The sequence below is a fragment of the Musca domestica genome, unplaced genomic scaffold, assembly GCF_030504385.1.
Source record: "Musca domestica strain aabys unplaced genomic scaffold, Musca_domestica.polishedcontigs.V.1.1 69, whole genome shotgun sequence".
NCBI classification, from domain to species: Eukaryota; Metazoa; Arthropoda; class Insecta; order Diptera; family Muscidae; genus Musca; species Musca domestica.
This window is the reverse complement of record NW_026712380.1, coordinates 3,363,534-3,651,891: the sequence shown is the minus strand read 5'-3', so window position 1 is coordinate 3,651,891 and position 288,358 is coordinate 3,363,534. Positions and strand designations below refer to the sequence as shown.

The 288,358-nt window shown below is 36.1% G+C and overlaps 3 protein-coding genes, 1 long non-coding RNA gene and 6 other non-coding genes across 13 annotated transcripts in view; 6 read left to right on the top strand and 4 right to left on the bottom strand.

The window, feature by feature from the left end:
- The window catches only part of LOC101891584 (keratin, type II cytoskeletal 1), a 282,406-nt gene extending 250,135 nt beyond the window's left edge, over positions 1-32,271 (top strand). For both annotated transcript variants that reach the window (XM_059129847.1, XM_059129848.1), the window contains 3 exons: positions 4,577-4,887; positions 9,953-10,132; positions 30,931-32,271. In XM_059129847.1, the coding sequence (XP_058985830.1) occupies positions 4,803-4,887; positions 9,953-10,132; positions 30,931-31,784 (1,119 nt within the window). In that variant the 5' untranslated portion in view covers positions 4,577-4,802 and the 3' untranslated portion in view covers positions 31,785-32,271. The remainder of the gene's footprint in view (positions 1-4,576; positions 4,888-9,952; positions 10,133-30,930) is intronic.
- An 8,575-nt stretch (positions 32,272-40,846) lies between these two features.
- Positions 40,847-47,527, bottom strand: LOC131805994 (uncharacterized). Its single transcript, XR_009343922.1, has 3 exons — positions 46,884-47,527; positions 44,245-44,491; positions 40,847-41,768 (listed from the first exon to the last, which is right to left on the bottom strand). It is a non-coding gene; the product is annotated as an uncharacterized LOC131805994 (long non-coding RNA).
- Positions 47,528-53,632: 6,105 nt separating this feature from the next.
- Positions 53,633-61,490, top strand: LOC101892105 (protein argonaute-2). 3 transcript variants are annotated; one of them, XM_059129815.1, is made up of 11 exons: positions 53,633-53,797; positions 53,904-53,978; positions 54,047-54,223; positions 54,287-54,391; positions 56,374-56,648; positions 56,708-56,796; positions 58,304-58,892; positions 58,955-59,320; positions 59,391-60,050; positions 60,114-60,481; positions 60,542-61,490. In XM_059129815.1, exons 1-11 carry the CDS (start codon positions 53,782-53,784, stop codon positions 60,633-60,635), a joined length of 2,814 nt encoding a protein of 937 aa, XP_058985798.1. In that variant the 5' UTR covers positions 53,633-53,781; the 3' UTR covers positions 60,636-61,490. The 3 variants fall into 3 exon arrangements, with proteins under 3 accessions (XP_058985798.1, XP_058985797.1, XP_058985800.1); XM_059129814.1 differs by having other exon boundaries at positions 54,284-54,391; XM_059129817.1 differs by lacking the exon at positions 54,287-54,391.
- A 17,307-nt stretch (positions 61,491-78,797) lies between these two features.
- On the top strand, positions 78,798-212,801 carry LOC101899367 (uncharacterized). The gene is made up of 11 exons (XM_059129829.1): positions 78,798-79,676; positions 79,719-79,904; positions 80,064-80,227; positions 107,003-107,178; positions 116,639-116,647; positions 144,232-144,318; positions 182,208-182,348; positions 188,744-188,961; positions 197,203-197,576; positions 200,286-201,595; positions 210,815-212,801. Exons 1-11 carry the CDS (start codon positions 78,906-78,908, stop codon positions 212,035-212,037), a joined length of 4,659 nt encoding a protein of 1,552 aa, XP_058985812.1. The 5' UTR covers positions 78,798-78,905; the 3' UTR covers positions 212,038-212,801.
- TRNAY-GUA (transfer RNA tyrosine (anticodon GUA)) lies at positions 190,867-190,961 on the bottom strand. Its single transcript has 2 exons — positions 190,925-190,961; positions 190,867-190,902 (listed from the first exon to the last, which is right to left on the bottom strand). It is a non-coding gene; the product is annotated as a tRNA-Tyr (tRNA).
- TRNAY-GUA (transfer RNA tyrosine (anticodon GUA)) lies at positions 192,076-192,170 on the bottom strand. The gene is made up of 2 exons: positions 192,134-192,170; positions 192,076-192,111 (listed from the first exon to the last, which is right to left on the bottom strand). It is a non-coding gene; the product is annotated as a tRNA-Tyr (tRNA).
- TRNAY-GUA (transfer RNA tyrosine (anticodon GUA)) lies at positions 192,415-192,509 on the top strand. The gene is made up of 2 exons: positions 192,415-192,451; positions 192,474-192,509. It is a non-coding gene; the product is annotated as a tRNA-Tyr (tRNA).
- An 11,466-nt stretch (positions 212,802-224,267) lies between the features above and the next one.
- TRNAY-GUA (transfer RNA tyrosine (anticodon GUA)) lies at positions 224,268-224,362 on the top strand. The gene is made up of 2 exons: positions 224,268-224,304; positions 224,327-224,362. It is a non-coding gene; the product is annotated as a tRNA-Tyr (tRNA).
- Positions 224,363-224,593: 231 nt separating this feature from the next.
- TRNAY-GUA (transfer RNA tyrosine (anticodon GUA)) lies at positions 224,594-224,689 on the top strand. The gene is made up of 2 exons: positions 224,594-224,630; positions 224,654-224,689. It is a non-coding gene; the product is annotated as a tRNA-Tyr (tRNA).
- A 1,888-nt stretch (positions 224,690-226,577) lies between these two features.
- On the bottom strand, positions 226,578-226,675 carry TRNAY-GUA (transfer RNA tyrosine (anticodon GUA)). The gene is made up of 2 exons: positions 226,639-226,675; positions 226,578-226,613 (listed from the first exon to the last, which is right to left on the bottom strand). It is a non-coding gene; the product is annotated as a tRNA-Tyr (tRNA).
- Between the last annotated feature and the right edge of the window lie 61,683 nt (positions 226,676-288,358).

Below are 288,358 nucleotides of genomic sequence, written 5' to 3'. Positions count from 1 at the left end.
GCCCAACGTCAAGGAAGTGGACGGAAGAAAATAGCAACATCAACAGAAATGTTTCGAAAAGTAAAGAAGCGACTTGATCGAAACCCCCGTCGCAGTGGCCGTAAAAATGGCTCGTGACCTGAACACATCGCGATATTCCATTCGACAAATATTGAAAATGAGCTAAGGGTAATGTCATTGAAATTCCAAAAAGTGCAAGAACTTACACCGCAACAGAAAGAAAATATACTCAAAAGAGCTAAAGAGCACTACCGAATTTGGTTTTCTCCGATGAGAAAACATTCGTAGTCCAGCAGTTTGTAAACAAACAAAATGATCATGTTTACTTGCCAAAGAGGTCAGCTGAAAACGTGCACCTTCGGTTGGCCATCAGAACTCAAGTCCGTCCATGGTGATGGTGTGGGCCGCCATAACAGCCTATGGTCGCTCTCCACTCGTATTAATCGACCGTGGCATCAAAATAAATGCCAAATATTATCGCGAAAATATTCTGGAGGGTGGATTAAAGCCTTGGGCACCCAAACATTTTGGACAGGACTCAGCACGCGCCACCCAAGAATGTTTACAAAATGAGTTTCCTCGCTTCATTTCCAGCACACAATGGCCACCAAAATCTACAGATACCAATCCGTTGGACTATTGTGCATCTTCGGACTGAAAGTGTGCATCTTCGGTTGGCCACCAGAAATCAAGCGCCGGCCATGGTGATGGTGTTGGCTGCCATAACAGCCGATGGCCGCTCTCCGCTCGTATTAATCGACCGTGGATCAGAATAAATGCAGAATATTATCACGAAAATATTCTGGAGGGTGTATAAAAGCTTTGGACACGCAAACATTTTGGCCGCAGACCTTGGATATTCCAACAGGACTCAGCACCATCGCACTCAGTACGCGCCAGCCAAGAATGGTTAAAAAATGAGGTTCCTCGCTTCATTTCCAGCGCACAATGGCCACCAAAATCTCCGGATACCAATCCGTTGGACTATTGTGTCTGGAGTATTTTGGAAAGCAAGGTTGGCACTAAAAAATACTAAAGTATCGATCACCTCAAGCAAGCGCTTTGCCGGGAATGGGCCAAAATACCGCAGAGCAACATTCGGGCAGCGTGTGACGGTTTTATTGGCTGTTTGGAGGCCATAATTCGTTCCAAAGATGACCGATTCGAACAAATCTAAACTTATTCTAAAATTTGATACTATCTCCGACATTTTTTGCTTTCATTTAATAAAATTTTAAAAAAAAGGTAAAAATTATGGCGTTTTACTTTGTTTGAGTTTTTTTTCTATCTCACCCTGTAAATGTCACCGTTATGTGTTTGGGATTAAGATATGGAGGTGGTTTTGGAAATGTACAAAAAGTACTGAATGGTACTAAATTTGGTGTTGGGTGAAGAGATAAAGCTGGAATCCTCAAAATTGACATTGAAAAATTTTATTCTGAAATTTGATACTTAGATTACATATGCTATCTGAGGTTGAAATTTGACTGTGGCTTGAAATTGCAACCTATATTTGTACGGAAAGTACTAAATGGTACTAAATTTGGTATTGGGTAAAAGAATGTGGCTGGAATCCTCAAATTTGATATTGCGGTCTCTGTTGGTACCTGGAATTGAGATATGTAGATGGTTTTGGAAATATGTACTACAAGTGCATGAAAAGTACGAAATAACACTATATTTGGTACAATTTGGTATTGGACGAACAAATAGTGCTTGGAATCTGAAAATTTGGTATTAGGACATGTGTAGCCTGGACATATGTACTGCAGATGCACGAAAAGTACTAAATGGTACACACTTGGTTCAATTTGGTATTGGGTTAAAGTAGATAGTGCCTGAAATTTTGAATGTTGGTATTAGGGTCGCTGTTCATGTACAGGCTGAACATATGAATGTGTACTATAATTGTACGAAAAATGCTGAATGTTAAAAAATTTGGTTTTGGGTGAAGGAATAGAGCTTGAATAATGACAATTTATACCAAGGTCACTGTTGATGTCTAGTATATAGATATGGAAAGGTTCTGCAAATGAGCACTTAATTTATACGAAAAGTACTAAATGTAAAAAAATTTGGTATTAAGTGAATATATAGAGCCAGAATCCCGAAATTTGAAAGTGAGATCTCCATTGGTTTTTGGAAATTAGATATTGAGGGGGTTTTGCAAATATTTACGGTCATTGCACATAAGGTACTAAATAGAGCTATGCTTGGTATTGGGAGCAAAAATAGAGCTGAAATTTTATGTGGATGCCACTCTTGGGGTCTGCGGTTAAGAGAAGGGACTGGTTTTGAATATGCGTACTAAAATTGTACTAAACGGTACTAAATTTAATAATGGGGGCAATTTCAGAGCTGAAATCCCAAAATTTGATATTAAGGTCACTGTTGGCGCCTTTGGCTGAGAAGGAACCGGTTTTGGATATTCGTACTATAGATTTTCGAAAATTATTAAATTGAACAGACTTGGTTATTGGGTGAAAGGATAGAGAAAAACGGCAAAAATTTATATCGCGATAACCGTGTGTTTAAATTATTGATATATGGAACGGTTTTGCAAATGAGTACGACATTTATACGAAAAGTACTAAATGGTACTAAATTTGGTATTGAGTGAATGTAAAGAGCTGAAATCCCAAAATTTTATGTTGAGGTCTCTGTTTGTCGGACTGGACAGAGTGTGCCTTTGAGTAGTAAAAAGTCAAAATACAAACTATTTTGGAAGGATTCTAAAATGACGACATAGCAGGCACTTGCTATTTACAGATAATTTTCTGTAATTCCGGCCGAATTGATGTAGAAGAATCCTTCTTAATCAAAAATTAATAACCGATTATAAGACTAGTTTTAAGATTTGTAAGTTTGTTTGTAAGTTGTAAGTTTTGTAAGTGTGAAGATTAAACCAGTAAAGAAAGTCTTAAAGTCGGGCGGGGCCGACTTTATGATACCCTACACCACTTTGCTAATTTAGTAGAGCTCCACATAACAATTAAAAGTTTTTATGGGAGAAATCAATCTTACACGCTATGATTATAATTATAACTTAAAGTTCAAAGGACTAAATATGCCGAAGCATTTGTATCTTTTAAATTCGGAATTGTATTGCCCAGTTGGTGCACAATTAATTTGAAATCGGATAAAGATATATATGGGAGCTATATCCAAATCTGAACCGATCTCGATAAAATTTGGCAAAGATATTTCTGAGCTGTATTTGATATATTTCCCTGAATATCGTTGTTACGGAGTGCATATTACGGTTGTGGGTAACAAATATAACAAATCGGATGAATAATATATATGGAAGCTATAGCTATATCTAAACCGATCTTCACCAAATTTGACAGACTAGCTTCTAGACTCAATTCGGTCGTAAGTGCCAAATTCCATTTTATTTGGACAAATATTAGACGTTTGGTGCACAATAAAAGGCCAATCGGACGAAGTTATATATGGGAGCTATATCCAAATCTGAACCGATCTCGATAAAATTTAGCAAATGTATTTCTGAGCTGCATTTGATATATTTCCCCAAATATTTTTGTTACAGAGTGCATATTACGGCGGCGGTGGACAAAAATAACAAATCGGATGAACAATATATATGGGAGCTATAGCTATATCTGAACCGATTTCGATCAAATTTGCCATACATATTTTCAGACCTAATTTGGGTGAATATGCAAAATTCCATACAATTCGGCCTGATATTACACGTTTGGTGCACAATACAAGGCAAATCGGACGAAGATATATATGGGAGCTATATCTAAATTTTGACCGATTATTTCCAATTTCAATAGGGTTCGTCCTTGGGCCAAACAAATGATCTGTGCAAAATTTCATCTGGATCGGGCAATAAATGCGACCTGTACTTTGTTTACAAAAATACATGGACAGACGGACGGACGGACATGCATAAATCGACTCAGAATGTGATTCTATGCAGATCATCAAAAGGAACTATGGGTCTATCTCGTTTCCTTCTGCCTGTTACAAACAAATGCACAAAGACATAATACCCTGACCACCTTGTGGTGTAGGGTATAAAAGGTTAGTCTCTGCTGCTTTTACTTCGATACTTTAGCTTTTATTAACGTCATGTTAAAATACATCGATAACGCTTCCAGTAGTACAGCCACTAATTAGTGCTAATTATAGTGGGTTCTTTTTAAAATCGTATAATTATATAAATAATTATCTAAATTTTACATTCCGATTTAAAAAAAAAACAGTTACCAAGCCAGTTCTCCATTAATTTGTATAAAGCAATTTAAATCAAGTGCTACCAGAACGTACTTCCTTGCAAAGTTATATAGTAATTTTATATATGAAAAAAGTCATATTTCCCATTAAAACTCGGCAAAGTAGTTATCCTTTTTATATAATATACTATCCTTTCCCCCAACGAACAACTACAACACACTCCACTAATGGACAATTTCTGGTTATTCTTATTTGTAGCATCAACATAACTTAAGGATGGCAAGGAATAAACTTATGCTAAAGCAACACTTTTTTTGTTGAGTTTCCTTAATAATATTTGTACGTTTTTTTTTCTCCCTATTTTCAGAAAAGGATACAACAGCAGCATACAAAAATAACAACAAGAACAACAACATCTTGCCAAACTTTGACTGAGGCAGACCGCAGTAATAACTCAAGAAAGTAGCTGTTTGCCAGAAGGCGAATAACCACCGAAATTTCATAACACCCAAGAAAAAGATAACCACAAAAACCAACAGCAACAACGAAGCGACGACGAAGACAGCCAGGAAACAACGGCATCCTCGAGTAACATGTTGAAGAAAATGGGCGGTTTAGGATTCTTATCCTGCGGCATTTTGCTGTTATGTATTGTCAGCAAAGTCGAATCCTATTCAAGTATGTACTCCCGGAAAATTTATGTTTAGAGATATGTTTTTCGTTTTGGCTGGGCTAAACATTCATCCTTTCGTCCTTTTAGAAGCCCGCTAAACAGCAACACAAATCATCATTTGAATATGTTGTTTTTTTTTTCATATTTATTTGTTACTATTCTACTTCTTATACCTATTTCCCTTTCCACACAAATGGAAAAAAAAAAACAAAAGTGTTTTGATGTTATTCTGCAAATCTAAATGAAAATTCTAATCCCATTTTTTTCTTCTTCATTTCTTAGTAAAATGTTCCATAGAAGTTATTATATTTATTTTTCCATAAAAAAGAACAAAATAATTTCATTGGCATGCTAAAACCAAAATTGTTTCATAATATCAGAATTTGTTTACTTGGATAGAGGTAGAGGCTAGTTACCCATAACAAAATAGAATTTTAAAAGTTGGATTTGTTTGTATTCTGGCTCCTGAAAATATTGGCCACAAGGGGGCACAGTTTGTTTCTTAAAACTAGCATTAAAAAAAAGAAAAATTTTAGGCTTATACTTCGAAAATATTGAAAACTATTCCATGGAAAAATGTGAAAATTCCTAAAGATACTATTAAATGGCCTCAACCAATATCTAGAGGTATGGTTACGTGGAGGCCTATGAAAAAACGAACCTATGTAGACAATTGTCTATAGATACCAGTGGTTGGTATCTACAGTGAAAATGAAATACAAAATATTAAACGCTTTCGTTTAAAAAGTTTGGCTATAGTCATCAAAATATTACATACCTCCTCCAGGTACCGTTACATAGGACTATCGAAAACGTAAACATTTTTGTCACAGAAGATCGAATCCATTACAATCACCATATAGTGGTTTTAGCAATTGTGATTTAAATCTTTTCAAATACCGCATATAACTTATAAGTGTGAGCTATGCCCATCTAGCTATAACCTAGTGGCATATATATCTTTCGATATGGCCAAAAGTGCCTAGTCGAATTAACGGTTTTAGGATCAAATCCATTTCAGAACATTTGGAGTCGAAAAAGGGGTGTCCGCCATTCCATCTGTCTGGCTGCGGCACACGAAGGAGGTATCCGATTAGTCCAAACTTTGTACATCGTAATGTTACTATCAGACTAAGATCGAGTTCGGAGATGGGCAATAACGGGCCACTCTTTTGATCCCCACAAAAATTCCAAATTTTCAAAGATAATATTTTACATTGTAGAAAAATAAAAAATGATCAGTGCTAGGTCTGGGGCGAAAATGTCGGCAAATCTGCAACAAAGTCAAACGCCATAATTTTGACATTTTTTTTTTTAAATTTTATGGAATAAAAGCAAAAAATGTCGAAAATAGCAACAAATTTTAGAATAAGTTTAGATTTGTTCGAAATGGTCACCTTTGGCACGAATTATGGCCTTCACACGGCCAATGAAACCGTCACACGCTGCCCGAATGTTGCTCCGCTGTATTTTGGTCTATTCCCGGCGAAGCGCTTGCTTGAGGTGATCGCCACTTTGGTAATTTTTAAGGGCCAACCATGCTTTCCAAAATACTCCAGACACAATAGTCCAACGGATTGGTATCCGGGGAACTTCATTTTGTAACCTTGGGCGGCACGTGTTGAGTGCGATGGTGCTGAGTCCTTTTGGAATGTGCAAGGTCTGCGGCCAAAATGTTTGCGTGCCCAAGGCTATGTTCGCGATAATATTCGGCATTAATTCCGATTCCACGGTCGATTAATACAAGCGGAGAGCGACCATCGGCTGTTATGGCGGCCCACACCACTACCATGGCCGGCGCTTGAGTTCTGGTGGCCGACCAAAGGTACACATTTTCAGCTGACCTCTTTGGCAAGTAAACACGATCATTTTTTTTTTTTTTTTTTTGTTTCAAACTGCTGAACAACGAATGTTTTCTCATCGGAGAAAACCAAATTCGACATTTCACCACTTTCTGCCAAGCGAAGCAACTCTTTAGCTCTTTTGAGTCTATTTTCTCTATTTCCATTTGCCGAATGGAATATTACGATATGTTCAGCTCACGAGCCGATTTTCGGCCACTGCGACGCGAGTTTCGATCAAGTCGATTTTCTAATTTTCCAACCATTTCTGCTGATGTTGCTGTTTTCCTCCGTCTACTTCCTTGACGTCGGTAACGAGCGATGGTACGAGACAAGATTTATAGAAACGATTTATTCACATTTAAATGATGGAGTGCTCTAACGATAGCCTCTTGTAGTTTTCCAGCCAAATTGAAAGAAATCACACTATCACGCTTGAATTCCATCACGAATAACTTTTTTTCTGGAAAATTCTCACTAAAAAGCATTTGTACGTTTGTAAACAATATAATGAGCTGTCACTGGAATAATTTTAACAGCTTTCGGACGAGTGGCTTTGAAATGACATCAGTCTGAAGTTGGTTGCAGTTGCTGTTTTTTCATCTCACCCTGTATATTCTTTGTGTGACCATGGTATTGTATATGAAATCAGTATCTGTTTTTTCTTCAAATCCCAATTAGACAGCATTTCATCTCTCATGAAGATGTGATCCTTTGGATCACTCCTTCTGGTATTCAAAATTATTCCCAAGTTCTCTTTGAGCTTCAGATTTTGTTATATTTGTACGACCAGGGCTCAAATCGTAACCGAACATATATTCGACAAAACTTACGCCCTGTTTCATATGACTATTCGTCTCAAATGGCCATCCGATTAGTCCAATTTTGGCACACTCTTTCCAACATTTCGACCAATATCACAAGGCTAGTCTATATAGACATGAACTTTAACATATCCCCACGAAAAGTAGTCGAAAGTGGTAAATCGCACGATCTAGGCCGTCAATTGACCTCTCCTCCCTAGTCACTGCTGTTTGAAAAATTAGAGTGGGTGCAGGGTCGCTCAAAAAAGAGCACGAGTTCGCTCTAAGAGTGTAAATGAGTGAAAAAATATTTTTTTCGATTTTAAACGAATTAATTTAATAATTAAACGAATTGATCCCACTCAAAAACGAGGAAATATGCTCACTTATATTCGAATGACTTCGAAAAATTAAGTTTGCTCAATTTTTTTCTGAAGAGCGCACTCGCTCTAATTCGAGTGAGTTTCACTCTTTGTACAAATTCGAGAGAGTTTTACGGAGGTCTGGACGCTACTTACATTTTAAGGACCAAAAAATAGGATAAACCCTTCAACATTTTGCGAAGATGAACTGCGAAAAAAACAAGTTAAAAAGCAATAAGTTCGGCCGGGCCAAACTTTGAATACTCTCCACCATTTGGAATGAATTTGAAAATTTTCAAAAAAATAAAAGCCTTAAAAAATTCTGTTAAAATTTTAAAAATACCGAATATAGCCGTTTTATTGGGGTCTATATGACCTACATAGGAATTGTTTGTCATAAGCCACTGACATATTCAAATTCGAAACTTGAAATAAACGCTAAATAATGTAGCTAAAATCATCAAAATATCATATATAGGAAGGTACCGTTATATCGGAGCTGTGCGAACACCTGGACCAGCATAGACAATTTTCTGTCACAGACTGTAGCGTCCATTACTAACTTCAAATACGACATCTCAAACAATTTCGGTGGGTTATACCGAATATAGGGAGGTACTGATATATGAGGCCTATACGAAGACCTGGACCTGCATAGACAATTTTCTGTCACAGGCTGTAGTTCCCATTACGAACTTCAAATACCAAATTTGAAACAATTCCGGTGAAAAATGTCGCTAAAATTATCAAAATACCGAATATAGGGAGGTACTGTTGTATGGGGGCTATATGAAAACGTGGACCTATATGGCCCATTTACAAACTTAACCTGCCTACTAGAAAAATAAACATGCCTTCTATGTCATTTTTTTCGAAAAATAGCGTGATTACAACAGACAGACAAATGGACAGACAGACGGACAGAATTTTACGCTGATCAAGAATATATATACTTTGTTGGGTCTGACATGAGTATTTCGAGGATTTACAAACGGAATAACAAAGTTAATATACCCTCCATAGCATGGTGGAGGGTATAAAAATTATAACTTAAAAATTATATTATCTAAAAATATTTTCAGCAGAAAGTGTCCCTTTTTAGGGCTATATTTAAAGCATCGACCATATGACATATATAGGATTTATTTTTTTCCGCAGCGGAATACTAGGTATTCTACATTCACGAATTAGTTATAAATTAGAAGCAAATCCTAAAAACTGAATGAGTAGAATAGAAAAATAGGACAACTCCCCAATTATCCAGATTCCGTACAGGGATTTAGAGAGAATTTCGAAAAACATGTGGTGAAATGTCCATATAATGGTTTAGGATATTTAAAGAAACTTCTGATATTATGAAACAATAAACAATTTTAAAGAATCCCTAAAACACAAATCCTTTAAAATTTCCCAATAAACAACGCACTGTTTTCCCTCTTAAAAATAAACCCCTAATTAAAAATCCCATTTTAACAATAAATTTAAAATCTAATCCTAGTTGTTTTACCAAATCATCATCAAATATCAGACCATAATTATTTTTATTTACTTTATAAAACGTTTAAACAGTTTTTTTATTTAAATTCCTTCATTTTTTTATTATTTCTTTTTTCTTTTCATCCTTCCCCTGCGGACTTTGTGGATTTAATTTCTCCATTTTATTTGGCCGCAATTTGCAAATTCCCCCAACACTGACATAAACACTCACACACACTACTACTACCACTACTACGTTAATCACACACACAAAAAAAATCCAACTAATTGTGTTGCCATTAATAATATACAAATACAACAACCACAACAAAATACAAAACCCCTTTTTAATGGTGAATAAAAATGACTACTCATTCAACATTCATCTCTGTCTCTATACAAATCCTTTTAATGAAAACTTTATTGTTGTGCAAAAAAACAACAAAAACAAAAACTATACCTCATCATCACTACCACTACCAATACAAAAACTCCTTTCTACAACAACGACAACTACTTGTGCTACCTAATACCACTACTACTACCATGACTGCAACAATTGTCGCCATTGGATTCCAATAACAATAGAATATGGACGCGGTTGCGCTGACATCGGTTGTTTGCCCAACGAGGAGTGTGTAATTACATCGGATTCTTGTAGCTATAATCAGCGCGATGGCAAGGATTGTGGCAATTATCCAACTTGCAGGAAGAAGACAGGTGGCGGGGTTAGCACCTCTTCCTCTTCGTCATCGGTTTATCCTTCAGGTGATTATTATTTCTATTTTTTCAATTGTCTTTTTAGTTTTCAATTATTATTTAGAAAAGTATTCAGTTATGTCTATTGTTACAGTTTTTTTTTTTTTTTTTTTTTTGGTTTATGAAGGATATTTTATTTCTAGTTTATTTAATGCATTTTAAGTTAAATTTAAGATATTTTAAGTTATATTTAAATTCGAAGAGGACATTAACCTGATGACTTACATTATGACAGAACAAATTGCATAGACAAACTTAAGAATGCAAGCGGTAAAAATGCTTACAAATGAGACCATTTTGAATGTGATGCTAGTGGACAGCGTTGACATTTTGATACCTTAAAAAATGTATATTTTATGAGGTTAGTACAAGTTTAACTGGCCCATATCGACTAGCTATGTATGAAGGTGCGTCTTTCCATGTTAAATTGTAATCACTCCGGTGGCAGTTATGGTCCTACATTCATGCAATTTTACATATGGCCAGGGTTCAGAATACATAATTTCCAGAGATGGGTAAAAAATAATTGGGTCCAAAAATGGAATTTTTATCACCTCTGATTTATATGTAAAAATTATAGACGAATCGACGATGAATTTCCTTGAGACAGAAACCTATAATTTTGGATGACCATCGGGTAATATACAAAAAAATTACAAGAAAAACTTAGTGGAGGTAATAAAGCAATGTTGGCTTATTTGTTCGGGATACCATAGTATTTTGTTGTTGCAAAATGGTCAGGCTTAATTCCATTATTGTTGTTTTTATAAAAACGACATTTATTTATTAGTGGAGAGCGTTGGTAATGTTTACTAATTTTTCCAATCACATCACTACAAAAATTGTTAAAACCACAAAATAAAATTATTTTCGAAATTTCAGAATTTCAGTCCTAGCGTTAAACTATTTAGTGCCTTTTAGTAGAAAATCCCTAAAACTCAATCTGATCTCATGATTTTCACCAATATTTTAAAATGTCAAGATTAAATAGTTTTGGCTCCAGAACCAAATTTTATTACATATAAGTATTAAGGAAGCTTTATATTTATAAAGGCTTTGTGTACATAGTCCCACCTGACATATTATTAACAGACCCTTCTGTAGAAAGGTCCTACTAGCTTTCTTTAGGAAGGCCCTACTAGCCTTCTATAGGAAGACCCTACTGGCCTTCTAAATAAAGCCCCTACTAAGCAGCTGTAGAAAGTACCAACTGACCTTCTATAGGAAGCCCCTTTTGGAAGTCATAGAAAAACTGGCATCTATGGAAATTCCCTCTGGCATTCAATAAGAAATCCTTATTGGCCTTATGTTGGAAGTCAATACTGCCCTTTTGTAGTAGGTCCCTAATTTCTTTCTCTAGGAAGTCCCGACTGGCCTTCTATAAGAAATCCCGACTCGCCTTCTATAAGAAATCCCGACTGACCTTCTATAAGAAGTCCCGACTGACCTTCTATAAGAAGTCCCGACTGACCTTCTATTAGAAGTTCCGCTTGGCCTTTTGTAGGAAGTCAATACTGGCCTTCTATAAGAAGTCAATACTGGCCTTCTATAAGAAATCCCGACTGACCTTCTATAAGAAGTCCCGTATAGCCCTCTATAAGAAGTCCCAACTGGCCTTCTATAAGAAGTCCCGACTTGCCTTCAATAAGAAGTCCCGACTGGCCTTCTATACAAAGTCCCTCCTGGCCCTTTGTAAGAAGTACCTCTAGACCCTCAATAGAAAGTCTCTTCTAACCTTCTATAGGAAATTCCTATTAACCATACATAGAAAGTCCCTATCGGCTTTCTATGGAAAGTCCCAACTGGCCTTCTATAGGAAGTCGATTCTAAACTTCTATAGGAAGTACCTACTGACCCTTTATAGAAAGTCCCGGCTAGCCCTCTTTCCGAAGTCATCTTTATAAAGTACCTTACAGGGTAAGATAAAAAAACTGCAACAAAGTCAAACGCCATAATTTTTCTTTTTTTTAATTTTATTGAATGAAAGCAAAAAATGCCGGAAATAGCATCAAATTTTAGAATGAGTTTGGCACGAATTATGACCTTAAAACGGCCAATGAAACCGTAACACGTTGCCAGAATGTTACTCTGCGATATTTTGGTCCATTACCGGCAAAGCGCTTGCTTGAGGTGATCGACACTTTGGTATTTTTTAATGCCAAACTTGAATTCCAAAATACTACAGACACAATCGTCCAACGGATTGGTATTCGGAGATTCGGAGAAGCGAGGAGCCTCATTTTGTAACCATTCTTGAGTGGCGCGTGCTGAGTGCAATGGTGCTGAGTCCTGTTGCAATGTCCAAGGTCTGCGGCCATTATGTTTGCGTGCTCAAGGCTTTAATACACCCTCCAGAATATTTTCGCGATAATATTCGGCATTTATTCTGATTCCATGGTCGATTAACACGAGCGGAGAGCGACCATCGATCACCATCACTATGATCGGCCCTAGAGTTCTGGTGGCCAACCGAAGGTGCACATTTTCAGCTGACCTCTTTGGCAAGCAAACACGATCATTTTGTTTGTTTACAAACTGCTGGACAACGAATGTTTTCTCATCGGAGAAAACCAAATTCGGCAGTTCACCACTTTCGGCCAAGCGAAGCAACTCTTTAGCTCCTTTAAGTCTATTTTCTTTCTGTTGCGATGTAAGTTCTTGCACTTTTTGGAATTTCAATGGCTTTACCCCGAGCTCATTTTTCAATATTTGCCGAACGGAATATTGCGATATTTTCAGCTCACGAGTTATTTTTCGGCCACTGCTACGTGGGTTTCGATCAGGTCTCTTCTTTACTTTTCGAAACATTTCAGCTGATGTTGCTGTTTTCTTCCGTCCACTTCCTTGACGTCGGGCTACGCTACCAGTATCATGGTAACGAGCCCGACATCATGGTACGAGACATAAAAGATTTATTCACATTTCAATGCTAGAGTGCTCTAACGATAGCCACTTGTGGTTTTCCCGCCAAATATAAAGAAATCTTTTTCCTTATAAACAATATATGAGCTGTCACTGGAATAATTTTAACAGCTGTTGGACTATTGACTTAGAAATGACAGCAGTCTGAAGTTGGTTGCAGTTTTTTCATCTCTCCCTGTATATTTAGTAATTTGTACACTAAAGGCACGAAATGTACTAAAAGGTATAAAATAGTGGGATATGGCTATTTAAAATGTGTTGGATTGATATTTTACAAGAGGGTCAGTCGTCTTTCGTATTGTGAATGAGTTGATGCAGTATCTTTGGAAATGCTAAAAAGTACAAGATGATCAACATGGGTATTGTGTAGATGAAAATATCTAGATCTTCCAAATTTTGTATTTGGGTGTCATAGACCAATAAATATACAGACTAAGGAATATTGGATACAAACGAGATTCTCGGCACACTTTTGCATAGTCAGGATATTGATTGAGTCAGTCGACCCACGCGAATTCGAAAAACCAAAAAAAAAAACACTTGACTGTTTTCGTTTTTTTCATGTAGTGTATATCTATATTTCATTATGGAACGGTTTTAACTGACAAATACCCTACTCTTTTCAATATTTTTAAAATATTAGATTTGAGTGACTCAGTATCTTCATTTATACCCCTGAAATGACATTGACGGCATCTGCTGACTTCAATTTGTTATTGTCTCTATATTTATTAGTCTATAGGGGTGTCAAATTTGACGAAAAGGGGTGAAAGAAGACGAAATTATCGAAGTTCGTAGGCAACTGATACGAAAAGAAACAATGTGGTATAGTACGGCTATAGCCGATTTTTGGTGCTTCGAAGGGCTGATTTCGTCTTTTTACAATTTTGTACATAGATTACTTGCTAATAGTTGAATAATCGATTGAAGACTTGGAACAAGAATATTTTTTTTATTTACGACCTTTCTTTGAAGTTAAGGACCACTAATTTCAAATTTCTGTCAAACACAACTTTAAACAGAGACATACCGAATTTCCAATCTATTTATGTTACTTACAAATTATTTTTAAGTTTATTTTCTAATGCCTTATTTTTATATAATTTTCACTTATCTATTTCTTTATTTATATAACTACTCAAGGTATTTTTACAAACTATATCTATATCGTACTATCTAAAAAAATATTTACTTAATTAGACTGAGCTTATCAACATACAACACACATAATACTCTACATATTTTATTTCTCAGACGAAATATTATTTTCTTTTCGATTTTTGTGTGTTGTTTTTGTATTTTAATGTCAAAGGCTTATTTTTTAACAATATTTTTATTTCATTAATTTAATATTTAAGCAAAGCTCCCAGTTTATAATTTAGCTGGTAGTGACATAAAAGGTTATTGGAAACTTAAACGCAAATCACAACGCATCAATTAAAAAATCACACACAAGTATTGGAATCAGCAACTCTCTCTCTCTCTCTCTTCACATTGCATACACCGCCAACAAAAGAAAACATGTAAACACACATACACACATCGACATCGATTACTAATGGAATCGTTCATTTCTTTTTCGATTCGCACAACAAAAACTCTTTTGATCTCTCACTCTGTCACTCTATCTCTTGCTCAACAATCTATCAATCTTTCAATCACAAACATAACATTTTCACAACTGGTGAAGGAAAATAAACAAATAACGGCTTTAATTAACAAAATATTAACGGATCTCACACACACGGAAATGGCTAAATAAAATAAAATAAATATTTTGTTATAATAAAAAAAATAAATTAATAAAAAAAAAACAAACTAATTATTACAAAACTAAAGACAACACATTTTGATAATATGTTTTCATTTCATTCTTCTTTTTTGGGTTTCTCTTCTTGGTTCCTATCTCGTTGTATCTCTTGTCCATTTTTGTTCGTCTTAGATTTTTTTGTTTAACAAATGTTACACAACTTTTTATTGTTTTGTTCCTTTTATTTACTTTTTTGTGGTAATTAATTATGTAATTAATTTCTATTTTTTAGTTTTTCTTTTGGGTTGCAAAACTCATTAGCAATCATCATAATCATCTGTAGTTTTTAGTCCTGCTGTAGTTGTAGTTATTATTATATTCTAACTTTTATTATGAAAATGAACAGTGGCTTGGAAATAAAAAATTGGAAATTAAAAAAAAAAAAAAAAAAAAAAAAACTGACATGCAGAACCCTTAATGATAAAAAAATAAAACTAAATTAATGAACGAAGTTATCCGATGATCTTGAAATCACCATAATTTAGGAATATTCTTACATGGTAAAAACTACAAGACCACAGGCTTATCTGCTGGTTATGAACCTAAAATATGAAAACTTCTACAATTCTGAAAATTAAAAGGCATTACTATTTTGTGCCGGTACATAAATCCTTATAAGACCCAATTTCGACACTTGTCAGGAAAATTGCTATGTTTTTTCCAGATCTATACAGGGTGAGATGAAAAAACATCAGACTGGTGCCATTTCTAAGCCAGTCGTCCGACAGCTGTTAAAATTATTCCTGTGACAACTCATTATATTGGTTACAAGCGTTCAAAAGCATTTTGATGAGAATTTTCCAAAACAAAGTTATTTGAGATGGAATTCAAGCGTGATAGTGTGATTTCTTTATATTTCGCTGGAAATATCTATCACAATGGGTTTGAAAAGTAAAGAAGCAGCTTGATCGAAGCCCACGTCGCAGTGATCCAAAAATGGCTCATGAGCGGAACATATCGCAATATTCCATTCGGCAAATATTGAAAATTAGCTTGGGGTAAAGCCATTGAAATTCCAAACAGAAAGAAAATTGTTTCGCTTGACCGAAAGTGGTGAGCTGCCGAATTTGGTTTTCTCCGATGAGAAAGCATTCTTTGTCCAACAGTTTGTAAACAATCAAAATGATCGTGTTTACTTGCCAAAGAGGTCATCTGAAAATGTGCACCTTCGGTTGGCCACCAGAACTCAAGCGCTGGCCATGGTGATGGTGTGGGCAGCCATATCAGCCGATGGTCGCTCTCCGCTCGTATTAATCGACCGTGGCATCAGAATAAATGCCGAAAGCTTTGAGCACGCAAACATTTTGGCCGCAGACCTTGGATACCAATCCGTAGGACTATAGTGTCTGCAGTATTTTGGAAATCAAGTTTGGCACTAAATAATACGAAAGTGTAGATCACCTTAAGCAAGCGCTTCGCCGGGAATGGGCCAAAATAGCGCAGAGCAAAATTCGTACAGCGTGTGACGGTTCCATTGGCCGTTTGAAGGCCATAATTCGTTATGGGAAGACCATAATAAGTTATTCAAAAATATGATGCTATTTCCGACACTTTTTGCTTTCATTCAATTAAATTAAAAAAGAAAGTAAAAATTATGGCGTTTGACTTTGTTGCAGTTTTTTTGTCTCACCCTGTATAATACATTAAAGACTTATAAAAGACGGTATAGTTTTATCATAGAAGACATTAAGGTCTTCTCTCGTAGAAGACATTAAGGCCTTCTCTTAGAAGACATTAAGGTCTTCTCTCGTAGAAGACATTAAGGTCTTCTCCTAGAAGACATTTAGGTCTTCTCGTGGAAGACATTAAGGTCTTTTCGTGGAAGACATTAAGGTCTTCTCGTGGAAGACATTAAGGTCTTCTCATAGAAGACATTAAGGTCTCTTCTCTCATAGAAGACATTAAGGTCTCTTCTCTCATAGAAGACATTAAGGTCTTCTCTCATAGATGATATTAATATCTTCCCTCATGTAAGACATTAAGGTCGTCTCCCATAAAAGACATTAAGGTCTTCGTCTCGAAGACATAGAGATTCGTCTAGAAGACGTTTAATTGAACCCTAAAAGTCTTTTTTTGAGGACGTTTAAGTCTTCTCATTTCTTAATAACAACGTTGTGCAATTATGTACCTTTTCGTACGGGTTCCCAAAAGTTCTATTCATCACCTTATGGTACGAATTGCCAAAACTACCACCGCCTAATGATCTTCGTAATCAAAATTGTTAATCAACCCGTTTGGTGCGATAAACACTATATTTTATGTTTAACCTTTTTAAATACTAATTCCCTGAGTCTGAATTTAACAAAAAATATGGCAAAAGCACAGCTGTCAAACTGTCACTCTTTCGGAAAGAGGCAATAACATATGTAGTGCTCCGTGAATATCGATCATATCTTCGAGTCTTCACTGCCCTTTAGAGTTGTGCCAACCTATTTCACAGGTCAGTACACCAGTTGCAGAACGTGATGTCATAAACTTCATATCACTCAAACTCAGAGTTTCCATACGACCTACCGGAGTCCACGGAATTAGTGCGCTCGATCGAACTATATTGGCACAACTCTACTGTTCTTATATCAAACACATTGGTTGCTTTCCAATTTGAAGAAAGCTACTACACAGGCATCGGAATTGGGTACAACCAAATTTATGCTGTTGTTGGGTGACTCTACTGGGATTGGGATTGGATTTTTCTCTCTTTTTCATATTTTTTTTTTAATATTTCTTAATAAATCGATCAAAAAAATAAAGTTAAAATTGTTAAATTTATTTTCCAAAGACATCAAGCCTAACCATTACTTGGACTTGTAATACATTTTTAAGTTCATGCATATTCTTTGATTTCAGAAATGTCCAAACCATTGTTCACTTTTGAAGAATATATATATTCTGTTTTAGTTTTTGCAACCCCTGTTCAAAACCAATATTTATCGTAGCACTTTCTATATAATATCTTTAAATTTTAAATGTTCTTTGCATGCTTTGTAATTCCGGTAAAAGTTTGAAATAGTAAGAACCCTACATACATACGTAAATAAATGATGTGAGAGAAAAAGGAGTTATAACTAAAATTACGAAATTTACTAACACCATAACATGTGTTCTTTTTCTCTTTTTCTATTTCTCTTCTACATTACATTCATTTGTGGCTACTACGTCTTCATTTCTCCAAAATGAATATGGGTGTGGATATATAACACACGTACGCACACACACACACACACTTCACTATGTTACATTGTTGCACAATACATTCTCACATGATCACCAAATATAGGATCCAGTTTAAAACCTGGTCCCGAAATTAGCATATTCTCATCGGGTTCCTCATCGAATCCCACGCTCAATACACACGCTTATATCAATCACAATGGTAATGGGGCCAAACCGGGTACCTCATCGTCGAACGGTTACCAAACCAACGGCTATCAGACTAAGAATAACAACAATAATAATTATAATAGCGATTATGGTAGTTCTAATGGCGGTGGCCTTGGCAATGGGGCACCGACGGGCAACGGTCATCAGAATGGCAACAACGGCGGCAGCGGTCCGGCTCTCATCGATCCGCACTATGTTTTCGGGGCGCCCCAGTCGGTGCCCATACTGCCAAATCTGCCGATATTTCCCTATAATTCACCCACTGTTGCACCGGCATTTCAACAATTTCCTCAACCCAATCATCCAGGTAGCGTACTTAACCCCGGCCGTGGCCAAAATGGCATGCAGCCGCTGAATCCCTACAACTCGCCGTTCGTGTTCGGACAACAGCCGTTCTATAATGCACCCGGTGGCACTGGTGGACCACCCGGCGGCAGCAGTGGCATTTTGGGCGGAAGCGGTGGTGGCTTGGCCCCATACCCCGGTGGTTATCCCAGTCCCAATAGTTATAACAAACCTCCGCCACAATATCAAAATCAGAATCCCTACAATCGTCAGACCCAGTCGCATGCCCACAGCGGTGTCTCGGCTGGTAGCTCATCCGGAATTTGGAAACTAACACTGGTCTACAGCATTGTGGCAATGATTGTGGGAAAAATGTTGCACGCCAGCACGTAATATTATTATTAAAAAAACGAGTTCTATTGATTTTTGTTTTATTTGCATTTGCATTTGTTTTTGGATTTTGATTTAACGATTATGGAAAAATGAACAGCAACAACAACAACAACAACTACTAACACAAGCAATTACAAATTATCACAATTTTCCGTTTCTTTTTAAAGAAGAGAAAAAAAAGACAAAAGATTTATGTTTTTTGTTAAAACTACAGGTATAACAAATATATATATTTTTTTTTGTTTAAATTAAGTAAGTATAAATAATAAACAATAAAAAAAGAAGTAATAGAAAATGACACAAAGAATGTAAAGGAGAAATTGTTAAATATCGGGGACATTTTGGGAGTGAGTCATGAAAAATATGGTTTTTATCCAACATTACATTTTTTTAAATAACTGAAAATATAATTTTTCCGAAAATTTGAACATTGTTAATAATTAGAAAATAATACTATGTTTAACGGTTTCAATCATATATCGTCCATTCACGGTACTAGTTACAAAAAAAAACTCCACAACGGAACTCTATATCTCAAGTAGAGTTCTATCAATCTAGTTCAGCACTCGCCTTCACACCGCCTATGAGAAATTCACCACACCTCGCACACAATGATAGTTTTGTGCTTAAAACTCACCATCAATCGGTAATCTCACCACCAGAACTGCAAGTTTGATGTATAAACAGACAGTAGCTGTTTAGGAGGTCTGGTCGTTTGATTTCATGATTTTCCATTTCGCAAAGAATTAGCAGCAAGATTTCACGTCTGTAAAACATCTCAATCAAAGCTTTCGTCTTGATATTGGTTGGCTATCCCTGATCTAGTTCATAGTACAGTACACCAGTTCCTAAACGTATGAGTGATTTCATATATTTCATATCACTCATACGCAGAGTTTTCACACACACAACCGGAGTCCATCAAACAAAATAATGAACTAGTTCGTTTCCTAGATTAGCACAACTATAATCCCAACATCGATTTTAGTACCAAATTCCGAAAATTTGTTCTTCCCCTTCACCTAAGTTGAGTGGTACCAAATTTATTGCCTCTTACTATTTTAGTACACTTTAGTACAATTACCACTTTTTTTGATTCGTTCCTTGAATCTACAGTATTTAGCACTTTTTCACACTACGCACCCTTAACGGACTACGGAAAATTTCACCGCATTTCATTCGTCCACACAAAGGATGACTTCATTGCAAAGGCTATCTCTTAACGAATTTCCAAAGATTCCATCTAATATCCAGTTCCAGCATTCATCGATTGCTAAATAACAATATTTTTCACATTTTCGTATTTGTTGTACATTTACGGTACGACTTTCCGAAATCTTCATTTTCCAACTAAATTCTAGATCTTATCGGTGAGCCGATAGGAGTGATGTTACATTTTGTATTTTTTCAAAAAATTTGTACAAATTTCCACCAATCTCACCTATTAAAGTAATCTCTCACTATTAAAGTAAACATGCAAAATCTCAAGATTCCCGCTCTTAATATTCAATTGAGAATAATTTGGACCATTTTGTAGGTTGTTAAAGTTCAAAGTTTCCAAAGGCGTGGAGTATTTTTTCTCATGAACGTTTTAAAATTCTAATTCACTATAGTACCCTTTTAAATTTTTGGTACCCTTAAAGTACAAAGTTCAAAAGCCCCAGTATGTGCCACCCAAAAATATCCTTCATAAAAATATTCAAGTTTTAGCTGGTATCGATCGTCCAACAACAATAATGTACCATATTATGCGTTTTTGTAGATTTTGTACCCTTAAAGTACTCAAATCCAAAAATATCGCATTTTTCTAACCTTCTGCGCGAAGAGTGGCTCCCATGAATAATCTCAAAATACCCGCTCTTAATAATTAATTTAAAACAAGTTGTACCATTTTGTACATTTTAGCACATTTTAAGTTTCAACATCCAAAAATATCATCTAATTTCTAACAAAAGCGATTTTCATGAGTCGAACTCACTATGTCGCTTTTCGTACTTTTGATTCATTAAATTACTTTTTTCCAAAGACCCGCTTTGTGTCAACCAAAAGTGTCCTACATGCAAATATTCAAGGTTTAAGCTCTTTTCGATTGCCCAATAACTGTTATGTACCATGTTATACCTTTTTGTACCCTTAAATTTTTATTCTTAAAACTCCCCCTCTTAATAATCGATTAAGAAAAAATTTACCATTTTGTACAGTTTAGTACTTTTGGGCCAGGAGTGGCCCTCATAAAAAATGTATACCTAGGCATAAGCCTTTTCGTATTTTTGGGTACCCTTAAAATACTAACTTCCAAAGTCCCACTTTATTTCATCCAAAAATGTCCTATATGTCCTATATTCAAGGTTTCAACCAGCATTGATTGCCCAATAGCAATGTTGCACCCTGTTGTACCTTTTCGTACATTTCGTACTCTTGAAGTACACATTTCTCAAAAATTTGCATTTTCTTACTCTTCTGCTCGCAGATTAGCTCCCATGCCAAATCCTAAAATTTCCGTTAAAAACAAGTTGTACCATTTTCTACCTTTTAGTCCTTTTTAAGCACCAACTTTTAAAAATGCCATCGATTTTTGTCCAAGAGTGATCCTTATAAAAGTTTTACGTCGTAGCTCAATGTTGTACCTTTCCGTAAGTACGAATTTCCAAAATCCCACTTTTTTCACCCAAGGGTGTCCTTTATTCCCAATTTAAATGTGTCACCTCGAAACGATCGCACAATAACTATTATTTACCATGTTGTACCTTGGTATAATATGTGGTACGTTTTGTAATCTTGAAGTATGAAGCTCCAAAAAATCGCAATTTGTTACACTGATGCGCGAAGATGCATGGGAGCCACGCAAGAACTCAATGTTCGTGCTTTTTATAAGCAATCAAGAACAATTGTACTATTTTGTACAATTTAGTTCTTTTTGTGTTTTTAAATTGCAAAGTTTGAAAAATACTCTCTAGTAAGTAAACGTTATGAACAATTTAAAGCTGTACATATTCGTGTACAATCGTTCAAAAAAAATATCGGATGTACCATGTTATACCTTTTGATATTTTTTGTAATCTTTAAGTACACAGCTCCAAAAAATGTTCTTGCACTTATGGGCGAAGATTCATGGGGCCCCGCAAAATCTAAAAATTCCTGCTCTTAATTTGGTACTTTAAAATACAAATTTTCAAAGTTTAACTTTGTGTCATCCCAGAGGCTCATATGCAAATTTTCAATGTATTTTCGAAATTCTGCCATTTTTAAAACTCTCAAGTTTTAGCTCTTAATGGTGGATAATAAAAAAATGTACGAACTTGAACCTCTCAATACTTTTCATACCCTTAAGGCGCTGTCTTCAAAAATAGCATCTAATTCCGCCAAGGAGTAATTTAATACGAACTCAATGTTGTACCGGTCGTATTTTTCCTTAATAACAATAATGAACGATTTTGCATAATTGGGACATTTTTTTCAAAAAAAAACAAGGAGAGACTGTTACGTTATCTAGCCGTTTATTTATACTATCGATAGTGCGTTTCATCGTATCTTAAATTTGGTCTCTAACAAACCCGTTTCAAAACGCATCTATACTTCGAGGTTCACAATATATTCAAAATCTTGAGAAAAGGGTTTTGAATAAGCTCAAAATGGTGACTTTTCCATTTCAACATATTGCAATATATTTTTCAAAATCTTGAGGAAAAAGTTCTGAATGAAAAATTACAAATTTAATCTTTACTTAAAGAGTAAAATATTGCCATTTAAATATCATTGTATCCACTGACATCCTTTGTTTAAATTCCTCTTTTCCACTCACAGACTGTCCTTTCTTTTTTTTCACTCGCCTTGTGGTCAATCAAATACGAATTTCCAAACCCTTTTATTAATTTCACTTTTGGGACATCCATTTTGCATGGGACGCAATCCCACCACCACATTGTGGTTGGTGGCTTCTTTTTTTCGTTACTTGGAACAAAAAAATCTTCATCATCATTAGTTGACAGTTTGAAGAAGATCAAGAGGATACTTGAAGTTATTTTGCGAATGAATGGTCTCAAATCAAATATGTGGTTGCGATTTTCTCTTTTCATTCATTCATTCTTTCGAATTGACCACTTACTCATGGTAACGGGAAGGGAAAGGAAAATAAATGCTGCAAAGAGTTTAAAGAAAAAAATATTGATTTTTTTTACTCGTTAAATGGACAAGAAAATGTATGCAGGAGGTGTTACTCCTTGGTTACGAGAAATATTTCAGGGAATTCCAGACGGTCGGTGATGCGACCAAAAGTGTCAATTAAATTGCCATTGAGTGAAGTAGAGAGATATTGGAAATAAAAAAACCTGAAAAGAAAGGCCAAAATTGAGGCGGGGCCGATTATATGATACCCTACACCACTATGCGTATTTAGTAGAGCTCACGTATCAAAAAAGTTTCAGGACCGAGTTTCAGCAAAAGGTAAAATTCGATTGAATATGAAAAAATCTATTCAATTTAGGCTGATATTTCATAAACGGTGAGCATGACGGATGAAGAGGTTTATCGAAGCTACATAAAAATCTGAGCCGATCTCGATAACATTTGACAGAGGTATTTTCGACCATGTCAGATTCCCAGTATCAAATTTCATTGGTGTGTAGTGCATATTACGCATGTCAGGGACTTTAACTACAAATCGGATGAAACATATACATACTTGGGACCTATAGCTATATCCGATTTTCACCAAAATTAAAAGCACTTGCATTTAGGCTGAATTCCGTCGGAAGTGCCAAACTGCACTTCATTTGGGCTGATATTAGCCATATGGTGCACAAAACATCTGAAATCGGATAAAGATATATATATATATATATATATATATATATATCCTATATCCAAATCTGAACCGATTTTGATAAAATTTTAAACACATATTTCTGAGCTGTAGCTGATATCTGGTACCAAAGATTATTGTTGTGGAATGCTTATTACGCATCTGAGGAGCTTAAAATACAAAATCGGATGAAACATATATATGGGAGCTATAGCCATATCTGAACCGATTTTCTCCAAATTTAATATTCTTGCTTCTAGACTGAATTCGGTCGCATGTGCCAAAATTCAGGTCATTTCGACTGATATTAGCCATTTGGTACGAAATTAATCCAAAATCGGTTGAAGAAATATATGGGAGCTATATATAAATTTGAACAGATTTTCACCAATTTCACTAGGCCAAGCAGCAATTTTCATCTCAATCTGATAATAAATGCGACCTACATACGTCATGACTTGGCGTTATAAAGGAATATCAGTTCGGCTCTAAATCTGGGCGTCGTTTTCCTTTATAGTTTGATATTAATAAGCCAAGCTACAATACCAAGCTGCATATGTATCATCGCCTTAACGATGATACATTCAAACATTTTTTTGGATGATTTCAAAATTGGCAATTTAAAAATTTACAATTTTGAAAAAGTATAATTTTATATTTGGTCAAAATACATAATTTTTTCAAATATTTCAATTAAATGTTTTAAAACCTGAAATTGGTAGTCAAATTTTCATATTTTTTTAAATAAAATGTTAAAAATATTTTCCCAAATCTTTTATATCAGAATCTCTCTCTCTCTCTCTCTCTGTCAGTCCTCAAACAATTTCCCCTTAAAATTCTTTGTGTGTCTTTTCAACTTAAAAACTTGAAGTGTTACAAAACTAATATTTGATTAAGTGTCTAAAATAAAACAAACCAAACAACAAAAAAAGGAAAAAAACAAACTGAAAAAAACCACAATCAAACAAATACAAAAATTATATATGATATATTAAATATAATGCCAAAAAACAGCATCCAACAAAATAGCATAATGTAAAATCACCGAATAACTAAAAAAAAAAAACAGAAATACTTTAAAACAAAAACAAATAACTTGCAAACGAATTAAGCAACCCAAAGGTTTTCTTTTGTCAGATGAAAAAAAATGAAAATAACCGAAACAAAATAGGCAACGAATTAAAAATGAATTTATGTTGGTTTTTGTGTTTTTTGTACAAAAAAATGGAATAGAATATTGTAAATTTCAAACAAATAGACTAACCAGATAACTAACAAATAAGCACAACAAGAAATAGTTTTGTTTTTTTCAACTTGGAGACAGTAAATAAAAAAATTCAATATTGGTTGCATTTATAAAAAAATATATCAATTTTCAGTTCTTTTTTTAATATATATAGAGATTTAATTTTGTACAACTTTTATAAATGTAGATGTAAGCAAAGCAAAATAAAAACAAAGCGGTTACGGTAATATATATTTAGAGGTTTTTTAAAAACAAAATTTGTATTCAAAATACGAAATAAAAAAATAAGAAGAAAAAGGAAAACAAAACAAATAAGCAGCCTTATAAAATCATGGATTTCTTTATGGGTCATTCATTGCAAATGCCCAAAAAGGAGGGAAAGGGATGTCCATTGTTTTCAGAAAACACATAATGTCGTATTTATTAAATATTGATTACAATATTATAGTCGAAGAATACCGCTCAAATGAAAACCTTTACATGGGGGCTATTCGTAGACGTGGTGCTTTTTTGTGAATTTTTAAATTAACTAGTGTATGTCCACTATCAGTCCAAATCAGCTGAATTTTGGCACACCCAACCGAGTTCGGCCTAGAAGCAAGTATATCAAATTTGGAGAAAATCGGTTCAGATATAGCTATAGCTCCCATATATATCTTTCATCCGATTTAATGTTTAAGCCCCTCACATTCTTACTATGCACTCCACAACCGTGATATTTGGTACCAGGTATTAGATGGAGCACAGAAATGGCTGTTTTAAATTTTATCGAAATCGGTTCAGATTTGGATATAGCTCCCATATATATCTTCATCCGATTTCGGGTTAAATGTGCACCAAATGTCCACTATCAGTCCAAATCACCTGAATTTTGGCACACCCAACCGAGTTGGGCCTAGAAGCAAGTATATCAAATTTGGAGAAAATCGGTTCAGATATAGCTATAGCTCCCATATATATCTTTCATCCGATTTGATCTTTAAGCCCCTCACATTCTTACTATGCACTCCACAACCGTGATATTTGGTACCAGGTATTAGATGGAGCACAGAAATAGCTGTTTTAAATTTTATCGAAATCGGTTCAGATTTGGATATAGCTCCCATATATATCTTCATCCGATTTCGGGTTAAATGTGCACCAAATGTCCACTATCAGTCCAAATCACCTGAATTTTGGCACACCCAACCGAGTTCGGCCAAGAAGCAAGTATATCAAATTTGGAGAAAATCGGTTCAGATATAGCTATAGCTCCCATATATATCTTTCATCCGATTTGATCTTTAAGTCCCTCACATTCCTACTATGCACTCCACAACCGTGATATTTGGTACCAGGTATTAGATGGAGCACAGAAATAGCTGTTTTAAATTTTATCGAAATCGGTTCAGATTTGGATATAGCTCCCATATATATCTTCATCCGATTTCGGGTTAATTGACCACCAAATGGCCAATATCAGCCCAAATGGCCCGAATTTTGGCACATGTGACCGAGATTAGCCTTAAAGAAAATACAACAAATTTGGAGAAAATCGGTTCAGAAACAGCTATAGCTCCCATATATATGTTTTATCCGATTTGGTGTTTAAGCCTCTCACATTCGTAATATGCACTCCACAAGAATGATATTTGGTACCAGATATAAGATACAGCCCAGAAATAGCTGTTTGTAATTTTATCGAAATCGGTTCAGATTTGGATATAGCTCCCATATATATCTTCATCTGATTTCGGGTTAAGTGTGCACCAAATGGCCGATATAAGTCCAAATGGACTGAATTTTAGTACATCGGACCAAATTCAGCCTTGAAGCAAGTATATCAAATTTAGTGAACATCGGTTCAGATATAGATATAGCAACCATATATATGTTTCATCCGATTTAGTGCTTTAGTCCCATACATTCGTGATATTCACTCCACTACCATGATATTTGGTACCAGGTATTAGATGGAGCACAGGAATAGCTGTTTTAAATTTTATCGAAATCGGTTTAGATTTGGATATAGCTCCCATATATATCTTCATCCGATTTCGGGTTAAATGTGCACTAAATGGTCGATATCAGCCCAAATCACCTGAATTTTCGTACATAAGACCGAATTCAGTCTAGAAGCTAATACGTAAAATTTGGAGAAACCCGGTTCAGAGATAGCTATAGTTCGTAAAATGCACGATAAAATTAGATAGATTTTGATTTTGTACCAAATATCATAGAGCTCTGAAATGCCCTGTATAAACCTTTTTACGAGAGCTCTACTAAATATGCATAGTGGTGTAGGGTATCATATAGTCGGCCCCGCCCGACTTTTGAGCTTTCCTTACTGGTTCAATCTCGATTGGCCTCAATTGTCAAAGTTCTTCTCGAATTTGGGTCAATTTCTTATTCTCATGTTAAAGGTGTTTATGTAAGAAATGCTACTGCAGCGTCACTGTAGCTTCCACTGAACATACCCCATATATACACTGTTGTTTGTTACTCTCTTTCTCTGGTTATGCTACTTGTAGAGAAACCGATATTGATATTAGCAATACCGTAGTAAGTAGCACAAATATGAATAGAACAAGTACAGCAACAATCACACAACAGAGAGAAAAAGAGAAGCATCAGGGAAAGGAAAAAGTAAATTTGGCCATGTAATTCGTTTTTTTTTTTTTTCAAATTTTATGAAGACATTTTTGTCTTTGGCATCATATTTTATTATTTTGTTTTTGTAAGAGAATTTTGCAAAAACTCACATAAAGTTGGGGTTTATCCATAAATATTTATCAATTACTGGCGTTTAGTAAAGTTAAGGATATTTGATGTATTTTGAGACCTACAGTTAAATTTATTGACAAATAATTTTGTAGAATATTTGGACAGGGATCACGATATCGTGAAAGGGAGTTTTCAACCCATAAAGGTCTTTTGAGGATTAAATTTTTCGATAAAAATATTTCTGGATTTATTATTAGTAGTATTAGCAAACACTATACTCCTAGTAAAAAATTATGTCAAAAAATATTAATCCGTAAACTTTCCCGCTCTACTTGCGATGAAAATATTTCGTGAAAGACTTGATTGAAAGAATTTTTGTTAACAAAAGAAGTGGATATTGTCAAAATTTGATTTCAAGAGGACGGCGCTATGTAGCACATACGCGAATATACACATAATAAAAAAAAATATTTGTCTGACCCTATATTTTTAGAAATCAAAGTGGGCAAGAATTCTTGAATTAAACAAAAAAAAATTAATTCTTAAAATATTTTCCTTTTCGTGGAATATCAAATTTCAATCCAATATTTAACATGTTATGTATAAAGCTAATACTTTGGGGAATTTCGACTCCCCATTTCGGTTAAAGAACCTACCAACCCAAAGTACCATCAAAATAACCATGATTTATAAGGCTGCTAAAAATTAAAGAAAATACTATATGAATAATTAAATATTTTCTTTTTTAAAAATTGGCAAACACCAGCAACAGAATATTGAAGCAAATGTGGTTTAGATAGAAAATTAATAAAACCAACAATCTCGGGGTCAAAACCAACAAACTCGGGGTCAACAACAATGTCTGTACCGCATTTACTTCAATATTCGATATTTCGTATTTTTAAAATTGAAAAAAAAAATAAACAAAAAATTTTCAAATTTTGTAAAATAAAATAAGACAAATAAAGCATAATGATTTTAAATCAAAAAAAAATATTTCTCTATTATTTTTTTTATTTTTCACATTATTCCACTGCTTGTTTTCGGAACAAACAATTGTCATTGAAACATTGATTTATTTGTACATATCCGTCCGTTACATATTTCCGTTTCAAAATTTTGTATTAAACCACAACAAAGGCGGTGGCATGCAAAACAATCAACGATAGATTTGCAAATTCATTGGAATGGCTATTATGTTATTAACAGCATGTAAACATCGGCACCCTCTAACTAACAGTGTATGGTGGGTGTTAACAGTTCCGTTTAATGTTCAAGGACATGTTAACACAACAATTCAATTAAGAGCTACACAACACTGCTATTCAATACTTCTACTACAAACAAACTAACCAACAAAACAACAATATATGTGTTCATTTTTAAATTATTAATTATTAACTTATTTAGCAATAATTGTAAATAATTAAAAAAAATATTTATGCAATAAAGAAAGACATAAAAAACAACAGCAAACTTAATAAGACTAAATAGTTTTTAAAAAGCGACAAATTTTTAAAATTTGACTAAACATAAACAGAAAACAGAACTAAAATACCACAATTACGAAATTATTTATGCGACAATGATGATAACCTTATAAAGCAAAGACAAGGACAAAATTAACTCAAACAGTATTTGAAAATACCACGAGTAGTATTAAAATAATTAATTAATTAATTAAAAAACGACAATTAATTAAAACAAATCAAATTAAGCAAAACTGACATAGAAACTATTAGTGTTTTTAAGGAAGAAGAACAACAACCAACGTAAATATAACTAGTTTATTGAATTACATATGTATGTGGTATGTGAACCTATATATATATTTGTGTATGTATGTAGTATGAAACCAAACAAACATAACAGTTCAAAACGAAATGTGCTTAATATTTAACGAAATATAAAATACAAAACTACACAAAAAAAAAAAATAATTAATAATTTCAAAACAAGAAAAAACAAAATAAAAAGTATGGTGAGTTTTGAAAAATTCCAATCCAATTCTATCTAGATCATTGATTTATGAAATTCAAAACACAACAAATGAAATATTGAATTTTTTAATAGTGTATGATCAAGTTACACTGCCTTTAACTTGAAAGTTTTAATTTTGTATGAAGGAAGGCGCAAGCACTCAATTTCTCATTTTCAGGGATTTTTTGCCAATTTCCAATCTCGATCGGCCGCAATTTTCAAAGTTCTTCTCAAATTTGGGTCAAATTGTTGCTATCATTTGATGTTTATATGAGAAACGTGTTTATGTGAGAAAAGCTACAGCAGCATCAATGTAGAGTTTACTGAACATACCCCACATTAACACTGTTCTTTGTTACTCTCTTTCTCTTGTTATGCTAATTGTGGAGAAACCGATATTGGTCAGTAGCACAAATATGAATAGAACAAGTACAGCAACAATCACACAACAGAGAGAAAGAGAGAGAGTTGTGAACTTTAAGGTAAATAGAATTCGAGAGTACAAAACAGTATTTTAAATGAGTTGAAGCGTCAGTTCAAGGAAAAAGTAGATAAAGTCAATTTGGCCATTCCATTTTTGGAACCATCGAGAAATATTCATTGGAACAGTAAAAAAATAAGAATTATCACTAATAAATAAGTATTTATTGGAAAAATATACAGGAGCAAGTGGAGGATAAGTAAAATAAGTATATTTTAATAGTGAAATGACATTGCGAATAATGGATTTTACTTTTTTATTCAAAATTCAGAAATTTTTGAAAAAATTTTGGTTCAATTTTAATTTCTTACAAATCGAAGAATTTTGTCCAGGAGATAACTGTACTTCGTGCCTAAACATAATATATTTTCCACACAAAATGTCGACCACTAAGCCGTTTTTTCAAAATTTCGATTTCAAAACTCACCATATTTTTGTTACACATATTGTATATAGTTAGGATTTTATAACATAATAATATAAAATACAACTAAAACAAAAACCTATATTATATCATTTAATTATGTACATTGTCTGTTATTGTTGTAGAAATTTGTTTTTGGCTAAAAGAAAAAAATATTTAACTAATTTTAATTTTTTATTTTATTTTTTTTTTTGCTTTTTTCTGTTGACAATTTTTGCATTCATTTGGTTTGATGGTTTTATTTGCAAATATTGCGTGCTGCTGGGTGGCACATCTTTGGCTGACCTTGAAACGACTTTGCAAAATATGGCATGGCTTGCCTTTTATGTCGCTAACACTGAACACGCTGCGCAATTCACAAAACACCACTTGCACTTGCAGTAATTAATTCGCAAACTACAAACAATGATAATCCCAGTGCTCCACCTGCGCCCAGTGCTCCGGCCTTTAATACTGGCGGTTCGGGCGGTCATAGCTTGTATCCCAGTTTGCCGAGCGATAATCGTGGCTCTATGGGTGGTGGCGGCGGTTATCAACCAGGCGGTTACAATCCAGGTGGTTATGTGCCACCAGGCTATCAAGGTGGTTATGGTGGTTATACTCCCCCAGCTCCAGGTTATGGCGCACAAGGTGGTTATGGTGGTGGTCATGGTGGTTATACTCCTCCAGCTCCGGCTCCCGGTCGCAATCCCACCAAAGAAAAAGAAGGTGGTGGTGGTTTCTTCTCCAATTTCCTATCCAGCCCTGAGGTACGCAACGCTGTGACCGGTATTATTGCCGGACAAATTGCAAATACTTTGAGAGGTGGTGGTAATCAACAACCCAATCAACCCAGTGGCGGCTATCAACCTAGTGGTGGTTATACACCAAGCGGCGGTTATGGTTCTGGTGGTGCTGGCGGTTCATCAGGTGGCTCTTCTTCGGGCAGTACTGCCTCCAATATTTTGGGTGGTTTGTTGGGTAATGTTTTGTCTGGCGGCGGTGGTGGCGGCAGCAGTGGTGGTAGCAGTGCCAGCAGCTTTTTGGGTAGCCTTTTGGGCGGTGGCGGCTCCAGTGGTGGCCACAGCAGCTCTGGTGGTCTGGGAGATATTCTATCTTCCAAGAATTTCGGTGGTCTCTTCAGTGAGAATCCCTCCAAATCGGGTTCCTCTTCTTCCTCGTCCAGCTCGAGCGGTGCCAAGAACTACCCCACTCAACCACCAGCATATGGCAACTACATGGGATACAATGGCTAAAGAAAAACAAAAACCAAAGTTTGAATTTTCCCTTCGCGCAAAATGAAATATATTTTGCCCAAAAATTTATAATCGTATTTTATAACAATTTAATTTTTTTTTTTGGAGTTCTACTAACATTTGTTTTTTCCTATTTCTTAGTTAAATATATATTTCTTCCCAAAAAAAATAAATAAATAAAACTAATAACTAAATATAAATATATACCAACAACTACATACTCCTACAATTTAAACAGAGAATATACAATTAAGAAAGATAAATAAAAACAATTATTTTTATTGAAAAAAAAAAACAGAAAATCCAGAAACCGAGACCCTAACCAAAATCCGTAATCAATGTAACTATGAAATTCTCAGACCATATAGAAACTGTGTACATAACATAACTCAATCTTCCGATACTCTTGAAAAACATTCCATAGACATTTTTAGAATAAAATGAATAAATAAAAATAAACAATAAAAAAACAATCACAAATAGAAAACGTGTTCTTTTTTGGTAATTTTTGGGTGGAGGAGGTGGGGTAAGTAAGAACAGGAAAAATACCACTTTTGAGTTGGCTTTATTTGAAATATTTTCTTACATTTCAGTGCAAATTGCAGCAAGTATTAATTGAATAAATAAAACAAAAACTAACGAAAATTGTGTTTTATTAACAATTATTTGAGTAAGTAAAAAACAAATAAAAAACAAGTAAGCAAAGACTACAGTCGAGCGGGGCCGACCGTACAACACTATAATAAGCGATACAGATTATATAGGCGAGATACTCGAAAGAATTCCACAAGATATTGTGACAAATAATAAAAGAAAACCATCAGGTTTCGTTCTCTAATTTTCTCGAATAATGGCAACTTTAACTAATTTGCTCATTTCCAATTTATTGCAAGATGTTGCACGTAAATGGTCTTCCTAGATCTGGAATCAATATTTCCCAAAGTGGCAAAAGATTAACATTTGTTACTGGTTTTTGACTGAAACGCATCTATATGAGATACAGCCATTTGACTATATTCTTCAACGAAATCAGCGTTAACGAAATAGTCAGAAGTGCGTCTTTCCTGTATTTTTGAATTCTCCAAAGATTGTCATTCAAAACTGCTTGGCTTTTGCAATGTCTGGTAACCCCCATTCAAATGTGCGTGAGGGTCGGGCGATAATTACGACCTGCTGACAATTTTGCAGTTTTTTTGTCCATTTCAACCCCTAAATATATGGCGACCATCTCCAAAAAGAGAAGGCTTCTATTCTGATCCTCTTCTTATCCCCATGCAAAATTTCGTAAGGATCGGGCCATAAATGCGATCTGTATATGATATACTGATATCCTAACTACTTAGTTTTGTTAGCTGTAGAAATTTTACTAAATGTTTAATTCAAAATGAAAATATGCCAAAAATATGACAAAATTGAAAAAATATGAGAAAATTTTACAAAATCAATATTTTCATCTTTAGAGAGATATTTTTATGCGATTTTAGCCGTTTTTTCTTTCCTGCCAAAAGGTCATTCTGAATTAATGAGAACTGTCGTAATCAGTTCAGCCGTTCTCGACATATAAGAGATCTTCCAAGCATATCTTCTTTGATAGACATATATATCGCACATATTTTGCTATATATCCGATTTGTTGGATGTTAACATAAATGTAAAGATCAGAAGTAACCTTGTCATGGCTTTGTGATTTCGCCGGGATTTAAAATATTCGCGGTTTAATAAAAAATGTTGAATTTTTTCAACACAAAATATATGGTCTATTTTACCCGCTAAATATTATCCGATGACCACCCTAATTGGTAGGCTTCTTCCCCGCCCCAAACTCTAGCTACATACGAAATTCCGCGTCGATTGGTCTATAATAGCGACCAGTATAGCTACTGCAAAATCCGATATTTTTTCAGTATTTGGTCCACTTCAACACTTCAACCACTAAACATTTGGAGATCATCTCCAAAAGAAATAGGCTTCTATTCTGACCCTAACCCCACCTCAATTTTAAATTTCGTGAAGGTCGGACCATAATTGCGACCTGTAGAGTGATTACAAATTAACATGGACAGACGGACAGATGCACGGACGGACATACATAGCTAGATCGACTCAGCTCGGCGAGCTAGGAAGATCTATATATACTTTCCTATATGGGAAACCAATATTTCGAGGTGTTACATAAATTCTGGCCCAATCAAACTTATAATACCCCCAACACATAGTGTTGTAGGGTATAAACATTAAGTTCGGCCGGACCAATTTTTTAATACCCTCTACCTTTGGGTAAAGAAAATACTTTATATAATACCAACTTTTAGACAAATATATGGAAAAATGTGTAAAAATCATTAAAATACTGAATATCGGGAGGTACCATTATATGGGGGCTATACAAAAACGTGGACCTATACATACAATGTTTCGCCAACGGAGCTAAAACCCACTTCGAACTACAAATACCAATTTTTGGAGAAATCCGTGGAAAAATGTTGCAAAACTCGTCAAACTACCAAATATCGGGAGGTACCGAAATAGAGGAGGCTATATAAAAAATGAACATACATACAATGTTTCGCCAGCAGAACTAGAATCCACTATAAACTACGAATACCAATTTTTAGACAAATCCGTAAACAAATGTGTCGAAAATCATCGAAATACCGAATATCGGGCGGTACTGTTATATCAGGGCTATACGAAAACGTTGACCGATATATCTCACTTTCAATACCAACCATCCTAGACACAATACACATTGTTCTGCTAAATTTTGACGCTTACCGTCAAATAATGTGGGCTGTATCGTGATTTTAACAGACAGACGGGCATAGTTAAATCGACTTAGAATTTTATATATGGGAGCTATATCCAAATCTGATCCCATATCGGTAAAAAATTTGACAGAAGTACCAACACCAAATCGGATGGAACATATATGTGGTAGCTGTACTATATCTGGACCGATTCATCAAATTTTAGAATAAATTTAGATTTGTTCGAATTGGTCACCTTTGGCACGAATTATGGCCTTCAAACGGCCAATGAAACCGTCACACGCTGCCCAAATGTTGCTCTGCGGTATTTTGGCCCATTCCCGGCGAAGCGCTTTCTTGAGGTGATCGACACTTTGGTATTTTTTAGTGCCAGCCTTGCTTTCCAAAATACTCTAGACACAATAGTCCAACGGATTGGTAGATTGGTATCCGGGGATTTTAATGGCAATTCTGCGCTGGAAATGAAGCCTCATTTTGTAACCATTCAGAGTGCGATGGTGCTGAGTCCTGTTGGTATGTCCTGGATCTGCGGCCAAAATGTTTGCGTGCCCAAGGCTTTAATACACCCTCCAGAATATTTTCGCGATAATATTCGACTTTTATTCTGATGCTACAGTCGATTAAAACGAGTGGAGGGCAACCATCGGCTGTTATGGCGGCCCACACCATCACCATGGCCGGCGCTTGAGTTCTGGTGGCCAACCGAAGGTGCACATTTTTAGCTGACCTCTTTGGCAAGTTAACACGATCATCTTGTTTGTTTACAAATTGCTGGACAACGAATGTTTTCTAATCGGAGAAAGCCAAATTCAGCAGCTCACCTATTTCGGCCAAGCGAAGCAACTCTTTAGCTCTTTTGAGTCTATTTTCTTTCTGTTGCTGTGTAAGTTCTTGCATTTTTTTGGAATTTCAATGGCTTTATCCCGAGCTCATTTTTCAATTTTTTCCCAATGGAATATTGCGATATGTTCAGCTCACGAGCCATTTTTCGGTCACCGTGACGTGGGTTTCGATCAAGTCGCCTCTTTACTTTTTCGAACCATTTCTGCTGATGTTGCTGTTTTCTTCTGTCCACTTCCTTGACGTCGGGCTACGATACCAGTATCACGGTAACGGGCGATGGTACAAGACACAAATGATTTATTCACATTTAAATGCTGTAGTGCTCTAACGATAGCCACTTGTGGTTTTCCAGCCAAATATAAAGAAATCGCACTATCACCCTTGAATTCAATCACGAATAATTTTTTTTCTGGAAAATTCTCACCGAAATGCTCTTGTACGCTTTTAAACAACATAATGAGCTGTTACTGGAATAATTTTAACAGCTGTCGGAGGAGTGGCTTAGAAATGACAGCAGTCAGAAGTTGGATGCAGTTTTTTCACCTCACTCTATGAAAACCTGGACCAATATGGCCCATTTACGAAATAATCAGCCTACTAACAAAATACAGATGTGTGCAAAATTAGTAACCAAAGAGACATGGTGGATGTTAGGTAAACAATTAAAAAAGCAGCTAAGTTCGGGCCGAATTTTTATACCCTCCATCATTTGGAAGGAAGTTGAAAAATTTCCTTAAAATTATCAAAATACCCAATATTGGGAGGTATCGTTATACGGGGGTAAAAAATGTGGCTAACATCATCAAACTACCGAATATCGGGAGGTACCGTTATATGGGTGCTATGCGATATCGTGGACTGATATATTCGGAAGGAGCTTCTTGTGTGGACTTTCAGACAATTGAAGTAAAAAATGTAGCTAAAATAATGAAAATACCGAATATCGGACCCCTATTTGGATGCTATACGACATCGTGGACCGATATAGTCCATTTTCGAACTTGGCCTGCCTGCAGACAAAAGACTGATCAGTCCATAATTTTAGCTTCCCATCCTAAGTCGTTTTGACTCTAGCTTGATTACAGCAGACGGACGGATAGGGCTAAATCGTCCGAGAATTTTACGCTGATCTCGAATATATATACCTTGTTAGGACTAAAATTATTATTTCGATGAGTTACATACGGAATAACGAACTCAATATACCCTTCATACTATGCATGGTAGAAGATAATAGGTAGATGCATCGACACAGCTGCTGGGACAATGAACTATCAAACCAATTTTGGAATTGAAAATGTTGAATGAAAAATTATTTAAATTTTTAAAAATTGTTGAAAAACGCGAATTATAATAGCCTTCGAATGACGTAGTATAAGAAAACATATAAAAATCTACTTATATTTGAAAAAACTTTTGAATTTTATTGGCATATCAATGCTCCCAAGCGTTGATGCATCTACCTGTATTCTTCTGCCATGGTGTGGTGGAGGACATAAGAAGTATATGATGCCGGTTAAATATGAACCGAAGAGCCTGTGTTCATGAAAACACCCAGCCGCTTTAAACACTTGCCAAATACAATGTGTGTCTGTCTATTGTGGCGCTTCAAGGGACGTAATTAGATTTGGTTTCCATCCACAAGTTTTATTAAATAATTTCCATTTTGAATAAATTCAATTAGATTTTTTTATTAAATTTTCAACTAAATCAGGCGTTTTGGAAATTGACCTTTGCAGTAGCAGCAGCAGCTAAAAAACACAAACAACAAACAAAGGTTACAACAACACACAGCAAAACAGTGCCAATGCCTATCAAATAATTTGCATATTGTGCGGTTTTTTAGGTTTCTTTTATTTCAAACTTTTTTTCACAAACACCGACTGTCCGAAAAGAAGGAGTCATTCACACCCGGACATGGTGGCAACAATCAGGCACATCCGTGCACACACACACACACACAGCCAACCAGTCATCCAACAAACAAACACCAACAGATTTAACCCACTAAACTAATTTCTAACCATATTTTTGGTTGTGTTGTTGTTGTTATTGTAATGCTATAACAACAAATTCAAACCAGTGTCATACTGCAGTACAAAAGCACAGTGTGAAAAGAGCAGCAAAAGCGACAACAAAAACAAATCATTGGCGCGGAACTACGGAACGCACGTGTCGTTCCAAAAGATGAATCCGGGCCAAAGCTCTAGCTATACAGATAACAAAAAATTTCCAGAGCTAGTGTTGCCACATCATTCAAAGTTGTTATCGTAGACAAATTATGGTATCGGTCCTAGAAGTTTTTCTTCTCGTTTTTAACAGATGTCGCCCAAAAGGTTTCTGCATAGACTAATGAATACGAATAAAAACAAAGACATATACTACTGAAGCTTTCTGAACTAAAGCTTTCAATATCGTTTGCTAACAGATGTCGCAGCATCAGTCTAGCACGGGGCAAAGACATAAAACTATAAAGATTGGACAAAATGCATATGTAAAGACATAAAACTATAAAGATTGGACAAAATGCATATGGGCTTTAATTCTTCAATCAGGTAACAGATGGCAGGCGACATAACAGAAATGCATTGGACATTTTATAAAAATATGTTACTCCAAAATCGCCGAAAAATGATAGAAAAATTAAAGCTCATATGCATTTTGTCCAGTCTTTATAGTTTTATGTCTTTGGTCACATCTTATATTATATGTCTTTGTTCCCATCTTATAACCTACACCACAAGGTGGTCAGGGTATTATGTTTTTGTGCACTTGTTTGTAACAAGGTACAGTTCGCATTTATTGCCCTATCCAGATGAAAATTTGCACAAAGACGAACCCTATTGAAATTGGAGATAATCGGTCAAAATTCAGATATAGCTCCCATATATATCTTTGTCCGATTTGCTTTTTATTGTGCACGAAATATCAGCTCGAATAGTATGGGATTTTGCACATACAACCAAATTAGGCCTGAAAATAAGTATGCCAAATTTTATCGAGATCGGTTCAGATTTGGATATGTTGCGGGCCTTGTAAACGAAAAATCCCAAGTCGACAGCAAAAAAAAAATTTACGTGGAAGGGCCTTAGAAAGTGGCCTTTTCGCCTACATGGTGGCCACCAACCATGAAAAACCACTAGCTTCCAGTATGCGCTAGAGTTGGGGAAGCCAGCGGTAGCTATAATGAACACTCCCGGATGGGCAGGCCACTGTAATGCCTCTCGTGACCGCCGTGTTCACTAAGTTTTTTTTTGTTTTCTTTTATGGGGGAGTTAATAATGGAGACACCTGGGCACTGAAAAGGGGGTAAACATAGTGCCAAGTATGTTTAGCCATGCCCAGGTGCCGTTTTGCTTGTTTTTTTGATTCGTTGGGGTGTAATGGTTTGTCGTTGCACCCTTTATAAAATATGGGTGGACAACTGGATTGTCATGCCATCAATCCATTGCCCACACCGATCGAAAGCCCAACATGTGAAATACAGGAAACAATATTCTCCATCATAGGAAAACCAAATAAACGCTGGGGAATACTTGCTTCTATTGAAAGAATTTAATGTTTCCTGCATCTCATCATGGGGGCCATACCTGCAAGAAAAAAGCTGAAAAGAAAGAAAAAAATATTAATAAAAATTTTAATAATTAAAACTGGAACGATACCGCTTGGTGTTGGCTGTTGGTGTTTTGCGTGATTTTGACTTCTTAGTAATTTTGACATTTGGGTCATATGGTGAATCTAAGTCTCCAAATTTTAGGAAGTGTTCGGACAAACGAAAGATCCGTGTCGGCAAAACAGAGCGTAGAAAAATTGAATGATACTGTATTATCGGCAAAAGGGGATGTTTTTAAGAGTGAAAGTTACTCTTAAAAGGTTCGGAGAAAATGGGATTTCAGAATGTTGCAAAGGGTTTGTTGCAGATAAACCTAGAGGGGGACGACTGGTTTTAGGAAAAAAGGGACAAATCTTGAGGGCTAGGAAAATGGCTAGTAATGGAAAGGAACCATTTTTGTTCCCGAACCTATAAAAGGTAGTACTGATGGGAAAAACAGATTAGTTATTTAGTGGTGTTGAGCTAAAAAGCCTTTTTTTTTTGGAACATATAATCGAAATATATTGACATTTTTATTTGTGAAAAAAATCTTTTGTTTTGTGAAAAGAAAAAAAAAATAAACGTGTAATTGGTAATTAGGTAAAAATATTTAAATTAAAAGAAAGGAAATGTGCAAACACATTAATAATTATGATATATTAGGTGACTGGAGGGAGGAGAGAATAAGCCTTAAGTGTCAAAGGTTAATTAAACCGTTTCTTAAATATACTCCGACAAACAAATAAGGTAAGAAAATGAAGTGCTAGGAATGGACAGAAAAATATCCAACGTAACCATTCTTGTTTTATTCGGCAGGTCGGAGTCGGGTACAGACAGCGATATCTTGTGGGCAATATTCACATTAACACCACTGACCGACATTTGTACTTAAAGTGGTAAGTCAACTGTACCCAACGATATAGTGTCACCCGAGTACCATCTATGGGTGGACTGACACATTGAATTAACTCTCCACTCGTCAGTTAAAGCTCAGCACCCAGAAAATACCCAATATATTTCCAACTTTGATTCTATGCTGTGAAGTCTCCAACCTGTTTTTTTTTTAACGTCACAGTGTTCCGGGATTACATATAAACCTCTAACTATTTAAGTAATTCCAACGCAACGAATTCTTATTCTGACTAATGTTAAAAGGTTGCGGATGTGACGAAGTATTATTAGACTTCATCAGGATTTGAATGGTCGTAGAGGTGACCCTGGAGTATAAGACATATTGACAATTACAAACACATACAACACATTAACACATCACGAATTTTATTAATTTTTTTTTCGACAACCAATTTTCATATTTTAAAGTTTTTTTTTATTTATTCCTCTATGTGTATTTATTGTTTATTTGAAATTTATTTATGTGATCTACTGTTAGAGTTAGGTATATCAACTTAAATGTTTTATTGAGTTTTTATTTGGACATTATTAGTTTATGTTCCTAGTAGGCAAGTTTTGAAACTATTCGTCGGATCCCCTTTGAGTCCAGGTAGAAAAGAGCTCTTTTTTTTTTGGTGACGTTAGGGTGGGTCGTATATTCGATAGTATAAAGCTTGTTTATTAGAGTAATTCTGTGTTTTGATCCTTATTGGATATTGTTTAGAGTTCGTCCAAAGGACTAAAGAAAACATTATAGTTATTTTCTAATCTGGTCAAAAGACCGTTCGTATAAAAAAGGTTAAAAAAAGAGAAATAATTATTACTTTGCTCTATACTCTTTTAACGAGTTATTTTTATTATTAAAGTTTAATTTATATTTTTTTTTATAATTTTATCAATACAATTTTTTTGTTAGTTTTTTTTTTATATATTAGTTTTAATGTTAATTATAATAAAATGACTTAATGTATGTTTAAAGAAAGAAAAAGAATGAGGATGTGTTAAAGAGTTATTAAGGAGGGAATAAAAGGGAGGTAAGTGGTGTGGGATTGTGCGGAAAAAGGGGTCATCAGGACAATAAAAGGAAGAGATGATCAAAGGTAGGGAGGGCGGCTAAATGGCTCGTGTGTCAACAGACGTTATGGATTTGGATGGTATCATGTTCATCATTATAGTGTTGTTCTTTTGTTGGTGAATTCCCATAGTTTATTGTTGTTGTTCCTGAGCCGGATGTTGGGATGGGACTCACCCCAATGGGAGTCGGCAGAGCTGGTCGGCGATATCAAGACATCTCAGGCTGCCTAAGAGGGACACATAACAATATGGCGCCCAAACCAAAGAAACCATAGGGTTTGTAGAAGTTAGGAAGTGTATTCCATCGAGACACTTGGAAATAGACCACTAGAAGTAAAAGAAAATAGACCAACATTACTACTTTGCGTTTGGAACGACGAATTCAAAGGGTTTTTGTAGCCATTCTGGACAGGTGCCAGAACTTGATGTACAAAAACGTTTGGAGCCCGTGTTTTACATGGAAAGTATGTGATGAAAAATACAGACCAAGATAGTTTGTGACCCGCCGATCAGAAGGTTAAGCGGTTTCGCACAAATTATCTTGGATAGATGGTAGAGAATAGTATCCGTTTGAAATTTAAAAGTGACACAGATTCATTAACAGGGTATCCGCTCTGGATTTAACCAGAGGACAGATGTATCCGTTTAGATGATCTGGGAAAGCTGTAACGTCTTCGGTGGGAGGCGTTATAGTGCACGTATTAAATTGTTGTTTTTTTATTTTAATTTTGTGTTAAGGTTTGATTGATCCATCAGTTCCATAAAGGCCATAATAGCCTGCAACCGCACACACCACTCCTCTCCGAAAAAAACCTCCTGTAAAGACAGATAAAAATATTTATAATTAGAATTGTGTTTAAATTGTATTTTTTGCGTTGATAAAAAGTTGTAATGAGTACAGGGACTAGGTCCAAAGTAAAAGCTAAAAAGAGAGATAGACCACTGTTATTTGATTTAAATAGAACTATAGATAATTCAGAAGGAAAGAAAACAAAGGTAGCCAGTGACTTAACAGAAATGTCTGAAGAAACACCTACAGGTGGCAGTAACGTCCATGATTTTTCAGAGACGATAAATAGCCGAACCCCCATCATGAATTCCCTAGGACCTGTGTTCTTGCAAAGTGCCTTAGAGCAAAATAGAAATGTGCAGAATGCAGACCAAATAAAGGCTTTAGAGAATTCAGTTCAGTCTGTCCAATCTGAAATGAACGAAATTAAAAAGGCATTAAGCGAATTATCGATTAATATGCAGAAGATCGTTCAAAATACGGTCCAGCCTACACAACCTCTTGCGAATGTGCCAATAGCTCTAAATTCAAACACCAATATAGCTCAAAATGTTTCAGCCCGAAACAACGATATTCCTAATCGTTCTCATAGCAATACCGTTCCAAACAGCGACGCCCCAACAACTTCCAATAATAGTTTACCCCCAATAAGTACTTATCCGGGTAGACCACTGCCCATTGAACCAACCAAGGGAATGAATATCGTTCGTATAAATAAACTGGGACTAAATTTTGATGGTAGCTCAAATGGTCTGGGTGTAGAAGATTTTGTTTACAGACTTGAGTATTACCAAAAGCAGTATAAAATACCCTGGACTGAGATAATTAGGGATTTCCCACTATTGGTTTCCGGTAGAGCAGAGTCGTGGTATTGGCTCTTTCAAAAGACCCATCAATTTCATGACTGGGAGGAACTAAAGTACAGTCTATTGAGTCAGTATCAATCGTCTCGCTCTAATTTTGAGATTCTCACTGACCTAGCCCAAAGAAAGCAACACGCTAATGAGTCGGTAGATAGCTTCTTCCACACAATGGGTCAAATCAGAACAAAATTGGTTCAACCAATTTCAGAATTTGATATGATCAAGATAATGAAAAAGAATATAAAAGAAAATATCGGGAGAATTGTCTATCCAATACAGGTCACCTCTGTTGAGCAACTCCGAATCGAGTGCAACGAGGCTGAAAAAAACTTCTTGAGGCGAGAAAATAAACCAGCCTTTACAACATCTCGTCCAATTAGGCAAGTTAGTGAACTTCACGAGGAAATGGACTTAGTGACAGAACAATCATACGCAGATGAAGAAATTGAAGTGTCCGCTGTCCAAAATGATAGGCGATTAAAACCGCAGCTGACTTGCTGGAATTGTAGAAAAACTGGACATGGTTTTCGTGAATGTGAAGAGACCACGAGAACCCTTTTTTGCTACAAATGTGGCAATCCTGGAACTACAACACCAAAGTGTGGTATTTGTCAGCAGGGAAACTACAAGAAGGGCGTAGAGATGGAAGGGGGCTCGCGTCCGAATTACAACCCCGGAAAGTAATCTCTCCAAACATTAAACTCCAGCACAATAATGAATGTCATAACGCAAAATCCTACGCCCAAAGAAGACATCAAATTCCGCTTGATGAGCGTCGGAAAAATTATGATGAAGTTAGGGATAGAATCTTCGGAGAATTTGATTATCCAAAATACTGTAAAAAAATTCCTAAAGTTCGTCAAAAATTTAGAGATAAAAGAAGAAATTTTAAAATAATTGTCGAAGTCATAAACCGAAGCAGTAATAGAAATGATCCGAGACCTTTTGCAGATGTTGAAATCGAAGGAATCCGATTAAAAGGGTTGCTAGACTCAGGGGCCTCAGTAAGTTTAATGGGAAAAGGCTGTAGGGAAATTATACAAGAATTAGGCAAAGAAGTAGCACCCATATTTTCAAATGTAAAGACTGCGGCTGGAAATCGGCACCGAATAATCGGTAAAGTAAAACTAAAAATCAAATATAACGAGCTTGAAAAGGATATTGAATTATATCTATGCCCTGACTTGGAACAAGAGATATATTTAGGGGTTGATTTTTGGAAATTATTCCACGTTGCCCCTGAGGTAATTAGAGTGGATGAACTGAAGGTAGAACAAATTCAAAATGACATGGTTAACGGGGAGAATTATAAATTAAACCCCCATGAGTTAACACCACAGCAACAGGAAAGACTAGATAAAGTCCTGAAGAATTTTGATACATTCGAGGAAAAAGGATTGGGCAAAACTTCCTTGGACAAACATTCCATTAAGTTGATAGACGGCGCCGAACCTGTAAAGGATCGCCATTACCCAATATCTCCTGCAGTTCAATCCATCGTATATGAGGAGATAGACAAAATGCTTACTTTAAAGGTTATAGAAGAAAGTGAGAGTCCTTGGTCCAATCGGACAACTATAGTACGGAAACCAGGAAAGAATCGCTTCTGCTTAGATGCGAGAAAACTTAATAAACTCACCGTGAAGGATGCGTATCCGCTCCAAAATATTGAGGGCATCTTAAGCAGAATCGACGAGACATACTACATCAGCAGTGTTGATTTAAAGTTTGCATTTTGGCAGATAGAATTAGATGATGAAAGCAAAGCATACACAGCGTTTACAGTCCCTGGTCGCCCGTTATATCAATTTAGGGTGATGCCGTTCGGTCTTTGTAACGCGGCCCAACGCTTATGTAGGTTGATGGACAAAGTTATACCGTCACACCTGAAAGAAAACGTTTTCATTTATTTAGACGACTTGCTGGTCATCTCTAGTGATTTTGACGAACATTTGCGTCTATTATGGGAAGTAGCAGAGTGCTTAAAGAAAGCAAATCTAACGATAGGGCTTAAGAAATCCCAGTTCTGTTTCCGCGAACTGAGGTATTTGGGATTTATCATTGGCGATGGAAAACTAAAGACGGACCCAGACAAGGTAAAAGCCATTAAAAAGATCGCAGAACCACGTAGCGCAAGAGAAGTTAGAAGCTTCTTAGGGACAGCGGGGTGGTATAGGCGTTTCATTAAAGATTTTGCCACCATCTCCGCTCCACTTACCGATACCCTAAAAAAGAGTAAGAACTTTAAAATCACGGAGGAAGCTAGAAAAGCTTTTGAAGCATTAAAAAAGGCTTTAACATCTGCCCCAGTCCTTCGCCATGCGGATTTTTCAAAACATTTCTACATTCAATGCGATGCTTCGGAATGTGGAATTGGGGCTGTGCTATATCAACTAAATAATAAGGGGGAAGAACACCCCATAGCGTTTTATTCGCAAAAATTAAATTCCTGTCAACGCAATTATAGCGTGACAGAAAAAGAATGTCTAGCGGCAGTGATGGCTATCAAAAAGTTTCGACCATATGTGGAATTGATGCCATTCACTGTAATAACGGACCACGCTTCTTTAAAATGGCTTATGTCCTTAAAGGATTTAACGGGAAGACTAGCTAGGTGGTCATTACAATTGCAGGCATTTAATTTTAATATAGAACACCGGAAAGGAAGCGAGAATGTTGTAGCGGACATGTTGTCGAGGGCTCCAGTTGCCAATGTTAGCGAAATCACGAAAAATGACTACTTAGATTTTGAAACCCTAGAATTCGAGAGTCAAGAATATCTTGATCTCATTAAAACTGTTACCGACAACCAAGAAAAGTTACCAGATTTAAAAGTAGAAGATGGGTATGTTTTTAAAAAGGTACTACCTAGCTTGGAAGAAAATGAGGAACTCACATGGAGGTTATGGATTCCCTCAAGTATAACCTCAGAAATAATAAAAAAAGCCCATAATTCTATGACGTCTGCACATGGCGGGATAATAAAGACCCTTGAACGTATAAGACGATTCTTCTATTGGCCTCGAATGACCGTTCAAGTGCGTGAATACGTAAGGAACTGTCAGGTTTGTAAGGAAACCAAAGCTAGCAATCAGCATATGATGCCCAGTATAGGAAAGGAGGTAGTAACTGATAGGCCGTTCCAAAAGCTGTATATAGATTTTTTAGGAAAATACCCAAGATCGAAAAAAGGTAATGCATACATTTTCATCGTTGTGGATCACTTCACTAAATTCACCTTTCTCAAAGCAATGAGGGAGGCAACCGTCGGCAACGTGATAAAATTCCTTGTCGATGAAATTTTTTATAAATTTGGTGTCCCCGAAGTGATCCACAGCGATAATGGGGCGCAGTTTACCTCCAAAATGTTCAAAGAGCTGATGGAAACTTATCAAATAAATCATATGAAAACAGCCATATATTCGCCACAGTCCAACGCATCGGAACGTGTGAACCAGTCGGTAATTTGTGCCATTCGGGCATATCTCGATAAAGATCATAGAGACTGGGATATGTATTTATCCGAAATAGAATGTGCATTGAGAAATTCTATACACACTTCGACTGGGGTTACGCCGTTCTTTGCGTTGTTTGGCTTTCATATGTACTCAAATGGACAGGATTATAGCTTGGCAAGGAAATTGAAATCCTTAACCGACCATGAGCTCAGTAATATGGATAGACCAAGTAAGCTAGAACTCATAAGAGCCAATATAAAAGAAAATTTACATCGAGTTTACATAAAAAGTTCTGAAATATATAATAAACGTGCAAGGGTGTGTAAATTTCGACCTGGACAAGAAGTCTACCGGCGAAATACCGTCTTATCCGACTTTTCGAAAAATATTAATTCAAAATTCTGCAAAAAATTTGTTAAAGCCCGAATTGTCAAGCCCGTTGGACAAAACATGTATGAACTCGAGGATATGCAAGGAAAATCCATTGGTATTTACCATGTCAAAGACATAAAGTATTAGTGCAATATAGATTTAAATTCCGTGATAGACAAGTGCATTATTAGAATTAGGTTGACTTAATTACATGTTGTACTTGTCCCATTCATATATTTACCTCTATAGTGCAATATACATTACGTCTGTGATATACCCAAATGTACCTGATTTTCATATAGAAGTGATTATTTAATGATTTATACCCTACCTCGTAATTATGCATCTACGCCCGAACTATACCTCCAATAAGATTTTACAACCTATAATCATAGCACCTCACTATTAATACCCTATTTGGTAATTAGATATCAATATTTTGACTTACGTAATCTTCCGACTTATTCGCGCATGAGTGACCAGATTTCTGTTCCAATTTTTTTTTACCCAGTCGACTGACCTGTAAATACACACCAAGTAAGGACTTATGTGATAGAAAAAAAAAAATACTTCCCTAAATTAAAAGTAAACTCAGAGCCCGGCTTAATCTCAGGGTGTGAGAGTTCCCCACGTTGGGCTTGATCCCGGACGTCACATAGTTCGATACAGCCCGCACACCAGTCCTGCCTTCGGGCCTTGTCAGCCCTGGAGTTTTGTTGCGGGCCTTGTAAACGAAAAATCCCAAGTCGACAGCAAAAAAAAAATTTACGTGGAAGGGCCTTAGAAAGTGGCCTTTTCGCCTACATGGTGGCCACCAACCATGAAAAACCACTAGCTTCCAGTATGCGCTAGAGTTGGGGAAGCCAGCGGTAGCTATAATGAACACTCCCGGATGGGCAGGCCACTGTAATGCCTCTCGTGACCGCCGTGTTCACTAAGTTTTTTTTTGTTTTCTTTTATGGGGGAGTTAATAATGGAGACACCTGGGCACTGAAAAGGGGGTAAACATAGTGCCAAGTATGTTTAGCCATGCCCAGGTGCCGTTTTGCTTGTTTTTTTTTTGATTCGTTGGGGTGTAATGGTTTGTCGTTGCACCCTTTATAAAATATGGGTGGACAACTGGATTGTCATGCCATCAATCCATTGCCCACACCGATCGAAAGCCCAACATGTGAAATACAGGAAACAATATTCTCCATCATAGGAAAACCAAATAAACGCTGGGGAATACTTGCTTCTATTGAAAGAATTTAATGTTTCCTGCATCTCATCATGGGGGCCATACCTGCAAGAAAAAAGCTGAAAAGAAAGAAAAAAATATTAATAAAAATTTTAATAATTAAAACTGGAACGATACCGCTTGGTGTTGGCTGTTGGTGTTTTGCGTGATTTTGACTTCTTAGTAATTTTGACATTTGGGTCATATGGTGAATCTAAGTCTCCAAATTTTAGGAAGTGTTCGGACAAACGAAAGATCCGTGTCGGCAAAACAGAGCGTAGAAAAATTGAATGATACTGTATTATCGGCAAAAGGGGATGTTTTTAAGAGTGAAAGTTACTCTTAAAAGGTTCGGAGAAAATGGGATTTCAGAATGTTGCAAAGGGTTTGTTGCAGATAAACCTAGAGGGGGACGACTGGTTTTAGGAAAAAAGGGACAAATCTTGAGGGCTAGGAAAATGGCTAGTAATGGAAAGGAACCATTTTTGTTCCCGAACCTATAAAAGGTAGTACTGATGGGAAAAACAGATTAGTTATTTAGTGGTGTTGAGCTAAAAAGCCTTTTTTTTTAACATATAATCGAAATATATTGACATTTTTATTTGTGAAAAAAATCTTTTGTTTTGTGAAAAGAAAAAAAAATAAACGTGTAATTGGTAATTAGGTAAAAATATTTAAATTAAAAGAAAGGAAATGTGCAAACACATTAATAATTATGATATATTAGGTGACTGGAGGGAGGAGAGAATAAGCCTTAAGTGTCAAAGGTTAATTAAACCGTTTCTTAAATATACTCCGACAAACAAATAAGGTAAGAAAATGAAGTGCTAGGAATGGACAGAAAAATATCCAACGTAACCATTCTTGTTTTATTCGGCAGGTCGGAGTCGGGTACAGACAGCGATATCTTGTGGGCAATATTCACATTAACACCACTGACCGACATTTGTACTTAAAGTGGTAAGTCAACTGTACCCAACGATATAGTGTCACCCGAGTACCATCTATGGGTGGACTGACACATTGAATTAACTCTCCACTCGTCAGTTAAAGCTCAGCACCCAGAAAATACCCAATATATTTCCAACTTTGATTCTATGCTGTGAAGTCTCCAACCTGTTTTTTTTTAACGTCACAGTGTTCCGGGATTACATATAAACCTCTAACTATTTAAGTAATTCCAACGCAACGAATTCTTATTCTGACTAATGTTAAAAGGTTGCGGATGTGACGAAGTATTATTAGACTTCATCAGGATTTGAATGGTCGTAGAGGTGACCCTGGAGTATAAGACATATTGACAATTACAAACACATACAACACATTAACACATCACGAATTTTATTAATTTTTTTTTCGACAACCAATTTTCATATTTTTAAGTTTTTTTTTATTTATTCCTCTATGTGTATTTATTGTTTATTTGAAATTTATTTATGTGATCTACTGTTAGAGTTAGGTATATCAACTTAAATGTTTTATTGAGTTTTTATTTGGACATTATTAGTTTATGTTCCTAGTAGGCAAGTTTTGAAACTATTCGTCGGATCCCCTTTGAGTCCAGGTAGAAAAGAGCTCTTTTTTTTGGTGACGTTAGGGTGGGTCGTATATTCGATAGTATAAAGCTTGTTTATTAGAGTAATTCTGTGTTTTGATCCTTATTGGATATTGTTTAGAGTTCGTCCAAAGGACTAAAGAAAACATTATAGTTATTTTCTAATCTGGTCAAAAGACCGTTCGTATAAAAAAGGTTAAAAAAAGAGAAATAATTATTACTTTGCTCTATACTCTTTTAACGAGTTATTTTTATTATTAAAGTTTAATTTATATTTTTTTTATAATTTTATCAATACAATTTTTTTGTTAGTTTTTTTTATATATTAGTTTTAATGTTAATTATAATAAAATGACTTAATGTATGTTTAAAGAAAGAAAAAGAATGAGGATGTGTTAAAGAGTTATTAAGGAGGGAATAAAAGGGAGGTAAGTGGTGTGGGATTGTGCGGAAAAAGGGGTCATCAGGACAATAAAAGGAAGAGATGATCAAAGGTAGGGAGGGCGGCTAAATGGCTCGTGTGTCAACAGACGTTATGGATTTGGATGGTATCATGTTCATCATTATAGTGTTGTTCTTTTGTTGGTGAATTCCCATAGTTTATTGTTGTTGTTCCTGAGCCGGATGTTGGGATGGGACTCACCCCAATGGGAGTCGGCAGAGCTGGTCGGCGATATCAAGACATCTCAGGCTGCCTAAGAGGGACACATAACAGATATAGCTCCCATATAAAACTTCGAGCGATTTACATTTTATTGTGCACAAAACGTCTGATATTTGTCCAAATGGGATGGAATTTGGCACATACGACCGAATTGAGTCTAGAAGCTAGTATGTCAAATTTGGTGAAGATCGGTTCAGATATAGCTATAGGTCCCATATATAATGTTCATCCGATTTGTTATATTTGTTACCCACAGCCGTTATATGCACTCCGTAACAACGATTTTCAGGGAAATATATCAAATGCAGCTCAGAAATATCTTTGCCAAGTTTTATTGAAATCGGTTCCGATTTGGATATAGCTCCCATATATATCTTTATCCGATTTCAAATTAATTGTGCACCAAATGGGCAATACAAGTCCGGATTTAAAAGATACAAATGCATCGGCATATTTAGTCCTTCGCACTTTAATATAATTATAATTATTTTCATAATTAAATTATTATAATTATAATAATATATAATTATAATAATGAATAATATAATAATATATAATTATTATTATGATTATAATTATAGCGTATATGTTGAATTCTCCCATTAAAACATTTAATTGTTATGCGGAGCTCTAACTTAGCAGAAAGTGGTGTATGGTATCATAAAGTCGACCCCGCCCGACTTTAAGACTTTCTTTACTGGTTATATTATATGTCTTTGAAATGGGCAAAGACATATAATATAATAAGATGGGACATTACATTGTTACTTTTCTTCAATAGATGGCGTTGGTAGTGGAAAAGTATGTTATGTCACGATATCGTGACATAGCATTATGTTATAGTTTAACAGAGCTGACGCTTTTTAAGGGTTGTTGTTGATTTTATCGATTCAATGTACAAGGAAATGCTCTGGAATAGATTTTTCAGAGCATGTCTATCATACCTGATATTTTTTTTCCGCGTATTTCCGCCATTTTTCGGCGATATCGGAATAACATATTTTTCTAAAATTTCCAATGCATTTCTGTTATGTCGCCTGCCATCTGTTAGCTGATTGAAGAATTAAAGCCCATATGCATTTTGTCCAATCTTTATAGTTTTATGTCTTTGAAATGGGACATTTAACTCTAGTTATATTGTATAGATGGCGCTGGTAGTTTGAAAAAACATTATGTCACCTTATCATGACATAGCATTTTGTATGACAGTATGACTGTCAATTTTATATGATTTTCATTATTTTATTCATTTATTTACAATTATATTTATAAATAAGCGCTTCAAAAATAATATAATTAGCTATAGCTAATAAGTCCTTAGGCTATTGATTTAGTGTACATGGAAATGATCTATTTCTGTTTGTGGTATAACATTCCTGACCCATCCGACTATAATCTTTTATAAATTGTTTTTTTTTATTGCTGATTCTCGGAACTCATTTTTTCATTTCATATAATATATATGAATGAGTCACATGAACAAAACATTAAACAAATCAATACTGATTAGATAAGAGGTTGTTATTTATACACTGTTCTAGAACTCGGGGAATCACATAGTATTTGAAACAAATTCCCCCAATTGAATGCGGAAAGGGTTGCCAACTTCATTCAGAAATAAAAAAATACATACATCAAATACCAACGTCAATACATATGTTCTTGCTAACAATTATTAAAAAAATTGCACACCAATTCTCCGTTGGAACAATTACAAAAAAACGTAAGAAGGTAAAGTCATATAATTATATGTTTACAATTTTTTCAAATTTATACATTTGACAACATCTCATTGTCAAAATCCATATTCATAAATCCATTGTATCCACACAAACTCAGAGATGGGAATTGTTTTTTATGCATTGAAATTTGACAAGGTGAATTATAGAAAATGCAGAGCTGGGAATGCTGAAATGAGGCTACCTTTATTTCATAGTAACAGGGATATACAGACAAAATCAGAGAAGGGAAATGTTTTTTATTCATTGAAATTCGACGAGGTAAATTACAGAAAAGGTAGAGCTGGGAATGCTAATTTGAAATGAGGTAACTTTTATTTCATTGTACCATGAATAATAAATTGGAAAATACATTATTTTCCTTGCAGATGGTCAGCAACATGGCAGAATTAAGAAGGTAAAGTCATACAATTATATGTTCTTTCAAAATTATTATAAAATTATGTCAATATGTTTATTTATAAATCCATTTGTTAATTTAAACAAATCAGAGATGGGAACCTGCTTTCTGTGCAGTGACATTTGACAAGGTAAATTACTTCGGCTGCCTTCTTCGGAAAAGAGCAAGAAGAAGTCATGGTAGAAGAATACAGATAGTCGCATCGACACAGCTGCTGGGACAACAAACTGTCAACCCGATTTTGGAATTGAAAATTTTGAACAGAAAAATATTGAAATAAGTAAAAACTGTTGAAAAATACATAGCATATCATCCTCCGATTTGCGTTGTATAAGTAAACATATAAAAATCTACATATTTTAGGCAAAACATATTAAAAAAATGTATTCTTCTACCATGGAAAAAACCACCGATGACTTAAGTCATTCAAAAAAGCTTTTATTATATTCTCACCTTAAGGCAAAAAAAGATCAAAGCTTTAAATGTGACATCGGCGAGAAAATACAACGCTGTTTGCATTTTTGGCTGCGTGACACGTAAAAAACAACACTGTTGTAGCGCTAACCCTTAAACTATTATTAATTTGGATTGACCCACATTATCAAGATTTATTCAACCAGATTTATAGCCAGTCAGTGGGTTAATCTTAGAAGAATATAAAGGCCGTTCAGCTGGTAAGAGAATGCTAAAAGTAGCCTTAAATGTTGTATCAAAAAAGCCTTAAGGTGTAAGTACACTTTGAACCATTTCTGCTGATGTTGCTGTTTTCTTCCGTTCATTTCCTTGACGTCGGGCATCGCTACCAGTATCACGATAACGAGCGATGATACGAGACACAAAAAGATTTATTCACATTTAAATACTGGAGTGCTCTAACGATAACCACATTTGGTTTATATAGAGAAATATAAAGAAATCACACTATCACGCTTGAATTCCATCACAAAAAAAATTTTTTTCTGGAAAATGCTTTCGTACGCTTATAAACAAAATAATAAGCTGTCACTGGAATAATTTTAACAGCTGTCGGACGAGTGGCTTGGAAATGACAGCAGCCTGAAGTTGGTTGCAGTTTTTTCTTCTCAGCCGTATGCATGTTTGACATTTGACAGAACAAAGGTACACGTATATAAGAAGCTTGAAGTCATGGCTAGGCATATTTTGTGACATTTCATAAAGGGATAAAGGGATTATAATTAGATATTAATATGCCTAGTCATGACTTCAAGCTTTTTATGTACTTGCACCCTAAGGACACCAAATAAAAAAAAAAACATTTTTGGGGGGTAGCTAGCTGTGCTACTATTTTGATTTCAATTTTGTCGCAGCTGCTCACTGCTATTTTGTGTTGGTTGGCGATTTCAAATAGCAATATCTGTCTTTGTTATTTATTTATTTTTTTTTTTTTTGTAATCCGTTTCTATTTGTTGACGCAACTCATAGATAGACAACATATTTTGAGAAATTTTTAGCCCGCAAGAATGAAAATTCTCCGTGCAATAGCTAAATTGGCATTAGCATTTTAAACCCTGGTATTCTCAACTACATTTGTCTCAATAATGTCCCTAATTTACGGACAAATAAAACGAAGGCATGGCAACCCTGAACAACAGAATATAAATACACGAACTTAACGCACCAACAAACACACAACAAATCATATTATTTGGTTAACGTTCTAATTTGAAAACAAAAAAAAAATTTCAAAACAATTTTTGTTTTTGCAAAAAATATAAAGATTTTTAGGAATAAAAAGTCGATCAGCAGCCATGGGAAAAAAGAATAGTGAGTATTTGCAAGGGGGAGTTGAGAAACAGTCTTGTTGGTATTTAGTTTGTCTGTTGGTAATTAAATTAAATGGTGAAATTCTTTATTTGTCTTTCTCTTGTAGAGTACAAGCCAGAAGGAAAAAAGCCGGAACAAAATCAACCTACACCAGCTACAGTCTGCGAGGATTCCAAAACAGGTAAGTGTTTTGTAACTTTATTTTTTGAGTGCGCTGGAAACTTCAGTACTATTGGTGTTGAAATAAAGGTCGAGATGGTCAACGGGAAAGTGGATCGGATCTATGTCAACGTGCACCTTTCCAAGAACAAAGTAGAAAAGACAACCAGAAGAGTACAGAAAATAAACAACAAGGAGGGCAGCTAATGCAACAACGAAATTCAGCACAACTACAAAGGGGACAGGCACAACAACAACGAGAAAAAGGTAGGTCAACAAAATGGTAGAATTCTAGATTACAGAATGCTGTAGTTTTTATCAATTTAGCAGATCAAAATGTCCAAAATATCAGTGTGCAGCGCTCACAGCAAGGAAGGCAGATGAAGCAGCAAAAAAGACAAGTGGGGGTTTCAGCAGTCATGGGAAAAAAGAACAGTGAGTATTCGTAAGGAATTGTTATCGTTTTTTTTACCCTCAGCCATATGCATACACATGGATACGTTTTGATACGGCCAAAACGTGCCTCATCTTTAGACCATATCCGTTTCAGGACATGTAGAGCCGATTTATTGTTGTCCGTCCGTCTGACTGGTGCGCACCATAACTTTTGAAGGGGGTATCTGTTTGATACATCTTAATACTATAATCAAACTTAGGTCGAGTTTGAAGATGAGAGCTATATCGGTCCATTCCATCTAGTATAAAAATTTACTTTATGAAAAAAAAGAAAGGATGATCTGATTTTGTTCAAACTTTGCAAATTTTAATAGGTGAGGTGCGGGCAATATCAAAAACGGTCAAAATTTTGAATATAAATCTAAAAAATGCACAATCACAATATTTTTACCAAAATAAGATCTGGTGTGAAGTAAGTTAATATCATCTCACTCCTTCTGGTACCCATCCCACAAAGTGGATAAATTCAGAATTACAATGAAGCTCATATAACGGGAAATGAGCATTATATCACTTTCAAACTCAACAATTTCCAATGTTGCTACTAACACACGATTAGCTGCGAAAATAGACAACAATTTTAACAGCTGTCGGACGAGTGGCTTACAGATGACAGCAGTCTTAAGTTGGTAGGAGTATTTTCATCTCACCCTGTATTTTGACTTCTGTTATGATTCATACTGTTGACCCTAGGTTCCGAAGGAATGGTCCAATATTATCCATTTCGTATCGAACCTAAATAAATATGATGATATAAATATTGAGACATGTCAGGTTTGGACTATATCGACTACTTCCTACACTATATCAGATATGTGATAATTTTTAGAAAATGTTAAAATGCGGGTATATTCGACAAATGTGTTCCATTTTCAAGCCTCATCTAACACTGATACAAATATTGGCTTGGGCAAAATTACAAGGAAATCGAACATTTTTATCCAATTTTATACGAAATCATAAATTTCATATTCATCTCAGGTTTTGGCTAGAGAGAAATATTTATATATAGCAAGTTGTGAAGAATCGCCGATTTTTTTTGGGCGATTTTTGGCAGATGAAAGTATTGAAAACTGGTGAGGTACCAGAAGGAGTGGACCGATATATTCCATCTTCGCACCAGACCTAGGGTTAATAAAAAAAAATTGTGATATCTGTAATTTGAAGACAATCAGACTCTTACATCACATTTTATAAAAGTTATAATTATTCAAAATTTTGACCTTTTGTGGGGGAGGTACCAGAAGGAATAGGTCCGATCCCAACAATCATCATAAAAGATCTTGTGTTGATAGAAGTATTGAGATGTGCCAAGTCTGAATGGAATCGGATGTTAATTTCGCTTTTTAGAAGCTCCATAGATATTCCAAATTTTTACCTTTTGTGGGGGAGGTACTAGAAGGAGTGGACCACTTTATCCCATCTTCACAGCAAATCTTGTGTTAGTAGAAATAATGGGATGTGTGAAATATGAAGAGAGTCGGATAATTATTTCGTATTTAATAATCGTTATTCGAAACGTTGTCCCTTTGTGGGGGAGGCACCAGAAGGAGTGGACAGATATATTCCATCTTCACACCAGACTTTGGGTTAATAAAAATATTGTGATGTGTTGATGATGTGACAATCGGGCTCTTGCATCGCATTTTATAAGAGTTATCATTATTCAAAATTTTGACCCTTTGTGGGTACTTATAGCAATACGAAGATTTTTTTTTTTCGAAAAATTTAAACCTCTATCGAGGATCCCAAAGAGATCCTATTGGTTATGTTTTCAAAATATGACAAAAAATCTCTTTAAGCGAGAATTTACTATTTGTCATGAAATTCAACTATGGATCTCTGAGACATCAAAATTCTAAATAACCCAAACTCCAGTAATTCATAAACACTTCGAAATTGTTATAGGATTAAAGCCGCATTTAATATAAGATCTAATTTTTCTGAATTATTCGTTGCAGGTGGACAGACATCCTGTACTGGCATTGTTCGTGGCACACGTGGTACACCAGGTACTGTAGAAGTTAACTATTTGAAATTGTTACTTGATAGTATGCCCAACAAGGTCTATCACTACGACATTACAATAACGCCTGTTCGTTCAAAACAATTTGTAAGACTTGCTTTTCAAGAGTGTAAACAAAAATATTTCCATGGTATTGAGGCTGCTTTTGACGGAAAAAAGAGTTGCTATACACCAAAACGACTTTCTAGTCCAATCAACTGCACAGTTAAGGTATGCAATTTCATGGTTTTCATAATGAGGTTACAAAAAATACCAATTTCTTTTTAAAGGTTTCAGACTCAAACAGCCGCACCATAGAATTCCAAGTGGAGATAAAGGAAACCCTGGATTGCGAGGTGGATCTAAATTCACTTCGGACGTAAGTTGACAGAAACTCTTCTTAGATTTCGCTCAACTGGTTACACAAAAGTATTTATAATATTTTAAAAATATGTTTCTCTCTATTTGACTTAATAACCCATTGAAAGCAAGATCGATATGAGATGCAGGGTGAGATAAAAAAAACTGCAACAGAGTCAAACGCCATAATTTTTACTTTTTTTTTTAAATTTTATTGAATGAAAGCATGTTGGAAATAGCATCAAAGTTTAGATTTGTTCGAATTGAACACCTTTGGCACGAATTATGACCTTCAAACGGCCAATGAAACCGTCACACACTGCCCGAATGTTGCTGTGCGGTATTTTGCCCCATTCCCGGCGAAGCGCATGTTTGAGGTGATCGACACTTTCCAAAATAGTCCAGACACAATAGTCCAACGAATTGGTATCCGGAGATTTTGGTGTCCAAAGTGCACATTTCCAGCTGACCTCTTTGGCAAGTAAACTATTTTTTTCTAATCGGAGAAAACCAAATTCGGCAGTTCACCACTTTCGACCAAGCGAATCAACTCCTTAGCTCTTTTGAGTCTATTTTCTTTCTGTTGCGGTGTAATTTCTTGAACTTTTTGGAATTTCAATGCCTTTACCCCGAGCTCATTTTTCAATATTTGCCGAATGGAATATTACGATATGTTCAGCTCACAAGCAATTCTTCGGCCACTGAGATCAAGTCGCTACCAGTATCACGGTAACGACCGATGGTACGAGACACAAAATATTTATTCATATTTCAATGCTGGAATGCTCTAACCATAGCCAATTGTGGTTTTCCTGCCAAATGTAAATCCACTACCACGCAAAAAATAAAACCACACTGCCACGCTTGAATTCCATTACGAATAACATGCTCACAAGCTACGAACGAGTGGCTTAGAAATGATAACAGTCTCAAGTTGGTTGCAGTTTTTTCATCTGACCCTCTATGTATGCTATGTGAAGTTTAATATACTTCGTCTAAATTTCATGTTGATATCCTTATAACCCTTTTTATTCGCTACACCACAAGGTGGTCAGGGTATTATGTCTTTGTGCATTTGCTTGTTACAGGTAAAAGGAAACGATAGAAACATATCCGTCCATCTGTCTGTCCATGTATTTTTGTAAAGAAAGTACAGGTCGCATTTATTGTCCGATCCAGATAATATTTTGCGCAAGTCTATTATTATTATTATTATTATTATTATTATTATTATTATTATTATTATTGTTATTATTGTTATTATTGTTATTATTGTTATTATTATTATTATTATTATTATTATTATTATTATTATTATTTTTATTATAATTATTATTATTATTATTATTATTATTATTGTTGTTATTATTGTTATTATTATTATTATTATTATTATTATTATTATTATTATTATTACTATTATTAAAGTCAATACAATATTGCATTACACAGAAAAATGTCTTCTCTGCAAACTATTCAGGTAAATACGCGATACAATCATGTTTCCTTCTCTTCTTGTTTTGCAGATACCACAATGATTCAGTGTCCGACAAACCAATGAGGGCCTTGCAGGCATTGTATGTTATTTTGTCTGAAAGTAATCACGAAAAGGGCCTACGCGTCGGTCGAGCATTTTTTTGCAGACCCATAAAACCACACGATTTGGGGGATGGTTACGAAGCTTGGACTGGTTTGTTTGAGGCTGTAATTTTAGGCGATCAGCCCTTTCTTAATGTCGACATCACCCACAAATCATTTCCTTGTGAGTCTAGCCTGATCGATTACTTGAAAAATCAGAAAATCGGATTAGGCCAAGATTTAAGGAAGAACAAACAAGTACAGAGTTATCTTAGAGGCATTAATATTGTGTATCAACCACCAGAATCATTTAAAATTTTTGCCAGGAAATACAAAGTATTGAACATAGGGAATTCTGCTTCCCAGCTACATTTCATAAATGGTGATGGTCTACAAATGACTGTTGCTGAATACTTTAAATCTCGGGGATACTCACTTAAGTATCCGAATTTAAGTTGTGTTGAAGTCGGTTCGACGGCTCATTCGATATATTTGCCAATGGAACTATGTAAGATTGCAGGGGGCCAGGTCTTGAACGTAAGTATACCAAAGTTAATTGAGAGTAGCGCCTGGTGGTTCTGAAACGTAATGTTGTTTAGCGTAAAGACGAATCAACACAAGTACGGAACATGATACGTTCTGCTGCAACTTCTACTAATGTTCGCAAGAGAAAAATCATGGATATGCTGCAGTGTTTCAATCTTAATGCCAGCAAAATAGTCCAATCATTTGGTATTAAAATTGATTTGAATTTTATTAAAGTGCCAATTCGAGTTTTACCAAGCCCGATTATCGAATATTTGAACGGTCAAACTGTTAATGTAAATCGCGGTGCTTGGATGATGGACAAGCAACAATTCTTGATTTGTACTAAACCGCAAGCAGGCAAGCAGGTTGGCCACAAATGGGCAATAATATATCAATCAGGAATTGAATACATACATCTGGATAATTTCAAGAAATCTGTAAGTAATACAAGCACAGCAGGTAAAGTAAGCTACTATGAGAGGTGTTTTTCTTTTGTTTTTCTTTCAGGTTCTAAAAAAGGCAAAGGATTTAAACATGCATCTTGAAAATACAGCTGAAATTATGGAATATACGGATATTTATAACACTCTTCTGAATCTGGCTAAGAGTGACTATGCTTTAGTCTTTGTTGTCTTAGGCAGAACCGCTTATTACCATATTAAGCAGGTTGCTGATTTAAAAGTAGGAGTTTTAACGCAGTGCATACAAGACAAAACTGTTAAAAAAATTCCGCAATCTCCACCAATTATCTCAAACCTTCTTTTGGGGGTAAACGGAAAGCTTAACGGAACCAACCACAAGATATTACTGGACAATGATGATGACATGAAAGATTTAATGGCTCCCATTAAAAATGTGATGTTCATGGGTGCTGATGTGACGCATCCCTCTCCCGATCAGCCCCACATTCCTAGCGTGGTGGGAGTTACGGCTTCACACGATCCAATTGGAGCATGCTATAACATGCAATACAGATTGCAACAGTCTACTAAGGAAGACATTGAAGACATGGAGTCGATCACGAATCGGCATTTGGAGTTCTATTTCCAGTTTATGAAAACGTATCCTACTCATATTATCTACTATAGAGATGGCGTCTCGGATGGTCAATTTCCCATTATACAGAGGGTTGAATTGAGTGCAATACAGAGGGCTTGTCGAAAAATGGTAATTAACTTTTGTCCAATCTTTAGAAGTGATTGATAAAAATATTTCCATTTATTCCTGCAGGGATGTGATGCAAAATTGACCTGCATCATCGCAGTTAAGCGGCATCACACTCGATTCTTCCCAATGAAGCAACAGCGCGGTGAACGCGACTTAAATAATGTTGAACCTGGTACTGTTGTCGACCAGATGATAACACACCCTAGAGAAGTTCAATTTTTTATGGTTAGTCACCAATCGATTCAAAGCACCGCCAAACCAACTCGCTATAATGTTATTTTAAATGAATCGAACTTCGATATTGATCTCTTGCAACAATTAACCTATAATTTGTGTCATTTATTCCCACGTTGCAACCGATCTGTTTCCTATCCGGCTCCAGTTTATCTGGCGCATGTGGCCGCATTTCGTGCTCGGGTTTATTTAGAAGGGTGAGTAATTAAGACATAGATGACAAAGGCAAAGATATATATAATTGTTAATGCTTTTAGCACTAAAACCTTTTCCGAAGTCTTGGGTGAAGAATATGAAAAGCGCCTAATTCAGCCACGATTAATGGAGAGAAATCCAATGTTTTTCATATAACATATTTTAAAATGGCCATAACTCCTTAAATATTGAACTCTAAAACTCCACCCATTTTGGATTGGTGCACAAATCGGATAAATATGTATATGAAATCTAAACCGATCTCGATGAAATTAGGCAGAATTATTCTGGAGTATTAATATGGTATCTGGTTGGAGGACTTTAACACCGAATCGGATGAAACATATATATGGAAGCTATAGCCATATCTGAACCGAATTTAACCAAATTTGAAGTACTACCTTTTTTGCTGAACTTGCTCGGACGTGCCCAAATTCATTCATGTTCATTTGGACGCCTATTAAACGTGTGGTGCACAAAAAAATTGAAATCAGAAGAAAATACATATGGGAGCTATATCTAAATCTGAACCGATATTCACCAATATTGCCAGGCATGCTTTTGGACTGAACCTGGCTGTGTGTGCTAAAATGGATTTGCTTCGAACTAATATTATGCATTTGGTGGACAATATTTAGAAATTCGGGCAACGCTATATCCAAAACTGATCCGATTGTCGCCAATTTCAATAAAGTTCATCCTTGGGCCAAACAAATGATTTGTGGAAAATTTCAGCTCAATCAGACAATGAATGCGACCCGTACTTTGTTTACAAAAATACCTGGACAGGCGGACGGACATGCTTTAACCGACTCAGAATGTGATACTATGACGATCGTCAAAAGGAATTATGGGTCTATTTCGTCTCCCTCTGCACGTTAGAAACGAATATAAAAAAGATACAATACCCTGCCCTGCCCCACTGTGTGGCGTAGGGTATAAAAAGTGTAGAGGACACAAGGAAAAAACTTAGAAATGCGGTTAAAAAAAATAAACTTCTGAAGATTTTAATTACCTTTTGGCAACTGTAAATGAAACATAGTGTTTATGTGTCGGTGTGTGTGAAATCTGTGTCTACGAATAGGGTATACATGAGACGAATAAGAAGTCACGACCTGCCTCAATATTTACTAAGAACGAAATAAACGTGTGACCAAACATCTGACAATAATACTCAATACTCATACCCACAGACATACACAGATGAAATCACATTCCCCAACCATATCCTCTTTGCTTCCACCCAACAGCAGGGATAAGGAAAATGACAATCAAAACAAAACAATACAAATATTTTCACTTCATTTCCATTTAAGTTGTTCGGAAAAGTTCGTGTGTTCTCTAAGGAGGGGAGGGTAAAGAGAATATGCGAAATAATATTTTGGGCGCAAAATTGAAATTCATTGATACATTTATGTTGCCGCCGCCCATTCTATTTTAATACTTACAACAAATAGCACGTGCTTGCAACATGTTGTGTTTTGTCGTATGCAGTATGAAGGATAGTAGGAATAAAAACAACAGCAAACGTTATGTATGAGTTCGATCAGAAAAATCATGTGTTTTACGTTTCGATGTCATCGTTGCCACTTTGAGATTTCTTTCGAAAAGTGGTCGGTAATTTTATTGTAGCCGGAAGTTGTAGTAGCATGGAAAGCAAACACAGTAATAGGTCTTCTGAAAACATAAGACTTTCAAGAGGTCTTCTGTAGACATAAGACTTTCAAGAGGTCTTCTGTAGACATAAGACTTTCAATAGGTCTTCTGTAGGCATAACACCTCCAAGAGGTCTTCTGTAGACATAAAACCTCCTAGAGGTCTTCTATAGGCAGAAGGTCTTCTGTATACATAAAAGCTCCTACAGGTCTTCTTTAGAAAAAGATCTCCTAGAAGTCTTCTATAGACAGGATATCTTCTAGAGGTCTTCCATAGACAATATACCTCCAAGTGGTCTTCTGTAGACATGGGACCTCCTAGAGATCTTCTATAAACAGAAGACCTTCAGGTCTTCTTTAGACATAAGACCTTCTAGAGGCCTTCTATAGACACGAGACCTCTTCGAGGTCTTCTATAGACACGAGACCTCTTCGAGGTCTTCTATAGACAAGATATCTTTTAGAGCTCCAAAAGGTATTCTGTAGACGGAAGGTCTCCAATAAGTCTTCTTATGACAGAAGACCTCTTGGAGGTCTTATATGGGCATAGGACCTACTAGAGGCCTTCTATAGACAGAACAGTTCCTATATGTCTTCTATAGACAGAATACCTCCTAGAGGTCTTCTTTAGACAGAGGACCTATGATATAGACGGAACATTCTGTAGACATAGGACCTCCTAGAGGTCTTCTATGGACGGAAGGCATCCTATAAGTCTTCTATGGACGGAAGGTCTTCTAGAGGTCTTCTGTAGACGGAAAACCTCCTAGAGGACTTCTCTTGACAGGAGACATTTATTAGGTCTAGAATAGAATACCTTCTAGAAAGTTTTCCACAGACTATATATACAATATATCTGCTCGAGAACTTCCATAGACAAAAGATCTCCTAAAGATCTCTTTAAACAGATCTTCTTTAAACAGAAGACCTCCTAGAGGTCTTTCATAGACAGAATACCTCTTAGTGGTCTTTCATAGGCAGAATACCTCTTAGAGGTCTTCCATAGACAGAATACTTTTAACTAGAGGCAGAATACCTGCTACAGGTCCTATATAGGCAAATAAAAACCTACTAAAGGTCTTCTATAGACAGAATACCTCCCGGGGTCTTTTGTAGACAGAATACTTTTTAAAGGTCTTCTATACACAGAAGACCTCCTAAAAGTCTTCTATAGACGGAAGACCTGCTTTAGGTCTTTTAAAGCCAGAATACCTCTTAGAGGTCTTCCATAGATAGAATCCCTTGTCATTAATAGTAATGCTGAAATTGACACTTACGACTACAAAATGTTTGCTGGGTAGCCACTTTTTCCGGGTGTAAAAGCTTTGTTGTCTTGGGGTCATTTTTAGCTTAAAAATTGGTAGAAAAAAACCCAACCCTACCGGCAACACTGCAGCACACAATGGTATGGAAACGCGCTCCCATTGTTGTTGTAGTTGCTGCTGCTGTCGCTTCTTTCACAGTTGGTGTTCACACAGCGAACGACAAGTCCTTATTTGACAAAGTGTGTGTAGTATAGAATCCTTTGCTGCTGAAGTATGTTAAGCAAGGTGGTGGTACTTCAATTCCAAATTATATTTTTAAAATCAGTTAAATGTAAACTTTCGAACGGAACGGTAACGCGAACGGATAAAACACCGAATAAATGGTCGATTTGAAGAAGCTATTCCATTGAAAGGATAAATAAAACCATCAGCAGCAAAGTTTGTTTGTTTGTGTGTTTTCTGTTTAGTTCAGAGTCAATGTTGTGCCAAAGAACAGGATATCATAAAAAAAGGATTATCAATAGTTGGTAAATAGAATTTAAACAACAAGAAAAATAAGAAGAAATAGCCAAATAAAAATAAAAGAAAACGAAACGGTATATTGAGGCAAGCGGCAAAAAAGGAAACCTTATTAAAAGTGCATTTGTTGTGAAAGTCGAAATAAATTGAGGTTGTGTAAAAACCAAAAAAAAAAAAAAAGGAAAAGAAACGGGGAAGCTGAGGTAGCAGCCGTTACGTTTGAAGTAGTCCTGATGATTGTCAGACAGACAGACAGACAGTCAGACGTAAATGGGATATTCGCTTGTTCTTTTTCTTGTTTGCAGCCGTATGTGTGATGCAAATAATTGGAGTGCCATTAAGGATAAAATGTTGAGCAATAATTGAATGCAAATACTTACAAATTTTCGTTGAAAACATCAGGTCGTGTGTGTGCTTGTGGAGAGCAGGCAAATGGAGTTAAACCACTTTATCTTGAAAACGTGTGCCAATTTAATATTCGCGCAAATCGTTTATGTTGTAAGTCATAATCGGGATGTGTGTGTTCGAGTCAAAGAGGTGTATACGTGTGTGCGTGGTGACGGCAATCAAGGTGAACACACATAAGTGACCCGGTACAAAGTACACGTTAATGATGCGAAATGTAACCACAAATAAACTTTTTTGTTTTTGTGTCTGTGTGTGTGTTTCGAAATAAATGGCAAATTTGAGCAATATTTGTCGGTTGCAATCAAAAGTGAAAAATGAATCTCAAAACGATAGATGGATATGTTAAACTTCGAATTAAGAACTTAGAAAGTTTTTCTAGTATTGTCATACCATAAACCTCCCTCCCTCTACTTTTAACTTCTGATTTTCTTTGTTCTGAAGGTTCCTGCATTAATATTGGCATCGGTGTTTTTAAAGGTCCTGGTCCCACTTGTACATATTTTTGGAAATCCTTATGAGTAGAAATCATCCGTACAAAAATGATTCAATGTTCCACTATTTTTTTTTTTTTTGGGTATGTAGAAGGTCCTAACGATAAAGTTCAACTGAATGGATTTCAAATCGCTATTTCTACAGTGTCGACATATTTGGAGGATTTTAAGCACCATAATTTAAGTTGCAACATTTGGGAATGTTCTTTTAAGAGTTTTAGTATAGCCTAAAAACAATGAAATACATAATAAGTAAAAAAACAGTTAAGTTCGGCTCGGCCGAACTTTTCATATCCTTCACCATTTGGAAGGAACGTGTAAAATGTAAAAAATTTTTAAAAACATGTTTCTAAAAAGTATTAAAATTCTGAATATCAGGCGGGGACTATATGGGACTATACAAAGGCGTGGGCCTGTATTCACAATTTTCTGCCAGAGAAGGCCTATTGTAAATTCTAAATACAAATTGGGAAATAATGGCGTTGAAATATGTATCTGAAATCGGCCGGTTCGAGCTAAAATAAATGAAATAATGATTTTAATTAAAATACTATCATCTAATTCTGTTAGAAGTTGCGGCACAAACCTTCAAAATAAGGAAAATCGGGAGCTACCGTTATATGGGGGCTATATCAATTAATGGGCTTGTAGCGAACCTTTTTTCGCAAGGAGAGAACAAACCTGCCGAGAACACCAAATGTAAAGTTTCAACTGATTTGTTTGGAAATTGCGGCAGAAACCTTCAAAATACCGAAAATGGGAAGGGTTATACCTATTAGTGGATCTGGATCGGATATTTTCTGCAAGAAGAGAACAGGCCTAGCAGGAACCCCAAATGTCAAATTTCAGCTAACGTGGTTGAAAATTGTGGTAGAACCCTCAAAAATAATGAAAATTGGGAAGTACCGTTCTATGGGGGCAATATCAATTAGAGGATATGTATCGAACTAATTTCGCAAGGAGAGAACAGACCTACCGAGAACCCCACTGGCCATGTTTCAGGTGATTTGGTTAGAAGTTGTGGCAGAATACCTAGAATCGGGAGGTACCGTTATATGGACCAATATAACCCAGCTGGAACTTCAAAATATCCATGATTTGTTTTCGGGAAGTCATTATTATCATTTTTATCATTATTATTATTATTATTATTATTATTATTATTATTATTATTATTATTATTATAATTTTTATTATCATTATTATTGCTTTTTAATCCTTACTCCGGATTCTTGATCGGAAACTCCATTAAAAACCTGTGATACCTTACAAAAATTATAATATATTGGAAAACCCTCTTAGGTCCAAATCGGGACTTCAATTTTCTATTAAAATTGGAAATATTTCTTAAAGAAAGACGAAAAGTCGGGTGGACCGACTTTATGATACACAACACTACTATTGTTTAACAAATTCACGTTTATAGCCTTTAAGTCCTTGAAAAATATTCTTTAAAAAAATCCACGTTTATAGCCTTGCAAGCCCTTGAAAAATATTCTTTAAATAATCCACGTTTATAGCCTTGCAAGTCCTTGAAAATATTATTTAAAAAATCCACGTTTCTAGCCTTGCAAGTCCTTGAAAAATATTCTTTAAAAAATCCACCTTTATAGCCTTGCAAGTCCTTGAAAAATATTCTTTAAAAAATCCACGTTTATAGCCTTGCAAGTCCTTGAAAAATATTCTTTTAAAAATCCACGTTTATAGCCTTGTATGTCCTTGAAAAATATTCTTCAAAAATCCACGTTTATAGCCTTGTAAGTCCTTGAAAAATATTCTTCAAAAAATCCACGTTTGCAGCCTTGTGGATGCTTTAAAAATATTCTTTAAAAAATTTACGCTTTGTCAGGATGTCATTATTATTTTTACCTGATGTTTAAAAATTTAATTTAAAATTCCATTTTTTTAAGGAAGTCCTTCAAAACCCTAGTCTTTTAAAAATTTTCTTAAAAAAAAAATCAAATCAAATTTAATGGCCCTTTAAAAAATGTTTCCAACAAAATGTGCGATTTTTTCTCTGGAGTCCATTAAGAATTTCCTCATAAAATCCACTATTTTGAGTCAGAAAAATCATCAAAACATATTCATAAAATCCGAAGGATGTTCAGGATGTTCTTTGAAATGTTTCTTATAAAATCAATGAATTTTAATTTAATATGTCCTTCAGGATATTCTCTAAAAAAACTATACTTTTTCTTTCCAAAAACCACAATCTTTTGTAACATTTAATTTTTATTATTTTTGCCTTTATTTTATTATTTTATCATTTTTTATTTTACTTTATTTTATTATTTTTTATTATATTATTTTTGGTTGTACAAAAAATTTCCAAAAAAAAAAAAAAAAAAAAAAAATAATGAATTTGATTTCTTCAAACAAAATCTGTGATTTTCTATTTGGCGTCCATTAGGCTGTTTCTTGTGAAATCAATGATTTTTAGTCCGGAAGTCTTTTAATATCTTCGATTTTATATACATTTTTTTTTGATATAAAGGGTGGGATAAAAAAAAAACTGCAACAAAGTCAAACGCCATAATTTTTACATTTTTTTAAGTTTTATTGAATGAAAGTAAAAAATATCGGAAATAGCATCAAATTTTAGTATAAGTTTAGATTTGTTCGAATTGCTCACCTTTGGCATGAATTATGGCCTTCAAACGGCCAATGAAACCGTCACACGCTGCTCGAATGTTGCTCTGCAGTATTTTGGTCCATTCCCGGCGAAGCGCTTGCTTGAGGTGATCGACACTTGGAATTCTTTAGTGCCAACCTTGATTTCCAAAATACTCCAGACACAATAGTCCAACGGCTTGGTATCCGGAGATTTTGGTAGCCATTGTGCGCTGGAAATGCAGAGAGGAACCTCATTTTGTAACCATTCTTGGGTGGCGCGTGCTGAGTCCGATGGTGCTTAGTCCTGTTGGAATTCCAAGATCTGCGGCCAAAATGTTTGCGTGCCCAAGGCTTTAATATACCCTCCAGAATATTTTCGCGATAATAATCGGCATTTATTCTGATGCCACGGTCGATTAATATGAGCGGAGAGCGATCATCGGCTGTTTTGGTGGCCCACACCATTACCATGGCCCACGTTTGAGTTCTGGTGGCTAGCCGAAGGTGACCTCTTTGGCAAGTAAACATGATCATTTTGTTTGTTTATAAACCGCTGGACAACGAATGTTTTCTCATCAGTAAAACCAAATTCGGCAGTTCACCACTTTCGGCCAAGCGAAGCAACTATTTAGCTCTTTTGAGTCTATTTTCATTCTGTTGCGGTGTAAGTTCTTGCACTTTTTGGTATTTCAATGGCTTTACGCCGAGCTCATTTTTCAATATTTGCCGAATGGAATATTGCGATATGTTCAGCTCACGAGCCATTTTTCGGCCACTGCGACGCGGGTTTCGATCAAGTCGCTTATATAGTTTTCGAACCATTTCTGCTGATGTTGCTGTTTTTTTCCGTCCACTTCCTTGACGTCGGGCTTCGCTACCAGTATCACGGTAATGAGCGATGGTACGAGACACAAAGGATTTATTCACATTTAAATGCTGGAGTGCTCTAACGATTGCCACTAGTGGTTCTCCAACCAAATATAAAGAAATCACACTATCACGCTTGAATTCCATTACGAATAATTTTTTTTTCTGTAAAAAACTCACCAAAATCACCTTTTGTGCGCTTGTGAACAATGTAATCAGCTGTCACTGGAATAATTTTAACAGCTGTCGGACTAGTGGATTAGAAATGATAGCAGTCTGAAGTTGGTTGCAGTTTTTTCATTTCACGCTGTAATCACGCTATCTTTGAAACGAATTGAGATAGAAGGCTAAAATTTTGCATGCATGCATAGTTTACCATTAGGCAGGTTAAGTTCGTAAATGGGCCATGTCTGTTCACGTTTTCGTATAGCCCCCGATATTCGTTATTTTCATGATTAGAGCGATATTATTTACCGGAATTATTTCAAATTTCGTATCTGAAGTTCGTAACGGGTACTACAAACTATGGCAAAAAAAAAAAAAAAAAATAGTATGCAGGTTCACGTCTTCGTATAGTCCCCATATAACCGTACCTCCCGATATTCGGTGTTTGGGTGATTTCAGCAACATTATTCAGTGGAATCGTTTCAAATTTCGTATTGGAAGGCCTTATTGGGTACTACAACCTATGGCAGAAAATTCGTATGCAGGTTCACGTCTTCGTATAGCCCCATATAACGGTACCACCCGATACTCGGTATTTTCCTGATTTTTGCGATATTATTCACCGGAATTGTAACAAATTTCGTATTTGAAGTTCGTAATGGGTACTATAGTCTATGACAAAAAATTTCGTATGCACATCCACGTCTTCATATAGTTCCCATATAACGGTTTTCATTTAAGTGGTAGTTTTCGGATTTTTTTTTTTTTAATTTTCAAGTTCCTTCCAAATGGTGGAGGATATTAAAAGTTCGGCCCGGCCCGAACTTAGCTGCGTTTTTACTTGTTTAGACATGCTTCCTAACCATAGAATACTTACTAAAGACCTCCTATCTATAGAAACCCAGTTAATTATCTTGACCTATCAAAGAACTTCTATTCAGAGAAGTCCTGTAGAAACCCTTCATCCAGAAGACCTCTAAGGGACCTTTTAAATTTCTTCTATTCATCGAAGACCTCCAGAAGGTCTCTTATCCACCGGATTTTACTTCGATCAACAATATACACTTTATGGAGTCTCCGACAAGTATTCCGAGTGGTTACCATGGGAATTAGGAAATAAGAAGATCTTGGGGGGAGCAATAACTCCACACGTGAGAAATATATTTACTTTGGTAAATATCCGCTTTTAAAAGTCAATTTTTGAACAATTTCTCTGGATGCATTCTCAGCCATGAATTAAACATCTACTGCCACACACACACACACTCACTCACATTTTATCTCCCATATAATGAAATTCATTTCAATTCAAAATCTTACCACTCAACACTCGCCTCAGCTGCATTGTTTGCAAAACTTTCAATTACAAAATAATAGTATAGAGTTTTGTAAAAAGGGTATTATTGTTCCAAATTTACACTTCATTGTTGTTGTTGCTTCTGCTGCAGCAACTCTCGACTAAACTTTAAAGATACTTTGGCAATTTTATATCCAACACAGAGAGTAGAGAGTGTACTTGATGTGCATCGGCAATGAGTATGGGTGTGTGTGTGTGAGTGTGTGTGGTTTCGGTTTGGTTGCCTAGAAAAGTGTTCAAACTATAACATTCACCACAATAAATCATGCTCTGCATCGAAAATTCAATACAACCGAGCTCGTCTCCTACTCATCATAATCCCATTAGGACAATCAGTGTTAATTAACATCTCAATTTTATAAAACGCTAACGCTGAATAGATGAGGTATTGAAAAATCAAACTTGGTACAGAGAGAGAACTTACAACTTCATGGAGTGATGAAAGTACAATGTTTTTTTTTTTTTGGGTTCAGAAAATAAATGGTTTGCCATTTTAATATAATTGAATCTAGAAAAAAAAAACTATATTTCAGATGCCAAATATTTTCGGGAGAGTATTTAAAAAATCCACATTTGTTTGTACCGAAAGTCTTTTGGAAAATATTTAAAAAAAATCTATTTTATTGTACTGAATGTCCTTTGGAAAATATTAAAAAAATTCCTCGTTTGTTGCCCTTACATTTTTTACGAAAATATTTTTGAAAAATCCTCGTTTGTTGACCCGATATTTTTTAGAAAAATATTTTTAAAAAATCCTCTAAAAGTCTTTTGGAATATTTAAAAAAAATCTTAAAATTGTCCTCCTTTTCATACTCTTCTCCAACATTTCCAATTCCAACAAACACCCCTTGGCAAACATACTTCCACAATTGAAATCAATTGAATTCCCACATCGTGACACTTCATGAATTTATCATTATTATTATTATCAGTGTTTAAAATAATCGCCGAATTTCCCACTAATGTCCGCCGTTTACTAGAGATAACATAAACGTTGTGGCTATTACGTGTGAGCATTTCCAACACAGTTTAGTGTCCTCGGCACAGGTATAAATTGTCAACTAATCTCAAATCAGGAATACATACGCACGACAAACACAGCAGCAGCAGCAGCAGGGAATTGCTGGACAAAACATATCCACCAATGAAATTTAATAATGACATTCGGACTATTTGGATAATATCCCCCCTGGCCTCCCGCCCAACGCCGTGTACAGTTGGGAATGTGGTTGTTATTTTAGCCGATCTAATTGAATGGTCAGCATAAAAATGAGATTGTTTGAATGGGTGAATCATTTAAGTGCAGGTATGAATATTAGGGTGTTTCGAGAAAGGAAAAATATAGAGACAACCTGCGGAGAAGATCTGTCGAAGGCCTTTCATACGTAGAGGGTCTTCCATCCGCAGAAGACCTCTCAAAGGTCTCCTATTAACAGAAGACCTGTAGAAGGTCTTCTATCCGTTGAAGATCTGTGGAAGGTCTTCTCTATCTGAAGAAGAAATGTAGCAGGACTTCTATCCGCAGGAGACCTTTTGGGAGGTTCCATCCGTAGAAGGCCTCTCGAAGGTCTTTTATACGTAAAATGTCACCTATCGACCTGTAGAAGATTTTCAATATAGAAGGTCTTCTATGTATAGAAGACCTGCAAAAGGTTTGTCAAATGTCTACTATCCTATCCTACCTGCAGATGGTCCAGTTAAAGGTTTTCTGTCTATACAAGACTTCTTAAAGGACTTTTGTCTATAAAAGACCTCTTTAAGATCTTCTGTCCATAGAATACCTGTTAAAGAACCTCTTTTAATAGAAGACCTGTTAAAGAACGTCCTTTAATAGAAGTCCTGTTATAGGTATTTGGTTTATGACCTGATAAAGATATTATGTCTATAGAAGAAGTGTTACAGGTCTTAGTCTATAGAAGACCTGATAAAGGTCTTTCGTCTATAGAGGTCCTATTAAGGTCTTCCGTCTACAGATGCTCTCTTAAAGGTCTTCTGTCTATATAAGACCTGTTAAAGGTTTCTGTCCAGAGAATACCTGTTGAAGGTGTTCTGTCTGTAGAAGACCTTTTAAAGGTCTTCAGTTTTTAGATGACCTGTTATGGGCCTACTGTCTATAGAAGACCTGTTAAAGGTCTTCTGTCTATAGAAGACCTTTTAAAGGTCTTCTATCTTTAGAAGATCTGTTATGGACCCACTGTCTATATAAGACCTGTGAATGGTCTTCTGTCTATAGAAGACTTGTTGTAGGTCATCTGTCTATGGAAGACCTGTTAGAGGTCACTTTCCTATAGAAGACCTGTTAAAAGTCCTCCGTCTATAGAAGACCTATTAAAGATCTTCTGTCTATAGATAACCTGTTGAATGTCATCTGTCTATAGAAGACCTGTTAAAGGTCTTCCATCTTTAGAAGACCTGTTAAAGGTCTTCCGTCTACAGAAGACCTGTAAAAGACCATCTGACTATAGAAGACCTGTTAAAGGTCTTTTGTGTATATCTTTAGAAGATCTGTTGGACCCACTGTCTATATAAGACCTGTGAATGGTCTTCTGTCTATAGAAGACTTGTTGTAGGTCATCTGTCTATGGAAGACCTGTTAGAGGTCACTTTCCTATGGAAGACCTGTGAAAAGTCCTCCGTCTATAGAAGACCTGTTAAAGATCTTCTGTCTATAGATAACCTGTTGAATGTCATCTGTCAATAGAAGACCTGTTAAAGGTCTTCTATCTTTAGAAGACCTGTTAAAGGTCTTCCGTCTATAGAAGACCTGTAAAAGCCATCTGAATATAGAAGACCTGTTAAAGGTGTGTTCAATGTCTCCACCGAAGGCCTGTCAAAGGGCGTCTATTCATAGAAGTTCTGTCAAAGTCCTTTTATCCATAAAGACCTTTTAAGGACCTCTAAAAAATGTATTCTATCCACCGAAGACCTTAAGAAGGTCTTCAGGGAAGACCAGTGAAAGTCTTCTAAATTTGTGCAGGTCTTCTATTGTCTCTCTAAAAAGAAAAATTTTCTGCGATAGTTTTGTATCCACAGAAGACCTTCTTACGGCACTCTAATATTACTGCCGAACAAATAAATAGAATTTTATTTGTGGGTCAGTAATTTAGACGAAAAAAAAAAACTCTCCAACTAACAAACATTAAAGTAAATGTACCTTTACTGGCTGCGTTCCAGTTCTTGACCACATCTCTTAGTTAATCACACACATGCACACACACTAACATACAGCACTGAGCATTTGTTATACTCCAATGATGCGATGATAAAACAATCGAGAGAAAAGCCATTGCCCGACCGACCATTGTGGACAAGTGGACGAACGAATGCTAATGACCCACAGGCGACTAATGCATATCGTTACATTTCCCACGATATCACCCGCTACCTCTCCCCCCGCCTCCTTCCTGGCTTCCGCCTGCATTCCCCATATGCTGATGTACTTTAATTTTAATTTCATTTAATTAAGATAAAAACCCGCAGCAACAAATACAAAACACAAAAATTGTTGCAAAAAAACAAAACAGTAGAGAGAGCGAGTAGAAACTGAAATGTGAAATTAATTCAGTTTATGGAGATTATGTTAACGATGTCCTTGGGTTATTTACATACCTAGAAAATACGATTCATTTACTGCAGCAATTGCATTTTAGATGAATGAATGCGAGCGTACGGGCTCGCGGACTTCGGCGAGTTAATCAGTATTGAACAAATAATGCAAATTTAATGGTTAGGTATTTGAAGGGGAAATAAAACAAAAACAATTATCCAATATATTTAAAATATTTTTCAGTTAAAATTTTCCTTTAAAACTTTAGAGGCGAGGGGTACTCGTGGAAATAAGACGAAAATCGGCATACGCCTTTAAATAATCAATACTCCCATACTATGGAAAATTGCCTATAGCAAATCCAAATAATTCTGGGACATATAGGTTCACTAGTGTTACTACCTTCCCTTAAATTGATCAAAAACGTAAATCCTATATAAACCAAATTTATTAGGCGAAGAGGGTGAATGATTGAATTTATACCAAACTTAAAAATTGTAACAATAACACCCTGCGACAAAATTTTTTCAGACAAAAAAGACACCTTTGGGAACTCAATATGGGATTGTCCCTCTATGGAATAGGTTTTGAAGGAATGGGCCAATATTGTCCATGTCGTATAGGACCCAAATGAGTACGATATAAATATAACTGTGTGAAAGTTGAAGAGAGTTGGATACTTATATCGCTTTCGTTGAGCGTTTTTTCTTTTTAGGTACCAGAAGAAATAGTACGATCTCTACCATCTTTATAACAATTCTTCTGTTGATGGAAATATTGAGATTAACCAAGTCTGAATGGAATCGGATGATAATTTCCCTTTTTACGAGCTTCATTGTTATTCAAAATTTTGACCGTTTGTGGGGGAGGTACCAGAAGGAGTGAACCGATATATTCCATCTTTACAGCAGATCTTGTGTTGGTAGAAATAATGGGATGTGTGTAATTTGAAGACAATCGGACTCTTACTTTACATTTTATAAGAACTATTATATTCAAAATTTTGACCCTTTGTGGGGAAGGTACTTGTTTGATTGGATCGTTATTGTCCATTTTCTCACCTGAGCTAGCACTGATGCAAGTATTAGGATTTTCAAAGTTGGAGCAAATTTTTCTGTGCAGTAAAATATTTTATTGAAAATGTTGATCTTTTGTGGGATGGTACCAGAACGAGTCGACTGGCATTGCCCATCTTCGAACTCGATCTAAGTTTGAGAATAATATTAAGATGTACCAAGTTTGGACCAAATCGGATACTATCTCCGAGAGTTATCGTACGCACCAACCAGACAGACGGATGAACGGACATCGCTAGATCGACTCCGAATGTCCTGAAACGGATTTGGCTCAAAGAGACCTAAGGTCTAAAATCGTCAATTCGATGAGGCACGTTTTTGCCGTATCAAATGGTATTTACCCTCAGTAGCCATATGGCTGAGGGTATAAAAAGAATGAAAGGGGTGACGGAACTTATCTTCTATTTTTAGCTCTACTTTCACAATCTACTGAGTTTTTCTTTTTTGTCTGAACTTAGCGCTGTTTTAACTTTTTCTGTTTCACAATTCAATATACGGTTGGACTTCGATTTTCCGGTCTCTATGAAGACTAACATATAATAAGCTAAGTTATTCAATTCGAATAAAATACAAATCCTAAGTTTGAAGAGATTTTAAAATTTGGTATTTAATGTTCGCAATAGATAAAAACCACGGATAACTACCCTCATATGTCTTCATTTTCCTTTAGCCTTTATATAAGAGTAAACTTTTTTTGTGTTTTTTTTTAAGACTTGAACTGCATCCTCCAACCGATTTCACTGACATTCTTCATAATTAAAACCCCAGTCTGTAGGCATATACAGATGATATATATCATTTGATAGGGCTAAACGTTTGGTGTCCAGGAATCCGTCCGTCTGGCTGGTGCGCACGATAACACTCGAAGGGAGTATTCGTCTTGGTCCAATCTTCGTATATCGTGATATTATTGTCCTACTTAGATCGAGGTCAGAGATGTGTAATATTCATCCGGTACCTTCCCCACAAAAGGTCAAAATTTTCGGAAAAAAATAATTAACCTAGAAGAATAAGATATGATCATTGTATTACGTTTAAGCTTTCCCAGTCACGAAAATGACCAATATCTGCTCACTCTATCAATACCTTAACCACGATAGGGTACAATATTGAAAAATCATAACTTTTATAAAATGTGGAATAATTGCTTTAAAATTTCCACAACTGGACCACATTTTCAATAACCATGATGCTCATGGAACGCGAAAGAAGCATTCGATTATTTTCAAACATCGCACATACCAATATATTTACAAACACAGGATTTGAAGGGGAGATGGGATATGGTACACTACTCTTTAAAGTACTCCCTAGCAAAGGGTCGCAATTTTGTATATTTAGAACCCTTATAAATCGCGATACTGGTCAGTTATTCTGTTCAAACTAAGTATATATCAATATTCGACATACTTTTTCTAACCCCTCCCATAAGAGGTCAAATTTTTAAATTTTTAACAATTAGAAAAAAGGCAAAATAACACTGTGCAACAAAAAAATTAATAATAATTACAGGGAAAATCCAGCATATTATTAAAGTAGAGCTAAAAAAGATGGCACGTGTATCGGCGTTTTTTATGTTTACTTCGCAAAAATAACCTAAATATAGGAGACAAATATAGGAGACAAATATAGGGGCCAACTCCCCCCCCCCTCGCTCTTCCACACTTTTGAAAATTTTCGGACTAAGATTCCTCGAAATTCGTACATTTTAGGTATATAGTGTCTTCGGAAATATTGCAGATAAAAATACGAGAAATATTTTGGTCGAAAAATTTCATCATGTTTTCCTCTAATTTTTTTCGATTTGGCGCTTGAAAGCAACATAAAATTTCGTTTTAGGCAAATTCTGACAAAGGAAGAAATATTTTACACAAACTTTCAAAATAAATCTCAGAATAAACCATATATCTAGGTGCAGTAGTTTTCGTGAAAATTACCTTTGAATTGCATGTACTGTAAGTGATAATGATGTGTTTTCTTTTTTACTGTGAATTGAATACGTATTCAATCCAAGTCAAAATTTCCCCTTAACACTTCATTTTTTGGGGAAAGTGTCAAAGAAGGAATTATTCTAGATCGAATTTCATTGTAAGTCTCTGAACAAAAGAAAGTTGTATATTTAGTATATATCATGAAAAAATATACTTTGAAATGTATGTACTCCAAGTGAAAATTATGTTGGCTTATTTAGCTGCTAACTTAGTACGTTTTCATTCCATGTCAAGAACTCCCTTTATACTTCATTTTTTGGGCAAAGTGTCAATGGAAGAACTATTCTAGATTGAATTTCATTGGGAGTCTCCCAACAAAAGAAAGTTGTATTTTTAATATATATCATGAAAAAATATACTTCGAAATGTATGTACTCCAAGTGAAAATTATGTTGGCTTTTTTTAAGTGCTAACTTACTAAGTTTTTATTCCATGTTAAGAACTCCCTTTATACTTCATTTTTTGGACAAAGTGTCAATGGAAGAACTATTCTAGATTGAATTTCATTGCGAGTCTCTGAACAAAAGAAATATGTATACTCAATGTGTACCATGAAAAAATATCATCAATTATTGTTAAAGAAAAAAAAAAAAGTTGAAACATTTCAAAAAATAAAATCCTTAAACAATTCTGTTAACATTTTAAAAATTGGGGTCTATACTACGTGGGCATTGTTTGCCATATTCAAATTCGAAACTTGAAATAAGCGGTGAATAATGTAGCTAAAATCATCAAAATATCATGTATAGGGAGGTACCATTATATCGGAGATGTACGAAGACCTGGACCAGCAAATACCAAATTTGAAATAATTCCGGTGAATAATTTCGCTAAAATCATCAAAAAACCGAATATCGGGAGATACCGTTATATGGGGGCTATATGAAAACGTGGACCTACATTTACGAACTTAACCTGCCTACTGGCAAAATAAATATGTGTGCAAAATTTTAGCCTTCTATTTCAATACGTTTGAAAGATAGCGTGATTACAACAGACAGATTGACAGACAGGCTGACAGACACAAAGACATACAGACAGACATGGCTAAATCGTTTTAGAATTTAACGCTGATCAAGAATATATATACTTTGTTGGATCTGACATAAGTATTTCGAGGAGTTACAAACGGAAAGACAAAATTAATAAAATATATAAAAATGGGTCATATCGGTCCACTTTTCGGTATAGCCTCCATGTAAGAATTACTCCAATTTCGAGTAATTTCGTCAAATATTGTCCTTTTGAATTCTTATTGTACAAAAACGCAAAAAGGCTTGTCCGCAGGCAACATTCTTTGCGTCAATTGAATTTTGTACGGGAACAAATGCAAATCAATGCGAATAATCCGTTGTAAAGTGGACCGAGCCATGCCTAACTGCTGAGAACGGCGTTTTTGGGATGTTCTTGGGGACCTCTCAACACTGGCTCGTACGGCAGCGATATTCTCGGCTTATCGCCTTGGTCGACTCTGATTAGAAAGAGCCTTACCAGTCGAAAATTTTTCGTATAAACGCTTAATGGTGTTCTTAGAGGGCGCACTTCTCACATTTTTTTTTCACAATTGACTTCTTCTGTTGAATGTAAATTTCCTGTACACCAATTCCTAAACGTATGAGTGATAAATTTCATATATTTTATATTACTCATACGCGGAGTTTTCATACAAACCTGAGTCCACGGAAATAGATAAGAAACTAGTGCCTACGATCGACTAGATTGGCACAACTCTAGGTACAGCCCTTTTATAAAGATACCCCCTGGTTTTAAATATTGCTAAGGTCTTGACGATATTTTCCAAACGATTCGGCTTTATTTTATTTTTTACCATTTCCTTTCTTTTTCTATTTCCAGGATTAATCCATTATGAAAATCAACTATAAAAGCAATAATTCCAAAAAAAAAAGAAACAGTTAACCAATAAATATTAAGAAAACTAATTAAAACATTGAAATCGCGATTATGCAAAAAAGTGAAATAAAAACCAAAATCCGAAAAAAATATCTTTCCCACTCGACTTCGAAAAACAGAGAAACAAAAAACTTTAATTACGCAAAAAAAAAACGTGCATATATTACGGCGCATTGGAAAAAAGATTCACAAAAGTAGTGCATACTTTGAACCACTTTGAAAAAACAAAAACTAAAAATTAGTGCATACTTTGAGGCACTTTACATAATTTTTTAAACTAGTTTCTTTTTGCGTTGGCCTTTTTTGTGCATACGGCGTGTGTGTTAGTGTGTCATTAATACGGGAGTGAAAAAAAAAACAAACAAAACTAGCTTTGCCATCCACCCGCGAAACATACGCAGCATTCCACAGCCGGGTTTTTTTCTCCCTTTGCGTGTGTTCGCGTGTGTGTATTTGTTCGTGTGGGCCTTTTATTATAGCTGTGTTCATTATTAAACTCCCTCGTCTAGTCTATAAGCCGGAGGGTGACGGTGTTGGAGAGGCCAAGATAAACTCAAAATTATGCGCGATTATCCCTCAGTGCCAAATGTTTTTCGTGTGGCATCCTCGCACAGTGTTGACACAGACTCAGTTGCTGTAGTAGTTGGGCCCGGCAACGGTGATATAAAAACGGCAAATGCTAATTTTTCCGCAGGCCAGTTAAGGCAACACAAACAAAAACAGCAACAACAACAGCAACAAAATGGCAATATTAGTGGTCACCAGCAGCCATTAGTCAAGTCCAGTGGTAACCCGCACCACCATCCCTCGACTGCAGTAATAACAGCATCAGCATCAGCATCATCGAAATCAGCAACTTCAAATCATGGCTCAGCTTCAGTGGCTGCAGCTGGGGCGACAGCCGCATCAACACCAACACCAACACCATTGTCTACGTCGGCGTTTTTATCAGTATCTTCGACAAGTCTATTGAAAACATTCGGACCAAATAAATCCAGCGATGATTCCCAACAACGTCAGCAACAGCAACAATTCAGACAGACGGCACACGCTTCCATAGAGACGCCAGCTAGCAGTAGTGGTCTGCTGGGCACGTCACAATTGTATCTGCATTCACCCTATGCCACATTGCCAAGGAATCCCATTAATATTTCGCAATCGTCTTTGTCACTGCATTCGGTGGCGGCGACCAATGGTGGTGACATCTATGCTCGACAACAGCAACATCAGCAGCAACCATCCCACAATCATATTTCTTTAAATTCCAACCACAAACAGAATTCAATTGGCAATAGCAGCACAAATATTGCAACAACAACAACACCGGCACCAGTGGCCAGTGACAACAATAACAAAAAACACAACCCGGAGAAGAAAAACAACAATACTCCGCCAGACACCACTAATGAGGGCAAAATGATGGGTGTTATAAATACAATTTCCGGTAGCATACCCTCGACCGGTTTCCCGCCCATCGACCATGGTCACACCAACGCCACAATCGGACCAACACACATGGGTGTGAATGGACGCACCATGTCGGTGGCCAGTGATCTAAATGCCAGCATGAATAATTCATGTACTAATCTCAGTAAATTGAATGGTCTTTCACAGCATCAGCAGCAGCAGCAACAGCAGCAACAGCAGCAAAGATTTTTGCAACAACAACAAAAGATGTTGCAACTGCAATCAACAAATATTGCTGCTGCTCACCACCAGCAACGTGACTTCCGACAAGTTCCAGCACCTGCACAACAACCAACAACAATATCCAATCTGGAGGAATTTACACCCTACCGACGTTCGGTTGTACCACCCTGCACCTCAACCATGGAACGTAATACTGGAGGATATTTATGGATTATAACACCTGTTGCTGCCAGGTAAGTACAACAAATGACAAAAGAAAGACGACAGAACCAAACAAAACAATGGCTGTGGACTAAAGTCTAGCAAAAAAACAAAAACAAAAATGAAAGACGATGATGATGAAGATGACGATGAGAATGCGACAGGGCAATAGCCATGACAACGATGTCATCATTAGACTGGCAGGTTGTGTGTTTAGGTTGTGCGGTATAAGAAAAACAAACCCATAGAACTTCAGGTTGGCAAACACCAGCAACAACAACAACAAATGTGGGGTGAACATGTCGATGTCAATGACAGCAAAACATTGCAAAACAAAATCTGTGTCAGGAGAGTAAAGGTTTAATGGTTGCATGATTTTTTCATAGATGTATGTAATTTAAAAATTTTCAAGATTTTCACTGGATGTCAGGGAGTTAACACTGGGAGGATCGGTTTATCAAATAAGAGCAGATATATTAAGATTAAGAAGTGCAGACACTTTTAAACATTTAATGATAGTTTTTATACCCTTAGCCATATGGCTATCATTTGATACGTCCAAAACGTGCCTCATCGAAATAAGGGTTTTAGCCCTAGGTTTCTTTGGACCAAAAATTGTTTTAGTACATTTGGAGTTGATCTACAGGGTGAGATAAAAAACAAAGTCAAACGCCATAATTTTTACATTTTTCTAAAAATGTCGGAAATAGCATAAAATTTTAGAATAAGTTTAGATTTCTTCGAATTGGTCACCTTTGGCACGAATTATGGCCTTCAGAGGCCAATGAAACCGTCACACGCTGCCCGATTGTTGCTCTGCGCTATTTTGGCCCATTCCCGGCAAAGCGCTTGCTTGAGGTGATCGACACTTTTGTATTTTTAGTGCCAACCTTGCTTTCCAAAAATACTTCAGACACAATAGTCCAACGAATTGGTATCCGGAGATTTTGGTAGCCATTGTGCGCTGGAAATGAAGCGAGGAACCTCATTTTGTAACCATTCTAGGGTGGCTCGAGCTGAGTGCGATGGAGTCCTGGAAGGAAGAAGTTGGAATATCCAAGGTCTGCGGCCAAAATGTTTTCATGCCCAAGGCTTTAATACACCATCCAGAATATTTTCGCGATAATATTCGGCATTATTAATATGAGCGAAGAGCGACCATCGACTGTTGTGTTGGCCCACACCATCACTATGGCCGGCGCTTGAGTTCTGGTGGCCAACCGAAGGTGCACATTTTCAGCTGACCTCTTTGGCAAGTAAAAACGATCATTTTGTTTGTTTACAAACTGCTGGACAACGAATGTTTTCTCTTCGGAGCGGAGAAAACCAAATTCGGCATTTCACCACTTTCGGCCAAGCGAAGCAACTCTTTAGCTCTTTTCAGTCTATTTTCTTTCTGTTGAGGTGAAAGTTCTTGCACTTTTTGGAATTTCAATGGTTTTACCCCGAGCTCATTTTTCAATATTTGCCGAATGGAGCATTTCGATAAGTTCAGCTCACGAGCCATTTTTCGAGCACTGCGACGCGGGTTTCGATCAAGTCGCTTCTTAATTTTGCGAACCATTTCTGCAGATGTTGCTGTTTTCTTCCGTCCACTTTCACTTTCTTGACGTCGGGCTACTCTACCAGTATTGCGATAACGAGAGATGGTACGAGACACCAAAGGTTTATTCACATTAAAATGCTGGAGTGCTCTAATGATAGCCACTTGTGGTTTTCCAGCCAAATATAAAGAAATCACACTATCACGCTTTAATTCCATCACGAATAACTTTTTTCTGGAAAATTCTTACCAAATTGACAGCAGTCTTAAGTTGATTGCAGTTTTTTCATCTCACCCTGTATATTCTTAATCCGATTTCAGGTTAATTGTGCAAATAATGTCTAATATCAGCCCAAATTTGAATTTCGGGACACTCGTTTCCATTTTGTGCAACTTGGCTCCGATATATTTGTATACCCTCAGCCATATGGCTACAAAGGGTATATATCATTTGATACGGTCAAAACGTGCCTAGTCGAAATAACGGTATCAGACCCTATGTCTCTCTGGACCAACATTTGGAGTCGATCTGGCGATGTCCATCCGTCCTTCCGCCCGTCTGTCTGTCTGGCTGGTGCGCCCGATAACTCTCGAAGGGAGTATGCGATTTGATCCAAAGTTGGTACATCGTAATATTATTATCAAACTTAGATCGAGTTTGAAGATGGACAATATCGGTCCTTCTGGTACTTCCCATACAAAATGTCCAAATTTTTAAAGAAAATAATTAATTGCACAGAAAGAGATAGGATAATCCGATTTTGCTCAAACTTTGCAAATCCTTTTATTTGCTTCAGTGCTCGGTCATGTGTTGAAATGGACAATATCGGTCCACTCCATCAAGTACCTCCCCCACAAAATGTGGACATTCTCGAAAGATTTTTTTATTGCACAGAAAGACCATCCAGTTCTCTTCAAATTTCACTCATCCCATTATTTTTACTAACACATGATCTGCTGTGAAGATGGAATATATCCGCGCACTCCTTCTGGTATCTCCCCCACAAAGGGACAATTTCAATTTTGAATATCCATAAAACTTTTAAAACGCGAAATTAACAACCGATTTCATTCAGACTTTGTAAATCTCAATATTTCCATTAACACAAGATATGTTATAAAGATGGTAAAGATCGGACCATTGCTTCTGGTACCTCCCCCACAAGGGGTCAAAGTTTTAAATAACCAAAACTATCATTAAATCCGAAATAAGCATCCAGTTCTCTTTAAATTTCACAAATCCCATTATTTTCACTAACACAATAACTTCTGTGAAAATTGGATATATCGGAGCACTCCTTTTGGTACCTCCCCCACAAAGGGTCAATTTCAATTTTGAATATCTATGAAGCTCCTCAAATGCGAAATTAACATCCGATTTTATTCAAACTTGGTAAATTTCAATATTTCCATCAACACCAGATCTGTTATAAAGATGGTAGAGATAGGACCATTACTTCTGGTATATCATCCGCCCCCCACAAAGGGTCAAAGTTTTGAATAACCAAAACGATCATTAAATTCGAAATAAGTATCCAGTTCTCTTCAAATTCCACACATCCCATTATTTTTACTAACACAAGATCTGCTGTGATATATATTGGCGCACTCCCTCTGGTACCTCCCCCACAAAGGGTTAAAATTTTGAATATCCATAAAGCTCATATTCCTTTCAGACTTGGTGCATCTCAATATTTCTATCAACACAAGATCTGTTATAAAGATGGTAGCGATCCGACGGTTTCTTCTATAGTCCAAACCTGGGACGTCGCAATACTTATATAATATGTATTTAGGTCCGATACCAAATGGACAATATTGGCTAAATTTGGCTATACAGATAAACATTTTCGGGCTATACATACCATATAACGGTACCTCCCTATATTCGGTATTTTTATGACTTTAGCGACATTATTCAGCGGAATTGTTTCAAATTTCGTATTTGAAGTTCCTAATGGGCACTACCGCCTGTGGCCAGGAGGTCCACGCCTTATATCTCCCTATATTCGTTATTTTAATGCCAAATTATTTACGGAATTGCTTTAAGTTTTGTATTTTAATATTGTAATAGCCTATGGAAAAATTGGCTATGTATGTCCACATCCTCGTTTAGATCCCAATGTAACGGTAATTCGTTTTTTTTTATGAGTTTAGCAGTATTTTTCAACGGATTTTTTTTTCGAAAAATTGCAAATTTCTTCCGAATGGTGGCGGAAATTTACAGTTTTTCATTTTCGTATCTGACTTTAGCGTGATTCACATATTACGATGCACGATATTTGGACTAAATGGGCTTCTTTTGAACAGGATGAAACTATTTTTATTTTGAAAATCGATGATCTATACTTACTTTTCTTTCTTTCGCAATTGTATATTTATGTATTAGTCTTATCTTTATAGTTGTCATTGTGACGTCATTAATCGTACTCTCTCACTCACTCGTATTTATAATTGCTGCTCACTTTATGATTTTTATGGATTCGTTTGGTTTTGTATAGGCTTTGACGAAAGAGCGTGGTTTCCCTTTCGCTTCGAGTGTTGTACAATATCGGGGATTGCGATTCCCGACACTTCCGCGTATAGATAAGGAGCTATAAATACGAGTGTGTAGGAGGCCAGATAATTAGAATAGTTTCACAGCTAGGAATGTAAGTTTTTATTCAACGATTTCTAACAACTAAATTATCTACAGATATAATAAAACAAGTAAGCAAAGGCTACAGTCGAGCGGGGCCGACCGTTGAATACCCTACAACACTATAATAAACGATACAGTTTACATAGGCGAGATACTCGAAAGAATTCCACAAGATATTGTGACAAATAATAAAAGAAACCATCAGGTTTCGTTCTCTAATTTTCGAATAATAGCAACTTATACTAATTTGCTCATTTCCAATTTATTGGTAGATGTTGCACGTAAATGGTCTTCCTAGATCTGAAACCAATATTTCCCAAAGACCTATAATCTCTCAGAAGTGGCAAAAGATTAACATTTATTATTGCTTTTTGACTGAAACGCATCTATGTGAGATACAGACATTTGACTATATTCTTCAACGAAATCGGCGTTAACGAAATAGTCAGAAGTGCGTCTTTCCTGCATTTGTGAATTCTCCAAAAAGTCACTGGAATGGACATTTTCGTATTTTGTCTACAAAAGTTGGCGAGCTATTCACACATTGAATATTTTTGGATGGCCATCCAAAACTGCTTGGCTTTTGCAATGTCCGGTAATCCCCATTCAAATGTGCGTGAGGGTCGGGCGATAATTACGACCTGCTGACATATGGCGATCATCTCCAAAAAGAGAAGACTTCTATTCTGACCCTCATCTGATCCCCATGCAAAATTTCGTAAGGATCGGGCCATAAATGCGATCTGTATATGATATCCTGATATCCTAACTACTTAGTTTTGTTAGCTGTAGAAATATTACCAAATGTTTAATTCAAAATGAAAATATGCCAAAAATATGACAAAATTAAAGAAATATGAGAAAATTTTACAAAATCAATATTTTCATCTTTAGAGAGATATTTTTATGCGATTTTTTAGACGATTTTTCTTTCCTGCCAAGAGGCCATTCTGAATTTATGAGAACTGTCGAAATCAGTTCAGCCGTTCTCGACATATAAGAGATTTTTCAAGCGTATCTTCTTTGATAGACATAAGTATATATCGCACATATTTTGCTATATATCCGATTTGTTGGATGTTAACATCAATGTAGAGATCAGAAGTAACCTTGTCATGGCTTTGTGATTTCGCAGGGATTTAAAATATTCGCGGTTTAATGAAAAATATGGTCTATTTTACCCGCTAAATATTATCCGATGACCACCCAAATTGGAAGGCTTCTTCCCCGCCCTAAACTCTAGCTACATGCGAAATTCCGCGTCGATTGGTCTATAATTGCGACCTGTATAGCTACTGCAAAATCCGACATTTTTTCAGTATTTGGTCCATTTCAACCCCTAAACATTTGGCGATCATCTCCAAAAGAAATAGGCGTCTATTCTGAACCTAACCCCACCTTCGTGCAAAATTTCGTAAGGATCGGGCCATAATTGCGACCTGTAGCGTGATTACAAATTAACATGGACAGACGGACAGACGGACGGACGGACATACATAGCTAGATCGACTCAGCTCGGCGAGCTAGGAAGATCCATATATACTTTCCTATATGGGAAACCAATATTTCGAGGTGTTACATAAATTCTGGCCCTATCAAACTTATAATACCCCCAACACATAGTGTTGTAGGGTATAATTAATATATTAACAATTTAAGTCTTTACCATTTAACAGTTACTTGTGTTTTTCTAATTTCCTCAATGAACTCAGTTGCATTGCCAAAAAAAAAAAATTGTATTTCTGCCAACAAAAAAAAAAAAAAAAACTTCGACATATTTAAGTATCCTAAGATTTGGGGTTTTTCGCCTCAGACTTAGAAATAACCGATGCAACAAAAATTGAATTCGTACAGTAATCCAACCGACTTTTCACAGTTTTTGTTTGTTTGTGTTGTTGTTGTGTAACGTTACTATTTTTGCTTCTGCTACTGGTCACAATTACGTGTAAATCTCATTTGATCCAAGCGTTTAAACTTAAACGATTTTATAACCTATTTGACATCATGCTGTGCCATTGACTGTGTACGTACACAAACACACACACACACACTCGTTGGGGAGCATAATACGGGCGGGCAGCCAGGCAGACAGACTTTGCCAACCACAGCTGAGATGAGCAACAAAAACGGGAAGACAGAGGCAAAGAAACACATTTTTTTGTATTTTAAGTGCCTCAAGTCTTTTGGAAATAACCCAGATGAGTTAGAGACACCACCCACCCTCCTGTAACAACATTCAGCTCCACTTGCAATTTTTGTACTGCTGTAATAAAACGCACAGCAGCAAAGGACACATTGGGAGACAACTTAATAACACTGTGCGAGAAATATAAATTTTTATACCCGACAACACTATGTGTTGGGGGTATTATAAGTTTGATTGGGCCAAAAATTATTTAACACCTCGAAATATTGGTTTCGCACATAAGAAAGTATATATCGATCTTTCAATCTCGCCGAGCTGAGTCGATCCAGCTATATATGTATGTCCGTCCATCCGTCTGTTCGTCTGTCCATGTTAATTTGTATAACGCTACAAGTCGCAATTTTGGCCCGATTCTCACGAATTAGAAAATGAAAGTGGGGGTATGGTCAGAATAGAAGCCTATTGCTGGATGATCGCAAAATAATTAGGGGTTGAAATGCACCAAAAACTGAAAAATGTCCTGATTTTGCAGTTGGCTTTTTATTTATTCTGATTTCATTGACGAATATAGCCAAATATCATAGATGAGCATATCATATAGATGGGTCTAAATTTTCAGATACATAGGCGCCTTATGCTTTTGGAGACGATCGCAAAATATTTAAGGGGTTTAAGAGAACCAAAAACAGAAAAAATTTCCTGATTACACAATTGAAACCAATCGTCACGGAATTTTGCATGAGAAGAGAGTTAAATACAGCGAAGAAGTCTAGCATTTTGTATGACCATTGGATTATATTTTCCTGAAAATGGACCACAACAACTATCAACACAACGGAGTGCGACAGAAGGGTAATATCTGGGTGCAGTGCTCTATGACATAATTTCATAAGCGAAATCTTCCAAAATAGATTTGGACTATAGCCTTTGCTTACTTTTTTCAATTACTGCGAAAATGTAGTAGTTGATGGAAGTTTACATCAAAATGTAACCAAAATAGAGGGACCGGTTTCCCCCTTCTTCAAACTTTGGGAAATTTTCGGATTACTATTCCTTGGAATCCGATGGTTTTAGGTATATAGTGTCTTCGGTAATATGGTTAAAAACTCCTTCTAAACGGAATCGCAGCAAGTCGAAATACTCCACAAAATTATTTGGTATAGAATTTTACTACCTATTTGTGACCCAATATTAACCAGTAAAGAAAGTCTTAAAGTCGGGCGGCTGACAAATCGGATGAACAGTATACATGGGAGCTATAGCTATATCTGAACCGATCTCCACCAAATTTGACATACTAGCTTCTAGACTCAATTCGGTAGTAAGTACAAAATTTCATTTTTCAATTTGGGCAAATATTAGACGTTTTGTGGACAATCAAAGGTAAATCGGACGAAGTTATATATGGGAGCTATATCCAAATCGGAACCGATTTCGATAAAAATTAGCAAATGTATTTCTGAGCTGTATTCGATATATTTCCCCAAATATTGTTGTTACAGAGTGCATATTACGGCAGCGGAGGACAAAAAAACAAATCGGATGAACAATATATATGGGAGCTATAGCTATATCTGAACCGATTTCGATCAAATTTGGCTTACTTATTTTCAGGTCCAATCTGATCGTACGTGCAAAATTCCATACTATCCGGACTGATATTACACGTTTGGTGCACAATACTAGGCAAATCGGACGAAGATATATATGGGAGCTATATCTAAATTTTGACCTATTATCTCCAATTTCAATAGGGATCGTCCTTGGGCCAAACAAATGATTTGTGCAAAATTTCATCTGAATAGGACAATAAATGCGAACTGTACTTTGTTTACAAAAATACATGGACAGACGGACGGACGGACATGCATAAATCGACTCAGAATGTGATTCTATGCAGATCATCAAAAGGAGCTATGGGTCTATCTCGTTTCCTTTTGCCTGTTACAAACAAATGTACAAATACATAATACCCTGACCACCTTGTGGTGTAGGGTATAAAAAGTGACCCAATTGTACACATATCCGAACTAGATCTGAATTTGATAGAAATATTGCGAGACACTAAGTTTGGATCAAAGCGAATGTTCTTTTTGAGGGTTGCTGACTAGCCGGCCGGGCGGATAGCCTTAAATGGCTAGATCGATTCCAAATGTCCTGAAACAGATTTCGTCCAAAGAGAGTCCTTTATTTTCATGGCTACCGTCTGTAGCCAAGAAGTCAAGGTATAAAAAAAATGTCTTATTACAAAAATGAGTCATGAGAGTAGAAACAGGCTTTGCAGATTTTAAAGACAAAATATTGTGTTTTATAAAATGCATCCCAACTATTTCTACACTTTTCCTGATTTAAGACAATTTTTAAGGATATTACTTCATATGGCTAGATCATTTAACACGACCAAAACGCGCCTAATCGAAATAACGGGTTTAGACCCTAGGTTTCTTTGGACCAAATCCACTTCAGAACATTAAGAGTCAATGTAGGGCTGTCCATCCGTCTGGCTGGCTGGTGCGCACGATAATTTTCGAAGGGAGTATTCGATTTGGTTCGAGCTTGGTACATATAGTTCGGAGATGGGTAATAATAATATAATAATAATAATAAAAAGGCCTGGTGCGAAGACGGGATATATCGGTGCACACCTTTTGGTACCTCCCCCACAACGGGTCAAAAATTTGAAAATCCATGAAGTCCGTAAAACGCAAAATGAACATCCAATTCCTTTCAAACTTGGCACATCCCAATAGTTCCACTTACACAAGATCTGTTGGGTACATGGTGGATATTCGCCCACTCCTTCAGGTACCTCCCCTAAAAAGGGACAACATTTTCAATGACAACAAGTAAAAAAGCAGTAAGTTCGGCCGGGCCGAACTTTGAATACCCTCCACCATTTGGAACGAATTAGAAAATTTTCAAAAAAAAAAAAAAATAAAATCGATTAATAGTTCTTTTAAAATCTTTAAAATATCTAATATAGGAAGGTGCCGATATGGGGGAATATACGATATTGTGGACCTATAAAGACAATCTGCGTGTAAAGTACTCACAAGGAACTCCTTGTGTGGATCGTTATATGGGAGCTATACGTTTTCGTTAACCTATATAGAGAATTCTCTGTCCGTTGAAAAATATGGCTAAAACATCAAAATACCGAATATCGGGGGTACCGTTATATGAGGGCTATACGATATCGTGGACCTATATAGATAATTCTCTGCCGAGGTATAAAGTACCCACAAGGCACTCCTTGTGTGGATTTTCAGACAATTCCGATAAAAAATGTGGGTAAAATCATAAAAATACCGAATATCGGGGGGTACCGTTATATGGGGGATATACGATATCGTGGACCTGTATAGACAATTCTCTCTCAGGGGGTGAAGTACTCACAAGGAACTACTTGTGGGGATTTTAAGACAATTCCATTGAAAAGTGTGGCTAACATCATCAAAATACCGAATATCGGGGGTACAGTTATATGGGGGATATACGATATCGTGGACATTTATAGCCAATTCTTTTTGAGCTGGTAAAATGCCCACAAGGGACTCCTTTTGTGGAATTTCAGACAATTCCATTGAAAAATGTGGTTAAAATCATCAAAATACCAAATATCGGGGGTACCGTTATATGGGCGCTATACGATATAGTGGACCTATATAGATAATTCTCTGCCGAGGTATAAAGTACCCACAAGGAACTCCTTGTGTGGATTTTCAGACAATTCCGATGGAAAATGTGGGTAAAATCATAAAAATACCGAATATCGGGGGGTACCGTTATATGGGGGATATACGATATCGTGGACCTGTATAGATAATTCTCTCTCAGGGGGTAAAATACTCACAAGGAACTACTTGTGTGGATTTTAAGACAATTCCATTGAAAAATGTGGCTAGCATCATCAAAATACCGAATATCGGGGGGTACAGTTATATGGGGTATATACGATATCGTGGACCGATATAGCCCATCTTCGAACTTGACCTGCCTGCAGACAAAAGAGAGATATGTGCAAAATTTTAGCTTTCTATCTTAATTCGTTTAGACTGTAGCGTGATTACAACAGACGGACAGACGGACGGACAGGGCTAAATCGTCTTAGAATTTTACGCTGATCAAGAATATATATACTTTGTTGGGTTTAAATGATTATTTCGATGAGTTACAAACGGAATGACGAACTTAATATACCCTCCATACCTTTTTTGGTGGTGGGTATAAAAATGATCATAAAACGAGAATTTAGCAACCAATACCCTTAAAATTTCACACATCTCAATATTTTTATTAAAGCAAGACCTGGAGTGAAGATGAACCATATGGGAACACTCCTTCTGGCACCTCCCCCACGAAGGGTCAACATTTGTAAATTTGAACACAAGATCTGGTGCGAAGATACATCGGTCCACTCTAGTACCTCAACATGTTGAATTATCGCGAAGTTCATAAATGCGAAATGAGCATCCAATTTCTTTTAAACTCAACATTTGTAACTTTTATAAATTTGAACACAAGATCTGGTGCGAAGATACATCGGTCTACTCCTTCTGGTACCTCCCCCTCTGGTACCTTAACATGTTGAATTATCGTGAAGTTCATAAATGCGAAATGAGCATCCAATTTCTTTTAAACTCGGCAATTCTTATAAAATAGTAAAATAAATTTCACATATCGTAATATTTTTTGAACACTGAATCTGGTGCGAAGATACATCGGTTCACTCCTTCTGCTACCTCCCCCTCTGGTACCACAACATGTTGAATTATACTGAAGTTTATAAACGCAAAATAGTTTGACTTACTCAAGATCTGCTGTGATAATGGGATATATCTCGCTCACTCATTCTGCCAAGAAGGAGAAAAGAACCCACTGTGTCACATGTCAATGATGCGTTGTTGAATGCCAGATATTAACACAACTACGCAACAAAGACGAGCAAAACAACATCGACCTCTGCCGTTGTATTTGATACACAAAGGACACACAAAAATTGCTACCGAAGGACAATAGTTAGAAGAGCGAAAGCGAGAGATGGAGAGAGCATGTCAATCTCTTACCCATGTTCCTAGCCAATATTAAAGCGTGGAATATGATTGTTCCGTTACAAATTTTCATTTCAACAACATGCTGCCTCTTGTTGTGACAATTAATTAAATTGTTATTTTATAGGGGTTTTGTTGTTGCTGTATTATTACATAAATATATGGAAAGGGAATATGGGTGGGGGGAGAAGCTTAATGTGCAGATAAGCGGGTAAAAATCACTTATTGAATTATAAAGTTTTTCTTTTCCCCCACCAAAGAGTTCCACATATCCCCAAGGCATGAAAGTTAGGGAAGGGACCATAAAAGAAAAAAAAATTAAATATAAAGGCAAAAAGGAGTGAGCAGATAATTACTTTAATAAAATTGATTTAAGCATGTAAAGTCAAGCATTTTTTTACTAAAAGAATTTAAACAAACTTTATGCCTAACATTAACCACAAACAGGACAACAAATGGACTAATGTAAGCCACATAAAAATTTCAAGAGATACCAGTGCACACTAGGTCAAATGACCACTTTTTCTGTGCGAAATTAATTACAACTAAAATATTGTACTATTTCAAACTAAAATGAAGGCAAGCGTTAAAGAAAGTGTAAAATCAGTAAATTAAACAAAAAATACATGATTTACAATACATAAACCAGACTTTTCCGCCAATTTTTTAAATAGTCCTAGTGATAAATGTAGGTGCTCGAGTGGTTTTAGAATACATTGTGCAATCAGTTTGATTTTTGACATTAGTTATTAACCGATTTTTTCTACCACAACTGCATTTTAAAATACCAGCAGTCATCTCCCCCTCCTCCTTAAAATTAGTCACATAATCACCATCTTGAGTAAGTAATGAGAAAAGTACTATAATTTCAGTTTCTTAATCTACTTTCGCGGCGTAATGCATTATATTGGTCCTTTGTAAAATTATTTTCCAAAAAAAAGCTAATGTCTCATCTGCAGAAAATAAAATTGGCTTTGTATTGGTTTCAGCACATATCTTTTTTATTTTTGAGGGCCTAGTTGGGCATGCTAAACTTTCTTTTAGAACGATGTTGCTGCTGCACGTACTAGTAAGTTTGTTTCGTTGTTTATTGAGTTTGAAAGCTCGAATGCTTCTTTTATTTTTCCATATTCACTTTTGTTGCAAAATTGAGCTTTTGGGTGACCAACAGCCGAAGAATTGACTTTTGCAGTTTGCTTTTTAATTTCGAAATTAATTTTATCCGTAAGCCAAACACAGTTTTCCAATCTAAATTTGTCAGCATTCTTCCCAATATTTTTCCATATTTTTCGTATTTTGATGTTAAAGATTTGCAGAACAAACGCGTTTTTTCTTTCCAGAATTTCATTGAATCTTCGGAAATATCGTCAGCACCAATTTTGTTCATGACAAAGTTGACAACAGCTTGCTAAGCTTGTCCTTTTGCGAACATTCATGCAGTCAAACTTCAAACAACTCTCATTTTGTTATAGCATGGTAACCTAGAAAAAACGATTTTTCTTGAAAAGCGCTAAAAGGTGCGTTTTATACTAAAGTAGAATCAAATAACTACATCTTAATTGAATCATTTCTATTTACTTTTTGTCTGCCGAAATTCGCCGAAATTTGTAAAGCTTACATGAACTCGTAATTTAAAATCACTCAAACAAATTTGAGGTTATGTAAATAAGTCAGCATTTATTTTTGTAAATAAACAATATCTACACTTTTTAATACCTGGGACATAAGTACTCACTATTAATTTTGTCTTCCATTTCAAAATTTCCGTCATTTATTTCAACTGGATGAAAAACAAGCATTTGAAACTTTAGAAAATAATAGGCTGCGCAAACAGTCTTTCAATAACGTGTTACATGTGTAACTTTGATTGATTGCTGTCAAGCGGTGTTTGACATTTTACAAAAACAAAGTGAAGCTTATGTTATTTTGGACTATTCCCTACATGGTGGAATCAATGATCAGTGTAAAATCGCCCTTACGAAATTCGACTTTCGCACAGAAAAAGTGGTCATTTGACCTAGTGTGCAGTGGCAAAAAAAATTAGTTCATGAAATTAAAATTGAAAGCTGGCAAGGAAAAGTAGAAGAAGAAAAAACGCGAATATATGACCTCATGGCAACCAACTACATTAGCCCCCAATCCCCACACCTCCCTCCATCCTTCTCCAAACCATGTTAGTTTCATTTCATTGGGAATTTAGTGAAGCTGGCATTACTTGGCCCAAAAATGACTGACCACCAACTCGAACTCTCGTTGAGTCACGACGGCACGATGCGGACCTGCCGTGGACACACAGTCAACATCAATGCTTCAGTATTTATTTTCTACATTTCCGTGCCGCGTTGCCATTTTGTCTGACACACATTTTGAAAGGATACCAGCGATGACAAGAGCAGAGAGTGAGAAAAAAAACCTAGCTGTAACTAACTAACAATGGAACAACAATACCAACAAAAACAACTACCCGGCGGACAGACACTACATCCACTTTGACTGGTAAAGTATTGTTCAAGTGATGAACTGCATCCAGACAGGCAAACATTCGTTCCGACACTGGATATCTCCCAGTTGTTGTTGTTGTCTGTTTTTTGCGACATTATCATTGCAGTGCCTCGGTTTCACTGTTCGCTGTCTTTTTTTCTCTCTGTCGTTTGCTCTCTATGCTCCGGCCCAGTTATCATTGGTTACTGTGGCACATATCGGCAGATCTTTTCAATGCTATGGCAACGGGTTGTGTGAAGAATGGTGAGTTGGAAGTGAATCGGAGATACCTTAATTGGCAATGAATTTTGTAAAGATACTATTACATCATTAATTACATCAAGTCTAGAGAGAGGGGATATATAAAATATGGACCAATAGATGTTTCATAGAAATCGGTTTTAGAACGTTTTTAATCGAATTGGGCGCATAATTTCGATCATCACTGTAAAACAAATTAAAAGGTATCAGACGGTTTTGCTGGTGGATGTATACCTTCAACTATTTTCCATTTATTTAAATATACATTGATATGTTGAAACTTAATGACAAGTTATGAGAGATATACAGTTTGAGATGAAAAAACTGCAACCACCTTCAGACTGCTGTCATTTCTAAGCCACTCGTCCGACAGATGCTAAAATTATTCCAGTGACTGCATTTTCAGAAAAAAAAGTTATTCGTGATGGAACTCAAGCGTGATAGTGTGATTTTTTATATTTGGCTGGAGAAGCTAAGTGGCTATCATTAGAGCACTCCAGCATTTAAATGTAAATAAATCGTTTGTGTCTCGTACCATCGCTCGTTACCCTGATACTGGTAGCGCAGACCGACGTCAAGGAAGTGGACGGAAGAAAACAGCACCATCAGCAGAAATGGTTCGAAAAGTAAAGAAGCGACTTGATCGAAGCTGAACATATTGCAATATTCCATTCGGCAAATACTGAAAAATGTGCTCGGGGTAAAGCCATTGAAATTCAAAAAAATGCAAGAACTTACACCGCAGCAGACTCAAAAGAGCTAAAGAGTTGCTTCGCTTGGCCGAAAGTGGTGAACTGGTTTTCTTTGTTTTTTTCGATGAGAAAACATTTGTTGTCCAGCAGTTTGTAAACAAAAACCATTAAAGAAAGTCTTAAAGTCCACCACTTTGCTAATTTAGTAGAGCTGCGCATAACAATTAAAAGTTTTTATGGGAGAATTCAATCATACACGCTATGATTATAATTATAATTTAAAGTTCAAAGGACTAAATATGCCGAAGCTTTTGTATATCTTAAATTCGGAATTGTATTGCCCATTTGGCGCACAATTAATTTGAAATCGGATACAAATATATATGGGGGATATATCCAAATCTGAACCGATCTCGATAAAATTTAGCAAATGTATTTCTGAGCTGTATTTGATAAATTTTCCCAAATATTGTTGTTACAGAGTGCATATTACGGCTGCGGAGGACAAAAATAACAAATCGGATGAACAATATATATGGGAGCTATAGCTATATCTGAACCGATTTCGATCAAATTTGGCTTACTTATTTTCAGGTCCAATCTGATCGTACGTGCAAAATTCCATACTATCCGGACTGATATTACACGTTGGGTGCACAATAAAAAGCAAATCGGACAAAAATATATATGGGAGCTATATCTAAATTTTGACCGATTATCTCCAATTTCAGGGTTCCTCCTTGGGCCAAACAAATGATTTGTGCAAAATTTCATCTGGATAGGGCATTAAATGCGAACTGTACTTTGTTTACAAAAATACATGGACAGACGGACGGACATGCATAAATCGACTCAGAATGTGATTCTATGCAGATCATCAAAAGGAACTATGGGTCTATCTCGTTTCCTTTTGCCTGTTACAAACAAATGCACAAATACATAATACCCTGACCACCTTGTGGTGTAGGGTATAAAAAATGAGGTATAAAAATGCCAAAGAGGTCAGTTGAAAATGTGAAAGCCTTGGGCACGCAAAAATTTTCTCGCACTCAGCTCGCACCACCCAAGAATGGTTACACAATGAGGTTCCTCGCTTCATTTCCAGCGCACAATGGCCACCAAAATCTCCGGATACCAATCCGTTGCCAAAGTGTCGATAACCTCAAGCAAGCACTTCGCTGGGAATGGACCAAAATACCGCAGAGCAACATTCGGGCAGCGTGCGACGGTTTCATTCTCCCTTTGAAGGTCGTAATTCGTGCCAAAGGTGACCAATTCGAACAAATCTAAACCTATTTTAAAATTTGTTGTTGTTTCCGAAATTTTTTGCTTTAATTCAATAAAATGTAAAAACTATGGAGTTTGACTTTGTTGCAATTTTTTTATCTCACCCTGTAAGTATATAAAGTTGTGATCCTTTGGGGGACGTACCAGAAAGAGTAGGATGTTAGCTATCATGTTCACACCATATCTTGTGTTAGTAAAAATATTGGGATGTGTGAAATCTAAAGAGAATCAGATGCTGAATTTGCTTTTTATGGACATTTCAGCATTTTAACCCCTTTGTGGGTATCAAGAGGACTGGATCGATATATCTTATCTTCACACCTGATCTTGCGTTGTTAGAAATGTTGATATGTGTGAAATTCAAAGAGAATCGAATGTTATTTCGATTTTTATAAGAGTGGTTTATATTCTCAATTTTGACCCTTCGCGTAGGAGGTACAGAATTAAGTGAATCAATATAGTCCATTTTCGCACCTGGCATAGCACTGGTATAAAAATTAGGATTTGCAAAGTTTAGACTAAACTTCCTTTCTTGTTTTATACGAAAATTATTTTCTCTGAAAATTTTGATCTTTTTAGGAGAGATACCAGAAGGAGTGGACCGATATTGCCTATCTCCGAACTCGATCTAAGTTTGGCAATAATTTTACGATGCATCAAGTTTTGGCCAAATCGGATACTCCCTTGGAGAGTTAACGTGCTCACCAGAAAGACAAATAGACGGACACCCCTAGATTGTCTCCAAATGTCCTGAAATGGCGGTATCACATAATAGCCATATGGCTGAGGGTATAAAATATGATGTGGGTCTTCTATCGATCGTCTATCTCTGGAAGACCTACAGAGGACATTCTATATTTTTAAGCTCATTAAAAATTGCCCTCTCCCTCACATATATAATAATAATATGGCTCAAAGGAAAACTGATTCAGACCTTTTGTCTCTTTGGACGAAATGAGTTGCAGGACATTAGGATTCATTATAGCCATGCCTCTCTGACCATGTGGGGAGCATAAAAACTGTCGAAACTAATTCAACGTCTCCATTTGTATACCCTAGGAACCGACAGTGAACTCAATATCGATTAGCAGCTTTTTCCCTTTACCCAATACCAAAATTTAGTAACATTTTGTACGCATGTCCAAAACAATCTGCAATTCTCCATCTTAGACACCAAAAGTGATTTAAAATTAATAGAATTTAGTAGTTTTCGTACATTTATAGTACGCGTTTGCAAAAAAAATCGCATTACCAAATTTACTAGAATTATAATCCAAAACCAGGTCCTTCTCTTAAGCACAGACACGAACAGCGACATCCATATTCGATAAAATTGCAGGATTCCTGTTTTTCGTCCAATTCCGAATTTAGTAGCATTTAGTCATTTTCGAACAATTATAGTAGACATTTCCAAAACAATCTCGATATTACAATTACAAACCCTAACATTGACATTTATATCAAATTTCAGGATTCCAGCTCTATTCCTTCACCCAATACCAAATTTTACCAAATAAAGTACCTATCCTGCACATGAAGTAAACATTTCCAAACCCAGCTTCTTTCTCAATTCCAGATACCTTAACTTTAAATTTCACAATTTCAACTCTATCCCTTCACACAATACAAAATATAGTACCATTCAGTACTTTTCGTACGGAAAATAGTACCTAGTACCTAGCATTCAGTACTTTTCGTACAATTAGAGTCCACATTTCCGAAACCACCTCCATGTGTCTAGGCTACCTTCTTATATTAAAACAAGTAAGCAAAGGCTATAGTCGTGCGGGGCCGACCATGTGATACCCTACAACTCAACGATATGCTAGAAGCCCTCTTATGTCCTAATCCATTTTGGAAGATTTCGCTTTTGAAACTATGTCACGGAGCACTGCACAGATATTACCCTTAGCATTTTGAACAAGAATATTTGCCCAATATTTACGAAATATGTCGTGTTGTTAGTTCTTGTGCAAAAATGCTAGAATTCTTCCCTGTCCTTATCGCTCTTCCCAGGCATGTCGAATGGCTTCAATTGTGTATAAGGATTTTTTTTTTCTGTTTTTGGTTCATTTGAAACATCTCCAAAAGCAAGAGGCCCCTCTGAATCTCCAAATTTAGACTCAGCTATATGATTTTCTAGTCTACGATATTTGGCTATAGTCGGATATCACCTGTAAGTAATGCTGGTATTTTTTACACAAAGTAGTGGTCCATTCTACTCAGAGTCCTAAACTCTAACTTCATGCGAGGTTTTGTATCCTTTGGTTTCTATTTGTATTATAACGGCTATAAAATACATTGTTGGTCAATTTCTAACCCCAAAATATATTGCGGACATCTTTGAAAACAATAGGCCTAGCCATTCTGAGCCTAACCGTACCCTTTTCGTGAGGATCGGACGATAATTGCAATGTGTATACAATATCCCCAACCTGTGTTGTAAAGTGAACAAATATTATAATGTGTACATTTTAATATTTTAAGTCAAATTGAAAAAATCGCATGCGATAAAAAATATGAAAAAATAAAAATATGTCATAAAATACTAAAAAATCTATGTTAACATCATTACAGGCGTCTTTTTATGCATTGTTTTAGATTTTATCCTTTTATGCCACGAGAGCATTCTGGATTGACAAAATTTGTCAACATCGGTCCAGTCATTATTGAGATATAAGCATTTTAGCTAACATCCCCCTTCCTTTGTATATATACATTGCATATATTTCGCTATATATCCGAAATATTTACTATCGGCATCTACGTACCGGTCAGGATTGACCTGTTCGTCTATTTGTGATTACGCAGGGATTTAAAATATTCGCGGTTTAATGGAAATTTTAACTTTTATTTAACACAAATGTTATGGTCTATTTCACCCAATAAATATTACCCGATGACCATCAAAATGGGAAGGCTTCTGCCCAGCCCTAAGCTCTAGCCCCATGCTGACTTCCACATCGATTCGTCTATAATTGCGACCTGTAGAGCAACTGCAAAATCAGGAATTTTTTTCCGTTTTTGGTCCATTTCAACCCCTAAATATTATACGATAATCTCCAAAAGAAATAGGGTTCTATTCTGACCCTATCCCCACCTTCATTCTAAATTTCGTGAAGATCGGACCATAATTGCGACCTGTAGAGTGATCACATATTAACATAGACAGACGGACAGACGGACGGAAGGACGGACATACATAGCTAGATCAACTCAGCTCGACGAGATAGGATGATCCATATATACTTTCCTATGTGGGAAACCAATATTTCGAGGTGTTACATAATTTTTGGCCCAATCAAACTTATAATACCCCCAACACATAGTGTTGTAGGGTATAATTACTTTCCAATAGCAATTCTTATATTAAATTTCTAGATTTAAGCTCCCTTCTATACCAAATGGTACCATTTCAGAAGTTTAGTACCATTTCGTAATGTACTAAACTAAAATTTCAAGTTTCCAAAAGCCCACCAATGTATTCTGCTCTCTATCAGTGACTATCATTCCAAATTTCATCGCGCGCTTCTTGTGTTCAGCATCAAAGCTAATTTTTGGATAAATGGATTTTGGAGTTATAATCAGCAAAAAGCATAGGAAAAACTACCAATGCATCCAGAACAAGTAAAAAAGCAGTAAGTTCGGCCGGGCCGAACTTTGAATACCCTCCACCATTTGGAACGAATTAGAAAATTTTCAAAAAAAAAATCCAATAAAAATTCTTTTAAAATCCTTAAAATATCTAATTTAGGAAGCTGCCGATATATGGGGGGATATACGATATTGTGGACCTATAAAGACAAATCTATGTCTGGGGGTAAAGTACTCACAAGGAACTCCTTGTGTGGATTTTCAGATAATTCCATTGGGAAATGTGGCTAAAATCATCAAAATACCGAATATCGCGGGGTACCGTTATATGGGAGCTATACGTTATCGTTAACCTATATAGAAAATTCTCTGTCGGTGGGTAAAGTGCTCACAAAGAACCCCTTGTGTACAAAGAACCCCTTGTGGCCATTCCGTTGAAAAATATGGCTAAAAACATCAAAATACCGAATATCGGGGGTACCGTTATATGAGGGCTATACAATATCGTGGATCTATATAGATAATTCTCTGCCGAGGTATAAAGTACCCACAAGGAACTCTTTGTGTGGATTTTCAGACAATTCCGTTGAAAAATGTGGGTAAAATCATCAAAATACCGAATATCGGGGGTTACAGTTATATGGGGGATATACGATATCGTGGACCTATATAGACACTTCATTTTGAGGCGGTAAAATGCCCACAAGGGACTCCTTTCGTGGATTTTCAGACAATTCCGTTGACAAATGTGGGTAAAATCATCAAAATACCAAATATCGGGGGTACCGTTATATGGGGGCTATACGATATTGTCGAAATATATAGATAATTCTCTGCCGAGGTATAAAGTGCCCACAAGGAACTCCTTGTGTGGATTTTCAGACAATTCCGTTGAAAATGTGGGTAAAATCATCAAAATACCGAATATCGGGGGGTACCGTTACAGGGGGGCTATACGATATCGTGGACCTATATGGACAATTCTCTGCCGAGGTATAAAGTACCCACAAGGAACTCCTTGTGTGGATTTTCAGACAATTCCGTTGAAAAATGTGGGTAAAATCATCAAAATACCGAATATCGGGGGGTACCGTTACATGGGGGCTATACGATATTGTGGACCTATATAGATAATTCTCTTCCGAGGTATAAAGTACCCACAAGGAACTCCTTTTGTGGATTTTCAGACAATGCCGTTGAAAAATGTGGGTAAAATCATCAAAATACCGAATATCGGGGGGTACCGTTACATGGGGGCTATACGATATCGTGGACCGATATAGCCCATCTTCGAACTTGACCTGCCTGCAGACAAAAGAGAGATCTGTGCAAAATTTAAGCTTCCTATCTTAATTCGTTTAGACTGTAGCGTGATTACAACAGACGGACAGACGGACAGACGGACGGACAGGGCTAAATCGTCTTAGAATTTTACGCTGATCAAGAATATATATACTTTGTTGGGTCTAAAATGATTATTTCGATGAGTTACAAACGGAATGACAAAGTTAATATACCCTCCATACCTTTTTTGGTGGAGGGTATAAAAAGTCACAATAAGTGCTGGTTATGGGCTGATGGCAAATTGGACCATACTTCTTTGCCCAAAATAAAAATGTTTGACATGCATGTGGAGTTGTACTAATCTACTGCATAGTTCAGTACACTAGTTCGTAAACGTATGAGTGATTTCATAAAATTATGGCACTTCATATCACTCATACGACCGGAGTTCACGGTATGTTCCGAAACATAACGAAGTTAACTTTCCACAATGAGTCTTCTAAATTTAGGGGACTTTTTATAGTGTCCTGCTACACATAAATACGTCATTCCTATTAGATTCTATTGGATATTGAAGCTAATTTCAGTTTTTTTTGAGTAGCGTACAATTGAATTATACCTAAACTATCAACATTCCTTTTCATTTTAAATTTACTAGGCATTCACAACATTTTGACCTATCAGCATTTCCTGTGTGTCTGAATGTGTGTTTTCTGTTTTTGTTCAGCTTTTCCTCAAACACAGTAGCACGTTAGTGTTGAAACATATCAAGGGAAATGTAAGAGATAAAAAAAAAGTATAGAACATAAAAAAAACAGAAGCGGACGATTTAAACATATTTCAACATGCTGGCAGTGAGGTAGGCTGTGTGTCCTTTTTGGGGAAACTGCAGAAGAATAAAAACAAACGAATATGTAGGAGAAATGAGTGTTTAAACATTTTATGGTTTAGTTTGATGCAAACGCATATTTGGAACAACTCTAGTTTAGTAAAAACGGTCGGTTTTTTTTAAATTTTGGCAGAGGTATGTATTTTTACTCTGATTTCTTGGAGGACGGATCCGGATATTTGATCAAAAATCCGGGCCCAAGACCCGAGTGAGATATTGACAATATAGGTATCATTTGAAAATCAAAATTCATATACAACAAGTGGTAACATTGTCGGGTTATTTTAAAGGATTTGGAATTTAAATCAAAATTATCGAATTTTTTATAAAACCCCCAAAAAGTTGGGGGTCCGAAATGCCATAATTTGTGATATTATGTTTCCTGGATCCGGTCTCTGGTAAACCGGTTCAGATTCAATTTTCCTAAATTTAATGCTGGTTAAGGCAGCCGCTTTCGGACGGGGCATGTCCAACACCGGCCAAGAGCACCAAAGTTTTTCTAAACTTGATTATTTTTTAAGTAGGCGGCGTGAGTCCAACACCGACAACTCGAAGAAAAACATTTATACTCAAAACATAATTTCTCTATATTGAAAATAATCGGCTCTTCCGGTTTGAAAGACCCATATCTCTGGGTCCAACAAAGATAATAACACATATTGTAGCATGAAATGAGACCTTTTTATACCCTCCACCAAAAAAGGTATGGAGGGTATATTAACTTTGTCATTCCGTTTGTAACTCATCGAAATAATCATTTTAGACCCAACAAAGTATATATATTCTTGATCAGCGTAAAATTCTAAGACGATTTAGCCCTGTCCGTCCGTCTGTCCGTCTGTCCGTCTGTTGTAATCACGCTACAGTCTAAACGAATTAAGATAGGAAGCTTAAATTTTGCACAGATCTCTCTTTTGTCTGCAGGCAGGTCAAGTTCGAAGATGGGCTATATCGGTCCACGATATCGTATAGCCCCCATGTAACGGTACCCCCCGATATTCGGTATTTTGATGATTTTACCCACATTTTTCAACGGCATTGTCTGAAAATCCACAAAAGGAGTTCCTTGTGGGTACTTTATACCTCGGCAGAGAATTGTCCATATAGGTCCACGATATCGTATATCCCCCATATAACTGTAACCTCCGATATTCGGTATTTTGATGATTTTACCCACATTTTTCAACGGAATTGTCTGAAAATCCACACAAAGAGTTCCTTGTGGGTACTTTATACCTCGGCAGAGAATTATCTATATAGGTCCACAATATCGTATAGCCCCCATATAACGGTACCCCCCGATATTCGGTATTTTGATGATTTTACCCACATTTTCAACGGAATTGTCTGAAAATCCACACAAGGAGTTCCTTGTGGGCACTTTATACCTCGGCAGAGAATTATCTATATATTTCGACAATATCGTATAGCCCCCATATAACGGTACCCCCGATATTTGGTATTTTGATGATTTTACCCACATTTGTCAACGGAATTGTCTGAAAATCCACGAAAGGAGTCCCTTGTGGGCATTTTACCGCCTCAAAATGAAGTGTCTATATAGGTCCACGATATCGTATATCCCCCATATAACTGTAACCTCCGATATTCGGTATTTTGATGATTTTACCCACATTTTTCAACGGAATTGTCTGAAAATCCACACAAAGAGTTCCTTGTGGGTACTTTATACCTCGGCAGAGAATTATCTATATAGATCCACGATATTGTATAGCCCTCATATAACGGTACCCCCGATATTCGGTATTTTGATGTTTTTAGCCATATTTTTCAACGGAATGGCCACAAGGGGTTCTTTGTACACAAGGGGTTCTTTGTGAGCACTTTACCCACCGACAGAGAATTCTCTATATAGGTTAACGATAACGTATAGCTCCCATATAACGGTACCCCGCGATATTCGGTATTTTGATGATTTTAGCCACATTTCCCAATGGAATTATCTGAAAATCCACACAAGGAGTTCCTTGTGAGTACTTTACCCCCAGACATAGATTTGTCTTTATAGGTCCACAATATCGTATATCCCCCCATATATCGGCAGCTTCCTAAATTAGATATTTTAAGGATTTTAAAAGAATTTTTATTGGATTTTTTTTTTGAAAATTTTCTAATTCGTTCCAAATGGTGGAGGGTATTCAAAGTTCGGCCCGGCCGAACTTACTGCTTTTTTACTTGTTCAATTTTTGGTGGATTTTTCCGGGTACAAAAAAGATAATTTCGATATAATCCCAACATTTGACCACTTGTTGAATAGTTATTTTCATTAACTATCGAATAATACCTATATTTCCCATATCGGAAAATAATATTTCATATTCAAGCATCCGGGTCTGCCTCTAAGAAAAAATACTTTCTGTTAATTAGGACATGAATGTCTACCTCTTAAATCTATGAGGTAGGTTCTGAAGGTATGGGGTAATTTAAAATGGTAACCCTTTGTGGGTGAGGTACAAGAAGGAGTTCGCAGATATATATCATCTCCATAACAGATCTTGTGTTAGCAAAAATGCTTGTATGTGTGAAATTTGAAGAGAGTTGAATGCTTACTTTATTTTCTTTGAGCGCTATGTTTTCATAATGGTGAACCCTATGTGGGGGACGTACCAGAAGAAATGGTTCGATCTCTACCATCTTTATTGCATATCTTGTGTTGATGGAAATATTGAGATGGTTCAAGTCTAAAGGGAATCGGATGTTAATTTCGCGTTTTATTCATGGGTATTAAAAATTTTAACCCTTTATGTGGGAGGTACCAGACGTTACACCAGACGTTGGGTAAAATAAAAAATATTGTTACGTGTGAAATATGAAGAGAACCGCATTCTTATTTCTAATTTTTTTATAATCGTCTTGATTATTCACAACTTTGACCCTTTGTGGGGGAGATACCAGAAGGAGTGCACCGATATATTCCATCTTAACACCAGATCTTGGGTTTATAAAAATATTGGGATGTGTGAAGAAGACAATTTGAAGAAAATCGGACTCTTACATAACATTTTATAAGAATTGTAATTATTCAAAATTTTGACCCTTTGTGGGTGAGGTAATGGATGGGGTGGACCGGTATTGTCCATTTTCGCATCTGACCTAGAATTGCAAATATTAGGATATGCAAAGTTGGAGCAAAATCGGATTATACTTTCTCTTTCTGTGTAAAAAATATTTTTTTGAAAATTTCGACCTTTTGTGGGGGAGGTGCCAGAAGGAAAGGTCCGATATATTCCGTCTTAACACCAGACCTTGGGTTGATAAAAATATTGGGATGGGTGAAAGTTGAAGACAATCGGACTTTTCCATCACATTTTATAAGAGTTGTAATTATTCACAATTTTGACCCTTTGTGGGAGAGGTACTTAATGAAGTGGACCGATATGGTCCATTTTCTCACCGGACCTAGCACTGATGCAAATATTAGGATATGCAAAGTTGGAGCAAAATCGGATTATCGTTTTTTTCTGTGCAATTTTGTTTTTTTTTTAATTTAGACCTTTTTTGGGAGGTGCCAAAGGAGCAGACCGATATATATTTCATCTTAACACCAGGTCTTGGGTTTATAAAAATATTGGGACTTGTGAAATTTGAAGACAATCGGACTCTTACATCACATTTTATAAGATATGTAATTATTCAAAATGTTGACCCTTTGTGGGGGAGCTAATGGATGGACCGATATTGTCCATTTTCCCACCTGACCTAGCATTGATGCAAATATTAAGATATCCAAAGTTGGAGCGAAATCGGATTATCGTTTCTCTTTTTGTGCAGTAAATTATTTTCTTTGAAAATATTGAAATTGGGAGGTGCCAGAATGAGTGGACCGATATTGCCCATCTCCGAACTCGATCTAAGTTTGACAATAATATTACAATGTACCAAGTTTGGACCAAATCGGATACTCCCTTCGAGAGTTATCGGGCACACCCGCCAGCCAGACAGACGGGCGGGCGGACGGAAATCGCTAGAATGACTCCAAATATCCTGAAACGAATTTGATCCTAAGAGACCTAGGGTCTAAAACCGTTATTTCGATGAGGCACGTTCTGGCCGTATCAAATGATATATACCTTCTGTAGCCATATGGCTGAGGGTATAATAATAGAGCATTGCTTGAGGGTATGCAGCTGTTGGCAATACCGATTGATTCTCTTTAACTTGTTTTCTTCTAGAATGACAAATTGAATATATCCTGATTACAGAATACAAATAATTTTGCCCCAAATCGGTTTAAGTTATTGCACGCAATAGTTCAAACCAGATTGACTTAACTCTAATTGTATTGAATGGGAATCGGCCTATACACATCAAAAAACAAATATCTGCTGTGGCCACCCAGCCACTTTTTAGAAACTTTTCCGAAAATCTAATAGAAAAACCTATACTCTCCATTGCGATGATCATTCCCCGAAATTGTGTTTACCAATGCCGGCCGTCACTGAAATCCTACTAAATCCTTTCCTTGTACAACAAGAGAAGAGTCCGTCCGGCTGATGGACTTGCAAATGGAACAAAGGGAAACTATGTTATTTACTAACTGTTGTTGGAGAAAGTCTATCTGCATTCGTATTTATTGTTTTTTTGTTCTCGTTTTTGTTAATTCTTTCCACACATGACCGGTGTAGATTTTGTTTTATTATTGCTTCTCATAGTTGTTGCTTGGAATGTGTTTGCAACATTATTGCAGTCGTTTGTTAAACATTTTTTTTCGCAAACTCTTTCAAAGTCTTTCATCACTAAGCGAAACGTTTTTTGGACTCTGTAGTCTTTGGTATTTTTTGTTCGTTTTGTTTTCTATTCCCTTGAAATGTTTGCAACCATTTACTGACCCGCTTCTTTTTTTCTCTCTCTCTTTCTCTCTTTGTGTGTGTGCGCGTGTGTGTGTGTGTTTGTTTTCTGTTTACATGGAAATTGCAGCATTTCTGTGGCAATTGTCATTGCAGCACTCGCCGGACCTCAGTGGCTATTTACAGAAGAGAAACAACCGAATACCAATTACAACGGCACCGCGAACTTTAATGTCCTGGATGATGGTGCCTTTATTACGCGTTACACCAAATCAAGTCTTTGGATAATCTGTTCAACGGTTCAGGGTGAGTATGTTTTGTGAGTGTGTATATGTAATGTAATTCTAAAGAAAAATTGGCATTGTAATCCTTGGCGTGAAATTCCCAAAAATTAATGGTACAATTTACATTTCTGGAGACCAATCTTACATAATTGTAATAAAAAAACAAATTATGTAGTTTATAGAAATAGAATTACAAATATATCAAATGTCAGGTACTTCGTATGAGTGAAATAAAAAATTTATATTTACTGAATTTATATATAATTTTTACTCAAATATAATGGATTGTAGACCAAAAAAAAAAAAAAATGCAAACAAATTCAGACTGCTGTCATTTCTAAGCTTCTCGTCCGACTGCTGTTAAAGTTATTCCAGTGACAGCTCATTATATTGTTTTTAAGCATAGAAAAGCATTTTTATGGGAATTTTCCAGAAAAAAAGTTATTCGTGACGGAATTCAAGCGCTGGCGCCGGCCATGGCGATGGTGTGGGCCGCCATAACAGCCGAAGGTCGCTCTCCACTTGTATTAATCGACCGTGGCAATAGAATAAATGCCGAATATTATCGCGAAAATATTCTGGAGCCTTGGCCACGCAAACATTTTGGCCGCAGACCTTGGACATTCCAATAGGGCTCAGCACCATCGCACTCAGCACGCGCCGCCCAAGAATGGTTACAAAATGAGATTTCTCGCTTCATTTTCAACGCACAATGGCCACCAAAATCTCTGGATACCAATCGGTTTGACTATTGTGTCTGTAGTATTTTTGAAAGCCACTCTAGCATCTGAACGAATTTAAGTACTTTGATACAATTTTAGTCAGATTTGTGTTTGCTCTTCAGGACTTTAGGTATTGAAAATTAGCTTTATATGTCCACATTTTAGTATGGTCCCCACAAAAGGATACTTATATTCGCCATTTTGATGAATTTACCGACATAACTCAATAAATTTTTTTCGGCATTTTGACGATTTTAGCGAAATTATGCACCGAATTTTTTCAAGTTTCCTATTTGAAAATTGTAATGGCCCAATATTGCGATATCTCTCTATATTCGGTATTTTTATCATTCTTAACCGTATTTTTTAACGTATTTTTTATACCCTCCACCATAGTTGGAGGATATATTAAGTTTGTCATTCCGTTTGTAACACCTCGAAACACACAATTTTTTCTATGTCGATTTAGCGATGTCCGTCCGTCAGTCCGTCTGTCGGACTATCCGTCTGTGGAAATCACTCTAGCTTCCGAACGAAATAAAGTAGATTGATTGATAAAATTTTACTCAAATGTGTATTATGTCTGCAGGACTTTTGGTAGGGAAAATGGATCATGTAGGTCCACGTTTTGGTATAGCCCCATATAATGGTACCTCCCTATTTTCGGTATTTTGGTGATTCCAGCGACATTATTCACCGGAAATGTTTTAAATTTGGGATTTGAAGTTCGAAATGAATAGTAAAAAAAAATTGTCTGTGCAGGTTCACGTCTTCGTATGGCCCCCATATAACGGTGTCCCGCGATATTCGGTACTTTGATGATTTTAGCTACATTATTCACAGGAATGGTTTCAAATCTGGTATTTGAAGTTCGTAATGGATACTAAAGCCTATGACAGAAAACTGTCTGTGCAGGTCCACGTCTTGGTATAGCCCCCAATATAACGGTACTTCCCTTACATTCGGTATTATGACGATTTTAGCGACATTATTCAGCGAAATTGTTTTAAATTTGGATACTACAGTCTATGACAGAAATTTGTCACGTCTTCGTATAGATCTTAATATCAGCTACATTCGGTATTTTTATGATTTTAACAGAATATTTAAGGGATTTTTCTTTTTGAAATTTTACATATGCGTTCAAAATGGTGAAGGGTATTCAAAGATCGGCCCGGCCGAACTTTCAGCTTTTTTAATTGCTCAATACTCAACTTCCTTCCAAATTCGGCCCAATCGAAATACGGTTTTTAGCTTGTCATATTTCATCTAATTCAGATAAAATATTAATATGGGCAAATTACTAGAAAATCGAACATTTATAACCAATTTTATGCGAAATCGTAGAATCGATATTCACCTCAGGTCTCTGGTAAAAATCTCTGGTTAAAATTATCTCTGGTAGAAATTATACAGAATCGTGGACTTTATACAGAATCGCGGACTTGTTTCGCAAGTTATGACAGATAAAGGTGTTGCAAATTGTGACCCCTTTGTGTATGAGACACCAGAAAGGGTTCACAGCAAAAATGTTTGCATGTGTAAAATTTGAAGAGAGTTGGATGCTTATTTTGCTTTCTTTGAGCCTTTTGTTTTTCAAAATCTTGAACCCTATGGAGGGAGGTACTGGAGCGAATGGTCCGATTTCTTTATAACAGATCTTTGTTTGATGGAAATATTGAGATGTACCAAGTCTGAATGGAATAGGATGTTTATTTCGCGTTTTATTAGCTTCATGGATAGTCAAAATACTTACCCTTTGGGGGGAGGTACCAGAGGGAGTTTACGGATATATTGCATCTTCACAGCAGATCTTGTGTTAGTAGAAATAATGGATCCTTATTTCTGATTTTATAACCGTTTTGGTTATTCAAAACTTTGACCCTTTGTGGAGGAGGTACCAGAAGGAGTGGATCGATATATCTTCATACCATACCTTGGGTTAATAAAAGTATTGTAAAACGTGTAATTTGAAGACAATCGGACTCTGACATCTTGTTTTATAAGAGTAATAATTATTCAAAAATTTGACTCTTTGTGGTGTAGGTACTTGATGGAGTGGGCCGATATTGTCAATTTTCTCACCTGACCTAGCAATGATGCAAATATTAGGATTTGCAATGTTGGAGCAAAATCGTATTATCCTTTCTTTTTCTGTGCAGTAAAATATTTTTTGAAAATGTCGACCTTTTGTAGGGGAGGTACCAGAAAGTGTGGACCGATATTGCCCATCTCTGAACTCGATCTAAGTTTGATAATAATATTACGATGTACCAATTTTGGAGCAAATCGGATACTCCCTTCGAGGGTTATCTTGCCCATCGGCCAGCCAGATAGACGGATGGACGTCCTCGCTAGATCGACTCCAAATGTCCTGAAACGGATTTGGTCCAAAGAGACCCAGGGTATAAAACGGTTATTTCGATGAGGCACGTTTTGGCCGTATCAAATGATATATACCCTGTCTAGCCATAGGACTGAGGGTATATATCTTGTTTTATTTAAAAATTTGCTTTAAATAACAAAAGACACCTCCGCAGGAGATAGATTTGGAAAAAAGTGAAATATTAATTATCAAAACAACATTTTGCAAATGAAATTAAGGGCACTCGCCAGTCACTACTAAAATTATGCGTCCTCCTATTCAATTTATGCCCCCGTTGTCATTACGGCGATTTATAAATGCACGAAATTCAGCATCAAGATAATGCAAAACGCTTCTTAAAACTCTGACCGAACTTAACGACCCTTTAACTTTCCGGGTTTTTAATTACATTTCATTTTAATGTTAATACAATTTAGTGAACGGTAATTAACCTGCATTTCTTCTGCCAAGGCGGCAGTTGGCAAAACAAGAAACGAAACAGAAAAAATGCAATAACAACAACAGCAACGAAATCGTTCACACCTGTGGAAGCGAGAACAACGAACAAACTTGATTTTTTCTCACAGAAATAAATGTACGTCCTGTTGAAGTTAATAAATCGCCATAAATTAAAAATGCCTCAAAAAATTACACTACAACACCTCAAAATTGCCGGGCTAACTTTTGTGCAAGTCTCGCTCCCCGTAGTCCCCGTAGTCTGCAGGGAATGCAGGTCGAGGCTTACACACTGGCACAGTGCTGTGGCATTGCATGGCTGCATCAGGCACAATTTCGAGAATGAAGAAATTTGCAAAAAACAGGAGCAGGAGTAGGAGGAGGAGGAGGAGGAGGAGGAGGAGGAGGGAAGAAGTAGGAGGCAAATAGTAAAAAGGATGCTGGAAAAAATCAAATAAAAATATTTTGTAGCCAAGTTATGCTAATAGGCATCAGTGGGGGAGGAAACGACTTAGTTCCGCTAACAGTTTCCGTTTCCTGTGTGCCTCATGCCACCATCACAGCCATCAGTTTGCCGTTGTTTGGTGTTGCATCAAACAGCAAAACAACCTAATAACGAGCAACATTAACAGGCTGCACAGATGCCGCAAAGAATTGAATTTGGTTTGCTTGAGAAGGGAGGGGGAGGGGTGAAGAGAAAGGAGAATGAGCTCGAGAGAGCAAAAATCAGGATGATGTTGATGAAGAAGACCACGTAAACAACAACAAAGGCGTTTTTAAATTATCATGATGACGATGGACCAATGTTGCCAATGTTGATGTTTCCCTTACCCCTCGCACTTCTACTCCCCTTTAAGAAACTAGATGTGCCACCAGTCTTATGACATTAGGATGAGAAAACTTGTACGATGACACAACACCGACTGTCAGGAAAAACTGAACGCACAGAAATTTAACACCTCCAACTTTGTAAAGCTTTCGAAATCTTCATGGACACACACACACACACACACCCAGCCAAACAGAGAACAAGTTTCTGCTCAGCGAAAGTTTTGCAATGTATGCAGCCAGCGTACAAATGTTTCCCAACCATTCTCTTTGAAGTAAATTCGCTAACGTTTAGTTCTATTGTTGATTTGCCAGGTTCGTGAATGAGTGCAGCATATCCGCCGTCGTCGCTGTCACCCTCTCTTGCCCTGTCGCTACTACTAATGGAGGTGTGAAACGGCAACGTTGTTAGTTTAACACTCAACACATTCAACACGTGATTTCATTATGCTTTCTATGCTCGAACTGGTGTTGTTGAACACCTCCTCAGCCACCCACCTGGCCATATAGACCTTGTGCCGGTGCGACTACTCTTCATTTTCTTTGAAGCGGAAACGTAAAGCCAATGTAGCTAGGTAGGTGGGTGTGTGTGGGTGTTCGCTTTCATCCATAGAAATGAAATTTCAAATGTAATTTCGTATCCTGTTATTAAATTTTTAAAGAGCTCTTCAGAGGCATCAGCCGCGGCATTGGCATCGGCATCGACATCGTTGTGTAAAAAGGAATTTTTAAAGACATTTGTTTTTTTTTTTCCTGTTTTGTTGGGCCCGAATGCTATTCGAGGGAAAGCCCTTGTGCTGCGGGACAAGTATTGAAGTGGAATAGGGAAGACATCTAAAATGTGTCGCCTTTATCTATTAATTTTATTCGTTTGAATAGTATTTTAGGTAATGACTTCTTTCTTATATTTTCATCATTTCTTACTTCATTTAATTAAAAATCAAAATTCATTCTGACCAAGGTGTCCGCTTAGCTTAGCACCATGCCGTTCAGGGACGTAGCCAGAAAAAATGAAAAATGTCAAAATTTCAACACAGAATTAAATATTCGTGGTCAATATGCCAATTTTTCGAAACCATAGAAAAATAGAATATAAAAAATCAGCAAGAAAGGACAAAGGACAAAAGTCCAGTCGTTCAGGGGCCGGCATAATAATACCCTGTATATATAAAGGAGTAGTGAACAAAACTGATTGACTGAATAACCGAGAATCAACGTCCAGACGAAACTGCTGAATCTTGAAATTTAACACAAGGGTCAAAGAGAGCGATTAAACTGGGGTTTTGGAAATTCGCACCAAAAGAGTACGTACTAAAAACATTTTAAAAACAAGTAAGCAAAGGCTATAGTAGTGCGGAGCCGACCATGTGATACCCTACAACACTACAATATGTTAGAAGCCCCCTTATGTCCAAATCCATTTTGGAAGATTTCGCTTTTGAAATTATGTCACAGAGCACTGCCCAGATATTACCCTTAGCATTTTGACCACGGACATTTTCCAAATATTTATGCACTCCGTCGTGCTGTTAGTTTTTATGGTCCATTTTACGGCTAAATATAATCCAATGGTCATCCAAAATGTCAAAATTCTTCCATCTTCTCAGGCGTGTCGATTGGCTTCAATTGTGTGATCAGGAATTTTTTTTCTGTTCTTGGTTCATTTAACCCATAAATATTTTGCGACCATCTCAAAAAGAAGGGCCCTTCTGTGCCTCCAAATTTAGACTCATCTATATGATTTGCTTGTCTACGATATTTGGCTATATTCGTCAACGAAATCAGCATAAAAAGCCAGAAGTTCGCCTATTGTGTATTTCGGATATCGCCTGTAATTAATGTTGGTATTTTTTCTCACAAAAGTAGTGGTCCATTCTGCCCACTGTCTTAAATTCTAACTTCATGCGAGATTTCGTGTCCTTTGGTTTCTATTTGTGACCTTTATAACGGAACATTTTGAGTTGCTGGTCCGAAATATATTGCAGGCATCTTTGAAAACAATAGGCCTAGCCCTACTGAGCCTAACCTAATAATTGAAATCTGTATGTAATTATCCAAGCCTGTGTTGTAAGGTGAAAAAAAAATCACAAAATATACACTTCAATATTTTAAGTCAAATTGAAAAAATCGCATGCGATAAAAAATATGAAAAAATAAAAAAATTTCACAAAATCTATATTATCATGATTATAGGCATCTTTTTATGCGATTTTTGTAGATTTTATTCTTTAATGTCAAGAGGGCATTCTGAATTGACAAAATTTGTCAAAATCAGTCCAGCCCTTCTTGAGATATAAGCATTCTAACTAACATCCCCTTCCTTTGTATATACACATTGTATGTATTTCGCTATATATAACCGATATATTTATTATCGGCATCTACGTAACGGTCGGGATTGACCTGTTCGTCTATTTGTGATTTCGCCGGCATTAAAAATATTCGCGGTTTAATGGAAAATTTGACTTTTATATATCACAAATGCTATGGTCTATTTCACCCACTAAATATTAAGCGATGGCCATCAGAATTGGAAGGCTTCTGCCCAGCCCAAAGCTCTAGCCCCATGCTAACTTTCGCTTCGATTGGTCCATAATTGTGACCTGTAGAGCAACTGCAAAATCAGGAAATTTTTCAGTTTTTGGTCCACTTCAACCCCTAAATATTATGCGATCATCTCCAAAAGAAATAGGGTACTATTCTGACCTTAACCCCACCTACATTCTAAATTTCGTGAAGATCGGGCCATAATTGCGACCTGTAGAGTGATTACAAATTAACATGGACAGACGGACGGACGGACATACATAGCTAGATCGACTCAGCTCGGCGAGATAGGCGAGGGAAACCAATATTTCGAGGTGTTACATAATTTTTGGCCCAATCAAACTTATAATACCCCCAACACATAGTGTTGTAGGGTATAATTATCAATCGGTTTTGTCGACAGATGTATACCCTAGCCGAATATTTGATTATTTAAAAAATATTTTGACTTCTTTTATGATTATTATTGACCCTCTATGGAGTAGGTTCCGAAGGAATAGGCCAATATTGTCCATTGGGTTAATATTGTCGCACCTAAGTAAATATGATATAAATAATGCGACGTGCCAGGTTTCGACTATATTTTCAGACTATATATTTCTTGTTTCGCAAGTTATGACAGATAAAGGAAGTGAGAATTGTAATCGTTTTTGGGTATCAGAAGGGATTTGCAGATATATCCCATCTTCACAGAAGATTTTGTGTTAGTAACAATAATGTGCAATTTGAACGGAACCGGATGTTTATTTAGCTTTTAATGATCGTTTTGGTTATTGAAATCTTTGAACACTTGTGGGAGAGGGACCAGAAGGAGTGGTCCAATTTTGGTGGTGGAATTGATGGAAATATTGAGATGTACCAAGTCTAAAAGAAATCAGATGTTAATTTCGAATTATATGAGCTTAATGGATATTCAAAATTTTGACACTTAGTGGGGACCAGAAGGAGTGGTCCAATTTTGGTGGTGGAATTGATGGAAATATTGAGATGTACCAAGTCTAAAAGAAATCAGATGTTAATTTCGAATTATATGAGCTTAATGGATATTCAAAATTTTGACACTTAGTGGGGAAGGTACCAGAACGAGTGGACCGATATATTCCATCTTTACACCAGACCTTAATTATTAAAAATATAGATATTTTGTGCGGGAGGTGGATTGGACCGATATTGTCCATTTTCGCACCTGACCCAAAACTGATGCAAAAATTGGGATTTGCAAAGTTTGAGCAAAATCGGATTATCCTTTGGAATTTGTACTACTCGTAAGTATCCGAACTGTACCTAATGGTATTAAATTTGAATATGTATACTAAGTGTCCGAGCTTTACTAAATTTTACTAAATTATATTAAATTACTGATGGTATCCGTGTTTGAGATTTGGTGGTGGAATTTTGAAATGCTTCCAACATTTGTACAAAACGTACGAAAAAATAAAACTGAAATTCCGCAATTTGATATTGAGGTCTCTATTGATATCTGGAATTAAGATCTGGTGTTCGTTTTGCTAATGTGTACTATGAATGTACGAAAAGTAGTAAAATGGCCTAAATTTGGATCACTGTTGTTGCCTAGGATGGAGAGATGTAGATTGTAACTAAATTTGATATGTCACAAAAAAACCTTGACTTACATTGAGATGTCTCAAAATTCAAAATTACAGTCAGTCAAATAAAAACAAGCAGTAAATTCGGCTGCACCGAACTTTGAATACCCTCCACCGTTTGGAACGAATTAGGAAATTTTCAAAAAATAAAATCCATTAAAAATTCTGTTAAAATCTTAAAAATACCGAATATGGAAGGTGCCGATACATGGGGGATATACGATATTGTGGACCTATATAGATAATTACCTTCCGAGGGATAAAGTACTCACACGGAACTCCTTGTGTGCAATTTCAGACAATTCCATTGCAAAATGTGGCAAAAACATCAAAATATTGAATATCGAGGGGTACCGTTATATGGGGGCTATACGATATCGTTCTCTTCCAGGGGATAAGGTACTCACAAGGTACTCCTTGTGTGCAATTTTAGACAATTCCATTGAAAAATGTGGCAAAAACATCAAAATATTGAATATCGAGGGGTACCGTTATATGGGGGCTATACGATATCGTGGACCTATATTAATAATTCTCTTTCAGGGGATGAGGTACTCACAAGGTACTCCTTGTGGGAATTTTCAAACAATTCCGTTGAAAAATGTGGCGACAATCGTCAAAATACCGAATATTGGGGGAACCGTTATATGGGGGCTATACGATATCGTGGGCCTATGTAGACAATTTTCTGTCAGGGCGTGAAGTACTCACAAAAAAATCTTTGTGTAGAATTTCAGACAATTCCATAAAAAAATGTGGCTAAAATCATCAAAATACCGAATATCAGGAGGTGCCGTAATATGGGTCGTATACGATATCGTGGACCGATATAGTCCATCTTCGAGCTTGACCTACCTGCAGACAAAAGACAGATCTGTGCGAAATATTAGCTTCTTATCTTAATTTGTTTTAACTGTAGCGTGATTACAACATACAGACAGACGGACGTACGGACAGGGCTCAATCGTCTTGGAATTTTACCCTAATTAAGAATATATATCTACTTTGTTGGGTCTAAAGTTATTATTTCGATGAGTTATAAATGGAGTGACGAACTTAATATACCCTCTATACTATATATGGTGGAGGGTATAAAAAATACCAAAAAAGAGTAGATATAATGTATTGAGGGCTATATTAATTTTTTAATACCCTCCACCATTCTATGGAGGGTATATAACTTTTATCATTCCGTTTGTAACTCTTCGAAATATTTATAATAGACCCTACAAAGTATATATATTCTGGATCAGCATAAAATGCTAAGAAGATTTAGCGATCTCTGTCCGTCTGTTGTAATCACGCTGTCTTTCGGACGAATTGAGATAGAAGGCTAAAATTGTACATACATGCATAGTTCACCAGTAGGCAGGTTAAGTTCGTAAATGGGCCATGTCGATCGGGCCGGTAAATGGGCCGATATTTGGTATTTTCATGATTTTAACGACATTATTTACCAGAATTATTTCAAATTCCATATTTAAAGTTCGTAATGGGTACTACAGCCTTTGACAAAAAATTTGCAGGGCCACCTCTTCGTATAGCCCCCATATAACGGTAGCTCCCTATATTCGGTATTTTAATGATTTATACAACATTTTTTCCCGGAAACGTTTCAAATTTCGTATTGGAAGATCTTAATGGGTACTACAACCTATGGAAAAAAATGTCGTATACAGGTCCACGTCTTTGTATAGCACCCATATAACGGTACCTCCCGATATTTGGTATTTTCATGATCTTAGCGGCATTATTTAGCGGAATCGTTTCAAATTTCGTATATTAAGTTCGTAATGGGTACTACAGCCTATGACAAAAATTATTCGCCGGAATCGTTTCAAATTTCGTATTGGAAAATCTTAATGGGTACTACAAGCTATGGCAAAAAAATTCGTATGCAGGTCCACGTCTTTGTATAGCCCCCATATGATGGTACTGATACTCGATATTTTCATGATTTTTGCTACATTATTCACAGGAATTGTAACAAATTTCGTATTTAAAGTTCGCAATGGGTGCTAGAGCCTATGACAACAAATTTCGTAAGAAGGTCCACGTTTTCGTATAGTTTCCACATAACGGTTTTCATTTAAGTGGTAGTTTTCGAAATTTTTTTGAAATCTTTCAAGTTCCTTCCAAATGGTGGAGGGTATTAAAAGTTTGGCCTAGCCGAACTATAAAAATTAACTTGTAAAAATTATCTATAGAATTTGGCAAGTAGCCGCCTCATTGGATTGAGACCTAAATCCAACGAAGCACCTACTCGCCAAATTTTATCTGATTCGGTGAAAAACTTCGTCTCAATAACCCGAAATTCGGAGAGGAATCTATTTTATTTAGTCTGCCATATCTAAACATGGAATTACCGCACTCTTTTGCTTAAAATTTTTCAAAATCGTTCAGTTTAGTAATATCCGTAATCATGACCAATCTTCAAAACGACACTTACTGACAAAAGCTTTTCAAAAAGAGAAAAATATTTTCATAAATTGTCGAAATTAGAACTTTTCAACTCCAGAACACACACGCAATTATTGTCTGTCAATTACTTTCTTAAGTTCAGCAATTCCGTAGAGCTCATTAGAATAAGAAAAATCTTTAATGTATGTTTGTCGAATAAGAAGAGCAACAACAACAACAGAACAAGTTAAAATATTTGCATGAGATCCTGGAGCAAAGGACCGTCCATACATTTACACATTTATTTCCGTATTCCCAAAAATGCCATTGCAGGCCACCAACACCATCACCATCATCATCCTTATCCTCCTCATCATTTGCATCAGCATCCGCATCACCATAGTTGCAGGATGTGCATCTGGTTTTCGTTTCATTCTTAATTTGTTGCACAAAGGACATTTACAACACTTGTTTTTGTTATTCTTGTGTGCTGTTGCCATTTTTACTCTGCTGTGCTGCTGGTCTTCATTCTCAAGACGTTTTGACGACAAAGTTCTGTTTTCTCCCTTCTTTAAATATTGTTTGGAAAAAGAAAAGAAACTAACAACAGTTCCAACAACATAAAAGTAATCAGAACAACAGGAACTTTTATACCCCCGACACGAGAAGTATAGATGCAGTGATGGGGGAAAAGGGGGGGGGGGAGGTTGAATACATGCATAGATAGAGAGATAGCTGGATATGAGGAGAGAATATAACCCGTTTGTAAATGTACTTTCTACATTTGTTCTATTATTGTTAATGTTGTTTTCAGAATTCCATACTTATCTTTTTTTTCCTCTCCTATTTGCTGTTACTTTTTCTTCGTCTTCTTCGACGTCTTCTTGAAAGTTGATCAGCATATGGAAAGCTTAAGAAGAAATAAACAAATAAAGTTTAAATAAGACGGGGAGCGTAGGAAACGAATGTAATCACATGGATGTTCGTTGATACCCTACGCAATGAAGATTGAATTGCCTGTAAAAATGCGGAACTTGAAGCTTAATTTTTTGGAAATTATGACTAAGATCTTCAAAATAACTTTCGAAAATAATGATATTTTATGATGAAGGTACCACGGTTGCATAATGCAACGTGGATCTTCAAAGGGCATATATCATTGATGTGGCCTAAATGTGTCTCATGGAAAGACGATATTTGGAGTCGGAGGTGCACAATACATATACATCTCGAAGGGGGTATCCGATGGTTGCAAACTAGGTACATCGTTACGTTATTTTCAAACATAGATCGGTTTACTCCTTCTGGTAACTTCCCCACAAAAGGTCAAAATTTTCCAAGAAAATATTTTATCTCATATAAAGAGAAAGGATCATCCAATATTGTAGGAATTCTGCGAATCCCAATATTTTTGTCAGTGCTAGGTCAGGTTCAAAAATGGACGATATCTGCCCACCCTCCCCCAGAAAGGGTGAAAATTGGCAATAATCATTGGCTCGAATAGTATGGAATTTTGCACATAACCAAATTAGGCCTGAAAATAAGTATGCCAAATTTGATCGAAATCAGTTCAGATATAGCTATAGCTCCCATATATATTGCTCATCCGATTTGTTATTTTTGTCCTCCGCAGCCGTAATATGCACTCTGTAACAACCATATTTGGGGAAATATATCAAAACAGCTCAGAAATATCTTTGCTAAATTTTGTCTAGATCGGTTCAGATTTGGATATAGCTCCCATATATAACTTCGTCCAATTTATAAAACGCGAAAACGCGATCATAAAACGCGAATTGAGCATCCAATTCTCTTCAAATTCCACACATCCCAATATGTCTACCAAAACAAAATATAGGACCACTCCTATTGGCAGTTACACCATAAAGAGTCAAAATATTAAATAACAAAAACTCACAAAACATTCGAAACAAGTATCCGATTTATTCTGAGGTTCACATATTCCAATATTTCCACTAACACAAGATCTAAAGTAAAGGTGTAATAAATCGGTTTACTCCTTCTGGTATCTTTCCCACAAAGTGTCAACATTTTGAATAATTTTATCTCTCTCTAAACACGAGAAACATTTCAGCGATTTTTTTTCAAACTTGGTAAATATAAAATTTTTCGGACCGGTCCTTTTGGTACCTCTGTGCCTGGTACATCGCATAAATTTTAAAATTTTCCACAAATGATTACATATCTCATAAAATGTGAGAAATTTGTCGATATTGTCCCGGTTGGACTAGGACGAACTTTTAGTACCCTTCATAATTTTGAAGGAACTAAAAAAATTTCGTGGAAAAGTACATCTCAAATGATACCTCTTATAGGGGGGCTATTGGAAGACGTGTTCCTTCATAAGTAATTTTATGTCATATTCTAAAGTAGCTATTACGAACTTAAATTACGAAATTTGAATTTTGAGGGAGGTATCGTTATATAGGAGCTATACGAAGACGAGGACCTGCATAAGCAAGTTTTATATGTATAAGGGAGATGAAAATGATGCAACCAACCTAAGACTGCTATCATTTTTAAGCCACTCGTCCGACATCTGTTAAAATTATTCCAGTGACAGTTCATTATATAATTTGGAAAACCACAAGTGGCTATCGTTAGAGTCCTCCAGCATTTAAATGTGAATAAATCTTTTGTGTCTCGTACCATCGCTCGTTACCGTGATACTGGTAGCGTTGCCCGAAGTCAAGGATGTGGACGGATGAAAACAGCAACATCAGCAGAAATGATTCGAAAAGTAAAGAAGAAGAAACCCGCGTCGCTGAGGCCGTAAAATGGCTAGAGAGCTGAACATATCGCAATATTCCATTCGGCAAATATTGAAAAACGAGCTCGGGGTAAAGCCATTGAAATTAAAAAAAGTGCAAGAACTTGCACCGCAACAGAAAGATCTAAAGATTTGCTTCGCTTGGCCGAAAGTGGCGAATGCCGAAAACATTCGTTGTCGCTGAGGCCGTAAAATGGCTCGAGAGCTGAACATATCGCAATATTCCATTCGGCAAATATTGAAAAACGAGCACGGGGTAAAGCCATTGAAATTCCAAAAAGTGCAAGAACTTACACCGCAACAGAAAGAGCTAAAGATTTGCTTCGCTTGGCCGAAAGTGGTGAACTGCCGAATTTGGTTTTCTCCGATGAGAAAACATTCGTTGTCCACCAGTTTTTATACAAACAAAATTGTCGTGTTTACTTGCCAAGGAGGTCATCTGAAAATGTGCACCTTCGGTTGGCCACCAGAACTCAAGCACCGGCCATGGTGATGGTGTGGGCCGCCATAACAGCCGATGGTCGCTCTCCGCTCGTATTAATCGACCTGAAGAAAATGCCGAAATGACATCAGAAGAAAATGCCGAATATTATCGTGAAAATATTCTGAGGGTGTATTGTGCAAGCAAACATTTTGGCCACAGACCTTGGGCATTCCAAGAGGACTCAGCACCACTCAAAAATGGTTACAAAATGAGGTTCCTCGCTTCATTTCCAGTTGAAATATTGTGTCTGGAATATTTTTGAAAGCAAGGTTGGCACTAAAAAATACCAAAGTGTCGATCACCTCAAGCAAGCGCTTCGTCGGAAATGGGCCAAAATACAGTTTGAAGGCCATAATTCGTGCCAAAGGAGCCCAAGTCAAGCAAATCTAAACTTATTCTAAAATTTGATGCTATTTCCGACATTTGTTGCTTTCATTCAATAAAATTAAAAAAAAAAATAAATAAAAATTATGGCGTTTGACTTGGTCCCAGTTTTTATACCCTCCACCATACTATGGAGGGTATATTAATTTTGTCATTCCGTTTGTAACTCCTCGAAATACTCATGCCAGACCCAAGAAAGTATATATATTCTTGATCAGCGTAAAATTCTAAGACGATTTAGCCAAGTCCGTCTGTCTGTCCGTCTGTCTGTCTGTTGTAATCACGCTATCTTTCGAAAAAAAAAAGAGATAGAAGGCTAAAATTGTGCACACATGTACATTTTGTCAGTAGGCAGGTTATGTTCGTAAATGGGCCATGTAGGTCCAAGTTATCACATAGCCCCCATATAACGGTACCTCCCGATATTCGGTATTTTGATGATTTTAGCGACATTATTCACCGGAATTGTTTCAAATTTGGCATTTGAAGTTCGTAATGGATACTACAGCCTAAAACAGAAAATTATCTTTGCAGGTCCACGTCTTTGTGTACCCCCATATAACGGTACCCCCCGATATTCGGTATTTTGATAATTTTAGCGACATTGTTTACCGGAATCGTTTTTGAATTCGGAATTTGGTATTTGAAGTTCGTAATGGATACTTCACCCTAAGTCAAAAAATGAGCCATGTAGGTCCACGTCTTCATATAGCCCCCATATAACGGTACACCCCGATATTCGGTAATTTGACGATTTTAGCGACATTATTTAACGGAATCGTTCCAAATTTGGTATTTGAAGTTCGTAATAGATACTGCAGCATAAAACAGAAAATGGGCCATGTAGGTCCACGTCTTCGTATAGCCCACATATACCGTACCCCCCATATTCTGTATTTTGATGATTTTAGCGACATGATTTACCGGGATTGTTTCAAATTTCGCATGTGAAGTTCGTAATGGATACTTCAGCCCATACCAGAAAACTGTCTGTGCAGGTCCACGTCTTCGTATAGCCCCCATATAACGGTACCCCCATATTCGGTATTTTGATGATTATAGCTACATTATAAACATATTTTTCTTCAGGTTTCGCATTTAAATATTGTAATAACTTATGACAGAAGTTGCCTATGCAGGTCCACGTCGTCGTATAAGCATTCGGTATTTTTAAGATTTTAACAGAGTATTTAACGGATTTTATTTATTTTTTTTTTTTTTTTGGAAATTGCCAATTTTTACCAAATGGTGGAGGGTATTAAAAGTTCGGCCGGCCGAACTTACAGCTTTTTTACTTGTTTTTTTAGTTCCCTAGACGGTCGTTTGTATGATAGCTCTGCGTATGAATGAGATATATTAAATGTATTACATCACTCATACGCGCAGGAACTGGTGTACGGAACCAGATCGACACAACCCTTCTTACCAGAAAACATTTGCATTAGTGTAGGGTGCACAAAACAAGTACTTGTATTCTCGTATCATTGTTGTGAATTCCTGTATTCTAAACACATTCCAGATGTATGTATGCCTGAATGTTTATGCCTTGTGTGTATGAACATCAAAACTTAAAAAACAAGCAAGTTTTTCTTGCATTTTCTTTTCCTTTCGTAAATTAAATATTAAACTGAACTCGTTCTGGCTCGCTTGCTCGCTCATTCTCTCTGTCTCCGTATTCTGTGTAAATATTAAATAAGAATCATAAAACATGAACAACTGCTGCAATAACAAACTTAGTAGGCAGTAGAAACAACAACAACAATCGCAACATGAACATCATCAACATTCAACCCTAATGACAAGACCCACCAGAAACCATTGAAAACTTCTTAAATTGATTGGGGAATTTTGTACGAACATTTTTGCACAATACCAAGAATTATGGGTTTCCAATGAAATGTTTTGCTGCACGAGTTAATTAAATTCAATTTGTTTTCGTTTCGTTTGTTCTGTAACGCAGTTTATTCCGGAATCTACATTTGGGCTACAAAGTGAGTTTTCTTGGGCAAACATGCTTTAAAATGTAATCAAATAAAATGTCTTAACAATTTCTGTTGGAAATAATTGGGCGAAATTGTCATGGATGTGTGTTGGGTGGACATGAAAGGGAAATTGTTTAAAGAGAAAATGATAATGGAAAATTCAATAAAGACTTTTTGGCATATTAGATGTGATTAGAGAGAATTGCGGTTTCGCCGGAAGTGCTGGATATTGCATGTGATAGATGCACATTATATTATCGCCCGATCGTTGAATCGGGCCAGGCCAGGATAGAAGCCTCTTTTTCGCCTACGCCATGTAACAAATATCGTCCGATCATTTAATAGGACCAGGATAGGATAGAGGCTTCTTTTTCGCTTCACAGGTTACACTTAATGAAGAATAGACACGGAATTTTGGCCTTCTGATAATTTTAAGCGGGTAAAATGGGCTGAATCTTTTGTTGGAAATCGTATGGCATTATTTCAAAAAAATCTATTGACATGGCTTTAGACCTAAGGGATTTTTCAAAATATATTTTAGTGTTGTAGGTCATCATATCATATGGTCAGCCCAACTACAGGGTTGCCCATATTCGACGGACCCATGACTCTTTGGACCCATTCCAATCGACGAGGCTTGTCCGCAGGCTACATTCTTTACGTCAATTGAATTTTGTACGGGAACAAATGTAAATCAATGCGAATAATCCGTTGTAAAGTGGACCCAGCCATGCCCAACTGCTGAGAACGCCATTTTTGGGATGTTCTTTGGGACCTCTCAACACTGGCTCGTACGGCAGCGATATTCTCGGCCGATTGCCTTGGTCGACTTTTATATGGCCTATTTGGATTAGAAAGAGCCTTAGCAGTCGAAAATTTTTCGTATAAACGCTTAATGGTGTTCTTAGAAGGCGCACTTTTCACATTTTTTAATGTTTTAAAAGCACGTTGAGTTTTCACAATTGACTTCTTGTAAATTTCAACTATTTCAGAGCGCTCGCGTGGCGTGTATTAGTTCATGGTAAAAATCTGCTTGGACTGACGCTTCAAACGCGGTATGTCATTAAGCGATGTGACATCTCTGTCAAAAGTTATGGCGTTGCCAGATGAGTCCGTCGAATATGGACAACCCTTTACAGCCTTTGCTTGCTTGGTATACCCTGCTGCATCCTGTGGAGGGTATATGAACTTTGCCATTCCGTTTGTAACTCATCCAAATACTCATTTTAGACACAACAAAGTACATAAATTCTTGATTAGCGTTAAAATCGAATTTGATTTAGCGATAATCTTCTGTCTGTTCGTCTGTTGTAATCACGAGATCTTTAAAGCGAATTGAGACAGAAAGCTAAAATTTTGCACACGTGCGTATTTTGCCAGTAGGTAAGTGAGTTAAGTTCATAAATGGACCATGTTGGCCCACGTTTTCGTATAGCCCTCATATGGCGGTACCTCCCAATATTAAATATTTTGATATTGATATTTTAAATTTCGTATTTGATGTTCGGAATCGGTAGTACAGCCTATGACAAAAAATTACTTATGTAGGTCTTCATAAAGCCCCCATATAACGATAAACTACAGGGTGAGATAAGAAAACTGCCACAAAATCAAACGCCAAACCTTTTACATTTTTTTAATTTTATTGAATGAAAGCAGAAGATGACGGAAATAGCATCAAATTTTAGAATAAGTTTAGATTTGTTCGAATTGGTCACCTTTGGCACGAATTATGGCCTTCAAACGGCCAATAAAACCATCACACGCTGCCCGAATGATGCTCTGTGGTATTTTGGTCCATTCCCGGCGAAGCTTTCCAAAATACTCCAGACACAATAGTCCAACAGATTGGTATCCGGAGATTTTGGTGGCCATTGTGCGGTGGAAATGAAGCGAGGAACCTCATTCTGTAACTATTTTTGGGTGGCGCGTGCTGAGTCCTGTTGTAATGTCCAAGGTCTGCGGCCAAAATGTTTGCGTGCCAAAAGGCTTTAATACTCCCTCCAGAATATTTTCGCGATAATATTCGGAATTTATTCTAATGCCACGGTCGATTAATACGAGCGGAGAGTGACCATGGCCGGCGCTTGAGTTCTGGTGGCCAACCGAAGGTGCTCATTTTGAGCTGATCTCTTTGGCAAGTTAACACGATAATTTTGTTTTGTTACAAACTGCGGGACAACGAATGCTTTCTCATCGGAGAAAGCCAAATTCGGCAGTTCACCACTTTCTGCCAAGCGAAGCAACTCTTTATCTATGCTACCAGTATCACGGTAACGAGCGATGGTACGACACCCAAAAGATTTATTCACATTAAATTCACCTGTGGTTTTCCAGCCAAGTATAAAGAAATCACACTATCACGCTTGAATTCTATCACGAATAACTTTTTATCCGGAAAATTCTCCCCAAAATGCTTCTGTACGCGTGTAAACAATACAATGAGCTGTCACTGGAATAATTTTAATAGCTGTCGGACGAGTGGCTTAGAAATGACAGCAATCTGAAGTTTGTTGTAGTTTTTTCATCTCCCCCTGTACAGATCGCAATTCTCTTCCGATCCTAACGAAATTTGGCATGGGGTAGGGTTAGGGTCAGAATTAAAGCGTATTGTTTTTTAAGATGAACATTTAGGGGTTCAAATGGATATAAAAATGAAATTTTTTCCTACAAAGGTCTCTCTGCAGGTCACAATTGAAAACCAATCGACAAGGAATTTTGAATGAGGAGAGCTTAAGGACATGGAAGATGTCGAGCATTTTGGATGGCCATTGGATTATACTTGTTTAGTTTAGTTGTAAAATGGACCACAACTTTAATGTGAAATTGTTTTGCATACCTGGCGACACGTCGTAGTGAGTAAATATTGGGCAAATGCCTCCTGTCAAAAATCTAAGGGTAACATCTGGGCAGGGCTCTATGACATCATTTCAAGAATGAAATTTGAACATAAGGGGACTTCTAACTTATTGTAATGTCGTAGAGTATCACATGTTCGGCCCTGCACGACTATAGCCGTTTCTTCCTTGTTTTTGTATAGCCACCATATAAAAATAATTGTATGATATATGCAACATTTCTCGACGTAAATCTTTCAAATCCGTATATATGGAGTTCGTATTGGATACCACTTCCTATGATAGAAAATTACCTGAGAACATTCTCAACATCGTATATCCCTTATATAACTGACCCCATCGGATATTCTGTATGTTTATAGTTTAAAAAGCATTTGTTCGGCTGATTTTTTAATATTTTGCAATTTCCTTTCTAATGGTGCCGAGTTAGCAGCGTTTTCCTTTTTTTAATTTCTTATAGCAAATATCCGCGCATTTTTCTGCGTCCTGTTACATCATTTATATTCTATGCAAAATTAAAAAAAAAAAAAAAAAATAGAAAAATGCTAAAAAAAGAAAATAGAAAAAAAGTCATAATCAGCCGGAAGAATGTTAAAATGTTTTTAGCAGTTCAACTATCACTGGCAAAACGGAAAGAATTTTTTGGTTGTTTTTCTTTTCTTTTTGTGTTTTGTTTTAGAAATGCCACCAAAAAAACTAAATGCTTTTACGAAAGTGGAAGGTAATTTTTTCGTGTGCATAGAATACACTTTCGAGATAATCCAACAACAGCAGAGAATGAATAAAAACAAAGTTGACACATTGACATTTTGACGCTTTACATAGGGGCGGATTGAAGTTGGTAGAGGAATTTGACAAATATTTTCAGCAATAGGAAAAACATATTTTCCATAGAGGAGACTAATAACATTCCAAAAATGTAAAGAGCTAATTATTATTTTTAAACAATAAATTTCAAATAAAATCTAAGCCACCAAGGACTCATTTCATACTCCCGGCAATGAGCGCTATAGCAACAAATAAAAATCTTACAAACTGACTTCTAAAGATTTGTTTGTTTTGTGTTTTTAAAATTGTAAATTAATACAAAAACTCACGAAAAAACAACAACAACAACGTCTACAGTAACAAAGACCAAGACAACAATATTTGAAAATAGATTTAATGCACTTTATATCACTTTTGTTTTTTGCTGTGTCCTTCCTCTTTTTCGTTCTTTGTTGGTGTATCGTAGTTTCAAGAGCTGTTGTGTGTTTTTACAAGTCCTTTTCGGTTAGAAGTTAGTTAAGTTGCTGTTGTTTTTTTGCCTTCCTTAATACACATGAAAGGATATAAGTCTGAACATATCGTATTTTACGTGTCTGTGTGTCCGCTTGTCTTCCTGGCTGTCTGTCATTTACTCCGTCACTCACTCACTCACTCACTCGCTAGTTTGCTATGGTGTTCCTCGACATCATCAAATGTTTTGTCCTGCTATAGTTTTACACAAACGTATACATGAAAAGCGCATCACCTCACTACACATACAGACACACACACATGGCAAATGTGTGGTGCTAGAGCCAAAAGAGCGAAAAAGACATATTTAGTTGAGTGGTTCAAATAAAAGGGTAAATACTATTGGCACGTAGTCAGAATATGTGTTTCGGAATTGAGTAATATTTAAAATATTAGTTTCTATTACTGTTTAGCATAGATACATACAGTGAAAGGAAAATATATGTATAAAACCACCCCTATGGCTACAGAAGGTAATGTTCCACACTAGCAATGGCTTATTAAAATTAATAAAATTAGTCGATTAGGCCTATTCGTAACTCACAAAGAATCTTGTATCTTTCGAAGGGAATAAATAATGCAGTCAAATGTTCATATACAGCCAATAGACCAGTATTTTCCAAATACGTATGGTCTCTATAAAAAGCATCGGTCTTTCGGAAAGAACATAAAAATTCACATTCAATAAATTTGTCGCCAAAATCTTTGTAGCATTTCCCTATATTTACGCCCCATGTCGGGTTAATAGGTATTCAAAACAATATTTCAAAATTGAGATACCTCTATATGATTTATGGTATCTTCAATATTTGACTATGTTCACAACGAAATCAGCATCAATGTAAAGGTCAGAGGTCATGTATTTATGATTTCGTTAATTTTGGTATTTTTTCACACAAATTTGTTGTCCATTTCATCGCTAAATATTATGCGATGACCATCCCAAATATTAGGCTTCAGCGCTGTCCTAAGCTGAAACCTCATAAAAAATTCCATGTCTATTGGTCCTTAGTTGAGAACTGTAGAGCGACTGTAAAATCTAGAAGATTTTTTGATTTTTGATCAATTTTGCGAGCATCTTCAAAAACAAATCTCTTCTATTCTGATCCTAAACTTCCCCATGAAAAAATTTCGTGAACATCGGACGATAATTGCTTTTAAGCTGAACAAATTTTTCAAAGTTTACAATTCACTATTATAATTAATACAAATTAAGTCGGGCGGGGCCGACTTTATGATACCCTACACTACTTTGCTAATTTAGTAGAGCTCCACATAACAATTAAAAGTTTTTATGGGAGAATTCAATCATACTAGCTATGATTATAATTTAAAGTTCAAAGGAATAAATATGCCGAATCATTTGTATCTTTATTTGTATCTTTTAAATTGTATTTCCCATTTGGTGCAAAATTAATTTGAAATCGGATAAAGATATATATGGGTGCTATATCCAAATCTGAACCGATCTCGATAAAATTTGGCAAAGATATTTCTGAGCTGTATTTGATATATTTCCCTGAATATCGTTGTTACGGAGTGCATACTACGGTTGTGGGTAACAAATATAACAAATCGGATGAATAATATATATGGAAGCTATAGCTATATCTGAACCGATCTTCACCAAATTTGACATACTAGCTTCTAGACTCAATTCGGTCGTAAGTGCCAAATTCCATCCCATTTGGACAAATATTAGACGTTTGGTGCACAATAAATGGTAAATCGGACGAAGTTATATATGGGAGCTATATCTAAATCAGAACCGATCTCGATAAAATTTAGCAAATGTATTTCTGAGCTGTATTTGATATATTTCCCCAAATATTGTTGTTACTGAGTGCATATTACGGCGGCGGTGGACAAAACTAACAAATCGGATGAACAATATATATGGGAGCTATAGCTATATCTGAACCGATTTCGATCAAATTTGGCATACATATTTTCAGGCCTAATTTGGGCGTATATGCAAAATTCCATACAATTCGGGCTGATATTACACGTTTGGTGCACAATAAAAGACAAATCGGACGAAGATATATATGGGAGCTATATCTAAATTTTGACCGATTATCTCCAATTTCAATAGGGTTCGTCCTTGGGCCAAACAAATGATCTGTGCAAAATTTCATCTGGATACGGCAATAAATGCGAACTGTATTTTGTTTACAAAAATACATAGACAGACGGACGGACGGACATGCATAAATCGACTCAGAATGTGATTCTATGCAGATCATCAAAAGGAACTATGGGTCCATCTCGTTTCCTTTTGCCTGTTACAAGCAAATGCACAAAGACATAATACCCTGACCACCTTGTGATGTAGGGTATAATAAAATCCGTTAAAATCTTAGAAATACAGAAAGTAACCGTTATGTTAGGGTCAGCACGACGACATGGACCTGCATAGGTAGTTTTTTTTCGTAAGCCATTACAATATTCAAATGCGAAACTTAGAAAAAAAAAAATCGGTGAGTAGTATAGCTACAGTCATCAAAATACCGATTATCGGGAGGTACCGTTATAAGGGGGCTATACGAAGACGTGGAGCTGCACAAACAATTTTCTGTCTTAGGATTTAGTATTCATTGCGAACTTAAAATACCAAATTTGACATAATTCCGGTGAGTAATGTCGCTAAAATCATCAAAATACCGAATATCGGGAGGTACCTTTACATGGGGGCCATACGAAGACGTGGACCTGTACAGACAATTTTCTGTCTTAGCTGTAGTATCCATTTCGAACTTCAAATACCAAATTTGAAACAATTCCGTTGAATAATGTCGCTAAAATCATCAAAATACCGAATATCGGGAGGTACCGTTATATGGGGGCAATATGATAACGTGGGCCTACATGGTCCATTTACGAACTTACCCTGCCTACTGGCAAAATATACATGTGTGCAAAATGTTAGCCTTCTATCTCAATTCGTTCGAAAGATAGCGTGATTGCAACAGACAGATGGACAGACAGACGGACATGGCTAAATCGCCTTAGAATTTTACGTTGATCAAGAATATATATACTTTGTTGGGCCTGAAATGAGTATTTCGAGGAGTTACAAACGGAATGACAAAATTAATATACCCTCCATAGAATGGTGGAGGGTATACAGATTCATGCGATGAAAATAAGACAAAAAAAAACTAAAAACTAAAAAAACATTAAGCTTGACCGGATCGAACTTTTAATACCCTCCACCATTGGGTAAAGAAAACATTTTTATATAAAAGTATCTGATTTCATACCTTCTCCACTTTAAACTAGAAATACCGACTAAGACCGTTTGGATAACGCTGTTAAACTTTTCCAAAACCCATAAATTGGGTGAGGCCGTTGTATGGGGGCCATATCAAAACGGGAACCCCCATAGACAATTTTATACTTCGAGGATTGTTATCGATCAAATCTTCTAAAATACCAAATTTAAAACCATTTTCTGGTTTCGCGAGTGACTAGAATTATCAAAATACCGAATAGCGCTTGGTATTGTTATATATGCGCTACAGGAAAACGTGGACCTTAATATTCAATGTTCTGCCACCGGGGCTAGAATCAATTAGAATCTACAAATACCAATTTTTAGACAATTCCGTGGAAAAATGTGACAAAAATCATCAAAACACCAATATCGGGAGGTATCGTTAAATAGGCATTATACCAAAATTTGGACCTATATATACTATGTTCCACCACAGAAGCTGGAACCCATTATGACCTACAAATACCAATTTTTAGAAAAAAAAAAAATCATCAAATTACCGAGTATCAGGAGGTACCGTTATGTAGACCTATACATACACTATTTCACAACCGGAGCTAGAACTCATAATTGTTAGACAAATCCGAGAAAAGATGTGGTGAAAACCACAAACTGAAATACCGAATATCGGGAGGCGGATATGCCAAAACGTAGACCCATGTTATTTTTGTGCAAAAAATATATATTTTTAAAATTTAGACCTATGTTATTTTTGTGCAAAAAATATATATTTTTAAAATTTCGACCTTTTGTGGGTGAGGTACCAGAAGGAATGGACCGATATATTCCATCTTAACACCAGACCTTGGGTTAATATAAATAATGGGATGTGTGCAATTTGAAGACAATCGGAACTTACATTATATTTTATAAGGGTTGTAATTTTTCAAAATATTGACCCTTTGTGGGGGAGGTACTTGATGGAGTGGACCGATATTGTCCATGTTCACACCTGACCTAGCACTGACGCAGGATTTCCATAGAAATCGGATAATCCATTTTCTTTCTGTGCAAAAAATATATTTTTCGAAAATTTCGACCTTTTGTGGGGGAGGTACAAGAAAGAGTGGACTGATATTGCCCATCTCCGAACTCGATTTAAGTTTAACAAAAATATTACGATGTACCAAGTTTGGACCAAAACGGATACTTCCTTCAGGAGTTATCGTGATATTACGCACCCACTCGTGTTGTTAGGTATTCAAAATAATTTCACACGAAAGATGTGGTAGATTTTACAGCTAAATATTATCCAATGGTCATTCAAAATGCTAGACTTCTTCCCTGTCCTGAAATCTCTTCTCGTACAAAATTCCGTGTCAAAAAATATTCATTTTTATACCCTCCACCATACAATGGAGGGTATATTAATTTTGTCATTCCGTTTGTAACTCATCGATATACTCATGTCTGACCCAACAAAGTATATATGTTCTTGGTCAGCGTAAAATTCTAAGACGATTTAGCCATGTCCGTCTGTCTGTCCGTCTGTCTGTTTTAATCACGCTATCTTTCGAACAAATTGATATAGAAGGCTAAAATTTTGCACACATGTATATTTTGCCAGTAGGCAGGATAAGTTCGTAAATGGGCCCTGTAGGTCCAAGTTATCATATAGCCCCCATATAACGGTACCTCCCGATATTCGGTATTTTGATGATTTTAGCGACATTATTCACCAGAATTGTTTCAAATTTGGCATTTGAAGTTCGTAATGGATACTACATCCTAAGTCAAAAAATGAGTCATGTAGGTCCACGTCTTCATATAGTCCCCATATAACGGTACCCCCCGATATTCGGTATTTTGATGATTTTACCGACATTATTTTGCGGAATTGTTCCAAATTTGGTATTTGAAGTTCGTAATAGATACTGCAGCATAAAACATAAAATGGGTCATGTAGGTCCACGTCTTCATATAGCCCCAATATACCGTACCCCCCGAAATTCGGTATTTTGATGATTTTAGCGACACTATTTACCGGGATTGTTTCAAATTTCGCATGTGAAGTTCATAATGGATACTTCAGTCCATGCCTGAAAATTGTCTGTGCAGGTCCACGTCTACGTATAGCCCCTATATAACGGTACCCCCCATATTCGGAATTTTGATGATTTTAGCTACATTATAAACTGATTTTTCTTCAAGTTTCGCATTTAAATATTGTAATAACTTATGACAAAAGTTGCCTATGCAAATCCACGTCGTCGTATAAGCATTCGGTATTTTTAAGATTTTAACAGAATTTTTAACGGATTTTATTTTTTTTTTTTTTGGAAATTGCCAAATTTGTACCAAATGGTGAAGGGTATTAAAAGTTCGGCCCGGCCGAACTTACAGCTTTTTTACTTGTTTATTGTCACATTTTAAGCGATTTTCTTCGATGTTATCCTTTTCTGACAAGATACTATTTTGAATAGATGAGAATTGTAAACATTAGTCCAGCGGTTCTTGACTTATAAACGGAATAACTTAGAAACGAAATAACTTCATGGTTATTTAAAAATTTGACCCGTTGTGGGGGAGGTACCAGAAGGAGTGAAACGATAACATGAGTTGATAGAAATATTAGGATTTGCATAGTTTTCTCAAAATTGGATGATGGATGGATTGATTTTGACCTTTTGGTGGAGGTACCAGAAGGAGTGGAACGATATAACCCATCTCCGAACTCATTATAAGTTTGATAATAATATTGAGATGTACTAAGTTTGCATCAAATCGAATGTTCCCTTCGAAAGTTATCGTACGGACAGAAGAACGCACGGACGGGCAACCATAGATCGACTCCAAATGTCCTAAAACGGATTTGGTTCAAAGAGATCTATGGTCTAAATGATATGTACCCTCTGTAGCCATATGACTAAGGTATAAAAATAATGATTTTCCTTAAACAAATTTACAAGGCAAAATAACTTTATGTTATTATTCGAAGCAATGAGTAGCGGCATCACAGTGTGAACACATCCGAATTCAAAAGCCAAGATGACTGATTTGAATCTTCTCTGAAAACAAAATACTTAAAACAAGACTACCAGTTTAAACATATGTAGGAGTTGTATCTAAGCGCATACACTTTCAAATCCAAGAAATAGTTAAAATGATCGGAACTTTTTTGATCACACCCTTTCACCGACTCCCACTTGGTGGAATATTTATTTACTTTTTTCCATTCCTGTCCTGTCGGCTTAAACCAGAAACGAAGATTGATTGTTAGCTAATGTGTTGATAAATGAATGTTTAGAGGATGACAAAGAAACAACAGCAACAACACTAACAAAACTTAAAATTGTAACTTTTTCTTTTGACGGGGACGACCAGCACACGACAACGACGTGATAAGCAAAAACTGAGTGATGTGGCAGTTAGTGAAGAACAACAACAACAAAAGCTCTATATCTCTTTGCTCCGTGTTTGCTATGGAAAATAATTTCATCGTCGTATGCATTTTTATTTTTTGTTGTTTTTTTTTCAAAACTTATGGTCAAATAAATTGTTTCAGATTTATATGCATATCTCCTTATACTTCAGGGAATAAAACCTCAACTTCTTCTTTATCTAAAAAAAGGAAGAACAAATTGTTCAAAGATTCTATTCTTCTTTTTGTATTCTGACAAGTGCACAGAGACAAAGTTGATTGGTCGGATTACGATGCAAGAACAAAAAAAAAATTCTAAAGATTTACAACTCCACAAGTTGAGGTTAAATAAAAATAATAATCAATTTTACGGTGTTATATCTGTCTTGGCTTTGGGCTTTCAATTGACTTCGAGTGACAATGTCAATTAGTTGGCATGTGATTTTTCTCTGTTGAGGCCATGGAAGATGGTATTGTTATATTCATAAGAAAAGAATAATGCAAAATTTGTTGAACTAATAATATGTTGTCCATTATGTATCGAAGAATTATTTTATTTTTGTTATATTAAAATATATGATTTGAAAGTTAAATTGAAAATATCTGAATATTTGTACAAAAGTTTCGAAAAAATAGTCACATAAAAGAATCAGTAAATCTAGTAAATTTGATGATGAATTTAAGTAAAAAAAGCAACAACCATAGGTAGGAATAAAAAAATGTGCAATGCAATACGTTGACATTTGACAGGTTGATATTTTACAGAATGTGCACACAATGATATCCAATGATACAATGATATCTGTATGTGATGCTACTATTATGCATGAACGAATATAAGATGGACAAGAAAACAGGCATATATTAAATCTATATATATATATAAAAGAATAATTCGGAATTGTCTCTTGGCAGAAAAGGATAAAATCCAAAAAATCGCGTAAAAATGATAAATTTTAAATTTTTCAATAGTAATGTTTTATTTTGACTTCCTATTTTCGAAAGTACATTTGTAGTGTTTTTTTTATACCCTACACCACATAGTGGTAAGGGTATTATGTCTTTGTGCATTTGTTTGTAACATGGAGAAGGAAACGAGATAGACCCATAGTTACTTTTGAGAACCTTCATAGAATCACTTTCTGAGTCGATTTATGCACGTCAGTCCGTCTGTCCGTCCGTCTGTCCATGTATTCTTGTGAACAAAATGCAGGTCGCATTTATTATCCGATTGAGATGAAATTTTCCAAACAATATTTTTTTGGCCCAAGGACGAACCCTATTGAAATTGGTGAGAATCGGATCAAATTTAGATATAGCTCCCATATATATCTTCATCCGATTTCGGGTTAAATGTGCACCAAATGTCCACTATCAGTCCAAATTACCTGAATTTTGGCACACCCAACCGAGTTCGGCCTAGAAGCAAGTGTATCAAATTTGGAGAAAATCGGTTCAGATATAGCTATAGCTCCCATATACATCTTTCATCCGATTTGATCTTTAAGTCCCTCACATACCTACTATGCACTCCACAACCGTGATATTTGGTACCAGGTATTAGATGGAGCACAGAAATAGCTGTTTTAAATTTTATCGAAATCGGTTCAGATTTGGATATAGCTCCCATATATATCTTCATCCGATTTCGGGTTAATTGACCACCAAATGGCCAATATCAGCCCAAATGGCCCGAATTTTGGCACATGTGACCGAGATTAGCCTTAAAGCAAATACAACAAACTTGGAGAAAATCAGTTCAGAAACAGCTATAGCTCCCATATATATCTTCATCCGATTTCGGGTTAAATGTGCACCAAATGTCCACTATCAGTCCAAATTACCTGAATTTTGGCATACCCAACCGAGTTCGGCCTAGAAGCAAGTATATCAAATTTGGAGAAAATCGGTTCAGATATAGCTATAGCTCCCATATATATCTTTCATCCGATTTGGTGTTTAAGCCTCTCACATTCGTAATATGCACTCCACAAGAATGATATTTGGTACCAGATATAAGATACAGCCCAGAAATAGCTGTTTGTAATTTTATCGAAGTCGGTTCAGATTTGGATATAGCTCCCATATATATCTTCATTCGATTTCGGGTTAATTGTGCACCAAATGGCCGATATAAGTCCAAATGGACTGAATTTTAGTACATCGGACCAAATTCAGCCTAGAAGCAAGTATATCAAATTTAGTGAAAATCGGTTCAGATATAGATATAGCAACCATATATATGTTTCATCCGATTTAGAGTTTTAGTCCCATACATTCGTAATATTCACTCCACAACCGTGATATTTGGTACCAGGTATTAGATGGAGCACAGGAATAGCTGTTTTAAATTTTATCGAAATCGGTTCAGATTTGGATATAGCTCTCATATATATCTTCATCCGATTTCGGGTTAAATGTGCACTAAATGGTCAATATCAGCCTAAATCACCAGTCTAGAAGCTAATACGTAAAATTTGGAGAAACCCGGTTCAGAGATAGCTATAGTTCGTAAAATGCACGATAGAATTAGATTTTGATTTTTTACCAAATATCTCATAGAGCTCTGAAATGCCCTGTATAAACCTTTTTACGAGAGCTCTACTACATATGCATAGTGGTGTAGGGTATAATATAGTCGGCCCCGCCCGACTTTTGAGCTTTCCTTACTGGTTTTGAATTGTAATACGATTTTTAGCTCTTTTGGGTAAGATATGAAAAAATCCATATTTTATCGCGTACGAACGGGTTTCTATACCCTACACCACAAGGTGGTCAGGGTATTATGTCTTTGTGCATTTGTTTGTAACAGGCAAAAGGAAACGAGATAGACCCATAGTTCCTTTTGATGATCTGCATAGAATCACTTTCTGAGTTGATTTATGCATGTCAGTCCATCTGTCCGTCCGTCTGTCCATGTATTCTTGTGAACAAAATGCAGGTCGCATTTATTATCCGATTGAGATGAAATTTTGCAAACAACATTTGTTTGGCCTAAGGACGAACCCTATTGAAATTGGAGATAATCTGTAAAAATTTAGATATAGCTGCCATATATATCTTCGTCCGATTTGCCTTTTATTGTGCACCAAACGTGTAATATCAGCCCGAATAGTATGGAATTTTGCACATACAACCAAATTAGGCCTGCAGATAAGTATGCCAAATTTTATCGAAATCGGTTCAGATATAGCTATAGCTCCCATATATATTGTTCATCCGATTTGTTATTTTTGTCCTCCGCAGCCGTAATATGCACTATGTAACAACAATATTTGGGGAAATATATCAAATGCAGCTCAGAAATACCTTTGCTAAATTTTATCTAGATCGGTTTAGATTTGGATATAGCTCCCATATATAACTTCGTCCGATTTACCTTTTATTGTGCACCAAATGTCTAATATTTGCCCAAATGGGATGGAATTTGGCACATACGACCGAATTGAGTCTAGAAGGTAGTATGCCAAATTTGGTGAAGATCGGGTCAGATATAGCTATAGCTCCCATATATATTGTTCATCCGATTTGTTGTATTTGTTACCTACATCCGTAATATGCACTCCGTAACAACGATATTCAGGGAAATATATTCAATACAGCTTAAAAATATCTTTGCCAAATTTTATCGACATCGGTTCAGATTTGGATATAGTTCCCATATATATCTTTATCTGATTTCAAATTAATTTTGCACCAAATGGGCAATACAAGTCCGAATTTAAAAGATACAAATGCTTTGGCATATTTAGTCCTTTGAATTTTAAATTATAATTATAATCATAGGGTGTATGATTGAATTCTCCCATAAAAACTTTTAATTGTTATGTGGAGCTCAACTAAATTAGCAAAGTGGTGTAGGGTATAATAAAATCGGCCCCGCCCGACTTTAGGACTTTCTTTACTGGTTTTATTTCACCCGGTATGTTTCATCTGATTTGGTGTTTAAGTCGCTCAAATTTGTAATGATATTCGGTACCAGATATTTTATAGAGCTCAGAAACACCTCTGCCAAATTTTATAAAGATCGGTTCAGATTTGGATGGAGGTCCCATATATATCTTCAACCGATTTCGGGTTAATTGTGCACGAAATGACCAATATCTGTGAAAAAGTCCTGAAATTTGGCATATCCGGCCAAATTCAGTCTAGAAGCAAGTACATAATAAAGCTCGGAAATACCTTTGCCAAATTGTACTTGTAATAAATTATTTTGTTACGGGAGCTCTACTAAATATGCGTAGTGTTGTTGGGTATCATATAGTCGGCCCCGGCCGACTTTTGTCTTTTCCTTAATGGCTTTTTACTTTGCTACTTACCTCAGATCTTAAAATAGAAGGTCTTCTATTTTTATTTTCGTTTAAAAATTTCTAAAATTTTCTACTTAGAAAAAAGATTCTGGTGTAAAATATGTAATGGTACCTCTATGCCTTAAATAGCTAGTCTTAGATATAGGCATATGACCTTATGTGTGTGTCTCTATGTACGCCCTTTGAAATCATGATGAAGTTCACAGATCTGACCGCTTTTCTTTGTTTTAAACTATCAAAGGGGGATAGGTATAAAAATGTCAATTAGTGTCGAAAATTGAAAGTCAATTGTGGTTTAGGGTTGAATTGAATAATATCTAATATCTTAGTTTGTAATGCTCTGTGGCTTAATAAATATTCTTATGTTTTATTAAATTCAATAAACAATAACATAAACCACAATTCACATGCTTCAATAATATTAAAATTTGTGTTTTTTTTTTGTTTTCAATAAAGTAAAAAAATACAAAAAGTACATGTATTTTTTTAAAAACATACACAATAAATCCATGTTCTTAGAATTGCAGCAATCTGGCTGTAAAGCTTTTTAATGCTAACATAAGTAAAAGTTTTCCATATATTAAATTGTTTCTCGCACACATGCATACATATGCACGCACACACACATAGATATGTGTGTGCAAATATAGCTGCATTTATTTATCCTTGTATAAGTTGATGTTCATCGTTGTATACAATCTCAATATTGAATACGTGAAAACTTGTGTTTTTTTTTATTTTCTAACGAATGGAGGTGTGGGGGGGGGTGGGGGTTTGAAAACTTTCTTCTTTTTTGTCTATGTCTTCTTTGTCATGGAAATAATATTGAACTGAGGGAGGGAGAGAAAAGTTAACTTTTTCTGAAGAGAACGAATAAAAACGCATTGCAAACCAGTAAAGTGCTTAAAACTTTGTTCGAATTACAATATTTTTCTTTTGACTGCTCGGATGTGGCGGTCATCGAAGAAGTAGTTATGGTGATGTGGGTTCTCTTTTTTTTACAAAAGCTAAGCTCTCAGATTGCTTGGGGATTAGGTAAGGTAATATTTCGTTTTTTTTAGGATGGCCTAAAAATCTATGGCAATTGATTAGTATTAAAAGTCACACACAGCAAAGACATAAATTGGTAAAGACTAGACAAAATACATTCTGAGCAAATGGTTTGTGGCTATATTTTCTTAAATAACAGCTCATGACAGAAGCTCGTGAGCTGAACATATCGCAATATTCCATTGGGCAAATATTGAAAAATGAGTTCAGGGTTAAGCCATTGAAATTCCAAAAAGTGCAAGAACGTACACCTCAACAGGGTTGAGTTGGCCACCAGAACTCAAGCGCCGGCCATAGTGATGGTGTGGGCCGCCATAATAGCCGATGGTCACTCTCCGTTCGTATTAATCGACCGTGGCATCAGATTATATGCCGAATATTATGGCGAAAATGTTTTGGAGGGTGTATGAAAGCCTTGGGCACGCAAACATTGCACATTCCAACAAGACTCGGCACCATCGCACTCAGCAAGCGCCACCCAAGAATGGTTACAAAATGAGATTCCTCGCTTAATTTCCAGCGCACAGTGGCCACCAAAATCTCCGGATACCAATCCGTTGGACTATTGTGTCCGGAGTATTTTGGAAAGCAAGGTTGGCACTAAAAAATACCAAAGTGTCGATCACCTCAAGCTTGCACTTCGCCGGGAATGGGCCAAAATACCGCAGAGCAACATTCGGGCAGCGTGTGACGGTTTCATTGACCGCTTGGAGGCCATAAATTGTACCAAAGGTGACCAATTCGAACAAATCTAAACTTATTCTGAAATTTGGTGCTATTTCCGACATTTTTTGCTTTCATTCAATAAAATTTAAAAAAGTGTCAAAATTGTTGCGTTTGACTTTGTTGCAGTTTTTTTTATGTCACCCTGTATATGTATTAAGCATTTTTATTCTAAATCAGTCTAAAATTTTAAGTCGATTTATCGGTATCTGTGTTTGCTCACAAGTGGGCTAGTCTTCTTCCCGAGGTAGGCTATTAACATTTTTGCAATATTTTATTGACCGTTTATGGCACCTCCGTTTATGGCCCCTCCGTTTATGGCCCCTCCGTTTATGGCCCCTCCTACTAACGGCCGATGCTGTCGTGAGCCGCATGAATGCTGACAGGTTCTTTGATAACATACCTCTATAGCATCTTGCAAGACTTCACTTGAGATCTGAGAGATGTAGGTTTGACAGTAATGTTTAATTCTTTATCTGAGAGGGGCGGGTCGTCCCCTAACCTAAGGAACACTCTTCTGGCTGAGCCTCAGGGTTTTGTTTGCCCCAAGGAGAGCGCACAACTGTTTATTTTTTGGTTGTATACTTTAAAATACTATGTCACGCCTCATCTTTATTGGGTCGTCCCCTCCCGCATTTAAAATCAAGTGCGCTTCTTTCGAAACAATGTGGTTTTCTGATTTTGTTTTTTTTTTATTATCGTTCTCCATACATCATCGAAATGGTAAACGTTGCGAGGTCCACAATGGCAAAACCTCCCAATCATATTAATAACTAAGCCTGCAACTCGCTGAGGCGCATAGGTATCCGCGAGGCAAACGTTAGAATAGTTAGACACTGATGAAATAATTCGTATTTCCCTATCTATCCCTTCTTCCAATACCAAACTTAGCTCAGAAATACAGCTCAGAAATATCTTTGCCAAATTTTATCGAGATCGGTTCAGATTTGGATATAGTCCCCATATATATCTTTATCTGATTTCAAATTAATTTCGCACCAAATGGGCGAATATATACATAATACAAGTCCGAATTTAAGAGATACAAATGCTTCGGCATATTTATTCCTTTGAATTTTAAATTATAATTATAATCATAGCGTGTATGATTGAATTCTCCCATAAAAACTTTTAATTATTAAGTGGAGCTCAACTAAATTAGCAAAGTGGTGTAGGTTATCATAAAATCGGCCCCGCCCGACTTTAGGACTTTCTTTACTGTTTTTTTTAAATTTTATTGATTGAAAGCAAAAATGTCGGAAATAGCATCAAATTTTAGAATCAGTTTAGATTTGTTCGAATTGGTCAACTTTGTCACGAATTATGACCTTTAAACGGCCAATGAAACCGTCACACGCTGCCCGAATGTTGCTCTGCAGTAATTTGGTCCATTCCCGGCGAAGCGCTTGCTTGAGGTGACCGACACTCCACTACGGATTAGTGTCCGGAGATTTTGGTGGCCATTGTGCGCTGGAAATGAAGCCAGGAACCTTATTTTATAAAGTGGCGCGTGCTGAGTGCGCTGGTGCTGAGTCCTGTTGGAATGTCCAAGGTCTGCGACCAAAATGTTTGACTGCCCAAGGCTTTAATACACCCTCCAGAATATTCGGCATTAATTCTGATGCCACGGTCGATTAATACGAGTGGAGAGCGACCATCGGCTGTTATGGCGGCCCACAGCATCGCCATGGTCGGCGCTTGTGTTCTAGTGGCCAACCGAAGTGCACATTTTCAGCTGACCTCTTTGGCAAGTAAACACGATCATTTTGTTTGTTTACAAACTGCTGGACGACGAATGTTTTCTCATCGGAGAAAACCAAATTCGGCAGTTCACCACTTTCGTCCAAGCGAAGCAACTCTTTAGCTGTTTTGAGTTTATTTTCTTTCTGTTGCAGTGTTAGTTCTTGCACTTTTTGGAATTTCAATGGCTTTACCCCGAGCTCATTTTTAATTTTTGCGGAATGGAATATTACAATATGTTCAGCTCACGAGCCATTTTCGGCCTTTGCGACGCGGTTTTCGATCAAGTCTTACTAATTTTTCGAACCAATTCTACTGGTGTTGTTGGTGTTGTTCTTCCTTCCACTTACTTGACGTCGGGCTACGCTAACAGTATCACGGTAACGAGCGAGCTATTTTCGGCCTCTGTGACGCGGTTTTCGATCAAGTCGCTTCTTTACTTTTCGAACCATTTCTGCTGATGTTGCTGTTTTCTTCCGTCCACTTCCTTGACGTCGGGCTACGCTACCAGTATCACGGAACGAGCGACGAGACACAAATTTATTCACATTTAAATGCTGGAGTGATCTAACGATAGCCACTTGTGGTTTTCCAGCCAAATATAAAGAAATCACACTATCACGCTTGAATTCCATCACGAATAACATTTTTTCTGGAAAATTTTCACCAAAATGCTTTTGTACGCTTGTAAAAAATATATTGAGCTGTCATTGGAATAATTTTAACAGCTGTCGGACGAGTGGCTTAGAAATGACACCAGTTTAAGTTGGTTGCAGTTTTTTCATCTCACCCTGTAGTCTACGATCATATTTTACAAGGCATAGTAGAAGAATGCATACCCAAATCATATCCATTGAGATACACATCCTTTATGTCAACCTTAAACAGCTTTACCCAATTTTTAATTGAATTATCAAATCACCTCATATATTGTCCAATTAAATTTAACACATATTTTCAACATTTTTATTTTCCAAAAAAAAAAAAAAAAAAAAAAAAAAAAAAAAAAAAAAAAAATTAGGTTAGGTTCATGTTTTTCCCCAAAGGAAATAATATGTAAACAATAAACATATGCATATACTTGTATATGTGTGTGTGTGTTGAAAATAAATTAAAATAATAACCTTAGACAAAAACAAAACTTGTTGAACATAATCCAAACAATGCCATAGGAAATATTTTTATTATAAATAACAAATGTGTTTTTAAACAAAACTTTGATTAATAAAAATGTCAATTTATTTTGTTTTTCTCTCTTTTCTCCACTTTTTTTCACTCAACGACACCCACAATGTGGTAAACAAATAATTACAACGTCATCATCATCATCGTCGTGCAAAACATCCAAAACAAATACTAAAAAAATTCAACTTCGACAACTTTTGCATATCCTGTTCTGCATTGATGCTTTGGATGCAAAAAATGAAAATGAAAATAAAAACAAAACAAAAAAATAATAATATCATCGAACTTCAAAAACCAAAACTGACAAAAACAAAAAAACAAAAAAACAAAACCAACCAACTCGCTACCCGAATCAATGGAAATGGATTATTTGTATTCCACTGACATATGGATTACAAAATGCTGAACGAAAAACATGAATGAAACCACGACCAACAACAACAACAATAATAAAAAATAATAATAACAATAAAAACAACAATGACGGAAAACATGACTTACAATAATAATGCCAATGAAAATAACACCATTGTCTCCAAACACCACCACCACCACCACCACCACCGAAACCATCATCCACACACCGACTACAATAATGCGGGAACGACCACCCACATTCCCCGTCACATTTTCCAAACCATAAACGCACTCAACTTAATAACAATGACTGAAACAACAAAAAACACCATTATGTGTTTTTTCCATACACGGGGTGCTGGCACAGGAGTGGAAACATATAACTGTGTTAAAATCGACTACTTTTCCAAGGAAGGCTATCAGCCGGATCCGCATGATTCTGCCTCAGCTATTCCATGTAAGTATGCCAAATGTATAAACACTAACATACAACAAAAGAAAGACATTAGTACCACAGTGCTGCCGAATAATAATTGTGAAAATATTCTGGAACAAAATATAAAATTTTTAGGAAGTGCTCGGCACTTTGTTAGCAAAAGTTTTCCAATCGCTCAATAGTACTTTTAGTGTTTTGAAGTAGGGATTTCGATTTTAACTCAAGAGCGAGGCTCGTGTAGAATATCAAAACCAAGCTGCGAATGCTTAGTGTTATACCTTTTAGAATTTTCGCTCTCTTTGAAGCAAGTGTTACCCTCAGAAAAAACTTTAAATGTCTGTTGATTGTTTCCAATTTATTATACCCTACAACACTATGCGTTGGGGGTATTATAAGTTGATTGGGCCAAAAATTATGTGACACCTCGAAATATTGTTTTCCCACATAGGAAAGTATATATGGATCTTCCTATCTCGCCGAGCTGAGTCGATCTAGCTATGTATGTCCGTCCGTCCGTCTGTCCATCTGTCCATGTTAATTTGTAATCAAGCTACAGGTCACAATTTTGAACCGATCCTCACGAAATTGAAATTTGAGGTGGGGTTATGGTCGGAATAGAACCCTATTGTTTTTGGTGATGATCGCATGATATTTAGGGGTTGAAATGGACCAAAAACAGACAAATTTCCTGATTTTGCAGTTGCTCTATATGTCACAATTATGAACCAATCGACGCGAAAATTTACATGGAGTTAGAGTTTAGGAGTGGGCAGAAACCTACCAATTTGGTCGGCCATCGGACAATAATTAGCGGGTAAAATAGACCCTAAATTTCTGTAAGAAAATAGGAAAATTTCCACTAAAATAGGAAAATTTTCAAGCCCAGCCAAATCACAAATTCATTAAAAGATCACTTCTGACCATTACAGTGATGCTAATAGCCAAGAAATCGGATATATAGCAAAATAGATACAATATATATGTAAAAGAATTGATCTTATTTATTCTGCTTATAAATCAAGAACCGCTGAGCCGATTTTCACAATTCCCATCAATTCGGAATGGTCTTTTGCCAGAAAAGCAGAAAATCTAAAAAATCGGAAAAATATACCAATAAAAAAGTGAATATTTTTTGTTCCATTTTTTTTTTCAATTCTTGTCATATTTTTTATCGCATGCGATTTTTTCAATTTGAGTAAAAATTTTGAATTGTAAATTTTCTAAATGTTTACACCCTTCAACACTTCGTTTTGAGGGTATTATATGCATGTCGCAATTATCGTCCGATCCTCACGAAATTTGGCATGGGGGTAGGGTTGGGGTTCAGAATTTAAGCCTATTGTTCTTAAGATGTACATTTAGAGGTGCAAATGGACTAAAAAATTTTAATTTTTTCTAATTTTGTAGTCGCTCTATAGGCCATAATTGAAACTAATCGTCATGGAATTTCTCATCGGAAGAGAGTTAAGGACAGGAAAGAAGTCTAGCATTTTGGATGACCATTGGATTACATTTAGCTGCAAAATGGACCACAACTTTTGCCAAATTCTTCGGGCCAAAAAAAAACTAAGGGTAACCTTTGGGCGGGCCTCTTTGATATTATTTAAAAAACGAAATCTTCCAAAATGGATAAATGGATATAAGGGGACTTCGAACATATTGTAGTGTTGTAGGGTATCACATGGTCGGTCCCGCGCTACTATAGCCTTTGCTTACTTGTTTTTTTAAGTACTTTATGTAGCTTTTAAGTACGAATTTACGGTTTTTAAAACTCTAGCTTAATACAATGCTCAATAATTGAATTTCAAAAGAGGATTCATAAATCACTCAAATTTTCCAAATCTTAACTTTTAAAGGTCGCTTAATAAACACAGCAGAACTTTTTTGTGCGTTCAGCCATATGGCTAAAGAGGTTACATGACATTTAATAAGACCAAAGCGGACAAAATCCGTTTAAAAACAATTGGAGTCGAACTAGAGGGTTCCGGACATGTCTGTCTGTCTGGTGCGCACGATAACTCTCGAAGGGAGTATCCGATTTGATCCAAATTTGGTACATCGTCATATTATTATCAAACTTAGATCGAGTTCGGAGATGCGCAATATCGGTCCACTCCTTCTAGTGCCTCCTCCACAAAAGATCGACATTTTCAAAAAATATATTTTCTGCACAGAAAAAGGAAACGATAATCCAACTTTGCAAATCCTAATATTTGCATCAGTGCTAGGTCAGGTGCGAAAATGGACAATATCGCTCCACTCCATCAGAGGGTCCAAATTTTGAATAATTACAACTCTTATAAAATGTGATGTCAGAATCCGATTGTCTTCAAACTTCACAAATCCTAATAATTTTATTAACCCCAGATCTGGTGTTAAGATGAAATACATCGGTAACTCCTTCTGGTACCTTCCCCACAACAGGTCGAAATTTTCAAGAAAAAAATATTTTCTGCACAGAAAGAGAAGCAATAATCCGATTTTGCTCCAACTTTGTAAATCATAATATTTGCATCAGTGCTAAGTCAGGTGCGAAAATGGACAATATCGGTTAACTCCATAAGGTACCTACACCACAAATGATCAAAATTTTGAATAATTAAAACTCTCATAAAATGTGATGTAAGAGTCCGAGTCTTCAAATTTCACACATCCCAAAATTTATATGAACCCAAGGTCTGGTGTTAAGTTGGAATATATCCGTCCGAATGTATCCGTGATTATAAAATCCGAAATAAGCATCAGGTTCTCTTTCCTCTCCCACAAAGGCTCAACATTTTGAATATCTATGAAGCTCATAAAAAGCGAAATTAACCTCCGATTCCTTTCCAGACTTGGTACATGTCAATATTTCTATCAACACAAGTTCTGTTATAAAGATGGTAGAGATCGGGTCGTTCTGTTACCTGCCTCTCATAAGGTTCTATATTTCGAAAACACTCAAAGAAAACGAAATAAGCATGCAACTCTCTTCATATGTTACACATACAAACATTTTTGCTAATACAAGATCTGATGTGAAGATGATATATATCTCCGAACCACTTCTGTATTATTAAGGGAATACTCCGTTCGACTATATCTGGTACCTCACGCACATATCAACATTTTCTAAAAAATATCACATATCTCGCAGTAACCAATATAGTCCAAACCTGGCACGTCGAAATATTTATATCATGTTTATTAAGGTTCGATACGAAATGGACAATCTTGATCTATTCCTTCGGAATCTACTCCATAGAGGGTCGAACATTTGAATAATCATAACAGAAGTCAAAATATATTTAAATAATCGAACATTGGCGAAGGGTATACATCTGTCGGCAAAACCGACTGATATTTTCTAACTTAATAATAAAATCAACACTTAACAAGTAAGCAAAGGCTACAGTCGTGCGGGGCCGACTATGTTAAACCCTACAACACTACACATGTCCCCTTATGTCCAAATCCATATTGGAAGATTTCTCTTTTGAAATTAGGATTTTGACTAGAGACATTTGCCCAACATTTATGCACTCCGTCGGGCTGTTAGTTGTTGTAGTCCATTTTACAGCTAAATATAATCCAATGGTCATCCAAAATGCTAGAATTCTTCCCTGTCCTTAACTCTCTTCACAGGCGTGTCGATTGCCGTCAATTGTGTGAACGGAAAAAACATTTCTGTTTTTGGTTAATTTGAACCCCTTAATATTTTGCAATCATCTCCAAAAGCAAGAAGCCCCTCTGTATCTCCAAATTTAGACTCATCTATATGATTTGCTTGTCTACGATATTTGGCTATATTCGTCAACGAAATCAGCATAAAAAGCCAGAAGTTCGGCTTTTGTGTATTTCAGATATCGCCTGTAAATAATGCTGGTATTTTTTCACACAAAATGAGTGGTACATTGTACCCGCTGTCCTGAACTCTTTGTCCTTTGGTTTCTATTTGTGACCTTTATAACGGCTGTAAAATCAGGAAAATTTTTAGTTGTTGGTCCATTTCAACTCCTAATATATTGCGGACATCTTTGAAAACAGTAGGCATAGCCCTTCTGAGCCCAACCCTACTCTTGTGAAAATGTTTAGTGAGGATCGGACGATATTTGCAATACCTATATAATATCCCCAACCTGTGTTGTAAGGTGAAAAAATATTATAAGTCAAATTGAAAAAATCGCAAAAAAAATAAAAAAAAAATGTCACAAAATACTACAAAATCTATAAAAACTTCATTATTGGCATATTTTTCTTCGATTTTTTTAGATTTTATACTTTTATGTCAAGAGGACATTCTGAATTGACAAAATTTGTCAAAATCGGTCCAGCCATTCTTGAGATAGAAACATTCTAACTAACATCCCCTTCTTTTGTATATATGTACACATTGTATATATTTCGCTATATATAACCGATATATTTACTATCGACATCTACATAACGATCAGAATTGACCTGTTCGTCTATTTTTGCTTTCGCCGGGATTAAAAATATTCGCGGTTTAATGGAAAATTTGACTTTGACTATCAAAATTGGAAGGCTTCTGCCCAGCCCTAAGTTCTAGCTCCATGCTAACTTCCGCTTCGATTGGTCCATAATTACGACATGTAGAGCAACTGCAAAATCAGGAAATTTTTCAGTTTTTGGTCCATTTCAACCCCTAAATATTATGCGATCATCTCCAAAAGCAATAGGGTTCTATTCTGATCATAACCCTACCTCCATTTTCAATTTCGTGAGGATCGGACTATAATTGCGACCTGTAAAGTGATTACAAATTAACATGGACAGACGGACGGACATACATAGCTAGATCGACTCAGCTTGGCGAGATAGGAAGATCCATATATACTTTCCTATGTGGGAAATCAATATTTCTAGGTGCTACAAAATTTTTGGCCCAATCAAACTTATAATACCCCCAACACATAGTGTTGTAGGGTATAATCAACATTTTGAAGTTTGAAATTTCTTATAAAATTGAAAATTCTTATAACTTAGAAACACTGTGAAACTTGTAAACAACCTGTCAGACAGACAGACACACACACTCACTTGTACAGAGATGGATACAAGTAAATCTAAGTTTATGTTAGAATGTATTGCAGTACACTCATGTTCACATTCCTTTTCCTGTTCAAGTATCCAATGAACCGGATACGGACCGAGAGATGAATATGTGTACATTACACACACACACATACACAGAGAGAAAAAAAATATATGTTGTATGGGAGCATGCACTCACACATAGAGGATCAACTGAAAAAAGGCAAAACGAAACGAAACGAAATGAAAAGGAATACGAACAAAAAGTAACAAACTTGAACGTGTACATTTATATGTCATGTTGTTTTTTTCTTTCTTCGTCGCACTGGCAAGTGAAGTTCCATTTGGTATGCGCAGCAAATGGCTTTTAAAACAAAAGTGAAGGCAACAGTCAATGGTTTGACTGCTGTTTGCTGTTGGAACAAAGAATTGTATTTTTGACAGCTTAATGCGAGTTACACATGTACATGCGTCGGTACGTATGTACGAACGTTCGTATGTGGTAAATATTGTGGTAGCTAGCGCGGATATATCTTATTTCTTACCCATCACGTGTTTCAGGTGGTTCAGCGTTTTCAACTTTTTTGAAATACCCGCAGCCATCAATGCTGTGACAAATTTTCAATTAGGTGGGTGGGTAAACATAATTGAAAAAATGACATTTAGCATTTACGTGTTACGAAATGAAACGGAGTACAAAGACAAAGGGGTGTTAGGGGAACGTTAAAGTATTGACAGTGTGAAGATTTAATTTTGGGGGATAATATTGTTTAATATTTATTATCATTATACCCTACAACACTATGTGTTGGGGGTATTATAAGTTTGATTGGGCCAAAAATTATGTAACACCTCGATATATTGATTTCCCACATAGGAAAGTACATATGGATCTTCCTATCTCGCCGAGCTGAGTCGATCTAGCTATGTATGTCCGTCCGTCCGTCTGTCCATGTTATTTTGTAATAACTCTACAGTTCGCAATTGTAGTCCGATCCTCACGAAATTGAAAATGGAGGTGGGGTTATGATCAGAATAGAACCCTATTTCTTTTGGAGATGATCGCATAATATTTAGGGGTCGAAATGTACCAAAAACGGAAAACTTTCATGATTTTGCAGTTGCTCTACAGGTCGCAATTTTGGACCAATCGAAGCGGAAGTTAGTATGGAGCTAGAGCTTAGGGGTGGCTAGAAGAATTTTGATAGTCATCGGGTAATATTTAGTGGGTGAAATAGACCATAACATTTCAGTTAAATAAAAGTCAAATTTTCCATTAAACCGCGAATATTTTTAATCCCGACGAAATCACAAACAGACGAACATGTCAATGCTGACCGTTACGTAGATGCCGATAGTTAATATATCGGATATATATTGCGAAATATATACAATGTGTATATACTTAGGAGGAGATGTTGGCTAGAATGCTTATATCTCAAGAATGGCTGGACCGATTTTGAAATTTTGTAAATTCAGAATGCCCTCTGGCATAATAGTATAAAATCTAAAAAAATCGCATAAAAAGATATCAATAATGATGTTAATATAAATTTTGTAGTATTTTGTGACATTTTTTATTTTATTTACACTTTTTATCGCATACAATTTTTTAATTTGACTCATAATATTGAAGTGTACATTTTGCAATATTTTTTGACCTTACAACACTGGTTTGGGCTATTATATACAGATTGCAATTATCGTCCGATTATCACGAAAATTTTCACAAGGATGGGGTAAGGCTTAGAAGGGCTAGGCCTATTGTTTTCAAAGATGCCCGCAATATATTTAGGAGTTGAAATGGACCAATAACTAAAAATGTTCCTGATTTTGCATACGTTATAAAGGTCACAAATGGAGACCAAAGGACACGAAATCTCGCTAGAAGTTAGACTTTAGGATAGCGGGTAGAATAGACCACTACTTTTGTGTGAAAAATACCAACATTACTTACAGGCGATATCCGCAATACACAAAACCGAACTTCTGGCTTTTTTATGCTGATTTCGTTTACGAATATAGCCAAATATTGTAGACAAGCAAATCATATAGATGAGTCTAAATTTGGAGATACAGAGGGGCCTCTTGCTTTTGGAGATGATCGAAAAATATTTAGGGGTTCAAATGAACCAAAAACAGAAAAAAATTCCTGATTACACAATTGAAGCCAATCGACACGCCTGAGAAGAGAGTTAAGGACAGGGATGGTAAATGGACCACTAACAGTATGACGGAGTGCTTAAATGTCCCTAGTCAATGTCTTGTGACATAATTCCAAAAGCGAAATCTTCCAAAATCGATCCGGATATAAGGAGGCTTCTAACATAGGTAGTGTAGTGTTGTACAAATTACAAATTACAAATCATAATATATTAAATAAATAAAACCAGAAAGAAAGTCTACAAATCGGACGTGACCGACTTTATGATACCTTACACCACTTTGCATATTAAGTAGAGCTTCACATAACAAATAAAAGGTTTTACGGGGAATTTGTTTAATAATTTAAAATAACATATGAGAGGAATATCCTCCTCTGAATCGATTTCTACTGAATTTGCCGAGGCATTTGTGACTTTAAAATTCGGGCTTGTATTACCAATTTGGTGCACAATTAACTTTAAATCGGATTATGATATATATATGGGAGCTATATTCAAACCTGAACCGATCTCGATAAAATTTGGCCAAGGTATTTCTGAGCTGTAGGATTGCATATTACGGCTGTGGAGAACACATATAACAAATCGGATGAACTTTATATATGGGAGCTATCTGAACCGATTTTCTAGACTCAATTTTGTCGCAAGTGCCAAACTCCATCCCATTTGTGCTAATATTACACGTTTGGTGCACAATCGGACGAAGATGTATATGGGAGCTATACCGCAAATATTGTTGTTACAGAGTGCATATTACGGCTGCAGAGGACAAAAAATAACAAATCGCTAACACTATGTGTTGGGGTTATTATAAGTTTGATTGGGCCATAAATTATGTAACACCTCGAATTACTTCTTTCCCACATAGGAAAGTATATATGGATCTGCCTATCACACCGAGCTAAGTCGATCTAGCTATGTATGTCCGTCCGTCTGTCTATGTTAATATGTAATCACTCTACAGGTCGCAATTATGGCCCGATCTTCACGAAATCAAAATGGCGGTGGGGCTAGGGCCAGAATAGAAGCCCAAAAACAAAAAAAATTCCTGATCACGCAATTTACCCCAATCTACACGCCTGAGAAGAGAGTTAAGGACAGCGAAGAGTTCTAGCATTTTAGATGACCATTGGATTATATTTAGCAGTAAAATCGACCACAACAACTAAAAGCACGATGGAGTGCTTAAATATTGGGAAAATGCCCCTGGTCAAAATGCTAAGGGTAATATCTGGGCAGTGTGCCGTGACCTAATTTTAAAAGCGAAATTTTTCCAAATTGTATTTGCACATAGGGGAACTTCTAACATATTGTAGAGTTGTAGGGTACCACAAGATCGGCCAGGAACGACTATAGCCTTTGCCTAGATACATATGGGAGATATATCTAAATTTTGATCAGTTACCGCCAATTTCAATACGGTTCGTTCTTGGATCAAAAAAAGGTTTGTCATCTGGATCTGAAATGCGATCTGTACTTTGTTTACAAAATACATGGGCAGACGGACGGACTCAGAATGTGATTCTATGCAGATCATCAAAAGGAACTATTGGTCTATTTCGTTTCGTTTCACCTGGTAAAAAAAAATCCACAAAGACATAATACTCTGACAACCTTGTGGTATAGAGTATAAAAATTCCCAAATTCTTGTTATTGTAAAATATTCTACAAAACTCCATAATTTTTGCTGTTTTTTTAATCGAAGAATTTTCCAAGCAAGACCTTAAAAAATAAAAAATTTCATCAGCTGAAATCTAACAAATTTAAAAACTTAGTTTTAATCCAATTTTAAATCAATTAAAGGGCGAGATAAAAAAACTGCAACAAAGTCAAATGCCATAATTTTTACATTATTTTTTTTTAATTTTATTGAATGGAAAACTGTCGGAAATAGCATCAAATTTTAAACTAAGTTTATATTTGTTCGAATTGGTCACCTTTGGTACGAATTACGACCTTCAAACGGCCAATGAAACTGTCACACGCTGCCCTAATGTTGCTCTGCGGTATTTTAGCCCATTCCCGGCGAAGCGCAAGCTTGAGGTGATCGACACTTTGGTATTTTTAGGGCTAAACTTACTTTCCAGAAGGGACCTCATTTTGTAACCATTCTTGGGTGGCGCGTGCTGAGTGCGATTGTACTGAGTTCTATTGGAATGTTCAATGTCTGCGGCCAAAATGTTTGCGTGCCGAAGTCTTTATTACCCCCTCCAGAATATTTTCGCGATAATATTCGGCATTTATTCTGATGCCACGGTCGATTAATACGGGCGGAGAGCGATCATCGGCTGTTATGGCGGCCCACATCATCACCATGGCCAGCGCTTGAGTTCTGGTGGCCAACCAATGGTGCACATTTTCTGATGACCTCTTTGGTTACTTGCCAAAACACGATCATTTTGTTTGTTTACAAACTGCTGGTCAAAGAATGTTTTCTCATCGGAGACAAAAAAAATTATAGACTTTTAAAGCTGGAATGCTCTAACGAGAGCCACTTGTGGTTTTCCAGCCAAATATAAAAAAATAACACTATCACGCTTGAATTCCAATACGAATAACTTTTTTTCTGGAAAATTCTCACCAAAATGCTTTTGTACGCTTGTAAACAATATAATGAGCTGTCACTGGAACAAATTTAACAGCTGTCGGACGAGTGGCTTAGGATTGACAGCAGTCGGAAGTTGATTGCAGTTTCTTCATCTCACCCTGTATAGGGGCTATACCAGTGCAAAATACCCTTGGAGGTGAATAGAGATAGCAACCGACACCTTCATATACCAAAAACTATTAAATGTCAATAGCAAAGCTTTAACTTTAATAGTTCGGCTTCTATCTCGTTTTCAACAAACGGATACGGCTAGATGGACATTGATATCTACGCTACTTATAACCACTCACACTCATACAATTCCATTGTATGGTGGAGTGTATTAATATTGGGTTTAGATATATTTTAGTTAGAATTTAATAAAAATAAATAAAACCAGTAAAGAAAGTCTTAAAGTCGGGCGAGGCCGACTTTATGATACCCTACACCAATTTGCTAATTTAGTATAGCTCCACATAACAATTAAAACTTTTTATGGGAGAATTCAATCATACACGCTATGATTATAATTATAATTTAAAGTTCAAAAGACTAAATATGCCGAAGCATTTGTATCTTTTAAATTCGGAATTTGGTGCACAATTAATTTGAAATCGGATAAAGATATATATGGAAGCTATAGCTATATCTGAACCGATCTTCACCAAATTTGACATACTAGCTTCTAGACTCAATTCGGTCGTAAGTGCCAAATTCCATCCCATTTGCACAAACATTAGACGTTTGGTGCACAATAAAAGGTAAATCGGACGAAGTTATATATGGGAGCTATATCCAAATCTGAACCGATCTCGATAAAATTTAGCAAATGTATTTCTGAGCTGTATTTGATATATTTGCCCAAATATTGTTGTTACAGAGTGCATATTACGGCGGCGGTGGACAAAAATAACAAATCGGATGAACAATATATATGGGAGCTATAGCTATATCTGAACCGATTTCGATCAAATTTGGCATACATATTTTCAAGCCGAATTTGGTTGTATGTGCAAAATTCCATACAATTCGGGCTGACATTACACGTTTGGTGCACAATAAAAGGCAAATCGGACGAAGATATATATGGGAGCTATATCTAAATTCCTACCGATTATTTCCAATTTCAATAGGGTTCGTCCTTGGGACAAACAAATGATCTGTGCAAAATTTCATTTGGATCGGGCAATAAATGCGACCTGTACTTTGTTTACAAAAATACATGGACAGACGGACAGACGGACGGACGGACATGTATAAATCGACTCAGAATGTGATTCTATGCAGATCATCAAAAGGAACTATGGGTCTATCTCGTTTCCTTCTGCCTGTTACAAACAAATGCACAAAGACATAATACCCTGACCACCTTGTGGTGTAGGGTATAAAAAGTATCGGTCGGTTTTGCCGACAGATGAATACCCTCAGCCCTCTTCACCCTCTATGGAGTGGGTTTTGAAAGAATGGGTCAATATTGTTCATTTCGTATCGGACCTGAATAAATATGATATAAATATTATTAAAGCAGATGGATAAATCAATTGTAAAGAATCGCTGAGTTGTTTCGCAATTTATGACAGATGAAAATATTGAAAATTGTGTCCCTTTGTGGGTGAGGTACCAGCAGGTGTTCGCAGATATATAGCATCTTCACAACAGATCTGGTGTTAGCAAAAATGCCTGTATGTGTGAAATTTGAAGAGTGTTGGATCCTTATTTCGCTTTCTTTGAGCGTTATGTTTTTCAAAATTAGATTATTGCTCCCTTTCTGTGCAGAAAATATATATTTTTAAAGTTTCAACCATTTGTGGGGGAGGTACCAGAAGAAGGGGACCGATATACTCCATCTTTACAAAAGGCCTTGGGCTAATATAATGATTGGGATGTGTGAAATTTAAAGTCAATCGGACACTAACATCACGTTTTATGAGAGTTGTAATTATTCAAAATTTTGACCATTTGTGGGGGAGGTACTTGAAGGAGTGAACCAATGTTGTCCATTTTCGTACCAGATCTAGCACTGATGCAAATATTACGATTTGCAAAGTTGGAGCAAAATCGGATCATCGTTTCTCTTTTTGTGCAAAAAATATGTATTTTTTTGAAAATTTCGACCATTTGTGAGGGAGGTACCAGAAGGAGTGGACGGATATTTTATGAGAGTTGTAAATCTTCAAAATTTTGACCATTTGTGGGGGAGGTACTTGAAGGAGTTAACCGATATTATCCATTTTTACACCTAACGTAGAACTGATGCAAATATTAGGATTTGCAAAGTTGGAGCAAAATCGGCCAAAAATAATTTTTTTGCAAATTTCGGCCTTTTGTGGGGGAGGTACCAGAAGGAGTGACCGATATGGAGTTGTAAATCTTCAAAATTTTGACCATTTGTGGGGGAGGTACTTGATGGGGTGGACCGATATTGTCCATTTTCACACCTGCTCGAATACTGACGCAAATATTAGGATTTGCAAAGTTGGAGAAACATCGGATTAACTTTTCTCTTTCTGTGCAAAGAATATTTTTTTGCAAATTCCAACCTTTTGTGGGGGAGGTACCAGAAGGAGTGGACCGATATTGCCCATCTCCGAACTCGATCTAAGTTTGAGAAAGATATTACGATGTACCAAGTTTGAACCAAATAGGATACTCCCTTCGAGAGTTATCGTGCGCACCAGCCAGACAGACAGACGGACGGACGGACATCTCTAGATCGACTCCAAATGTTCTGAAACGGATTTGGTCCAAAGAGACTTAGGGTCTAAAACCGTTATTTCGACTAGGCATGTTTTGACCGTATCAAATGATATATACCCTCTGTAGCCATATGACTGAGTGTATAAATATCACTACTTTGCAACCCTTTTCATCCCTTACATCAACCATATTAATACCCGATATTCAATTATAATTTAATCTTCCTAGATTCCACTCCCCGCCCTTCACACCACCCAAATTAAATCAAATGCACATTAACATATAAAATGCATTTTATATCATTAAAAAATTAAAAGAAAAACATTTTTAAATCTATTTATAAAATTTACCATTTGCACAAGGTCAGTGAAATTCACGCAAAAATAAAATAAATTCTCACAATTTAATGTAAATTTTATAAAGCATTTCACTGCACTTTATGAATGGACATTGTGGAATTATGCTTTCACTGAAAAATAGTCGATAAATCAGACTAACATGAAATGAAAAAACTATCGATTCGTGGAATGTATGCTGAAAGCATTGCCTTATGGTATGGGGTGTGTTAACACATACATCCACATGTTGCAATGGGGAGAGGGTTTATAGTTGCAGCCAAGCACAATCTACATAACATTTTAAAGTGGTGGTATTAACAGAATTTTGCTTTTATGATTTCACTTTCATTCCAGAGAATAAAGGGTCATTTAAAAAATGTATGGGAAAATCATTACAGTTTTATATGTAGAAAAATAATTTATCTAACCTTGAAAAGAAAAAGGTCGTCTCATAGAAGACCATATGTACTTCTAATAGAAGACGAGAATATCTTCTCATAGGAGACAAGAAGGTTTCTTATGGGAGACGAAAAGGTTTTATAATAGAAGACTGGAAGGTCTTCTCATAGAAGACCACAGGGGGTTCTCATAGAAGACGAGATGGTCTTCTCATAGGTCTTCTCATAGAAGACGAGAAGGTCTTCTCATAGAATACAAGATAGTCTTCTCATAAAAGACTAGAAGGTCTTCTCATAAAAGACTAGAAGGTCTTCTCATGGAAGACCAGAAGGTCTTCTCATGGAAGACCAGAAGGTCTTCTCTTAGAAGACAGACAGGTCTTCTCATAGACGACCAGAAAGGTCTTCTCATAGACGACCAGAAAGGTCTTCTAATAGAAGACCAGAACGGTCTTCTCATAGAAGACCAGAAAGGTCTTCTCAGAGAAGACCAGAGAGGTCTTCCCATAGAAGACCAGAAAGGTCTTCTCATTAAAAAACAGAAAGGTCTTCTCATAAAAGACCAGAAAGGTCTTCTCATAAAAGACCAGAAAGGTCTTCTCGTAGAAGACCAGAAAGGTCTTCTCATAGAAGACCAGAAAGGTCTTCACAAAGAAGACCAGAAGAGTCTTCTCATAGAAGACGAGATGGACTTCTCATAGAAGACGAGATGGTCTTCTCATAGAAGACGAGAAGGTCTTCTCATAGAAGTCATGGAAGGTCTTCTCATAGAAGAACAGAAAGTTTTTTTTTCATAGAAGACCAGAAAGGTCTTCTCATAGAAAGCCGGAAAGGTCTTCTCATAGAAGACCGGACAGGTCTTCTCATAGAAGACCAGAAAGATCTCCTCATATAAGACCAGAAAGCTCTTCTCATAGAAGACCAGATCGCTCTTCTCATAGAAGACCGGAAATGTCTTCTCATAGAAGACCAGATCGCTCTTCTCATAGAAGACCGGAAATGTCTTCTCATAGAAGACCAGACATGCCTACTCATGGAAGTCGAGGAGGTCTTCTCATGGAAGGACCAAAAGTCGTTTCACGGATACCATAAGTGCTTTATCTTAGAGTCCCAAGTGGTTTCTTCTTCATTTCGACTCTAAATAAATATCCTCGTACATATGTTTCAAGCTCTTTTCCTAAATAAATATGAGTATATATCATTGCCAAGCCTTTTACAATATCTCTTTTGATGCCCTCCCCTGGTTACAACAATCCCCAGTCTCCATTACATTATTCCCTTATATTTGCTCTCACTTCATTGCATTCTTTACATCTGTTGTAATGTTTCCGCGAATATAATTTGTAAGTGTGTGTGCATGTGTGTGTCTGGGTGAAGACATTTTTACAATGTCATCCAAGAAATTCAGGTCTCGTTCGTTCCGACACGCAACTACCTCCACTTACAATTCTGTAAGCGAAACGAAAAGATTTCAATGAAATGGAAACGATTTTGGTGGTATCCATTCGATAGAAAGTTAATGGCTTGGGGATTTTTAAGCTTTTGCATTCCACTACTGCAGCTACTGCCGCGACTGCTGCATTGTGTGCTCGCTCTGCTTGTTGCATTTGTTCGCTATTATTTGCTAACATTTACAACGTATTTACAACGGCGTTTTTGTTATCGAGTTCAGGTAATCCTCCTGTGTTGTCATTCTCCCCCTCTTTTTTGTTAAACACTTCAATGATTTCCGCCTTTTAAGTGATTTACATTTCAAAAGTTTGTTGGTTGTAAATGTGAATGCACAGCGGTACAGTGTCTTAATGCGACTTGCAATTGAAGATTTAAAAATATCACCAAAAAAAGAAATGACAGAATTCGTGAAACGTACTAAAATGTACTAAAAATTTTTGTGAAAAAACGGAATGAACTAAAATTTGAAATGAGAGTCACTGATGGGGTGCAGGATAGGGTACCGAAGGGTTTTTTTAAATTCGAACCTTAAGTTTACGAAAAGTTCTAAATGGTAATAAACTTGTAAAATGATACCATTTGGTATTATGTGAACGGATATACGAAAAGTACTAAATAGTAATATATTTGGTACAATTTGGTATTCGGTGAACAGATAGTGCTTGAAATCTGAAATTAGGTATTATGGCCGCTATTCAGGTGTAGCCTGGATATATGGAGGTGGTTTCGGAAATATGTACTAAATTTGACGAAAAGTACAGAATGCTACTAAATTTGGTATTGGGTAAGGATTGGGGCTCAAATTTGATATTAAGGTCTCTCTTTTTATCTGGAATTGAGATATGGAGTACAAAATAGTACTTGGTAAAAGTTGGTATTGGATGAACAAATAGTGCTTGAAATCTGAAATTTGGTATAAGGGTTCATGTGTAGCCTAGCCATTCGACTGTGCTTTTGGAAATGTGTACTATAATTTCGCGAAAAATACTAAATTATACTTTTTTTGAGTTTTGCCTTGTTAAGGCGAAGATCATATGTTTTATGATTTAAGTGTTTGTTTTCTCTTTCGAGACGAGCTTAATGATCTGAAATTTGCAGTGAAAAGGAAAGCCAGACAGACACTATCACACACTCACCACTATGCGACGCGTTTCGCCGTTGGTTAAGCGGCTCATCAGGCATATTTGATGTGGATGATGGCTTACAAGGGCCGTTCTCTGGAAAGTAGTATATATTTCGAACTTATTGCAAATTAGCATATGCGAATTATACACTAGAAACTCTCCAGGTTCGACTCAAGTTCTATTGGCAGATCTTTTTTCACAGCAACGTTTTGTTTTTGTAGTGATGGATTTTTTGTCCACAACAACTACATTGCTTCCAATGCATACACTTGTTTTAGTGCTGCTTTAGGAAGACGGGTTAATGGCTCTGAACGTAGAGACGGCAACTTCTAGTTGGCTGCACACAGAGGTCCGCGGTTCAAATCCCACAGCCAGGCTCGGCTGAATTTTTGAGTTTTGCCTTGTTAAGGCGAAGATCATATGTTTTATGATTTAAGTGTTTGTTTTCTCTTTCGAGACGAGCTTAATGATCTGAAATTTGCAGTGAAAAGGAAAGCCAGACAGACACTATCACACACTCACCACTATGCGACGCGTTTCGCCGTTGGTTAAGCGGCTCATCAGGCATATTTGATGTGGATGATGGCTTACAAGGGCCGTTCTCTGGAAAGTAGTAGTTTTTGTACTGAGTGACGGAATAGAGGCGAAATTCTGAATTATGATGTTTAGATTACTGATAGGATACTGACAGATCTGACATTCTGAAATTTGATATAGATGTCACTGTTGTTGTCTGTGGTTAAGGAATGGAGGTGGTTATGGAAATGTGTACCATAATTGATCAAAAGGTACTAAATGGTACTAAGTTGGGTATTGGGTGAAGGGATAGGCCTGAAATCCTCAAATTTAATATTGAGGTCTCTGTTGGTATCTGGTTTTGATTTTGTCAATGCGTACTATTATTGTTCGAAATGTACTGAATGGTACTATATTTGGAATTGGGTAAAGGTGTAGAATTGGAAACATAAAATTTGATATTTTTATTAGTTGGCGGTATTTTAGAAATGTGTACTATAATTCTACGAAAAGTTCTGAATGGTACTAAATTGGTATTGGGTGAAGGAATAGAGATAAAATTTTGAAATTTTATATTTCGATTACTGATGTTATTTGTGTTGGAGATTAGGAAATGCGTCCTGCATTTGTCAGAAAAGTGGTACTAAATGGTACTAAATTTGGCATTGGGTGAAGGGATAGAGCTGAAATCCTCAAATTTGATATGGTGTCTGTTGTTAAAGTATGGAGGTGAAAAGTTTTCGAAAAGTACTAAGTGGTATTAATTTGGGCATTTGGACAAGGGAGAGAGCTGGAATCCCGAAATTTGATATCGAAGTCTCGGTTGCTATCTTGAAACGAGATGTGGAAGTGGTTTTGAAAATGTGTACTATAAGTGTTCGAAAAGTATTAAATGGTACTAAATTTGGCATTGGGTGAAGGAACAGTGCCGAAATCCTCAAAATAGGTATTGAGGCTTCTGTTGGTATCTGATATTGAGATATGGAGGTAGTTTTGGAAGTGTGTTTTACAATTGTACGAAAAGTACTATATTTGGTACAATTCGGTATTAGGTGAACAGATAGTGCTTGAAATCGGAAATTTGTTATTATGGATGCTGTTCATGTGTACCCTGGATATATGGAGGTGGTTTCGTAAATATGTACTATAATTGTACGAAAAGTACTAAATTTGGTATTGGGGTGGGGAATGGGACTGACTAACTCAAATTTGATATTGAGGTCTTTGTTGCTATCTGGAATTTAGAACCTCCATATCTCTCTAAATGGTACTAAGTTAGTTATTGGGTGAAGGATTTGAGCTGAATCCTGAGAAATGTAGATTGTTTTGGTTATGTGCACTAAATATTACTAAACTTGGTATTGGGGAAGGGTAAGCCGAAATTCTTAAATTTGATATTGAGGTCACTGTTGGTTTCTAGAGTTCAGATGTGGTGATGGTGAAAAGGGTTTGGACAGAAAAATTGGATATGGGACCATTGTGCAATGGTTTTAATAATGTACTCATCGTTGGGCATCAGAATCAAGACTTTTTGGTGAAAAGGTAAACATTTTCGGATTATTCTTTCCAAAAAAGGAAAAACTTGACTAATATGCAAAACCTTGAAAGTCTGGAAAGTCTGCATTTTTAGTACTAACAAGTAAAAAAGCAGCTAAGTTCGGCAGGGCCGAACTTTTAATACCTTCCACCATTTCGAAGGAAATTGAAAAATTTCAAAAATATTCCGAAAACTAAAAATGAAAACCGTTATATGGGGACTATACGATATTTTTTATCATAGGCTGTAGTGCCCATTACGAATTTCAAGTATGAAATTTGTTACAATTACGGTTAATAATGTCGAAAAAATCGTGAAAATACCGACAGTCGGGAGGTACCGTTATAAGGGGGCTATACGAAGACGTGGACCTGCATATAAAAATTGTTGTCATAGTCTTAGTACCCGTTACGAAATTCGAAATAATTCCGGTAAATAATGTCACTAAAATCATGAAAATACCGAATATCGGGAGGTACTGTTATATGGTGGCTATACGAAGATCTGAACCTGCATACAAATTTTTTTGCCATAGGTTGTAGTACCCATTAGGATCTTCCTCTACGAAATTTGAAACGATTCCGGGGAATAATGTCGCTAAAATCATGAAAATATCGAATATCGGGAGATACCGTTATATGGGGGCTATACGAAAACGTGGACCGACATGGCTAATTTACTAACCTGCCTACTGGTAAACTATGCATGTATGCAAAATTTTAGCCTTCTATCTCAATTCGTTCGAAGGATAGCATGATTACAACAGACAGACGGACAGAGAGACAGAAGGGCAACGCTAGATCGTCTTAGAATTTTATGCTGATCCAGAATATATATACTTTGTAGGGTCTAATATGAATATTCCGAGGAGTTACAAACGGAATGACAAAGTTAATATACCCTTCATAGAATGGTGGAGGGTATAAAAAGGCCTAACACCAACTGTTGAAACGAATCTTAAATTTTGAGGTTGACTTTTCGCTAATAAAGTAGTGGGCTATAGTTACTAGTATTTAATAATTTTCAATGTGAATTTTCATAGGTGGCCAATTCTGTCTCGGCTTATACCTTCTAGCTTGTGTTAATATGTCTAAATGTTTCGCTTAGTTGCCTATTTAGAATGAAAGACAATGGGGCAAACGATTCGGAAAGAAATGCCATTTTTTGCCAACTAATTGATATGATGTTCGCAATCAAAATTTTTTTGTCTCCAATTGCGGAAATCTATGATTTCAGTAATGAAATCTATTTTCAATTTGTTGAGCAAATTTTCTTCGCGTTGACAACCCAGAGGCCTTTAGGGCAATATTTCCTTTTGGTTTTTTCTGTTCATGTTATTATTTTCAACAATTTATTCGATTTAGATCTAATCAACTTAGAAAATTTATTTCTTGTCTTCGCTTCGTCGTTTTTTTATTTTAAGTTACAACGAATGATAAAATTTAATTAAATTTTACAAACAATTCAATTTTATTGGTTATTTGGTTGGACACAATGTATTGTGTGTTGGCATCTTTTAATTTTATTGCTTCCCTACGGGGCCGTAGAGTATAAATGATGGAGCAGGTGATGATGGAGTTGGAGACAAGACCAGAAAAATTACAAGGATAGATGTGGAGGTCGGGAATGTAAGTTATTATAGGATGTTTAACCCTAAGGCCAGTTTGAAAGACCATAGAAGGAAAAATAAAAAACTGTGGAATTTTGAATTAAAAAGGTACTAACTGGCATGGTACAATAAAACAATTTTGTGTAGCATTTATTGTTTTGAAAAATAAAAACAAAATATTTTCAAAATTAATGATTAATGATCATTTTTGCGAACTATTGGATCATGTTTCTAAAAAGAACATCCAGGCATTTAATTCATTTTCTACGCCATTTAACTCATTTCAAAATTGAGGGAAAATATCGAATAAATGGAGCAACTCGTTGCATGGAAATTTTACAGGAAGCCTCTGGGCTGTACGAGTGAGATGAAAAAATTGCAACCAACTTCAGACTGCTCTCATTTCTAAGCCACTCGTCCGACATTTCTAAGCCACTCGTTCCAGTGACAGCTCAATATATTGTTAATAAGCGTACAAAAGCATTTTGGTGAAAAATTTCCAGAAAAAAAGTTATTCGTGATGGAATTCAAGCGTGATAGTGTAATTTCTTTATATTTAGCTGGAAAATCACAAGTGGCTATCGTTAAAGGACTCCTGCATTTAAATGTGAATAAATCTTTTGTGTCTCGTACCATCGCTCGTTACCGTGATACCGGTAACGTAGCCCGACGTCAAGGAAGTGGGCGGAAGAAAACAGCATCATCGACAGAAATGGTTCGAAAATTATAGAAGCGACTTGATCGAAACCCGCTGCGGCAGTGGCCTAAGAATGGTTCGTGAGCTGAACATATCGTAATAGTATTCCATTCGGCAAATATTGAAAATGAGCTCGGGTTAAAGCCATTGAAATTCCAAAAGTTACAAGAACTTACACCGCAACAGAAAGAAAATAGACTCAAAAGAGCTAATGAGTTGCTTCGCTTGGCCGAAAGTGATGAACTGCCGAATTTGGTTATCTCCGATGAGAAAATATTCGTTGTCCAGCTGTTTGTAAACAAACAAAATGATCTGTTTACTTGCCAAAGAGGTCAATTAAAATTGTGCACCTTCGGTTGGCAACCAGAACTCAAGCGCCGGCCATGGTGATTGTGTGGGCCGCCATAACAGCCGATGGTCGCTCTCTGCTCGTATTAATCGATCGTGGCATCAGAATAAATGCCGAATATTACCGCGAAAAAATATGGAGGGTGTATTAAAGCCTTTGGCACACAAACATTTTGGCCACAGACCTTGGACATTCCAACAAGACTCAGCAGCATCGCACTCAGCACGCACCACCCAAGAATGGTTAAAAAATAAGGTTCCTCGCTTCATTTCCAGGCACAATTAGCACCAAAATCTCCGGATACTAATCCGTAGCACTATTGTGTCTGTTGTATTTTGGAAAGCAAGGTTGGCACTAAAAAATACCAAAGTGTCGATCACATCAAGCAAGCGCTTCGCCGGAAATGGGCCAAAACACCGCAGAGCAATATTTGGGCAGTGTGTGACGATTTCATTTGCCGTTTGAAGGCCACAATTCATGCCAAAGGTGACCAATTCGAACCAATCTAAACTTATTCTAAAATTTCATGCTATTTCCGACATTTTTTGCTTTCATTCAATAAAATTTAAAAAAAAAATTTTTTGCGTTTGACTTTGTTGCAGTTTTTTATCTCACTCTGTATTTTCAAAATTAATGATTGGAAGAAAGGTACATTGCGGGACGTGCATGAAAGTTATTTGCCATTTTTGCCATGGAATTGAAAGATCGTTGTTTTTTAAAAGAACATCCAGGCATTTTATTAATTTTCCATGCTACTTAACTCATTTCAAAATTGTGGAAAAAATATCGAATAAATGGAAATAACTTGGTGCATGGAAATAGCCCAGAGGCATCATGGGCTATATGTCTGTAGTTTTACGAAGCTGTTCCACCTCCTTATTGTATACTATTAATAGATACCAGTACTACTTCGAGGTATTCAGCGAAAGGTAGAAAATGTAATATTCTCAAATTTTGAAGTCATTTTCGAAGTCAATTTTTGGAAATTTTTACCAACAGCGTACTATGGCATTCAATGAACGTGCGATGTTTAAAGCTAAAGTTTAATTCTAAAGTTTGGGTTTTCAGTCATGTTTAGTGTGTGGAGAGATATGGCCATATTTTCGGAAATTCGTAATAAAATCGTATTAAAACCAGTAAAGAAAGTCTTAAAGTCGGGCGGGGCCGACTTTATGATACCCTACACCACTTTGCTAATTTAGTACAGCTCCACATAACAATTAAAATTTTTATGGGAGAATTCAATCATACACGCTATGATTATAATTATAACTTAAAGTTCAAAGGACTAAATATGCCGAAGCATTTGTATCTTTTAAATTCGGAATTGTGTTGCCCATTTGGTGCACAATTAATTTGAAATCATATTACGGTTGTTGGTAAAAAATATAACAAATCGGGTGAATAATATATATGGAAGCTATAGCTATATCTGAACCGATCTTCACCAAATTTGACATACTAGCTTCTAGACTCAATTTGGTTGTAAGTGCCAAATTCCATCCCATTTGGACAAATATTACACGTTTGGTGCACAATAAAAGGTAAATCGGACGAAGTTATATATGGGAGCTATATCCAAATCTGAACCGATCTCGATAAAATTTAGCAAATGTATTTCTGAACTGCATTTGATATATTTCCCCAAATATTGTTGTTGCAGAGTGCATATTACGGCGGCGGTGGACAAAATTAACAAATCGGATGAACAATATATATGGGAGCTATAGCTATATCTGAACCGATTTCCATCAAATTTGGCATACATATTTTAAGACCTAATTTGGGTGTATATGCAAAATTCCATACAATTCGGGCTGATATTACACGTTTGGTGCGCAATAAAAGGCAAATCAGACGAAGATATATATGGGAGCTATATCTAAATTCTGACCGATTATTTCCAATAGGGTTCGTCCTTGGGCCAAACAAATGATCTGTGCAAAATTTCATCTGGATCGGGCAATAAATGCGACCTGTACTTTGTTTACAAAAATACATGGACAGACGGACGGACGGACGGACATGCATAAATCGACTCAGAATGTGATTCTATGCAGATCATCAAAAGGAACTATGGGTCTATCTCGTTTCCTTCTGCCTGTTACAAACAAATGCACAAAGACATAATACCCTGACCACCTTGTGGTGTAGGGTATAAAAAGTAAAAATTAAGTATTGAGGGTTAATTTGAAGTCATTCGTTTATAGCTTCATTAAAAATTCCATTTGTCATTCATTTTTGATTCGCTAATTAAATTAAATATCATTAGTCCTGCGAGAAAATTATCAAACAAAAGTCATTCTTTTTGTCACAGGAATTTCACGATTTCCAAACCTAATGATGGAGAATCCCATCAAGGAGAGAAATAACAAGCAGATATCTCCATTTTTAAACATAACTACATTTTTACAAATACATACAATTTATGTGACACAAGGACACCTAATTGAACTTCGATAAAGATGTTGAATTCATGTCGAAAAATATTCTTAGACACATAAATTTGTGGGAAATGGAAAGGGAAGGAATCGATAAGGAACTATGCATAACTTAAAGACACACACACACACATAGCAACGGTAGACAAACAAATTACAGTCACTGCAGCATTGCATAGATATTTTTTCATAAAAAAATAAAAGACATTATATTTAAAAGTATTGACTCCAATGCACCACCACACATGGCACCATAAATCAGGTGGAGAGCAAAATAACATTTCGTTGTAGATTCCAATATTCGGTGCACCACACAGTTGGTGTAATAAACCTTCTTCTGGCTCGATAGGGTTTTGTGGTGTGTGCGTTTTGTGGTTCGAACCATAAAAAATACCACTAGCCAAAAATTGTAGTTGGCAGGGTCGATTATTTTGTAGGCTATATTGTTATTGAGGAGCCAGCAAAATTTGGGGAGCCACACGAGTCGAATAACATTTGTGTACTTTGTAATGTAAAACAAGTGATATTTTGCATTACCAGTAGGCTTAAAAATAATGAGGTATTCTAATTAATTTTTTGCTTGATTTGAGGATGTGCAGCTACATGGGAGCCGGCAATTGCTTCACTTGGAGACCTTTGATACATTGTGTTGATCGTAGGAAGAATGAAGTTTGTCGGTCACATGAGAGAGAGTGAGAGAGAAAGAAAGAAGGGTTCATAGAGAGAAATATAGTTAGCAGGGTAGATTGCTTACCAGGGAAGTATTTTCCCAAACTTGTAGATGGCTTGCAGGTAACGAATACTTCGTCGGCGAAAAGTCTACCTTAAAATTTTAGATTCGTTTTAACAGTTCGCATTAGGCTAATTTATACCCTACAACATTCTATGGAGTGCATATTAAGTTCATTATTCCGTTTGTAAATCATTAATATAAAAATTTTAGACCTAACAAAGTATATACAGGGTTAAATAAAAAAACTGAAACAAAGTCAAACGCCATAACTTTTACATTTTTTAAATTTTATTAAATGAAAGCAAAAAATGTCGGAAATAGCATCAAATTTTAGAATAAGTTTAGATTTGTTCGAATTGGTCACTTTGGCATGAATTATGGACTTTAATAGGGCCAATGAAACTGTCACACAATGCCCGAATGTTGCTCTGCGGTATTTTGGCCCATTCCCGGCGTAGCTCTAGCTTGAGGTGATCGACACTTTGGTATTTTTTAGTGTCAACCTTGCTTTCCAAAATACTCCAGACACAATTGTCCAACGAATTGGTATCCGGAGATTTTGATGGCCGTCGTACGCTGGAAATGAAGGGAGGAACCTGATTTTTTAACCCTTCTTGCGTGGCGCCTGCTGAGTGCGATGGTGCTGAGTCCTTTTGGAATGTCCAAGGTCTGCGGCCAAAATGTTTGCATGTCCAAGGCTTTAATACACCCTCCAGAATATTCTCGCAATAATATTTGGCATTTATTCTGATGCCACGGTCGATTAATACGAGCCGAGAGCAGCCATCGGCTGATATGGCGGCCCACACCCTCACCATGGCCAGCGCTTGAGTTCTGGTGGCCAACCGAAGGTGCATTTTTTCAGCTGACCTCTTTGGCAAGTAATCACGATCATTTTGTTTGTTTGCGAACTGCTGGACAACAAATGTTTTCTCATCGGAGAAAATCAAATTCTGCAGTTCACCACTTTCGGCCAAGTGAAGCAACTCATTAGCTCTTTTGAGTCTATATTCTTTCTGTTACGGTGTAAGTTCTTGTCCTTTAGAATTCCAATGGCTTTACCTCGAGCTTATTTTTTAATATTTGCCGAATGGAATATTGCGATATGTTCAGCTCACGAGCCATTTTTCGGCCACTGCGACGCAGGTTTCGTTCAAGTCGCTTTTTTACTTTTCGAAACTTTTCTGCTGATGTTGCTGTTTTCTTCCGTCCACTTCCTTGACGTCTGGCTACGCTACACGTATCACTGTAACGAGCGATGGTAGGAGACACAAAAGATCTATTCACATTTAAATGCTGGAGTGCTCTAACGATAGCCACTTGTGGTTTTAGAGTCAAATATAAAGAAATCACACTATCACGTCTGAATTCCATCACCAATAACTTTTTTTCAGGAAAATTCTCACCGAAATACTTTTGTACGTTTGTAAACAATATAATGGCTGTCAGTGGAATAATTTTAACAGCTATAGGACGAGTGGCTTAGAATTGACAGCAGTCTGAAGTTGGTTGCAGTTTTTTCATCTCAACCTGTAGGTGATGGGATCTATGCCTGAGAAGAACGTTAGAGTTTCTATCGTCCACCTGCCAAGTATCCTCTCGTTTGATAACACGGACATTTACATAGTAGGTGTTCACTAGTCCTAACCTCTTACTTCCAATATATATTCCCAATTACAAATATAAAGTAATATTTCATTTCCAATAAGTCTGAATATCTGCATACCCATCTATAGGGTGAATAAGTTTGTCTGAAAATATCGGCTGTATGAAAACTCGAGTACTGCAAAACCACACAATAAAAATGATTTACATTGACTTAATAGTCTCCCTTTTGTGAGTTTATATGTAGAGAGAGAGAGAGAGAGAGAGAGAGAGAGAGAGTATGAACTCCTGGAATGCAAGAAAGTAGAAAAAAAATACGTGGACAAATACTCGAATTTACCAAAAATGCACAGATACAAATAAACGAATTGACAAATATTTACAACTATTCATATGCAATGGAAATGTAAAAATCGATGTATGTATATTTATGTGTGCCAATGGTAAATAAAGATGTCTGCGACTTAAAAGCATGAGGCCCCCAGTTCGTTGTATGCGATACAAGGCAAAGGAATGGTTTAAATACGACTATGTTGATGCTAATAATTTACCGTTGCATGGAATTGGGTAGATGGAAAATATATACATTTACGTCGAATTTCCTAAAAATAAATAAATTGAAAATTGTGCCTAGTCTAAGAGACACTAACTTTGAGTTGGCAAGACAAATACATATACGAAAGCAGAATAGCATGTCTGTATTCGCGGTACGTTGGTATTTTCTAGTAGTTAATTCTATTGAAATTCTTACGAATGCGAATATTATACAAAGTACGTTGGCAATTCATTGAAATGTAGTATCTGAACAATTATTGATTGAAATGAAATTACTGAAATTACTAATCTTTCTAGACCAACATTATTTAACCCTTTTTTAGTATCTTGCCTAAAATTTAATGATCACAATATTTTGAGCTTAAATACTTTCTAACTTTTGTGTTATGGGTTATTTTACCCGCCAAATATTATCCGATGACCAAACAAAATGGTAGGGTTCTGACCAGCCCTAAACTCTAGCCCCATGCTAAATTGGTCTATAATTGCGACCTGTAGGGCAACTGCAAAATCAGAAATTTTTTCTGTTTTTTTGCCCATTTCAACTCCTTAATATTATGCGATCATCTCCAAAAACAAGAGGGTTATATTCTGACCCTAACCCCACCATGATAAATTTCGTCAGGATCGGACCATAATTTGGACCTGCGGAGTTATTACAAATTAACATGGACAGACGGACGGACGTATAGGAAGATCCATATATACTTTCCTATGTGGGAAACCATTATTTCGATGTGTTACATAATTTTTGGCCCAATCAAACTTAAATATTCCAGCAAATATGTTACCTGGTGTACGTGATTTTTTTCTAGTGGGTAAAATTCCATCCCTATAGTGGGTTTTTTTATATAGAAAATAGATCTTAGGGATCCGGTGATTTTTTCTCTATGGGAAAATATTGGTCCCGTGATCCCACGAATTTGTTATCTATAGAAATAAAGACCTAGTCTTGGGGGTTCAGCAAATTTTCCCTTAAAAATTGTTATTTTCCAGGTATACAAAGGGGAAAAATCTACGGTCCAACAAATTTTTTCCTATACCACAAAAAAATCATCGAATCACTGGGTTCATTTTTTATTTATTTAGAAAAAAAATATCTCTATGTTCACATTGGTTTCGCGATTTTTTTTATAAAAAAAACCGTCTAAGTATTCGTGCGTTTTTATGGTGAAATTTTTTCTAGAGGAATAAAATTCGTCTTAGTCCACTTTTTGGTCCCAGGGATCCGGCGAAGTTCATTCCTATATTTCTAGATATGTTTTTTAAGAAAAGTCTTAGACTTTGGGATCTAGCTAATCTTTCTTTGAGGAAAAATAATTAGCGCTTTCCCTGGTGTACAGCGACTTTTTTTCTAAAGAGGAAAACTTAGTCCTTCGAATTTTCCCTAGACCTATTTTTTAAAGATAAAAATTCGTCAAACACCTGGGTCTAACATTTTTTACACATTTTTTAAATCACTGAGACGGAATTAATCCGTCGATTTCTGATGGAAAAAAATTGATTTAGTGGTAAATAAAATTAGTTTTGGGGTCCGTCAACTTGTTGGTTCAAGGAATCCGACGAAGTTTCCTTCTATAAAAAAAACGTCCTTCGAAAGAAAGGCGATTCTTTCTATAGAAAAAATAGGATCCCGTGAATTTTTGTCTTTTAGTAGATGTTTTTCTAGTCAAAAGAGGTCCAGCAAATTTTTCTTGAGAAAAAAAGTCCTTTCCCTGGTGTACAGAGTTTTTTATAAAGAAAAAATTAGTCCTTGAGGTCCATCGAACTTTTTCCCAGAAAATAATCCTCGAACACCTGGTTCCAACTTTTTTGTTAGAAAAATATCTCTGTGACTACAGGATTCTTGTGATTTTATTTCCAATAAAAAAAATCGGTCTCAGTAATCCGTCGATTTTTTTCTATGAAGAAAATTTGTCTATTGTCCCGCGAAATTTTTCATAGAGGAATAAAATTGGTCTTAGCGGTCCGTCAACTATTTTGCTCCCATGGATCCCGCGAAGTTCCTTTCTATATAAAAAACACAATAGGCCCAGCAGTTTTTTTTTTTTGTTTTAGATACCAGGGATCCCGCAATTTCTTTTCTCTTAAAAAAAAGAGATCCTGGGATCCGGCATTTTTTTATAGAAAAATCAGATGTTTTATCGAAAGATATCAGTTCTTTCTTTCCTAACGGAAAGTCCTTAGTATTTAGCGAATTTTTTCCTACGTAAAAATCCGTACCTGTAGTTCTGTACTTTTTTCGTAAAGGAAAAAAAGTATTCCCCGAAAGGAAAAAAATCAATCTGTAAAAAAATTCCCATAGAAAACATCGGTCCCCGCACGATTTCTGAGATTGATTTTTATCTATAGGTCTCAGGGATCCGACGGAAGAAAAAAAAATGATCCAGCGATCCGGCAAATTTTTTCTTAGACAAAAATCTGTTTTTTTCTTTCTATAGAAAAACATCAGTCCGTGGGATTTACCTAATTTTGTCCTAGAGAAAAAATAATAAGTCCCCGTGATTTACACACCCTACGCCACACTGTTGTACCGACATATATCCATAATTCCTATTGATAATCTTCATTGGATCATCATCTTAGTCGATATATGAATGTCTGTCCGTGTATTTTTTGTAAACAAAATACAGATCGCATTCATTGTCCGACTGGGATAATATTTTTCCACAAATCATATGAACTCTTTTGAAATTGATAATAATCGGATAAGATTGAGTTATAGCTCCCAGTGTCGTTTGATTTAATGAGTATTGTGCACCAAATGCGTTTTATCAGTACGAATCAATTCAGTTAAAGTACACACGGCCAGGTTAAGTCCAGAACATGGGTTCAGAATTTAGATATAACTCCCATGTATATTTTCGACCGATTTCAATTTTATTGTGCGACAGATGTTTAATATTCGTCCAAATGGAATGGATTTCGTCACATTTGGGAGTATTCATCCCAGAAGCAAGTACTTTAAATTTGGTGAAAATTGGTTCAGATATAGCTATATATCCCTTATATGTTTCATAAGATTTGACATTTAAGTCCCTTACATTTAAAATATGAACTCCACCACAATGATATTTAGTACCAAATATCAGATAAAGTTCAGAAATACGTCTGCGAAATTTAATCAGGATTGGTTCAGATTTGGACATAGCATCCGATTCAAGGTTATTATGCACCATTGTTCATTCGACCGAATTTTTCCGCTGATTGGAAACTCGGTTCCGATATAAATTGTTTAATATAATCCTTGCGGAAGTCATAACATGCACTTTATAGCAACGATATTTGATTCGAGAGGCACATATGCCTCCATCAAATTTGGTGGAAATCGAATCAGAGTTTGATATACCACTCATTTACAGGCTGAGATAAAAAAACTGCAACCAACTTCAGACTGCTGTCATTTCTAAGCCACTCGTCTGACAATTGTTAAAATTATTCCAGTGACAGCTCATTATATTGTTTACTAGCGTATAAAAGCATTTTGGTGGGAATTTTCCAGAAAAAAAGTTATTCGTGATGGAATTCAAGCGTGATACTGTGATTTCTTTATATTTGGCTGGAAAACCACAAGTGGCTATCGTTAGAGCATTCCAGGACTTTTGTGTCTCCTACCATCGTTTGTTACCGTGATACTGGTAGTGTAGCCCGACGCAAGGAAGTGGACGGAACAAAACATCAGCAACATCAGCAGAAATTGTTCGAAAAGTAAAAGTAAATTGTCCGAAAAATGGCTCGTGAGCAGAACATATCACAATATTCCATTCGGCAAATATTGAAAAATAAGCTCGAGGTAAAGCCATTGAAATTCCAAAAAATGCAAGAACTTACACTGCAACAGAAAGAAAATAGACTCAAAAGAGCTGAAGAGTTGCTTCGCTTGGCCGAAAGTGGTGAACTGCTGAATTTGGTTATCTCCGATGAGAAAATATTCGTTTTCCAGCGGTTGGCAAACAAACAAAATGATCGTGTTTACTTGCTAAAGAGGTCAGCTGAAAATGTACACCTTCGGTTGGCCACCAGAACTCAAGCGCCGGCCATGGTGTGTGCCGCCATAACAGCCGATGATCGTTCTCCGCTCGTATTAATCGATTAATCAGAATCAATGCCGAATATTATCTCGAATATATTCTGGAGGATGTATTGAAAGCCTTGGGCACTCAAACATTTTGGCCGCAGACTTTGGACTTTCCAACAGCACAATCGCACTCAGCACGCGCCAACCAAAAATGGTTACAAAATGAGGTTCCTCGCTCCATTTCCTGCGCTCAATGGCCACCAAAATCTCTTGATACCAATCCGTTGGACTATTGTGTCTGGAGCATTTTGAAAAGCAAGGTTGGCACTAAAAATACCAAAGTGTCGATCACCTTAAGCAAGCGCTTCACCGGAAATGGGCCAAAATACCGCAGGACAACATTCAGACCGTTGAGGACCATAATTCGGGCGAATATAAACTTATTCTAAAAATTGATGCTATTTCCGACATTTTTTGCCTTCATTCCGTAAAATTCAAAAAAAATGTAAAAATTATGGCGTTCGACTTTGTTGCAGTATTTTTTTCTCGCCCTGTATTAGTTAATTCTGATTCCAAATTGTAACGGCTCTAAAGCCATTCACAAATGGTTTATAGTTGGTATGATCTACTTCACATAAAATCCCAATTCAAATATTTATTGGTTACGAGTAGGCCTACTAAATACGCATAGTGGTGAAGGATATTATATAGTCGACCCCGCCAAACTTTTGATCTTTCTTTGCTGGTTTTTAATAGAAAATATTCGTCGCTACACAGAAACTGAATGGTTTTAATTCACAGACCCTGAACATATTTTGTTTGATAGGAAAAACTGTGCATTGAACGAATATGAATTGCATATAAAACCCAGTATATAATATCACCGAAGAATTCTATGAATTCTATTCAATCTGTAACTTGAATGTGAACCTCAGCTACAATATTTTCCAATTAATTGTAATGCTCACTAGAATCCTAAAAATATCATAGCATAGCAATAGTATTTGAAAAATGTTTCAATAACATACATAAATGTTAATTAAAAAAATACGAAATAACTTAGATTATTTTAAAACCTAAAAGACACAAATATCAACAAAACACAAAAACATGCTCTCTGTTTGTTGAAATGCAAGGGTGTGCAAAGTAACTGGTATCTCATATTTATTTATAAAGCTATGACTTTATATTTATTTTCTAAAATATAAACACTTTGAATTTACTGTCGGATTGGTTTAATTCCACTCTTGATGGCATTTGCCCTTGCCGTTGACGTTCTATTCTCAAGGCGTATTCAATTTTCCACACCCTTCTAGGCCATGAATAATTCAAATTTAATAAAGGTATTGATGTGATTTGTAGCTATAGGACCGACTACTGCAAAACAACACATAAATACACACACATACAGACACAGACACCACTCACACAAATATCCATAAAAGTTAGCATTTGATTTTAAAATATTCCAGTTGTTATGTCAAATGAGCATTCGTTTGTCCATATTCTCGATAGAAACAACAGCATCAGCAGTAGCAGCAGCAACAACATATCCTGCATACTCGTAGAACATAAAAATTTGTATTCAGGTAAACACAGGAATGTATAAATAATTACGTTTACATATCTAGACAAGAGCAGTGTGTGCAATCTATAGAAACTGACAGCAACAGCAGCAGCAACAAACTACCAACAACAACAATGGAAGCCAACCAGCCAACCAACCTCGTATTGCCGAGTAATATCTGACATAAGTAGAACATTCTGTGAACTCCTTTTAGTGTTTCTCCGTTTTTAGTTTTAGTTTCAGTTTCAATTATCTGAACATTTATCATGTTATACCCTTACGTTTTGTATTGGCCTGTGTGGTCTTGGCCATCAGAGTATAGATGGTCCTCATTTGTGTTAGTATTCTCTCTTTCCATAGTTTTTGCACAAAAATGACATTAGACGAATTTTATGGTCTCTAAACTGGTTCTTATTGAATACCAAAGACAAAGACTAAGTCTAGTGGAGGAAGTTTTGAGTGTGCTTCGATTTAAAAGTTTGCAGTTGTACGAAATCTAAGTATTCTAACTTTTGCCAAATTACTGATCAATTGGTAACAGTTAGTTAGGCAATTCTGCCGGCTACATCTGAACTATGAAAAAAACAAGTAAAAACGACGTTAGGTTCGTCCAGGTGGCTTTATTATAGGAAATTTAGCTTCTTAACTCATGGCCAAATAGGCCATACTTCATATACTTCTATTGAATATTTTTTTATACCCTCAGCCATATGGCTACAGAGGGTATATATCATTTGATACGGTCAAAATGTGCCAAATTCGTTTCAGAACATTTGGAGTCGATCTAGCGATGTCCGTCCGTCCGTCTGTCTGGCTGGTGCGCACAATGACTCTCGAAGTGAGTATCCGATTTGGTCCAAACTTGGTACATCGTAATATTTTTGTCAAACTTAGATCGAGTTCGGAAATGGGCAATATCGGTCCACTCCTTCTGGTACCTCCCCTATAAAAGATCGAAATTTTCAAAAAATATATTTTTTGCACAGAAATAGAAGCGATAATCCGGGTTTGCTCCAACTTTGCAAATCCCAATATTTGCTTCAGTTCTAGGCCAAGAGAAAAAAATGGATAATATCGGTCCACTCCATCAAGTACCTCCCCCACAAAAGATCGAAGTTTTTAATATCCATTTAGACTTGGCACATCTGAATATTTCTATCAACACAGGATCTGTTAAAAAAGGTAGAGATCGGACCATTCCTCCTGCTACCTCCCCCACAAAGGGTCAAATTTTGAGTAACCAAAACGTTAATAAAATCCGAAATAAGCATCAGGTTCTCTTTATATTTCACACATTCTATTATTTTCCACTTACAAAAGATCCATTGTGAAGATGGGATATGACGATCCACTCCTTCTGGTACCTCCCTCACCAAAGCTCAAATTTTGAATATCCATGTAGCTCATAAAAAGCGAAAGTGACATCCGATTCTATTCAAGACTTGGTGCATCCCAAAATTTCCATTAACACACAGTCCAAACTTAGCACGTCGCAATATTTATATCATATTTTTTTTAGGTCCGATACGAAATGGCCAATATTGGTCAATTCCTTCCGAACCAACTGCATAAGGCTTAAACATTTGAATAATCATAATAGAAGTCAAAATATTTTTAAATAATCGAACTGTCGGCAAAACCGACCGATACTTTTTTACTTGTTCATAGTTTATCTATCGAGAAAATTCCTAATTACAGCTGAATATGTGGGGTAAACCTAAAAGGAAGGACCAATATCAATTGATTTTAAAGACTACCCTCTGAAAACTTAAAATTTAAAATTATAGCTGAATGGGTTCTTAAATTCGAGGCGAAGCCTTCAAAAGATCGAAAATCTTCACGGTATATGGGACATTTCCAAAAAGTGGACCTGCACTTAATATTTTTTTTTTGTGAGGAGTGAATCTACCCATAGGGACCCCATAATATCAAGTTATCGTTGAGTGGGTGGAAACCTTTAAAATGTCGAAAAAATATCAACTTTGACTATTCTTTGCGAAAACGAATGTCAGATTATAGTTCATTTGGGGTGGAAAAAAACCTAAAATCAAGAGGTACCGTTATATGGGGTCCTTTATTGAGAGTAGTTAAATAACTCACTGAGAAATCAAAATTCCAAATTACAGCGAATTTGGTTTGCATTTTGGACAGAAACCTTAAAAATTCCGAAAATTACGAGGTTGAAGCCTTCATTGATTTCCATAAGTCTCCGGCAATTTTAAAAAGTGATTAGGAGTAAGCCCTGATTCACCCGAAATGCCTAAATATACCTTCTTCGGGTGGGAATTAACATATAAACATTGAAAATCCCGAACGTCCAAAGCTACTAAAATATGGGGTTATACAAAAAGTTATCCTGTAATAAATATTTTTTCCGAGGGATCCCAAAACATCAAATTACAGTTGAATTGGTTGGAAATTAGAGAAGAAATCTCCAAATTATCGAAAATTAAGAGGGTGTATATAATAAAGTGGGCTAATATTAAAACCAAACATTCAATAGTCTAACTGACAAATTTAATATACCCTCAGGCTAGTCATGCGGCTACAAAGGGTATACGGAAACCAGTAAGGAAAAGTCAAAGCCGAGGGGGGCTGAATATAATATACCCTACACCACTATGCATATTTAGTAGAGCTCCCGTAACAAAATAATTTATTTGCTGTAGATCATACCATCTATCAACGTTTACGTTCAGAGCAGTAATAGTTAGGTTTCAGAGGGATCTCGATTAAATTTGGCAAAGGTATTTCCGAGCTCTATAAGATATCTGGTACCCAATATCATCGTTGTCGAATGCATATTCCGAATGTGAAGGACTTAAACACCAACTCCGTATGAAACATTTATATGGGAGCTATAGCTATATCTGAGCCGATTTTACCAAATTTGATGTACTTGCTTCTAGACTGAATTATGTTGGATGTGCCAAAATTCAGGTCATTTGGACTGATATTGGCCATTTGGAGCACAACTAACCCGAAAGCGGGAGCTATATGCAAATCTGGTCCGATTATCACCAATTACAGTGGGGTTCGTCCCAGGGCAAACATATACAGGGTGAGATAAAAAAACTGCAACAAAGTCAAATGCCAAAATTTTTACATTTTTTTTTAATTTTTTTTTTTAATAAAAGCCAAAAATGTCGGAAATTGCATTAAATTTTAGAATAAGTTTAGATTTGTTCGAATTGGTCACCTTTGGCATGAATTATGGCCTTCAAACGGCCAAGGAAACCGTCACACTCTGCCCGAATGTTGCCCCGCAGTATTTTGGTCCATTCCTGGCGAAACGCTTGCTTGAGGTGATCGGCACCTTGGTATTTTTTTAGAGCCAACCTTGCTTTCCAAAATACTCCAGATACAATAATCCAACGGATTGGTATCCGGAGATTTTGGTGGTCATTGTGCGCTGGAAATGCAGCGAGGAACCTCATTTTGTAACCATTTTTGGGTGGCGCGTGCTGAGTGCGATGGTGCTGAGTCCTGTTGGAATGTCCAAGGTCTGCGCCAAAATGTTTGCGTGCCCAAGGCTTTAATACACCCTCCAGAATATTTTCGCGATTATATTTGTCATTTATTCTGATGCCACGGTTGATTAATACGAGCGGAGAGCGATCATCGGCTGTTATGGTGGCCCACACCATCACCATGGCCGGTGCTTGAGTTCCGGTGGCCAACCGAAGGAGCACATTTTCAGCTGACCTCTTTGGTAACACCATCATTTTGTTTGTTTACAAACTACTGGACAACGAATGTTTTGTCATCGGATAACACCAAATTCGTCAGTTCACCACTTTCGGCAAAGCGAAGTAACTCTTTAGCTCTTTAGAGTCTATTTTTCAATTTCAATGACTTTACCCCGAGCACATTTTTCAATATTTGCCGAATGGAATTTTGCGATATGTTCAGTTCACGAGCCATTTTTCGGCTTCTGCGACGGGGGTTTCGATCAAGTCGCTTCTTTAATTTTCGAACCATTTCCGCTGATGTTCCTGTTTTCTTCCGTCCACTTCCTTGACGTCGGGCAGCGCTACCAGTATCTCGGTAACGAGCGTTAGTGCGATACACTAAGGACTTATTCACATTTAAATGCTGGAGTGTTCTAACGATAGCCACTTGTGGTTTTCCAGCCAAATATAAAGAAATCACACTTGAATTCCATCACGAATAACTTTTTTTCTGGAAAATTCTCAGATAAATGCTTTTGTAAGCTGGTAAACAATATAATGAGCTGTCCCTGGAATAATTTTAACAGCTATCGGACGAGTGGCTAAGAAATGACAGCAGTCTGAAGTTGGTTGAAATTATTTCATCTCACCCTGTATGAGGTCAACAAACTAAAATGTTGCTAAGCTCTTTTCAATACTAAAAATTTCGCCTAGAAATAAAATGTTAAATTTGATGAGAATCGGTTCAGAGATAGGGATATGTCAACTATACATATTTTTCATCCATAACACTGATGTTTGAGACAGACTTTCAAATACCGGTCAGAAATTCAGATTTGAATATTGCTCTCATAAATATCTTTATCCAATTTGAAGTTCTTAAACAAATAATAAAACGCCCATAAAATGCGAAATTAGCATTTGATTCCCTTCAAATGACACATTTATAATTATTTTTATTAGCATAAGATCTGATGTGAAAATGGTAGTTATCGATCCACCCCTTCCCCACTAAAGGGTCAACATTTTGAATAACCACGAAGCTTATAAAACGCGAAATGAGCATCCGATTATTTTCAAACTTGGACCCATCTTGTGTGAAGATGGAATATGTCGGACCACTCCTTCTGGTATCACGGCCAACAGGTCAAAATTTTGAATAATTTTATCTTCCCAAAAATGTGAAATAAGCGCATTGCAATATTTCTGTTAACACAAAATCTGATGCGTACCCTTTCTGGTACCTCCCCCACAAGGGATCACAATTTAAAATACTTATATCTTTCATAACTTGCGAAACAAGCCAGCAATCCCATTCAAATCTAGTATATCTTAATATTTCCCTCAACAAGAAATCTGATGTGGATATGGAATTTTTCTAATACCTCACCCAATCGATATAGTCCAAATATGGCTCGTTGCAATGTCATATCAGACTTATATCAGAGATTAGTTGGACAATATTGGCCAACTCCTATGGAACCTCCCCCATTAAGGCTTTACGTTTTTATACCCTTCACCATAGTATGGAGGGTATATTAAGTTTGTCATTCGTTTGTAACACATCGAAATATACATTTTAGACCCAACGAAGTATATATATTTTTGACCAGCATAAAATTCGATGTCGATATAGCGATGCCCGTCTATCTCTCCGTCTGTGGAAATCACTCTAGCTTCCGAACGAAATGAAGTAGATTGATAAATTTTACTCAAATGTATATTACGTCTGCAGTATTTTTGGTATTGAAAATGGGCTATGTAGGTCCCAGTTTTGGTGTAGCCCAAATATAACGGTACCTCCGATATTCGGTACTTTTATGATTTTAACAATTCACCGGATTTGTTTCAAATTTAGTATTTGATGTTCGTAGTGGATGCTACAGCCTATGACAGTAGATTGTCTATGCAGGTGCACATCTTTGTATAGCCCCCATATAACCGGACCTCCCGATATTCGGTATTTTGATGATTTTAGCGACATTATTCATCGGAATCGTTTCAAATTTGGTATTTGAAGTTCGTAATGGATACTACAATCTAAGACAGAAAATTGTCTGTGCAGGTCCACGTCTTCGTATAGCTCCCATATAACGGCATGGCCCTATATTCAATATTTTGATGATTTTAGCTACATTATTCACCTATTTTTTTTTTTTTTTTTGTTCCGAATTTAAATATTGTAATGACTTATGACAAAAATTACCATAGCAGGTTCATGCCGTCGTATAGACCTTAATATAACAGCTACATTCGGTAATTTTAGAATTTTTAACAGATTTTTTTTTTTTTATTTTGAGAATCGCCAAATTCGTCCCAAATGGTGGACTTACATCTTTTTACTTGTTAATAATAAAAACGAATGCCAAAAAATATATATAAATAAACAGACAATGGCTGAGTGTATAAATCCGTCGACAAAACCGAATTATACTTTTTAACTTGTTTTTCCCATTTTTAGGTACGATTATCTGTGACTGCCAAGCATCGGCTAGTCTTTGCAAAAAATTCTCATTCAAAAGTTAGTTTCTTAATTATTATTCTTTTAAAAATTGGTTGGAATAATATTTTCAACAAATTACTTACATAACTCATTTAAAACGATTTCATTCTCTGAAAGTATAGTTAAAAACTTTCCTGTGAAGCAGCTGCTCCACAAACTCAATGACTCAATTACTTTAAATAAATAAAAAGTGTACGGTGACCTGGAGGCCGGCTCCACCAAACAATAGCCTTGTGTACTCATTTTCTTCATTTTTTTTTATTATGCTTACTCACATTCCACTGCTTTATGTATTCTTCATTATGTCTTTGCAGATACTGTTACCAAGTCATGTCCATTCTTTTTGGCTTCTGGCATTGTGTTGCTGCTGAGTTTCATTGTGTTCCTGATACCAACCTGTTCGCATCAAAATAATTTATATTACTTTAGTGCCGGTATTATGTTCATTGTGTCAGGTAAGTAGAATAAAGGATTGCTGTGGAATTCTTTGTTATGGGTTGGTTCTCTCTTTTGTTCTCTTTGGCTTTGTTTTTTTCTTATTTTCTGATTTTCTCTTTTATGAAAAATATACGGTACAATTATCATTACAGTCCCAGTTTCCCAGTACCCAATTTCCATCAATCATCTGTGGTTACATGAAGACCATAACTCCATTGCCACTGCAGACACAAACAAATGAAAACAACTACAAAATAAAAAGAGAAGAAAAAAACAAGTCACTCAATTAGGGAGCACACAGATATTTTCTCATGCCTCTCCTGTTGCTCGTCCGCCACCATCATTAGTATCGTCAGGGTCCATACCAAAATATGCAACTATTTTTTTCTTGGCTGGCCATAAATTTGTGGCAAATTTATACAGACATTCCAAGGAAGACCAACATGACCAACAACAACAAGAGAGAGATGAATTATTGTAATTGTGTTGGTAACCACTGCTGCACTGTTTACATGAACTCGGTACTTCGTTTTATTATGATTCAAGCATATCAATGTAAATAATTTGGATTTTTATGAGTCAGTCCTGGGGAGCGAATGATTTACATGCAACACCAGACCCAAACAATGCTCATACGCATGGGTATGAATGCCCCAAAGAAGCTCTACCGGCAATTAGTTTAGTTAATCACATTCTGATGACTTTTAAATTGATTGCATTCATTAGGACACATCAACGAGAAACCCTTTTGGAAAAGGGAAAATCTTTTGGGGGAATAAATGAAAAGGGCTTGGTTTGAGTTGGTCAGACATTTTTGCCCTTCACCACAAAACAAATGGGGACCTTTGTGCCTACTGGTTTAGTATACAAAATTAGGTGGTAATGCGATGCAAAGTCTGGTGAATTCTGAAAATGTCTTAAATGAGCCATTACTCTTATGAGTAAGGGCCATCAAAAGTGGACTAATTAGAGAAACTTTAAAAATACAAAAAATCGCGATAGGGAAGACAAAAGGGCTGTGCCGACTTTATGATATCCAACATCACGATGAACATTTAGTTAAGCCACCTGTAAAAAATAAGCATTTATAAAGACCTGTGGACTATTAATAGCTTATTGTGGCTTTAGAGCCATTTAATTTGAAATCGGTTGAAGCTAACTTTAAAAGCTATATTTGTTATTAATTTTTTAACAAATTCTCCGTAAAATTGTTTTGGGTAAATTTATGTTGTATATGACCTCTCCAACCAAATATCTGTGCTATAGAGTGCATGTTATGACTTCCAAATTATATAAATAAAAAATCGGACAAAACAACTTAAATGGGCAAGCATGGTGTCGTTTACATCAAATTAGAGGGAAATATATGGGAGATATATCCAAATATCAACCGATCTCGACAAAATATGGCAAAGGTATTTCTACGATATCTCTGAAATCTTGTTCGGAAAATCATAATTTTTGGAGGGTATATTACAGGTTTTGAGGGACATAGAAATAAAATCGGGAAAAAAAAATATATATGGGGGCTACAGCTACTATTTTCATCATGTATCTAGGTATGTACTTAAGTTTGACTATATGTACGATTGACACAAATTTCAGTAGGGTTTGTCCTTGGGCCAAACAAATTAACGATCCAAAAATATATGGCAATCGAACAACAAATTTTTATACCCTACAGCACTATGTGTTGGGGGTATTATAAGTTTGATTGGGCCAGAATTTATGTAACACCTCGAAATATTGGTTTCCCATATAGGAAAGTATATATGGATCTTCCTAGCTCGCCGAGCTGAGTCGATCTAGCTATGTGTGTCCGTTCGTCCGTCTGTCCGTCTGTCCATGTTAATTTGTAATCATGCTACAGGTCGCAATTATGGCCCGATCTTCACGAAATTTAGAATGTAGGTGGGGTTAAGGTCAGAATAGAACCCTATTTCTTTTGGAGATGATCGCATAATATTTAGGGGTTGAAATGGACCAAAAACTGAAAAAATTCCTGATTTTGCAGTTGCTCTACAGGTCACAATTATAGACCAATCGACGCGGAATTTCGCTTGTAGCTAGAGTTTAGGGCGGGGAAGAATCCTACCAATTTGGGTGGTCATCGGATAATATTTAGCGGGTAAAATAGACCATATCTTTTGTGTTAAAAAAATTCAAAAAATTTTCATTAAACCACGAATATTTTAAATCCCGGCGAAATCACAAAGCCATGACAAGGTTATTTCTGATCTTTACATTGATGTTAACATCCATCAAATCGGATATATAGCAAAATATGTGCGATATGTATGTCTATCAAAGAAGATATGTTTGAAAGATCTCTTATATGTCGAGAACGGCTGAACTGATTTCGACAGTTCTCATTAATTCAGAATGGCCTCTTGGCAGGAAAGAAAAAACTTCTAAAAAATCGCATAAAAATATCTCTCTAAAGATGAAAATATTGATTTTGTAATATTTTCTCATATTTTTTCAATTTTGTCATATTTTTGGCATATTTTCATTTTGAATTAAACATTTGGTAATATTTCTACAGCTAACGGAACTGAGTAGTTAGGATATTTGGATATCATATACAGATCGCATTTATGGCCCGATCCTTATGAAATTTTGCATGGGGATAAGATGAGGGTCAGAATAGAAGCCTACTCTTTTTGGAGATAATCGCCATATATTTAGGGGTTGAAATGGACAAAAAAAAACTGCAAATTTGTCAGCAAGTCGTAATTATCGCCCGATCCTCACGCGCATTTGAATGGAAGTTACCGCACATTGCAAAAGCCAAGCAGTTTTGGATGGCCGTTCAAAAATATTAAATGTGTGAAATAGTTTGCCAACTTTTGTAGACAAAATACGAAAATATACATTCCAGTGTCTTTTTGGAGAATTCACAAATGCAGGAAAGACGCACTTCTGACTATTTCGTTAAGGCTGATTTCGGTGAAGAATATAGTCAAATGTCTGTATCTCATATAGATGCGTTTTAGTCAAAAACCAATAATAAATGTTAATCTTTTGCCACTTCTGAGAGATTATAGGTCTTTGGGAAATATTGGTTCCAGATCTAGGAAGACCATTTACGTGCAACATCTACCAATAAATTGGAAATGAGCAAATTCGTTTAAGTTGCTATTATTAAATATAAAATTAGAGAACGAAACATGATGATTTTCTTTTATTATTTGTCACAATATCTTGTGGAATTCCTTCGAGTATCTCGCCTATATAAACTGTATGGTGTATATAGTGTTGTAGGGTATTCAACGGTCGGTCCCGCTCGACTGTAGCCTTTGCTTACTTGTTTTTTATTAACTTTCTTATAAAAGTACATGGACAGACGGACGGACGGACGGACATGCATAAATCGACTCAAAATGTGAATTTATGAAATTAATTAAAAGCAAGTATGGGTCTACCCCACTCGACCTTTTGATACCCTACAACACAACAATTTTCCGAAGAAGAGTCTTCTTTTGACTAGAATGAAGATTCCCCTAAGAAACATTTCCATATATACTACATAATAAAAGCAAATGTTGAACCTAATTGCTCTTCTTTTCGAATAGTCAACATAGATCCGGAACCAATATTCTACCAAAACATACAATATCGGTATTTTGCGTCCGATACCTTATTTTCTCATTCGGAAATAACACTCAAATTATTTCCTATGCACATTGAACTTCTCATTTTTTTTCATTATTGAAATAATGTCACATAGTCCTGCAAAAGTTTTATATTGTCTCTGACCGAAACAACAATAAAAAATAAAGATGAGAAAACTGCAACAAAGTAAAACGCCATATTTTTTCAATTTTTTTTTTTTTTTTTGAATGAAAACAAAAAATGTCGGAAATAGCATCAAATTTTAGAATAAGTTTAAATTTATTCGAATTGGTCACCTTTGACACGAATTATGGCCTTTAAACGGCCAATGAAACCGTCACAAGCTGCCCAAATGTTGCTCTGCGGTATTTTGGTCCATTCCCGGCAAAGCGCTTGCTTGAGGTGATCGATACGTCGGTGTTTTTTAGTGCCAACCTTGCTTTCCAAAATACTCCAGACACAATAGTCCAACGGATTGGTATCCGGAGATTTTAGTGGCCATTGTGAGCTGAAAATGAAGGGATAAACCTCATTTTGTAACCATTCTTTGGTGGCGCGTGCTGAGTGCGGTAGTGCTGAGTCCTGTTGGAATGTCCAAGGTCTGCGGCCAAAATGTTTGCGTGCCCAAGGCTTTAATACACCCTCCAGAATACTTTGCGATAATATTCGGCATTTATTCTGATGCCACGGTCGATTAATACGAGCGAAGAGCGACGATCATCTGTTATGGCAGCCCACACCATCATCATGGCCGTCGCTTGAGTTCTGGTGGCCAACCGATGGTGCACATTTTCAGCGGACCTCTTTGGCAAGTAAACACGATCATTTTGTTTGTATACAAACTGCTGAACAACGAATGTTTTCTCATCGGAGAAAATCAATTTCGGCAGTTCACCACGTTCGGCCAAGCGAAGCAAGTCTTTAGCTCTTTTGAGTCTATTTTCTTTCTGTTGCGGGGTAAGTTCTTGCACATTTTGAAATTTTAATGGCTTTGCCCCGAGTTCATTTTTCAATATTTGCCGAATGGAATATTGCGATATGTTCAGCTCACGTGTCATTTTTCGGCCACTGCGACGTAGGTTTCGATCTAGTCGCTTCTTTACTTTTCGAACCATTTCTGCTGATGTTGCTGTTTTCTGCCGTCCTCTGCCTTGACGTCGGGCTACGCTACTAGTATCAAGGTAACGAGTGATGGTACGAGACTCAAACGTTTTATTCACATTTAAATGCAGGAGAGCTCTAGCGATAGCTACTTGTGGTTTTCCAGCCAAATATAAAGAAATCACACTATCACGCTTGAGTTCCATCTCGAATAACTTTTGTTCTGAAAAATTCTCACCAAAATGCTTTTGTAGGCTTGTAAACAAAATAATGACCTGTCACTGTAATAATTTTAACAGTTGTCGGACGAATGGCTTAGAAATGATAGCACTCAGAAATTGGTTGCAGTTTTTTCATCTCACCCTGAAATTGCGATCTATAGATCCGTTGCAAAATTTGGATTTTTTCTGTTTTTTTTTTTTTTTTTGGTTCATTTCAACGCCTGAATATTTTGCAATCATCTCCAAAAACAATAGGGTTCTATTTTGACCCTAACCCCATCTTCATTCTCATGAGGATCGACCTGTAGCTTTATTTCAAATTAACATGGACAGACGGTCGTCTGGGCGGACATACATAGCTAGATCGAGTCAGCTTGGCGAGATAGGAAGATCCATATATACATTCATATGTCGGGGACAAATATTTCGAGGTGTTACATAATTGTTGGCCCAATCAAACTCATAATACCCCCAACACATGTTGTTGTAACTTTTTGCTATTCTCGTAAAGAAATATGGTTAAAGTGTTATCTTGAACGATGTACTTATAATTTATTTTTTTTTTTTTTTTTCATGAACTATAATACGCAATCCACTATGGAGGAATTGTGTGAACAATTGTCTTCCATTCTTCATTAAACAACATTTTTTGCAAGTATCTCTCTCTTTATCCTCCTCTCCTCATTGAAAACCTTCAACGACATTGAAAAGGAATAATGAAATGTTCAGTGTCTCATTAAAACCATAATCCCTTTAAAAATACTATATATTCATGTTCCATCATTTATCCACTCATACTTGTGTCTATCCACTCTTCAACCAGCCAGCCATCCAACCATCCAACCATACATCCATGTATCCAAACACAAACAACAGCATTTTCTACTTGACACCTGCTGCTGTGAAGAAACGAACGATAAACTTTTTACACTTGTTGTGGCTGTCATTAATATTAATTTCAATTTAACTTTTAATTATTGTCAATGTGTTTTATTTGTTGTTGTCTCCTTTTGTTTTTTGTTCATACCAATCTTAACTCTCGCTCTCTCTCTCGTTTACTTGTCATTCATTCTTCTTCGACATGATTATCCAACTTGTATTACTGATGTCTATGCCGCACTTCGTAACCAACAACATCATCCGTGGCGATGCTGCTACAAATTGTTACTGTAATTGTCCTGCTCATTAAAAAAAATAAAAAATTCCAATATTGGATCTTGCCTGCACAAACATGTCATCATTAACGTTCAATGGATGGGTGCTGGCCATGGTAATGACAACGAGGATGACAACCACATTGCAATTCGAATTATACCAAAACTATTCATTTGTGCCGGATGCAAACGACAATCCTCCGGCCATACCGACCAACCATCCAACCTATCAACCATGCCATATGCCGGAATAAATGAATGTCTGAATGGATGGATGGATGAAAAACTAATTTTTTTCGTTTGCGAATACAAAAAAAAAAGGTTTGCTGATGCTCATCGGTCTGATTGCATACATATCCATATTGAAGGCTGAAATTGGGTCAAAGTTGCGTCCAAGGTCGTCGCTGCAACCGCCCATGTTTAAGGTCACCTACGGTCAGAGTTTCTTTTTGTTTGTCTTCGGGTTTATAGCGACCGAATTTGTGGGTCTGCTCAACATTTTTCTCTACATCAGTCTGCAGGAAGCCGGCTATTATAGTGTAAGTATGTATGCATGTGTGTGTGTGTGTGTGCGTGTGTCTGGGCATGCATTTTTTGTGTCTGTCTGTGTTCGTGCTCTTTGATTTCTTTGTGCACTGGTTTTTCTTTTTATATTTACCTTTTTTTTGTATTTTATAATTAAGTGTGGGAATAAATGAAAATTAAAGAAGAAACAGAAAACGGCGATAATAAACAATGCCAGAAACATGAAAAGAAATCAAGAATACAAAAGCTAACAAAGAAGCATTGAATGAATATTCTCTGCCATTGGAAGAATCGTGGGATTTAGTTAAGCCATTTGTTGGATAAACAATGGAAGAATCAATGATATATTCACACACAGGACTATTGTGTGAATGCAGTCTTCTGTTCGAAGTAGCGTTGAATTCGATTTGAACAGAAGGTGAGGGGGTTATTATTTGATAATGTCAAAAGAATTGACTATGTATTGTCTATTAATAAAATTGGTTTTTGACAAATGAAGTCTAGGATACTGTGGAAGATCGAATACCTTAAAAAGTGGTAAATGGCAGTTTATGGTATTTAGCGAAAGGGCAGAACTTAAATTTTAGATTTCAAATGAGGGTCGCTATTCCCGGGACCTTGAAGGATACTAAAAATACCAAATATTTCAACATTTCATTACTGCGGTTTAGGTCTACCTTTTTAAAAAAAATCAAACTAATATGGTACTAATCTTACTTAAAACGGTGGGGGAAGCCTTATGTAGTATTATACGGAATCTCGCAAATGATTTCCACATAATTTTGAAATTTTCCCACAATTTTTAATGTTAATGCCATTGGATTTAGGTCTGTGGTCTAAATGGTTAAACGTGCCTCAGCGAAATAACGGTCTTAGATCCTAGGTCTCTTTGGGCCAAATCCGTTCCAGGATATTTGGAATCGATCTAGCGATGTCCGTCCATCCGTCCGTCTGTCTGGCTGGCTGGTGCGCACGATAGCTCTCGAAGGAAGTATCCGATTTGGTCCAAACTTGGTACATCGTAATATTTTTGTGAAACTTAGATCGAGTTCGGAGATGGGCAATATCGGTCCATTCCTTCTAGTACCTCCACCACAAAAGGTCGAAATTTTCAAAAAATATATTTTCTGCACGGAAGCTATAATCCTATTTTGCTCCAACTTTGCAAATTTTAATATTTGCATCTGTGCTAGGTCAGGTACGAAAATGGACAATATCGATCCACTCCATCAAGTACTTCCTCCACAAAGGGTCAACATTTTGAAAAACTACAACTCTTATAAAATGTGATGTAAGAGTCCTATTGTCTTTAAGTTTCACACATCCCAATAATTTTATTAACCCAAGGTCTGGTGTTAAGATGGAATATATCGGTCGACTCCTTCTGGTACCTCCCCCACAAATGGTTGAAATTTAAAAAAAAAATATATATTTTTTTTGCACAGAAAGAGAAAGGATAATCCGATTTTGCTCCAACTTTGCGAATCCAAATATTTGCGTCAGAGCTAGGTTAGGTGCGAAAATGTACAATATCGGTCAGCTCTATCAAGTACCTCCCCCACAAAGCCATTGATTGTGGAAATTCGAGCTTGTTCGAGTTTTTCGTTCAGCTGACGTTCAAGAACTAGTTGAAGAAAGAAAACTTGATAGCGTATGTCGTAGCTAAATTGATTTTAAAGTTATGTTAATCGAGAATATATACCTTATGTGATCTTAGACGAGTGCTTCGAGTTTCGGTATATGGAATAACATATCTAATGTACGCCCCTCTTATGGTCGAGAATATCAAAATAAATCGCTATAGGGACAAGAGGTCAAGATTAAGACTATAAAATTTACTAATATTTCTGGGGTACAATCTGAAGACATGAAACATTCCTAAGCAATGCATTAGAACATTCCTTTGAATGCAAAAAAAATCCTTCGAGCCGGATTTGAACCAACGACCTATGGATATCAACCCTGAATTGATTTCATCTACAGTCCACCGCTCTACCAACTGAGCTATCGAAGGTTATACAAAAACATTATATATTTGCATGCATGAACGTGAAAACATGTGATAATAAACGAATCTTGAGATATGAGTAAATTCTTGATCGCAAGATATGCACCATTGATTTGGTTTCTATGTCCATCTTTATATACCACCATATTTTTAATATTATAACAAGTAAACAATCTGTAGGTTCGACCTTGAATACCCTCCACCATTTGGAATGAATTCTGCAATTTTCAAAAAAAAAAAAAATAAATAAAATCCGTTAAATATACGACGATGTGGACCTGCATAGGCAACTTTAATCATAATATTCCAAAGCGAAACGTGAAAAAATCGGTGAATAATGTAGCTAAAATCATCAAAATACCGGATATAGGGAGGAACCATTATATGGGGTAAAACCAAACCGTGGACACGCACTGACAATTTTCTGTCACAGGCTGTAGTATCCATGACGTACTTCAAATACCATATTTGAAACAATTCCAGTCAATAATGTCGCTAATTTCCAGTGAATAATGAAGCTAAAATCATCAAAATACCGAATATAAGGAGGTACAGTTGTATGAGGCCTATACGAAGACGTGGACCCGCACTGACAATTTTCTGTCACAGGCTGTAGTATACGTTACGAAATTCAAATACCAAATTTTAAACAATTCCAGTGAATAATGTCGTTAAAACTATCGAACTACCGAATATCGGAGGGTACGGTTATATGACGGCTATACCAAAACGTGGACCGATGTATCTCATTTTCAATACCAACCAAATTGTTCTGCCGAATTTTGAAGCTCTACGTCAAATAATGTGGGCTGTATCGTGATTTCGACAGAGAGACAGACGGATATCGTTAAATCGACTTAGAATTTTATGCTGATCATAAATATATATATACTTTATGGGTTCTACGACAAATATTTATGGATGTTACAAACGGAATGACAAAGTTAATATACCCTCCTATTTTAGGTAGAGGGAATAAAAAAAGCTAAATATGTGCAATTCTAAACAAAATTTGGTATAAGCATTGTACTTATATTGGGTACATGGGAATAGATTGTATAAACACATCATTGCAGCTGAAGCTACCAGAATAGAATAGATGTGTAGAGTGGAAAAAAATTCCTTCGAGCCGGATTTGAGCCAGCGACCTATTGATATCAGTTTTTGAGCTGCTTGATCTACAATCCACCGCTCTACCAACTGAGCTATCGAAGGTTTTAACAAATATTTTGCATTTAACTCAATTCTCCAAAATTTGCAATCCCAAATCTTCGGTTTTGAAGAAAACAGTTGAAATTCGAACTGCATACGAAATTGTAATAAAATATCTTTTAAACAGAAATGCACATTCCAACAGATGTTGCATTACCAATTTCAGAAGTCTATCCTTATACTTCTTCAATCTTTCGTGAACACCAAAAATAATCTGCAATATATTAATGCTCAAAACCATTACAAGCCTTCGATAGCTCAGTTGGTAGAACGGTGGACTGTAGCTGACAATGCACAGGAATAGATATCCATAGGTCGCTGGTTCAAATCCGGCTCGAAGGAAATTTTATATTGATTTCACATTCTCTTCTGTTTGAACAGATCGATCAGACGGTTCACGTAGTTGAGGAAGTTTATTGGCTTTTCACACACAAACGACCCGAATACACAGCATGTAAGATAACACATGTATTAATTTGTCTAGACAAAGGCTTTGACTGTATAAACAATTTTCTCATACATGAAATGAATTTTCACCTGGCCTCACACACATCTAGGCACATCAGTTTAAAATGGTATTAGATGCTAAAGCAATGCATTGTATACCACATTTTGCACGTATTCAGAATATATTATATTTCGTTTTATAGAACTAAAAGCTTTATCAGATCTATCCACAGGTTTAAACCTTATCAGTTGCGCATTTTATGTGATGCAAGAATTAAATAAATCATTGTTGCATTTATTCTCATAGGTTCTAGTGATAAGAAATTGAACCGGGGTGCGTATTATCTTTTATTATTATTTATTTATATATTTATTTATTGTATTTTATTATTTTTTTATGACAATGCATTGTCATAACCTTCGATAGCTCAGTTGGTAGAGCGGTGGACTGTAGATGAAATCACTTTAAAGGAATTTTTCACATTGTTTAAAGGAATGGTTTATTGAGATTGAGCTGTCTCCCAGGTGATTTGGTATGGCCAATAGTTGTGCGGGACCGAACATGTCATACCCTACAAAACTACAATATGTAGAAAGCCCCCATATATCCCAATAAATTTTAGAAGATTTTGTTTTTTTTTTTTTATAAATCATGCCCATTATACCCAGATGTTACCCTTAGCGCGTTTGCCCAATTTTTTTCGCCCTCCGTCGCGTGTGTAGGCATTGAAACAATTTCACGCGAAAGTTGTGGTTCATTTTTCAGCTAAATATAATCCAATGGTCATCCAAAATGCTAAACTTCTTCCCCTTCCCTAACTCCCTCCTCAAGCAAAATTCGGTGTCGATTGGTTTTCAATTGTGACCTGTAGAGCGACTGTAAACTCATGAAAATTTTATTTATTTATTTATTTATTTATTTATTTATTTTTTTTGGTTCATTTGAACTCTTAAATGTACATCTTCATAACAATAGGCTTTTATTCTGATCCTAACCCTACCCCCATGCAAAATTTCGTGAGGACCCAACAATAATTGCGATCTGTATATAAAAACCTTAATATGAAGTGATGCGGGGTGTAGAAAAAGTAAGTCAAATTGAAAAAATCGCATGCAATAAAAATTTGACAAAAATTGAAAAAAATTAAGAAAAAATAATCGCTTTTTTATTGGCATATTTTTACGCGATTTTCTGGCAAGAAGCCAATCCAAAATGATGGGAATTGTGAAAATTAGTCCAACGGTTCTTGACTTATAAACGGAACAACTGACATCAATTTCTTTTACATAGATATTGTACCTATCTTATATCCGATATCTTGGCTATCAGCTTAACTGTAATTGTCAGAAGTGATTAAATGTATAGTAGAATTAGTTTGTCATAAGCCATTACAATATTCAAATGCAAAACTTGAAAAAATTCGGTGAATAATGTAGCTAAAATTATTAAAATACCGAAATTTAAAACAATTCCGGTGAATGATGTCGCTAAAATCATTAAAATACCGAATATCGGGAGATACCGTTATATAAGTGCTATACGAAGACGTGGACCTGCACGGACAATTTTCTGTCATAGAATAAATACCAAATTTAAAACATTTCCGGTTCATAATTTCGCTTAAATCACCAAAATACCGAAAATAGGGTGGTTCGGAGGTCTGGCATTGTATAGGACAAGCTTAATAAAAATTTAGCAGTTTTTCGATAAAAATGTCCTTCTACAGGGTGAGATAAAAAAACTGCAACAAAGTCGGACGCCATAATTTTTGCATTTTTTAAATTTTATTGAATGAAAGCAAAAAATATCGGAAATAGCATGAAAATTTAGAATAAGTTTAGATTTGTTCGAATTGATACCTTTAGCACGAATTATGTCCTTCAAACGGCCAACGAAATCGTCACACGCTGCCTGAATATTGCTCTGCGGTAATTTGGCCCATTCCCGGCGAAGCGCTTGCTTGAGGTGATCGACACTTTGGTATTTTTTAGTGCCAATCTTGCTTTCGCAAAATGCTCCAGACACAATAGTCCAACGGATTGGTATCCGGAGATTTTGGTGGCCATTGTGCGCTGGAAATGAAGCGAGGAACCTCATTTTGTAACCATCACCATGCCCGGCGCCTGAGTTCTTGTGGCCAACCGAAGGTGCACACTTTCAGCTGACCTCTTTGGCAAATATACACGATCATTTTGTTTGTTTACAAACTGGAGAAAACCAAATTCGGCACTTCACCACTTTCCCCCAAGCGAAGCAACTCATTAGCTCTTTTGAGTCTATTTTCTTTCTGTTGCGGTGTAATTTCTTGCACTTTTTGGAATATCAATGGCTTTACCCCGAGTACATTTTTTTTAAAAATTGCCGAATGGAATGTTGCGATATGTTCAGCTCTGCTAATGTTGCTGTTTTCTTTTTTTCCCAGCCAGATATAAAGAAATCAAACTATACCGCTTAAGTTTCATCACGAATAACTTTTTTTCTGGAAATTCGCACCAAAATGTTTTTGTACGCTTGTAAACAATAATTGAGCTGTCTCTGGAATAATTTTGACAGCTGTCGGACGAGTGGCTTAGTGCAGTCTGAGTTTGGATGCAGTTTTTTCATCTCATCCTGTATATACTTTGTGGGGTCTAAAATGTATATTTCCAGGTGTTACAAACGGAATGACAAAATTAATATACCCTCCTTACTATAGGGTATAACAATTGTGGTCTATTTAATCACTTAATATTGTCCGATGACCATCCAAATTCGTAGGATCTGCCCGCTCCTAAACTCTAACTCCATGCTAAATTCCGCACCGATTGGTTTATAATTGTGGCCTGTAGAGCAACAGCAACATATCAGGAAATGTTTCTGTTTTTGGTCCATTTCATCCCCTAAATGGTTTGCCATATCTCCAAAACAATCTCCAACACATAGTGTTGTAGGGTATAAAAACTGAACCACATTGTCCATACATACATTCAGATTGGGGTTTTCACAGAGAACTTCAAACAAATTTTGCAACGTATTCGGAAAAGCTTCAAAGTTATCGAAAAAGAGGTGGTAAGAGAGGTGTACATACGCAGAAATACAACAAAGTTCAATTTTCAACGAATTTTGCTTCCACTCAAAAACGAGAATAACATGCTCACTCTTATTTGAGCAACATTAAAAAATTCAGAAGCGCTCCCGCTCTTTGTTCAAATTTGAGCGATTTTTGGCGGAGGTCTGGTATTGTATAAGACAAGCTTAATTAAAATTTTACATTTTTTCACTCAAAAATGTCCTTCTATATCTTGTATCGAAAAAAAAAAACTTATAAAATAAGTTAAAAACTCCCCAACGACTTGTTACTCGTTCTTTCCGTACCGTTTTGCCGTTTTCCTTAGTTGATGACTAATCTCATTACAGTTAAAACTTTAACAAACTGTCGTCCATTCTAGTTGACCATTTCCTTTCACTGGTCATCGTCAGTTAGCAGTTAGTCGGTGGGTCAGTCAGTCACTCAGTTTTGTTTTATATCCGTTCGCCGGGTTAAGTATGAAATTAAGTTACAAGTTTGTTTCATCTTATGCTACTCTTTTCACTTGACTTCCAACCAGATTATCCTGATTTTTGTCCCCATTATATTTGTTTGCAGGAAAGTTGTTCATACATAAATTGATATCAGCATCAGATTTTGTGTGTGTGTGTTATTTTATTTTTGTATTTTTTTTTTTTTTTTTTGTTTGACCTTTTAGCCTTTGCTCGGGGAATGGGAGGCAACGTTGTTAGAGGTGACTTTTTTTGATCCCTTTATGAGGTATAAAAAAGGAAATGAGATTTTCTTCAATGTTTGACAATTTGATTTGTTGCATTCATGCAATTGACAATTATTTTGAGTGGTGGTTATGGTAAGAGAATAAGAAGTTAAAGGAAGTTAAAAAGGTGGGGGTATTTGTAATTGTGAGCCTGATTATCTTTTTATACCCTTCACCATTCTATGGAGGGTATATTAACATTGTCATTCCGTTTGTAACTTCTCGAAATATTCATAATAGAGCCTACAAAGTATATATACTCTGGATCATCGTAAAATTCTACGACGATCTTGCGATGTACTTCCTCGTATAGCCCCCATATAACGGTACCTCCCGATATTCGGTATTTTGATGATTTCAGCAACATTATTTACCGGAATCGTTTTAAATTTCGTACTGAAAGATTCTAATGGGTACTACATCCTAAGGCAGAAAATTTTATGTGCAGGTCCATGTCTTCGGTATATCCCGATACTCCGTATTTTCTTGATTTTAGCCACATTATTCACTGTAATTGTATCAAATTTCGTATTTGAAGTTCGTAATGGGCACTAGAGCCTATGACGAATAATTTCGTATACAGGTCCTCGTCTTCGTATCGTCCCAATTTTCATTTAAGTGGTAGTTTTCGGATTTTTTTTTTTTTTTTTTTTTTTTGAAATTTTGAAAATTTTCAATTTCTTTTGAAATGTTGGAGGGTAATGAAAGTTCGGCCCGGCCGAACTTAGCTTCTATTTACTTGTTCTTTTTTAATAAATATTATTAAAGAGTGTTTAAATTTCTATCCCATTTTCCACCATAGCGCCTACCATGCTTCAGCATTTCAAACCTGCAGGAGAAAATCCGTGAAGGAGAAAACCGCCAGAAACGCAAACCCAAAGCCAATAAAAATACCTATAAAAGTTATAAACATGAACTCGATAAGAAGCCAATAGATCGTAAACGTCACGGACAGCAAAACAAGAAACGTCAAGTTCGTGCTCAAGAATTGGAATTGGATTCAAAGAAGCTGCTGAAAAATATGACACAAATGAGCCGTATTGAAGCTGTTGCAGCTGCGGCTGCTTCGGGAAGACGTACTGCTGCCGAGATGTTTGATAAAGAAGTACCCTTAGCATGTCGGAAGCATCCCAATGGCCTGGGATCAACAATGTATCTCAATGAGTTGGAGAGGAGGTGAGTTTTTGACAAATCGAGATATATAACTTATAAGTAGTTTTCGGTAAAGGCCCACTTTTATAGTAGGATAAATTAAAAAAGTGCGTAAGAGGACGTTGAAAGGTTTGCAGTAAAAAGACCTTGAGAGGTATTTTATAGGAAAAATAACATTGAGACACATTTTGCAGGGAAAATACTTCTAAAGAGTCTTCCATAGAGGATAGGCTCTAAGGAGGTTTTATATAGTCTTGTTGACATATAAAAACTCCTTAGAGCCTATCAAGAGATGTTCATTAAAAGAAGACTATGAAGAAGTGTTCTATAATGATATGACTCGAGAGAGAGAGAGAGAGATAAAGAGATGACTCATGCTAAATTTTCCATAGAGAAAGAAAATCTCTAAGCGATCTTAGAAATATTTTCAATAAGAAAGGATATTTTCAAAGCGGTTTGCCACTCGGCGAAGACCTCTAGATGCATTCTATTCGGAAAAGATCTTCAATAGGGACTAAATACAGATAATACCCTCAAGAGAACGTTTATTCAAAAAAGACACTCACAATGGTTTCTATATAGGGAAGACCCTCAAGAGGTCTTCTATGCAGAGACGATCCTCCGGATGCCTTAAATGCAGTAAAGACCCTTAAGAAGACTTCCATACAAGGAAGACCTTCAAGAGGTATTTTATGCAGAGATGACCCTTAAGAGGTCTTCACTACAGAAAATACCATCACACGTTTTTCCATTCAGATAGGACTCTCAAGATATTTTTCATGTAGAGGAGATCCTCCAGAGATCTTCTATGCAGAGAAGAGCAGTAAGACGTCTTCTATGCAAAGATGGCCCTCAAGAGGCTTTATATGCAGAGATGGCCCTCAAGAGGTCTTCTATACAGAGATGACCTTCAGGAGATCTTCTATGCAGAGATGGCCCTCAAGAGGTCTTCTATACAGAGACGACCCTCAAGAAGTCTTCAAAGCAGAGAAGACCCTTAAAAGGTTTTCCATACAGAGAAGACCTTCAAGAGTTCTTTTATTCAGAGATGACCCTCAAGAGATCTTCAATACAGAAAATACCATCAACAGGTTTTCCATGCAGAGACGACTCTTAAGAGATCTTCAATACCGAGAAGACTCTCAAGAAATCTTCCACACAGAGATAACCCTTAGAAGATTTTTCATGTAGAGGAGATCCTCCAGAGATGTTCTATGCAGAGAAGAAAAGTAAGACGTCTTCTATGCAGAGATGGCCCTCAAGAGGTTTTCTATGCAGAGATGACTCTCAAGAGGTCTTCTATACAGAAATGACACTCAGGAGATCTTCTATTGAGAGATAGCTCTCAAGAGATCTTCTATACAGAGATGGCCCTCAGGAGATCTTCTGCATATAGAAAATCCTCTACAATGATCCTTAAGATCTCCACAGGTCTTCCACACAGAGAAGACCTTCAAGAGGTCTTTTATGAAGATATAACCCTCAAGAGGTCTTCAATACAGAAAATGCCATCAACAGGTTTTCCAAGAGATCTTCAATACCAAGAAAACTCTCAAGAAATCTTCCACACAGAGATTGTTCTTGTAGAGGAGATTCTCCAGGATCTTCTATGCAGAGAAGACCACCAAGACATCTTCTATGCCCCTCAAGAGGTCTTCTATACAGAGATGGCTCTCAAGAGGTCTTCTATACAGAGATGGCCCTCAAGAAGTCTTCTATACAGAGGTGGCCCTCAAGAGATCTTCTACACAGAGATGACCCTCAGGAGATCTTGTATACCAGAAAAACTCTCAAGAAGTCTTCTATGCAGAGAAGTCCACCACCTTAAGAAATCGTATGTACCTATGAAGACTTCTATATTTCGATGGCCTTCAAAAGTATTCTCTACGGCGAAGGCCTATATGAGGTTTTCTTTCCGGAAAAGGGATGTTCTATGCGGCGAATATCATTTGGAGGTATTTTATACAGACACCACTGAGAAGTCTTCGATACGGAGACTGTCTTTCGCAGAGAAGAAGACATATAAAAGGTTCGCAATAAAGAAAAGTTCTTCAAGAGGAGATTTCTAAAATAAGAAGTGTTCTTATGGGTCTTCTATAGGCAATGACATGTAAAGACCTTCAAGGGAAAATGGTTTTAGAAGCCTTTTTTTTGTTGTTTATAAAGAAAAGACCGCTAGACTAGAGAACATTCTTTAAATTTAAACGACCAAGAGACCTACTATAATTCGGAAAAATTTAAGCGCTGATACATAACTAAAAGTCCTTGCAAAATTCTGTAGTTCTTCCTTTAAAAGAGAGCCTTTAGATATTAGACTTTCGAAACAATTTTTAATTGTAGATGTAGTTTAAAGTGGGGTTGTGCACACAGAAACCCCGTGGGAGAATTTCTCTAGATATAAGTTTTCAGAAGTCTTCTATAGATAAAAGACCTTTAAGATTAGACGTTTCAATAACTCTTCTCAAAATTTAAGGAAATTCAATAACTTAATTTTGCTCTTATTAAAATTTTAGCTTTCTCTCATTGTTCATAAAGAACCAACGACCACCTCACCGGTCCCCCTAACCTAGAAAAAGATTCAATAACTGCCAACATAAACATTGGTTTTCGGTATAACTGAAGGAGAAAGACTTTAATATGTTGCCAACAAAAAAGCAAAAACAAACTGTTTAAATTCATTTGCCATTATTTATTTATTCACCCCCCGTGCCCTACCATTTTCTTCCATTACAGATACTACTTTGAAAAGAATTCCGACCAAGCAATGTCGAATAAGTGTAATTTGCACTCGAAAAATTTGGCAAAATCTCTAAATGAACTTTATTTGGAATCGACGCTACCACCGCCACCACCATCTGCCATACGGATGGGTGGTGCCGGGCTCCAGCAGCGACAACGGCAGCAGCATCAACATCGCTCCCAATATCAGTTGCAAATCCAAACACTGCCACGACCGCCACAACAATTTAGCGATACACCGCAAGAGTTTCCTCTGACGCGAAGTGTTTCCACAACAACGGAGATTTATGCCACCCACAATGTCAGCTTTGCCGCTGATTTAAGTGAGAAGGCGACAACCGCACAGAACAACAGCGGCAACAACAAAACTTCCTTGCAGGAACAAAAGAATTCCGCCAACAGTGGTTTCGGCAATCGAAGACGTAATGTGGCAACCAACACGAGATACAACAGCAGCACAAACAGCGATAGCGAGACTCAAACAAATGTTGCTCTTGGCACTGAAAGAAGTGGCGCCCAACAACAGCACAGCAATAACAAGAAAAACTTATACAATAAACAACAACAACAACAGCACCACCAAACCAGCTACAAGTTTGATGAACAACAGCAGCAGCAACAACAACACAAACGTGGCCATCGTGGTGGCCCTGTCCATCAGAATAATGGCAATGTTGACGTTGAAGATGATGTTGATGTTGACCACAAAGATCAGGCCAATGTGGAGGATGACAATGATGACGCCGACGAGGAGCAGCCCCAAAAACTATGTGGCCTCAGAAGGGGTATTCGCAAGACCAAAGATGAACTCTTCGAAGAGTTCTGCAAACGGGCTGGCGTACGTCCAAAGCCCAAGAATATTTACTACATTGAGAACGATGACGACGACGAGGACGATGGCATCCTGGAGGAGGAAGAGACAGGCCATAGAAGAGACATGAATGCATCGTTGGCCAGCGGAGGAATGAATCACAAAATGTTTCGTTCGAAACCCAACATACGCAACGCCAGTTCGAACCAAAAGCCATTGGATGGCCGTAAGAAAGTTCACGACAAACTAAGTGAATACCGTGCCGGTGCAAATGACAGCAATGCCAGTGGAAAAACTCGGGAAAATAATCACATTTTTCTGACGGCAGGAGGAGAGGCCGAGAGAGATAATGACGATGTTGTCGATGATGATGATGATGACGACGATGATGCCAACATGCTTGGCGGCCATGCCGCTGCTGAGGATGAAAACGACGATGAGCATGGTTTTAAGAAATTGACCGAAAATGAAGACCATTTATATGTGATTGATGGTAAGTGGATATAAAATGTGGATGCAGAGAGAGAGAGAGAGAGAGAGAGATGGAGGGAGAGAGGGGGAGATAGAGTTGAAAGTTTTCTTTGAAGAATTTTTCAGTTTTATGCGCCATTTATATTGGCTTCAATGCCGATGCTGCAATCACCCTCTCTGCTTTGCACAAAGCATAACAAACTATTTGATAATGGATGCCCCGTAGAACAAGAGAAACAGGAGACCACTGACAAATGTGGTGGTGATGTTCACAGGGACACCGTGGCATATAGAAATTTGGGAATTTGGGAAAAGTTAACTTATAGTTTAAGATACATTGGAATCGGTAGGATTTAGAGTTTTGATGCATCAGAGACCTACAGTCCAATTTTATGACAAATATTTTTGTAGAGTATTTGTACTTCTTAAGAGCATGTTTAATGAGAGTTCTTAAACATTAAACCAGTAAGGAAAGCTCAAAAGTCGGGCGGGGCCGACTATATGATACCCTACACCACTATGCATATTTAGTAGAGCTCTCGTAAAAAGGTTTATACAGAGCATTTCAGAGCTCTATGAGATATTTGGTACAAAATCAAAATCTATCTAATTCTATCGTGCATTTTACGAACTATAGCTATATCTGAACCGATTTTCACCAAGTTTGATGTATTTGATTCTAGGCTGAATTCGATCAGATTTGCCAAAACCCAGGACATTTGGGCTGATATTGGACATTTGGTGCGCAATCAACACGAAATTGGATGAAGATATATATAGGAGGTATATCCAAATCTGAACCGATATTTGTAAAACTGAAAAAGAAGATATTTCTTGGCTGCATCTGATACCAAATATTATTCTTGTATCGTACATTTTTCGAATTTGAGGGACTTAAAGTACAAATCGGGTGAAAGGTATACATAGGAGCTATAGCTGTATCCGACCGATTTTCACTAAATTTGATGTACCAATATTAGCCATTTGCTGCACATTTAATCCGAAATCGGATGAAGATATATTTGGGAGCTATAGCTATATCTGAAACGACTTTTACTAAAATTGGTGTCCTTGCTTCTAGGCTGAATTTGGCCAGATATGCCAAAATTCATGCCATTTCGGTTTATATTGGCGATTTGTTGCACAATTAACTCGAAATCGAATGAAGATACATATGGGTGCTATATCCAAATCTGAACAGATTTTGAGAAAATTAAAAGCGACTACTTTTGGGCTTTATTTGATATCTGGTACCAAATATCATTCCTGTGAAGAGTATGCTATGCTATACTATATCCAAATCTGAACAGATATTTATAAAATCAAAATCGACTATTTTTGGGCTTTATCTGATATCTGGTACCAAATATCATTCCTGTGAAGAGTATATTACGAATGTAAGGGACTTAAAGAGCAAATCGGATGAAACATATATATGGAGCTAGAGCTATATCTGAACCGATTTTTACTAAAATGTGTGCGCTTGCAATTTTTCGGTTTCGGTCGGATTTGCCAAAATTCATGCCATTTAGGCTGATATTGGCCATTTGATGCACAATTAACACGAAATCGGATGAAGATATATATGGGAGGCATATCCAAATCGGAACAGATTTTAATAAAATTAAAATCAACTATTTTTGGGCTTTATCTGATAACTGGTACCAAATATCATTTCTGTGGAGTGCATATTACGAATGTGAGGGATTTAAAGACGAAATCGGATGAAACAGATATATGGGAGCTATAGCTATATCTGAACCGATTTTTACTAAAATTGGTGTACTTGCTTCTAAGCTGGTTTCGGTCGGATTTGCCAAAATTGATGCTATTACGGCCATTTGGTGGTCAATAACCCGAAATCGGATGAAGATATATATGGGAGCTATATCCAAATCTGAACCGATTTCGATAAAATTTAAAACAGCTATCCCTGTGCTCCATCTAATACCTGGTACCAAATATCACGGTTGTGGAGTGAACATTACGAATGTAAGGGACTAAAACACTAAATCGGATGAAACATATATATGGTTGCTATATCTATATCTGAACCGATTTTCACTAAATTTGATATACTTGCTTCTAGGCTGAATTTGGTCCGATGTACTAAAATTCAGTCCATTTGGGCTTATATCGGCCATTTGGAGCACAATTAACCCGAAATCGGATGAAGATATATATGGGAGCTATATCCAAATCTGAACCGATTTTCTCCAAATTTCTTGTATTTACTTTAAGGCTAATCTCGGTCACATGTGCCAAAATTCGGGCCATTTGGGCTGATATTGGCCATTTGGTGGTCAATTAACCCGAAATCGGATGAAGATATATATGGGAGCTATATCCAAATCTGAACCGATTTCGATAAAATTTAAAACAGCTATTTCTGTGCTCCATCTAATACCTGGTACCAAATATCACGGTTGTGGAGTGCATAGTAGGAATGTGAGGGACTTAAAGATCAAATCGGATGAAAGATATATATGGGAGCTATAGCTATATCTGAACCGATTTTCTCCAAATTTGATATACTTGCTTCAAGGCCGAACCCGGTTGGGTGTGCCAAAATTCAGGTAATTTGGACTGATAGTGGACATTTGGTGCTCATTTAACCCGAAATCGGATGAAGATATATATGGGAGCTATATCTAAATTTGATCCGATTCTCACCAATTTCAATAGGGTTCGTCCTTGGGCCAAAAAAATATTGTTTGGAAAATTTCATCTCAATCGGATAATAAATGCGACCTGCATTTTGTTCACAAGAATACATGGACAGACGGACGGACGGACGGACGGACGGACGGACGGACAGACGGACGGACATGCATAAATCGACTCAGAAAGTGATTCTATGAAGGTTCTCAAAAGTAACTATGGGTCTATCTCGTTTCCTTCTCCATGTTACAAACAAATGCACAAAGACATAATACCCTTACCACTATGTGGTGTAGGGTATAAAAACACCGCTTTCGTTAGGGTCAAAATTTCCGATCAGAATAATCCTTGTATTGATAGCAGTAATATTATTATTAGTAGTACTGATACACGTATCTTTTTCCTTCATATTTATAGAAGAGATCGAAGACAATTTTTGGGTGAGGGTCGGCCTTGGTCTGAAGGGGTCTGAGAAAAATGGGTTTTTGGAAATTCGAACTAGAAGGGTACGAAAAGTATTAAAAGGTACCAAATATGGTAGCCTTTGTATTTGAGGAAGCAGTAAATTTGGAATGAGAGTCACTGATGGAGTGTATGATAGATGTACAAAAGGGTATTTGGAAATGCGCACTATAAGTGTACGAAAAGTACAAATATGTACTGCACTTGGTACCATTTCGTATCATGTGAACGGTTAGACCTAGAAACTTAAAATTTGGAATGGCAATCAAGGTCGAGGAGTGGAGTCGATATAAAGAAGTAGTTTTGGAAGTGTTTACTTATGTGTACGAAAGTACTAAACGGTACTAAATTTGAATTTGGAGGAAAGGATGGAGCTGGAATCCTGAACGTATTTATATGCATAAAAGGTACTAAATGGTACTAAATTTAATACAATTTCGATTTGGGTGAATCAAAAGAGCTGTAACTCTGAAATTTAAAAATAAAATTACTATTGCGTTCTGGGACTGAGGAATGTAGGTAGTTTTGGAATTTCGTAATTATGAGTACTAAATGATACTAGATTTGGTACAATTTAAATTTTGGGTGAACCGGTATAGTTGGAATTCTGAAATTTGAAAGTAAGATTTCTATTGGGTTGTATGATAAGTGTACTAAATGGTACTAAATTTGGTACAATTTGGATTTGAGTGAATTCTGAAATTTAGAAAAACGATTACTATTGCATTCTGGGACTGTGGAATGTAGATAATATTGTAACTTCGTTCTTATGTGTACTAAATGGAACCAAATTTAGTACAAATTAGGATTGTGGTACACCGATAGAACTGGAATTCTTAAATTTTTATAATGAGAGTCACTGATAAAGAAATTCGAACTTTAAGGTTACGAAAAGTTCTAAAATGTTACTAAACTTCCAAAATGTTACCATTTGGTCTTATGTGAACGGATAGAGATAAAAACTTAAAATTCGGTATGAGAATCAAGGTTGGATGGATACTACAAGTGCACGAAATCTAAATTGTACTAAATTTGGTATTCGGTGAAGGAATAGGGCTGGAATTTCGAAATTTGATATTGAGGTTTGCGTTGGTATCTGGGATTGAGAAAAGTACTAAATGGTATTGGTATTGGGTGAATAAGTGAAATTCTAAAATTTGAAATGGATGTCATTGGCATCTATATTTGCACGAAAAGTACCAAATTTTGTATTAGGTTAAAGGATAGGTCTGGAATTGTTCAAATTGATATTGAGGTCTCTGTTGGTATGTGGAAACTTTGTACTATAATTGTTTGAAAAGTACGGAATTTTGCTATATTTGGTATTGAGCTGGAATCCCGAAATTTGATATTGAAGTATCTCACTTGGAATATGTACTATATTTGTATTAAATGAAACTAAATTTGACAACGGGGGAAATTACAGAGATGAAATCCTGAAATTTGATATTAAGATTACCTTTGTTATCTGAGGTTGAGATATGGAGATATGTCTGGGACTGAAATATAGAATTGATTTTGAAAATGTGTTCTACAATTGTACGAAAAGTACTAAGTGGTACAGAATTGGGTATTGGGAGATAGAACTAGAACCCCGGAATTTGATATCGAATTTTTTCCTAAAAGGAAAAAACTTGAATTATATAGAAAACCTTGAAAGTCTGATAATTACGAACGGCGTACGAAGCTGTGATCAAAAAATTTTGTCAAAAGGAAAAAATATGAATTTTGAGTACGAAAAAGGCCTAACACGAACTCTTGTAACAAATCTTAATTTTAAGGTGGATTTTCGCTAACGAAGGGCACTTGCTAGTGGCAATATGAAGGGGATCAATATCTGATTTTCTTCAAATTCTCTTCACAACCACCTCGCTCTTGATTGGCTACATTACTAACTTACTAAATACAATCAGTTTATTCATCCCCTTTTCCCCCAGGAAATGGTGTTCAAAAACGTACACTTTATTGCTCTTCATCCTTGCCATTTTGTATCTCTTCAACGAAATCAATTTAGTTTAGCTTCCGAACTCTTTTAGGATATTTTAGAAAATAATAAAAAAAAGAAACGGAAAACTTCATGGAAGTAGCATCTCATAATAGCTGCACAACAACAACAACAAAAATAACTGAAGGAAGTGTTGTTGTCTGCTTTTATTGAAAATACATTAAACGCTTCTCGTCTTCACTTTTAGTAGCCGCACCAATCATTTTTACTCGCCCAAGGACATTGTCGAATAAAAGCCATTTATCATTGCATTTTTGTGTAAAGTTTAGAGTTCGGTGCTTGGAAGCCTTTTTGTTGGCTTGTTGGCTGGCTGGTTGGTTGGCAGTGGTTAGAAAAGTTTATAAATTGTCTCCCGAAATTGTTATGCGTTTATTGTGCCAGAAACGATTCGTCCGTATCATTGAAGGGGTCTATGGGACAAATGCTGCAGCAATAACAACAACAATGGTGCAATAACATTGTACGGGGTAATTGTAGTTTTTGTTAAAATGTGATAGCGTTGACATGAATTGTAATCGGAAGGAGCATGTTAGAGGGGGTACAAGATAACATAACATTAAATGAAAACTTATTTCTAAATATCTGAGGTAATATATGATTTGGTACTCCCAATGGTGTATCTTACCGAATTCACAGTTTCTCTAAACGATATCTAAATCTAGTAATCCCATTTTGAGGGACAATATCCCTTCCTTCTGATTCCTTCAATTGGATGGAAAGTAACAAATGGAATGCTTCTTTATTTTAATTCCTTCTAAGTCTCTGTCCCCGGAGGTATGCGCCTAAATATCACATTCTTAAAAATTGCACATATTAAATAAGCATATCTCTGAAATCCTTGGTAAGTGGGCGTTATTAGTTTTTGTTGTTTGGGAAGGTAGGTATGAAAGGCAGACAATCCAAATAGCCCATTTGAGTAAAAAAAAAATATTCCGCATTATACCATATCCAGGAATTTAATGCAGTTCCTCCTTTTGCGGGGAAGGTAGCAAAGAAATGGGTCAATAGTTCATATCCAACCAGAAATAAATTTGATGTATGATTTTGATGGGCACGGCTTCAACAACATGAACACATCCTTTTCTTCAAAAAAAAGATTTAAATGCGAATTTGTGTCCGCCTGTGAAGGAGTGAACCATAGACAGAAGAGAGAAGACCATAACGGCTTATCTTCCGTAAGGCCGTCTTTCTCTTGAAAATACGAAAAATACAAATTGTCTTTCTTTAATAAAGGCCACAAAATCTTTTTTCGAAACCAATAACTTTTCTCCTTCCTTCAAATATTCCTTTTCTACGAGAGATTAAATTTTCGTAAAAGACCAATAAGAGAATTTTTTTCTACGAATAACCCAGTGTAGAGTTTTTCTGTAAAAAAAGAAACCCAATGAGACATTTTATGTACAGAAGATGTGCTCTTCATTTCTAGGTGAAAACAATATTGATATGACATGATTTTTTGTGATATTTTCTACAGGAAAGCACAGAATGGTTTTGTCACCACAGATAGTCTACTTCAGATGAAGACAAGGACATCTTCAAATATAGATGACCAGTAGGTCTACTTCGTCTATTGAATACCATATTCGGCTATAGAAAACCACAATATGGCCTTCTTTTAAAGACCACCATGAGAAGGTGTTTAAGAGAAAGTCATCTTTCGATTTTCTTATGTGTGGATTTATGTGGTGTTCTTCAAAGTGTTTCTCTCCAAAGTTTTTCTATGGGGGACCACAAATTCGCCATCTTCTACAGAAAACTATACATTTATCTTCTTCTGAGACCACAAAATAGTCACAAATGTTGTTATCTTATGTAGAAGACCATAAGAAAGAAGACCAGGCCAACAAGGTCGCCATCTTCTGTAAAAGAAGGTTAAAAGGTATTTTTGTTCTATGGAATATCAAAAGCTTGTATTCTTTTGAAGCTCACAATGTTATGTTCCACTATTGTAGACGACAAGGTGGTCTTCTTCTATTACGAGGTGTTCTTCATTTATAGAAGACCACAAGGTGGGTTTTCTATAGAATTCCATAAGGCCGTCTTCTTTTAGAGTGCACAACAAGGTCTCCTTCTTTTATTCAAAAAACTGCAACAAAGTCAAACGCCATAATTTTTACATGACGCCATAAATTTCAAATGAAAGCAAAAAATGTCGGAAATAGCTTCAAATTTTAGAATAAGTTTAGATTTGTTCGAATTGGTCGCCTTTGGACTTCAAACGGCCAATGAAACCGTCACATGCTACCCGAATGGTGCTCTGTGGAATTTTGGCCCATTCCCGGCGAAGTGCTTGCTTGAGGTGATCGACTCTTTGGTATTTTTAAGTTCCAACCTTGCTTTCCAAAACACTCCAGACACAATAGTCCAACGGATTGGTGTCCGAAGATTTTGGTGGCAATTGTCCGCTATAAATTAAGCGAGGAACCTCATTTTGTAACCATTCTTGGGTGGTGCTTGCTGAGTGCGATGGTGCTGAGTCCTATTGGAATGTCCAAGGTCTGCGACCGAAATATTTGCATACCCAAGGCTTTAATACACCCTCCAGAATATTTTCACGATAATATTCGGCATTTATTCTGATGCCACGGTCGATTAATAGGAGCTGAGAGCGACCATCGGCTGCTATGGTGGCCCACACCATCACCATGGCCAGGGAGGGATGTGAACTTAGTGAGGAAGGTACAAGAGGGAGTCGGCCTATATTATCTATTTTCGCACCTAATCTTCCGAAAAGATTGGTATCCTTTGAGGACTTCAAATGCCGTATTTCAACGGATACCGTTGGAATAAAAGTACCGAATATCTCTAGGAGCTATACCGAAACTTGTCCGATATACCATTTTCAACCTCATACAAATTCAGACAAAACATGGGTCGATCCCTTCAAAAATTAGAATGATACGCAGACGGATAACCCATATATGTTTAAATAATTTTATAATTTTACGCTGATTAAAAATTTATATCTCCTCTTACGTCTTAAAAGATTATTTCGATGCGCTACGAACGAATCTCAAAGCTTTAAGCTGCTTTTATTTGCAAAAAAGTCTTCAGCAAGTTGCAAAGTGTAAAATATCAATTTGTAGATTATCCGGCTGTATAAAGTTGCAATAATTGAGGGCTTTAAATATAGAATAGATAGGTATGGAGATAGGGACTTTTCAAAAACATAAATATGTTTTCACTCTATCAAGTACTGGGGGAGGTCGAAATTTTGAACAATTACAAGTCTAATAAAATGTGATGTAAGAGTCCGATTGTCTTCAAATTTCACACATCTTACTATTTTTATGAACCCAAGATCTGGTAGTAAGACGGTATATCGGTCCACTCCTTCTGGTACCTCCACACAAATGGTCGAAATTTTCAATTTTTTTTTTTGTACAGAAAAAGAAACGATAATCCGATTTTGCTCCAACTTTGCAATTCCTAATATTTACGTCAGTGCTAGGTCAGGTGTGAAAATGGACAATATCGGTCCACTCCATCAAGTACCTCCCCCAAAAATGGTCAACATTTTGAATAATTACAACCTTCATAAAATGTGATGTGAGAATCCGATTGTCTCAAATTTCACACATCTCAATATTTTCATAAACCCAAGATCTGGTGTTAAGATGGAATATATCGGTACACTTCTTCTGGTACCTCCCCCACAAAAGGTCGAAATTTTGAATATCCATTAAGCTTAAAACGAGAAATTAACATCGGATTCCAGTTAGACTTGACACATCTGAATATTTCTATCAACACAGGATCTGTTAAAAAAAAACGGTAGAGATCGGACCATTCCTGCTGCTACCTCCCCCACAAAGGGTCAAAGTTTTGAACAACCAAAACGTTTATAAAATCCGAAATAAACATCAGGTTCTTTTTATATTTCATACATCCCATTATTTCCACTAACAAAAGATCCGTTGTGAAGATGGGATATATCGTTCAACTCCTTCTGGCACCTCCCCCTTTTGAATATCCACAAAATTGACATATTCAAGACTTGGTACATCCCAAAATTTCCATTAACACAACTCAGTCCAGTCTATTAAGTTATTTCAAATCTCTAAATATTTGCCTCACAAAAAAATCTTCATTTCTCCCTTTCCTCTCTTTCAGATAACATCCATTTAATGCCATCGTCAGCACTGCGAAACAATGGACGTCGCGCATCGATGTATGTTGAACCCAATCATATGAGACGTCTTAACTCGAATTTGTCACTTCACGCCCTGTACACACCCCTGCCTGTTCCGAAACCCTTGTATGACTTTGAAGGCTCCCATGGCGTTGGAGCGAATAGCGATTATGCAGCCACCGCATTTCCTTTGCCGCCACATGGCAGTGCAACGGCACATCATTATATGACTCGTGATGTCTATGGTGGGTCACAGAATCGTTTGCACCACCACCACGCCGACTATCAGCAGCAGCAACAACAACAACAAATGATGTATCAAAGCCGTACCACATTGCCGAGGGCATTGGTGAAACGAAGTACCGATTCGCAGGACAGTATAGCCTCAGCGTTAAGTACTAGTCAATTGCACAATATTTACAGTTCCAGCCAGCAACGGTTAACGAATCTTATGATGCAACATCAACAACAACAGTTGCAGCAGCAACAACAACAGCATCAATTGCAACAGTTGCAGCCACAGAATCGTTATTTAAGCCTTTCTCGCGAGCAGGATGTCTATAGTTCCAGATATGGCCTACACAAGTCAAATGAAGAGCTAAATGGACACTTTGTTCAACAGCAGCACCAGCAGCAGGCCATGTTTTTGCAGCCACCTCATCAAATACAGTATGCCCAGCAACAACAACAGCAACATCCTCATATGAGCTCTTCTTTAAAACAACAACAGCCAGTGGTCCAGTGGCCAAGTGCCATACCTTCATCACCCTCCAACTTTCGCCTGTACGGAGTTGGGGCACCACCCACAGCGACTGTTGTTTCCTCTCAGAATTCCAATCATGCCATATTAACACGCTCCCAAAGCGGAGGTGGTAATGGCACAGCTGGCGGTCATGGTCCCTCAAAATTCCAAAGAGCTTACGCCTTCGATGAACAACGCCGACCAAGTGTCATGGTTGGTGGTGATGCATTCGATTTGGATGAAATTGAAAGAGAAAGGCGACGCTCGCATGCCAGCCTATTTGCGGGAATGGGAATTGTCAACGGTAGTCCAACTGTTAAAACAAGCGGCTCCGGTGCTGGTACAGGATCTACGCTAGTTGCAGCTGTACAAAGTGGACATGTAAAGCCCGGTGGTGGTGGCAGCAGCACCAGTACGGGGCATCGTGACCATTATGATATGATTAATGGTACAGCTGTTTAGAGACCAAAGAAGAGAGGGAGGTCTTCCTCAAGGTTTCCCAAACAAAGAGCAGAATATTGCATTTAGAGGACCTTCTATTGGTACTTCAACAAAGTTTTTGATAAAACCCCTAAAACTTAGAATTGGCTTTAACATCTCCCCGCCTACCCTCCCCCATTCAAAGTAAAGCAAAAAAAAAATATTGTACACTGCCATTAGATTTAGATTGAATATCCTTGAAAACATACATATATGTATGCCGTTGGAGGAACAGGACAAAAGCCAAGCACCAATTTGAAGATATTTTATTTCACCGCTTCATTTCATATTAAAAATTGTGGTTTTGTTCGGTATTTCCATGGTAACAAATGAAATCATCAAAGCTGATATTTTGAAGTTACGCTCATCAGAAATTGTATCCCTTTCAGCCGCTACATCCCTCCAACCACAGCAGCGAATGAATTTATCTAGTATTCATAAAAAAGGATGGGTTGACCAGATGCATGGACTTTTTTGTTGTGAATATTAAGGTGGTTCTTAGTCACTGTAATGGAATGGTTTCAGATCTAAGTTTAACGGTCGTGTGATGTGATGCAATGATTTCACTCGCTCATTTGCATGACTTTCAAGGAAGTTGCGATTATTTCATATTTTTCAAGAAGATTGGTGGAGACATGTCAAATGCCCGATAAACGTGCCATAATACCGTTTGCATAAAAATGAAGGGGTGAGAAAAAACCTGCAAAAAAGTCAAACGCCATAATTTTTAAATTGATTTTTAAATTTTATTGAATGAAAACAAAAAAAAAACAAAATTCGGAAATAGCATCAAATTTTAGAATAAGTTTAGATTTGTTCGAATTGCTCACCTTTGGCACGAATTATGGCCTTGAAACACCCAATGAAACCGTCACACGCTGCCCGAATGTTGCTCTGTGGTATTTTGGTCTATTCCCGGCAAAGCGCTTGCCTGAGGTGATCGAAACTTTGGTATTTTTTAGTGCCAACCTTTCTTCGGATTGGCATCCGGAAATTTTGGTGACCATTGTGCGCTGGAAATAAGGCGATGAACCTAATTTTGTAACCATTCTTGGGTGGCGCGTGCTGAGTCCTGTTGGAATGCCCAAGGTCTGAGGCCAAAATGTTTGCGTGTCCAAGGCTTTAAAGCACCCTCCAGAATATTTTCGCGATAATATTCGGCATTTATTCAGATGCCACGGTCGATTAATACGAGCGGAGGGCGGAGAGCGACCATCGGCTGTTATGGCGCCCCACATCAACACCATGACCGGCTCTTGAGTTCTGGTGGTGCCGAAGGTGCACATTTTCAGCTGATCTCTTTGGCAAGTAAACACGGTCATTTTGTTGGCTTACAAGCTGCTGGACAACTACGGTTTTCTCATCGGAGAAAACTAAATTCGGCAGTTCACCACTTTCGGCCAAGCGAAGCAACTCTTCGACTCTTTTGAGTCTATTTTCTTTCCGTTGCGGTGTAAGTTCTTGTATTTTTTGGAATTTCAATGGCTTTATCTCGAGCTCATTTTTCAATATTTTCCGAATGGAATATTGCGATGTGTTCAGCTCACGAGCCATTTTTCGGCCACTGTGATGCGGGTGCGATCAAGTCGCTTCTTTGCTTTTCGTACCATTTCTGCTGATGTAGCTGTTTTCTTCCGTCCAGTTCCTTGACCTCGGGATAAGCTACCGGTATCACGGTAACGAGCGATGATACGAGACACAAATGATTCATTCACATTTAAATGCCATTTGTGGTTTTCTAGCCAAATATAAAGAATTCCATCACGAATAATTTTTTTCTGGAAAATTCGCTTCTAAACAATATAATGAGCTGTCACTGGAATAATTTTAGTTGCTTAAAAATGACAGCAGTCTGAAGTTGGTTGCAATTTTTTCATCTCACCCTTTAGATATATGAAAGGACATTACTGAGGGTATACATCTGTCGGCAAAACCGACTGATACTGATACTTGTTAATTTGATGGATTTGAAGTATAAAGTTTCAAAAATCTCGCCGTGTCCCGCCCCTAGGTGTAAAGAGTTACATCCATACTACATTATTAAGTTCCAGCGCCTAATGTCGTACCGTTTGGTAAATTTGGGTGATTAGCTCACCCAATGTATATACCTTTTACTGTTGTTGGTGCTCTTAAAGCAGGCTTCTTTTAACCAAGTGGAACATTTCTATTCCGATTCCTCAATAATAATGCTATACTATTTGGTAGTTCTTGGTACTTTTCGCATCCTCAAAGTGGGAATTTCCAAATATCCCTCTACCTCAACACTGTTCTTCTTTGCAAAAATTTGTAAGTTCTTGGTCTCACTTATTGCTCAGTAACATCGTTTTACCATTTTGTACCTTTAATCCGTAACCTTCATAATAACAATGCTACGAAAATATTGCCTCTGTTGACCGAGTGTGGCCCTTACACAAACATTTTAGGTCTACATCTTATCAATAACAATTCTGTATCATTTTGCAATTTTTTGCACCATTCGCCATTGGTACGAAGTTTCAAAAATCGCGGCTAATTTTACTTCTCTATATCTAAAATGTCCTTCATGCAAGAGTTCATTGGTCTACCTATTGCCTATAGCTCACTAACAATGTCTTACAATTTTAGTACTTTTGATACGTTTAAAGTACGAATTTTTAAAAATTCCACCTCATATAACCCTATGCAGCAAATGTGACTCTAATCATAAATTGCAGTTTTCCAATACTTCTTAAATGCTCAATAAAAATATTATACAAGGTTGCCCATATTCGACGGACCCATGTTTTTTTTAAAAAATCAAAGAAAAAAATAAAAATTTGGCGGTTAGCAATGTTAATCATTTAATTTGTTCCAAGTAGATTTGTTTATATCAATTTTTGAATATTTGAATATGATATCTCTTAAATGGCCGCCTCTGGCGTTGATGACGTATTGTGCTGCATTTTCCATCGTTTTGCCAGCATTTCGGCCGGAATAGCGGCTATTTCTTCACGAATGTTGTCCTTGAGCTCTTCTACGGTCCTTGGCTTGTTAACTAAAACCTTTGACTTCAAATATCCCCACAAGAAGAAGTCAGGCGACGTCAAATCGGGCGAACGCGGCTTGTCCGCAGGCAACATTCTTTGCGTCAATTGAATTTTGTACGGGAACAAATGCAAATCAATGCGAATAATCCGTTGTAAAGTGGACCGAGCCATGCCCAACTGCTGAGAACGGCCTTGGTCGACTTTTATATGGCCTCTTCGGATTAGAAAGAGCATTACCAGTCGAAAATTTTTCGTATAAACGTTTAATGGTGTTCTTAGAAGGCGCACTTCTCACATTTTTTAATGTTTTAAAAGCACGTTGAGTTTTCACAATTGACTTCTTCTGTTGAATGTAAATTTCAACTATTTCAGAGAGCTCGCGTGGCGTGTATTGGTTCATGGTAAAAATCTGCTTGGACTGACGCTTTAAACGCGGTATGTCATTAAGCGATGTGACATCTCTGTCAAAAGTTATGGCGTTGCCAGATGGGTCCGTCGAATATGGGAAACCCTGTACCTTTTAATATTTTTCGTGGCTATAAAATACAAATTTCGAATACAAAGAAATTCCGCTTTATCTCACCCTGAACATCCATTGTGATCTTCATGCAAAATTTCAAAGTCCAAGCCCTTAGTTAACACTCATTAATAATGCCGAACTCTTTCTGTTTGGAACTTTTCTTACCCTCCAAAAATCCCTCCTTATCTTCGAACAGCAGTTGATTAATAACAGTGCCGTACTATTTAAATGCGAATATTCAAAAATCCCGCCTTATATCAACCCTTCACGCCATCAGTAAACTCCAGCCTATTTTTCTAAGCCAAGCCCTAGGTCGAGAGATTTTTTATAAAAAGATTTACAATATTTATATTCCTAAATATTTCCAATAAATTTTAGTACCACCCTAATATCCAAATAGTTGTTGAGCATCCACCGTTCCCAGATATCCTTTTTAATTGTTATTGAATGATTGTTGTATCTATCCCGCAAAGGCCTGGCTACAATCGCATATACCACCAATATTTGTGTGTGTTTGTGTTGCTATTTTTTTGTTGTTTCTGTTCGTTTTCAATATTTGGCCGAGTACTCGGTTGGATTTTTTATTTCTTTATACGTTTGTTCGTTTGTTTTTATTATAAACGAATAAAAAACGCTTGGTGAAAATCCAAAACCCTAAAAACCACATATCGAAAAATCAATTTTGGCGGTTTTTTTCCGTTCCACCGGAAAGCGTAAATTTTTATTTAATTTTTGCTTTGATTCGTTACGGTTCGTTGTTTTTATGAATCAAACAATCCCAACAAGGCTGTTTTATTTCACCAAAAGCAAAACCAAAAAAGAAAAAATGGAGAAAAACCTAACATAGCAATTGCCAAAGTTAACTTTAAGAACTGATATCTTTAGAATGTGAAACAAAAAGCAGAAACTAAAAGAAAATTTAGTATTTAAGTGCAAAAGGTAACTATTGAAATCGTAAAAGAAGAGCAAAAAACACATTACACTATTAAACGTTAGAATAAACAAAAATCCTGTTTGTAGTCAATTTAGTTAAAGCAAAAATATAAATAAATATAAAAATAAAATAAAATAAATGTTTGAAAAAGAAAAATGAAATAAATGCAAAAAATGTATTAAAATTTCAAAATGTGGGTAAGTATCAGGTCATGTGTCACCGCCGTCAGTATTGTGGAAGATAAAAAAGTAAAGTGAAAATGAAAGAGTGTAAATTATTTCAGGAAATATTTACAACTGAGAAGAATAATTCCATCCAAATTCTGCACCGATCTTAATCAAATTTTGGCAGAGGTATTTCTGGGCTGTATCTGATATCTGATAACAAATATCATTGTTGTGGAGTGCATATTACGATTGTGAGGGACTTAAACACCAATCGGATAAAGCATATTTATGGGAACTATAGCTATATCTGAACTAATTTTGATGTACTTGCTTCTAGACTGAATTTGGTCGGATGGTGCCGAAATTCAGGTCATTTGGACTGATATTGGCCACTAAAAGCACAATTTACCCGAAATCGGAAGAAGATATATATGGGAGCTATATCTAAATTTAAACCTTCTTACCAACTTTGGTCTGAATTTTCGAGAAAAAAAGTTATTCGGGATGGAATTCAAGCGTGATAGTGTGATTTCTTTATATTTGGCTGGAAAACCAATCGTTAGAGCAATCCAGCATTTAAATGTGAATAAATCTTTTGTGTCTCGTACCATCGCTCGTTACCGTAGCGTAGCCCGATGTCAAGGAAGTGGACGGCATCACCAGCAGAAATGGTTCGAAAAGTAAAGAAACTTGATAGAAACCCGCGTCGCAGCGGCCGAAAAATGGCTCGTGAGCTGAACATATCCCAATATTCCATTCGGCAAATATTGAAAAATGAGCTCGGGGTAAAGCCATTAAAATTCCAAAGAGTGCAAGAACTTACACCGCAACAGAAAGTAAATAGACTCGAAAGAGGTAAATAGTTGCTTCGCTTAGCGGAAAGTGGTGAACTACCGAATTTGGTTTTCTCCGATGAGAAAATATTCGTTGTCCAGCAGTTTGTAAACAAACAAACTAATCGTGGTTACTTTCCAAAGAGGTCAGCTGAAAATGTGCACATTCTGTTGGCCACCAGAACTCAAGCGCCGGCCATGGTGATGGTGTGGTCCGCCATAACAGCCAATGGTCGCTCTTCGCTCGTATTAATCGAATAAATGCCGAATATTATCGCGAAAATATTCTGGAGGATGTATTAAAGCCTTGGGCACGCAAACATTTTGGCCGCAGACCTTCGAAATTCCAACAGGACTCAGCACCATCGCACTCAGCATGCGCCACCCAAGAATGGTTACAAAATGAGGTTCCTCGCTTCATTTTCAACGCACAATGGCCACCAAATCTCCGGATACCAATTCATTGGACTATTGAGTCCCGAGTATTTTGGAAAGCAAGGTTGGCTCTAAAAGATACCATAGTGTTGATCACCTCAAGCAAGCGCTACGCCGGGAATGGGCCAAAATACTGCAGAGCAACATTCGGGCAACGTGTGACGGTCTCCGAAATTTTTTGCTTCCGTTCAAAAAAATTTAAAAAGAAAAATTAAAAATTATGGCTTTTGGCGTTTCGTTGGGCCTAACAAATATAATTTGGAACATATCAACTCAATCGGATAATAAATGCGACCTTCATTTTGTTCACAAAAATATATGGACAGACGGACTGACATACATAAATCGACTCAGAAAAAGATTCTATGAAGATTCTCAAAAGTAACTTGGGGTCTATCTCGCTTCTTTCTTCATATTACAAACAAATGCACAACGACTCAATATTTATTCAATAATTCATGCTTTAAAAAGTGATCACAAATAATAGCTAAAAACGCCGAAATATCAATATTTAAGGAGTTATGGCCATTTCAAAATATTCAATAATTCATGCTTTAAAAAGTGATCACAAATAATAGCTAAAAACGCCGAAAACTCAATATTTAAGGAGTTATGGTCATTTTAAAATATTCAATAATTCATGCTTTAAAAAGTGATCACAAATAATAGCTATAAACGCCAAAAACTCAATATTTAAGGAGTTATGGCCATTTTAAAATATTCAATAATTCATGCTTTAAAAAGTGATCACAAATAATAGCTAAAAACGCCGAAAACTCAGTATTTAAGGAGTTATGGCCATTTTAAAATATTCAATAATTCATGCTTTAAAAAGTGATCACAAATAATAGCTAAAAACGCCGAAAACTCAGTATTTAAGGAGTTATGGCCATTTTAAAATATTCAATAATTCATGCTTTAAAAAGTGATCACAAATAATAGCTAAAAACGCCGAAATCTCAATATTTAAGGAGTTATGGCCATTTTAAAATATTCAATAATTCATGCTTTAAAAAGTGATCACAAATAATAGCTAAAAACGCCGAAAACTCAATATTTAAGGAGTTATGGCCATTTTAAAATCTTCAATAATTCATGCTTTAAAAAGTGATCACAAATAATAGCTAAAACCGCCGAAAAATCAATATTTAAGGAGTTATGCCCATTTTAAAATATTCAATAATTCATGCTTTAAAGAGTGATCACAAATAATAGCTAAAAACGCCGAAAACTTAATATTTAAGGAGTTATGGCCATTTTAAAATATTCAATAATTCATGCTTTATAAAGTGATCACAAATTATAGCTAAATACGCCGAAAACTGAATATGGCCATTTTAAAATCTATATATATAAATGAAAGTTGTGTTAGTTACTACGCTTATAACTTAAGAACCGCTGAACTGATTTTAATGATTCATACAAATTCGGAATTGTCTCTTTTCCGAAAAGGATAATATCCAAAAAAATCGCGTAAAAATGTGATATGTTAACATTTTCATTTTGACTTTTGAAATGTACAATAGTAATGTTTTATTTTGCATGATTTTTTCCATTTTGACTTACTTTTTTCGAATATTAATACCAATTTATTTAATTGACTTGATTTCTTGAGAACTGAAATTGATGGCGGGTTACATGGAAGTGTAGTACCGAATTATGTATTGGCGAAACGGAATAGATGATACCGAAATAATTTAATGCGGTCACACCAAAGTTAAAAGATAATTACTTTTTCAAAATCGTTAAAAAGTCACGAAAAAAAAGATCTCATTGCAACAATTCTCAAAACGGGAAAATATCGAAATAAAATTCCAATGCAATTGAATTTTAAAATAAAAGTACATTCTATTAACAAACTTTTTTAAGGATCTTTAAACAGTTGCTGTAAAAAATTAGCGAACAAGTTGAAGATATTTTCAATTTGTTATTCTTCTTTTGTCAATTTTTTTCAATTTGTAATATCGTATTGAATTCAGTAGATTTTTTGTGAACAAAATAAAGAATAATTTTTCACAATATATAATTTTTCACTAAAAAAATGAAATAAGTGCGAAATACGATGGTAACTGACATCTACCTTTCAACTCCAGGGCCTACATCGTGATTCAGCTGGAAGATGCGCAGACATTTAATCAAACAAAAATGACCGAAAAAGACTAATGGGGCTTATTTCAAAGTGTGACCCTACTTCTTTCATGTGACAATAATCCGTCCAATGAGAGCTCAAAATGCAAAAATTTTTGGGAGTACAATCAGTAAAATACCAAATATAAAGGGTGCAAAATAGTAGAGCGAATGGGACTTTTAGTAAGAAAAGGATTTCTATTCTTCCAAAAATTCTTCCTGAACATTTAAGATACATAGAAATTTATTCATGTAAAGTCCCTACATTCCACTTTCACATCTAATGTGTGGTCAGAAAAGAAAAATTTATATTCTATTAAATTTGTAACCCCCAAGAGAATATTGGTTGGGAACGTAGATTTGGGATATACATCTATATGAAATAAATTGTGAAAACATGAACAAATTACAAATATAAGAAAGTAGCACGGGACCGAATATTTGTTGAATCGTCATTGAATTATACTATGATGAAAAATATGGACTAAATGGGGTCTCCAATTTACAATTTAAATGACAAAATAAATTAGTTCCCATATTACGGTAATGGGTGTGAAATAGTAATTATATTTGACTATTCTGAAATCAGTCTGACCTCAATTATGAGGTGGATAAAACTATTTTTACTTATTTAAATCACGTGATTTTTTTCAGTTTGACATGCTATGTTGTTCTGCTATATTTTCGATTTGGCCTCTATTTGTCATCGATGTTTCGCATTTTACCTTATTTCAAAGGATTCGGCTAAAAATGTGTATTTGGGGGTGAAAATCTTACACAAAAATTTCAACATATCTACAAATTTTAGAATTTTCTCCATGTAATAGTACCGCCTCAAGTCCACCTTTTGGCGGACAAACAGACCGACATGGTTAGGGGGACTTATGAGGACTCTAATGCACAATCTGAGGTGCTAATGGGTTTAAAAAAGTAATTAACTTTGGCTATTCTTAAATCTATTAGCCCTCAATTATGAGGTGCACAAAGTACAGTAAATTCCAAATTACTGCTCATTTGACTAAAAATTAAAAACTAATCGACCAGTACGTGAACATTTATAACATTCATATCTTTGAATAACTATGCTTTGACAAATATGCATAATAGACAAAAACTACGGGCCGGCAACGCGGACCGGGCCAGCTAGTATTCAATAATTCATGCTTTAAAAAGTGATCACAAATAATAGCTAAAAACGCCGAAAACAAAATATTTAAGGAGTTATGGTCATTTTAAAATATTCAAAGATGCATGCCTATATAAATTGACGTTTATACTGAATTTCTAAGTTGAATTGCAAATAATTTGATTATTGTCAAGCTTTGCCTTTATATGACATTTTGTAAAGCACCTAGAATTGACTGCAGCGCTCCTATTATGGATTGCAAGTAATTTGATTGATTTAACTTGAAGACTTTTTTCGCCACCATTTTCAATAAAAACGATCATCCATAATCTCATTTGTTTTCACAAGAAATCATACAATTCTGACGTTGTTCATTTTCTTGTTTGCTTTCTTTCATTCGTTTTTTTTTCACAGCTCTGCACAAATCTATTTATGACAATAAGAAAAGAAAACTGGTGTTAAATAGCGCGAAAAAGATTATGTCCTCCAGCGGGGAGACATTCATGCAGCGTCGAGAGACATCCATCCTCGGTATCGTTAAATTGGAGAGCGAAATGTGTTTATTTCCATCATTTACCACCAATTCCACCCTCTTTCCACATTGTCCTCCGACATTGACTATCATTATCATATTTTTAAGCGATTTCATACTTTTTTCGTTAGTTTCTTTATTTTGCTCCTTCACATGGAAGGGATGCTCCAGAGACAGAGGGGGAGAGGGAGAGCTGGAAAAGACAGTAACATGAACACTTACTCCGGGATAAGCCATGTTTATGCGTTTGTAGCTGTTCAAGTGAATGCAAACGAAATTTATTTAACTTTAAACATTACTTTTTCTTTCATTTCCTGTTCCAGTTATTTATTACACAATGACGAAGGAAAAATGGCAAGAGAACACGCTGCACAAATCGTGTTTCTAGCACGTGCTACAACTGTCTTCCATTGGAGCATTGAAAATCTTTTGAAAATTGTTCTACTTTCACTGATAGTCTAGATAATTTGTAATATTGGCGGTGATTTGACTTGTGTGGGTGGATGACGGGTGGGGAAAGTCAACATTTTACGTGAGTCTATATGGAATACAGTTAAACGACACCAGACTGTGTAGGGTGTGCATGGAGTGCAATGAGGGTCGGGTAATTAGTTCTTCCCTACACCATTCGTATGGGCAGTAAAAAGGGATTTAACTTCTTCTTCACTTCACTTCTTCTGGTATCTTCACCTTCATCTTCACCATCTTCATTTTGAATAATTATAACTTTTATACATGCGAACAAGTCAGCGTCTTCATCAATCATCGTGTATCTGAATATCTTAATTTACAAAAGACCTCATGTAAATGTAGGATATGTCGGTTCATTCTTTCTGGTAACTCAAACACCAAAGTTCAGTATTTTCACAGATCTAATGTAAATTGAAGGAAGCAGTCGATATAGTCTAAACCTGATATGCCGAAACGCTTTATCAGCTTAGATTGGATGCAAAATGCACTATTTCAGGGTGAGATAAAAAACTGCAAATGAGTAAAAGCCACAAATGTCAAATTTTAGAACAAGTTTAGATTTGTTCGAATTGGTCACCTTTGGCACGTATTATGGCCTTTAAATGGCTAATGAAAACGTCACACGCTGTCCGAACATTGCTCTGCGGTATTTTGGCCCATTCCCGGCGAAGCGCTTGCTTGAGGTGATCGACTCTTTGGTATTTTCTAGTGCCTACCTTGCTTTCCAAAATACTCCAGACACAATAGTCCAACGGATTGGTATCACTTTCGGCCAAGCGAAGCTACTCTTTAGCTCTATTTTCTTTCTGTTGCGGTGTAAGTTCTTGCACTTTTCGGAATTTCAATGGCTTTACCCCGAGCTCATTTTTCAATATTTGCCGAATGCTCAGGAGCCGTCGGCCACTGTGACGCGGGCTTCGATCAAGTCGCTTCTTTATTTTTCGAACCATTTCTGCTAATGTTGCTGTTTTCTGACGTCCACTTTCTTGACGTCGGTACCAGTACAAACATTTATTCACAAATGCTGGAGTGCCACTTGTGGTTTTCCAGCCAAATACAAAGATATCACACTATCACGCTTGAATTCCATCACGAATAACTTTTTTGTGGAAAAATCTCTCCAAAATGCTTTTGTACGCTTATAAACAATATAACTAACTGTCACTGGAATAATTTTAATAGCTGTCGAACGAGTGGCTTAGAAATGACAGCAGTCTGAAGTTATTTGCAGTTTTTTTCATCTAACCCTGTATATGGTCAATATTTTGAAAAATAAATAAACGGAAATAGGATGAGGGTATACATCTGACGGAAAACCGTCTGATATTTTTTAACTTGTTAAGAAACAAAATTCCTCGGTTTTTCAGGACTTTTTAGAACTTATATTAAGGACTCCGCAATGTAAACATAGTAAGGAGGCGCTGACTAAAGGAGCATAATCGTGGGTTACAGGACTGTAAACATGACTTTACAAAATATTTTTTAAAACTTCAAAATCTCCTTAGAGTTTGTTTAAATAATATTTGACACTTCCCTTGAGAACCCTAAACCTGAAATAGATTAAATCCTTTTTTAAGGAAATATTAATATTACCCATACGTCATTTTTCAAAGGATTTTTAAAGCTTCCTTAGAGTACCCTAAACTTGGATTCTTAAGAATATTTAAGGCTTCCTCAAAGTATTCTGAAAGTTTTTTATGCTTTTTTCAAAGCTTCCCCAAAGAACTCAAAAAATGTTTTTTTTATCAATTTGTTAAAACGTCCTTAAAGGACTTTAACGGTGGATTTTTAAAAAAAAATTGAACTTCCTTGTGATTTTTTTTTAAGAAACCAAAGAATTGGAAGAATTTCCAGGCAACATTGCTTCCAGATCAGTAAATTAAGCTTCGTATTTAGCTCTTAGGTTAGCAGATTAGGCTAAAATATTGATATTTCGATTAAATCTGGGAAATGGTATTGGTTGTATTTCAAACACGGCTTGAAAAATCATCTGCTTATAGTTTACGGTGCTGAGTAGAACACTGGGGAATCATTTCGTTTCTTACGGACGAACTCGGCATAGCCTTCAATAGCTCAGTTGGTAGAGCGGTGGACTGTAGGGGTAATAATGAAATTATTGATATCCATAGGTCGCTGGTTCAAATCCGGCTCGAAGGAAACGTATCTTTTTGAACGAACCCATAGGTGCTGAAAAAAAAATCTCGCAAAGGAGCAGGGTTCACACCCGATAGGTATGTCTCTAATTTTATGTGTGCAGGTAGCAATCATATATATTTTCAAATTGATCCCCAGAGTCTGAAATATTTTATCATTTAAGGTTCTCCTTAAAATTTTAAGAACTAATAGCTGCGAGAATGTTATAAATTATATCAAATGTATTAAATAGAACCTTCGATAGCTCAGGTGGTAGAGCGGTGGACTGTAGAAAAATCAATCGAATAAATAGACATCCATAGGTCGCTGGTTCAAATCCGGCTCGAAGGAAAATACATTTTTATGGAGAATAAATAAAAAATTATCAGAATACAACAACTCCATTTTAAGTGATCTAGAGACGAGAGTTGGCTATGTGAAAACTTAAAGGTTAATTTTTATAATCCCTAAAAAACAGCGATTTGTCACTGTCAAAGGGGCCATTCGATTGGGGGCTACGGTTTACTTCTTTCACAAATACTATGAAGATGTTTTCATCTCGTCAAGATTTCAAAATATTAATTTACAGCCACTTCGGTTGGAACATTTTACCGAAATCTTAAAAATACAAAAAGTGTCAGAGTTAAGCCCTGTAAAAATAAAAAAGGAGGATATGATGAATGTATCAAATACTGTCCCTAGACCTATAGGAAATTCTGAAAATTCAATTGTGGCATACTATTTCACCATTTTGGTCGAAAAATACTTCACTATTACCTTCTAACGCGTCATTTGTTATTATATATGAGTTAAACATAGCTCCACGTAAAATCGCACGGTCCACAGGGTGAGATAAAAAAACTGCAATCAAATTCATGTCAATGCTGTCATTTCTTAGTCAGTAGTCCGACAGCTGTTAAAATTATTCCAGTGACAGCTCATTATAGTTTTTACAAGCGTACAAAAGCATTTTGGAGAGAATTTTCCAGAAAAAAAATTATTCGTGATGTAATTCAAGCGTGATAGCGTGATTCCTTTATATTTGGCTGGAAAACCACAAGTGTATATCGTTAGAGCACCCCAGCATTTAAATGTGAATAAATCTTTTGTGTCTCGTACTATCGCTCATTTCCGTGACCCGCGTACCCCGACGTTAAGGAAGTGGACGGAAGAAAACAGCAACATCAGCAGAAATGGTTCGAAAAGTAAAAAAGCGACTTGATTGAAACCCGCGTCGCAGTGGTGGAAAATGGCTCGTGAACTGAACATATCGCAATAGTCCATTCAGCAAATATTGAAAAATGAGCACGGGGTAAAGCCATTGAAATTCCAGAAATTGCAGGAACTTACACTGCAATAGAAAGAAAATAGACTCAAAAGAGCTAAAGAGTTTCTTCGCTTGGCCGAAAAGGGGAAATGTCGAATTTGGTTATCTTTGATGAGAAAACATTCGTTGTGCAGCAGTTTGTAAACAATCAAAATGATCGTGTTTACTTGCCAAAGAGGTCAGCTGAAAATGTACACCTTCGGTTGGCCACCAGACTACCACCACTCAAGCGCCGACCAACCGATTGTCGCTCTCCGCTCGTATTCATCGACGGTGACATTAGAACAAATGCCGAATATTATAGCGAAAATATTCTGGAGGGTGTGTTAAAGCGTTAGGCACGCAAACATTGTAGCCACAGACTTTGGACATTCCAACAGGACTCATCACCATCGTACTCAGCACGCGTCAACCAAGAATGGTTACAAAATGAGGTTCCTCGTTTCATTTCCAGCACACAATGGCCATCAAAATCTCCGGATACAAATCCGTTGGACTATTGTGTCTGGAGAATTTTGGAAAGCAATGCTGGCACTAAAAAATAACAAAGTGTCGATCACCTCAAGCAAGCGCTTCGCCGGAAATGGGCAAAAATACCGCAGAGCAACATTCGGGCAGCGTGTGGCGGTTTCATTGGCCGTTTGAAGGCCATAATTCGTGTCAAAGGTGACCAATTCGAACAAATCTAAACTTATTTTAAAATTTTATGCTATTTCCGACATTTTTGCTTGCCTTTAATAAAATTTGAAAAATGTAAAAATTATGGCTGTTAACTTTGTTGCAGTTGTTTTATTTCTCACCCTGTATATTTGAAAAAAACCAACTGATAATTTCTAACTTGTTTTTTTTTTTTTCTTTTTTTTTTTTTGTTTTTAAAACATTGATGCCAATATTTACATCCAAAATATCGATTCCTTCGAGCCGGATTTGAACCAGCGACCTATGGATTTCTTTTAAGTCCATTTTTTTCCAACTACAGTCCACCGCTCTACCAACTGAGCTATCGAAGGTGTGGCATAATTGCAATTGACTATTAAATTTCATTTTCAAATAATGCATTTTTAAATACTATTTCTAGCAGCAGCCAATGTACTCATTAAATCATTATCAGAATTTTGTGTATTCAAAGCTGACCCAATGACCCTTAAAAATAAAACACAAAATTGAGTCTCATTATCTATTTTGAAACATGTCTGATGAGGGTATTTTTTTGTTTCTAAATTTAAATTCATTTTCACAATAGCCATGAAAAATGTTCTTGATTTGGGTAAAAATTATATTTAAACACTGGTGTGGCTAGACTTCTTATTGAAGAGCAGGGCGAATAGATACAAACACATGGAGCGCAACATTCCTCTAAATCACGTCTTTGTGGCCACAATCACAGTTTTTTAAATAAATATTTTAAGGGTTAGTCCAAACCCTTTCCATTCCGAAAATTTAACCTGCACACAAGTATATTACTAATAAAGGTTATTAGTACCTGTCCAAAGCACATTCACACCGCACAATATTGATTTAATTTAACAGACGCTGACGACAACAACACCTTTTCCATAAATGTTACACATGTTTCAAACGACAAGGGGTACTATTGGGCGCCCATCTATGGCTCAGGCATCAACACCTTTTGTGGTCAGAGGAAAAGGTGCAGGACACAATAATGTCATCATCGGTCGGCCGTCGTCGTCTGTACATTTGTATGTATGTCAATCTAACTCAGCCGTTTATTTTATTGGTCATGTGAGTGAATGACAGCACATCTCAGCATGTGGTGGTCCTGGTCTGCTGCTGTCATTCATATTTATGTCAATGGTTAAGAGGATGATGTTGCTACTGTGTCGAGATAATATTTGCCGGCATTGCTGGGCGGGAGAAGAAGTGGGAGTTTGTCTGTTTGTCAGCCTTTCCCGGCACTCACACACACGAATTACTTGACATGAAACCAAACATTTCCGTATTGTGACACTTCATTGAACAACCAACCACATTATCAGCGACAGCATCATCATCATAGCAATCGCCATCATTATCAGCAGTCGGTGCCGGTCGGTCAGCAACATCATCACATCCAAGCTGCTGCTATTGTTGTTGTTCTTGTTATTTGATAGACCTCTTAACACAGCAACAACTACAACACACCACAAGTTTCCCATGTAGAACAAATAAAAAAATAAATATACTCGAACTAACCCATTAGCCGAGTGAAACATGTTTATTATTCTAATAATCGTGTTAAAGCCCTCGGGGTAGGGACATTGACTCACAAAAAATATATTTGTTTAAAATAATTCGGTGACAGTCGAAAAAATAAGAAATCGTATATTTTGCTAGAAAGGCTAAAAATTGATGTTGGGATAGCTTAGAGCTAGGACACAGACTTAGGGTACTATTTACACCGAATCCATTGTATTGGACAAACGAATAGAGGTAGAATTTTGACGTTTGGGGTGAATATTACATTTGGTATAAGAATTATGTTAGGGAAGTAGGGTTTATATAAAGAGGATGTTTGTGAAATGTGTAAAAGTGCAAGAACTGGTGTTAATTATTTTATAATTCGGATTTGGGTTGTAAAATCGAAATGTTGATATTGGGCACACTATTAGTGTGAAAGGTTAAGATTTGAAGTGGGTTTTACAAATATGTACTAAAAAGTTTGAAAAGTACTAAATGCCACTAAATTGGGTATATAAGGAAGAGATATGACTGGAAATCTAACATTTCGAAGGAAAGTTTTTGATGTTATGTAGGATCGATGAACCAATTGTTTTATGGAATTTAAGAAAATAAGTGTAGCATTTTAAATGAAATCCATTATACATACGAAGGCGAGAACCTGCAAAATAATTTTTGTCACTGTCATACCGAATCCGAACTTCTAATGCCTAAAGTCATTAATATATCGAATATATGGAGGTACCGTCATATGGGGGCTATACCTAAACGTGGATATATACAGGGTGAGATATAAAGACTGCAACAAAGTCAAACGCCATATTTTAAACTTTTTTTTTCAATTTTATTAAATGAAAGCATAAAATGTCGGAAGCGAAGCAACTCCTTAGCTCTTTTGAGTTTATTTTCTTTCTGATGCGGTGTGAGTTTTGCACTTTTTGGAATTTTAATGGCTTTACCCCCAGCTCATTTTTCAATATTTGTCGAATGTAATATTGCGATATTTTCAGCTCACGAGACATTTTTTGGCCACTGCGACGCGGGTTTCGATCAAGTCGCTTCTTTAGTTCTCGGGAATGGGCCAAAATGCCGCTGAGCAACATTCGGGCAGGGTGTGACGGATTCATTGGCCGTTTGAAGGCCATAATTCGTGCCAAAGGTGACCGATTGGAACAAATATAAACTTATTCTTAAATCTGATGCTATTTTCGACATTTTTTGCTTTCATTCAATAAAATTAAAAAAATGTAAAAAATATGACGTTTGACGTAGTTGCAGTTTTTTTATCTCACTCTGTAGGTTTACTGTTTCGTACAGCCCTCCTTTAGTTATTGAAGGGATCTTGACCTATTTACCAATATTTCTCGTATTTTTATCTGTAATGTTGCCGAAGAGACTATATACCTAAATGCACTGATTTCGAGGAACCTTAATCCGAAATTTTCCAAAAGTGTGCGCGAGAGGGGGAATTTGCCCCCTTTATTTTGGTTACTTTTCAATGTAGACTTTCAAAACGTCGATACACGAGTCTTCTTTTTTAGCTCTACTTCCAGAATCTGCTGAATTTCGCTCGTAATTATTATTGTTGTGTTTCACAGTGCTATTTTATTGGTAAGAGTCCGATGGAGTTCTATGATGGTTTTCATTGATCCACTGTTATTCATCAATGGATGAGAATTAATTACAACAAGACCAGCAACGACCATAAAATCCATAAAAATACATTTAGATCAACAACTTTTTTAGGTTTGAGTTGCCCGTTTAACACGACATGTTTAAACAATAAGGTGCCTTCAGAGTCAAGTGCGTTCTAAAACCCAAATCATTTACTAATATTTATATAATTTTATAAGAAATGGTCTAATCTCTAGCATATTAATAACACATCTTTTGGTGATAGAAATATTGAGATATGCCAAGTCTGAAGGGAATCGGATGCTAATTTCCCATTGTGGAGTGGTGCCAAAAGGAGGAGAGTGATATATCCCATCGTCACAGAAAATCTTGTCTTAGTAGAAACAAGTAAGCAAAGGCTATAGTCGTGCGGGGCCGACCATGTGATACCCTACAACACTACAATATGTTAGATTTTTGCCCAAATCCATTTTAAAAGATTTCGCTTATGAAATTATGTCACCAGGGATATTTGCCCAATATTTACGCACACCGTCGTGCTTTTAGTTGTGTGGTCCATTTTACAGCTAAATATAATCCAATGGTCATCCAAAAGGCTAGACTTCTTCTTTTGTCTTTAACTCTCTCAGACGTGTCGATTAACATTTGAACCCCGAAATATTTTGCGAAAGTAAGAGGCCCCTCTGTATCTCCAAATTAAGACTAATCTATATGATATGCTTATCTACGATATTTGGTCACATTCGTCAACGAAATCAGCAAAAAAAGCAAGAAGTTCGCTTTTTGTATATTTCGGATATCGCCTGTAAGTAATGTTGGTAATTTTCCACACAAAAGTAGTGGTCCATTCCACTCGCTGTCTTTAACTCTAACTTCACGCGAGATTTCGTGTCCAATAGTTTCTATTTGTGACCTTTATAACGGCAGCAAAATCAGGAACATTTTTAGTTATTGGTCCATTTAAATCCCTAAATATATTGCGGACATCTTTGAAAACAATAGGCCTAGCCCTTCTGAGCCTAACCCAACCCTTAAGAACATTTTCGTGAGGATCGGACGATAATTGCAATCTGTATATAATAAACCCAACCTGTCAAATTGAAAAAATCGCATGCGATAAAAAATATGAAAAATAAAAAATGTCACAAAATAATACAAAATCTATATTAACATCATGATTAGCACATTTTTGTGAGATTTTTTTAGATTTTATAGTTTTAAGCTACGAGGGCATTCTGAATTGGCAGAATTTGTCAAAATCGGTCTAGCCATTCTTGAGATATAAGCATTCTAGCTAACATCCCTTCCTTTTGTATATACACATTGTATATATTTCCCTATATATATCCGATATATTTACTATCGGCATCTACGTTACGGTCAGAATTGACCTCTTCGCCAATTTGTGATATCGCCAGGATTAAAAATATTTGCGGTTTAATATAAAATTTGATATTTATTTAACAAAAAATTTTTATGGTCTATTTCACCCACTAAATATTACCCAATGACCACCAAAATTGGAAGACTTCTGCCCAGCCCGAAGCTCTAGCTCCATGCTAACTTCCGCTTCGATTGGTCCATAATTGCGTCTTGCAGAGCAACAGCAAAATCAGGAATTTTTTCAGTTTTCGGTCCATTTCAACCCCTAAATATTATGCGATCGTCTCCAAAAGAAATAGGGTTCTATTCTGACCTTAACCCCACCTCCATTTTCAATTTCGTGAGGATCGGCTCATAATTGCGACCTGTAGAGTGATTACAAATTAACATGGACAGACGGACATACATAGCTAGATCGACTCAGCTTATAATACCCCCAACACATAGTGTTGTAGGGTATAAAAATGGGATGTGTAAAATATTTAGGGGACCGGGTGCTAATTTCGGATTTTATAATCGTTTCAGCTATTCAAAATTTTGATCCTTTGTGGGGGAGGCGTCACAAGGAGTGGACCGATTTATTTCACCTTCACACCAGACTTTGAGTTAATAAAAATATTGTGATGTGTCTAATTTGAAGTCAGTCGGACTCTTACGTTATATTTTATAAGAGTTATAATTATTTAAAATTTGACTCTTTGTGGGGGAGGTACTTGATGGAGTGGACCGATATTGTCCATTTTCGCACCTGACCTATCACTGATGCAAATATAAGGATTTGCAAAGTTGAAGCAAGATCGGATTATCCACTCTATTTCTGTGCAATAAAATATTTTATTTTTAAAATGTCGACCTTTTGTGGGGGAGGTACCAGAAGGAGATTACCGATATTTCCCATCACCGAACTCGATCTAGATTTTATAATAATAAAACGATGTACCAAATTTAATACTTTCTTTGAGAGCTATCGTACGCACCAGCCAGAAAGACAGACGGACATCACTGGATCGACTCCAAATGTCCTGAGACCTAGGGTCTACCAAAGAAACCTAGGGTCTACAACCTTCATTTCGATGAGGCACGATGAGGCAAATGATATGTACCCTCTCTAGCCATATGACTGAGGTATAAAAAGTATAATTTACAAGTCCCCAAAATAACTCCTTGCGCTCTTCTAACAGTGAGGCGCTTTAATTTTGAAAACTAAAGAACAGGTACATCATGTGTGCTTAACTGTGTACTAAAGCAGCCCTTGCCTACTTTCATCCTTTGTGTTACTATGGAAATCTGCTTATGCATACACGTGTGAGTATGTGTATGTGTGTTTATGGGATCCACACAAAACAAAATAATGCCACGCTAACAATTGGTCAACAACCCCAAGTGCAGGTCAATTTTCAAACAAATAAACGGTCCTTTTACCAATATACAGACACATACACGCATACACCTCTCTCTCGCTCTCCTTAATCAACGAAGAAACCACCCAGCAAGGACATAATTGTCATTGTGTTTGTTAGACATTCACTCAGGTGTATCCAGAAGGTAGGTGGAAGTGTCGCCCCCCCCCCCCCCCCACACACACACACACACACACACATCGTATGTGTCACTCACTACTAATATGTGATGGCGGGTGGTCTATAAAACCGCCAAACGGTTGGACACTTATTCACTCAGTCACTCATGTGAACAAAAATAAAATCGAAGTGCTTTAAAGTAAACACATATTTTAGCACAACAACAACAACAGAAAATATATGAACTGAAAAGAGGGGGCACCATGGGCAACAGCGGAATAAAACTACGGAACAAATGGACCATTGAACTGCCCCGATGAATAGACGTTTAAATGGATGGATAGATGTTAAATACTGTGTTACTGTGTCTGCAGGACATGTTTGTACACATGTGTGTGTCCGACATGCATGTGTACATGTGTTTTGTAAAAAAACATACCAACATACTCGACCAGTGGCTTTTTAAAGTGTGAATAGATTTGTTATTGTTGTTGTTGCTGTAATTGATTTTTATGAGTAATTTTCTTTTCATACACGCGAGTTCGTCTATATTTTTCAATTCAATTTAAAAACAAAAAGCGTTTAAAAATAGTTATCGCCGCCTTTGCTGTCAACATTGAAAACATCAATTTCATTGGATTTCTTTTTTTGCCATTTGCAAAGAGAACTTTCGGTGTCGATGTGTGTGTTTTTCTCTTTTGTGCTGTCTATTAGTTTTTGGGGTCAAAAGGACAATGAGACAGAGAGACTATGTGTGTGTGTTCATTGTTTAAAAATGGGGAAAAAATGAATAAATCCTATCTGTCTGCTTCAATATATCACCTGATTTGTTTGTTAAAAGTTCGCCAAAAAATAGTTTACAGTTCTTTGATTAATAATCCGCAACGGGGTAACTAAATTTGGCAGCAGACAAAAGCTGTAAGTTAAAATAGCGATTTTTTAATTTAATTTATTTAAATAAAAAATGTTAGGTATTTAATTTTAATGCAGGGTTAGATTGAACAAGGACACACATACATATCGCCAGATATAAATGTTATACAAGGTGAGATAAAAAACTGCAACAAAGTCAAACGCCATAATTTTTACATTATTTTTATACCCTACAACACTATGCGTTGGGGGTATTATAAGTTTGATTGGGCCAGAATTTATGTAACACCTCGTAATATTGGTTTCCCATATAGAAAAGTATATATGGATCTTCCTAGCTCGCCGAGCTGAGTCGATCTAGCTATGTATGTCCGTCCGTCCGTCTGTCCGTCTGTCCATGTTAATTTGTAATCACTCTACAGGTCGCAATTATGGCCCGATCTTCACGAAATTTAGAATGGAGGTGGGTCTGGGGTCAGAATAGAACCCTATTTCTTTTGGAGATGATCGCATAATATTTAGGGGTCGAAATGGACCAAATACTGAAAAAATGTCGGATTTTGCAGTAGCTATACAGGTCGCAATTATAGACCAATCGACGCGGAATTTCGCATGTAGCTAGAGTTTAGGGCGGGGAAGAAGCCTACCAATTTGGGTGGTCATCGGATAATATTTAGCGGGTAAAATAGACCATTTCTTTTGTGTTGAAAAAATTCAAAATTTTTCATTAAACCGCGAATATTTTAAATCCCGGCGAAATCACAAAGCCATGACAAGGATACTTCTGATCTTTACATTGATGTTTACGTCCAACAAATCGGATATATAGCAAAATATGTGTGATATATATGTCTATGAAAGAAGATATGCTTGAAAGATCTCTTATATGTCGAGAACGGCTGAACTGATTTCGACAGTTCTCATTAATTCAGAATGGCCTCTTGGCAGGAAAGAAAAAACGTCTAAAAAATTGCATAAAAATATCTCTCTTAATTTTGACATATTTTTGGCATATTTTCATTTTGAATTAAACATTTGTTAATATTTCTACAGCTAACAAAACTAAGTAGTTAGGATATCAGGATATCATATACAGATCGCATTTATGGCCCGATCCTTACGAAATTATGCATGGGGATAAGATGAGGGTTAGAATAGAAGCCTATTCTTTTTGGAGATGATCGCCATATATTTAGGGGTTGAAATGGACCAAAAAACTGCAAAATTGTCAGCAGGTCGTAATTATCGCCCGATCCTCACGCACATTTGAATGGGGGTTACCGGACATTGGGAAATATTGGTTCCAGATCTAGGAAGACCGTTTACGTGCAACATCTACCAATAAATTGGAAATGAGCAAATTAGTTTAAGTTGCTATTATTCGAAAATAAGAGAACGAAACCTGATGGTTTTCTTTTATTATTTGCCACAATATCTTGTGGAATTCTTTCGAGTATCTCGCCTATATAAACTGTATCGTTTATTATAGAGTTGTAGGGTATTCAACGGTCGGCCCCGCACGACTGTAGCCTTTGCTTACTTGTTTTTTTAATTTTAATTGTTTTAAATTCGGTACTTAGAGTTTGTAACTGGTTCTACATTCTGTGGCTGAATATTGTTTTCTATAGCCCCCATGTTTCGGTACTTCTCGATATTGGGTTTTCTCATGATTTTTGCAATATTTTTGAGAGGAAATCATATAAAATTCAGCGAAAATTCAAAGCTTCCTACATACAACAATCCTACATGCACACAGTAATCCCAATTCAAAATGTCAGTATTCAGAATCGCTTCGCTTAAATAAAAATGTAGCAAATTTAGTAGCATGCAGTACACATTTAGAAAACTACCTCCATATCCAAATCCTACACTCCAATAGTAATCTTAATTCCAAATTTTTTGATTCCAGCTCTTTCGGTTCACCTAAATCCAAATTGTATAAAATTTAGTACCTTTTAGTACACATAAGCACAAATTTTCATAACTACCTACATCATACAGCACAAGAGAAATATGTTTTTTTCAAATTTCAGGATTCCAACTCTACCGGTTCCTCAGTCGTAAAATGCAATAGTAATCTTATTTCTAAATTTAAAATTGTACCAAATTTAGTACAATTTAGAACTTTTCGTAGGCACACATTTTGAAAACTTCCCACATATCCCAATCCTACATTCCGCCAGTAATGTTAACTACAAATTTCAGGATTACAGCTCCATCCGTTCCTCCAAATTCACATTGTACTACATTTAGTACCGTTTAGTACTTTTCGTACACATGAGTACACACTTCTAAAACTACCTCCTTACATTGATATTTCTCCTTGACCTTGATTCCCAATCCAAACTTTAAGCTTTTAGCTGAAAGCGTTCACATGATACGAAATGGTACCAAATGTAGTACATTTTATTACCTTTCGTACAATTATATTAACAGAAATAGCATAAGTTTAGATTTGTTCGAATTGGTCACCTTTGGCATGAATTATGGCCTTCCAACGGCCACTGAAACTGTCGCACGCTGCCCGAATGTTACTCTGCGGTATTTTGACCCATTCCCAGCGATGCGCTTGCTTGAGGTGATCGACACTTTGTTATTTTTTAGTGTCAACCTTGCTTTACAAAATACTTCAGACACAATAGTCCAACGAATTGGTATCCGGAGATTTTGGTGGCCATTGTGCTCTGGAAATGAAGCGAGGAACTTCATTTTGTAACCATTCTTGGGTGGCGCGTGCTGAGTGCGATGGTGTTGAGTCCTGTTGGAATGTCTAAGGTCTGCGGCCAAAATGTTTGCGTGCCCAATGATTTAATGCACCCTCCAGCATATTTTCGCGATAATATTCGGTATTTTTTCTGATGCCATGACCATGACCGGCGCTTGAGTTCTGGTGGTCAACCGAAGGTGCACATTTTCAGCTGACCTCTTTGGCAAGTAAACAAGATAATTTTGTTTGTTTACAAACTGCTGGACAACGAATTGTTTGTCATCGGAGAAACCCAAATTCGGCAGTTCACCACTTTCGGCCAAGCCAAGCAACACTTTAGCTCTTTTGAGACTATTTTCTTTCTGTTGCGGTGTAAGTTCTTGCACTTTTTGTTTCTTCCGTCCACTTTAACTTCCTTGACATCGAGCTACGCTACCAGTATCACTGTAACGAGCGATGGTACGAGATACAAAAGATTTATTCACATTTAAATGCTGGAGTGCTCTTACAATATCCACTTGTGGTTTTCCAGCCAAGTATAAGGAAATCACACTATCACGCTTGAATTCCATAACGAATAACTTTTTTCTCTGGAAAATTCTCACCAAAATTAGCTGTCATTGGAATAATTTTAAAAGCTGTCGGACGAGTGGCTTTTTTCATCTCACCCTGTATATGTTTCATCCGATTTGGGGTTTTATGTCTCTAACTGCTCGAAAATACCTCTGTCAAATTTTTGTCGAGATTGGTTCAGATTAGTATATAGCTCCCATATATATCTTATCAAGTTGAGTGTGCACCAAATGGGTCATATCAGCCCCAAAGGACTGAATTTTGGCGATTACGACTGAATTCATCCTAGAAACCAGTACTTCAAATTTGTAAATCGCTTCAGATATAGCTATAGCTTTCATACATGTATATATACAGGGTTGCCCATATTCGACGGACACATGACTCTTTGGGCCCATTCCAATCGACGAGGCTTGTCCGCAGGCAACATTCTTTGCGTCAATTGAATTTTGTACGGGAACAAATGCAAATCAATGCGAATAATCCGTTGTAAAGTGGACCGAGCCATGCCCAACTGCTGAGAACGGCGTTTTTGGGATGTTCTTGGGGACCTCTCAACACTGGCTCGTACGGCAGCGATATTCTCGGCCGATCTCCTTGGTCGACTTTTATATGGCCTCTTCGGATTAGAAAGAGTCGAAAATTTTTCGTGTTCTTAGAAGGCGCACTTCTCACATTTTTTAATGTTTTAAAAGCACGTTGAGTTTTCACAATTGACTTCTTCTGTTGAATGTAAATTTCAACATTTTCGCGTGGCGTGTATTGGTTCATGGTAAAAATCTGCTTGGACCGACGCTTCAAACGCGGTATGTCATTAAGCGATGTCACATCTCTGTCAAAAGTTATGGCATTGCCAGATATCACATGCAGCTCTGAAATAAGTGTATCAAATTTTGTCAAGATCGGATCAGATTTGGATATAGCTCCCATATATATGTTCAACCGATTTCACATTTATTGTGCACCAGATAGCCAATATCCGTCCAAATTACCTGAATTTCGGCGTACCTGACCGAATTCAGTGTAGAAGCAAGTACATCAAATTTGGTGCAAATCGCTTCATCATATATATGTTTCATCCGATTTGGTGTTTAGGTCACTCACATTACTAGTAACAATAGATTTTGGTACCAGAGTTAAAGAATATCAGTCGGAAATGCCTATGCCAAATTTTATCGAGAACGGATAAGGTTTATTGTACAAATAATGACTAATGGAGTGAATTTCGGGACGTACGTTTCCATTTTGTGCAACTCGGTTCCGATATATATTGTTTTAATATAATCCTGTCCCGCCCGACTTTTGACTTTTCCTTACTGGTTTTCTTATTTTTATTATTCAAATGTTTAGAATTCCAACCTTTCCTCTTACTCCAAATGACCTGTAATCATTCATTTTCAAATCTAGCCCTTTTGCCTGGGTATTAAGGAATCTTGCAATCACTAAATTTTCAAATCATAAAATATATATTTTAACACTTTTGAAGGTGTAGTTATATTCCAATCCATTGCTGCAAATAAGAAGTTATTATGTCTCAATGTATCAACAAAGAGATCAACTAAAAGAAAAAAGTTAAATGAATCCTCATATTTAACTAATTTATTAATTTAAAGGCCTTAATAACTTCAGAGTCATATGGCTTAAAATACTTTTCAAAAATCAACTGATCACATTGCATCATTATCTATATACTCATATACATAATAATAAAGCAATTCTGTAGATTGATTTAAACCTTAAACACATTGTTGCCTGCAATACACATTTAACAGCTACCGTTTAATTTCCTCTGAACGGTACAAATATACACAAATACAAATACAATATTTTGCAATATCAGAACTATCATCAATCCTTTAATTTGAACTTTAAAAATTGCCTTATATCCTTCCCTCCATCCTCACCACTTCCCTCCCCATCTCTTCCTGGTAATCAATCAGTGAACGGTTTGGTCGGCGTGTTATTTGAATTGGTTTTATTCTTTTCATTATTCCCACCATAAACAACCACAACAATGGCAACAAGAACGAAAAGAACAACAATGGCAACAAAAATGCCAGCAACATCAACAATCATCCATGTTATCGCCGCCATCAACAACAAGAGCCGCAATAAAAATGCAACAAACCATTGCAATGTGGTTTGTATGGGAATGCGCAGTGAAGGAATGATCATTTGGATGATGATGATGATGTCTCTTGCAAAGTTAGAAGTTTTCATGGAACCCAACCGAATTTGTGGGTCCTTTGCGACACATTAAAAATATATATTTCCCATACCACTGTCGGAATATCTTTTTTGTCAAAAATCTCATTCCACCACTGTTCCACAACATGATGTGTACAAACAATAAAAAGTGAGCAACGCATCCAGCCAACAAACCAAGTTTGTTTCATTGGCTGCGGAAACGGAAGTATGAGTTATAAATGCGAAACGTATTGCTTTACAAATTTGTTATTTATTCATGAAAACACGACTGATGCACGCACGGACACACACACACACACGAAAATATGCACACATATATATGTGTGTGTATACACACACAAAAAAATGAATAAAATTGCATTTATTCGCACACACCATAAGTATGTTAATGTATGACAATGTGTATTTAAACAGCAAGACAATAGAATACTCAGAAAAAATGCAATACTTTTTGAAAATGCAACATATCCCATATACACGATTTTTGAAGAAAATCGCTGATTTATTTCGCATATCTAAAGGTTTTAATTATCCTTAATGTTAACAAGTAAGAAAGGTCCAGTGGCAGTGGGCCCATAAATTTCATATTCAGATCGGATCTATTGTTGGTAAAAATATTGAAATATACAAGGTTTGATGAAAATTGTTGACATATTTCGCATGTCATTAGAGTTATAATAATTTTAAACAAGTAAAAAAACATTAAGTTCGGTCGGGCCAAACTTTTCATACCCTCCACCTTAGGGTAAGAGAAACATTAGAAGAAATGTGGCAAAAACCATTAAAATGCCAATTATGGGGAGGTACCGTTATATGGGGGCTACACCAAAACGTGGACCTATAATTACAATGTTTCGCCACACGAACTAGGACCCATTATGACCCACAAATACCAATTTTTAGACAAATCAGTGAAAAAATGTGGCAAAAACCATCAAAATACCGAATATCGGGAGGTACCGTTATATGGGGGCTATACCAAATCATGGGCCCATGCATGCAATGTTTCGTCACCGGAGCTGGAACCCATTATGAGGTATTTGTTACCAATTTTCAGACAAATCCGTGAAAAAATCTGGCAAAAAAACTAAATAACTAATATCGGGAGGTACCTTTATAGGGGGGCTATACCACAACGTGGACCTATACATGCAATGTTTTTCCACACACTCAGGGACCCGATATGACCTACAAATACTAATTTTCAGACAAATCCGTGAAAAAATGTGGCATAAATCATAAAAATACCGAATATCGGGAGGTACCGTTATATCGGGACTATACCAGAACGTGGACCGATATATCTCATTTTCAATACCAACCATCCTAGACACAATGCCAATAGCTCTGCTAAATTTTGGCGCTCTACGTCAAATAATGTGGGCTGTATCGTGATTTCAACAGACAGACGGACAGACAGACGGACATCGTTAAATCGACTTAGAATTTTATGCTTATTATGAATATATATGCTTTATGGGGTCTAAGACGAATATTTAAGGATGTTACAAACGGAATGACAAAGTTAATATACCCTCCTTTCCAAGGTATAAAAATATGACCCTTTCTGGGAGAGGTACTAGAAAGAGAGGACCGATATATTAGATCTCTATAGTAAATCTTCTGTAGTATTAGGTTGTTTCAAGTTGTCTCATGTTTGTTTATTTAAAATATTGATTCGTTGTGAGGGAGGTATCAGAAGAAAAAGTGCGTTCTATACGAAATTTGAAGAGAATCTGATGCATATTTCGCATTTTATGAGCGTATTAAATATTCCAAAGAAGTGGTCCGATATATCCCATCTTCACATCAGATCTTAATATATTGGGATGTGCGAAGTTTGAAAATAATCGGATTTGGTTTTGGTTATTCCAAATTTTGACCCTTTGTGCAAGAGGTACTAAATAATAAAAATAATAAAAATAAATTTATCGTCAGCCATATGGCTACAGAAGGTATATATCATTTGATACGGCCAAAACGTGACAAGTGGAAATAACGGTTTTACACAAAAGCTCTTTTTGGACCAAATCCGTTTCAGGACATTTGGAGTCGATCTAGCGATGTCCGTCCGTCTGTCAATCTGGCTGGTATGCACGATAACTTTCGAAGGGAGTATCCGATTTGGTCCAGTCTTGTCAAACTTAGTACCACTCCTTCTGGTACCTCCCCCACAAAGGGTTAAAGTTTCAAATAACCAAAACGATTAGAAAATCCGAAGTAAGCATTCAGTTCTCTTCATATTTCCGACATCCCATTATTTCTACAAACACAAGACCTGCTGTGAAGATGGGATATCACAGTCCATTCCGCAAGTTCTGTCGTGAAGATGATATGTATTTGCCAACCCACCCACAAAGGGTCACAAGTTTCAATACTTGCTATATCAAAATATTTCTCTCAATCAGAAATTGTATCTTTAACTATATCTGGCACCTCACGCACATTTTAACACTTTCTAAAAATTATCATGCATCTCATATAAAGTGAAAGAAGTAGTCGATATCGTTCAAACTTGGCACGTCGAAATATTTATATCATATTTCTTTAGGTCCTATAATAAAATAATAGGAAATAATAATAATTGAATAATGATAACAGATGTCAAAATATATTTAAATAATCGAATTTTGACTGAGGGCATACCTCTGTCGGCAAAACCGAGTTATTTATTTATTTATTTATTTTTTTGCCAAAACCGATTATTCAGGACTTTTGTCACTAATCAGATCTTCACACCCTTATACTTCATACACTGCAACCTAGTACACATAAATGTATTCATATATATATTTTCATATTAAGTTTATTCATGTAGAAGTTGGGAAGTATATTCATATAAGTTTATACTATACGCCAAATAAGTACATATTTATCAATGCTATGAAAAATTAAACATATATGAACGTATTACACTGAAATGTGCAATAACATCAACTGCATTTAAATTTTTTGAAAATAACTAACTATCTGTAGGAATTGATTGGAAAACAAGTGATTCCAACATTGATTTTCATAAACAATGCTTAGTTCTGTGTCCTATATCTTAAATACCAGAAAATGAGGTAAATAATGTTAAGGTGTAGACAAAGCGTGGTGAAAAAGTGGCATATTTTTTGTCAATTTGAAAATTGACAAATTTTTTATAAAGTTCTGGAGATATTAATCACCTATGCTCGAAGATCATTGACGATATAGTGGTCACAATCATAACTACATTTCCTTCATGTTGACGAATATAGTCAGGTATCGAAGATATAGAACTCTATATAGGAATCTAAAATTTCAAATATTATTAAAAACTAGCAAATGCCAGCTACTTTGAAAAGTCCAACTAAAAATTTTATATTCGTTCCAACAATACGTCTTAAGCCTTTTTATACCCTCAGCCATATGGCTAAAGAGGGTATATCAAATTTAATACCATTTACATATTCTCAAATCCTCCTCAATATCTGCAATATCCACTCTTCCAGTACAAAATATAGTAATATTTACTACCTTCCGTGCACTTGTAATACACATCTCCAACCAACCAACCAACAACAGGTACCTCCACCAAGACAAAATGTCAAGATTCTAACTTCACCGGTTCAACCTAAACCAACCTGTTGAAATTTTGTGCTGGGAAAGAGGTTATTTTGGAAATGTATACTACAAGTGCACGAAAGGCAGTAAATATTACTATATTTTGTACTGGAAGATCAGATATTGCTTGAAATCTGAAATTTTGTATTAGAGTGTTTATGTGTAGCCTGGACACATGGAGGAGGATTTGAGAATATGTACTATAATTGTACATAGGGAACTAGTTCGTTCGATAAAATTAGATTGTCACAACTCTATTGAAAATTGATTTTATGCAGCAAAAATATTTAGAATTGAATGAATTGAATTTTTCACACAATACTTATAGTCATTTCAACAGCTAAAGGATTTCTGCGCAGATCGGTCCATAATTTTGAACTATGGAAAAACTGAAAATTAATAAAACAAAATTTTGGTCCATTTTATCGGGCGATAATTGCGACTTGTATAATGATTACTAATTAGTATTGTCATACGGGCCGATACACAAACCTAGATCGACTCAGCTCGTCGATATATGATTATCGGTATTGTACATAAAGGGTCTAGGAAGAATTTTTCTAAATCTTATAAATTTTTTGGCCAAATCAATTTTTTTAACCCAAGTACCAGCCCACTCATTTTGTTACCATAAATGCTAAAAAGTACCATAAATGATGAAAAATCTTATTTTGGAGGTATATTAATCCTTTCGTCCCAGTCAAAGCAAAACATTTGATATACAGGGCATACAGTTGTTGGCCAACTCAACCCATACAGTCTAACTTGATTTCACATAATTTCTCTCAGTGTGCAGATGTTTAATAGTGGAAACAAGCATAAACATTCCGATAACACCGTACAATTAAAACAACAACAACAACAATAAACACACATAAATGCAGTGTAATTGGACTCATTATTTACTACCTATATTTCATTGATGTTGTTGATGCTGTTATATTTTCCGCCTTTTTGTTTGGTTTTTAAACATTGCCCAGATTTTTGCTGCTATAGCTGTTGTTTTTCGCTATTCATTGTTGTTTCATTATCCAGTGTTCTGTTATTATTGTTTGTTTTGTTCTTTGGCAACATCTACTCACTCACACACCTTTTACATGACATTCAGGCCAATTTTAATGGCAGAAATGTTTAAAACATTCAGATAAAGTGTTAAATTAACAATAACTTCGGACAAAAGAATTAAGTTTGGCATTCCGATTGGTAGCAAACGGACAGCAGGCAACAGGTGGGCGAATGAGATTGGCTTATTGCCTTTGGTCGTATGTTATTTCGGTGGAAATCAGGACAATGCGTCGCACGCATATGATATTAAATCAATATACCACCAAATCAGCCGTTTGGGGAAGTAATTTTGTGTTTCACAATATGTCAGCTTTTAACTACACCACAAGACAGCCAGTAATTAAAGTGATTTTATTTATGGTTTCGGGAGATAGAAAATGTATGGGTTATAAAGAAATATATGGTAAATTTATTTGTTTGTAGAAATGTATGATGATAACTTAAATTTTCTATATGATAATAAAAATGAATAATGTCATTCGATTTAGTGTGGTGTCGTTTGTGATGCAGTTGCAATTAATCTCAGTTACATTTCATTAGGTTTGAATATTATTTTAACTTTAATTTCTTCAAAATTTGAATGAAAAACAGGAAATGGTACCTATTTTGAAGAAATTAAACAACAGTGGAAGATAATTGGATGCAAAGAAGCTAAAAGCCTATTACAAATTCAAAACACCTAGTTTGATATAACTCTCTTGAAAAATGTACAGAATACAAAATATAGGCAGCTTTATATGGGGCTATACAAAGCTGAGAATCCGTATGGTTAACTTTCTGTCATAGGACCCATTTTTTGTCATAAATACCCATTGCGAACTCCAAATCTGGTTAATAAAAGAGTAAGGTAATCGACTGACTAGCAGACTTGCCTAAGGACTCTTCAACGCCCAGACAAAACTTCTGAAGCTAGAATCTTGAAATTTGTAGGTGAGAACTGGATGGGTCAGAAAAGGATGGGCTTTTGGAAATCCGTACTACAACGTTACGAAAAGTATTAAAAAATATTGTTTTTGAGGAAGTAGTACAGAATGAGATAGAAAAACTGCAACAAAGACAAACGCCATAATTTTGTTTTTTTTTTTTTTAATTTTATTGAATAAAAGTAAAAAAGGTTGGATATAGCATCAAATTTTAGAATAAGTTTAGATCTTTTCGAATTGGTCACGTTTGACACGAATTATGGCCTTCAAACGGCCAATGAAACCGTCACACGCTGCCCGAATGTTGCTCTGCGGTATTTTGGCCCATTCCCGGAAAAGCGCTTGCTTGAGGTGATCGACACTTTGGTATTTTTTAGTGCCAACCTTGCTTTCCAAAATATTCCAGACACAATAGAACGACGGATTGGTATCCGAAGAATTTGGTGGCCATTGTGCGCTGGAAATGAAGTGAGGAACTTCCTTTTGTTACCATTCTTGGTTGGCGCATGCTGAGTGCGATGGTGCTGAGTCCTGATGGAATGTCCAAGGTCTGCGGCCAAAATGTTTGTGTGCCCAAGGCTTTTATACACCCTCCAGGATATTTTCGCGATTATATTCAGCATTTATTCTGATGCCACGGTCGATTAATACGAGCAGAGAGCGAGCATCGGCTGTTATGGCGGCCCACACCAACACAATGGCCGGCGCTTGAGTTCTGGTGGCTAACCGAAGGTGCACATTTTCAGCTGATCTCTTTGGCTAATAAACACGATCATTTTGTTTGTTTACAAACTGCTGGACAACGAATGTTTTCTCATCGGAGAGAGAGAAAACCAAATTCGGCAGTTTACCATTTTCGGCCAAGCGAAGCGACTCTTTACCTCTTTTGAGTCTATTTTCTTTCTGTTGCGGTGTAAGTCCTTGCACTTTTTGGAATTTCAATGGCTTTACTCCGAGCTCATTTTTCAATATTTTCCAAATGGAATATTGCGATATGTTCAGCCCACGAGCCATTTTTCGGCCACTGAGACGCGGGTTCGATAAAGACGCTCCTTTACTTTTCGAACCATTTTTGTTGATGTTGCTATTTTCTTCCGTCCAATTCCTTGACGTCGGACTACGCTACCAGTATCACGGTAACGAGCGATGGTACGAGACATAAAAGATTTATTCACATTTAAATGCTGGAGTGCTCTAACGTGGCTATCGTTGTGGTTTTCCAGCCAAATATAAAGAAATCACACTATCACACTTGAATTCGATCACAAATAACTTTTTTTCTGGAAAATTCTCCCCAAAATGCTTTTGTACGCTTGTAAACAATATAATGAGCTGTCACTGGAATAATTTTAACAGCTGTCGGACGACTGACTTAGAAATGATAGGAGTCTGAAGTTGTCTTAAAGTCTTAAATTTAGAATCAGTGTCACCGATTACGTGTATGATATACATGCCAAAGGGGTTTTGGAAATTCGCACTATAAGTGTACAAAAAGTACTAAAATGTACAAAATTTGGTAACAGATTGAGGATAAGACTCGATGTGAGGAGGTAGTTTTGGATGTTTGTACTTATGTAAACGAAAAGAACTAAACGGTACTAAATGTAGTACAAATTTAATTTAGGTGAACCGAAAGAGCAGGAATCCTGAAATTTGGAAATAATATTACTATTGCATTTTAGAACTAAGGAATGTAGAGGGATGTTACTGTTGTGGCCTGTGGTTGAAAGAAGGAACTTGTTTTGCATATGCGTACAATAATTGTACTTAATAGTACTTAATTTTGTAATGGGAGAAATTACAGAGCTGAAAGCTGAAATTCTGAAATTTGATATTGAGGTGCCTATTGGTTTCTAGGGTTTACTTATGGGGACGTTGGAATTGTTTTGACCAGAAAAATTGATTGTGGAAGGGTTCAACTGCTATGATATTCGATAAACTTCAGAATGAAAGATTTGATGATTTTAATTTAAGCATTGGAAGGCAACATTGAACCATTTATTCATGAGATATCGATTGAAATGTTGGAAAGAGTATGCCTCTAAACGTCATTAAAAATTTATTTTTTCAAAGATCTAAAAATATACAATTTACTGATCTACAAAATCAAAGAAATCGATATACAATTTTCATTTCTTTCAATCTACATTCAATTCTTCGCCTTTTAAAACCCCAACATCACCAAGCAAACTTAAGCCAACTCAATTTAATGTCTTCATCCCGAAACGAGAGTGAAAATGAAAACTTATGCTCTAACTAGCCTAGCAGGGAAAAGAAACATCAAACGACTACAACATTGCCTTGCCAGTTATCATATTCATCCTTATTATCGTCAAAAGATGTTTCAATGAGCTCCGCAATATCCTTTGAGCCGAAGAAGAAGTAACAGCAGAAGCAGCAGCCGCATCAACATCAACAAACAACCGTAATCCTAGTCTCGAAGAACAACATTATCATCTTCAACGGTAGAGACAGGCTGGAAGGCAGTCAGTAACAGTGGTGAAAACGACAGTAACAGCTATGGACAGCGATATCGTGTGATACACAAAGAGCATTAAAACGTTCCATGTCTTCAAACGTGTTTTTGCAGCAATAACAGCCGTTGGGGGAGGGACATGTATCTTCTCACACTCGCACACACACACATCCATCCAGCATGATTTTTTACAGTTGGGAAAAAGGAGTAAAAATTAAATGAATATCTTAGAAAATGATTTTATGCCAAATGACGAGGTAGGGAAATGATAATTTGAGGATTATGGATAAGAAAGGTTTGTCTTGTTACAAAACCAAATAACTTCAATTCAATATAATTATTGAAATATTCAATTATTTGATTGTGATTTTAACTCAAGGATTCGGAGTTGAAGTCTTTAAAGGATTCTACGTAAACAGAAAATGAAACAAATGAAACAGAAACATAATATCTCATCAAAATCGCATGAGTATACCTTGAGTGTAAAATTTATGATCACCTTTATCATAACATATCGATCGTGATATCCAATGTGAGTTAATTTATTATACTCTGTACCACATAGTGGTAAGGGTATTATGTCTTTGTGCATTTGTTTGTAACATGGAGAAGGAAGCGAGGATCTGCATAGAATCACTTTCTGAGTCAATTTATACATGTCAGTCCGTCCGCCCGTCCGTCTGTCCATGCATTTTTGTTAACAAAATGCAGGTCTCATTTATAATCCGGTTGAAATGAAATTTCCCAACACTATTTGTTTGGCCCAAGGACGAACCGTATTGAAATTGGTGAGAATCGGTTCAAATTTAGAAATAGCTCCCATATATACCTTTAACCGATTTCGGGTTAATTGTGCGAAACATGGCCAATATCAGTCCAAATGACCTGAATTTTGGCACATCCGACCGAATTCAGTCCAGAAGCAAGGACAGATATAGCTATAGCTCCAATATATACTTTTCTGCCGATTTGCGGTTTGAAGCCCCTCACGTGCGTAATATGCATTCCACAATAATGATATTTGCTACCAGATAATTAATGGAGCCCAAAGATACCTCTGTCAAATTTTATCGAGATCGTATGAGATTTGGATTTATCTCCCATATATATCTGTATCCGATATCAGGTTTATCGTGCTCCAAATGGACTGAATTTTTGCACATCCGACCGAATTCATCCTAGTACTTTGTTTAAATTGGTTGAAAATCGGTTTAGATATAGCTAAAGCTCCATATTTGTAGTTTATCCGATTTGGGGTTTTAAGTCCCTTACTCTACAAACAATGGTCTTTGGAACCAGATATCATACACTGCCCAGAAATGCCTCTGTCAAATTTTATCGAGATCATTTCAGATTTGGATATAGGTCCAATACAGGATGAAATAAAAAAAGCTGTAACAAAGTCAAACGCCATCATTTTTATATGCATATTTTTTTAATTTTATTGAATGAAAGCAAAACATGTCGGAAATAGCATCAAATTTTAGAATAAGTTTAGATTTGTTCGAATTGGTCACATTTGACACGAATTATGGCCTTCAAACGGCCAATGAAACCGTCATACGCTGCCCAAATGTTGCTCTGCGGTATTTTGGCCCATTCCCGGCGAAGCGCTTGCTTGAGGTGATCGACACTTTGATATTTTTTACTGCCCACCTTGCTTTCCAAAATACTCCAGACACAATAGACCAACGGATTGGTATCCGGAGATTTTGATAGCCATTGTGCGCTGGAAATGAAGCGAGGAACCTCATTTTGTAGCTATTCTTGGGGGCGGGTGCTGAGTACGATGTTGCTGAGTTCTGTTTGCGGCTAAATAATTTTCGATAATATTCAAGTCACTTCTCTACTTTTCAAACTATTTCTGCTAATGTTGCTGTACCAGAAGGAGTGGACCGATATATCCCATCTTCGCACCATATCTTGTGTTGCTAGAAAAATTGAGATGCGCGAAATTTTGTCCCTTCGTGGGGAAAAAACTTGATGGAGTGGGCCGATATTATCCGTTTTCTAGCACTAACAAATATATTGTGAGTTGCTCAAAACCGAATGATATTTTCTCTTTCTATGAGGTAAATTATTTTCATTGAAAATGTTGGGAATCACAAGAAGTAGTGAGCCGATGATGGACATTTCCGAGCTCGATCTAAGTTTTCCAATAATTTTACGATGCACCAAGTTTGAACGAAATCGGATACTTCCTTCGAAAGTTATCGACAAACAGGCAAAGGGACGGACACCTCTAGATGGACTCCAAATGTCCTGAAACGAATTTTATTCAAAGAGACCTAGAGACTAAGACCGTTGCTTCGATGGAACACGCTTTGGCCATATACATTTTCGGACTATTTCATGTATTCGATGCACCAAATACTCTACATTATTCACCGGATTGCCTTTCGTATTTGAATCGCTTATGACATAAGTTGCCTATGCAGGTCCACTTCTTCGTATAGATGCAAATGAAACGGGTAAATTCGATATTTTTAAGTTCATAACAGAATTTTTAGCGGATGTTATCCTTTTGAAAATTTCCAAACTCGCACCAAATAGTGGAGGGTATTTAAATTTCGGGCCGGCCGAACTTACTGCTTTTTTACTGGTAAACTCTTGAATTTGTTTTATTTTTAGTTAAAACCGCAAAATATTTTTTATGCATATAAAATCAAGAGGTGTATCGAAGCGCACAGGGTTCAGCTAGTAGGTCTATAAAACCCAATTTCAATAACTAAAATCGTGCGGACCTAAGATACATCTAAGTACAATTTTATAAACCTTAGAAGAAAAATTCCAGAATAGGATCTTTTCGACTAAAGTTAAAACCGTAAATTAGTATTATTAATTTCACAAACTCCTTATTCTTACTATTCTGAATTAGCTAACCCCCATTGATCGACTACAATTACATGAACATAAATGACGGTTATAAAAACGCCAAGGGAAAACACCATAAACCTAAAGTTGGCAACATGAGTCATGTAACAATAAAACAGGCAAATATGATTTTAAATCGAGACAAGTCGACTTTTTTGCACCCTTTCATATAAGAAAAGTTCAAATAATACAAAGTATGCTCGAATCGAAAGAAAGAGATGAAGAAAGAAAGAAATAGGGAATAAAACGGTGACTTAAAATTAAAACCACTTAAGATCGAAATGGAAAATTCGGTAGGAATGTTTTAAATGAAGTGGTACATATGGGCATTTACTAAAGTAATCCTTTGTGCAAGAAGTTGGCTTTTCTTGGAAAAGGGTCAACATAGATCTGCATGGATCCCGACAGCTTATTGGAAGCAACGTTAGCTCAATAAAACGTCTTGTTATCGTTTAAAAAAGTTAAACCAACTCGATTTTTTGCCATTATAACACATGCATCCTTATCTTACGGTTTGACAAAATCAATACATCGTCCATTGGAGTAGGGAACATGAGAACGGCCAACTCTCGCAAAAATTGTGAATATCCGCAAAAAGTTTAGCAATCGCTGCTCGTAGCGAAAGGCAAAATCCTTATGTTTATGAGGCATCGCGCCATGGCATATAACATAGTTTTGCTCATTTTGCACTTGATTTTATTTGTTCAGGACATTATGCTTTGCATCTTTGTTGTTTTTTTTTTTCTTTTGTCTCTTTTGATGCCGACAAAGACAAGGTGCGAAAATACGGCAAAGGACATGGTGTGAAAAAGTTTAGAAAGGACTAAGCCAGGATATTTGTATGTGTATCAGTGGTATCAGCGTTGCGAAGATATGCAGGGGGACACAATCTTAAATTCCAAATGTGGCTAAAGCAGGGAAAAAAGCATTATAGGCCTTGCCAGCAATAAAAATAATCTACAAGGAATTTGAAATTAATTGTGGTTTGGCTAACTTACGGTCGTTTGAAACAAAAAAAAAACACAACAGTGGTTTTGAAAATGATTTGCATAATTATTTAATTTTAAATATTCTTTTTTATTTAACTTAAGATTTATTGGTTACAAAGATACATCTCGTAAGTTGTTGTATTCAAATACTGAATTTGAATAATAATTTAAACAATTATTAAATAAAATGTAATTTGAGTTATCCCAAAGAAATAAATTGGAAGCACGAAATTAATTTCATAACTGTATAGACAATTCCACTGGACTAGTAAGTTGGAGTAATGGTTGTGCAGGACTAATCATGTGATGCCCTAGACAATTATTCGTTATTTTTCTCGATCCCATATCCTTTCAACTAGCAGAAATCAGTCCTTTTAGATATTGTAACTTATAATTGAACTATTTTAATTTTTAATCATTGCAAATCTTTCATTTGATACGGGCAAAACGTGCCTCATCGAAATATCGGTTTTGAACCCTAAGACTCTTTGGACCAAATCCATTTTGAAGTCGATCTATGGGTATCCGATCTATGGGTATCTGTCCGGCTGGCTGGTGCGCACGATAACTCTCGAAGTATCCCATTTAATCCAAACTTGGTACATCGTAATGCAAACTTAGATCGAGTTCGGATATGGGCAACATCGATCCACTCGTTTTGGTACCTCCCCCACAAAAGGTCTACATTAGATAATCTACATACATTTTCAAAGAAAATCTAACAATGTGATACCCTACAACACTACAATATGTTAGCCCCTCTGAGCCTATCCCTACTCTTGTGAAAATTTTCGTAAGGATCGGACGATCATTGCAATCTGTATATAACAGCTCAACCTGTGTTGTAAGGTGATTACAAAATGTATACTTCAATAATATAAGTCAAAAAATGCCAAGAGGGCATTCTGAATTGACAAAATTTGCCAAAATCGGTTCAGCCATTTTTGAGATATAATCATTCTAAGTATATCCCCTTCCTTTGTATATACACATTGTATATATTTCGCTACATTTATCCGATATATTTACTATTGGTATCTACGTAACGGTCTGAATTGACGTGTTCGTCTATTTGTGGTTCAGACGGGATTAAAAATATTCGCGCTTAAAAGGAAAATCACTTCTATTTAACGCAAATGTATTGGTCTATATCACCCACTAAATATTACCCGATGACCATCAAAATTGGAAGACCTCTTCCCAGCCCTAAGCTCTAGCCACATGCTAACTTCCGCGTCAAGGTGTTACATAATTTTTGCCCCAATCAAACTTATAAAACACCCAACATACAGTGTTGTAGAGTATAAAACACAAGTAAAAAGGCAGGCAAGTTTGGCCGAATTTTTGTCATACCCTCCACCATTTGGAACAAATTTGAAAAATTAAAATACCATTTGAATGAAACCGTTTTACAGGAGCTATACGCAGACGTGGAGCTACAAGTACCTTTCTGCCATAGGTCGATTTTAAACAATTACGGTGAATATTGTCCCTAAAATCATCAAAATACCAAAAATCGGGAGGTATCGTTATAAGGAGGCTACGCGAAGATGTGGACCAGCAAACACAATTTTTGTCATAGGCTGTAGTACCTATTACGAATATTAAATACGAAATTTGAAACAATTCCGAAAAAATCATCAAAATGAGGAAAATTGGGGGTACCGTTGTATGGGGGCTATACGATAACTTTAAACTGCTGTCATTTATAAGCCACTTGTCCGACAGCTGTTAAAATTGTTCAAGTTACAGCTCATTATATTGTTTACCAGCGTGCAAAAGCATTTTGGTGAGAATTTTCCAGAAAAAATTTTATTCGTGGTGGAATTCAAGCGTGATAGTGTGATTTCTTTACATTTGGCTGGAAAACCACAAGTAGCTATCGTTAGGGCACTCCAGCATTTAAATGTGAATAAATCTTTTGTGTCTCATGCCATTGCTCGTTACCGTGATACTGGTAGCGTAGTACGACGTCAAGGACGGACGTGAAAGTGGACAGAAGAAAACAGCAACACAGCAGAAATGGTTCGAAAAATAAAGAAGCGACTTGATCGAAACCCGCGTCGCAGTAGCCGAAAAATGGATCTTGAGCTGAACATATCGCAATATTCCATTCGGCAAATATTGAAAAATGAGCTCGGGGTAAAGCCATTGAAATTCCAAAAAATGCAAGAACTTACACCGAAACAGAAAGAAAATAGACTCAAAAGAGCTAAAGAGTTACTTCGTTTCGCCGAAAGTGGTGAACTGCAGAATTTGGTTTTCTCCGATGATAAAACATTTGCTGACCAGCAGTTTGTAAAAAAACAAGTTGATCGTGTTCACTTGCCAAAGGGGTCAGGTGAAAATGTGCACCTTCGGTTGACCACCAGAACTCAAGCATCGGCCATGGTGACGGTGTGGGCCACCATAACAGCCGATGGTCGCTCTCCGCTTGTATTAATCGACCGCGTCATCAGAATAAATGCCGAATATTATCGCGAAAATATTCTGGAGGGTGTATAAAAAAACCTTGGTCACGACAACATTTTGATCGCAGACCTTGGACAATCCAACAGGACTCACCACGCGCCACCCAAAAATGGACACAAAATGAGGTTCCTCGCTTAATTTTCAGCGCACAATGGTCACCAAAAGCACCGGATACCAATCCGTTGGACTATTGTGTCAGGGGTATTTTGAAAAACAAGGTTGGCACTAAAAAATACCAATGTGTCGATCACTTCAAGCAGGCGCTTCGCCGGGAATGGGCCAAAATTCGGGCAGAGTGTGCGTGGTTTCATTGGCCGTTTGAAGGCCATAATTCAGGCCAAAGGTGACCAATTCGAACAAATCTAAACTTATTCTAAAATTTGATGCTATTTCCGACATTTTTTGCTTTCATTTAATAAAAATTAAAGAATAAATAAAATTTAAGGAATAAAAATTTAAAGAATAAAGAAAATGTAAAAATTATGGAGTTTGACTTTGTTGCAATTTTATTTTATCTCACCCTGTATAGTCCAATCCTGAAATGCCGCAATATTTATATAACTTTTTTGGGTCCGATAGAAAATGGACTAGAACCTACTCCATAGAAGGTCAACAACTTGAATAATCATAACGCAAGTCAAAATATATTTAAATTATCGAACATTGGCTGAGGGTATGCATTTGTCGGCAAAACCATTGTACCATTTGATATTGTGTGAAGGAAATGAACTAAAGTCTTGACATTTGCGTTTGGGTAGTAGGGTTGATATAGGGAAGTGGCTTTGGTACTAAATTTCGTACAAGTTGGTTTTAGATGAACGGAAGGAGCTGCAAGTTTGAAAGCTGTACAAGGTTGCGAAAGTAATCCTCCTATCAGAAAATGCAATAAATTTTGGGATTGGCCCTTAATGTCTTAATTACAGCCAAAAAAAAAACATCGGAATGTCTGTCAAGTACATATGTATGTACTAGGTGAGGCAAAAATAAACTTCCGATGCTTTTTAGCTGTAATTAAGACAATAGGGGTCAATCGTAAAATTTATTGCATTTTCTGACGGGAGAATTACTTTTTGTGTCACCTTGTATAACATTGGTATAGTTCTGCCGAAACTTATCGAACTCGTTTCAGATTTACATAAAACCCGGATATGTAATTGCATTTTCTGATAGGAGGATTACTTTTACGTCACCTTGTATAACATTGGTATTGGTCTGGCAAAACTTATCGAACTCGTTTCAGATTTACATAAAACCCCGATATGTAATTGCATTTTCTGATAGGAGGATTACTTTTACGTCACCTTGTATAACATTGGTATTGGTCTGGCAAAACTTATCGAACTCGTTTCAGATTTACATAAAACCCCGATATGTAATAGTGGGAACACTGATTTGAAAATAAATAATACAACACCCACCAAAAGATATAATACCACACTTACATGTCTCAAAAATCCATCCCTGCATTCGTGAAAAATTATTCTCCGTCACCTTAATACGGATTTATTATTCCATAGAATTTGTACTTCAATACCAACCTCGGAGACGGATAATATCGTTAATACTTTTCTTTGTTTGTTCAAAACTTAATGATGTGTTTACACATTGAACATTCATTCGTTCGCTCTCACCTTCATTCCGCGGGCCATAATTTCGCGAATTCCTCTTGAAATATGAATAAGGTGTCCAATGACAATGAATTAATTTCAATTTCAAAGGAATTATGGGTGTAAACGTTTCACTCCCAAACAGAGAGTAAATGTGTTGTAATAATGTATTCGCAGTAGGTGGATATGCTGATCGTCCGCCGTTTGTGCAGCGTAAATTTGATATTCAATATCTGGTTGGTTTGTTTGTTTGGCTGGCTGGCTGGCTATCTGCCCCAGCGTAAACTTTTGGCTGGCGTATCTCATTAATTAAAATGTAATACTTAATATACAATTATACCCGAACTGAACCGAACCAAACTTATGCAAAATATTCCAAAGACCACAAATATTTAATTAAATCTCTTTATGGGGCAGAATACACATTTTCAACCCCCACCACCACAACATGCTTCCTTTTTGACTTCACTTCAGCGGAAGAAGAACAAGATGACGAAGACAACTCTCAGTCACGCACACACACAGCCAAAGACCTCACCGAACCCGAAATGCATAAATTTATTGATATTGAATAGAATAAAATGAAAATGAATTAATGTTTGGGTGATAGTATCCCGGCAAAGCATTTTGCACATTTGTTGCACACATTACCACCATCCTGCTACCCCAGCAAAAGGGAGTTCGAGGGAATATGTTAATTTTCTTTGGTGACTTTTGTATGTTTGGGAATTGTTATGTGAAGTTTGAGTGCACCACCGCAGCGTTATGTGACAAAAGGAGAAGCTATCCGGTGCCAGGGTGTGTGTCTCTTGGTGACTGAGACACTGACTGAGTTTGCCAAGAAATGTTATAAAATTTCATAATTTATGATTTCCGTAACACGGACGAGAATAGTAGTAGTAGTCGGTGATAACTCTATCATCGATAAATGTCATATAATATTTAAATTTTCATTACAAGTTGCAGCTGCCTTGGAGTGTGATGAGTAGAAGAAGGGTGTCTAGATGCTGTGGGTGGTAACATCGCGTGCGATATGTGTCTCTTCTGTTTGCAGTTATCATGCATTGCGTGTGAGTTATAACATGTTTTATATTAAGTGTGTGTGTGATCTAGTTTATTAGTCTCTTTCCTTGATGCAGTTACAAATTCAGTGCCAAAATAGTACCAATTTCGATTTGTGGGAAACCGATAGAATGCTTAAATTTGGAAATGAGATTACTGCAACATTGTAGGGTTTGAGTATGTGGGAAGCTTTGGAAATTCGTACTTATTTGTACTAAAATTGGTACAATTTGATGTGGGTGGAACTCTAAAATTTAGAATTAGGATTACGGCTGAAGTGTAGAATGTGGGTCTGTACTAAATTTGGCATAATCAGAATTAGGTTAAACCGATAAAGCTGTAATCCTAAAATTTGGAATTAAGATTACTGTTGGAGTAAAGGATTGGGTTATGTAGGAACTTTCGGAAATTCGTACTTATGTGTACTAAATTTAGAACAATTTAAACTTAGGGAGAACCCATAGAGTTGGAATTCTGAAATTCGAAAATAAGATTTTTATTGGATATTATAATGTAGATAGTTATGGAAATTTGTACTTATGTGTACTATGGTACTAAATTCGGTACAGTGTGGATTTGGGTCAACCAATAGGGCTGGAATCCAGAAATTTAGATTTAAAATTACTGTTGGACTGCAGGATTGGGGTGTGTGGAAATTTAAGGAATTCGTACATATTTGTACTAAACTGGTACAATTTGTATTTGAGCGTACCGATCCTGATATCGGGAAATATAATTTCTATTGGATTGTATTATGGAAATTTAGTACTTACGCATGAAATAAAAAAACTGCAACAAAGTCAAACGCCATAATTTTTACATTTTTATACCCTACAACACTATGTGTTGGGGGTATTATAAGTTTGATTGGGGCAAAAATTATGAAATATTAGTTTCCCATATAGGAAAGTATATATTCCTAGCTCGCCGAGCTGAGTCGATCTAGCTATGTATGTCCGTCCGTCCGTCTGTCCATGTTAATTTGTAATCACTCTACAGGTCGCAATTATGGCCCGATCTTCACGAAATTTAGAATGTTGGTGGGGCTTGGACCAGAATAGAACCCTATTGCTTTTGGAGATGATCGCCAAATGTTTAGGGGTTGAAATGGACCAAATACTGAAAAAATTTCGGATTTTGCAGTACCTATACAGGTCGCAATTATAGACCAATCAACGCGAAATTTCGCATATAGATAGAGTTTAGGGCGGGGAAGAAGCCTACTAATTTGGGTGGTCATCGGAAAATATTTAGCGGGTAAAATAGACCATATGTTTTGTGTTGAAAAAATTCAAAAATTTTCATTAAACCGTGAATATTTTAAATCCCGACGAAATCACAGAGCCATCACAAGGTTACTTCTGACCTTTACATTGATGTTATTATCCAACAAATCGGATATATAGCAAAATATGTGCGATATATATGTCTATCAAAGAAGATATGCTTGAAAGATCTCTTATATGTCGATAACGGCTGAACTGATTTCTACAGTTCTCATTAATTCAGAATGGCCTCTTGGCAGGAAAGAAAAAACGTCTAAAAAATCGCATAAAAATATCTCTCTAAAGATGAAAATATTGATTTTGTAAAATTTTCTCATATTTTTTCAATTTTTTCATATTTTTGGCATATTTTAATTTTTTTTTTTTTTTTTTTTTTTTGAATTAAACATTTGGTAATATTTCTACAGCTAACAAAACTAAGTAGTTAGGTATCATATACAGATCTCATTTATGGCCCGATCCTTACGGGCATGGGGATAAGATGAGGGTCAGAATAGAAGCCTACTCTCCTGAAGATGATCGCCATATATTTAAGAATTGAAATGGACCAAAAAACTGCAAAATTGTCGACAGGTCGTAATTATCGCCCGATCCTCACGCACATTTGAATGGGGGCTACCGCACATTGCAAAACCCAGCAGTTTCGGATGGCCATCCAAAAATATTCAATGTGTGAAAAGTTTGCCAACTTTTTTAGACAAAATACGAAAATGTCCATTCCTCACAAATGCAGGAAAGACGCACTTCTGACTATTTCATTAACGCTGATTTCGTTGAAGAATATAGTCAAATGTCTGTATCTCATATAGTTGCGTTTCAGTCAAAAACCAATAATAAATGTTAACCTTTTGCCACTTCTGAGAGGTTATAGGTCTTTGGGAAATATTGGTTCCAGATCGAGGAACATCTACCAATAAATTGGAAATGAGCAAATTAGTTTAAGTTGCTATTATTCGAAAATTAGAGAACGAAACCTGATGGTTTTCTTTTATTATTTGTCACAATATCTTGTGGAATTCTTTCGAGTTTCTCGCCTATATAAACTGTATGGTTTATTATAGTGTTGTAGGGTATTCAACGGTCGGCCCCGCTCGACTGTAGCCTTTGCTAACTTGTTAATACTAATGTTATGGAGGTAGTTTTGGAAATTGGTACTAAAATGTACTAGATTTGGTACAATTTGGTTTTAGATGAACCGATAGAGCTGGAATCCAGACTGGACTGTAGGATTGGGGTGTGTGGAAATTGGGGTGTGTGGAAATTTAAGGAATTCGTACTTATTTGTACTAAATTGGTACAATTTGTATTTGAGCGTACCGATCCTGATATCGAGAAATAGAATTTCTTTTGGATTGTTTGATGCAAGTTGTTATGGAAATTTCTACATATGTGTACTAAATGGCGCTAAATTTGGTAGAAATTGGAATTGTGGTGAACCGATAGAGTTAATATTCAGAAATTTGGAAATACGATTTCTATGGGATTGTATGATTGACGAGATAGTTTTAGAAATTTGGAATGTAGGATTGGGATATGGAGGTAGTTTAAAAAAAAAATTAGTTATGTGTACTACATAGTATTAAATTTGGTACAATTTAAATTTTGGATCACTGTTAATGTGTAGGATTGAGATTTCAAGGTGATTTTACGATATATGTACTTTTAGTACTTTTTAGTACAGCTCGAAAAGTACTAAATGGAACTAAATATGGAATAAAAGGAAACGATGAAGTTGGAAACATAAAATTTGGTATTAGGGTTACTTTTTGTGAGATGAGGTTGAGATTTAAATATGGTTTTGGAAATATGTACTAAAGCATACGAAAAAGTACTAAATGGTATTAAATTTGGTATTTGGAGAAGGGAATAGAGCTGAAAATCTAAAATTTAGAATGAGAGCCTTTGATGTTGCATGGGATAGACAAGACAAAGTTTTTATTGGAAATTCGAACTAAAAATGTACTAAAAGTACTAAGAAGCACTAACTATGTCAACGGAAAGTGCTAAAATATTAAAATTTAGTATGAGAATCAAGTTTGGCATACAGGATTGAAATAAGGAGGCGAGTATGAAATTTGTACTAAATGGTACTTTATTTAGTATAGAGTGTAGGAAAATAATAATAATAAAAACAATAATAATAATAATAAAAATAATAATAATAATAATAATAATAATAATAATATTAATAATAATAATAATAATAATAATAATAATAATAATAATAATAATAATAACAATAATAATAATAAAAATAATAATAATAATAATAATAATAATAATAATAATAATAATAATAATAATAATAATAATAATAATAATAATAATAATAATAATAATAATAACAAAAATACTAATAATATAATAATAATAATAATAATAATAATAATAATAATACTAATAATAATAATAATAATAATAATAATAATAATAATAATAATACTAATAATAATACTAATAATAATATAATAATATAATAATAATAATAATAATAATAATACTAATAATAATAATAATAATAATATAATAATAATAATAATATAATAATAATAATATAATAATAATAATAATAATAATAATAATAACAATAATACTAATAATAATAATAATAATAATAATAATAATAATAATAATAATAATAATAATAATAACAATAATAATAATAACAATAACAATAATACTAATAATAATAATAACAATAATAATAATCACCCTATATGTGAGATAAAAAACTACAACAAAGTCAAACGCCATAATTTTTACATTTTTTTTAAATTTATTGATGTGAAAGCAAAAAATGTCGGAAATATCATCAAATTTTAGAATAAGTTCGAATTAGTCAACTTTGGCATGAATTATGGGCTTCAAACGGCCCCTGAAATCATCACACGCTACCCGAATGTTGCTCTGCGGTATTTTGGCCCATTCCCGGCGAAGGGCTTGCCTGAGGTGATCGACATTTTGGTATTTTTTTATGCCAACCTTGCTTTCCAAAATACTCCAGACACAATAGTCCAACGGATTGGTATCCGGAGATTTTGGTGACCATTGTGCGCTGGAAATGAAGCAAGGAACCTAATTTTTTAACCATTCTTGGGTGGGGCGTGCTGAGTGCGATGGTGCTGAGTCCTGTTGGAAGGTCCAAGGTCTGCGGCCAAAATGCTTGCGTGTCCAAGGCTTTAATACACCCTACAGAATATTTTCGCGATAACATTCGGCATTTTTTCTGATGCCACGGTCGATTAATACGAGGGAAGAGCGACCAACAGCTGTTATGGCGGCCCACACCAACACTATGGCCGGCGCTTGAGTTCTGGTGGCCAAACGAAGGTGCACATTTTCAGCTGACCTCCTTGGCAAGTAAACACAATCATTTTGTTTGTTTACAAACTGCTGGACAACGAATATTTTCTCATCAGAGAAAACCAAGTTCACCACTTTCGGCCAAGCGATGCAACTCTTTAGCTCTTTTGAGTTTATTTTCTTTCCGTTGCGGTGTTAGTTCTTGCACTTTTTGGAATTTCAATGGCTGTACCCCGAACTCATTTTTCAATATTTTCCGAATGAAATATTGCGATATATTCAGCTCACGAGCCATATTTCGACCACTGCGACACGGGGTTTTGGTCAAATCGCTTCTTTACTTTTCGAACCATTTCTGCTGATGATTTTCTTCCGTCCACTTCCTTGACGTCGTAGCGTAGCCACCAGTATCATGCTAAAATGCTGGAGTGCTCTAACGATAGGCACTTGTGTTTTTTCAGCCAAACATAAAGAAATCACACCATCATGCTTGAATTCCATCACGAATAATTTTTTTCTGGAAAATTCTCACCAAAATGCTTTTGTACGCTTGTCAACAATATAATAAGTTGTCACTGAAATTCTTTTAATAGCTGTCGGACAAGTGGCTTAGAAATGACAGCAGACTGAAGTTGGTTGCAGTTTTTTCATCTCACCCTGTAATAATAACTATGGGTTAGACAACGGACAGTTTTGGGAAATGCTGGCTATTATCTATTATGATCACTGTGAGTATGTAGTTCTTAATTGAGGAAGAGAGACTTCAAAATTTAACCGGAAAGAAGCTGTATTTCTTTTATCCCAAAGGCGGAGAGTGAGGCAGCATCCATTTTTTCACTCGATTCTGTTCCCATCCCAATTTTTGAAACAGAAGTGACTCGAAAGAGTAGGTTCCGTAAATAACTAATATTCTTCAAATTTTGTATTTGCAGTTCGTCATGGATACTACAGCCTGTGACAGAATATTGTCTGTGTAGGTCCACGTCTTCGTATAGCCCCCATATAACGGTACCTCCCTATATTCGGTATTTTGATGATTTTAGCCAATTTATTCGCCGGAATTGTTTCAAATTTGGTATTGAAAATTCGTAATGGATACTACAGCCTAAGACAGAAAATTGTCTGTGCAGGTCCACCTCTTCAAAAAGCCCCCATATAACGGTACCTCCCGATATTCGGCATTTTTATGATTTTAGGGACATTTTTCACCAGAATTATTTGAAATTTGGTATTTGAAGTTCGTAATGGATGCTACAGTCTTCGTATAGCCCCCATATAACGGTACCTCCCGATATTCGGCATTTTTATTTAATCGACATTATAACCGATTTTTTTAAGTTTCGCATTTGAATATTGTAATGGCTTATGACAAATGTTACCTACGCAGGTTCATGTCGTCGTATAGACCCTAATATAATAGCTACATTTGGTATTTTTAAGATTTTAATAGAATTTTGACCGATTTTTTGTTTTTGAGAATTGCCAAATTCGTTTCAAATGGTGAAGGGTGTTCAAAGTTCGGAACTTACAGTATTTTTCAAAATTTTTTTAAATGTATTACTATTTTATTTTATTTATATATATTTTTTTAAAGAAGAAATAAAATGCTCATAACTTTTTTGCGCAACAACCAAATCAAGAGGTGACAATAACAATATTTTCAATATATATTCTTGGGGTCTCTTGTGTTACCTCATTTCCAGGTATGTGTGTGTGTAATGGTGAAAATATTATAAAAGAGCTAAATGATTTTCGTTCCTTCTTTTCGAGTTGTCAATGGCTTCGCTGCTACCCGAAAAGACAAGATAGCAAAACCGTTGAACATGCTTGGCAGACTGTTGCTGTTCTTGACTGGCATTTCTTACAATGCAAATGTTCTCCGATCTCTGTTCCCCGCTGCAGAAGTTTATGCAGCTATGTTTTGTTTTTCTTTAACGTTCGCCAAAGGATGCGGCAACAAATTAAATCCATCCAGCACCAACAACAATGCAAATAACGTGAAAAGTGTAAACAAAAGGAAATGCGTGGCGAATTCTTTAGTTAAGACAATCACAAGAGAGGTGGTTGGGGGGAGTAAGAGCCATATAAATATTGTGTACGTATGTTTTAACTTTGTTTGTCGTCCCTCCATTATGGGGCAACTCTTTTCCTTGGAGTGAAAATCGACATTCATACAGAGGGAAATTTAAAATCACTACGTGATGATTCTGGCAGCAAAACAGAAATTAAACGTTGTCCCGCCCTCTTCAAACTGACAATAGCGGGAAAGGGTAATAACAGTATTCTGAATATTATTAACGACCATACTTAGTTGGCTCAGAAACTCAGCTAAATGTTTCAATATATTTCAGTGGTAATTTTAAAACAGATGCAATCGTTTTAAGGGATTGGAAGATATGATTAATATTAGTATCGTAGATAATAAATATTTCTAATTACAAAATTACCTAAAAAAACAGTAAGGAAAGCTCAAAAGTCGGGCGGGGCCGATTATATGATACCCTACACCACTATGCCTATTTAGTACAGCTCTCGTAAAATAAAGGTTTATATTGGGAATTTCTGAGCTCTATGAAATAGCTGGTACAAAATATGATAATGGTAGAGTGCATATTCCGAAAGTTGGGAATTAAACACCAAATCGGATGAAACATATATGGTAGCAAATTTGAAATTCTTGCTTCTATGCTGAATTCGGTTGAAGTGCGAAAATCTATTTGGAGTAATATTAGCCATTTGGTGCACAAAAAACCAAGAATATAGAGAAGCTATGTCCAAATCTGATCCGATCTTGATAAAATTTGAATCATGTATTGCTAGGCTGAATCTAATGTCTGGTACCAAATATCATTTTTATGGGGTGTATATTACGATTGTGAGGCACATAAACACCAAAATCGGATGAAACATATATATGGGAACTATTGCTATGTCTGAAGCGATTTTAACCAATTTTTAAGTAATAGCTTCTTGAATGAATTCGCTTGGAAGTGCAAAATTTCACTCAGTTTGGGCTGAAATTAGCCTTTTGGTGCACAAGAAACCTAAAATCGGATGAAGATATATATGGGAGCTATATCCAAATCTGAGCCGATCTTGATAATATTTTATGTATGAATTGCTAGGCTGTATCTGACATCTGGTGCTAAATATCAGCCTTGTGGGGTGCATATAACGAATGTAAGGGACTTAAACACCAAAATCGGATGAAACATATATATGGGAGCTATAGCTAAATCTGAACGGGGTTTCACCAAATTTGAAGCACATGCTTGTAGGCTGAATTCGGTCGGATGCAGCAAAATTCACACCATTTGGACTGATGTTAGCCATTTGGTGCACAGATATATATGTGAGCTATATCCAAATTTAGACCGATTTTCACCAATTTCAATAGGGTTTGCCCTTGAGCGAAACAAATGTTATGTAGAAAATTTCATCTCAATCGAATAATAAATGTGACCGGCATTTTATTTACAAAAATACATGGACAGACGGACGGACGACGGACGGACGGGCTGACATGCATAAATCTACTCAAAATGTGATTCTATTCTGATCATCAAAAGTAACTATGGGTCTATCTCATTTCCTTCTCCATGTTACAAACAAATGCACAAAGACATAATACCCTTACCACTATGTGATGTAGGGTATAACAAGTAAACAAAGGCTACAGTCGTGCGGGGCCGACCATGTGATACCCTACAACACTGCAATATGTTAGAAGCACCCTTATGTCCAAAACCGTTTTGGAAGATTTCGCTTTTGAAACTATGTCATAGAGCACTGTCCAGATATTACCCTTAACTTTTTGACCAGGAACACATTGATCAATATTTACGCACTTCGTCGTTCTGTTAGTTGTTGCGGTCCATTTTACAGCTAAATATTATCCAATGGCCATCCAAAATGCTAAACTTTTTCCCTGTCCATAACTCTCTTCTCATGCAAAATTCCATTCAATTGGTTTTAATTGTCTGATCAGGAAAAATTTTCTGTTTTCGGTTCATTTGAACCCCATAAATATTTTGCGATCGTCTCCAAAGCACGAGGTGCCTCTGTATCTGCAAATTTAGATTCATCCATATGATATGCTTTTCTACGATATTGACTATATTCGTCAACGAAATCAAAAAAAGCTGTAAGTTCGGCCCGGCCGAATACCCTCCACCATTTTGAACGAATTTGGCAATTCTCAAAAACAATAAAATCCGTTAAAAATTCTGTAAAAATCTTAGAAATACCTACTGTAGCCATTATATTAGGGTCAATACGACGACATGGACCTGCATAGGTAATTTTGTCATAAGCCATTACAATATTCAAATGCGAAACTTAGAAAAAAAATCCGGTGAATAATGTAGCTAAAGTCATCAAAATGCCGATTATCGGGAGGTACCGTTATATGGGGGCTATACGAAGGCGTGAACCTGCACAGACAATTTTCGGTCTTAGGATTTAGTTTTCATTTCGAACTTCAGATACCTAATTTTAAACAATTCCGGTGAATAATGTCGATAAAATCATCAAAATACCGAATATCGGGAGGTACCGTTATATGGGAACTACATGGCCCATTTACGAACTTAACCTGCCTACTGGCAAAATATACATGTGTGCAAATTTTTAGCCTTTCATCTCAATTCGTTCGTCTTAGAATTTGACGCTGATCATGAATATATATACTTTGTTGGGTCTGACATGAGTATTTCAAGGAGTTACAAACGGAATGACAAAATTAATATACCCTCCATAGTATCGTGGAGGGTATAAAAAGTCAGAAGTTTTTTTATTGTGGATTTCGCCTGTAAGATATTTTCAGCGTTTCGGTAGAATGGTTACGTTGGTATTTTTCACACAAAAGTAGTGGTTCATTCAACCCGCTGTCCTTAACTCTAACTTCATGCGGAATTCCGTGTCCTTTGGTCTCGATGAGTGACCTTTATAACGGAACATTTTTAGTTGTTGGTCCATTTCAACCCTTCTGACATCTTTAAAAACAACAGACCTAGCTCTTCTGAGCCTAACCCTACACTTATGAACATTTTCATGAGGATCGGACGATAATTGCAATCTACATTATTTAACATAAATGTTATAGCCTATATTACCCACTTAATATTACCCGATGACCATCCAAAGAGGAAGGCTTCTGCCCAGCCCTAAGCTCTAACCCCATGATAACTTTCGCGTAAATTGGTCTATAATTGCGACCTGGAGAGCAACTGCAAAATCAGGAAATTGTCATTTTATTTTTGGTCCATTTCAAGCAATAAATATTATGCGATCATCTCCAAAAGCAATAGGCTTCTATTCTGATCATAACCCCAACTCAATTTTCAATTTCGTGAAGATAGTCCCATAATTGCGACGGACATACATAGCTAGATCGACTCAACTGGGCAAGATAGGAATATCCATATATACTTTCCTATGTGGGAAACCAATATTTCGAGGTCTAACATAATTTTTGGCCCAATCAAACTTATAATACTCCCAACACATAGTGTTGTAGGGTATAATAATTTTAAAATTGATTTCAAAGCTCTGTGCAACGCTATGCATAAGAAAATATTGTGTGAGTTAGAAGCGAAAGATATATAAACATATAAGATAGATATCCGAAAAAGTATCCCGCTCATATCCTTTGTTGTCCAAACATAATCAGACGAAGAAGTTACCGTTGTTTTGTCTTATCCATATTTGAGTTTATCTTCAATTTCATGGTGTTTGTTGCAAGTTGTAAATGAACACACAATACATGGATTGTACATCTGTCGAAGTGGAACATTTGGAACACAGCCGTCAAAGACATACCGACAGTCTTTGATGGCTGCAACAATTTTGCAAAAGTCGGTGTGGCTTCAAAAGATGCCAATAAATATATCAGAAACAGAAATCACTTTTGTATAGATTTGGAAGGATTTAATTTAAATTAATTGTATTTTAGATGTGTGTTATGAATGTTGTTTGCTTAAAACAGGGTTGCGAGGTAAGAGCTTGTGAGTCGGAATCGGATAATTTAATAATTATACCCTACACCACAAGGTGGTCAGGGTATTATGTCTTTGTGTATTTGTTTGTAACAGGCAAAAGGAAACGTAATAGACCCATAGTTCCTTTTGATGATCTGCATAGAATCACATTCTGGGTCGATTTATGCATGTCCGTCCGTCCGTCTGTCCATGTATTTTTGTAAACAAAGTACAGTTCGCACTTATTGCCCTATCAAGATGAAATTTTGCACAAATCATTTATTTGACCCAAGGACGAACCCTATTGAAATTGGAGATAATCGGTCAAAATTTAGATATAGCTCCCATACATATCTTCGTCCATACATATTGTTCATCCGATTTGTTATTTTTTTCCTCCGCTGCCGTAACATGCACTCTGTAGCAACAATATTTGGGGAAATATATCAAATACAGCTCAGAAATACATTTGCTAAATTTTATCGAGATCGGTTCAAATTTGGATATAGCTCCCATATATAACTTCGTCCGATTTACCTTTGATTGTGCACCAAACGTGTGGATGAAATTTGGCACTTACGGCCGAATTAAGTCTAGAAGGTAATATGTCAAATTTGGTGAAGATAGGTTCAGAAATAGCTATAGCTCCCATATATACTGTTCATCCGATTTGTCATATTTGTTACCCACAGCCGTAGTATGCACTCCGTAATAACGATATTCAGGGAAATATATCAAATACAGCTCAGAAATATCTTTGCCAAATTTTATCGAGATCGGTTCCGATTTGGATATAGCTCCCATATATATTTTTATCCGATTTCATTATTTAATTGTGCTCCAAATGGGCAATACAAGTCCGAATTTAAAAGATACAAATGTTTCGACATATTTAGTCCTTTGAACTTTAAATTATAATCATAGCGTGTATGATTGAATTATCCCATAAAAACGTTTAATTGTTATGCGGAGCTCTACTAAATTATCAAAGTGGTGTAGGGTATCATAAAGTCGGCCCCGCCCGACTTTAAGACTTTCTTTACTGGTTTTTTTATACCCTCTACCATACTTGGCTTGTAGGGTATATTAAGTTCGTCATTCCATTTGCATTTTTAGTAGAATATATATTCTTGATCAGCGTAAAATACTAAGACGATTTAGACCTGTCTGTCCGTATGTCCGTCTGTTGTAATCACGCTGGAGTCAAAACAAATTAAGATAGAAATTTTGCACAGACCAGTCTTTTGCCTTAAGGCATGTTAAGTTTGAAGGTTGGCTATATAGGTTCATGATATCGTATAACCCCCACGATATTCGGTATTTTAGATGATATTATCCCCATTTTTCAATGGAATTGTCTGAAATTCTACACAAGAAATTTGTTGTCAGCATTTGTTTATTTAGCCGGAGTTGTTTCAAATTTCGTATTTGAAGCTACTACAGCCTATGATAAAAAATTGCTTTTGCAGGTCCACGTCTTCGTATAGCCCCCATATAACAATATCTCGGTATTTTGATAATTTTAGGGACACTATTCCCCGGAATCGTTTCAATGTTTCGTATTTGAAGCTCGTAGTGTGTACTACAGCGTATAAGCAAAAATTACTTACGGATCGAGTTAAAAACTTGAAATGTGGTATAAAAATTGCGATATAGAGGAGTTTTTGAAAATGTATACTATAATTGTACGAAAAGTACTTAGTGCTAAAAAAAATGGGTATAGGGGGAAGTGTAAGAGATAGAATCCCGAAATTTGGTATTGATGTATCTGTTGGTATGTGGAATTGAGATATGAAGGTGGTTTTTGGATTTGTGTGCTACATTTGTTCGAAAAGTACTAACTGGTACTAATTTTAGATCACTGTTGGTGTCTAGGGTGGAGAAATGTAGATTGTAGTGGATATGTGTCCTAAATTTGGTATTGGGTGAAAGGATATGGAGGAGATTGTGAAATTAGATATGGAGGTAACTTTTGGTTTTTAGGGTTTATATATGGAATTGTTAAAATAGTTTGAACAAATTGTGCATATATGAAGACGTGGACCTACATGGCTCATTTTTTGACTTAGGATGTAGTATCCATTACGAACTTCAAATACCAAATTTGAAATGATTCCGGTATATAATGTCGCTAAAATCATCAAAATACCGAATATCGGTAGGTACCGTTATATGGGGGCTGTATGATAACTTGGACCTACATGGCCCATTTACGAACTTAACCTTTAAAAATATACATGTTTGCAAAAAATGACAAAATTAATATACCCTCCATAGTATGGTATAAAAAGGCCTAACACAAAATGTTGGAACGAATCTAAAATATTAAGGAAGTGAGTTAGGCCGTTATATGAGGCCATAGCAAAACGGAAACCTCTATAGAAAATTTTATTCTTCAAGGATTGTCATGTATCAAATCTTCTAAAATACCAAATATGAAACAATTATGTAGGCAAATGTGTTTAGGATTATAAAAATACCGAATATCGGTGGGTATAGTTATATGTGCGCTATAGGAAAACGTGGAACGTGGAAAATGTTCCGCCACCGGGGAGAAGATTCTGAAATTAGATACCCATTATGAACCAAAAATACCAATTTTTATAAAAATATCAAATATCGACATTTCCGTGGATCTATACACACAATGTTTCGCCACAGGAGCTAGAACCCACAAATAACAATTTTTAGACAAACTCGTGAAAAAATGTGACAAAAATCATCAACATACCGAATATTGGGAGGTATCGTTATATGTGGAATATACCAAACGTGGTATATCTCATTTTTAATACCAACCATCCTAGACACAATTCAAATTGTTCTGGCAAATTATGAAGCTCTAGGTCAAATAATGTGGGCTGTATCGAGATTTTAACATACAGACGGACATCGTTAAGTCGAATTAGAATTTTATGCTGATTATGAATATATATACTTTATGGGGTCTACGACGAATATTTAGCCATTTTACGAATGGAATGACAAAGTTAATATAATCTCCCTTCTAAGGTGGAGGGTATAAAAATCTATTCAATTTCGGCTGATATTACGTTATGAAATAAACGTAACATCGGATGAAGAGGTATATTAAAGCTGTATTAAAATCTAAACCGATCTCGATAAAATTGGACAGAGGTATTTCTGAGCTGTATCTGATATCTGGTACCAAATATGATTCTTGTGGAGTGCATATTACGCATGAGAGGTATCAAATCGGATGATACATATATAAATTCAATTCAGTCCGATCTGCCAAAATTCAGGTCATTTGGACTGATTTTGGTCATTTGGTGCACGATTAACCCGAAATCGGTTGAAGATGTGTATGGGAGCTATATTTAAATTTGGGCCAAACAAATATTGTTTAGAAAACTTCATCTTAATCAGATAAATGCGACCTGCAAAATACATAAACAGACGGACTGACATGCTTAAATCGACTCAAAAAACGATTCTGTAAAGATCCCCAAAAGTAACTATGGGTCTGTCTCGCTTCCTACTCCATGTTACAATGCACAAAGTCATAATACGCTGTGTTATATGACTGGAGTTGTGCAAAATCTAATTCGTTCGAACAGACTACTTCCTTATCTGGTTCCGTGGAGTCCGGCCGTTTGAATAAAAACTATGAGTATGAGTGATATTAATATGTTAAATTTATAAAATCACTCATACGTTTAGGAAGTGGTGCACTGAACTATGAGCTAGATTGCCACAACTCCATATATGACCCTTTTGGCCTTTACCCCATCATCAATCTATTTCAATTCAACGAGATTTTGAAATACGTTTTCTAAAACACTCTTTTTTAATAAAATTTGTATAGATAATTTATATTTGACACTCTGTGCTCGAAGATTATATGCAGAATATTCTCTTCCTCCCCCAGCCATTCCTTCTCCACCAAACTAAAACAATAACACATAATTCAGCATGGATCATATGAATATTTAATGGCAATACGTGTTGATTCAACAACATTATAGATGCAAAGTAGATTCCACCCATCTCTTCAATTCGATTTCAACTTATTGACAATTTCCACTCCCGAAAAAAAATAAACCATACACTCAGCAGCTGCATTGCAACATGGATGGCGTGTGCTTCAAACTATCATCCAGTTGCAATGCCATTATATTTCTTTTGAATTCAATTTTGAAGTATTGATAAAGAAAACACATTCGGATTGAATTGAAACAAAAGAGCAGCGAATGCAGTGATGTATTCCCAAAGGGTGATGGCATTGTTTGTTATCTATGGGTGTGTGTGTGTGTTTTTCTTGTCGCATTTCTTTAATATTTTCTTTTCATATTTCAACCATTTGTGGCTAGAAAAAAATAATATTGGAAAAAAAGAATAATAATAAAAGACTGGATTGTTTTTGTTTTATAATAGAAAATAAAAATACTCTCTCCCTCTCTGTGATTTATAAAAACGGGGAGTTTGAAAACTCTTCGATTTTAATGCAACTACCATTGAAGGGTAGGCGTTTAAAATATTCATCGGAAAATCGATATGAAAACATTTGTAGAGCCGTTAAAAAGGCTTATCTTAAATATGGACTTAAATGTCGAACAACAACAATATTTTTTTAAAATTTAATATTGTTTCGCAGTAACAAGTCTATTATGGAAGTAAATAAAATTTTTACAATGTTTACATCTGTTTTTCTGGGAGGTATTAAATTAATTCATATTTTAATTAAATTCATTTAGCCGGTTTTTTCTGATCTCTTTTTTTGCTCAACCATTTTAAAGAGCAATTGTCTGCCGTTTTGTTAATCCGCCATTAAGTGGACACCGCCAAGAGAGAGAGAGAGAGAGTTAATTAATTGGATTTTGCCTTTAGGACTTCTTTTTTATCGCTGACCAGGTCAACTGTCAATAAATGTCCAATAATATTAAATGCCAGTGTTTGTTTCCATTTGAGTGAATTAATTAGTGGTTTAGTTTGGTATTAAACACACACACACACACACGCACACACCCAAACAAATATATTATGTAGCAAAGATTGTATTTTATTGTTAAATTTAATATTTTTCTATGGCGATAACATATCAATGACGCTTTACACCACAATCGTGTGCTCGGTGACTTAATTAAAGTCTGTAGATAGGATGAGACACGAGAAGGGTGTGAGCATGATTATCACTATGAAAACCCTTACTAGAATAGGACTGATCGGTATTTTATATCTTAAATTTGTTCCAATTTTGCGTTTTAGGCCCTCAAAAATAATGAACAATTTTTTCAGTTTGATAATTTTTTTAATAAAAACTTCAAACATTTTGCCAGATTTTCAGATGTTCAAGGTATTATATTTTATTGAAATGTTTTCCTTTATCGGAAAGAAAAATAGAAAAATTTTTATCTTCTACCACAAAAAGTCTTCAAAGTCATTTATTTTGAAGTAAACCGAGGAGGATGTTAAAACTATTGCACCCACATCCAATGTAAACCCAAGAAATCATCAGTGACCTCAAAATCAAATTTCAAAAAATTCCAGTCTTATTTCTCAACCCAATACCAAATTTAGTAGCATTTAGAACTTTTCGCACAATTATAGTACACATTTTCAAAACAATATCCATATCTCAGCCTTAGATAAAAACAGTGACCTCAATATCAAATTTCAAGATTTCAGCTCAGTAATTTTCCGTCATTACCAAATTTAGTACCATTTAGTACAATTATAGAACTCATATCTGGAACTAGCTACTTCTCTCAACCACCAACATCAACAGTTAGATTCATATTAAATTTCAGGATTCCAGCTTTATCCCTTAAACCAATGTCAAATTTAGTACAAATTAGTACTTCTTGAGCAATTAGATTACAAATTTCTTTAACCACCTCTGTATCTTAATCCCAAATACCAAGAGAGAATTCAATATTAAATTCAGAGAGAATTCCATATTAAATTCAGAGAGAATTCCATATTAAATTACGGGATTCCAGATCTATTCATAATAATACCTACTTCACATAATACAAAATTGTACCATTTAAGAAGTTTAGTGTCATTTTGGAACTTTTCGTAGCCTTATCCATCTCTATAGGAAAACTGCCGTAAACACCCTCCGTAGGTGGAGAGTATTAAACGAATTTCATTTATTTATTTATTATTTCGAAACGTATTAAAGGGTATTAAAAGGGTGCGAAAAGTACTGAAATATATTAAAAAAAAATTAATATTTGTATTAGACAAACGGTATGAGCTAGAATTCTAAAATTCCAAAAGGTTTTTGGAAATTCGAACTTCAAGTATACGAAAAATTCTAAAATGGTACTAAACTTCTACAATGGTACCATTTGGTATTATGTAAATGGATACTGCTAAAAAATTGAAATTTGGTATGAGAATCCAGGTTAGAAAGTAAGTTTAATATATGAAAGTGGGGATTTGGAAATGTGTACTAAACTGTACTAAATAGTACTAAATTTGGAACAGTTAACTTAAGGTTGAAGTGATGAAGCTAGAATTTTGAAATTTTGGATTGCGGTCCCTGTTGATGGTAGGCCTGTAATATAGAAGTGATTTTGGAAATGGGCACAAAAAGTGCACAAAAAGTGGTTTAATTTGGTATCGGGTTAAAATATAGTTCTTGAAATCTTAAAATTTGGTATTGGGGTCGCTGTTCATGTGTAGCCTGGGCATATCGAGGTGTTTTCGGAAATGTGTACTATAAATGTCCGAGAAGTACCGAATGGTGCTATATTTCGTATTGAGAGAAAAAATAAAGCTGGAATCCCGAAAATTAATATTTGGGTCTTCGTTGATATCTGGGATTGAGATATGGAGATGGTTTTAGAAATGTGTACTACAAGTGCACGAAAAGTACTAAACGTTACTTATTTTGGTATTTGGTGAAGGGATAGAGATAGAGATAGAGATAAAATTCTCAAATTTGATATTTTGTTTTCTGATGGTTTCTGTGTTTGAGATTTGACGGCTGGAATCTCCAAATTTTATACTGTGAGCTAATTTTGGATACAACTGTACTAAATGGTACTAAATTTGGTAATGGGGTAAATTACAGAGTTGAAATCCTGAAATTCGACGTTGAGGTCACTGTTGGTTTATAAAATCTACAGGGTGAAATGAAAAAACTGCAACCAACTTCTGACTGCTGTCATTTCTAAGCCACCCGTACGACAGCATACAAAAGCATTTTGGTGAGATTTTCAAGAAAAAAAGTTATTCGTGATGGAATTCAAGCGTGATAGTGTGATTTCTTTATATTTGGCTGGAAAACCACAAGTGGCTATCGTTAGAACACTCCAGCATTTAAATGTGAATAAAATGAAAAGTATAGAAGCTACTTGATCAAAACTCGCGTCGCAGTGGCCGAAAAATGGCTCGTGAGCTGAACATTTGGCAATATTCCATTCGACAAATATTGAAAAAAGAGCTCGGGGTAAAGCCATTGGAATTCCAAAAAGTGCAAGAACTTACACCGCAACTGAAAGAAAATAGACTCAAAAGAGCTAAAGAGTTGCTTCGCTTGGCCGAAAGTGGTGAACTGCCGAATTTGGTTTTCTCCGATGAGTAAGCATTCGCTCTCCAGCAGTTTGTAAACAAACAAAATGATCGTGTTTACTTGCCAAAGAGGTCAGCTGAAAATGTGCACCTTCGGTTGGCCACCAGAACTCAAGCGCCGGCCATGGTGATGGTGTGGGCCGTCATAACAACCAATGGTCGCTCTCCGCTTGTATTAATCGACCGTGGCATCAGAATAAATGCCGAATATTGTCGCGAAAATATTCTGGAGAGTGTATGAAGCCTTGGGCACGCAAACATTTTGGCCGCAGATCTTGGACATTCCAACTGGACTCAGCACCATCGCACTCAGCACGCGCCACCCAATAATGGTTACAAAATGAGGTTCCTCGCTTCATTTCCAGCGCACAATGACTACCAAAATCTCTGGATACCAATCCGTTGGGCTATTGTGTCTGGAGTATTTTAAAAAGCAAGGTTGGCACTAAAAAATACCAAAGTGTCGATCACTTCAAGCAAGCGCATCGCCGGGAATGGGCCAAAATACAGCAGAGCAAAATTCGCGAAACGTGTGACAGTTTCATTGACCGTTTGATCAATTCGAACAAATCTAAACTTATTCTAAAATTTGATGATATTTTTTTCTTTCATTCAATAAAATTAAAAAAAGTAAAAATTATGTCGTTTGACTTTGTTGCAGTTGTTTTATCTCACCCTGTATATTCCCAAAAATTTAACTTTTATTGCTCTGATACTCCTTTTAACAATTTTCTTCAAAAGTCACAATTATTACTTTGAAAGTAGATTAAAACTTTCTTTCAAAAAATTCACGGTAAAATCTGTCCCTCAGAAAACAATTTTAAGCAAATCAAAAAAAGAGAATTTTAAAGATCTCGAATGGTTCGTTATAAAAATATGTTTAAAAAATTTGGAAGTCGACTAAGGACTGTGGCCGTTTTTCGCAAATAAAATTAAATAACTAAAAATTTATAATTAAATTAATTTCATTTTCAATGAGAAAAAAAACATAAAATTACTACTTATTTTAAATGTTATATATAAATACAAATACATGTATATATTAACAACTAACCCCATTTATAATTAGATTTCAAAAAAATGCTATATTTAAATGAAAGTTAAATTTGACACATATTTCGAATTAATTACTGTTCTGTAATGTAGTAATTAACGCTTTGGCTGGAAAATCTAATATAACTTAAATATGTACTCATAAACTGCATATTTTAATATGAAAATGGTACCGATGCAAATATTAACAAAACACACCCACACACACACACACATGCAAACATTTCCATTTCTAAAACACAATATGTATATCAAACACACCAACAAAAAAAAACTAATTCATTGACATTGACAAGCCGTGAATAATATATGTCAAAACCACATACGGAATGACATCAACAGAGACATTTCAGTTTTCAATTCCCTCACCGTTGAAATATTCACACGTCAGATTCAATGAATAAAATAAACGATTTTGGGAATAGCTAAACTACAGTTGCGAAAGGAAGTCATAGAACATAAAATCGAAATTAATCCCCTAAGGATTTCAAGTGAATGTTTGAGGAAGTAAAAAAACCGAGATAACTGAAAGTCATAAAATAAATTACTAGCAGGCTTCTATGCTGATGTAAGTCAAGGTTGGAGCTTTGTGTTTTAAAAAACTTACAGTAAAGAGCTAACAACGACAAAAAGTATTACAATTTCGTAGTTTTTTATTATCAGGTGAACGTTTAGATTTCAGCCAGTCAAAATGGATAAAAATGGATAAGATAATAAAAGGATACAAATTATTATAGATATTTACTAATAAGTGCGCTACTCCGACAGCGAAAAATCCACCTTATAAATTAAGATTGGTTACACCACTTCATTTTGGTGTTCAAAATGCACAATTTTTTACCTATTTATTGGACAAAATTTCCAAACAAAACTTCATACATCATACTAACTTATCAGCTGCCATCGTGATACTGCCGATCGATATACTTTATTCGTATTCAAATTTCATAATTCCAGCTCTATAAACAGTGAAATCCATATCAAATTTCAGGATTTCACCTCTATTCCTTCACACAATACCATATTTACTACTATTTAGTACTTTTCGTACATTTATAGTACACATTTGCAAAACCACCCTCATATCTTAAGCCCAGATATCAACAGATATCAAAATATCACATATCGGGATATCAGCTCTATTCCTTCACCCAATACCAAATATAGTACTATTTAGTACTTTCCGTACAATTACAGTACACATTTCCAAAACCACCTTCATATCTCAATTCCAGATACCAACAGGGACCTCAATATCAAATTTTTACCAAGTAGTACTTTTCGTACAAATATAGGACTCAGTCTTATTCTACTGTCCAATCTCAAACACAGATACCATCAATAATCTAAACATCAAATTTTGAAAATTCTATCTCTATTCCTTCACCACATACTATGTAATACCATTTAGTCCTTTCATATACTTTTAGTACTCATTTGCAAAAAATGTTTCATATCTCAATCCTAGACACCAACAGTGGTCGCAAATTTCCCGGTTTCCATCCCTTCGCCCAATGCCAAATTTAGTACTTTTCGGACAAATATAGTACATATGTCCAGGTTACACATAAACAGCGACTGTAATACCAAATTTAAGTTTTTAAGCAATTGATTTACCCTCAATGCCAAATTGTACCATATATGGTACTATTTAGTACTTTTCATCCATAGTACAGTTCATTCACAGAGGTCTTCCGTTAGAAGACCTCTATGGGTTCAAAAAAATGCTTCAAAATCCACGTTAGAAAGTCGTCAAATGAAATGTATTTAAAAAATGCACATTGGAAGGCCTTGAAGTATTCCAGATTTTTTTTTAAATTCTCCACATTAGAAAGGCTTAAAGGGTCCCAGAAAAATTAAAAATCCACTTTGAAAGACTTTGATATTTAAAAAAAAACCCATTCGAAAGCCTCTAAGGAGCCTAGAAAATTTATTAAAAACTCCACGCTGGGAGGTCTTTAAGGGTTCGAAAAAAATTATTTAAAAATTGTACATTAGAAGTGGTTTCAAAATTATTTTTTTAAAAGATCCACTTTAGAAAACCAAAAAGGCGTCCAAAGAAAATTAAAAAAAAACATCGATGTGAGAGGGTCAGAAAAATTTTCATTCACAGTACACATTTCCAAAACCACATCCATATCTCAAACCCAGATATCAACAGAGACTAAAATTTTAAATTTCAGAATTTCAGCTTTATCCCTTCACCCGTTACCTAATTTACAATTAGGGTGCACATTTCCAATACCACCTCTATATCTTAACCACAGACGTTAAGAGTGACATCTATATCAACTCTCGGGATACCAGCTCTATTTGTTCACCTAAATCCAAATTGTACAAAAATTAGAACCATTTAGTACACATATGTAGAAATTTCCATAGGTATCCACATCATAAGATCCAATAAAAATCTTATTTCCAAATCTAGGGATTCCAACTCTACCCGCTTTCCCAAAATTTAAATTTTACAAAATTTAGTATCATTTAGAATATATATGTACGAATTTTTAAAAGTTCCTATCTAACCCAATTTTATACTCCAACAGTAATCTTATTTCCAAATTTTAGGATTACAGCTTTATCGGTTCAACCTAATCCTGATTTTACCAAATTTAGAACAGAACCAAACCCTACACTTCAACCGTAATTCTAATTCCAAATTTCAGAGTTCCATCCACATCGATTTACAGAAATCTAAATTGTAACAATTTTAGTCCACATTAGTACGAAGTTCTAAGGCTTCCTATATACCCCAATGCTACACTCCACACTAATCCCAATTCTAAATTTCTGTATTCAAACTCTACCGGTTCACCCAAATTTAGTGGATGTGTGTACGAATTTCCAAAGCTTCCTACATACCCCAATGGAATCGCACTCTTATTTCTAAATTTCAGCATTACAGTTTCATCGGTTCGCCCAAATCTAAATTGTACCAATTGTACCATTCGTGTACATAAGTACAAATTTCGAAAACTATCCTAATTCGCCAGTAATGTTTATTTTAAATTTCAGAATTGTGCCAAATTTAGTACCGTTAACGCTTCAAAAACTTCTTTCTTACATCGACCCTACACCTCAACTTTCTAAATTTGAATTTTTTTGCTCTGACCTTTAACATGATACGAATTGTAGTACATTTTAATTCTTTTCGTACACTTACAGTGCGAAATCCAAAAACTCTTTGGTACTTCCATCCTATACTCCATCAGTGACCATCATTACAAATTTAAGAATTCTAGCTCTACTACTATCTACCTCTTTCGTACCGTTCTAGGGCAAATTTTCAAAAACCCAGCCTTATCTCAAAACTTCGGATCGCGCACGAAATTTCAAGATGCTAGCATTTTGACGAAAAACTTAGTTGAATATGTTGATATGATATGATCCCACCTTAGTGGAGTTCTTGAACGTTTTTGAAGAAGAGGACATAACAGACACTTTCAATGACTGGATTGAGAGTTAATTAATAGTTAAAATATTGTCAAGGACACTATGTACCTTAAATGCATAAATTCTGAGGAATCTAAAATCAAATATTTTAAAAATCTAAAAATCTGCATAACTTTTCTGTAACTTACCACCCGATGTAAACTTTCAAAACCCCTTAACTCGTGTGATTGATAATCTTTTGGGGGTTTTCCTGAAATTATTGAAAAAAATAATTCTGTCACCCTGTGTTAACAATATTTGAGGAATTCTGAATTCAACCATTTCATATCAAAATATCTCCGAGAGCATTCAATATTTATTAGCATTGCATACTTTTTCCCTCTACTGTACATGCACAGTATCAGTGGACTAATAAAGTTATTCACAAACAAATTAAACCAAAAATAGAAAAATAAAAAATGCGCTTTGGTTTCCCATCTATACTCGTAGTAGTGGTGAGTGATTTAATTTTCAGTGGGCTTGAGAATACAGAAACATTAATTTGACAATAATTAATTTAAACAAAATGCTAAATATTGGATCTAATTTGCCAGACCAAATGACAACAAAACCCTACCCTCCCTGCTTATCAAATAAATATTTAATTGTTTTACTCATCATTCCATACTTTCACAAAAAAAAGTTGATGTAAAAAAATTAAACAAATATTTAACGCAAAAAAATCTATCTCTCGCAAATTGCATGCTGGAAAAAATGTGTAAATTACGCCCATGTGTAAGGATAAAGTTTCCATCTTTTTCTTTTTTCCTACGCTGGCAAAACACAATCACAGCCTAATGGATTTAAGTTGAATGAAAAAATAACAAGTAAGCAAAGGCTACTGTCGAGCGGGGCCGACCGTTGAATACCCTACAACACTATAATAAACGATACGGTTTATATAGGCGAGATACTCGAAAGAATTCCACAAGATATTGTGACAAATAATAAAAGAAATCCATCAGGTTTCGTTCTCTAATTTTCGAATAATAGCAACTTAAACTAATTTGCACATTTCCAATTTATTGGTAGATGTTGCACTTAAATGGTCTTCCTAGATCTGGAACCAATATTTCCCAAAGACCTCTCAGAAGTGGCAAAAGATTAACATTTGTTATTGGTTTTTGACTGAAACGCATCTATATGAGATACAGACATATGACTATATTCTTCAACAAAATCAGCATTAACGAAATAGTCAGAAGTGCGTCATTCCTGTATTTGTGAATTCTCCAAAACTGCTTGGCTTTTGCAATGTCCGGTAACCCCCATTCAAATGTGCGTGAGGATCGGGCGATAATTACGACCTGCTGACAATTTTGCAGTTTTTTGGTCCATTTCAACCCCTAAATATAGGGCGATCATCTCCAAAAAGAGTAGGCTTCTATTCTGACCCTAATCTTATCCCCATGCAAAATTTCGTAAGGATCGGGCCATAAATGCGATCTGTATATGATATCCTGATATCCTAACTACTTAGTTTTGTTAGCTGTAGAAATATTACCAAATGTTTAATTCAAAATGAAAATATGCCAAAAATATGACAAAATTGAAAAAATATGAGAAAATTTTACAAAATCAATATTTTCATCTTTAGAGAGATATTTTTATGCGATTTTTTAGACATTTTATCTTTCCTGCCAAGAGGCCATTCTGAATTAATGAGAACAGTCGAAATCAGTTCAGCCGTTCTCGACATATAAGAGATCTTTCAAGCATATCTTCTTTGATAGACATATATATCGCACATATTTTGCTATATATCCGATTTGTTGGATGTCAACATCAATGTAAAGATCAGGAGTAACCTTGTCATGGCTTTGTGATTTCGCCGCGATTTAAAATAGTCGCGGTTTAATGAAAAAATTTGAATTTTTTCAACACAAAAGTTATGGTCTATTTTACCCGCTAAATATTATCCGATGACCACCCAAATTGGTAGGCTTCTTCTCCGCCCTAAACTCTAGCTACATGCGAAATTTCGATTCGATTGGTCTATAATTGCGACCTGTATAGCTACTGCAAAATCCGACATTTTTTCAAATATTATGCGATCATCTCCAAAAGAAATAGGGTTCTATTCTGACCCTAGCCCCACCTCCATTCTAAATTTCGTGAAGATCGGGCCATAATTGCGACCTGTAGAGTGATTACAAATTAACATGGACAGACGGACAGACGGACAGACGGACAGACGGACGGACGGACATACATAGCTAGATCGACTCAGCTCGGCGAGCTAGGAAGATCCATATATACTTTCCTATGTGGGAAACCAATATTTCGAGGTGTTACATAAATTCTGGCCCAATCAAACTTATAATACCCCCAACACATAGTGTTGTAGGGTATAAAAACCCTACTTCACATTTGGGACTACAAGAAATCTCGTTAATTAATGATTTAATTAAATTGGAAAAACATTACTTTCGAAATATGTTTGAAGAGAAATAAAATTTAAAAAAAAAAACTTTTTGCCCAGACAAGAGCTTACAATTTTCCACTAGAAAAAAGTTGGAACTGTTTTGCGAAAATCATTTTCTGTTCCTTGAACCTAGTAGCGAAGCATAAAAAAGGAATTGAATAGAGTGACTTTCCTTGAGCACTCATCATTTGGAAATAGCTAGAGAATTTTTAATTTCAGCCATAAAATCATAATTTACAAGAAAATCTTCAAAAAATATATATTTAAACCATTCATAATGCCAATGACAACAACAAAATATGTGTTAATTTTTATACCCTCCACCATACTATGGAGGGTATATTAATTTTGTCATTCCGTTTGTAACTCCTCGAAATACTCATGTCATACCCAACAAAGTATATATATTCTTGATCAGCGTAAAATTCTAAGACGATTTAGTCATGTCCGTCTGTCGGTCTTTCTGTCTGTCTGTTGTAATCACGCTATATTTCGAACAAATTGAGATAGAAGGCTAAAATTTTGCACACATGTATATTTTGCCAGTAGGCAGGTTAAGTTCGTAAATGAGCCATGTAGGTCTAAGTTATCATATAGCCCCCATATAACGGTAACTCCCGATATTCGGTATTTTGATTATTTTAACGACATTATTCACCGGAATTGTTTCAAATTTGGCATTTGAAGTTCGTAATAGATACTACAGCCTAAGACAGAAAATAATCTGTGTAGGTCCACGTCTTCATATAGCCCCCATATACCATATCCCCCGAAATTCGGTATTTTGATGATTTTAGCGACATTATTTACCGGAATCGTTTCAAAGTTGGTATTTGAAGTTCGTAATAGATGCTGCAGCATAAATAAGAAAATGGGCCATGTAGGTCCACGTCTTCGTATAGCCCCCATATAACGGTACCCCCTATATTCGGTGTTTTGATGATTTTAGCTACATTATAAACAGATTTTTCTTCAAGTTTCGCATTAAAATATTGTAATAACTTATGACAAAAGTTGCCAATGCAGGTCCACGTCGTCGTGTAGGCTTTCGGTATTTTTAAGATTTTAACAGAATTTTTAACGGATTTTAAATTAAATTTTTTTTTTTTTTTTTTTTTTTTTGGAAATTGTCAAATTTGTAGCAAATGGTGGGAGGTATTAAAAGTTCGGCCCGGCCGAACTTACAGCTTTTTTACTTGTTTATTCTTCTCTTTTTGTGATTACAGGACAGAGAGAAGTTCTGAAGTGATAAACACATAATATGTATATTACAAAATCTGCAAGTTGCTACTAATTTTTACTCTTTTTTTCGATATTTTATAACAAAATCGGAGTTTTCCATAAGATACCCCACCCCACTTTGCACATTTTGTAGCTCTACTCGTAACGAATATGCCTTTATATTGGGCATTTGTGTAAAGTAATTCATATCAACTATGTTCGTTATTGAATGTGTATTAAGGCGTTATGGAGGTTGAGCTACATTTGTTGGAGACATTTTTTCTGCTGTATGTGAACTCTTGTAACAAAAATCATAGCTTTGACTTTGAACAGGCTTTAATATATAATTGGATGAAACACATATATGGGAACTGTAGCGATATTATGGTCTAAACAAATAATGATTTTTATACCGTACACCACATATTGGTAAGAGTCTTTGTGCATTTGTTTGTAACATGGAGAAGGAAGCGACATACATCCATAGTTACTTTTGAGGATCTTCATAGAATCACTTTCTGAGTCGTCCGTCTGTCCATGTATTTTTGTGAACAATATGCAGGTCGCATTTATAATCCGATGGAGATGAAATATTTGTTTGGCCCAAGGACAACCCCTATTGAAATTGGTGAGAATCGGTTCAAATTAAGATATAGCTCCCTCACATATCTTCAAGCGATTTCGGGTTAATTATGCATTAAATGTCCAATATCAGTCCAAATGACATGAATTTTCGCACATCCGACCGATTTCAGTCTAGAAGCATATCAAAATTTGGTGAAAATCGTTTTGGTATAGCTATACTTTCCAAAAACATATGTTTCATTCGATTTAAGGGTTTAAGTCCCTCAAATTCCCAAGAATGATATTTGGTACCATAAATCTCATCGAGATCTGACCAGATTCGGATATAGCTCTTTTTCCAATATCAGGTTTACTGTGCACAAAATGTCTAATATCAGCCCAAATGAACTGCATTTTTATAATTCCGACTGAATTCATCCTAGAAACAAATACTTCAAATTTCGGTTGAGATATAGCTATAGCTCCTATATACACTTGTGGCCAAAACTAAAGCAACTTACATCGCAAAGACAATAAATGTCCTGTAACTTTTACGAAAATAAACAAATCGTAATTATTTTTCCAGTTTTAAATGAGGGGTTTAATTCACTTTTAAGAAACTAAAAATAAAAATACAAAAATAATTTTGAACGAAAAATAATATGTGGAAAACTGAAATGACCCAATTTTTGCTTGGTCAAAACTAAAGCAACTTTTGATTTTTTATTTTAAAATAAATTTTGGCTAGTAGTCGATAGCATAACCATTATTTTTGATAGCAGCTGCACACCTACGAGGCATTGAATCTATAACACGCTCAATTTGATCCTTGGGTGTGCTTTCCCAGGGACCCCGAATTCTTTAGAAAATATTGTGCTTATTTATTTCCGAATCTCGCTTGATCTTCCTATCTACGATACTCCCAAGGTTTTCTATGGAGTTTAGGTCAGGTGATTGTGCCGGCCATAACAAAACATCAATTTTTAACATCCGCAACCAATATTTGACAAGTTTTGATACAAGTTTGGGGTCATTGTCATGCTGAAACACCCAAATCAGCCAAATATTTTATTCAGCGTAAGGGAACAACGTGATGTCCAAAACATCTTTGTAAACAAACCGACCCACAACTTCCTTTATTTTATGGATAGGCCCAAGTCCATAGAAAGAAAAACAGCGCCACGCCATTTTTGCCCCCCCCCCCTCTTGCTTCACTGTACCTTTGCAACACTTAGGCTTGAGTCCTTCATTTTTTGGTCTTCTCACCGTAAAATTTTTCACGTCTGAGCCTTTAATATTAAACGTAGACTCATCCCAGAAATAATGTTTGTCCATTGAGCTTGATTCCACTTAATATTATCGTTTCCGAAAGCCTTTTTGATTTTTTCAGATATAAATGGTTTTTTTATGTCTTACGGGCATGCAGACCAGCTGCCACTACTCGTCTACGCACTGATCTCGAGCTTATATCCAATGATTGCTCTCTCACCAATCCAGTTGAACTCTTAAATAGTTGTTTTTTATTTCTCCCACAATTTGTGGATCAGTACGGGCTGAAGTTTTTCACGGCCTTCATCCGTTATAGACTGATCCAGTTTAAAAAAACCGACTTAGTATACAGAAATAATCATGAAATCACATAAATATTTATGAAATATTTCTCGGAAATCATTTTCTGTGATATGTTGTTTTGATAGTCAATGATAGTTTGCTGTTTTATTCAGGTACTGCATTTGCTTCTAGCCATTTTTAAAGTTTTTTTTGGGCAGTACTTAAAAAACGGAACGAAAAACACATACCGTTGTAAAAAAATTCTCAAAAAGGATTTATGACAAGCGAAATTGTCGAAGGAAGCAAAAAGCGATAAATATCACAGTAAAAACAACTGAAATTGTAGCGGTTATATGAATGTACAACAGAGTTGCTTTTGTTTTGTCCAAGTCAAAATCGGGTTAATTGACTTTACCTAACATTATTTTTTATATAAAAATGAATTTTGGTTTTATGTTTTAGGTTTTTAAAAAGTGAATAAAGTACCTAATTTAAAACAAGAAAAACTTTCTGATTTTCTTAATTTTTGAAAAAGTTACAGGGCATTCATTCTCCTTGTAATTTCAGTTGCTTTAGTTTTGGCCACCAGTGTATATGTTTTATCCGATTTGGTGTTTGCACTTTGTTTGTGCACTCCACAAGAATACCAGGTATTAGTTACAGTCCAGAAACACTTCTCTCAAATTTAATCGAGATCGGATCAGATTAGGATATAGCTCCTACAACAAATGGCTAATATTAGCCCAAATGACCTGAAACAAATACTTCAAATTTGGTGAAAATCGGTTCAGATATAGTTATTGATCCCATATACAGGGTTGTCCATATTCGACGGACCCATCTGGCAACGCCATAACTTTTGACAGAGATGTCGCATCGCTTAATGACATACCGCGTTTGAAGCGTCAGTCCAAGCAGATTTTTACCATGAACCAATACACGCCACGCGAGCGCTCTGAAATAGTTGAAATTTACATTCAACAGAAGAAGTCAATTGTGAAAACTCAACGTGCTTTTAAAACATTAAAAAATGTGAGAAGTGCGCCTTCTAAGAACACCATTAAGCGTTTATACGAAACATTTTCGACTGGCCCTCGTCCTTTCTAATCCGAAGAGGCCATATAAAAGTCGACCAAGGCGATCGGCCGAGAATATCGCTGCCGTACGAGCCAGTGTTGAGAGGTCCCCAAGAACATCCCAAAAACGCCGATCTCAGCAGTTAGGCATGGCCCGGTCCACTTTACAACGGATTATTCGCATTGATTTGCATTTATTTCCGTACAAAATTCAATTGACGCAAAGAATGTTGCCTGCGGACAAGCCTCGTCGATTGGAATGGGCCCAAAGGGCCCAAAGATCTGTCGAATATGGGCAACCCTGTATATATGCTTTATTCGAATTGAAAAATCGATATAGCTCCCATATATATCTATATCTGATTTCAGATTCATTGTGCACCAAATGGCTAATCAAAATAAAGATTTTAGGCCCCAGGTTTCGTTAGACATTTGGAGTCGATCTAGTGTCCGTCCACCGACGTTGCCAGAAACGTCATCGAAACCATTTCCGTGGCCCAAACCAAGAAAAATAAGATTTTCAAATTTTGACACCATGCCTGTCCATCTAGCTGGTCCGCACGATTACTCTCGAAGGGAGAATTTGATTTCGTCCAAACATGGTACATCACAATATTATTATCAAACATAGTTGGAGTTTGGACTTGGATAATATCGGTCCACTTCTTCTGGTATCTGGCTCACCAAATTGTGAACAGTCATAACTCTCATAAAATGAGAAAATTAAAGTCTAATTATAGTCAATACGTACCCATCAGGAAGAGAGTTGGATGCTTATTTTATTTTCTTCCTAAACGTATTGTTTTTCAAAATATTGAACCCTATTTGGGGGCGGTTCGAGAAGAAATGGTCCGATCTCACCCATCTTTATAACAGATCTTCTGTTGATAGAAATATTGAGATGTACCAAGTCTGAATGCAATTAGATGTTAATTTCGCGTCTTATGAGCTTCATGGATACTCAACATTTTGAGCCTTTGTGGGGGAGGTAACAAAAGGAGTGAACCGATATATCCCATCTTCACAACAGATCTTGTTTTTGTAGAAATAATGAGGTGTATGATATTTAAACAGAACCTGATGCTTATTTCGGATTTTATAAACGTTTTGGTAAATTAAAACGTTGGCCCTTTGTGGGGAAGGTACCAGAAGGAATGGTCCGATCTCTACCATATTTATAACAGATCTTGTATTGATGAAAATATTGAAATGTACCAAGCTGAATTAAAACGAATGTTAATATCGCGTTTTATGAGATCCATTAATCTCATGCAAAATTTCGACCCTTTGAGGGGGAGGTACCAGAAAGTACCTATAAATATCTAACTAGATCTTCTTATACCCGAATAGATGCAAATATTAAAAACAAACCTATATATTCATTTAAAATATATGTATTATGTATTTAAACCAATGGCAACCTTTTGTCCTTGAAATATCATTCACTTTAACAATAGTTTATCCATACATATTAATATTCCGATAAAACATATATTAAATTCCTGCCGAACAAATTACTTTGAAAATTCTTCGAAATGTCTACCAACACATTGATAAGCCGCGTAACACCGGAAACCACTTGTCATGTGTACATATCCCCCATGGAACACAAACAAACATTTCGCATATTTTTGCAAACCCTTTTTGGTTTTAGCTGATGAAACGAGCATGCAAGAGCTCGTTCAACTGAAATAGGTCAATTTTGTGTTCAAATGTGAAAGGCGACATCAAAGTAAAGTAAATCTTTGCTAATTCTAGTTAAAGAGAAATCCTAACAAACAACAACAAGAACATATGAGCTTTGCGTTGATTTGCAATTTGTAAACAAATAGGGCGGCATCTTAGAAGAGTAATGACATTGACTTTTGTTGTTAGATTTTCAAATTTAAAGATTAAGATTTAAAAGACTTAACAAAGCGACAATGGCTTAATGTGATATGCCTAAAAGCATGCTTTGAATTTTGTATTAACAAATACTTTGGGTAAAGATTTAAAGTGATGTAATTATAGGAGTTATGCCAATCATGTTTTACCTTTTCTAGTTCCGTGGACTCCTGTCGTTTGTATGGAAACTCTGCGTATGAGTGATATGAAATATATGAAGTTTAAGAAATCACTCATACTTTTAGGAACTGGTGCACTGGACTATGAACTAGATTGCCACAATTGATTGACAAATAAACCAACTTTATTACTATAAGTTACTTTATAGGCTATTTTAATCTCTCAGAACAACAAAAAAACTATTATACATATAAAACAATTTAATTAATATCCCCTCTATTTTCTGCATATATAAAAGAGTTGTGAAATAACTGACTGACTGATTGGATGAATGAAAAATAAACTCCCAGGCAAAACGGCTGAAGCTAGAATCGCGAAATTTTGGAACGTGGATCAGTTTTGAGGCGAAATGCTAAAAGAGTACTAAACATTAAATACTTTGTATTGGACAAACAGAATGATTTTTGATTTTTTGAATAGGAATCACTTATGGAGTGCAGGGTAGATGTGTCAAGGGGTATTTGGAAAATCGAACTTTAATGTTACGAACAATTCGAAAATGGTATTAAACTTCTAAAATGATACAATTTGGTATTATGTGAACAGATGGAGCAAAAAACTTAAATTTTGGTATGAGAATCATGGTTGGAAAGTAAGTTTGATATATATGAAATGTGCACTAAGTATGCGAACTTTACTAAATTTGGTGTTGGTTAAAGGAATAAAGATAAAATTGTGAAATTTGATATTAATATCATTGATGGTATCTGTGTTTGAGATCTGGCGGAGGTTTGGGAATGTGTCATATAATTGTAGAAAAAGTACTAAATGGTACTATTGGGTATTGGGAGAAGTGATGGGCAGAATCTTTAAATTTGATTTTGAGGTCACTGTTGATATCCGGAATTGAGATGTGGAGGTGATAATTGTACAAAAAGTACTAAATGGCACGAAATTTGGTTTTAGGTGAAGTAATGATCCTAGAATCTTCAAATTTGGTATTGAGGTCTCCTCCAAATTGAGATATTGAGGTGGTTTTGGTAATGTGTACCATAATGGTATAAATGGTATTAAATTTATTAATGGGGGAAACTATATAGCTGTAATCCTGGAATTGAATAA

What these genes read in the sequence shown, in the direction of transcription:
- LOC101892105 (XM_059129814.1), top strand. An exon ending in ACAACAACAACGAGAAAAAG is followed by an intron (nt 54,224 to 54,283) that starts GTAGGTCAACAA and finishes TTATCAATTTAG; the next exon opens with CAGATCAAAATGTCCAAAAT. An exon ending in AGTCATGGGAAAAAAGAACA is followed by an intron (nt 54,392 to 56,373) that starts GTGAGTATTCGT and finishes TATTCGTTGCAG; the next exon opens with GTGGACAGACATCCTGTACT.
- LOC101899367 (XM_059129829.1), top strand. Translation starts at nt 78,906, where the DNA reads ATGCGCGATTATCCCTCAGTGCCAAATGTTTTTCGTGTGGCATCCTCG. An exon ending in AGGAAGCCGGCTATTATAGT is followed by an intron (nt 188,962 to 197,202) that starts GTAAGTATGTAT and finishes TTTCCACCATAG; the next exon opens with CGCCTACCATGCTTCAGCAT. An exon ending in CTCAATGAGTTGGAGAGGAG is followed by an intron (nt 197,577 to 200,285) that starts GTGAGTTTTTGA and finishes CTTCCATTACAG; the next exon opens with ATACTACTTTGAAAAGAATT.